The sequence below is a fragment of the Watersipora subatra genome, chromosome 9 (assembly GCF_963576615.1).
Source record: "Watersipora subatra chromosome 9, tzWatSuba1.1, whole genome shotgun sequence".
NCBI lineage: Eukaryota > Metazoa > Bryozoa > Gymnolaemata > Cheilostomatida > Watersiporidae > Watersipora > Watersipora subatra.
Window position 1 is genome coordinate 23,195,063 of NC_088716.1, and position 231,938 is coordinate 23,427,000.

General features: G+C 35.9%; 6 protein-coding genes across 6 annotated transcripts; 3 read left to right on the forward strand and 3 right to left on the reverse strand.

The window, feature by feature from the left end:
* Positions 1 to 4,164: 4,164 nt before the first annotated feature.
* Positions 4,165 to 22,243, reverse strand: LOC137405495 (D-2-hydroxyglutarate dehydrogenase, mitochondrial-like). Its single transcript, XM_068091790.1, has 11 exons — positions 22,103 to 22,243; positions 20,255 to 20,524; positions 19,599 to 19,706; positions 18,583 to 18,672; positions 15,679 to 15,872; positions 14,010 to 14,178; positions 12,407 to 12,583; positions 10,796 to 10,905; positions 8,346 to 8,520; positions 6,870 to 6,992; positions 4,165 to 4,750 (listed from the first exon to the last, which is right to left on the reverse strand). The coding sequence occupies exons 2-11, from the start codon at positions 20,478 to 20,480 to the stop codon at positions 4,623 to 4,625; spliced, it is 1,500 nt and encodes a 499-aa protein (XP_067947891.1). The 5' UTR covers positions 20,481 to 20,524; positions 22,103 to 22,243; the 3' UTR covers positions 4,165 to 4,622.
* A 150-nt stretch (positions 22,244 to 22,393) lies between these two features.
* LOC137405496 (GATOR1 complex protein NPRL2-like) lies at positions 22,394 to 25,400 on the forward strand. Its single transcript, XM_068091791.1, has 2 exons — positions 22,394 to 22,509; positions 23,231 to 25,400. Exon 2 carries the CDS (start codon positions 23,231 to 23,233, stop codon positions 24,446 to 24,448), a length of 1,218 nt encoding a protein of 405 aa, XP_067947892.1. The 5' UTR covers positions 22,394 to 22,509; the 3' UTR covers positions 24,449 to 25,400.
* Positions 25,401 to 40,693: 15,293 nt separating this feature from the next.
* LOC137403894 (ski oncogene-like) lies at positions 40,694 to 64,755 on the reverse strand. The gene is made up of 6 exons (XM_068090000.1): positions 63,546 to 64,755; positions 57,400 to 57,578; positions 54,010 to 54,084; positions 45,844 to 45,995; positions 43,860 to 44,045; positions 40,694 to 41,499 (listed from the first exon to the last, which is right to left on the reverse strand). Exons 1-6 carry the CDS (start codon positions 64,500 to 64,502, stop codon positions 41,480 to 41,482), a joined length of 1,569 nt encoding a protein of 522 aa, XP_067946101.1. The 5' UTR covers positions 64,503 to 64,755; the 3' UTR covers positions 40,694 to 41,479.
* A 4,702-nt stretch (positions 64,756 to 69,457) lies between these two features.
* On the reverse strand, positions 69,458 to 181,096 carry LOC137404158 (protein kinase C iota type-like). The gene is made up of 15 exons (XM_068090314.1): positions 180,967 to 181,096; positions 179,327 to 179,448; positions 176,269 to 176,358; positions 171,122 to 171,258; positions 163,399 to 163,449; positions 161,559 to 161,694; positions 136,606 to 136,646; positions 123,031 to 123,186; positions 122,474 to 122,571; positions 118,854 to 118,990; positions 117,169 to 117,330; positions 115,014 to 115,151; positions 104,827 to 104,906; positions 76,995 to 77,200; positions 69,458 to 70,273 (listed from the first exon to the last, which is right to left on the reverse strand). The coding sequence occupies exons 1-15, from the start codon at positions 181,017 to 181,019 to the stop codon at positions 70,186 to 70,188; spliced, it is 1,695 nt and encodes a 564-aa protein (XP_067946415.1). The 5' UTR covers positions 181,020 to 181,096; the 3' UTR covers positions 69,458 to 70,185.
* Positions 181,097 to 188,537: 7,441 nt separating this feature from the next.
* LOC137404159 (F-actin-capping protein subunit beta-like) lies at positions 188,538 to 203,433 on the forward strand. Its single transcript, XM_068090315.1, has 7 exons — positions 188,538 to 188,652; positions 189,049 to 189,260; positions 192,439 to 192,555; positions 194,529 to 194,637; positions 198,039 to 198,191; positions 198,341 to 198,406; positions 202,828 to 203,433. Exons 1-7 carry the CDS (start codon positions 188,650 to 188,652, stop codon positions 202,996 to 202,998), a joined length of 831 nt encoding a protein of 276 aa, XP_067946416.1. The 5' UTR covers positions 188,538 to 188,649; the 3' UTR covers positions 202,999 to 203,433.
* Positions 203,434 to 219,080: 15,647 nt separating this feature from the next.
* LOC137405444 (uncharacterized) lies at positions 219,081 to 221,873 on the forward strand. Its single transcript, XM_068091710.1, has 3 exons — positions 219,081 to 219,194; positions 219,800 to 219,964; positions 221,691 to 221,873. Exons 1-3 carry the CDS (start codon positions 219,104 to 219,106, stop codon positions 221,759 to 221,761), a joined length of 327 nt encoding a protein of 108 aa, XP_067947811.1. The 5' UTR covers positions 219,081 to 219,103; the 3' UTR covers positions 221,762 to 221,873.
* Positions 221,874 to 231,938: the final 10,065 nt, after the last annotated feature.

Below are 231,938 nucleotides of genomic sequence, written 5' to 3' on the forward strand. Positions count from 1 at the left end.
ATATTATATTTATATATAATATTTATTTAGTTATATTTTATTTATATAAAATATATATTTATATGTATATTTTATATATATGTAATTTATATAATATTATATACATGTATATAACTTACACGGTATGGAAATGTGTGTGTATATGGAAATGTGTGTGGAAATATTTGTGTGTGCGTGTGCATGCATGTGTGTGTATGTGTGTGTGTGCGTGCGTGCGTGCGTGTGTGCGTATGTGCGTGTGTGTGTGCGTGTGTTTGCGTGAATTATAGCAAAATGCAGGTATCAATTAAATCTAATAAATAAGCGAAATTATTAATTAGTATTGTTTTATAAGAATTACAGAATGAATCGATGTTATAGATATCCAGCCTGAACTACTTACAGGGACGACTATTTTTTACAACTCCTCTCTAAGACACACATGTATTTTTAAAACAATTAAAACATATTGGAAAGCAAAGGCCTAATGTGATAACATGAGTACAACTGCATAAACCAAGCAGTTTGACACTATTATGTATATTATAATACGGATTTCATCAGATTGAAAATTGAAGTCTCATTTGGGTATTAGTTGCAATAAAAAAACTATAACTTGTACAGTTTGTTAAAACTGTTTGGCTCAAGGTGTAAACATAATTTTTATAGATATTAAATTTATCCAAAGCTTTAGGATTTTTCCTGATGCCTTAATAATTCAAGGAATCAAACCAGTTTGGACTTATCCTCTCTTTCTTTATCACTATCAACTTAACCACTCATCTCATCCTATCCATAATCTACTTACCTACTGTCCTACTCTATAGCAAACTATTCTACCCATTGCTAAGTTATTTAGAGTCTTGAGGTTTTCTCTCCAAATTTTGCTGTGATTCAAACAGCACTCCTCAATCTTACAAACATGAGTGGGTATGTTTTGATCTCTGATCTCTATAGATTGCATAACCAGTCCGACCATGTAGATGAGATGGTGAAGCAGTGCATTTAGTACAATCAAAAGATATGCACAAACTGATAGTAAGTGCATTTTCATTGGAGTCTCTTACTGTACTTACTGCATGCAATTGGAATTGGGAATACACCTTCTTTACACATACATATTTTATCAAATAGCCTCCGTAAAGTATTAACATTATGTGTAGTAAATACAAGACTACACCTTCTGACCAGCTTTTTGCTTACCTTTGCCACAGCATAAAATGAGTCAATAAGCTTAATAACAATTTTCTTTTTTGGTCTACTTATCGCTAGTCCACTGTTGGATCATAACGTTAATATTGTTGCCAATTTTGGAAAATTATGGAAAAGCTTTTCATATCAGGCTTGTTTTTAGAGTTTCGGTAAGTCAATGAGCTTAGCATCAAAATTGAATGATTTTCTTTAACTGGTCACATTCATAAGCAAGCCATGCAGAACTGCCAAGCTGCTATTGAATGGCGAATGTTTTTGCTAGCAGCATAGAAATTTCACTTTTTATTATATTAAATATATTGTGTAAAATTTTGGTATTTGTTTGATTTAATTTAGCTTGGTAACTTAGACAGTTACCAGGTATTTAACATTTTTGTAACAAAACTTTTAGACTGATTCAACCACGCCTGTAGTTCTAAAAAGTTATTTTTAGTTGGCTGTGAATAATTCAAATGTTATAGTGGAGAATTATGAAAAATTGAGCCAATTGCATCTATAAAAAAGTTTACGTATCATCAAAATGATGAATAATTTGCACATTTGCGATGAATGAAAGCTGGTCTAATACTTACATCATAACTTTTTTGGTTGTTTTAAGCAACTCTATAACTTCAAATGGCCAGTGCTGTATTCTCAACAACTCTTGGAGATAGCAGAAGCATTCTAGCCAGCTACATTAGGAAGTAATTGATTATTGTTCCAACAGCCTGCATGACTCTGCCATTGCTACAATGCCAGCTCTGCTGGAATACTGAAAAGGCAATCAAACCATTTCCTCTATCAAAGTAAGATGGGGCATGAGGACAGAGTGTCTAGTAGGAGAACTCATGCTACAAATCCAGTTCAAATCCAGTTCGTAGAGATTTTCTCATTCTTAAAACTGTACCGCTATAGCTAGACAGATTGAAGTACAGACAGACAGATAATCATTAAGATTTATATATATGTAATATAATATTTATACATTAATAATTGTAAAATTATTAATGTATTGATGTATTGTAAAATTATTAATGTAAATTACATATATATAAAGTATATATATAAATATGCATATAAATAAATAAACATATATTTATTTTGGTTTCCGTTACATGTAAAATATCGAATCGGTACCGTATTTCAATTAATAAGGAGCAAACATCTGGGCAATGTTGTGGGTTTGTACTATTAATTTTACCCTAAAGTAGAAAGCTGAAAAAGGTGCTATCAGTATAGAGCTGCCTAACAAAAAGTATAAAGTTATCCACGTATGGATGCACCTGTCCATGATTCTAGAACACTAATTTTATTGAGTAAATATTTTTATATGGTTGCTTCCAATTATAGCAAAACACAATATCATAAGACAGTAGTCTCATTAACATAGTACACAAGGCATCTGCAAACAAAAGACACCTTTCAATGTTTACTAACCATAATCTGTGCCACCTAAAGCTTTAGCATATTCCAGGATACTCTAAAAAAAACAGCTTTTCTAAAAACTGTCATCATATTTGATCAGTTGCTGGAAAACAATGTTTGATTTGGTTTTTTATATGTAGGCTACATAAATTGCGAAAGCCCTTTATGGATACTTAGTGTATATATGCGATACTAAAAGAACTAGTGATCTATAAAAGTGATTCAGTAACCAAACATCTCATAGTTTCAGTTAAGAAAAGACAGTCCAAGATATTTTGTAGCCTGAGACAGAGACCAAAACATACCTCACTACAATTAGATAATTATGTACGATGTAAACTCAATGCACGTGGTCATTAGCTATAAAATTGCGGAAACAAACCTCCACATTGTATTGATCTCTGAGAGAGGAGTGGCCGATGTAACGAGGTGAAGGCGTGGGGTGTGGTAGTGAAGAGGACAGTAAAAGAGTGAAGCCTATTTACAAATATTACAAAGGATATGAGTTGTGTTCATTTGAAGTCCATCTGATAAGTAGCTTCACAAATGTCAGTCATATTGAGAGCTATATGGATGTTCGCTGTTAATTCCAAACTTTTATACTGCATTGAGGCATGGGGCAATGCACTTCCCACCCATCTTACAAATTTAATAACACTTCTAAAGCGCATGATAATGACCATTCACAAAAACCCCGCTTTACCCACACCAAACCTCTTTTCAAATCATCATCCATACTACCTATCAGTTCACTATATTCATACCACATTATACGTTTAGCCCATCAAGAATTTTATTGTAATTACATCCCTCGCACAATATATCAAACCCAATTCTCAAATACCTGTCTAAATCTCCCACAATCTTCTTCCCATGCAGGCCATTGCAGGCTGGATTACCAATAGGCCATTTTTGGAACCAACTCCCTAAGACTATTAAAAGCGTAGAGAAAGTGGCCAGTTTCAAGAGAGAGCTTAGGTTGCATCTTTTAACAGGTGAATGAAGCCTAATTACCCATAAAAATTGACGTTGATTACACCATGATGACAAGCCCAACACCACGACTAGCTATGCTATTGCGTATTATGGGCTTCATCACTCTTCCAGCTTTTTTCTTTTGTTTAACTAATTTTGTTGATGAAAATAAATCAACAAAATAAATACAGTCACTGTTGCACAAGTAACAAAAAGGTTCTTGCATAGAAAATTTATTTTTAATTGGCTAAGTCTACTCTAAGCAATGAATTTTAGTAACTTAAGCTAGTTAATCTTACTATAATAAGAGCTGTTATTATAACTTGAGCCAGTGCTAGGAAAAAAGATTGTGTTATGATTTTCAAGTGTGTTAGATAAAGCGTGAGTATTTTAACCAATCGGTATTAAATATTGGCAGCAGATGTAATAATTATGATGTGCACAAGTATTCCATTGTATAGCAATGTAGTGGCATGGCGTAGTAAGTAGTTTAGCATGCACATCTGTAGACTCATTCAAATCTTGTGCGAAGCGCATCGTTCATTCCTAAAACCTTTTGCTCAAACTGAACACACGGACAACAAATAACCAACACTGAGATTTATATGTATTTAGATGGAAAATTTTAAAAAACAAATTTAAAGAACCTGTCAGTTGTGTGAATTGCAAGGTTTGCTTCAACACAGATTGATGAAGCACATGACCAACAAATAAGTAAAATAAAAAATCAATATATTTGTCTAAAATCAATTAAGCCGTTTTCTAAAGTCTAGAAGAATGATGTCAGTGAATACAATCAACTTGACACCAAAACTTCAATATGCAAAATTAGCACCAGCATTTGTAGAATTTGACAACTGCATCAAATTCCACATTGTGCACACGTTTTACATAATAAAATGCATAGATAACCTGAATTGTAACTATCACAGCAGTGGATTGTAGTTAAATCAGTAAGCTTCCTTATTAAAGGCAAAAGTTGTTTACCCGTCAATCAAAAGGGTAAATAACTGATGAATAACAATGATATGACTAACAAGAATTCCTAATCTTTATCCCTCTGGTAGATACTTATAGGGGTTGAGTATTCCTTTAGGGTCAAGGGTCTGTTTTAAAACTTTCATCAGGTTGACCATCTCCTTGCTCTTGCTATGATAGATGTATTGCTTTTTCTTAAAACCTGTCAAACACCTCAAGAGGCTTAATCTAAACGATGAGGAAATGAACTGAACAAGCTGAAGTCAAGAAGGGCGTGTCTTATCAGATGCTAAAGTCAAGGAGGGGGTGTCCTATTAGATGCTAAAGTCAAGGAGGGCGTGTCCTATCAGATGCGAAAGTCAAGGAGGGGGTGTCCTATCGGATGCTAAAGTCAAGGAGGGCGTGTCCTATCAGATGCTAAAGTCAAGGAGGGCGTGTCCTATCAGATGCTAAAGTCAAGGAGGGCGTCTCCTATCAGATGCTAAAGTCAAGGAGGGCGTGTCCTATCAGATGTTAAAAAAGGGTATGTCTGAGATTATAAACAAACACCCTCTCCTTCACAGTATTCCAAAGCAAAAGCCACTGGATGACAAATAAACATAAAAATTGCGCAGAGTCACAGATGGTCAAGATATATTATGGCGGCAACTGCAATGAGAGAGCTTCACTGACTATCAACAGCTTTCAGTCAATGGCCAAGCTATTAAAGGTGCTAACAGTCACTATGTTTTCATGACACGCATGATTGGCCAATTTGAGGCAATTCGCAAGTTAACCGCATCATGGAAACGACATAAATCTGCAAGCTAAGAGAGTTTTATCTCTTTTTGAACTCTGTAACTTTATCAAATCCATCATGCTTGCGAATTATGGAAACGACACTTGCAAATGATGCGCATTAAAATACCGTGCCAGCTATTCAATTTAAAACATTTTCAATTCTTCCGTTCGTTCTTTCTCGATCGAGTTTCACGTGTTTGCGTTACTAAAAAATGCGTCGCTAATTATTAACTTATAGCAGATAGTTCCCAACCCATATCATGCGAATGTACATAAAAACACCTAATTCACACGATAGCGCAAATTACATGACTATGTGAAGAACATGTCGAACAACCACTTTCTGCCGGCTGGTATTTATGAACTAACCAAAGTAGCTAAACTATCTAATCTAGGTTAGCAATAACAAGTGCTGCTATGATTATTTTAACTGTTTTACCACTTTCTCTGGATATAACTGCCCAGCAAAGACCTTCACAATGCTAATGAAAGGTACAAGAATTTCATGATTTGGCAGACTACTGAAAGATCATTTGCTATCATTTCAGTGGATGTATTACCAATGATATACAGCCACCCAAGGATAGCCGATGGCTCTCATATGGCTCTCATATGGGGTTTAATGATGGAGCTCTGTTGGGATGAACCCGAACACGGCACCCAAACAAACAAATATGCTGAATAAAGCCCCTCGTAAATTTACAAATATTATGAACTATAGTGGTTATTTACTTATCTGTTGAATTCATTTTGTTGTCAAATAAATATAGTATCCCAATATTGTCACCATTATGATCAGTCAGTTGCCATTCGCAAGCATTCGTGGTATTAATAGTCACAATCGTAAAATAGCCAAAATTCGGTTTTGTATTTAGATTTTGAGTATGAAAACTACACTGCACAGCGTTGCCTGCTGTCCCATCTCATTGACCAGGTAAAACAATGTGACAACGATAAAAGACTTTGTCATTTTATATTAGGGGTGGCAAAATATTAATCAAAAACTAGGGAAAAAAGGCCGTTGTTCGGGTAATTTTGGGTAAATTATATTCAACTTTAAGCATATACTACGACCTTTACCAATTTCAAAATTAGTAAAAGTAGGTAGTTTGAAGTGTTTTATTTTGCATGGATCCATAATTTTGGTTAGGTATTACCCCTACATTGTAGAAATTCAAGGTTTGCTATTGTGACCCGCGGGGTCTACTGGCTGAATGAGCTAATGAAACGATAACAGCAAACTGTTATCGTTTTCTCGATAACAGTTTTTCCAAAACCTAACAAGGCAACGCGACCGCCCCGCGAGAATTGTGTTAGCTTCGAAACCCAGGCCAGCACAATCCTAACAGAGCTAGATCATTAAACCCCGCCCATATGAAAGCCGTCGGCTGTCTTTGGGAGGCTGTATATCATTGGTATTACTCACTGTTTGACAGGAAGGCAAACCAGCCACACCTTGTACGAAACCGTGAATAACACACAAAAATTTCCCTTTGACAAAAAAAATTAAATTTCCATGCAGTAGTTTAAATCTCACCCACCTAGCCCATGCTCTGCGCTTATGCTACCGTTATGGGCAGAGGTCCAGTCGTAGAGGAATGGCTCTATCAGATCCATAACATGCTGGTCATATTCTGCGCTAGTTATATTGAGGTGAAGGTTACCTAAAAAAATAAATAATTTTTACTATAATGAGAGTCGTGTCTGTCCATTAACACGCTAAGAGCATTAGGAAAAAAGATTGCACCACATAAGAATTGAACCAGAAATTCGCATTCCCAGCTAAGCACCAGAGATGGGCACTACAGTTAACATGCTTGCTCGAGCAAGCCTCAAGGCTTACTTGACAAATGAATTGAAAAGAATCAATTCTCTGGTGTCTTCTACTTACTGTGGAATTGTATGGACTCAGAGCATCCTACCAAGAAAAATTGAATTGAATCAAGTATTTATTGTTACCATAGAGAAATTGACTCAATTCTCTATTTTCAATAAGCAAAACGACTCGAGTCAAATTGCACCAATCCTTCCCTTTATAATTACTGCATTGACAGAAATCCATCATGGACAGTAATGTTCTAAGTAACACAATCTTTTACTTGATAAGCGCCAAAGAGAAGATGTCAGTGCAGTCCGTTGTTGCCACCCTCACTCTCTTTTTTGCAAAAACTTTGATATCACTGCGTATATCTTATTGGTCAATAATATGTACTATGCACTGGCTTTATGGTTTGCCTGCGTACTGACAATGAGCTTATAAGCTTTATAGCTGCTCACGAAGATCATTCATTCTACCAAAAAACCTTTATAACAACTCGCCTTAGCACCTATCAGATCCTCCAGTGTTATCAGATCCACCCGAAACTGCCACAATAAATTTAGGAAGTTAGGTTATCATACGTTTCTTCATTTCCATTGGTCAATTTTAATGATAGCAACGGCTCTCAGGTCATTTGTCTTCAAAATTGACGAATAAAAAATGATTTATGTATTTTTGGTTTGTTGAAATGAGTGGTCCTCATTGAACAGTTTAAACTTTCCAATGTAACTCTTTCTATCTGAAATCAACTTCATTTGAGACTCGTTTGAGAGTGCTCACAGATTCATCATTAATAAAAGGTGACTTGATGTTAAATTGTCAGAAATAATACAAAGTACAGATGCCAAAGCTTCTGTTTATGTTGCAGCAGCGGCTGTGTTGAATGCGTCAGATATCACGCAATGACAAAATACTGTACATGAGATTAACGAGATGTCAACCTTATTAAACTGACGCTGTAACCGGCTCAGCAAATCAGCCACCTTCTAAAGCCCCAGAATTGTGCCAATCTTTATTCTTTGTGCTTTGTGATGTAAAAAGCAAGCTGATGGACGCACAACAGCCAATTACAATACAGAAGTAGTGCACAAGCATTTTTTATGTTGTTTTTCAATCAATTAACAATTTGTCTTTATCAAAAGATAATTTTTTGTGCCCTTAAAATGTAATTCATATCAAAATATTAATGATCACCTACCGTCTCCTAAATGGCCATAGCCAATACATCTTAAGGCCGCACTCCCTTCTATTCTCGTCCTCATCTCCCTGACAAGGTCATACCAGACAGGCTGTGGCAAGGAGATATCATACTTATAGCAATAGCCATCATGAAGCAGAGCCTCCGCTGCCGTTTCCCTCAGAGTCCACATGTGCTGTTCAACACACAAACTCAAATTACAAACAGGTGCTTGAAGTTTGGTGTTGCTGTGTCTACGGCCGCCGTTCCTGAAGATGAGGAGACCAGCGCCGCAGTCAATCAGGGAGAATGCGACTATCATATAATACTCACACTAACACTCAATAGAGTACACAGTCATTTGGTAGTTGTATGCTCGCTAAAGCACGGCTTATTCTATTATATTTTAGGCTATATATAGCTGTGGTTCGTACCGTAAGTCCTCATGCTCAAGCCGCGCGGCTTGTGCTCAAAACCAGATGACTCACGAAAGAAAACATAATCCTCCAACAAGCCGCGTATGCCCACAGACCGCGGCTAATGACTGGGGTTTTGTCGTCCTTGACCCCTTCAGAAGCGAGAGTGTTGAGAAGAGTTTCGCTATACCCCCATCTTCTTGAATAAGAAAACAGGCTACATCAGTACGCGTGAAAAGAATTTTCTTTTACTTCCAAGTTCGAATTAAAATTCCTAAACCCTTGCATCAAGAACTTACTTGCCATGTCTCAGCTAGATTTTTATTGCACTGTTAGAGGCACGGGCTAGCCGGGTCACGAACTCAAGGATTTTCGCCACGCTCATACAAAACAAAAACAACAGGGTAGACGCACTTTTCGCGGTCTTCCACACGAATATTCAAAAATACTAACAGATGTCAATTCTATCGGCCAAACACAACCTACTAATGGATGAGCAACCTATTAATGTATCCGAATACCTCATATAAAGTAAGCCAACCAGGTTACATAAAGGTTAATACCCACTTTATCTCTGGAAATATGCCTGTCCGCGGTTTTTGGCCAAGATTAACCAGGGTTCATTATACACAAAAATGTATATTACGGGTTCCGGAGGGACCCCATTCTGTTTATTAAGTTCGGGCGTCCATATAAACACCCTGTCCCGAATAGAAGCCACAATATAAGCTAATCACAACGCCATACAATACGGTACCTACGCGCTAACGGTAGTTGTAGTAGTGGAGTGGTAGTTCATTTACGTGCTCATGATTTATTCAACGCGTGAATTTGGTTGGCTTAAAAATAGTTTAAGTTTTGGTACGGGGACAATGGACCCACCCGATAATATTAAATAACGGACTACCTACAGAACCCGTAAGAGACATTTTGGTGTATGATGAACCCTGGTTAATCTTGGCCAAAAACCGCGGGCAGGCATATTTCCAGAGATAAAGTGGGTATTAACCTTTATGTAACCTGGTTGGCTTACTTTATATGAGGTATTCGGATACATTAATAGGTTGCTCATCCATTAGTAGGTTGTGTTTGGCCGATAGAATTGACATCTGTTAGTATTTTTGAATATTCGTGCGGAAGACCGCGAAAAGTGTGTCTACCCTGTTGTTTTTGTTTTGTATGAGCGTGGCGAAAATCCTTGAGTTCATGACCCGGCTAGCCCGTGGTTAGAGGCTTCACGTTTATGTAAAGATGCGGTCAGGAAAGAAACGGTTTTAATGACCTATGACTGTGGTGAGTTAAACATTAGCGTTAAATTCTTCGTTAGTCTAAAGTATTCCATAAACATGACCTTGAAAATAAACGAGTAGGTCGCCAACACCCCGTACATAAAAGTCTATCATGGCTGCGATTCTATGGTTATAGCGCGGAACTGAGCAGAGACCGCATTTATCGAGAAGCCGCCCTAAGCCTCACGTAAGTTTTAAAAACTTGGCTTTAGCCGCGGCCTATGACTTTGAATCAGAAGCCGAGCCCAACGACAAGCCGCGCGGCTTGAGCATAAGGACTTACGGTAGTTACAACATATTGCGGATATCAATCTTTTGTTTTGACTATATTATCACCCTTTTATTTTGCCTGCAAACAGAGACTTTTTAAAAGAATCTTAAAGATTCAATAAAGAGACAAGCAAATGGAATATTTAATGGATGTAGTAAATAATTGCAAACAATTACCAGTTAGAAGCATAACATATTCACAAGTGTATAGTGATATTAAAATATTTATGACTTTTATGATCTTTTTAGTTTAATAAATTATTTATTTAATAAATAAATACTGAATTATTTAATAAATTATTCTTTTAGATTCTCACAAAATGATTAATTAAAAAAAGATTGGAGTTGTGTCCACTTTAACTTTAGGGTTGCCTTTACTGGAGATGCAGGGATTAATACACAGACTCTTAACACAGTCTCTGACATTATATAGGAACATTCATTTTTTTCATTAAAACATCCCCTTGGGAAGTATCCAATAAAAAACTGAGCATACTTTACGCTGTGTAACGTCTCTGGCTACCGTCCCGTCTGCTATCAGCTCATTTCCCATCAAATGTTCCAGCAATGTGTCCAATTTCGCTTTGTCATGCTCTTCGTCAGATCCTAAAGCCAACCCTGAGCTGGTATATTGCAAGTAATGCATGCATTATCATGTAATGCATTATAATGTGATGCAGTGCTGCACTACATAGTGCCTAGGAGATAGAGAGTAAAAACAAACTACAATAATAGTAATATACCTTTTGGCTTATTAGGATGAGGGCATGATTGAGCTACATTTACTATAAATATATGAATATAGCGTAAAACCTCTAATTGAACGCCATGGCGCTCTATTTTTCAACCTTTTCTTTATAGTGAGGGTCAACTGGAGGTGGTGTTCAAATTTAGGTAGCATTCACTTAGAGGTCTTACGGTACTTTTTTAAAAAGTGTCCTTTTCATATCCAATATTTTTAATATTGTTAAAAAAATTATTTCTAATTTAACATGGATTTATCTAAATGGTGTTTCGTAAATACATGTATTTAAAAAAAACTTCTATTAATTCTACCAATAATGCTGTGACTATTAGTGCAAGTTCTTCTAAAATAGCAACGTGGCTGCACTCTATAATCAACAGACATTAAGGTCCAAACACACTAGGCGATTTTATCACGTGCGTCATGAAGAGCGCGGGTTATCACTGGCGTGTGCCTAAACACACTTGAGCGATTCGGAGTTGTTAATAAATTAAGGTAATTCAATAGGGTGCCAATAGGGTCTAGGCAACAACGTAAACATCTTCCGCTTTGGTTATTAGTCCTACCTCACTTTCACGGATTGTACATGACAAGAAGACTTGAGAAAAAACGATTCTTGTATTTTTTAACAGTAATATTTTACGATTTTTATATATAAATTGCTTTATAGCAGTTTTTCATATTTAATATATTAAATAATTACCATTCTCAAGATGGTCGAGCTGCGCAACGATTGATTCCAAATGTTGGTTTTCAACTGGGCTTTTTTGAAATTTTTGTGTGTTACATGTATGTCATGCAGGACTGGGAGTGCTTTTATTAAATTTATGAACAATTCAGTGTTCACTATTCATAACAAAATAGCAAAATGTCGCTGCTGTACATTGGTGAACGTAGATAAGAAATAATTACCCGCCATAAAATTGCATTTTGGAAAAAATCGACCAATCGAAATGCATCTCGCTAGCGATAAAGTTGTGATAGAAAATGTCTAGCGTTATCACTCTGCATGAGCTCGCTGAGCAAGTTCTAGCGCAGATTAGCGCCACGCAGCGCGATAATCGCACTAAATAACACAAAGTGTGTTTGCACCTTTACTAGTCATTTCTTTTGAAGTGCAAAATGATCATCAGAATAACAGTCTCTTATTTGCAGTCTTTTTTTCTTTTTTAAATTCGTTTTTTTCGGTGTAATTAGATGATTTTGAGGGTTTCAGGTCAATTACGTTCTTTTATTTTCGCATGCGGTTTAAATCTGAATTGACATATTAAAATGGTTCAGTGTAGGTGGGATAATAATCCAGCAAGATAGTACCATATATCTATTTCAATAAAAGCTAATAAAGTTAGCAGACGTTCTTACCCGAGGTCTCAATAAGCAGGTAGTAAGGAAACTCGGCCAAGGGGTAGCTGAGGCCAAGGTTATCACAGACAACTTGACGCGTAGCTAAATCCATAAATTCAAAGCCTGAGAGAATCTCTCCTACATACTTCTTTGTGAGTGAGAGAACCTTGAGGCATGTCTCAAACTTTTCGACACCTATAAGAAGTCGTATATAACACATTCTGTGCACACTCTGTCTCATGATCACCTCTACATAAGGATTTCTTGACATGCAATATGAAGATGAAGCAAAGATCTGTTCTGACGTAGGAACAAATTTTTAAATTATAAAGTTTAAAATTAAAATATTCAAGTTTGGTAGATAAAAGTACAAAAGCCAACAGAACTTGAAAACAAAAATAAACGTAATATATAATACACGAAGTAAGTTAATTTAACCTATGACTAGGGTAAGTCAAAGTAAGTTAAACTGGATATTTCCGTCATTCGCTTTATCACTACATACTGCCAAACCTAAACATGTCTCTATGGCAAAGTAGCAATAAAAACTTTTTTGTTATCTATTAATTTAGTTTTTACGAACAATTTAGGTTTATAAATATAGGTTGTTCTATAGTTTATATACCTATTAAATAAATTAAATGTAGTAATTAGTACCTGTAGTCACTATCCAGTACTAATACTACATTTAATTACCTTTATGATTGCTTATGGAGCTCTAAAACAGATCAAACAAAATACAATGTATTCTCAACAGGATTTCACACCTTAAGTAAGTTAAGTAACAATAAATGATGTGCTGGTAACAATATGGGCATTTATTGCTAAAGTTTGTATGTTTAGTATAAAGAGATGGCTCCCCATTGAGGCATTATTGGGTTGTATTGATAACACATGAAGCTCTGAAGCAAACAAACAGTTATAAAATAGTTACGATCAGATCAACAGGTGCATGTAATGAACATGATAGTAACTTGCCTGCAACAATAAAATTATGCTACTTCGTAACAAAAAATGAGCAATATAGCAAGTGAAACATGCTTATTGTTTTGAAACATTGTTTGGTGGATGTGCACAAAATTCGAGTACAGCTTCACTGTATCCTACAAGTATGTAGGATTGAACCTGTTGCTAATGGGCTTGCTCATTGTGGGCGAGCAACTCCTCGTATGGCTTTAATTAGTCATTCACTGTGTTAGTCAGCATGTAAATAAAATGTTATGGTCAGGTATAAAAGGTTTTTATATAGTGCTATAAAAACCATTGTCTGAGTGCCATAATATGTGTAGTCATGTTTTTATCACTCTGAAAGAGCAGTTGTGATCTACTGGGTGAAGAGTAAAACAACTCCAATGCAAATGTCTACAAGATTAACATAACCTCAAATTTGTCCTTCACCTTTGAAGACATCAAATAAATTTAACTCTTCGCATGTCATACAAAATTATTGATCGTTGACCACAGCTTGAGATCATTGTTATTAGGGTAAGATGAAAAGAAAGGAAACCCTTCCGTCGAATGAAGACTCTCAGGTCATGGATGACAGTCAGAGCAAGTGCTTTCTGACAATTAATGTCACCATTGCCAGTAGTCTATACAACTCAAGGATCAACAGACGTACCAATCATTGCAGCATTGATGGAGCTAGGTCTAGTCGGGCACTTTATAGTTGCAGCTGTAATCAATCCCAAAGTGCCTTCAGCACCAATGAATAGATGTTTGAGGTCATATCCTGTGTTGTCCTTGATTAGAGGGTTCATATTGTCTAGTATTTCTCCATTAGCTAGCACCTGCAGTCAAACACAAAGAGTCCTGTCATACAGATTACAAATACAAGTGTCAGATCAAACCTAGAAGACTTTCTACAAACACTGACCAATCAGCTGTCGAAAAACTTTCAACAATTAAGTTAAATCAAATCTATGACTGTACCTTGGTCATCGCAACATTTAAACATTAATTTTGATATATGGGGGAACAATTCTTACTTCCATTACAAATTTCCAATTACTTGCATTTATAGAAAGTGAAACATTGTACAAAAATAGTTACATGGGCGGGCAACTTTACTTAAATTAGGAGTAGAATCTTCATGAAAAACTTACAAGCATGCAACATGTTTGTAAGTTTGTAGTAACACTAACCATTGAGTAGTAATACTAATTGATGGCAAACACAAAGACTTGTTATAGTTATATAGTCGATTATCTATTATCCGTTTACCGTTTATTGTGTGCTGTCTAACAATACAAGCAATAGTATATTACTATTTTAATAACTTGAAAGTCAGTAAAATTAAATATTATATGAAATTTTCGTTTCATCGCACCCATTTAAACAATAAAAAACACACATACAAAATTTCTCATTTTTTGATGTAATGAAAATATTAAATCGACCCAATTTTTTTATTTTTGCTAGTATTATAGTAAGAAGTATTATAAAATCCCCAATTGAAATATGTAATCATCTGCAACCCTTATGCACAATATTGATTACCCACACAGAGGGAAGACAATGGAAAACAAATCTATAATCAGTTCTAATATAAAAGAGTTGTTACTATATAGCATGGTTGAAATCTCCTTCACTACTCCATCAATACAGACGTTAAGACAACAGCTTGTCATTGACTAGCAATCACTGTGCCTAAACTCCTAGGTCATGCTCAAGTTTCATGTGCAGTGGTATCTCTTTGAGAGTTGTGCACCCTCAACTCAGCAGACTGAGAGTGAGCGGTGACCACCTGGGTTTAAGATTATAAGAGTTTAGACAATGACGTCATAGCTAGTTAGCTGTGGCGGCGGAAATGCTACGCCTCAAATTGATAACATATTACTGAGACACTAACTTTTCACTTTCAAAAAACCCACTTCAAAAAGTAGCACTTATCCACAACAATTCTACTTTTCCATTCTTTATTCTGTTGGTGATTTCCATATATTAGAAGTATTCATTTTCTAAATGTTTAAATAAAAACTTCAAAATTGTATATCAAGTTATTGGTAAAATCCGTTTTTTGAATAATAATTAAATTTTTAATTATTATTAGAATTTAAACTTCCTCGTTAGTTTAGACTAATATAAAAGTCTTCAAGTCAATGTTTATTTTTAGCAATGGTTCTAAGCTTCAAAAAGTGTAAGAAAAATTCAGCTCAATGCAAGTATATGTACATTTTCTGAACGTACACCGCCACCGGAAATGAGGCTTAATATAAAACGATGTTTACATGATTGTCTACACTCTTCTATGTTCTACTCAGATGACCACTACAAGTCCCAACACTTACCACCTCAAGACCTAATGTGTTGCCATGTAAGGAACCGTATCTTAGCAAACGAATCCCACCAGCGTTAGTGGAGAGATTTCCACCAATATGGCAGCTACCCTTAGCCCCAAGGTCAAGGGGCATCATGAGGTCATGCTTAGACAGTTCCTCATCAAGGGTCTCCAAGACACAGCCAGCTTCGCATTGAAGAATTCCTGTATGTAAGTGCACAGAGAAGCAATATAAAAAATAACGGAAATATTAAAAAAATATTTACCGATGAGGTACAGTTAAACCTTTGGATATGAAGTAAATTTGTTCTGAATTATGTTTAAATTGTCCATTTGGGGAATGAATGATAGTATACATTAACTGAATGCCCGACGTTGGGCGAATAATATAAAAGGTTTTTGCACAGAAAATATATTTTTAATTTGTGTATCCCTTCATCATTTTAACTTTTAAATTGGGGCATTTGTTTATTTTTGTATGTGATTCAAGTTTGATTAAGTTGATGCTCTATCTATATATATACATATTTCTCAAAGTATGTCAAAATGTCTGTATGTCATGTATCTGTCGGTTTTCCGGATATAGATCTTTAAATCTTGATATACTGCAGCCCAATGGATTTGAACTCATGTTGATTTGCGCATCGACGAATTTTTTGTCCGGATGCTCTACCACTGAGCTAGAACGCCATAGTGATCAAATACGTTTTCACATCAAATATACAGCAAGTGCGTGGTAATTATTTTAGCCTTGGGTTTTCCACCAAAGATTTTGAGATTTGTTTGCCTCCGAGCTTGAACATAAATTAGGTTCTCGACTAAACTGGAGCATGCGCATTGCAATTAGCAAAGCTCCGGAAACGCTTGGAAACAGATAAGCATTTTACGCTTCAAAAATTCTTTACAAAAAGGGAATAACCATGTGGGACGACGGGAGATAACCCTTCCAGTCGAGTTACCCTAAAATGTTTTGGAGGATGAGTCTCCTTTAACGATGTAAAGTAAACAGGCCATTGCTGTTTATATTTTCATTTTCCTACGATTTTTGATGTAACTATCTGTTGCATTTTTTGCTGTTTCATTATCTATTTTTGTAATTTTTAATTTATTTCAATTACACAAAACACTTTTCTCATGATATGTAGTTTGAAACTTAGAGTGGAAAATGTTGATATATGTTTAATACAAATCAATCTTCTGTCCAAAGACTTTTTTATTACCCGGGCAACGCCAAGTAGCACAGCTAGTACACATATATTTATAACATTTTGGAGAAATCTGGGCGCGTATCTTGCTTCTAATAAGTTTTTCCTCTGTTAAATTAGTTAAGTGCGCTGAATCAAGCATGAAGTGTGGATATTATAACCAATCGCCATTAAAGATTGGCAGGTGTAATAAGTATGTGCACAATTATTCCATAGTATGGCAAGTAGCCCATCAAGGTGTGGTGTATAGCACGCTTGTCCGTAGAACCAGGTTTCCAAGTTCAATTCCAGTATGAAACGGTTTTCCGTTCCTAAAACTTTATCCCTATAACTGGACACACGAATGACAGACAACAGACAAACAAACACTGAGTTGACTTAGTATATATTAGTATTATAAAATATTAGCGTAAAAATACCCTACGATTCATTCAGTTTGTTGTACAGGTATATACCAAAAGCTTGCAATAACTGCTTGATAAATACAGCAAGTAAAACTATGTATAAAAATGTAAAAAAACTTAACTGCATTAAAAAACTAAATTAATAAAAGGATGTTTGTTTATAACGTTACTTTGGACACATGACTGGAGTGTATGCTTTAAAGGAAGAAATATATGGGATAACTTACTCTAAATTTAGGCTCGATAAAATATAAACTGAGTCTACATTTTGTTTTAAATTTCGATTCAAATCTTCATAAGCTCCTTCGCTTTCACCTACAAAACTGCAACGTTTCCCGCAATTTTGAGTGTTTTATACAAAACTAACTTCAAATGTACCAGCAAGTATTTGGGCAATTTTTGCATGTTTCTTTAAAAACTTTGTACCTTGAGGGATCATAAGTACAAGTTTGAATGATCTCGAGACATGACATGAACATTGTCGATCTTAAAGTATTCACAATTTTTCAGTTTTATGTTACTGAAGGTCCTAATGATCCATTTTTAGGTAAAACGACCTGTTAATACCATATTGTTAAACAGAATCTTCTATGCAAAATCACCACATTGATGTGTTAGTTTTTCTATAGCTGAGTAAAATGAACAGGTATGTTTGGCCAAAACTCCAAAGACAGCTACAGTTTTGACCAGCCATTTGATGACATATATAGTCAAAAGTCATTTTACCCAAGCTTCACAAATTTATACAAATATTGATGCGAAGCCACACATAAATACTGTAGGTGAAAGGCACACTCAGGAGAGCCCTAACGAGAATATCTTAAACCATCCCACTAATTTGAAAATCTCCCAAAGCACATGTAACTATTACCGGTATATATTAAGCAAGTTATGTGATTCACTTAAGAGTTATTCTTAGTGTATGTGTTGGCCTCGCAGGTTGATTCCTCTTAGCTTGTTTTGTATTGCAATAATTTAGTGCTGAAACTTTTACTATTTTACTTGGTTACAAAAAAATTAATTTTCCGATTAAAACCACAAAATGAAATCTCATATATTTATCATCAAAACTACCTCCTAAACCAAAGAGCAGCAAGATGCACACTATTTTTTCTTTTCTCACACTGAGTGGTCCACCCAATGGCAGTCCACTCTACGAGTGTTCCAAAAAATGGTCCTCTCACACTCAACCCAGTTTACTCCAAGGTGGACAATGCAACAACAGTTAATGTCTTTATCGCTAATGCATTCAGAACCAGACTGAAGGCATACCAATGTGTAAGCACCAACATATAGAAGCTGTACCTGCAGTTGGATCTATGCTTTTTATCTTGTTGAGTCGCTCTGTCGACAGGATGACCTCATCAAATACGGGTACGCTGCCTCCTACCAGCCCTGAGTACAGAGAAACATCTTGAAGTATGATGAACAAGTATGAACAGAACAGATGAATAAATTAGCAGTGGTATTCAGTAATGTAGGTGACTAAACAAGAGAAGATAACTGACATATGATACTTTCATCCTGTTCATTACGAGTCGGTCATAAATTATTTCAAGTTCTTTGAGTGGCACTCATAGTGGAACACTAAAATTTTAATATCCCTAAAATTCAACTTTTGCAGAAAAATAACATCATGACTGCACTTTTTTTACTGTATTTAATATACTGTATTTTAAACTTATAAACCTTCCTTCATGTTGAGAATGTATTTCACATATAATTTCAATATTTATCAGTATTGACTTAGATCTCTCCCAGTCCATAATAGTTTTCCTAGCCTACCGATATGTCATCATGGATTACCACATATTTTTGTTTTTGGCTGTCTACTTATGTGAACTATTGTACTGTGATTTCCCTCAGCATAAAAAACCATTGAACATGATTTGTTATCGAGTTTTTTTATAATAGAGAATAGATCTGCTAGCGTATAAAAGAAGTAATGTTGGTCTTTGCAAAAAGGAGCCAAACATAAATAGACCCAAAGAGATACTTGCGCCCATCTGTATATACACAAAGAGATACTTGGGCTCATTTGTGTAGAAACCAAAGAGGAAATCTTGGCTCAACCTATACAGCCTCACCTAAAGAGATGCTTGTACCCATGTCCAAACTTGAAAGAAGCTTGTCCTTCTTTCAGAATCCTTAATTCAAAAGTATGTTAGTTCCCATCCGTGTCACAGCTTTACAGTCAAACCACACTTACCTTCATGCTACACTATCGAGATGCACCCACTAGGATTTCTATCTCTCACATTTTTATCTTAAAACAGACTGCACTCACTCATGTCCCAATCCTTACCATAACCTGCACCTACCTGTGTTGCCACCCTGGGGGCAGATAGCCAGGTTACGCTCGTAGCAATATTTGACCAGAGCCGATACTTCTTCCACACAGCCTGGCCTTAGAACAGTCTCACTCTCTCCTAACACATAATAGAAATAAGGCCAAACCATTAAATTCGGAGCTTGATAGCTAATTATACAAAGGAGAAAATACAATGTTTATCCTTAATCAAGTGATTCTTACATGGACGTGACAAGGAATTACAGATAAAGTACACGTTGACTGTGTGTTCCTACTAGCTATTAGACAATGACATAATCATAGGATGGTAGAGACGACTCCTAGTGCTCGCATAGCAAGAGGTCTATAGTCGTCTTTCTAAAACTTCATGTAGCTAGCCTGCAATAGCTGGGTTATTATAACTTACATTATAACTTTTAATTTAATTAATAATTATTAAGTTTCATGCGGTTTTCAAAATTGCGTGTTAAATTGGTTGCATGTCGAGGATGGACGTTTTTTTTTAATTAAATAGCTTGACGGTAGCTGCAAATGGCTACAGCCAATAAAATAAACCTTAATGGTTGTATATCAGCTTCAGATACCAATAAAAATGTATCCAAATCTAAATCTTGCAAATGAATATCTTGCTGGTGATATAGAGGAGTTCTAGCAAATGTGTTCTACCTCGAACAGTTCGTAGCCAGTCTGTGTTGTAACCATCTAAGTCAGATCTGATAACATTGGGAGCGCCAACTATATTCTCAAAGAATTTCACATCCTTGTCAACAACCACTCCAAACTCTTTCCTTTTAAGGCCAGGATAGCGGCTAGTTGTCAGGGCCACATTTGTTGAATAGAAGGCATGAGACGTTCTATTTGCTTTTAACAACTGCTTAACAAGTGCAGCCATCTCATCTCTTGCAGTTTTATCTTATGGTCTTCAGATCTCTGGTCCTTCCAAGAACCAATATATTGGTTTTTTAATAACAAATAGTACAAATAGTGCTATATATATGGCTATATATACATTATATATAGGCCTATATATATAGGCCTATATATATATATATAAAATATTTATAAGTGGAACTTCACTCTATAAGTTAAACATTTTATTACTAATAGTTTCATGTGGTACACTCAGTATCACACTCTTCAGATAAAATGTCTAAAATGTCTCTTCAGTTAAAATGTTTAACTTATAGAGTGAAGTTCCACTTATAAATATTTTATAATTTAGCTCTGATTTATCATTGAGCACTCTGTAACGAACTGTGCAGCGTCCACTTTGTCTATATATATATATATATATATATATATATATATATATATAGGCCTATATATATAGGCCTATATATATATAATGTATATATAGCCATATATATAGGCCTATATATATATATATATATATATATATATATATATATATATATATATATATATATATATATATATATATATATATATATATATATATAGGCCTATATATATACATATATATGTAAGAAATCGGACGTTATATGGTAGTAGATGATGGTGTCCTACTATATATCAGCATAAAAAAGTCAGCCATAGTTCACCACATAAAACAACGCACATGATAACAAGTTGCATTATAGGATTTATGGCAAAGCAATCTACTAAACATAACAAAATCAACTTGCCTTATGCTGTCCAATGCCGCAAACAAGCAAAATGATTTTACGAATATTAGTTAGTGAACATGACCAAACTTAGAGACCACTTTTTTGCTTATCATGACACCAGTTTCTGCAAATGATGCATTTACTTTTTTAATACTACTTTTACCTCCTTGTTTGTCCGAACTTCTTTTTCACTAGACGGTGGTGACATCTAAACCATCAGTTAGCTAAATATTTAGATAGCTTTTTGGTCATTTTTTATTTATCTAGAAATTGATGTAAGATTTTTTGTAATGAGTAAGTTAAAAAAATAATGTTTTAATATGTAATGCTAAGTTAATGTGTAAGTAAGAACAGCCTTGCCACTGCCTATTGGCTATTGCACAATCTTTGCATAAAATGCTTTCTAATGTTTATTTTGCATTTTCGAAAGCAAAGCTATTCTGTAACAAAAATGTTTTCAATGACATTTTCAGCTGCTTCTGAAACAGGACTTCGCACACATACCTGCCAGCTCTCACGCATTGGGCGTGAGACTCACGCAATAACCCCAAAGAAAATATGAAAATGCGTGAGAAATGCGTGAGATTTTAGCCCCAATTTCCTCAATTTTATATATACTATCATTGATACATCAATTGCCCCAAAACCAAATCTCACGCATTGCCCCACTCTTGGGTTGGCAGGTCTGTTCGCACAATGCAGTTTTTTACCGAACTAAAGCTATATTGAGCTACCAAACTATTCAATGTAACACTCTAACCTGCGTGCCTTAACTTTTTTTAAGTCAGAAAATCCGGAAATATAATGACAACTAGCTGACTAGTTATAATAAACATGATATAAGAAGTTGCAACCTGCAACAGTGTATAAATCCCAACCAACTTACAGCTGTACATACACCAAACGCGAGAATTAACTGTTTAAAAGCTTGTGAATACTGCCAACACAAAGGTACAGCAAAATAAAGTCGTTCAAATCATTATTTCATGCCTGAAGTCAAAGTCATGTGCAAAGTACTAGCATAAGCATGCAAACGCAGCAGCATATGCAAAAGTTAGCCAGTGTATCGAGACAAGAGACAAGTGTTACAAGAGCGTTACTTACGACGCGTACCAAACCTTCGTACTAGAACCCGAAAACGTCAAATTTTGTTTTAGCGATTCTAAGCAGTATTTTTATTGTTGTTTTGCAAGGACCTACTATACCTCCATCAAGTGGTGACATCAACTAGTTATTTATTTAATTAAGATTAATATTTTTCATTCTTAGGACAACATCTATGAAGCATCGAACGTAAGTATTTTTTTAAGTATTTAGATGTTTTTGGCATTCTTATACATATACTTTTTCAAGGGTGGAAACTACGCATTGAAACAAGTTCATTTATATTCGTTGAATTTTGTTGTAATGCTTTGATTAATTTTTAACAAGTTTAAAATTTTTAGTTTGGGCAGATATTAACATAGATAATCAATTTGGTGGTTTATGCTCCTTAGCAGTTTGTGTATGTATGGCTGTGTTTTAGGCAAAAGCATAACTTGAGTCTTGAGCAATTTTTACTGTTTGTTGGAAAAATCTGTTTGTCCTTGTCTTTCCTTACATCTTGGTCTACTAGTTTTATATTTAAGGTCTGTAGATTCTAGTTTAGATTTGGCTGCAACGTGTGGTGGCCTCAAGTGCTGTAACAAAAAAGTCCATAGATTTGTTTACTTTTACATAGCTTTGGTTCTGATTCAAGGAGCTAATCCAGGATATCATTCCTAATCATAGATGTGAGTTTTTATATTTGTTTTCTATTTTTGGGGTAGCTGCGTAAAATATTTGAAAAACAGTATTAAATTTGGTCAACACTTTCAACCGAGCGCGAAGTTGCATTTCTCCTATGTAAACAATTTAAATTAGACATAGGCCTATAGGTAAATTAGACATTTCATGACTGATGTGGATCACGTTCTTTAATAAAGTACTCTGTTGTTGTGGCCTCTTTTAAAATATTTTGATATTTCTTTTGTAGATGCCCCATTCACAAGTAAAAATTCAAAGCATTTTCTTTTGTTGGTTTGATGAGAGAAAAGGTCCACAGATTTTCATTCAGGTGCCGGAAGGAAGTGAATGTGTGAATGATGCTGCATTTCATTCTATTCAAAACTATCTCATTCCACGAGAAGAGCTGCAGCAAAAGCTCATAACTGTTAAAGCATTTGGCCACAAGATTCTCGGCTGCCCAGTTCATATCAAAAACAGCAACTACTCACGTAATGCTTTTATCTTTAACGTCTGCTTCGTCTTCAAACCTAATGCCAACACTAAATGCTATGAAAGGGTACTAAAAAAGCTGGTGCAGTACTTTACAGTGTTGGAGATGGAGTCTAACTATCTAAGCAGATTGTCCCCAAATATTTATGAGGAGCCGCCAGCAGAAAAGAAGTTCTTCACATCCCTCAGAGAAGTATTAAGTCAGGTTATGGAAAGGTTAAATTCTACGGGCTGCTGCGCCATTCCAATAGATGAGGCAAACACGATTCATCTTAAACTTGTCCCCATTTATGACACACCACTTCATATTGTCGACCACGATGTGCCTATACTGACAGTAAAGTTGAGCGAGTTCCATTCTCTCCAGTGGGACTTGACCACTCAACAAGTTTTGCCTCACATCGATGGCTTCAAACATGTTGCATTGGTTGCAGCCGAAGCTGGAAAAGATGTTCAACTGGTAAAGACACTTTTAGAAAACCTCTTGTACTTCCAACTCATCAAAATCATTCCCATATTTCAATATTCAAATGTCTATATGATCACCGCTGATATTCAGCGGTTGTATAAGTCAAAGGATTTGCAAGCCAAAGCGTTACAAGCCGTCAAACTTCCAAACAAACCTGAACCAACCTTCGATGATGTACTTAAGATATATTCGTGCTTCACACACGGTACCATGATGACTGTTAAAAACGTGTGCCTGCGGCTCTGTCCTCAGACTGAGATGAGGATTGACGTGAAGAAGCTGATCCAATTTGGGGTCGTGAATGGATTGCTTCGCAGAATTCACAAGTATCCGGTTCGAACTTCTGACACTTACTATGCACCTGAGACAGCCGTGGGCACTCCCTACTTGCGCTATTGCGATGGCCTCAACTCGTACGATGAGATTTGTTGCGCGCTCGGGATTACTTATGAAGAACTCGACAAAAACATTGAAGAGAATCCGACAATACATATCTGTTGGAAATAATGATAAAAAATGAAAGGAAACAGGCATACATACATTGAGGTACAGCCACTCGTGCCGATTTTTTCGTTGGTTCTGACCGAAATCATGAATTGAACGAAAAACACAAAATTATTCGGCCAAAATTCACAGAATTGTCAGAGCTGTGCATGCGCACCAAAATCGTCGACGAAACCCTTTTAATTGGCTAAACAAATTATTAGTTAGCATGATTCTAGCGGCTTTTGCAATTTATATAGTCCAAGGCACATACCGCGACACGCGGTATTCTAAAAATACTAACACAATTCGCCATAGTAAATGCGATGCAGTTGACTTGATTTCCCTAAAGATGGCAACTCTTTCTACAATGAAACTTTTGCTGCTAAATAAAACTTGTTATTATTAAAAAAAAATGATTCATAGCCATAGTGTCCGAACGATAAAAAACAACAATAGCGCAATCTAAGCATTAGCATCGTATGTACTATGTTGAATTGCACTGGTACTGTTATTATGTGTCATAATACGTGTCTTGGACTATGCCAATTGCGAAAGCTGCTAAAATCGCGCTCGCTAATAACTTGTTCAGCCGATTAAAAGTGTTTCGTTGACGATTTCGGTGTGCATGCACAGCTCTGACAATTCTGTAAATTTTGGCCGAATAATTCTTTGTTTTTCGTTAATTTCGTGATTTCGGTCAGAACCAACGAAAAAATCGGCACGTGTTGCCGTACCTTTACTGTACTACACAAACTCAAAACAAATAATAATTATAACTGATCCTTTTTTTCAAAAATTTGAGTCGGATTTTTATATAAACCTGTGCATGCTCTGATTTAATATAATACATTTGTAGCTTTCCTCTGTTTGTTCATTTGCTTGTGTAGAGTAGAGCAAAACAATGTAAAGTGTTATAATAATTATATTCTATTTTTACATAATGTATTGAAAATAAAAAACTATTCAGGGTAAATCTACACTAACAACGTTCACTGATTGATGATTTACCTTTTTCTGTCAGCTTTTCTCTGTTAGAGGGTCTCCACCACAAATGGTCTTTTCTCTCGTTTGTATAGGGTTTATTGTGATCGTTTGCTAATGATATTTGGCACAGGAGCAATTGTAGTTGGATGCTTTTCCAACACCACCAATGGTCATGCGACTCGAACCATCAACAAACCGCCAATCATTAGCCGGGCCTCTAGCCTCTGAATCGCAGCTACTCCTTTGGTTAATGGAGTAGCATATACATACATATCAGTTATTCCAAATGCAGTCCCATATAAAGATTATACTTTGTTAATTGTAGTTCATTCTAGAGAAGTTATCAAGTAAAACACTTAATAATTAAGTTTTTAATAGGAAGATAATTCTGAACAGGTTTGAGATATCAATATTATGTCATTGTTTTAGATATACTTTTGGCTTTTACATGTCTGGTAATACAGGCAATGTAAAGTTGTACGTATGTACAGTTAATGTAAATGTAAAGTTGATGTACAATAAAGTTGTACGTGAATGAGTAGCAATGTTTAGGTTACCATATTGAACAATGCAAAATCACTAAGCTTCCGATTGGATATTTTGAAAATATGTTAAAGTATTTTCAAAATATAAACCATATTAAAATAAAAAACATGCTCATCTCAATTTCTATATTGAAATGATATTTTTTGTATTAACTTCATAACTCGCCAAAATCTACTTCATCAATACATTAGTTTATCAAAATACACATCCATTTTATTGCAAATAAAAGGTGCAAATTGCAGAAATTCTCTGGTAACTATGCTAGTTTTATATATTGGTTAAGGCACGTTAAACTCACCTTATTCACAAATCTATGCAAAGTGACCAATCAGTTTTATTTTTACAAAAACTGATTAGATAGTTTATTTAAATATATGGAACCTTTTAAACAAAGTTATATAAATGCAAGCACTAGGTCTTTCTGGTTGTTTTGCGTACAAATTGCTTATGGTTATGAACTAAACTATATTTACGTTCGATTGCCTGGAACAAACTGTATGTAGTAGGGACACAACTTCAATGAATATTGTTAACTAATGACTACTTCTAGTAAAACTCATACGATTTGCATTTTATTATATTTTAATTAAAGGTTCAATTATTTTAATTGAACCTTTAATTACAATAAGGTCCGATTAAAATTCATGGACCTTATTTTAATTCTTTCATTTCTAGAAAAACATGCTTATGCAAATAGCACTAGTTCGTTTCTTTTGTGATGGTTTTCTTTTGACATGGTGTTATGATAGATGTCTTGTTCTGCTTGGCCCTTTTCTGCTTGGCCCTTTTCTGCTTGGCCCTTTTCTGCTTGGCCCTTTTCTGCTTGGCACTTTTCTGCTTGGCACTTTTCTGCTTGGCCCTTTTCTGCTTGGCCCTTTTGACTTTGATGTTTCCTAAATAATACTGGTCTTCATCCAAAGATTACCTAATCAAATGTTTAGAACATGTTAAGAACATCCAATCAGATGGTCAAAAGATAGAGCACCAAATGCAGTGTTTAGAAGGTAAGTGTAGCTAATCAGCTGTTTAGCAAGTATATGTATATAGAATAAAAATGTGCGCTGCCGCATGCAGCGGTATTATTTTGGCATTCAGCTTTGTATGTGGTTGTGGTAAAGAATAAAAGCTGAGTTAACACCAATACCGGATGAATTACTCTTCATGCAATTAGGTATATACATGTATTACAACTGTAATTTATGTTGGCCAAGCTATTTTTCAGCAAAATATTTTATTTGTTCACCGAACGTTTAGCAGACATGGTTTCAATGAATACTGTAAAACCTCTAATTGAACACCATGGCCCTTTATTTTTCAACCCTTCTTCTATAGTGTCAGTCAAATAGAGGTAGTGTTCAAATAGAGGCTGGCATTGTATTTTTCGAGTAGCTCGTCAAAATTTTGGTAAGATAACTTTAGCCTTTTTGACGCCTTTTAGACAAAGTGGATGTCTCCTATATTTTGTCTCCTATATAATCCTTTGGGCGGAGCGACTTTAACCCTTTTGGACGCAATAAATCTGCTAACTTAACTCCAACTTGTCAAAGGTCTCTTAATAAATATGCATTGAGAAACCGAGAAATATCTCTTCCAGTTGATATATATTGCTTGCAATTAACCTGTGATGATATTATAGCCTGTGTCCTGCTTTGCATGTTGTTGGAGCTTTCAATTTTTATTTCATTCTAAATTTGAAGACATATTTTAAATTTATATCTATACTTGAAAATTTTGCATAATAGCTCATTGCACTCATTGATATGTTTGCAACAGTTTGCAGTCCTAGGACACTTATATTTCGCTAGTATTTAGTTTCGTGAGTAGCATACAGAGTAAAATTTCGCTGGAACTTAATTTCGCAGCTCTGATGAGTGCGAAAATATAGTGATGTGAAAATAAATGCTGTGGAACAAACGTTAGATTTCTCAGGTCCAGTTCACTGGTACGAAATATTTTTCAATTTGGGACTACCGTGCTGTTTGGACTATAAACTGCATCTCTATGTAAGCTGCATGTGCTTTATTTTCCAAAAACGATAATAAAACAATACATAAGCCGCACCTTACTATAGGCCGCAGAACTAAGGACTGTGCTTTTTTAACGTGGCAGCAACTTTGCCATTTAAAACGGAACAGTGCAGAACGGCACAGTTTCGTATTATCCGACGCTTTTTAACTTAGTGCCTAACGGGACAGTACCGTGAGGCATTGTTTCGTATTTTCTTTCACAGCTAGAAGTGCACTAATTGGAGATTCCCGTTAGTGCGCCCAAGCGGTGAAAGAATAAGCCACAGTGATTAGCCGCACCCTTGTAGGCATACCTATAAGCCGCATAGCTCAAATCATCAGAAAAAAGTAGCGGCTAATCGTTCGAAAAGTACGGTAGTTTGTATTCGTGAACTGCAGGTAGAAATGTGTAGGCGAGATCAATAATGCAATTTGATCGCTTGCTGCAGTTTGTCTCCTGGACTATAAATGACGGTCAAGGTCCCTGCCGCAGTGACTGATGTTGTACCAATATTAGAATTCAAGTATTTATAGCACGCGGTGCCGCAGTGGCCATGGCCCCGGGTTGTTATTGCTTTTGGTTGGTAATAAAATTCATCACCGCAATAATTATTATTCAATTTTATGACTTTCTCTACCAGACTGTCATCCTCATCAGTTACAAATTCAAGGACTAAACTGATATCATCATCTTTTTCATTTGTCTAGGCTTTTCCAAAAAAACTTATTGTTTTAATTTGTTTTGCCAAGCTGCTCAGTCGGTGTATTAGCTATAATGAGTTTAGCAAAACTTGCCCAATGAGCCAACCACACACGAAAAATGCCTGCATTTCTAATATGACGATTTTATTGTGAATATCAATGAAAAAAGCCATTTATTTTCGCGTTTTCGCTCGTTCGTTATGATAGTTTAGTTTCGCTCATGAAATTTTCGCGAGAAGCTGTTGCCGCGAAAACGCGAAAGTTAGATGCCGTGAATGCATAAGTGTTCTAGGGTCCTAGGTAAACTAGCTTTTAATGTGCAATAGAAGAGGAGCTACCAGCGTTGATCAATTGCAAGATCAGATTACCATAATGATGCTATTAAATAATATGCTACAAATCTTCAAATTTATAAGTCATGTAATAATAATCTATCAAATGCTATAAATATATATTCATGAACAAGTGACATAATTAAACAATACTTATAATGCATGCAGAAACAAAAATTAACGTCTTTGAAACAAAAATATATGCATCGTTTGCTTGGCCAATTGCATTTTGATTGTTGCTTTCGATGGAATAAACATATTATGGTTGTTCAATAACTTTCACAATGCCTTCTGACCTGAATTTTTTTTCTGCACTGCTGAACTAGTCGATTTTAGCGAGAAATATTTTATATAGTAGAGCAAAACTTTTACGTGTTACATTTTGCACCAATACATGTACATTTAATGATAAACCTTGCGTCACATGCAGATCAAGCACAACTTTTCGTCTGAAACTAGTCTTTCATATGCCATCATATATGTAAATCATTTTTATATACTTCGAGATATCAAGACCACGTTAAACAAGAAGCTACTATTAATCTGATACAGGGAATAATTATTTTTATAGTTTTGCTTTCAAAATGTTGACGAAAAAAACAAAAAGCCTTAGAGTTAGACAACAAGAGAATTACTTGTTATCGATGTGAACAATTTACCATTAATATAATTTTATGGACACTTTTCTCCTAATTACTTGCTATTATGGGTTTGCAAAGATCAAAGAATGTCAAAGTGGCGTTCAAATGAATTAGGTTTTAGGTTAACTTTATAAAACCGTTGAAAAAACTTTGAGTTGTCTCCTCTTTCATCTTATTTGCAAAAAACAGTAGACAACTCACTATATTTCAACGTAGCTTGTTATCGTCGTTTAATTTCATTAATAATTACAGTATTCTGATAAACAGTCAGTTCAAACAGCCAATAAACTGATGTAATAAAATAAATTCTTATTTTTATCAACATAATTAATTTATTTCTGTAAACCAGATGTTCAAAGAAGGCAACTTGGATAACATGTGGTTCACTTTCAAGAACTTGCCTATGTATCACTAAGAGAGAGGATACAACAAATCTAAAAACACATTTAGCTTCCCAGCGTCAAGATCATTTAGCCGCATCAGGGTAACATAACCCTGAAGAAGATTTTTTTAAAAGCATTTTACTTTATCTTTATCAGTTGTCTTTCTAGCTTTATCTGGTATCCCTTTATCATGATTTAAAGGGATACCAGCTTGGAGCAGCGTAAGACAAAATGGACAATATACAGACAATTATCGTACTATATATACTTTATTATCATATTTTTAATAAAAAATTTTACTGTAGCCAACAAATTGTTGATTCACAATTTTATGTGTGTTTTTCGCTATAAGATTTTGGTTAAAGAGTAATTAATAAGCCTTTTTGTTTAACACCTATCTTTCTGAGTATAATTAAAACATGGATTGTGGCGTTCGCTGCTTTACTAATTCCATAGGCCTATATATGTACATATATGAAACAGTGTTGCTTCACCCTGGTTAAAGCAACTGGGTGGTAATTTCTACTCGAGCTTGGTAGTTTGAACATTCATCTCTATATCTTGGCTGTTCCCAGAAGCATACTTTTCTACAACTCACTTGTGACTTGGGTTGATTGTTGCCGGTATCCGGCAAGCCACATTTGATGCTCTAATGACTACTTTTGGGAGTCACAGTTGTTCTTACATGACAGCAATTATATATAAGTTATAATAATATACAAACATGTAGTGAATCTAGTGATTGACTGAAAATTAATTTTTAGTCAATCTTTATATTTTATATTGTACTAGATATCCAGTATCATATATAAGTATCAGTGTTTATCTTTTTGTCAAACCCTGTGTCCAGTTATAGCAATTAAAACCTAGCAATGAAATATCTTCACGGAACTGGATTTGATCTCGAAACCTCCGCATCTAGAGGCGCTGAACTTCCCATTAAGCTACACCGAGTACAAGGGGTTCATTGGGCCAATAGTCATTACATTGGTTAAGATATTCATACTGAAAACGCTTACTTGGGGCTAATAACTAGCGTTGTAGCGTTACGTGTACCGGTTGTTAAGCTGGCCCAAAATGAGGGTAATGTTTTAGAAAAGATTTTAGAACTTATCTAGTTTTCCAGGCAATTTACTCAAATTCATTAGGTAATTATTCTATTACCGTGCTATGCTGGGCATTTGGCTAGTACCTATGTATATATATAATATATATATCATGCCAAATCAATTTAAATTGGGAGTTACCCTTCGTGTCCTCCTGCGATAGGGTTAGAACAGTAATTGCTTTATAGTAGCAATGCTCCTCCCAACTAAGAAACAAAAATTAACTTTTGCTATAAAATTCACTCACATTATCACTTATTGTTACATAACCTCAGCAGCTTTAAGCTAAATCTACCATTTAAACTATAGCGTGGTTTTACACTGAGTGAAATAAATTTGTAAAAAGTGAACTTAAAACAGACAGTGAGATCAATTGTCAAAAAGGTGTTAGTACCAACCAGAAATGGATTGGAACAAGCGTGTTGCCTCTAAAGTATTTCTAGTATTAGTTGTCATTATTGAGGTCACCCACTCAATCCTCTGTCTGGTTGTTTGTCCATCAGTTCAGCTCTGTTGTGTAGCTGATGGCATGTCTATAGCCGGCCATTGTTTAAATTAATAGCAGGCATGTCTGCTTGCCTTAAGGCCCTGTCGCAGCTTTGATGTTGAAGCTCATAGCAGTCATTTAGGTACCTGATGATTTGAGCCTTTCTTTGTATTATGTAACCAGCATTGAGAGCAGTATTAATTTTCTAGACATGTTATTAACAGAAGACAGGAGAACCAGAGAATGAAGAATTAGATTTCATTTATGATAAATGTGGCTGAGAATGCGGGAGATATGAGTGATTCTATAAATAGCATCGGTAGCTAGCTGTTGCCTCGACTGGCTATAGGCATCAGCTAATAGGCTTATGATAGGAGGCCTGGGGTCACTACAAGGTAAACATGGCTGCTGCAGAGGGAGCGGCTCATAACAATCTGTTTCCATTGTGCGGATGCATGCCGATTTGGAATTGTGCGCACATTGAGTTACCGCGCGATAAGTATTTCAATAGATATTCACGTGTTGCGTAGACGCATTTATGCATTTTCTATGGTCGACTGCCGTAGACGCACTTTTGCAACTTTCCCAGCAGTTGCGTAGTAACTAAACTTTATTATTTGTTGACAATATAACCAACAATCTTTAAGACTTTCATGGTATTGACAGTGTTGTCCAAAGATCTCTTTATAAAATTAGCCTAAAATAACAAAACAATTTTAAATTTTTGTTTGGGAATTTCAACTGAAAAGCGAAAATTTTTGTGTAAGTTTTGTTAGTACCTCTCGAGTTAGACAACAGATAATTAGTTTTTGTTGATGACATTATAGCCAATTCAGATTTAGATTTTTGTCGTTGCACAGATAATTTAAATAGCAGCACTGACTCTGATAGCGATGAAAGTAATAGTTTTGTAAGAGTAATGAACATTGTAGACAGATAGTTTTAGCTTCGTAGCGATCGTAGCTTCACATAGCTTTAGCAATGCACAAAGTATAGATATTTGAATTTTTGGCATAACACGATTTATTAATATGTTAGGAAAATAAAGTATATAACAAAAGTGTTCTAGATAGAGTTTGAAATTGAAAAAATTGTATACATATCATTAAGCATAATCAGCAATTTTCGGTAAAATGGCTGGCAGTAGGCCGATAGCTAAATTTGTATATGGATGTTATACAAGAATTGGCAGCGCAGTGAAAGGGTTAAAAATGATAAAGATGTCTATTTCCGAGGTCATAGGGGTGCCCTCCTGTCTCACTTAGCAGCATGCTTTCGAAATAAGAATTACTGAAATGTGAAAAATGTTTAAAATGGAATAGCTTGCTCAGAATTCTCTTGACCATCATTCGCAAGTGTTGTTTCTATCTTTCACAAACATGAAACATTCGATAAGAATTTGCAAGCAACAAACTCGCTTGACTTGCGGGGTTTTGCCATTTCGATTTTGCGGAGGATGTAAACTTGCGGATCGGCCACATCATAGAAATAAAGTGCAGGCATATAAGAAGTGGTGAGCGTATCGCCACCACCTGGGATCCTGAGAGTGAAGAGATAGTATGTGGGCAGCTACAATTTTTGCAATCGAGTTTTAAAGGTCGACCTTGTCGGTAGGATATCGCTTGTAGCAGTCTACCCTCAAATATTGATTCAGATGTCACTACAAACTGAAGCTAGCTCATCCATTGCATAACTAGTAGTAGACGCTAGACTAACCCAAACAAAACCGTATGTTATGCAATGTGGAGCCTGTGTGGATTCAAACTACCGGCAACTTCAAAACTCTTCAAAACTGCAACTCAAAAGGATTAGTGTGAGGACAGTTACAAACAGGTGCAGTTAGCATTTCCAATTTATTCTTTAATTCTAACACATCGTATAACCTGTGGCAATAAAATTGGTAATCAGTTGACAATCAATTTGATAAATCACAAAATAATAGCCAATAAATAATCAAACAATTCTTGTAATCGTATAATTCAAAGTGGAATAAAAATGTCTAAAAAAATACTTACCTGTGGTTTTATTTAATTAACATTTCATGATAATGGTGCTGCACATCAATGTATTTCATATCAATCTTATGTTGTGTTATAAAATTTGAAACTAAGAGATCAGCGTTCATGACTGCTATTGGTCAGACAAACAGACCTGTGGCAGCAAATAAGATAAGTATGAGAACCAATGATACAATTTTATAGCAAGAATGGTGCAACTACCTGATGAAATAAACAGCTGCGGAGCTCAGTGCGATTACAAAGGATGCAATTATAATAGTAGTACTAGCTATGCCACCCGGCGTTGTCGGTGTAATAGAAGAGTCTTTGGACAGAAAATTGATTTGTATTTAACATATAACAACATTTGCCATTATAAGTTTCAAACTACATATCATGAGAGAAATGTTTTGTGTAGTTGAAATAAATTAAGAGAAAAATAAAAACAACTGTAAAGGTTTCAAAACTTTGTCAAACAACTGTACCTTTCAAGCTAGTAGCCTGGTATATTGCCAATAGAAAATTTTACTAAGCTTAGGCTTCCAATGACGGTAAGCCATGACTTTGAGTCTGCATTGTTGTCCAGCTCAGCTGTTCTAATAATAGCTACAGTATAGCCGGATTTCCAACAGACGGATTTTCAGACGGACTTTGAGAAATATATATATAGATTAATCTGGTCAAAGTTTCCTTTATTACTGTTAACTAAAATTGTCAACTAAAACCATTAAATGCTTTACAAACAATATAATCATCAATTACAATACGTTATTTAAGCAATTAATTGCAATAGACTTTTCTGTTTAATGAACTAGTATATGATACCTCTTGTGGCACAATAAAAATCTTAATAATATTAAAAAATATAGTATGCAGATGAGTATTAGGTGCCAAAATAGTTTATTCACATGCGTTGTCTGTAACATAACTCCGCCTATGGAAATACCCAGAATACTTCAGAGGAAACCAGACCTGTAAAGTTTTCTACCTAGCGAACAAAAGCATTGGTTTGGCTACCTCATCACATGCATGCATAGCTACCACTAAAAGAGTAATAACAAAAAACTTGTTTTTAGCGAAAAACTGACAAAAAATTGTAGATCAACAATCTACTGGCTAGAGTATTAAATTTTATTAAAAGTATGACAATAAAGTATATACAGTACGATAATTGTCTGCATATTGTCCATTTTGCCTTACGCTGCTCCCAGCTGGTATCCCTTTGTATCAAAAACTGATGAAGATAAATGAGAAAGCCTTCTAAAATTATGCTTCAAGGTTCTGCTACCTGATATGGACAGTTATGACCAGGTCAAATGTGCTTTTAGATTTTTGTTGTTTGAAATATTCAAATAGCATCTACGATCTGCCTGACCATTCAAACCTACTTGCCCAAAAAAACGCTACACTTCATGCCCGACACCAACACCTCACCAATTTACGATATAGAACAGAGTTATGCGAAAAGAGCTTTTTATTTCAATATAAATAATTTACTTTACTATCTTTTGTTTTTGTCTCATGGTTTAATTTGTTTTAAATGGCATTAACTAGGGATAATAAGGTTAATATCTATCATTAATAATAATATAATTTTGGTGATATACGACGCGCTTTATACTTACAGTGGACCCCAGGCTATTCATCAATAATTGTTATTATTAACAATATTATTTATTAATTTCTTATAAACCTTATTAATTATATAATATTAACTGTAAACTTCAATTTGTTATGCATAACTATAGGCCTATATCTTTAATTCGTTAGCCATAGGTCCTATGGTTAACGTTAGCCATAGGTCCTATGGTTAACGTTAGCCATAGGTCCTATGGTTAACGTTAGCCATAGGTCCTATGGTTAATAACGATGTTAAAGAAAAAAGTAAAAAATGACATGTATATAGTACTGTTACATTTTATTGCAGATCATAACCACTAAAGAGGCAATTATAATTACTAAGGTTGATATACTATTTTGGTACTATTTTTTAATGTTTAAAAGACATACAAAATTTTGATGTTTTTTCACCGGGCGTTTGCATTCGAGAATTACTGAGGGGTCCTGTGTCCCTCTATATTACAGTCTATACAACATTTTCACCTTTAGATCCCAACACCAGAACGAATTAATGTCGGTATGGTGGGGCTCACTGTATATATCTAATAAATGTAAAGATTTTCGATACGAGATCATTCATACTATGGCCGGCCTCCGCTCAATGTCAGGGTCATTATTTACAGTGAGGCTAATAATAAGAGAATAAGACACAATGTGTATATTTCATCCGTGTCTATAATACAGTAAGCATACTCAATAGTAATCATTGATTGAAGCATGATGATCATTATGGCCATTGTATTACACTAACACAAATATCTTTGCTCCAAGGACTGGCTATAGGCGTCCAATGCTGCCTTGTACGGATTTGTTCAACATGTGCTGGCACCACGGTGTGTATCTTGCACATGACTCGCAAGGTATGGGAAGTATACACCGCCATCCGCTTTTATAAAAATCAAGTCAAAAACTTTAGCTTCAACCACTGGAATGATGAGGGTAAATGGCAGGTGTAATTGTTGCTGAGGGCGTAACCTCAAATCGACCTTGCAGAGATTGTTTTGCCTGGATAAAGAAACTTGAAGGTTTACTTGCAACAAAATTCACATTACAACTATTTAGTATCAAAAGATTCACCATGTCTTACTCTGTTGTGTTGTAGGTGCAAAATATGTGGGAATGTGATTACAAGCTCTTAAAAGCTCAAAACCGAACAGTTAATCGCCGCCATCCCGAACACGCCGTAGATAGGATCCCTTTCCGAAACGGCTCAAATGGGACGTAGTTGTACAAGATGGCTTCTGTTTACACTTTCACGCAACCTCATTCGTCGAAATATTTTCACAAATATACTTCACGCATACAATAAAACCATCTCTATTGTTCTTACGCATCTATTTTATTGTCATTGTAATGCTGTCACTTTTAGCACTGATATCTTATAACTTACCGTAAAAATTCGTTTAATTTTTTAACCTTAGCTCGAAGGAGTATATATTATTGTCTGTTAAACATGACGAGCCTGTTGGTCACCTGTGATAATCAAAAAATGCTGCAGAGATTATTCGCAGAGTTTGGGTCGTATGATCAGCTTATGACTAGACGATTAGACCAAGCCGAAACAAAACTGTAAAGTGGAGAGCATCGATATTTGATACGGGGCCTTGGTAAACCCGAAGTGTTTGTCATAAACTAGTGCTACACGAAGTTTTAAATTGAGCTTTTTATTGACCTTTCAATTCACGTGAGAACATCACGTGACAAGACAATAACCAAATGTAATGACCACGTCAGAGAAATAAACTGATTCCAATCTACGGCGGCTTTTCGTTTTTGAGCTTTTAAGAGCTTGTAATCACATTCCCACACATTTGGCACCTGCAACACATCGGATTAAGACATGGTGAATCTTTTGATACCAAATAACTGTAATAGGAATTTTGTTGCAAGTAATCCTGTGAGGACTACAAAATTTTGTGACTTTGTTAGCTTATAAAATTTGAAATATTCAAAACTCTTTTAAATGGCTCTTACGTGAAACTGTTTTATTAAAATGCATATATATATACGCATGTATAAAGAATAGTTTGTAATTTGCTTTTAGCGACTGTCAGTTCAAGGATTTCTTCTTATCAGTTGGATGAGAGGAATGACTGCATCCTTGACTGTCAAACTATTCTTTGAACTATATGTAGCCTTAGCGCCATACTTTGTGTTGAGCACTTTTTATTAGCTTTACTTACCAGAAGTAAGTAAAGCTTTTAGATTATCTAAAGATTATCTCTTAAATAATTATTTACCCCAGCCGTATATTGTTTTGAGAAAGACACCTGATGGATGTCACCATGAAACAGACTTGTACTAAAGAAAAGTCCGATGTTCCAGATAAGTTTTAGCCTAAACAACCCAATTTATTACTGTTCGTGTTGAGTTCTTCTGTAGCTTTGAATTTTACCTTATCTTTTTTATAGAATTACTTTTTAACTTAAACTTATGACTTACATGTATTATAATCAACTATTTATACTCATGAAAATATATAGAAATATATATAGCGCCTATAGATAAATATCATATATATATAAGTCGTTTCAAATATTGATGTAGCAGCTATTTATACAAATTTAGTCGATCAAAATATAGGAATATAATCTATATATAATATTTATATTTAGAAATATAAATATTTTTATTTTGTTCAATACTTTGCCTTCTAAATTATAATTTACACTAAATACATTGAGTTGACTGCTAGTTGTTAATAACGATACTTACTTTTAGCTGTATGTAACTGTAAGGTAAGTAACACTGCTATCGTTAAATATGTCAGCTGGTTGATTCTCAAAACATAAAATATAGAGATGGTTTTAACATCTACCTCAGCTGACTGTCACTGCTGACATTTAGATACAAATGAAGTTTTTTCAATTAAAAAGGCACTGATTTAATTAACTTATAAAATTTAACAATAATAATTAGATCATATAGATTAGGGTTAAATTTTACGATTTAATTAAGTTAGTACCTACTTAATTTAAAAAAAAAGAGAAAAGAATAAGCTTAATAATTAAATGATTGACATGACAGCAACTGTGGTTCAGGGGTTAGTGCACACAATCAGTAGGTGAGTCGTTTGAATCACGGAAGTACGGAAGTAGTCACCAAGTAGCCTTGTTAACCCTTTGGCAGGGAAACGACCAAAATGTTGTTTACCAGTTGCGTGGGGAAACGACATTTATGTCTATTTCGGTAGACGTTTATGAAGCTGTCGCCTAGTAGCGTTAAACAAAGGATATGAACACTAGTAAGTTTTAGATATCATCAACAATATATCGGTCAATGATTTACAATATGAAACGATTATCTGAGAGGCGTTGCTTTGTGCTAAAAGCTAAACAAATCACCACTCCTTGGAAAAGAATAAAACTTGGAAAAGCCAGTCAACATCGGCTCGACTTTCAAAACGGTAAAATAAAAGATTATTTGATCCTGCGATCATTAGTGATTTTTTGTCTGATCAGAATAAAAATATTTCAAATTATAGAAGTGATGTAAACTTTTTGGACTTTTAATATACTTGGAATATACAGAGAAAACGATCGTTATGGTGGCTCGCATGGCTACGTTATGGCGTTTGACTCTACCGAAAATAATGCTTCCAAGCATTTCAAACAAGGACAATTGCACATGGTTGTATTTTTTTTTACTAGTAGGTATGTAAATGAATGTTTATGTACAAAAATTTTTGTTCATAGAAATAAATTTAAGATTTGAGCTATGCATGTTCATAAATAATCGATTTTATGGAATTTTCGAAAATAAATTACATGAGTTTCGGTTGTTTTTGGGGAGCTTATACCTGGTCAAAGGGTTAAGAAGGGTATCTAGCCACCACTGCTACCGCGGCAAGTCTAATGAGCAAATGGTAAGAACATATACGTACTTTGCACCAGGGTATACCCTTTGCGATGGGGACTCTTGAACGAGAAAGGCCAGAAAATAAGAATTGAATGATACAGAGCTTATCCATTTTAGAATATTTGAAAAAAAAAAGTTTTTTAATTTGTAATTTTTCTAAAATTGTTGTAGTGTAGCGTCAAAGATGTGTTATATCACTTTTCTTAAAGCAATTTTTTATATGGAGTTATTTTTATTGCAGACATTCCAACTCAACTATATTTAGTAAAATATCCTTCCTCCATAAGATGGAACAGACAGTCTGAGCAGATGGTCTTGTATCAATCACATTCCTTAGAGTCTATTTGTCTAGTTTCTCCCACAGATTCGAACATATCTCTACCGTTTGATACCATTTTCTCACCTTGCTGGTCAGTTGACCCACATATTTGGTTTTAATATTTCCCATTCTAGCTGTCTGGATTTCTTTTAAAAAGTCCTTTTTAAACCATTCAAAAGGAAAACTGTAGGGATACAGATCCTCAGCATCATTTCAATAATCATTTATGACACAAAATGACAAACTTCATTACTGTGTCATATAGGTATACTTAATAACATCTTTGCTCAAATCCTTTGACTTATAACATTTTTTTGCTTCAGTGTAGTTTTAAATGTATTTATCTTCGTTATCTGTCATTTTTTTTAATATTTTCCTATAGATTATGTGTAATCGATTAGCCTTTTTTCCTATCGATTAGCTTCTGTTCCTATTGATTAGACTCTGTTCCTATTTAATAGCCTCCGTTCACGACGAATTTGATTGATCTTGTAACAAAACCCCATCTTTGTAAAATATGAAATTTTGATATTTATTAGTTAATCCGTGACCCTTCCAATGTCGATCCGCATGAAGACCCTCAATGAATGCATTGAATGTCAGTCAGAGCTGTAGTCATACAAGCAGTAGGTCAAGGTAAGCAGCAACAGTAAATGACTCAACCTCATGCGGGCTCAACTGAATTTTAGTCGATGTTTTGCTTAGGAAAATTATGGCTACTATCAGTGCTGAGTTTTTAATGTCAATTTTTTTCCATTAGTAAATTTTTGATAATCGATATTTAAAACTGCATTGATCGGATTTATGTCAACCTTTTCTAATACATCGTGGACGACCAAGAACTTGTAGACCTTCCATTGCATTGACCTTTTTGTGGGCGAAATTGGTATTTTAGCCAGTGATTCTGAATGAAACAGCCATTTGTGGATCCATTATGTAACCAGAAGCCCTGTGAATACGTTATAATCGCTGTTATTAAACCAACACCCAATTTAACTCTAACAGATTCCAGACTATTCCAGACTGTCCAAGGAAACCTTACGCGCTGCAAGTCCCTATTCCATTTGCAGCGAGCTGCGCATGTAACATAGAGCTACTCTCGTTGGCTACAGCAACAATGTAGTGTCATCGTCTACTACTGCGTTGAACTTCCGGAAATTTAGTCTTGTCATGATTGTCGACGACCATTGTTGACAAGACAGTCTAATGAACTAAACACCAATTTTCATTTGTCGTATGAATGTCTTCCTTTGGTTAATCAAATGTTAGTCCATATTGATGAGTATTCAGAGATGTAATGTAATATATTATGGTACTGTAGTCATATCAACAATATAGCATTAAATAGTGAATAATATATATACGATTTCTGTTGAGCTCTAAGAAATACAGGCAATGCTGGCCTATCAATACACCGTGACTGACCATTTGTGGAGTAGCACACTTGACTGACTAATCAAAACTTATTATTTCTGAATTCCTGAGAAAGCATCATGGGAACTATTAACCGCATCTGGCATAGAGAATGTCATAAAAAGGTTCAGTCGCAGTGAAACTTTCAAAATTGCAAAAAGTCGAAAAAATTACAAAAATATGGCCGACCAAAACCAAAAAACCAATGTTTGGAATTATATATATAATTAAACGTTGAATAAATGATAAAACCGATAAATGCACATATACTATGACAGAAGAAAGCACAAGAAGCAGAATAGCATACCAGCAAGGCCTGTAGGTTGCAAATCTGTATAACTATCGAGTCAACAGCTTGGTGAGGTAAGTCGAGAGAGAATGTACGTTGGCTTACATCACATGCACATAAAGTATAACAAATAATAACATGAATGGAGATAAAACAAAGTGGTGAGGTATGTGATAGCAATTATAACAATCTGCATCTATTTTTCATAAAAGATGCAAAAACCGGTATGTAAACTGACAAAAGTGTCTTGTCATGATTCGCTAAACACTTGCTGACGCTCCTGTCAGCATGACGCATCCCTTCCAACAGCGCAATCTTCGGCTTACAGCATGATCTTCAGTATGCAGAAAGTAGAATATGTTCATATGTTCAGCTTTCACCGGCATGTTCTGAAACAAAACCGATTTGATGAAAAGTTTCATATGATAGTTTTAAAACCTAAAAATCTGCTTTCGGTGTTATTCGAGTATGCTTCAAAATTCAACTAAATCTTATAAACGCTAATGATTTTGACAATAATTTTCTTTTAACTCTTTCGCTACCAACTTAATTCTTTTACCCCAATTGAATATTCGATAAAAACCTAATATTCGACAATGGCGCATGAGTTCTGATAAGTTTTGAACCACAAGGTCTATGAAAAAGATTTGGATACCAAATTAATCTGCATAAAATATTACATCGTCTGATGCCCTGAAAAGGCCTCAACTGTATGGCAATAGGATCTCGGACACTTTCTCAGCTCATTCCGCTACTACTAGTTATGTTATAAGAGCTACTAGTTACAGAAATGGACTCAACTACCCAACTAAACCTTAAACAAGCTGTTGATTAGGAACAAGGCAAGAATTGCTGTAAATACGTTACTATGGGACAACTGAAAATACAGTACAGTAGTGACTCGCTACTTCATGGTTTGGCTTTCAAGACTTCAGTACATCACGGGGTAAAAATAATCATGAAGTTAAAACTAAAATACCAGATACATAAATCTCTCTCGTACTAGGTCAAAATCTCTCTCACACTCGAATCTGTCCGCGAGCAACATTGTGCTATCCGTCGTCGCGGTTCGCTGTTTTCTTGTAAGATTTGTCAAGTACAAGAATGCAAGGGGCTGGTGACCCCCTTTATCATGTCTCATAAGTGCCCTTAATCCTCAACATTGTCTAATGAACCAAGGAAAAAGCAAAAAATGCTTATGATCAGTAAAAATGCGACTTTATTGGCTGAGAGTTTAGTAGTTTCTCTTTAGCGGATGTTGACTTTTCGTGTGAGGTGTCAGTCTTAGCTGAGAAGCACAAGGGATTACTGTATTAAAATGTCTTCAAAGACTAAACAAAGTTCACAGTTACGATTAAAAAACCGCTAAAGTTTATTATGTAAAAATAAAGTCATTAAAATTAAAACTAATCTACTTATACAGCTGACCTTTGCCCTTAAAGCAGCATCTGATGGCATCATTATTAAGCTAAACTCCAGTGTTGTCTTTTGTAGCTAAATGTTGCCAGGTATATTGCACAAAGTTCCATAATCCTCCCTAAGCATTAGCTATGATGTAAAATGTCTGTTCTACCCCCACAAATAAAGTAGATGTAACTTTTGCGGGAGACGGATGAATGAATATAATGTTCTAGTGCAATGATGACACCCACATCCATTACCCAATTATTATTAATGGCCTTAAAAGATCTATGCCCTATTTAAAAAATTAATATATTTTACATGTTCATCACACAGCAGCTCATGAGTGAATGACATATTTCTACATCACAGCGGCAATGTTAAATAATCGGGCAGCAAGAGAGGAGACGATCCTTTCAGGTGTCTGCTGAAGCTAGACCTGAAGGCACCTAACTTATCCTTTGACCAGACTCTCTGATAATGGCCTATTACTCCGCTTTGTTCTGCTATCACAATTCCAGGGTTCCAACATTATAGCCACTTGTTTCCTAGGAGTTCGGTGCTCATGAGGGATCGAAAAGTGTAATAGGTACATGCAGAATTATTTAACAATCCAGCAAGCTGGTTGAGTGACTCAGCTGGTAGCATGCCTGGCTGCAATGCAGAGTGTCTGAGTTCGATGCTTAAGTGATGCATATATTTTTTTAACCTTCAAGCGTGGCCACAGACAGACGTACACTGGCAGGTCGTACGCAGTGAGAGATCGTTATGTGAGATAACCATGTGCATAGTTATTCCTAGATGTGGCACGGCAGTCGCGGGGTGCAGATGATAGATAGCACACTGGCCTCCGAATATCCTGGCTCGATTTCTGTACTGTGCAATCTTTTTTCCGAGCCTCTAAGCATGTCTTCTCACAGACAGACATGGCTCTTACTAAAGTAAAAATTAGCTATTCAACTTGTTGCAATTGACCTAGAATATTATTCTTATAGTTCATCCATATTGCAGACACTCATTCTCCTCCATTCCGCCTCAATCATTCCCATCTCCCACCCCTCATCCCTTTGGCAACGTGAATTGCATTTCCGACTGACGGAAGGAGTTCAAAGGCAGTTGCTAGCTATGAACCTTTGTTACCTTTGTCAAGGCTGCAGCAATTTATCAATATTTTAATGAAAATGCCTAACGGCTGCGAATTTCATGTCACGTAGCCGTGTTACCCTTAGGAGTCGAGTAAAGAGCGTAAAACTGCCAAGGCGCTAGCATCTAGTGTTGCAGACGACACGCTGACTGCACCGTTTCCTCTTTGCATAAACTAAAAAGCAAACAACGGCTAGTGTCTTACCTTTGATGGCTGAGTCGTTCGGTACGACGTGCCTCCGTATTGAGTCACCACAGGAAATGTACTTCTGTTCCATCAGTTCCTTCTCATCAGCGCTCATAGCCAAACTGCTTTGTAACAACTGCAGGTACATGTTCTCCATTTTGGCAAGGTTTTCTAACACTGTCATGGCGGTGTCCGGATGCTCCCCTAAAGCAATAAAAACTTTTGTCAAAAATTACAACTATTCGTCTGGCAACATGAACTGACAGTGGCATAAGTGTCTCAATACATCTCGCCAGTTGTAAAAAGACTAGATTAAAAAAATTAATCAAATTTTTACTAAATGAAAACATCTTACACTTTTACTATGAAACAAAGAATTTCATGAACTAAATTTAATTGAATGATACCACAGTATGTGTATATGTGCAAAGCATAGACAAAAATGCTAAAGAAATTAAATATTTTATTATTTTAATTAAATCCAAACGATGACATATCTCCTTAGCGATTCACTGGTTTGCGTAGCGAAAAGAAAACTGAATTTCTGCCAGGATTAGGAGAATTCAAAATGATGTTTATCGTCTAAAGCACTTCATTTGAAAGCAGTTAAATCATTGCTTTTAACAGTTATTGAAAATACGACAGAAGACCCGGCAGCAAATAAAGATGAATATCAACTGAAAAACGATGTTGAGAATTTAAACAGCCCTAACATTAGGGGATGCTAACCTGCTAACTCTTGAGTTAACGCGAGTTAAAATGTTGAGTTAACATGTTAACTCAATCCTTAATCAACTGAAGAGTAAATTAACAAGACTTAACACAACGCTAAAGGTGAGTTTACAACAAGACAATTTGTAGGAATTGTGTTTACGCTGAGAGAGTTGGAATGGCTTCTAGTCCGTTTCCGATTTGAAATACTTTTTTTACAAGGATTTTACATTGTAAACTAACAGACTAACTCAAACTCTGACTATACAAAATGACTTAATTTTTAGCCAATGAAATACAACATCGATATCCATTCCATTAGCTTGTATTTTTGACTCTATTAACATTGCGATATATGATTGGTCAATTCTATGTTATACTCTTGTCAATTATGACAATCCAAAATGGACAAACACGGTATGCAGCATTTCAGCGATCTAGTGACGGTGACTGAAACGAGACCATTTTACAACTGTTTTCGTTTTATCCCAAACAGACTTTGTCATTGTGGAAGCAACTCTGATAAATTATCCCGGTATAAACATACCTTTAGACAGCATGACAGACTGTCTAATAGTTAGCCCTTTCTCATTGGTAGATTAATAAAAACAACTTTCAACTCCATTCTGTTCATAGGCCTTTTGTTGACACATTACTTAAAGATGTACTTCAACAAAATTTTGGTCAATTTTGTCAAAAATAATTTTTATTTTTCGCGATTGTTTTTGATATTTGAGGTGGTCTGATTAACAGGATGTTTCAAGATTAAAATCGGCAAAACTTAATTGCGGTTAAAATACTCCGATCAAGTGAAAGTGTGATTATGACATCCATAGTTGCAAAGAAATTGACAGAATAGCGACGCGAAACGCTGCAAATTTGAACACAACCGATATCAACTATAATAACTAGTGACATTTTCCATGCACTTTTTTTCTAAACGTTTTAACGGTGATCAGGTTTTGCCGATTTTAATCGTGAAACATCCTGGCAGCAAGGTGACCTCTACTAGAATTTTGCGCAAATTCATCTTTTAACTAAACAACTTGGAATAAAAATAATCACCTTATTCATTAGTTTAGCATCTTCGGTACAGACTTTCAGATTTGTAGAATTGGGTGCGTTTTACCGAGTTGTTGAAACTTTGTGAATAATTAATGAAAGGATAGGAAACAACTGCTATGGCCTTGGAATTCTTTACAAACAGACGGCATGCCATTACGACAAGTAAACTAAAATGTTTTTTTAGCCATCTTACACAAGCATGACCTTGAAGAACTCGACTAATTACCTGTGTTTGAACAGTTCACAATCGTATTGTTATTCTGCCTGTCCATATCAACTTCAGAAGATTCCAGACTGGTTTTATCCTCGCTCGCGCTGTCTCTCTCGCAGTCAGTACTCTGTTGCAGCGCAATGTTTGGAACGAAGTGCTTTTCATACCTAATAAAACACGTAATGTCTAGATCCAGGAGGCTTGATTACAAATTAAAATCTTAACAACAGAATATTTTAGGTTACTACTTATTCTTTCATGTCTAATGCGAAATGGCACTCAGTGCAGGTGCTTGTTGGCAAACAGATGGTTAGGCAACCAGTAAGAGAATGTCTGATAATTAAAAAAAGCAATTATATTGCGTAGACTTGTTGCCGTAGGTAACTATTAAAGCATCTAACGTTTCATTAGCATGCCTATTAATGCCCTAGAACATTGGTCTTTGATCAACAAAGACTGGTCTAACCACACACAGCCAATGATTGAAATACCGGCTCATAGCAACAAATTTGGCAGACACCTACCTGCGCATGGATTATTTTACCTGCACATGGATTATTTTACCTGCACATGGATTATTTTACCTGCACATGGATTATTTTACCTGCGCATGGATTATTTTACCAGCACAAGGATTATTTTACCAGCACAAGGATTATTTTACCAACGATGTGGTTTCTATTATCGTCACTTTTATATCTACTTGGAACCAAAGCAAAATAACTCTACTTAAATTTTAGAAACTATTTTCCACTATAACAACTCCAATTGAAAACTTTTTTACTACAAATCTAAACAATGGGAATGTGAGTCAAAGAAATGATGATTTATATATATACAAATGTATATATATATATGTGGCATATATATATATGCCACATATATATATATATGCCACGGTGGCATATATATATATATATATATATGTGTGTGTAATTATACCCATGTACAATGTATATTTACACACATATATACGCATATATATATATATACATACGTGTGTATACATATATACACACACACACATATATATATTGTAATGAAATTAAATACGTGTATTATTTCTAGCCATTTCTTAAAAAATATTTCTAGTAAACATCAGGCCCAGACTTCTTTGTTTTCAAGGTGTAATAGATAATTACCTCAACAGATGTGTCACGACTATAAAACGGGTACATTTTTAATAAATACTAATGCTTTTTCCAGTCTTTGGCTGCTGGGATGAATAAGCTTGAGAGCTGCTGCTGCGGGCGTTGGAGCGCGTTCCATTAGCGATTGGCGTGGCTGGGACTACGACTAATTTAGGGTCCGGAATGTGCACTAATTTTGTCTAACTTTTTTGCATTCTTGGTTCATCTTGGTCAACTGTCTTCTCTAGAACTGGTCAGTAGAGCAGCAGTCTTTGTCCTGAGCAGTATGGCTCAATAAGTTCACCATTATTGGTGATAAAGTTTCTAAGTTTATAAAGTTGTTCTTTTAAAAGTTCTCAAGTCTACAATATTTTCAAGTCTATTTTACCAAGGCAAGCCACGGAAGGCAACAAGGTCAGTTTTTGCCTATTAATTTGTGCATTTTACTTTTAGCAAACTGTTAAACTTTTACACACATAAGGATTTGTTACATTCACTGTCTATTTCTCATTTTATGTTTATTTCACAATTTATGGCTAATTCTATACATTTGATTTGCCTCTAAAACATTTGAATCAATTTGTATATTTTACACTGTTATTAATAATTGCAACTGTTTTATATTAATGTACATGTCATGCAATTCGCATTGCAGACTTCACGTTGAGCCAGTTGGGTTAAATAAAGTCTCATGAACCACAACTACTCATCAGTAAAGCTAGCTCTCCATTACGGCTTGTCGCCCTAGATAGCGCCTGTCGCTACAGTGAAGTCTTGACCTCTACCATTGGAGAGTCAAGTTTACAAAGTCAAAGCGAAGTTCAAGTCTACAAAGTCAAGGTAAAGCTCAAGCTTACAAAGTCAAAGTAAAGTACAAGCCAAGTCCTTAGAGTCAAGTAAAGCGCTGAAAGGAAAATACTGAAGGAACCTGTGAAGACAAGTAACGTATCAATATTGAACTGAAGTAAATAGAATATCTACAATATTTTCTTTAGTTCCATGTGTGGTTTTATCAACCATTTTTAGCTTGGTATTGTGTATTGCCTTGGTTAATTTCTACAAGTCTGCTCGCTATTGTAAACTGAGTAGTTCAAGCTGAAGTACAGTTGACAGTAGTTTAAATTTAAATTCACAATTTTTACAAGCAAATTTGGTGCACATCAAGCGGCTCCTTTGATTGTCCGGTCTCTGCTCGGTAATTGTTTGTGGGGTCGCCGTCCTTTGCGCGCGCCGCAGTGCAATTCCTGGTAAACTCATCAAGTAGCTATTTAGCTGATTGCCAATTTTGTCATCCTTCCTCTAGGCTATATTCACATGTAACTACTGTATTAGATGGGCACGCACGGGTAGGTGCCACCGTTAGTGTCTTGCTGGCTTTAATTATTAAAGGGCTAGTTTTGTTTATTTTCATAGTAGGCCTAGTTGAAAGTTAACTCATAATTTTGTTCTCTGATATGGCGTCAGAGGACGAATCAAATCGTCAAACTAATATGCAATCACTTGAAAGGTCTGATACAGATGTAGTTTCCAGGCGTGAGTCTGTACGCCTAAAGCTTATGCATTTGAATAATGAAGTAGCTCAAGCTATAGTTGAGGAATTTGAGCATATGGACCATTTTTTCGGTCAAACTGAAGCTCACACAAGAGAGCAAATAGAGCAATATAGTGCCACTGTTGATGCCAATTTGGAAACTATTGAAGCAAACTATAATGAGTTAGATAGATTGACTGAGAATAAAACAGATTTAGAAACAATCAAAAATATGTTTGATTTGTGTACAAGCAAAATCGCCGTGAACCGACAGAAGCTTACAGTGCTACTAGAGGAGATGGACCAACCTAAACAAGATGATGAGGAAGATCTTCAAGAGGCGTCTGCTACCTTTGCTACTCACATGGAAAAGTTTAATCAACTGCTGTCCCGAATGAGAGAAAGAGAAGCTAATACCATAACTGAAGCAACACCTTCAGCTTATAGCCGGCCAACTGTTATGCCTACACGCACCAACAACGCAGAAGTCAATGTGGAATCCTATAACAGTATTGGAGCTCAAGATACAGGTCTACAAGTCATAAAAGATCTCACAACTAGTCTTATTGCTTCAATGAGAGCAACAAAGAGGCAGTCCCTGGCACCTGCTGTGTACCATGGTGATCCCATTACCTTCACAGAATGGGAAATGGATTTTGACGCTTACGTGGAGACTGAAGGTTTGACAAATATTGAATCCCTCCGTCACCTTAAAAGGTTTGTGTCTGGTAAGGCTTACGATGCCATCAGCGGGCATTTCTTAACTAATACACTATCTGCATACTATGATGCAAGAGCAGTGCTGAAGGATAGATTTGGAAACAAACACAGCGTAAGCAGAGCACTACGTAAAAAGCTGTCGGAATTCAGCAAGATAGGACCCAAAAATAGTTCTATGCTAAGGGAATATGCTGACTTGCTGGCACATGTTAGATCTGCTATGAGCGATGTTACCCAGCTAAACATCTTAGATGATAGCGAGGAGAATGAGAAACTAGTTGCAAAGCTACCCGATTTCATGATTAGAAGTTGGGTGAAAATAGTCAAGGAAAGACGTCAAGCCAGGAAGCCGTATCCTGACTTCAAAGAGTTCACATCATTTGTTATTGACCATGCGGAGATCATGGAAGAGCCGTTGATGCAGCTGACAAGCATGAATTTGAAAGACAAACCCAAACAACAAAGAATCTACCCTAGTGCTCGAGTTAGTGCTCTTGCAACATCTACTGTTTACGCTAACTCCTGCATTTGCTGCAAGAAGCCTCATGCAACAGCCGAATGCTACACACTGAGAGATATGAAGGCGGCCCAACAAGAAGCCTTTGTTAAACAACATCGTCTATGCTTTGGATGCTTGGGTTCCTCAGATCACAAATCTAAAGAATGTCCAAAAAGAGCAACCTGCAAGAAGTGTCAGAAAAGACACCCCACCGCCTTACACAGAGAACCTCATGAATGGGAGCGAAATAGGAGTACAGATACAAAGGCTCCAGAAACTCAAACTAACACTTCAGGTGGGATGAAAATGGAAACCAAGCCCAACAAACAATACACAAGCACTCTAAAGGAATCACAAGGGAACACTGCTCAAGAGGATTCTTTGCAGAAGACAAAGAAGCTTGATGTCAAGTTCACAAGTTGTGCAGAGAAAGGGCTAAATATGATTCTTCCTGTTTATGTTTCCTCGCAATTTGATCCACAGAAAGAGGTACTTATATACGCTATGTTAGATTCACAGTCGGACAGCACATTTCTCACAACAGACGTTGGAGGCATGCTGAACACAGATACAACAATAGAAGATGTACAGATGGAAACTCTAAATGGATCGACACTTGAGAAGATCAATTTACACCACAATATTTTAGTTAGGGGTTTCCACGAATGTACCAAGCTTAGCATAGCAGCTTACGCTTGGAATGACTTCTCATGTGACAAAGACCAAATACCTACTAGAGATAATCTGGCCAAGTATGAACATCTCGTCGAAATCTCCAAGTTTCTTCCTCCCCTGCTTGATATACCTGTGGCTATGCTGATTGGGCGAGACTGTTCAGATGCCTTTGCACCGATAGAGGCAATACGTGGACGTAAAGGACAACCATTTGCTGAGAAAACAGTTCTAGGATGGACAGCTATGGGCAGTAGTAAAAGACAAAATGGTCGTAAAACACCAAGAGTATCAGTGAATGCCTGCAATACATTTGCAAAGATGTTATCTGATGATAGTGACACGCTAAGCTCTCAAGATGACATAAAGTTCATGGAGATTTGGAGTAAAGGAACTGTACAAAGAAATGATGGGTACTTCCAGATGCCATTACCCTTTAGATCGCAGTCCAAACTACCTAACAATCGTTTGCAAGCAGCATTGCTGGCTACTCGACTTAGTAAGACACCGCAACACGAGTTAGATCTTAGAATTGGTGAGGAGCATTACTGGTCAGACTCTCAAATTGTGCTCAGCTACATAGCCAATGACTCCAAGAGATTTCAGATTTATCTAGCAAACCGAGTTCATGAAATTAGAGAGCACTCACAAGTCACTCAGTGGCACCATATAGCCGGGGAGCACAATCCAGCGGACATAGCGTCCAGAGGGATAGAATTCCACAAACTAATGAAGAGTATCCGGTTCCATGGGCCTGAGTTCTTAAAAGAAAAACAAACATATCCTTCAGCTAAACAGACTGATTTCCAAGCGAAACTCGGTCAAACAGATCCAGAAGTGAGAAGAATTAAAAAATGCAACACAAAAATGAAACAACCTAATCCAGTGCTCAAGCTCATAGAGCACTTCAGTACCAAAATTCGACTTCTACGAGTTGTTGGAACACTTCAAAAGATGGTACGCAACAAATCATGGAAGCTGGAACCACTAGAGGCAGTCAAATGTGTGACATGCCGCACACTACGAGGAAAAAGCTCTTCTCAGCAGATGGGAGACTTGTCATTAGAAAGAACTGGAAAGTATCCCCCCTTTATGCCTACTGGTATGGACTGCTTTGGGCCTTTTGAGGTTAAAGAAAGGCGTACTGAGCTGAAGAAGTATGGTCTAGTCTTTACCTGTCTATATACCAGAGGAATACATACTGAGCTCTTGGATGACTTATCGACCAATGCATTTCTGAATGCATTGCGTTGTTTTATATCTATTCGAGGACATGTGAAAACCCTGCACAGTGACAATGGCACCAACTTTATTGGAGCAAAAAATGAATTTGACAAGCAACTTGAAAATATGGTAGACAACGAAGCTAAGCAAATTCTAGCAAACATGCAAATAAACTTCATCATGTCAACACCAACAGCTAGCCATCAAGGTGGTGTTTGGGAGCGACAAATTCGCACCATTCGATCTATTTTAGACGATGTCTTTTACAAACACAAAGGCAGATTCGATACTTCCATGCTACGAACGGCATTTTGTGAGGTAATGGCAACGGCTGACAGCAGGCCTCTATCTTTAGTTGATGTCAACGATCCGGAAGAGCTGCCAATCACTCCGAACGCTTTGCTAACCGGAAAGCCAGAACCAACACCGCCACCCCCAGGCGAGTTTACAACGAAGTCATATGCTAAAGCTAGATGGAAAGAAGTACAATGTTTGGCGGAAGCATTCTGGCAAAAGTGGAAGATCACTTACTTCGATGAGATTACCAAGCTTCAAAAGTGGGCCGATATTAAGGTGTACCTTGCCAAGGGTGATGTGGTACTCTTGGTCGAGCACGATATGCCCAGAAATCACTGGAGAAAAGCTATAGTGGAAGAAACCTATCCAGGATCAGACGGTCTTGTTAGAAAGGTGTCAGTTCGATTAGCGTCAAAGTTCCTCTCCAGCGATGGAAAAAAGAACAATTCTACATAGACCTGTTCAGAAACTAGTTAAAATGGTATAGATTATGCTTATACTGTTATCCTTGTATTTTATGCTATTACTTTTATCCCCCATCTATGCTAAATGTGCACCGTCAAATTTGGCAGCACATTTTTTGTTTTATCACATATACATATCACTTTATACTACTTTCTGCTTACCCTTACCTTCATGTATGTTTCACAATATATCGCTTTCAGGTAGTATGTTTTATGCTTTCAACATAATCCTTAAAATGTGGTGAAATGTGGACAGTAGTATTTTAGCTTGCTTGTAATAGTTAATTTCCTAGAGTAAATTAAGGTGGGAGTGTAATGAAATTAAATACGTGTATTATTTCTAGCCATTTCTTAAAAAATATTTCTAGTAAACATCAGGCCCAGACTTCTTTGTTTTCAAGGTGTAATAGATAATTACCTCAACAGATGTGTCACGACTATAAAACGGGTACATTTTTAATAAATACTAATGCTTTTTCCAGTCTTTGGCTGCTGGGATGAATAAGCTTGAGAGCTGCTGCTGCGGGCGTTGGAGCGCGTTCCATTAGCGATTGGCGTGGCTGGGACTACGACTAATTTAGGGTCCGGAATGTGCACTAATTTTGTCTAACTTTTTTGCATTCTTGGTTCATCTTGGTCAACTGTCTTCTCTAGAACTGGTCAGTAGAGCAGCAGTCTTTGTCCTGAGCAGTATGGCTCAATAAGTTCACCATTATTGGTGATAAAGTTTCTAAGTTTATAAAGTTGTTCTTTTAAAAGTTCTCAAGTCTACAATATTTTCAAGTCTATTTTACCAAGGCAAGCCACGGAAGGCAACAAGGTCAGTTTTTGCCTATTAATTTGTGCATTTTACTTTTAGCAAACTGTTAAACTTTTACACACATAAGGATTTGTTACATTCACTGTCTATTTCTCATTTTATGTTTATTTCACAATTTATGGCTAATTCTATACATTTGATTTGCCTCTAAAACATTTGAATCAATTTGTATATTTTACACTGTTATTAATAATTGCAACTGTTTTATATTAATGTACATGTCATGCAATTCGCATTGCAGACTTCACGTTGAGCCAGTTGGGTTAAATAAAGTCTCATGAACCACAACTACTCATCAGTAAAGCTAGCTCTCCATTACGGCTTGTCGCCCTAGATAGCGCCTGTCGCTACATATATACTTTTACTGGGCAGCCCATAATTATTTTTATAGAAAAAATGTTTTAAATATGGCGCCATCAAAAAATATATTAAATGAACTAAATTGAAAAATAAAAAGGGTATAGGTATATGCTGTTATACACACAAAAACAAAAATTTATACAAGAAATACTTGAAACTACCAAGTTAATGTATACATCATATTTCTTTTGACAAAATATTAAAAGAATTAGCAACACATTTGTTGACTGCATCCTTGCGTGCGTGTCGGGCGAAATTATAGTGAAGTCAAACATTTTTTTTTTAATTATTTTTTCCAATTGAACAAACTTTGTTCACATTACCTTTATTAGTGTCGTTGATAGAAAACTGATATACAGGAAGTCTCCACACTTCAACTAACCAACTAAAATTAATTTGGACCTAAACAAAAACTACAGCAAGCAAGCCGATTATGAATTGGGTCACCATGATAAAAAACCTACCTATCAGACTCGTTCAGTGTGACAACTCGATCTGGATTCTCTAATGAAGGTGGACAACTCTTCTGCGTCGGCAATCTAAAAACAGGATATGTCGATGTGAACTCATTGCAGGATGAGCTATAAAAATCATCGTCAATCAGCAGTCTATGTGAAAAGAAAGTTTGATGTACAGACACCAGGGATTACGTGTTTGTCACAATTTCCATTTCCATAACATTTCCATAATTAATTTTCATATTATTTCCATTTCCATAACATTTCCATAATCTATTTCCATATTATTTCCATTTCCATAACATTTCCATAATTCATTTCCATATGATTTCCATTTCCATAACATTTCCATAATCTATTTCCATATTATTTCCATTTCCATAACATTTCCATAATTTATTTCCATATTATTTCCATTTCCATAACATTTCCATAATTCATTTCCATAGTTTTTTCCATTTCCATAACATTTCCATAATTCATTTCCATATTATTTCCATTTCCATAACATTTCCATAATCTATTTCCATATTATTTCCATTTCCATAATATTTCCATAATTCCTTTCCATATTATTTCCATTTCCATAACATTTCCATATTTTTTCCATTTCCATAACATTTCCATAATTCATTTCCATATTTTTTCCATTTCCATAACATTTCCATATTTCTAAAATAAAATTTCCATATCCATTTCCATAAAAATTATGGAAATATTTATGTTTATGGAAATGGAAAAGTAAACATTTCCATAATATGTTTAGCGATCCCTGGTGTGTACGTATGTGTGCGCGCTTGCGTGTCAAATGAGCGTGTGTGTGTGCAATCGTCAACTCTTCCCGAATATGTGATTAATTTATACATAATATGAATATGATATTTGCTTGCTAATATACTTTATTTAGGGTCCAGGCAACATCAAAACTGTATGCTACCATTGCCTATAACTAAGCCAGAGACGATTTGAGATGTTTTGAGAGTTTCTTTCAGACTCCCTTAATAGTTTCTGTAATACCACTGATGTTAGCTGGGTTTGTGTGTTACCATTGTCCGTACATGTAGCCAAGTCCAGAGACAATTTGAGTTAATTTCTTCCAGACCACTTTAATAGTTTCTGTAATACCACGGATGTTAGCTGGGTTTGTGTGTTACCATTGTCTATACATGTAGCCGAGCAAGAGGCAATTTGAGTTAGTTTCTTCCAGACCCCTTTAATAGTTTCTGTAATACCACTGATGTTAGCTGTTTGTGTATTACCATTGTCTATTCATGTAGCCTAGTCTATACAATATAACTCCCCTCTGTTTATATCTTGGATTACGTGTATGTTACAATTTCCATAATTCAATTCTATATTATTTCCATTTCCATAAAATTTCCATAATTCATTTCCAAAATTTCCATACCCTTTCTATAATTTATTTCCATATTATTTCCATTTCCATAATATTTCCATAATTCATTTCCATATTATTTCCATTTCCATAATTCATTTCCATATTTTTTTCCATTTCCATAACATTTCCATAATTTATTTCCATATTATTTCCATTTTCATAACATTTCCATAATTCATTTCCATAGTTTTTTCCATTTCCATAACATTTCCATAATTTATTTCCATATTATTTCCATTTCCATAACATTTCCATAATTCATTTCCATATTTTTTCCATTTCCATAACATTTCCATAATTCATTTTCATATTATTTCCATTTCCATAACATTTCCATATTTCTAAAATAAAATTTCCATATCCATTTCCATAAAATTATGGAAATATTTATGTTTATGGAAATGGATATGGAAAAGTAAACATTTCCATAATATGTTTAGCGATCCCTGACAGACACTGAGCAATTGCCAGACGGAATACCGCTTTGAAACACCGGTCATATCTCTCTACTCAACATGCACCAGACACTAGCTATAAGATACATGATGTCTAATCCATTTTATGTCCAGAATACATTAACTGCGCTGAAGCAGTCTTCAGTGATTTGTTGGCAATCTTTCATCATCCCGCCACAAAATTTTCCGTTATATCATTACCGATATAGCTGACACCTTCCATGCCTGTCACACGAGAGCATGACAACCGCAGTAGGTTCCCATATGCTTGTATTTGATTAGTATTCAAACATGCTTGACACTGAGCAAGCACTAACTTTAATGTATTGACTAATGGAAGGGGTCAGATACTATGCAAAGTCTAAACCTTTTCAAGTTGGTAAACGAACTTCATGGACTTATCGGTTTTAGGAAGCCTTCCCACAATTCCATTATAGTTATAAGATCCCATAATACCATGATCATGAACAGATGTCATCAATTCGCAAAGTTACGACTGTATTGCATAATTAAAGGGGTGAAATGTATAATTACATCTCTTGTAGACAGCCTGCTGCGACTGGCTATGAGATCTCATAAATTGAAGGCTGGAATGGCCTCATCAGTGATTATATATGAATCTAGGGAGCAATGAGAAGACAATGGCTGGCTGAGTAGCTACGAAAGACCTACATACATATACTTAGCCAACGCTAGCTGCGAGCAAATGATAATGTTATAGAGAGGCAGGTAGAGGACACAGCTGGCTTCATGACATTGCATTGCACCAGCTCATCTACGAAACAGTTTATTACCACGGTGGCAAGTACTCTCTTGACAGATACTTTTGGCAAATACTCTCTTGGTGACAGACTTATAGATTATATATATACTTACTAGTTGTTATATAATGATGTTGTGTTTCATAACAAAATAACTAAAGCAAAAAAAAGTCAAATACATTTTTTGGGAATTGGAGTGCCTGAAAAAACTACAACATTTCAGACTGAAAAGAAGAGCTTTTTATCAGACGTGCCTTTAGTCTGATAACCAGACGTGCCTTTAGTCTGATAACCAGACGTGCCTTTAGTCTGATAACATCATTTCAGCGAGAATACTGGCTAAAGCAATGACTTTGGCAGTCATAAGGTTAGCGATGGCCTATCGTTAAGCAGTTTTAAACTTGGCAGATCTTCGAGCTCTTAGCCATGTACCATCATGGCAAGGGCAACCACGCCTATGTGAACGAAGATGACAGCCTGCCAACGGTGCTTATATTTTCCGATATTTATGCAGCCATTGTTTCATCCTGTCCCTGAGCCAAGACAAAATGGAAGAAAAGATTGACTGAAAGACCAGTAAATTCCTGTCACTATGAAATAGATGGCCAGTACTTCACATCAAACTGTCACATTAAGGTGAATGATGGACTACGATTAATAACCTATGTTCTTTCTACAATTGGCTATATAAGCTAGGTTAGGAGAGCTCCCCAACCCATTAAATGAAAAGATAAAAATTGTCTGTAATCATAAGCTGCAGCGAGAAGGAACTCTAATGTACCTCTTGATGGGTAGGTTCTGGAGGTTACCAGTTCTGCTGCTGTCAGACCAAGAGCTGACGTTGTTTCTGGAAAAGGTCATGGTAGGTGAAGTCAGCATCCAAGCTACAGACGGGTTCAACTGGCTGTCACTGAATCTTCGTAGTTTTACGTTTTCTTCCTCGTTTAATGCACTGGGAAGCTGGCAATGAAACAGCAAAATGATTTCAAAGGCAAATCAAACTTAGACAATGTTTATTATACAAAGTAGGTATGTTTGCTGAAGGGATATAGGGGAATACCACCAGAATAACCAGCCATTACTAAAACCCTGGCTGCATAACTCCCGGCATACTCATTGTCAAATAAAGAACCAATTAGTGTTTCATCTCCGATTTCCAACTAGTAAAAGCCTTAGTCATGCAAAAACCAAATAATCATGTCAGTATTGTATAGTCTGCCATGTAAACTTGTCTGGAACACACTTGGGAGAGCCGACCATCTGGTCACCAATCTGTTTAATTTATGTGGGAGGTTTGTCAACGTTGTGTGTTGATTTCATTCGTAATTATCAATATTCTGCTAGGTAATAGAAATAGCAGAACTAAGGCTTCTCTACTGGTAGCCTACTGTGATTGGAATAACCTCTATCTGCCACTTACGAGAGTCAGGTGAAATATTAATCGAAGGCCCGTACCATGCAGGATTTTTTAATTAGTTTCCTGGTCAGGATCTGCTAGTTGCTATGACAAATGTAGCTGACATTTTTGAAGTCTTGACTAGGCAAACCCTAGACCATACCTATCGTATTTGATCTCACTGGTCAAGGAAATCTTGTTTTATTATACTAGGCCATGAGAGATGGTACGTGTTGTTGAGAATATCTTACATAAGGTATGCTGCCTGGCTGCCTTAGCCATTGTTCCATTTACTGAACTCGCATTTCCTTTAAAAATATTGATCTATAGTTGAATAATGAGAACATCAAGTACTAAGCGACAGATGCCGACAGGTGCCGGGTAAGATGCAGCTGATGAGAAGAGAGAAATAGACAGGAGTGCTCACAGACGCAGACGGTCGAATGCTGACCTATGATGCATTCCGCTAATAGATCTAAAATAACAGTCGGCAGCTGACTGGCTGCCCTGCTGTGAACTTTTGCGCTGCCCTGGCATATTATTAGGTGCTTTGAGGGAAGACTGCTAATCTAATCAGAAACTAGCACCACTGGGTCAACAGTACTGAATAACACGAGCTCCCCTCCCAACCCTTCCTCTTGACTCCTCCCTCTATCCTTAATTCATTCCACTTATCGTTCACTCGTTATCCATACAACAATGAAGACTACCGGGAAGATAAAAGGTATTATGCAACTTTTCTTCCAAGAACTTTAGAGATCAATAGGTGCAAGTAGGAAGCGCTATAACCTTGTCAGATACCAAAGATGGCTAGCATAAACAATTGGACATCATGACAATTTTTCCACTGAGCAGTTGATGTGGATTTAGAATTGTGTTCCCATACAATAATTGTTTTGATCGCGTGTTGCGGATTAACACGGGAGTTTTGTAAAAACGAAGGAGCTTCAAGCCAGAGGGCATCGCCGCGCACTCCCGTCTTGTCAAATTGAAATAAAAATGACTTAAGTGTGGAAAATGTTTAAAATGGAATAGCTTGCACAGCACCGCTGCTCTTTTTCGCAAGCATAAAGCTTTTTGAGCAATAAAACTTGCTCTTGCGGATGACGCAAACTTGGAAACAGAGTAAAGTTTCTCAATTTAATAAATTCCCATTGGTTTAAATTTGCAAAGTACGTTGTGCATGCGATTGCAGCCCATTTACTAGGCAAGGTGCAGCCCTGGTATGATATCGATTAGCATTCATCACTAAACCAACAGATCAGCCTAGTGCTGCTAGCGCTGACGGTCTTAAAGAATAGACGTTTGCTCACAATGGCGACTCAAAAGTCTGTCATCCAAACTGAGTGCACACAATTAAACACGAACTGGCAGCAGAGAGTCAGCAGCAGAAAACACTGGCAACTCTATGTTTTGTTAGCTGCATACTAGTGACTAGACCCGGTGTCAACTATTACATACTTGGATAGACAGCGTTCATTCTCTCTACACACAGACTGAAGGTGAAGTAAGGCCTGTAATAGAATTCGCTCAGACAAAGGAGTTGAAATAGGCATGAACCGTTAAGTATAAAGCCAGTGCTACACACCTGTTCCTATTTGTCTAATGCGGAAAGACATGTAAAATCTATTAATGGGAGAACATAAAAATTGGCAGCATCTAGATTGCCTGAAACATGTCTATATGTATAATGGTGGCATATTGGCATGCCAGGAGGTAATTGATTGAAGCTGTTGTCAGAGTGTTGGTATAATAAGCCGATAGTCATGAGTTCGAATCCTATATGATGCAATTTTTTACCAACCTCCCGCTATAGCCTTGCACAGATAGAAAAACATGACTCTTATTATAGTAAAGAATATTCCATACAGACCATGTTATGCAATATTACTGCAAATCCTTTTGAATGCTAAGTTTTATTCAAATGAAAATCGATGCTTCCATTTTTTGTCTCAATATGAAAAGATTGTCTACTATCTGAACAGCTACAAACAACTTGAAGCCAATATTTGGGTTTTTAAATTTCATTTATAGTTGAAATCAAACACAGTACAGAGGTTCAAAAATCGACGCTTGGTTCCCGATATATCAATTCAAACAAAAACATTATATTTTTAATGATTAATTTTTATTATTGATTTTGCTGCGAGAGCAATTTTATTGCTTAAGATGGATTATTTTTTAAAAGATAAAAACAAAATAAATGGTTACTCAATCACATTATATCAAGCCTTAACAGAAGAGATTACCAAAGCCATCATTTAGTTCAGTTCCATTTATATGCAAAAAACTAAGAGCTTCCCGGGAGAAATAGTTACAGAAACAAAAAACAAACGATTTTGGCCAAAACTCCCAAATTCTCACACATGCGGATAGGCTAGCACTGTTTAGCTGCCGACGCTGAGGACAGCTAAAACAAACATTACTTATGGCAAATGAGAGCCAAAATGAATGACTGTCGTTTCCAATGCTTTTACATTTTCACGCTCTGATAACTTTGGCAGCCATTACTAAAGTTCTTAGGTCCTGCAGATGCAATTAGATTGTACTGTAAACCCGTTGAGCTTGAGCAAGTTGATTACTAACCAGCCAGTGACAAATTAGAGTAGGAGAAAACAAGAGGACAAATCTCATCGAGTGCAATAAGCATTCGCAGCTAATTAAGCATGCTTTGACAACTAATACTTGGCTGATTGGTGCAGAATATCGTCATCTCATTAGACCGAGTCAAGTTTCTCCTTTTATATTTAAAATAATTTCGCAGTGAATTCAGCAGCTTAACTCGAAATTTATTAACTATAACAAATGCTACAAATATTCTGATGTGTGAGGTCATAGCTTGTGATCCTTTCTATACGAAACAGCTCGATTACTTTCTCCTAACTCATTCCTAGTCAATTTGTCTACTCGAGGTAGCCAGGCCATGCTTACTGCTCATGTTATAGTATTTTCCAACTTCTTGTTTTACAATACTAAGGCATCCATTTTATAAGCAATATGGCGCTTCTAATCTACTTTGATATACTTCAAATGAAATGTTTGAAACACGCCAACTAACACAATTTAGTTACAAAAGCTTGTAAAAGCAATTCTTTGCGAGAGATAGGAAAGACATACACAGATTCATGGATGTTCGGTCAATTGGACAACTTGTTAAAAATTCACAAGCAAACATAAATATATTGATAAGATAGGTCAGCCAATGTCATCCTAAAAAATGCTTGCTTTTTGACATGTAATACCATTACTGGATACGGAAAGCAAAACGAGAAACCAGTTTTCCTCTGAATGAATCCCTGGTTTTCCGGTTAAAGCAAATAGTTATGATTAATAAACGTTTTGCTAGTCCTGCTGCTCTACTAACCCCAGAAAACTAACGCCTTTTTCCATCAATAAATTTTCATTAAACAAATACTTTGTCTGGTGTCTAGACGGTAACAATAGTTGTCATTGTTCATAAGTCTCTACAATGTGTTTGCGTCTACCTCAGTGTAAGCAATAGAGAATGGCATTCTTTCTGTACCTAGGATTATTACGCAACCAAGTTTGATAAGCATCGGGCATCTCGCGGCCTCGTTGCTCCCTGGGCAGATAATTTGCCATGAAAATATCTAGGATGACAGCAGAGGGACTTGGTAGCTAAATAACCAGTATGCCTTCCAAAGTCAACAACTGTTTATTATATTAGCAACATAAGTCATGGGCAAAAAACGCTTATAGTGCAAAAGGAATGGTTTTCCAGACATGCCTGGAACAAAAAATATCGAGTACTGTGAGTGTAGAGCTGCACATTCCGTTGTCTGCATCTGCTTGAATTAGGTCAACTTTTTACTCAAATTAGCAAGTTTAATAAATCTGTTAAACACAACATATCGTTTCTGAGTTATTCTAGTTGCGACTTGAAACACTCAAAAGTGTTTTAAGACAGTGTTTGTACTGGAAAGAAATGTTTGAACTTCGAAGAAATCAGTCAACTTCAACCCAACAAATAGTTCATTTCTCTGAGAGACAATAATGAGCGCCATACTATAAATACCAACCTATTTAACAATATCTACATTTAGTATCTAACATTGTCATTATATAAAACGGTCAATTTTATTTTAGACTTCAAAGAAATATATTTCAATTTTATTATTGTACAGCTATTATAATCTTTATTAAAACGACTTACTTTTATTGCATATTTAAATATATATTGCATATATATTTAAAGATACTTTTAATGTATTGTTTTTCCCCTTCTAAGGATTCTTACTTAGTAGACATATAACTGTAAAACATTTTAATTGAGTAAGATTCATTCCAATAATGTTCAAACGTAAGGACAATCAACACAAATAGTTGCAGGCGAGCGTGCTATCGGGAATGACAGCCCTTTAAGCAAGGGCCCCAACTCCCAGGTCTCTGATACAAGACCCTAGGTTGAGTAGACAATTACCGCCACTCAAGGTTGACCAGGATGAAGATATTTATATATACATGTACAACTTTATATTTTGTATCGGAAGACAAGTTGGTACGTACACATAAAACAATTGTACATATATTTTCCGGGGCGCTACCACTCACCAGGTTGCGCAAGGCTATTGGTCGTATGGCTAATTTCAAACCTATTACTGGAATCACCTTCATAACTGAGCCAACCAACCGATTAATAAAGTGGCTCAAAGAAACCACGGCTGGCTAGAAAATGGCGACACTAATTAACTGAAGGTGGAGACTATGCAAGAGATTATTAGAGACGAGTTTGTTCGTCAGTGAACTGTGGTGACATGATTTTCAAGTTCATTGCCGCGTGAGAGGTATTAGATTATGTGACGGAAGGTTGTGTCAACGTCTAGCCTGTGGGTCATAGCCCCAAGCTTATCAATCCAGCTTCTATACGTTGTGTCACGTTTCGTTCTATCTGTCACGGGAGGTCATTGTTCATCATTTACCTTCATGGTTAGTGGTGTGAGACACGCAGCAGAGACCATACTCTCAGCCAGTGTTTTGCAAAAGGCTTCCGATAGATTGACAGAATTTTGTTGAGTTGAAACGCAGTTTGATGACTGGAGTATTGGTTATTGGTGTTCGCTGATGCAGAGGCCAGCCACCCGATTATAATCACTTCACGACCTCTTCAAGGTTTCAGTGAACTCGCAGTTAACCCTGAACGGATAGCATTTATTGACCTTTTGTGGTTCAACATACTGCATTCGCGTTAATATTTTGTGAAACATCTACCACCAAGCTCTTGCTTTTCTGCCTTTCAGCAAAAATGACATTATAAATCTTATTATTAATGTGGTTTCAGATAGCTATGCAACAGAGACTGGTGATGAGTAACTATGCGGGAGGTGATATCGCTAGTAGAATAATATAATTTGCTGATGTGATAATAACACTGATAATAAAGATAACCCTTCCCTGGTTTAAAGGGATCCTTCAACCAGAGTCCTAAATTTCAGTTAAATAATTCGACAAATAATCATCCAGATAAGTTAGTTAAAAATAATTCTTCGATATCATGAAGTGAAAACACTTACCTTTCTCTTTCTGTGATCAAGGTCTGACAATTGCTCAGATTCAAATCTGTCCATGGCCTCTGTGAAAACTGCTTCCAACTTTGCACATTCGGTTTTGTCGGAGATTTTCTCATCGTCAAGGAAAAGATATGACCTCCATTTGTTTCTGTCAAATCCCCAATGGCAAGTCTTATTTTCTGCCTGACCATGACAATGTCCAACGAAACGTCTTGCGTCAAAAAACTGGCCGCATTGTGCACATTCGATACACTTGGAGTTGATAGATATACAGAGTTTAGGTCGCAGAAAACCGGCTCCTTCGCCAAAACACTCGTGATAAACTGGAATACATGATTCGCTAACGACAAGGTCTCTTTGCGTCTCTGAACTGTCATCGCTGACATCAGCCGAGCTGTGTAAAAGATCCATACAGAGTCTTTCGGCGTCTGTCATGGTTATGAGGCCACATGTTGGTGCAGACGGTGGCAAATTTCGAGTTTTCCGGAACATTTCAAGTTGCTCGCTATTACATCTAGAACAGTATATGAAGAGTTTGTCGCATGCTTGGTTAATATGGTTCAAGCTAAACCCTGCCAGAACTGTCTTGAATATTTGAGGCAAGCAGAGGCGCTTTTCACCACCGATTTCAAAACACGCTATTAACTGATCCTCGAGTATGGCTTCGGACTGCACACATTGTGAATCGGCTTTCAGAAACAACGGTTTTGAATCGACTCGAGTCAGTGTTTGTAGTGGTTCAGCGAGTTTCTTACGAGCTTGCAAATTGTCCAAGATGGCCTTGTTGTATTCGAATCCTTCACCCAGTTTCATACGAGCCGCGAGTTTAACCATTTCTGTGTTGAGCAGAAGAGCGGATGCTGAAGCTGGACCTCTCAGGTCGTTCATTGCGAAGAGTTGGTAGTTTTGCAGGAATTGATGAAGGCTGGTATCAGAGGAGCTGAGAGGAGAGCAGCTCATCGTGGTGCATGTGCGTCTTGAAGAGCGTAGATCCTACGTGGTCAGTATTCTCAAGTAAAATGCAGCGAAGTTAGCTGAGTCTCAAGAGGCAAGTGCTAACAGCTAGACTCGCCTATCCTATGTGATCTGCCCGTCACTGTCTAGCCATCAGCTTCTTGGCTCTTTACTAGTCTAGACAGTTCCACCTCCCTGTTTGGATAAAGCTTTCCAATTCAGACTGCTCGCTAGTCGGCGTATACTTGTCTAATTAATGAACCAGAATACCCACAAAGCAAATAGAGAATGAGGGAGTACGAAATTTCGTCTTGAAATTATAGCCAAACATTCACAGAATGTGTATTGTTTATTTGCTCATTGGGGAGGAGGTTAGCCAGACTTCATTTTCATTGGCTAGACACGAATAATCGTTTGTCGCCGTTCCGTTTATGTGATTTAACTCCCTTCAATCAATAAATCATGCCCTATCGCCACAGTTGAACAGTTCAACCATAAGCTATAGCGTATTCATAGCGTAGTCCATAGCCATATGATCCGTTTAAACCTATAGAATTTAAGGGAGGCAAACAACTCAAGTAGCTAGATGAAAGGAGAGTAGGTTATGCAACAGCAGTTGACCTAAGCTTGTCTAGCTGCTCCCCAACAAAGCATTGCCTCGGATGCATGTAGTATATCGTGCCAATCTACTGCCTTGGTTTCTATAAACAGGTGATATTAGCATGTATGCGGAATAGTCCTGATGAAAAATCACTTTTAGCAGTAGTTACTTTTCATTTTGTTAACCAACTTTCAAAGCCAAACCACAAATGTAACTACGGAACCACCATTTAAAAAAATTCCCGATTTCCTTACATGCGATAATATATTTTGCAACAAGTTTTTGAGTATACAAAATGCACTGCGGAAATAGATTGCGGAACTATCATTTGAAAAAGCATCCCGTTTTTTAGGTCAAGTAATCTATTTTGCGAGGACATTTTGTTGTGTATACAAATATCAGCTTTTTACCTCTAACGATTTTGCCCTCTGCCTGTCAAATTTAAAAATAGCCTTGAACTAAAAGGACTGCCCTGACAAAGATGGAATGCAGCCATCCCCTAATGATGCAGACAGGTTGGAGCAGGATGCGCATCTACCTGAGCTCAATGTTATCAAGATGCCCATTTGGAAGGCTGCTGAACACAATATAATGGCCTTCAGCAGGCATTCTCGTCTGGACTTCATTAAACTTCTCCTGATACAGATCATAATTGACCGTGAACTGGCTCCTGCAGACGTATACTAATAGATGGAATCGTCTGCTCGTACTGCCCTCCATTTTACTGCACTTCGTGACTTCATTCCTCAAATAGATGTGGTATTCTCTAGACAGCGCAAGCGATGTTTTGACGTCACTTTGGCTGACTATGAACAAGTGTCACGCAGAGGGATGACTTGACCCCCTCAAGACCCTATCCGCAGAACATATTTAACATGACAATACAATGTGATTGTCTTTTAATTTCTGATCTTGCAAGTTCTGATGTTGTTCTGTCAAAAGCAAGCCCAGCCAAAGGAACTTTTTATCAGAATGTTATAAGATCAAGCGAGCTCGAGTGCTGTAAAACCTTTTGTTATTTTTTGGGAATACAACCGAACTTCAATCATCAACCACAATTCTCTATGACTATCTTTTCAAAAACCATACATTTAAAAACTTTTTTAAAAACCGATTTATTTGAGCTTTGAGCTGTTCTAGAATCTATATTGCAAATAATGAATATTATGAAATAGAAGGTAAATCCATAAATTATTAATTTAAAAGATATAGGAAATTTTACTATGAAAACAGGTTTGTTTTCATTCTTGCCTCAATTTGCATAATGCAAAAAACTCCAACATACTTCATGTCAGAGGGAGACGGATGGGAGACGCTACATAATTTAAAAATTGCCTGGTTTCTGCATAATTCTTGTTGTGGTACAGCCAGCCTACTAGGAAGCTAGCAAATAGTCAAACATTAATTCAACAACAGGAAGTCTGCAGCAGGTACCGACCATGAGAACTTCCCAATATATATAAATTATAAATTAGTAGAGAATTAGTTAGAGTACTTATCTTGGTTAGCTACTGACAGTTTTTTAGGCTACTGGCCTATATTAACATTATAGACCAATCAGCTGAAACAGCAATCGAACTCGTCAACTTACTCGACGCTCTTTGTTGATGACGATTCATGACCATGATTTGATCGGTCTTCTAAAAGATCGACAATGCTCAAATGTAAAGTTGTATTTATCAGCTGGTCTACGACACTCCATAAAAATGATTATTTTTAAATGCAATGCATGATGTCTCAATCTGTGGCGTTGGTGAACAGAGAAGCATTATCTGTAGTGGTCACATAAAATGTGTGTCAAGGTTGTTAACAACAATCGATGTCTCAACCGTCCGTCTCTGTAGGATGTCGACCATATTTGATGCTTGTTGACTTAATGGCAACCTTTTGACATAACCAGATCGATCGTTTTGGGCCGTCTTTCTTGTAAGAGCAAAACTTTTTCAACAAGATTGATGTACGATATTATATCGAACTAATTGTGTCAATCTTAATTTCAATTAATCTTTAAATCTGTTAATATTTAAAAGTATTTATTTTTTGTCAATGAAATTTGCGGAGTAAACAGCGGCACACAAGGGTTCAAAACTTCCACACTTAATTATTAATACATTGCGCATAGCAAATTGACTTCAAAACCATATTGAGTGCCACAAAAAATTTTGAATTAATTATTCTGATTGTTTTAACACTTTCAAGCTTGAACTGATATAATTTGGGAAGTTGTTTCTCATCAAAACCTAGACAACTCGTCGGCGCCGTTTCAGTTTGTTTTCCCTTCATCTGGTATAGGCAGGACTGCGGAACTTTGGCCACTCTGTATAATTCCAACGTTCCAAATCGATTAAGGCTAGTTCACACTATAGCGCTGTGTCTCGGCGTTGATGCTACAATACTTCGGTGATCGTCAACGATAACCATGTTCACACTATCACAAACCCATCCGCATTTGCATCAAGAAATACTCCATGACGTAGTGTTCTCATTTATCTTTTAAAATTTTTGCGAAGAAATATCTTTTTTTTCGCGAGCTGGAATAAAAAACTAGTCCCGAATCGACTATCACGAACGGATATGAATAAATCATGCTATCTGCAACCGCGAATTACCTTCGCCGAAATGGTTCACATTTGAAAGGTGGTCATCGATGCACGACAAAATATCGGGAAAGTTTGGTAGCTGCAAACTTTCCCGAGATGCCATCCGTTCACAGTTCACAGAATCGACGATGAATGCCAAAGAGAAAACGCTAACTAAAGGCGCTATAGTGTGAACTAGCCTTCAGACTACAGAATCTTGAGATATCGACGACATACTGATGACATTTCAGACTGACCAAGAGATGAGAATGGCTGCTGACGGGACATCAGTTTCTACTGTCACAGGGACTAAAGGTCTTGGTAACAAAAGCTCAGCAATCCTTCGTTTTTTCGTGACGCCATTTTATCGTAATCGGCCATCTTTATAGACAATTTTATTGTTACAAACACGAAGCTTTTGCAATGAAAATTTTTGAAAACGATGCTTTTGTTTGCAATTTTTTTATTACAGTATCAAAACAACACCAAAAAGTGCTATTAAATAAAAGAATAACGATCGTTTTTTACTAATATGGCGGCTTTTCGTGAACAAGCAGCATGTGCAAACGGCTTGATGATGTAGAAAAACGATGGATGGACAAAGCTAGAAAGCGTCTTCTAATCAGCAACATTGACTGGACTTTATCTAGATGCTTTTCTGTTTATAAAAAGACAACACGCTCTGTGTGCTGCAATTCTTATGTTTCCTCAGTTACCTCCAAAGCATCGCTCTTTAGAGAGAAATAATAACTATTTACTCTATCTATTTGTCGTCTACAAGCTTAGAACCTAAAGATGATATTCAGTTCCAAGGAACTCAGACTATTCTTCGAGCTTTCACGGTCGACAAAAGGTCGTTATACGGTCGGTAATTCAGTCGATAAAAGGATATAATACGGTCTGGGATCAGGAGACTCACTTGTATGCACAAGACTAGGCTTCCAATAGTTAACCAATAGTAGGAGAAAGGAATATTCATTTCATAAATATTGCGCAGCTATCAATTATATATAGTATATTTCTACAAACTACCTGGAGGCAGACAAATAGGTTTCAAAATGCTGCGAAGGTCATTACCTTTTCATAGAAGTCATAAACTAGGTGGAAACTGAACTTTGAAATTTGAGTTGACAGAAATGAACTTTTTCAGTTATTGTAACATAGTGCAGTGAGAAATTTGACAACTGTTTTCTATAAACAATATATATTGATTAAACCAAATGATAATCCAATCTTATTGGTTTTTTAATGGATCTACGTGTACTAAATCTGTAAAACAGTTGCAATGACAACAAAGTTTTGTCTAAATTGGTAGCCTATTGGTCTAAAAATAATTTTTAAAAGAAAAGGATTCTCAAAAGAAGAAAATGTACTTGAGTTACTTGAGTACTTGAGATTTCCTTTAGTTCCAAGCATATTTTAGCAGCTGTATACTGCTAACATTTCTTTGAATTTGCAACTCGGTCAAATCACGTGTGATCAACATCTGTTACAGATGACACACCTCTCTACATAGAGAATAGATCTAGTCTTTCTTGCTTCGTTAAAAGTTAAAGCCTTACTTAACACTATTCCCAGACATCCAATAACAATCAAGCTTTTGGATTTGTGCCTTGTTCAAGTCAATTTTGTCGATCGTAATTATTTGTAAATGCTGCAATTTTTTATTTTACAAAATAGACGGCAAACTCGTGAAGAACGCCATCCATAGGTGAGAACACTTTTCGCTCTTTAGCATATTATAGGTAAAGTTCATTATATCTGACAGTAAATACGCCTCATTTGCATATTTGGACGCAATGAACTTGCTGTTATATTTCTTGAATGATGAATGCCAACAAATGCACTAAATTCCCCTATTCTAGCTGGCATACAGAATATCTCAATAGGTGCTACTAAACATGATTCTGCGAATAACAAAAAAAAACTACAATAATACAAAATACTTTACCACCAATATATATCAAATAATACAATACATAAAATTAATCACGTAATAATGTTGAGTATCCTCAAAATATGCCGGTAATAAGATAACTATAATATATAACACAACTAATATATCACATTGCACTGCATAAAAATATAATTTTTAGAATAGCAACAGTGAAATCTCCACATAGTCTGCACCTCGCCGAGAGAACAGATGAGTGCCGACCTAATCGGAAAAAAATCAAAAACCTAAAGGTTGGAGAGAACATGATGTGAATATGATTTAGCTTTAACTGATCGGCATATGGTCAATCTCCTGGTGGCAGGAATGGCAGACATCTGTCGTGGGATACAGACAGGCTGGTGTTCGTCTACATCCTAATCCCCAGCAACTACCTCTAGTTCATAAAGAACCTTGGTGGGAATCTGCTCAAATCCAAAAAATTAACCCATTGACTTAGACATGCCTAAGAGATTAAAAAACACATTTAGTCTTTAGTGTATGTACAATTGTACAGTGCATAACGTTGGTCCCCGGGCGCCGTCTGCCGCTAGCAGGACTTAAGGGTACGCCTGGCTACACTGGTTCTTCGCTGCTCATCAGCAGTGGGTTGATGTATTCAAAACCTTCAAATTCTGATTGGTCAATCTTGGCGATGGTGTCCCTACAAGAAATATAGGTCATGGTGAACTACTTTTGATGCCAACCCTTGCATAAGGAATAACGCAGGAATGTTGCCCTCACTGCTATATACAGTAAAATATGACAGTCGAACCTCTTCTCATGATTGTCTAAACATGAGCGCTTAAACATTTAAAATCTGATTTAAAAAGCTATTTATTTTACACTAAACTTAAAATTATTTTTAATATGAAATTTGAAGTTTCTCGAAGGCTGGCAGCAAGTGTTTCTCTTTCTTATCATGTCGATGCTACAGTGTTTACAACCTCCCTTTTTACATTTCCTTTTTTATTGTTCAAAATATAGGTTCGTAACAAGGGTAGTCTGAGTGCTACCAAAAAAAGACAAGAGTCTGTGTCTTCCTCATAATATAAACAAAAAAAAACAGAAAAAACCCTCTTTCGATAAGTTTATTAAAATATCTATGAAGTCATCTAGAAGTATTTGTAAAATTGATGCGAACAAAAGAAAGCCTGAATAAGTAAATAAGTCGAAAAAAAGTTAAACAAACGAAATGCATGGGAAGGCTAAATAATTAGTCTTAACTTACTCTAACTTTACCTACAAGTTAGAGTAAGTCACGGTGAATCTCTTATACCACCTATACCCCTGCACTACCAGACTCTCTCTTACTACCTCTACCCCTGCACTATCCAACTCTCTCTTACCACCTCTACCCCGCACTATCCGACTCTCTCTTACCACCTCTACCCCTGCACTATCAGACCGTCTCTTACCACCTCTACCCCGCACTATCAGACTCTCTCTTATCACCTCTACCTCTGCACTATTCTGTCTTATCACCTCTACCCCTGCACTATCCAACTCTCTCTTACCACCTCTACCCCGCACTATCCGACTCTCTCTTACCACCTCTACCCCTGCACTATCAGACTGTCTCTTACCACCTCTACCCCGCACTATCAGACTCTCTCTTATCACCTCTACCTCTGCACTATTCTGTCTTATCACCTCTACCCCTGCACTATCCGACTCTCTCTTACCATCTCTACCCCTGCACTATCAGACTCACTCTTACCATCTCTACCCCTGCACTATCCGACTCTCTCTTACCACCTCTACCCCTGCATTATTCAACTCTGCTTTGCCGAACATACGCCTCTACTTACCAACCTTTAAGATAAAATGATAAAAACAATATATTTTCTATCAATTATTTCTTTATTACATTAATTTGCATTTACATTTTGCTTATATTATCTACTCGCTTTTTGCTATGTATAACTTATTAAAAAGCTTTCATAGATTTTCAAGCTGAAGAACCAACTAAAGGAGTTGCAGTGTAATTCTAAAAAATATATTTGATCTTACATATGATAGTTTAAATGAATGAAAATGCTCTATGAACAAATTAAATACGTATGCAGAGAGCTGACCGTACTTGGTTAACGCTGCCGGTATAAATCAAAAGGTGCATATAATTGTATAACTTGGCTAAGCTTTTAAAAGCACTACAGATGTTTATAACATTTGCTTGCAGGTTCAGCCTAACAACATGCATCAGCTGGTTTTCATTCTCCATCTTGATTGGCTACCATCGCAGTCCCAGTTATTACACTAGCGAGTAGTTTTCATTCTGCGAGTGACCTTAGTTTAGTGCAGACCAAAGCTGTATAGCTTCACAGAGTCCCGCATCAAAAACCGGAAAACAAAACCCTTGTTTCCAAACAAACCTGATCGAAATACTGATCTCTAAAGGAATAGTCTTACCTCGCTCTCAACATCTCACTTTTTTGCATTTACTTTCCGTTTTACAAAAAAGTTATCAGTAGCGTTTTGTAGGGGATTTTGTCTTCTTTCAAATGGTGTATAATACAACAATCAACTTTAAAGCAACTGCCAATTAGAGTAATTTTTGTTGGTTAATGTTGCGGCCTCTCCATTATAACTTATATAAAAATAGTAGGCGCAGCCTGTTTGTGTGGAAATGAGTGAGCTCTCATATACGCTTCCGATGGTGGCTGGACTACGTGGTGGTGCAAACTACGTGGTGCAAACTACGTGGTGCAAACTACGAGGATGAATGAAAAACAAACGGTGATTGAGTTTTACATTCCAAACCAGCACAATTTGGTTTCCTTATTGACACAGAGTTGCAATACTGATCAGCTTTTCTGATTGGTTTATGAGACTGATTGCATTTTTAATTGGTTGAGAGACTGACCTCTTTCCTCTGATTGGTCAACGATACTAACTATTTCTACCAATTGCCTTATTTATGACACGGCTTGTTTCCTATAGATGGAAAAATGGCCAGACCTTGAAATTTAAACATTTTTGGATACAGCGCAACCGTGAACTCACAGAGACACCAAATCTAAAAAGAACCTGGCAGACACTGAAGAGCCGAGTAAAGCTCTTGTCTCACCACATAAGACAGGCGAATACCGCAAGCCTCTGCGCTACGAGACAACTGCCATGAAATGAACTACTCAAAGACATCAATCATACTAAATATATAACAATCCTGCATAAAACAGCTGGGGACTCTGTTAGCTGAGTCTTCAGAGGGCTCACGCAGCCGTTGTGCCTATTTTCTGAAGCCGGTGCAAACGTTATTGCTATTTAAACCATATACCCTCAGCTAGTAATACCATTTTAATATTTATTACAGAGTTTAAACCTAGTTAACTGAGTGCAGCCACTGATCAAGTTCCATTCAAAGCTTGATTAGTGTTTGACTAACAAGCAGTTCTAGTATGCCTTCTTCCCATCTCTTTGGCAACTTTTCATCTTCACTGATTTTTTATGATTGTATTAAATGAGGTGTCACAGAAGAATTTTACAAGCATTATACAATAATAACTTTTTTATATTTTAATTTAAATCTAAACCAGAATTTAGACTGTTCCACCTCGGTGTGCCATTAGCCACGATGGTGCACTGCATTTACATGCTGTCTTCCATGTTGCCTAAGCAGTATGTCATACAAGTGTACAGTTGACCCTCGCCGTACGATTTTAATTTGTTCTAGTGTTGGCATAGCAAGGCGAAAATTTTGTACAGAGGGATATAAAAACCTATAGTGAATATCTAATGCAAACACTCCTAGAAAAAATCATCAAAATTTAAAATACATACTGTAAATATTAAAAATTAACAACAAAGTAATATGTTAGCCTTAGTAACTATAGTTAGCTAAAGTAACTTTAGTGTACTTAGTGTATTTAGTGGTTATGATCTGCAATAAAATGTAACGTTACAATGTACCATATGCAGTACCTACCAATAGGAATTCTTACCTTTGAGACAGACGTATAACATAAATGTTGAATTTAACTTAAATGAATTTCGCTTACTAAACACCTACTTGAAGCTAAGTTTTAGTAAGTATTTTAAACTATTTTACTGAACTTCAACTTTTACATCACTAAAATTTTATCATCTGTTTCCGGTTTCGTTTTCACAATAACTGATAACGAATAACGCCGAACTTAGCGAGACCGAGCATTGTATCTCTTTCATTCATCGTTAGAGCGATTTCGGCGAATAGGATATTGGCCTATTTGTTAGTACTATGGTGAGGGTAAAAAATCGGCATGTTCTACTTCGCAGGGTAAAAGATCACATAAGAGGGTCATAGTAACCCGAGGGCGGGCGCACCACCGTATATTGATTGAACCAAATTACATAATCCAATTTTATTGGCTGTTTCGTGTGCTAAATCTGTAAGCAGCTGCAGCGATAATAAAGTTTATGTCGAAATATGTCTAAAATTATTTTTGAAATAGCATACTGCTAATGTTAATTTTCATGTCAATAACTGTTAATTTAATCATTTTCAGGTATCGGCGAAGTATATTTGAGCCACTTTATACTGCTGTATACAGCTCAATCTAATCACATGTGAGCCACATCTGTTGGAGATGACACACCTCTATACATACATGTAAAGTAGGTCTAGCCTGTCGCTTCATTAAAACCTGGCTCTATTCCTAAACATCCAATAACAATCAAGCTGTTGGATTGCACCTTGTCCACGTAAATTCTTTCGATCATATTTATTTGTTATTTGTAAACGCTCAATCTTTACAGTTTTTTATTCTACAAAAAAAACTGTATACTCTTGAAGAATGGCCTAAGGCACGCTATACTCATGTTAGCAACATGACTTCAAAAAATCATACTGTTACTAAATAAACCATGGTTTGATTGCTGCCTGCTGCCATAGTATCTGAGCCAAGTTTTCAAGCATTTCAACATATTCGTGTACAAAAACCAGCTTGTTTTATCTTTATCTGAAACAGCTGCATAAAAATTGCTTAAAATATTTGTGGACCACCACAGGCTATATTTTCAAAATGCTTTCAGCTCAAATGAGCTTTTAACTAAAAATAAACACAAAAAGAATGAATGACAAAAATGAATACAGGAAAAAATGAAAATGTAAAGAAAAAAACGATGATAAAATTAATATTTTTGTGGCATGGGAATAAAACAGACTGCTTTTTCAAAAAAAATCTTTTTGATAATCATGCAATCATAAAATTAAAATATCTTTGAAATATGGAATAAATTTGACTGCTTTATAGAAATGACAATGATACATACAAAGCGTAAGTATGAAGGTAAGTATAAATGTAAGTTATTAAATATAGAGGAATAGTATTGTCAAATAAGCCTGTATATAAACTACGGAGCTTACGATTGTCTCTTAGGGAAATATAGCCATTTCTAGAGTTTAATGAGGTTAGCACATAGTTTATGAATTGATATAAAATCACCGTTATAGTCATACAGGACCTTTTTTTATTATTATCAAAATTATAGGGTTACCAATTAAAAAAAAAAGAAACGAAATGTGCTTATGGCTAACAGAATCAGCAAATCTGAGCGCTGATAATCAACACTAGCTAACTGAACTGAAACAACCAAGTAATCATCAATACTAGTCAACTGCACTGAAACTGAAGCCTTTGAATTAAAGACATCTTTACTAGTTACAACTGATCAAATTTTACCATATATTTTTATCAATTCAGCGTCAAACTATCTACATTGTCGTTTTACCGAATGTGATTTATTCGTATCTACCTAAATACTAGCACTCCTTTTAAGTTTTGAATGTTTATTTTTCAATTTATTATCAAATACGAAACATACATATCAACAAACAAACAACCAGGATGATCAGCTGCCTCAACAACCAAGATTATGTCCTTTTGCAGCCGGAAGGAGCCTTTAGGAAGTCTACTAAACACGGAACAAGACTGTTATAGACCGGGCAAGGCGAGATGTCAGTTAATGAAATTATATAATGCAATTATATAATCTGAATTGTGCACAAAAATAGCCACTAAGACTTAATTAAATTTGTTCATCTTCTGTAAAAACAGCAAACAAACTTAAACTCAGTGACCCGAGCCATTGACCAACTTCCAACCAAACTAACCACCTTCCCACCAGATTCTACGGAAGAACAATCTATAGAGAGAGAGAGAGAGATTTGTACTGAATCTCAACAATGTGGTGCAATAATAACAATCGCAGGTACAATAAGGAGTCGTCACGTCATGTGCGCAACATCGTGAGTGAGAGAAGACATAATACGACCACACACTGTACGGTAGTGAGCAAAGCAACTAGCACAATACTCTACTAGAATAAATGCGTTTGTAGTTGCAACCGTGGTGCGGCATACATTCCAACTCTGACCTATACCAAAACTGATGTGACCAGGCAAAGGTGGCCCATATGATCTCTCATTTGTTTCCAGTTTATAAGAGCTTTTGGATTTCTTCCACATATTTTTATGTACAGATTCCTTTCGACAACCGGAAGCTTCCATTGGGAAAAGAAGCCAAGTTAACCGACACATAAAAGTTTGCAACTGAACTACTTCAGTCATGTTCAATTTGGGTTCAGCAAAGCTTGCATCTGATTGGACAGCTTGTTATTAGCGAATCCAATATTGGCTTTATTTCTACGTGTAACAAATGAAACCATGTGACCATAAGACAGGAAACAACTGGAATTATGTTAATTTTCTAAGTTCAGGTCTGGCACACACGTCTCTCCATATAAACTTTAGTTGCTTTGGCTGAGATAAGAGAACTTAGGAAGTTTTTATCTGGCTACTGTGTGGTTACACCTTAGAGATGAACTTCCAAGAATTTTTTTAGATTTCATCAGAAAGTATCGGTCGATATTTTTCCATAATTTATGATTGTTTTTTATGTTTTGAGGTGATCTGATCGCCAGGATGTTCTAAGATCAAAATCTCTAAAACTTGATCGCGATTAAAATGCTCAGACCAGGTGAAAGTGCGATCATGGCTCCTATAGTTGCAAGAGACCGACAGATTAAAGACTTGTAATACTGCAACTTGAACGCAATAGCTGATATTAACTATAGCGACGATAACAACTAGTCACGTCATTTTGGCACATTTTTCTTCTGAGCATTTTAATCATGATCAGGTTTTGTAAATTTTAATTAGAAATATCCTGACAGTCAGATCATCTCAAACATTAAAAACAATCACAAATGATAGAAAAATACTGGTACTTTCTGATGAAATCTACAATAAAATTGTGTGTAGGTTGATCGTTAGTAATTTATTCCTTGCTGTCATTTAGATAAGGCTTGAAAGGTTTCAATCAAACCAGAGCGTCTTGACTTCTGATACAAACTTTGAACTTCCATATTTTTAATGCGCTGTCAACGCCTAACGAAAAACTTACCCGTCATCAGGTGTCAGCTGCACGGGCTCGCTGGTGAACTGTGGGTCAAAATGTTCAAGGTCTCTGTCGTTGCACACACTTGGCTTATACGGCGGTGTTGTCTGTCGTCGCTCGAGCAGTTCCCAGTCGATTGACCTGAAGAATGGATGTGACTGAATGTCAGCAAATCCTGTTTGTGGATGACATCCAAGTCTTTCATCGGGTATCTACAAAGGTTATACCAATGTCACGTACGAGTTTGATATCCGTGATGATATCTAACCATTGTGGACATATTCCTAAATGTTTATGTTAAAATGTTTCAACTAAATAATTATTTTGAGAATCATAAAGGGGAATTTTATTTAAACCTAAGCGTATTGATGATTTTAAAGGAATCAGAAGTGTGAACTGATAACTAAGTTGATAGCGATAGTATTACTTCACCACATAGCTAAAAGAGCATGAAAATTGCGACACATAATCACATAGTCACGTAATTGAGCAAGATTTGAGCAAAAAACACAAATAATAAAATATATCTAAAGATGCAAGTAGCATCTGATAGTTTGTGCACAATTTTCTGTGTCTAACAAAAATATTCATCAAAGTTTTCCCCCAGTTTGCTTAACCTATAAAACAGATTATAATAAGTGAAAATTGTACTAGAAGATAGGTTTAGTCACATCTTTAACACAGTATATGATTGGCCTAACCTGTCTCACAGTATATGATTGGCCTAACCTGTCTCACAGTATATGATTGGCCTAACCTGTCTCACAGTATATGATTGGCCTAACCTGTTTCACAGTATATGATTGGCCTAACCTGTCTCACAGTGAGTGATTGGATCAATTTTTACTAAAGTGCAAGTATAGCCAAGTTTCTAAAGCAGCATATGATTGTCTAGTCTTTATCACCAGATGTGACTGGTCATGTCTGTATCACAGCATATGATTGGTTCAAAGTTTATTAGAGCATAAGTCTAGTGACGTTTTTAATACAATATATTATAATAATATATTGATCTAGTCTTTACGACAGCGTGTGATTGAAACTTTTTCTGCCACAATATGACCGTCATAGTCTTTATTTTGTCTAGTTTTTATCATACAATGCGGTTCATAGGTCTAATCTTTGAGAGCTACAGTTTTCTAGTCGTCATCACTCTGGCCTGTTATTGCTAGCTCTGTGTGATATTATATTGTAACAACTTATTGCTAGCTCTGTGTGATATTATATCGTAACAACTTATTGCTAGCTCTGTGTGATATTATATCGTAACAACTTATTGCTAGCTCTGTGTGATATTATATCGTAACAACTTATTGCTAGCTCTGTGTGATATTATATCGTAACAACTTATTGCTAGCTCTGTGTGATATTATATCGTAACAACTTATTGCTAGCTCTGTGTGATATTATATCGTAACAACTTTTCATATCCTTTATTTAAAAATAACTTAATTAAATGACTGCAGATATCACAACTTTAATTTTAATACCAGGTATATTCACAAAAGAATAAAGTCATTTGTGAATAGAACTACATTTCCTATGAATCACTATGTTTCCATGATGCGCAGTGCTTCGATGCAGCCCCCTCCGAAGTCGAGGGGATTGTACGTTTACATGCTGCGCAGTAGTTTTCAGCAAATTAGCCAGAGAAGAGAAATTGTATAAATCGAATCGCTGGATGGACACATAGAATCGATCATGGATACCGAACATCGGAAACGGTCTTTTTATGCTTTTGTCATCATTATACTTTTATTTACAATACACATTCACAATGTTTTACAAACCTTAACACAATTTTTAAAAATAATCTATTTTTAATAAATATTTATTTAAGTAATAGATCATTTAAATGTTACTTTAGGACTTGCCACCTATTTTTCGAAAAGTGTTGGTATCGATAACCAAGTCCAGGAAAGTAATCACTTCATCATCCTCGTAGGAGCAGACCATAATTAAATTTAAGTGAAAAAAATATCGGAAGAATAGCAAAAACAAGATAAGCAGGATAACTTTTGTACTAGTTTATGGCGCTTGAAGAATCGCGCCATAAACTTGTACAAAAGTAGTCTCCACGGCATGAGAGCTATGCGCAGCGACTGCACAATTGCTGTTTCCTTGCTGCAAATTTGCATTGGCTTCGAACTGATCAGTGTGCAGTGATTTCAGTGCGAAAAAGCCGTTTCCATGATTCGGAGAGAACGCAACTCTGAAGTACTGCGCATCATGGAAACATAGTGATAGTTGCAGCATCTGTTGATTCTAAAAGTCATCTAAGAAGTGACGTTGAGCGTCTGTAGTCGAGGTTGGACAGCAATCAGAATTAAGGTTCTACCAATTTAACACCTTCGGATATGAAGACGAGCCAAATGATCCAGTTCAAGGTATGAATGCTATTATTAAACTTGAAGTATAAATTTATAACTCAAATGATTGATTTGATTTGTGCCAACCAAAGATTTCCTAATACCTAGAGAAAACTCTAAGACACTCAAGTATTAGGACAAACCAATTAAGTCCCAGAGAATACCTACGGCTGTGGTTTACCATTCAGTAATTTTTTTTCAACTTAAACCTGTGTGCTAATAGGTAAGAAGTACTAGCCACTTACTGATATTACTCACTGACCAAAAAATAACCAGAACTATGACAAAACCAAACTTATTCACTCTAACTTGGAGAAGTGGAGTGGGAAATATAAGATGGTAGAATCATTCAAGTTTTTTTTATTCTCATCTTTAAAATGTATCGAGTTGACTAAGTATTTAGATTGAGTTATCATTGACTCATACCAATATTATGTAACTGAGTCTTTTTAAAACGAGGGCTTGTGCCATAAAGGTTTGGCCAAGTCCCATCTTTTCACATTACCGCATCTCAGCATTTTCACGTTCTGGGTCGGATAAGGACCCTTAGCTTTGTCAGTAGCACCGCTGGTAGCATTTCGGAAATGAGCAAATTCAAAGTTTTATAAAAAAGCTAAAATTTTAGCACAACATCAACTACTGCAGACATTTCACCATTGACGAGAGATAACAAACATATAAAAGCGTCTCAAAACCTAAACTGTAGCCAAATAAAGAAGATTATCCATCTCTCCAGATGTAGATTAGGAAGCATATAGCAGGTAGGTAGAAGTCATAGCCAAGAGCTATGCACCAAAGACATGATCACAAATTCAGGCCAACTTGGTAGCCATGAGACAAACCAAAGACAGGAGTTTGGAGAAGATGAGTTGAGAGCCAAACTAAAGATCGAAACAACTGCGTGACATGCCGGATGACAAGTCTTGAAAAACTCGGCTTCCAACAGGATATCGCGCAGCAATTTCTTCAATGGCCTGTTGCTAAACAGGTCATAAAACTAATGGATTTTATATTATCTGAAACTGCTATTTTTAGAACCAACATAATGATTGTCTGTTGCTGGATTCTGGATAATTCCCCTCTAGGCATCAACATTGCTGCTAAACAATTCTCAATATTGAAACCATTGTTATCTAAGCGCATTATAAATTTATGCTACAGCCTCTAACTTTGTACCACCTGTCCTAGCTCGCCAGTCATTATGACACCTAATAGTTGCCCACATCATTTTGTTATCTACCATTTTTGATACTGTATGACCACTACATGCAGCTGACAGCCACTGATGTTACTAGAAACACCCAGGGGAGAGAGGCGTGAGAATTGGGTAGTATCCAGTTGTTGCGAAAACTGCCTATAGGAAAACAAAATGCACCTTTTTTCTTTTCCCTATAGAATAACTAACTAGCGATTCACATGGTTGGATGTGTTCGAGAAAGGGTGGGTATTCAAGATTACTTTAAAAACTTCTCATAACTCCAAAGGTTCCACGAACCAATGGTCAGCATCAGATGCTGTCAATGCATGTTGGGATTAAAGATATTGTCCCAGTAATTTGCCAATTTTCATTGATGTGTAAAAACACCATCATGACAAAGTCGAAATAATTGCAGATTGCTGAACTGACCAGCTTGGAAACTTAAGTTTGAAAATATATTTTCTACTAGTATTTTCTACTAATACCCTAGCAGTACTGTGCGCCGTGGGAGATCAGCAGATGTAATAAGTGCATGCACAAATATTATATCGGTTGATTGGTGCAGGTGGTCGTCCACAAAGCTTAAAGTCCCAAGTTTGAACCTCATTGAAAACAATCTTTTTTATCCTATAACCTTTAACCTCTAAGCGTGGCTTTGAACAGACAAACGGACATACACGGCTCTTATTATGGTAAAGATTGGCCATCAAATGGAAACAAACAAATGTTTTGTTACGTTATAATAAAGAAAAACAACTGCACTGCACTCACTATCAGAGGTAATTCCATAGCATCTAACGGTCCAGTACTGCAATGTTACCATCTCATGACGGTTCGCAGTTACCAATATTTCTCCAATGAAAACACTAGAAATTGCCTAAAGGTAGGGCCACACGAGACAAAATTCTCACGAAATCGGCGAAATTTGGACGAAACGATTCGGACGAATTGACATTTGGACGAATTCGTCCATCGTTGGTTGCGCACGATGAACGAATCCTGAATTGGACGAAACGTCAGAAATTCCTATGAATCGTTGTTTGATTGGTCGGTTGAAAAGGTTAGTTGAATGTTGAAGGTCGTTTTCTTAAAACGTTTTTGTGTACTGAAGCAAATGATTGAAACGGAATCGGCTTCAATTTATCACCGCGTTCTGATTGGCTAGTTGAAAGTTAGTTTCGTACGAATCCGTGGTGGGGAAACTCTGTGTGGCAGGTCAGAAATTTCGTACGAATGGAATTTCCCAGATTAGTTGAAATTACACGATACGTGTGGCCCTACCTTTAAGGTAAACACTTTTGAACTGCTTAAAAATCACTGTAGTATCATTCATTTGCATAAAACTGTGGCACAGAAAGGTTGTAAAATTTATAACACTTTAGTAGTTTAGTAGCTAAGCATAAGCTAACTAAGCATACTGAATAAGCCTTCAACTCATTTGCAAATTAATTTATTGAATGCCGCTAGTAAACTTCCAATTATAAAAATAATAAATAAGAAAACTCAATAAAAATAATAAAACTTTCAACTTTCGAATCAAACCTTATTGATAGAATGTCGTATCAAACTATATAAATCTTTCTTATAACGCCTGCTGCTGCAACAATTCCTATTTATTCATTGCTACAGTAAGCACTTGTGTTGCATTAAAAACAAGAAGCATATTTTATCTATTTTTAAATAAAAAATATGCAAAGATGCGGTGATTGACACACAAAGACATGGTTATTAGCTAATCAACCACTTGTTACGAAACACAAAAATCCTCTTTACCTATTTGCCATCGGTTATACATGTAGCCATAAAATGGTAAGACATATTTGCCATCGGTTATACATGTAGCCATAAAATGGTAAGACATATTTGCCATCGGTTATACATGTAGCCATAAAATGGTAAGACATATTTGCTGTGCGCACATAACATTATAAAATCTATAAGTTTGAGTCTCTTGACACAAGCGTATTACCAACAAAAACTCGTGGCAACTCAAAAAATGGTTAACAAATTTATAGCATGTTTTGAGCTTTTGAAATCTCTTAAGTATCATCTAGTGAAGGTCAGCGTAATAACTTTATAGTCAGTGTAACCTGTATTTCTTGAATAAATTTTATAACATCTAAATCAGTATTAAAAATCGGAACTTGGATTCAAAACTGATTTTTGAAATGGATAAAATAAAATAAGTCATAAAATTGTTAACTTTTTCTGTCGTATTATAATTTTTTAGCTTCGATAAAAAGTTTTAACATTGAGTTGACTTTTAGAACAATTTTAGCCAAATCTTAGAAAATTTATTTTCTTGTTTCCTTAGCAGTTGTATCGCTTTTTAGTCAGCAGGATTGGAATCCAAAATGACAAAAATAATTCGAGTCAAAATTTAAAAATATTTAACACTTTGTCAAAACATCTGCCTGTGTGTGTGCATGTGACATTGACCTTTCTCATTGTTGTCAAGTTTGTTTCTAATTAGTAAAGATACGAACTTCTGTCTTGCAGACATTTAAGGAATTTTTACTGACAGTCAAATTGTTTTCATACGATGATTGCGAGTTCATATTTTGTCATGTAAGTTCTGCTATTGCTTGATTTCTAATTCTACTCATGTAGAGCAGAAAAACTGGAAATCTAAAATTGAAAATAAATTTATATTATTTTTAAACAAAAGTGAAGAATCAAAGAGAGAATACACGAAAAAACTGGAAATCGGATAACGATCTATTCGGTTATGACTGGGCTAGAGCATAAAAATAACGTCACATTTTCTAACTGCTATTCCCAATCCTGACATAGAAGTATAAAATTTGCAAAAACGTTTTTGAACTTTTAATTTTGAAACCACAGCTGATGCTTTCGGCAAAGGAAAGGTAACTGCTAATTATTACGTTTAAAATAGCAGCGACTACCGAGAGGGTTACAGAATGTAAAAGTCCAGGCCATTAAGCTAAGAATCCTAAATTTGTAGTCCGACTACTATCAAGGTGTTAAATATAGTGAAACAACTCTATTCGGTTATTTAATAATTCTATTAATAGATTTTATAGACGTTATCTGTCCCAGAGTTATGCAGGTTACAGTCTACGCATATGAACCTGTCACACCCTGTCACTTATCAGCCAGATGCATTATTTCTTATACAATGCATACATGTGGTGAAGACACGTTCACACCATGATTGAATGGCATGCAAGTAGGAATGACCTTACGATAGGCCACCAGTCGCCATTTGACAGCCACCTGCCCAACAGTGTCACGAACATGCTTAGCATGAAAAGCGGTTTAAATACATGACATAAGACAATGAATGCACCGCATAAAGGGAAATAGTTTGTTTCCAAATATGTACAAAGACCAGCACTAAATGGACAAGTTTCCACTCTGTTGGCAGTGCAAAGAAAAAATGGCGAGGCGTAGAATTTGACAAGGCTACACGAAAGAGTCATTGAAAATATACCGGCAGATAGAGCCTGGATGCACAGATAAAGATCCTGTTGATAAAAATCAATCACCAAAGAGGGTCAGCAGCTGGTCAGCAATCAGGTGTGCCGCTGTCGCCGCTCGGTTTGTAGAAAGCAGCGCGGTAGAACATTGACAACTACTATACAGGGTAGTAGGGGCTTTTCTTTTATAGCATAAAAGTTCCTACTTAATTTATAATACATTATAAGTGTTCCAATCCATTACATACTTTGACTATATAATTGTGTCTTTATTAGTTTTCAACCATACATTTGTGAAAGTGACTAACATTTTTATTCTATACATAATTTCTAATTTGGAATAATTTTGAAATTGATTTCATCTAATTGTATCATGTATGCAGCCTAATCAAGTATGTTTAAAAGAAACAAAAATACTTTCAGTAAAATGTTTCATTCAAAAAAGTTTTATTCTAAAGATATATTTAACTGACAGCGATTATTTTGACATAAAATTATTTTAACAAGCAATCCCGTTTGTATCCTAGCTTCCTAACACTGTTGGTTCTGTTAAATCACAGACAAATCCAAAAAGGACATCTAAAAATATATGTTGACAAGAAAGTCTCTCGAGGTGAAGACTGCAGGGAGAATGCCATGCATTAGGGTATGACTATAGCGAAAACCCACCAACTGGACAACAAATGGTGTTGACATCTACCATGGCTACAGAAAATGCTGTGTGCTATATATCGACCGATGCAAATTGTCCTCTGTGGGGTGAAGGCCATAATACCGCACGCATTAACCGTTTCCATTGAGCGGATGCATGCCGATTTGGAATTGTGCGCACATTGAATTACCGTGTGATAAGAATTTCAATAGATATTCGTATGTTGCGGATTAACTCGATGCTTTGTTAAAAAAGATAAAGAATTTTGCGCCAGCGGTCACACCCTAGCTGCACACTCCTGTCTCACTTAGCAGCACCCTTTCGAGATAGGAACGACTGAATTATAAAAATGTTTAAAATGGAATAGCTTGCACAGCATTTTTTGCACACGATTCGGAAGTGTGGTTTCAATTTTTTGTAAGCATGAAACAGTTGATAAAAATTTCTGAATGACAAAACTCGCATGTCTTGCATATTTTTTATGTTTTCACCTTGCAGATGACATGAACTTGGAGAACCACGTCATGAAAACTCAAACTGTATCGCTTCCTAAACATCAACGATATTGATTTAAAAATCATTGAATTTTTTTACACAGAATTTTAAATACTCAGTGACCTTATGGCTGAAAGTTGAGCCGAAACAGAAAAAGTACAGCTGACTCGGCTAAAAAACTGGTGATTGTATGTCGGAGAAAAATTATTTTCGCAAAAAAAAAAATAAAATGGAACTAATATTATATGCAAGGGCGTTTGTCTGATGACATGTAGGTGTTGGAAAAGATGTGTCATAACTGTGTCGACATATCGTGACTGTCTCGTATGCCTACTGGCCATGCAGTAACAGACAATCGTTCCATAGGCGTGTCTAGCCAGAGATTTAGTAAGACTAGCGGTCAATTATGTAATATTACTCAATCTTTGTTACATAATTGTATGGAATGAGGCTGTGATATTTCAAATTTATGAATACCCAAGCTTATGGTGAAGCTAACTTTGCTAGGTTCACCATAAGCTGTACTCCTATGTTGTCTAAGAAGCTTTTGACTACATGGATCAGAGCCAAACTCAGAGAACTGATGTCATTTCCTGTTCTACGGTTGCTAGATTCAATTGGTGGCATTTTGAAAAATGAAGTGACCGCTGCATTTATTAATGAATGAAATATTAATAGTGACAATCCTGTTCAATCAAATGTAAAGAATGCTGAAGAATTGGTCATGACCAAAGCTGTTTCAGTTGACAGTTTCAAATTCTAGTTACTTCATGTGCTCATCCAACTAAAACCTATGATGCCGAAAGGTTCGGCTGCCTCGAGACGAGCCTTAAGAAGGCTGTAGTACGATGGTTTAAGGACTATAGACAGACAATGGCTCAGGTTGTTAAAGGTGAACTTACACAATATTTTAGTAGATTTTATCAGAAAGTATCGGTATTTTTCTATCATTTGTGATTTTTTTTGACATTTGAGGCGATCTGACAGCCATGACGTTTCAAGATTAAAATCGACAAAACACGAATAAAATGCTCAAAAGAAATATACGTGCGAAATGACATCACTAGTTCTTATCGTCGCTATAATTGATATTGGCTATTGTGTTCAAGTTGCAGCGTTACGTGTCTCTATTCTGTCGGTCTCTGCAACTATAGACATCATAATCACACTTTCACTCAAATCTGAGGGTTTTAACCATGATCAAGTTTTGTCGATTCTAATCTTGAAACATCCTGGCAGTCAGATCCCTTCAAACATAAAAACAATCACAAATGACAACAAAAATACCGATATCTTCCGATAAAATTTATTAAAATTTTGTGCACGATACGTTCATCTTTTAGAACTGTCTAGAAAATATTTAAACTGTCAAGAAATCCTGGCTAGGCTGGAGGAATCCTGGCTAGGCTGGAGATTAGTGTGAGCGTATCCAATCAGAATGCTCTGGCAGACACGGACAGCGTGAAAAACAGAATAGATACAAAACAAAACATGCCTCATCAATCATCATTCAAACATCTTAGGTTGTGTTGACGAGTGGCTGTCGGGTGTGGCGCCGGTTGGATGGTTGACCCCAGTCTCCCTTTCCCTTAATGGATACACCCTTCACCAGCGGAAACATGTTTTGACTTCTCTCTCAGCAGAAATAGACTGCTTTCGCAACAAAATGCAGAAACTTCCTTCTTGCTTTCTTTTTCTGCCGTCTAAAGTCAGGTTCATGATTTCACACAGATGCTGTCGACAGCGGTGGCGACAAGCCGACGCCATCCAAGATGTTTTGGATTTTTCTGTTATCAGAATTAGGCGCCTGCAAGCCTAGACATATTGCCTAATCTAACAGAAAGGGCCAAATTAACCACATTTCAACGTTTAGAAGACATTCTCTGCAAAAGCTATTGTTTCTTTTAAGAATTGAGTTTTTGTAAGGTAAGAGAAAGTCATAGATAACCTATATAAATTATAGTTGGTTGTTGTGATGAAATCAAAGTAGGTCAGCGAGCTACTAAAATATCTAACACATTTAACATGGCTGTTAACATCTAACATAGGCCTATTTAACATGGCTGTTAACTTATTACTGTCTATTTATGATACTAGCGAATTGTTTCCGATGCAATTTGCTTTTAAAAATTCAGTAACATTATATTTTTAATGTTTTCAATTTAAATTACAATTATTAAAATTAAGTTTTCATTATGATCACACCAGAAATTAAAACGCACCACATTCAATATAAACCAGATGTCACTTATAGCAGATAAATTCTGAGGTAATTACTGCTTCCTTCGTCAAAGGATCCAACGTAGCAAAGACTTCTTTTGAAGATTTCTTCTGAAAAGATTTTTGAAGCTTTTACATTTACAAAGACCAATCTTCAAAGCATTTGATAATGCTAAAATATATAGCCAAATAGAACATTGAGAGTACTGTCAAACCTTTGATTCCATGTACAGTTAAGCCTCTACCTACAAGTACAGTCAAACCTCTACTTACAAGTACAGTCAAACCTCTACTTACAAGTACAGTCAAACCTCTACTTTAAAGTACAGTCAAATCTCTACTTACATGTACCGCCCTACCTCTACTTTCAAGTACAGTCAAACCTCTACCTACAAGTACAGTCAAACCTCTACTTACAAGTACAGTCAAACCTCTACTTTAAAGTACAGTCAAATCTCTACTTACATGTACCGCCCTACCTCTACTTTCAAGTACAGTCAAACCTCTACCTACAAGTACAGTCAAACCTCTGCCTATGATCACTTCATACATACTTGCCAACATAATATAAAATTTGAATAAATGTTTTACTCTATATCTGAAGTCCTTGACAACATACGACTTTCAAAGTGTTTTGAAATAAAAGTGAGACGACGAAAAGTGAGTGCGAAATGAGTGAAACTGTTGAAGCTAAAAGTGAAAATTGAAAACCAATTTTTAAAAATAGAAGACTAAGAAAATTGGCTGAATGAAAGTTTGCATAGTATAATTTACAGTAAGTCACTAGTAAGCCACTAGTCATCTTGATCATTGCCTCTACCTACACACTGCTCGTCTCCTGCATCACCAAAACCTCTGTTGCCCATATATTAAAATAAAAACATTCTTTTACTGATCATTTATTTAGTTTTTTTTGTATTTCTTATGTAATAGTTTTGTTTTAATCTTACTTTTAATATGCTGCACTATTTATTGGGAACTTATGGAAGGTTTTTGGCCTGTAAAACAAATTAAATGAATCATCATCTATTCTTCAAGAATATTTGATCCGATTTATGCCGACCTTCACATACAAAAATACAGGTCTGCGGAAAGAATACAGTTGATACGACCATATTATGACTTGAACCTTTTGACTCCCAAAGAACATATTTTACCTCCGCTACACAGGATGTGGTCTGTGCCAAGTAAACTAAGTAACGATGAATCGAGCAAACACAACTGATGACACGAACTGATGACATCAGCATTAAAACTGCTGCTATTACTATTATTCTTGCAAAAAAATCTGCAAAAAATGGTGGAGGTAAGATCAGCAAGTACGGCAATGTTTCCACCTCAAAATATCAGCTATGCCAAAGTCAGCGGCCTTCATCGACCGCAGATAACTCCTGTCCAGCTGGTCAGTTTAATGATTCGTGCACCTGCCCGCCCATTCACTCTACATGACTCCTACCCAGCTTACGACGTAAAGCTCAGACAATGGCCTTGCCAGTGGTCAAAAGCTGCGAAGATAACTGTCTGATCAGATTGCAATCAGATTCCAGATAAATCCTACTGCAATAAAGCATTGACCTTTCGCTGTTAATGACTCGCCGTCTCTCGTCTCTGTCCAGTTATCGGAACAGGAGCTTACTGTTTGACCATGAGAAACTGAATAGATATTTAATTAGGGTGAAAATATAGAATTCATAACATGCGCCGGAAGGAGTGAAGCAGTAATCGCTAGTCTTTCAACTCCGTCATAGAAAAGAACATTTCTGTTATAACTAGCTTAGAATGACAATAAGACTAGTGACAATAATCACACTATTATGCCCAAGTTCCTATTTGCGTGTCACTGGGTTTCAACAGGCTTCGCACCGCAAATGATTTTGGCAAGCACTCCAGGCTATTCGATGAAATGACTGATGTACTCTCATAGGGCTATCAGTATTAAATCCCTTGACTCATCTTTTTTACTGGAGGTAAAAATGGTATCACAAGGGAAATATTTTATTTCATGCACTAATATCAGTTCTTCCACAAAATACAGCTGAACCTCAACGTACCGAGTCGATCCATTCTGATACTTGCTCCCCATGTTCAAATCGACGTACATGTATGTTTTTTGATGGTTTTGGGTCTAATTTGTTAAAATCAATAATACATGTTTAAAGTAATTGCGTTTAACATTAAAATAAATGTATTATACAAAAATATGCATAAGACTTAAGGTAAAAACCTAAATTGTTTGTAAAAACTAAATAAATAAAGTAATAATCGATGAAAGGTTTTTTTTATTGTTACTCTATCTTAAACCATAACTGCCACGTACAACTTTTATTGTAGTTTTTAGGTAAATCAGCCACGCTGATTCCGATTTTGTACTCAAAATAAAGACTAGTCCACTAACTTTCAGAGTAATGAAGGCTTTTTTACAGCGTTTTAATATCGGTCTCGAAAACAACACGATCGGCACAACAAACTCCGCCCATAAATACGTGACGTAACCTAGCTTTTTAGGAACGGAAGTTACGTAGGGATGTTTAGACCGATTTAGAATAATAGAGATGGGTGTTTTAAAATCTATTAATATCTAAATTCAGCCTTACAAATAATCTCAGTCTTTTCTGAAAGGCAGATTAGCTATTTATGTATACTTAAAAAAGCGCGATAACAACACCAGTTTGTGATAAAACCGCGCTTTTTGAGCTCATTTTTCTCGGCGTCCAGTCTATTTAAACATCATGTAACAAGCTACGAGCAATTTTAAATAGTTTATATGCCTTTCATAAAAGACTGGGATTATTTTACAGGCGGGATTTAGATAATAATGGGTTTTAAGACACCCATCTCTATTCTTCTAAATCGGACTAAACATTCCTAACTTCCATTCTTGAAAAAGCTAGGTTTCGTCACGTATTTATGGGCGGAGCTTGTAATGCCGATTGTGTTGTTTTCGAAACGGATATTGAAACGCTTTAAAAAAGCTTAAATGACTTTGAAGGTTAGTGGACCAATCTTTATTTTGAGTACAAAATCGGAATCAGCGTGGCTGATTTACCTAGAAACTACGATAAAAGTTGTACGTGACAGTTATGGTTTAAGGGACAGAAGTGTAGGCTAAGCAATGCAGATGCTCAGTAGTAAAGTGAGTGGTAGAAATCCGCAATTTAATTTACTATAAAACCTCTATTTGAATGCCATGGTGCTAGATTTTTCAACCCTTCCTCTATGGTGACGTTTTATTAGAGGTGACGTTCAAATAAAGGCTGGCGTTGTATTTTTCAAATAGTTTGTCAGAATTTTGGAAAGATGAATTTAACCCTTTGATGAGCAAAGCGAGTATTGATTTATTTTGCACTGTGTTTCGGGCGGAGCGACTTTAATCCTTTCAGATGTGAGAAATCTGCTATAACTTACTTCGAACTCTGAATAAGATCTCTAAATAAGTATGCGCTGGAAAGCTACGAAATATCTCTACCAGTTGATATACAGTATATTACTTGCGATCAACCAATAATGATCTTCTAGCCTGCGTTACAATTTATTGGAGCTTTCAACTTCTTATTTTAAACTTTAGGCATAATTTTATTTTATAACTATACTTAACAATATTGCATAAAAACTCATTGATGTCTGTTACAGTTTGAAACCAAAACTAGCTTTTTATATGCAATAGAAGATGAGTTATGAACATCGATCCATCGAAAGCCTAGTTTAAATAGCGACCATGTCTATTAAATAATATGTTATTCAACAGAACATTTAGGTCCAATAATAATATATTTGTAACTTTTGTAGGTGGCTATATAATATATTTAATATTATATATAATATACATTTGTATTCATATTTGTATATCTAATAACCATACAAATATATAAAATACATTTAACCCTTTTTATGGTTTTAACTTTAAACATATAAAGGTGGTAATAGAAATCAATAACGTACTAAAACCGCTGATAATTGGACGTCATACAAGTACCAGAAGTCAACTATCCTAATTCTGCTAATTTTCAACAGCTTATCTTCGACCTTTTAAGTTCTGAAATTATGAAGGGCTAAAGACATTGATTTGATTGATTAATCACTTGAAACTTACCGAAATAGATTCAAGGAAAAGCAAATTATTGATGGATTGACAAGAGTATCAACTACCATTTACAGTTTTTTTGTGTTCAAAAATGTTTTTCAAATAATGCCATACAAGAAATATAAAAAGATAATGGTTAATCAATCAAATCAAATCATTTGTCTGACATGAAACATTCTAAAATACCTTTTTTTTCTAAGAGAACGGATATTAAGTAGAGCATAGTTAAAGCAGCTAGCAATGATATTTTCATATCTATTGTTAGATGTTGGATGCAAATTGTTCGTATAACGTAAGCTGATGTTAAAAACCTGTAATGGTAATGTAAAAATGAGGACACAAAACATGAAATATCTTGAAACTGTTAGTTGATGTGACAGAAACATTTAGCATAGGGTAAAATAAGAAGATGCTAAGACTTGGAAAGATCATTCATTGAAATAAGATATGCTGCAGTGGTTTATCAATTTGTAAAGATTGTATGCATTTTGCTCACATCATGTAAGCTGAAATAAGTTAGTAACCTGTAATTGTCGTGTAATGACGGGACTCAAACAATGAGAGATCTTCAACTCTATAATCAATATAAAATAAACATTTAGATGTAGTAGCTATTTAGATCAAACGCAGTTAATAAAGATCTTTAACGATTTCAAACTGTTGAAAAATTAAACATTTCTTGCTTGAAGATTCAACTTTCTATAAAATAAATAATTTTTATAGTTCCACGAGTCATATTTAAAGATGATCTTGCACAAAATTTTGTCAGAAAGTATTTTTCTATCATTTGCGAATATTTTTGATGTTTGATGTGGTCTGACTGTCAGGATGTTTCAAGATTAAAATCGACAAAACTTGATAGCAGTTAAAAAGCTCAGATCAAGCGAAAGTACACTTATGAGGTCTATAGTTGTGAATGAACGACAGAATAGAGACTCGCACGGCTCAACTTGAACACAATAGCCGATATCAACTCTAGCAACTAGTGATGTCATTTCGCACGCATTTTTCGTTATTTAATCGCGATCAAGTTTTGGCGATTTTAATCTTGAAATATCCTGGCAGTCAGATCACCTCAAACACCAAAACCAAACTAAAATGATAGAAATATCGATACTTTCTGATAAAATCTACCAATATTTTGAGTAAGTTCATATTTAAGTTCAGTCGAAAGTTTTTTATCCACAAGAAAACAAGCGCAACAGGTTAAAAGGTACCACAAAACTTTTTTTATCACAAACTTTTTTTAAAAACTTTTTTAGTCTGCACTTTTAAACTAACTCTCTGAAATGTCACATTTTCTTCTCTCAGATCTGGTTTTTTAAGATAAGACATGGCGCCACGTTTCAATTATCTCTGTTTTTATAACTGATACAGAGATTGAGATTACAGAAAGGACCGTAGCATATTTATTGGGATGTTGACACTTTATGTTATGGAAAAAACCTTTAATGACAAGAATTTGGCACCGACCTATTGGCACATCAAAAAATATTCCTGAAAGTCTTATTACTATGTGTAAAGCCTGACCAAAAATAACCGTAGGCCTATGCAGTTATTTCATATGATTTATTTGATAGAAGGGGGCTTGAAACCTGCACCCTCGGTTTGGTGTGGTTTGAGCCTATGCAAGGAATAAGTCACATGTTTTTACTTGCAACCACAGATTGATGTAGTAACAGACCAGATCTTTGTCACCACAACTTAAATTTCTACAACGGGAGTTGCCTCCACAATGATCAAGGCATCACTTAGTCACCACAACTTAATTTTTTACAAGGGGAGTTGCCTCCCCAATGATCAAGGCATTATCGCTATGCTTAAATGACCGGGTAATCTGCAGGTTTGTCGTCATCCGTAAGATGGAAACAGCAATTTAAAAAGATGCGTAAGGAACTGCCGCGCAAGCTGATCCATTTCGCACATTTCCACAGATCAGTCATTGTTATTTTGGTTTGAGCAATTCCGGACGAGTCACTATGATCTCTGGCGTAAAAATCATTATCTTTTTTAACAAAGCGCCCGGGTTAATCCGCAACATGTGAATGTTCATTGAAACACTTATCACACAATAACTCAATGTGTGCACAACTCCAAATTAGCATCATCCGCGTCATGGAAACTTAGTGCGCGTCCAACAACTCCATCTACCAGTTAGAATATTTTGACGCGTTTGACAACTGCTGTCAGTGAATGAGGTATTTCTCTCCCTCTCTCTCTTGTCAGACCAGCGAAAAAGTACTTGATTGAATTTAATTCCAATTCACACGTATGCTGCCCGGCAGCGAGCGTCTAACGGAGCGTCTATCTGGCAACGAGCCCCACGAGACACTAGCAGCAATCATAGTCTGGATTTCCTATTCTTGTCTAATACAGCTCCCAAAGCAGTGCTTATAACCCAATGGCTATGTACTCCTTATTTGCATCCTGTTTAAAAAGGCAGGCAGCGGGCAGACAGTAGCTGCCGGTTGCTAGACAAGGCATCGCTGACAGATGGGTCTGCCAATGCCATGCGTCAATAGGCAGCTAGGAAACTCTCCTGCCTACTGACTAATTACACGCCAGTCAGTCATAAGTGGGTAGGAGTGAGAGGGTATTCAGGATACAAATATATTGTTGTCTACTAAATAGGCCTGGCAAGAGCTGCAGGCAGCGTCAAAAGCAAGGGTTATGACACCTTCCATACTTGACCTAGTGCTGCCATCAAAGTCTGGTACAATTTTAGAGGTGAACTTACACCATTAAAGTGATGTACATAAAACAATATCAATATAAAGCAAAGACATCAATCTTCAATTTGAGGTAGGCCTATATTCCATCTTTTTAGACCTACTCAGTCCAGAGGTATAATAGTTTGAATGAGATTCTTTCTTAGAACGCTCGTATTCAAGCGAAAGTGTAATTATGACGTCTAGAGTTGCACTTTGGCAAAAAGAATAGAATGGAGACACGTAACACTGCAATTTGAACACAATAGCCGATATAAATAATGAGAGAGACAGCCAGTCGTGTAACTAATGACATCATTTTAGAACACTTTTTTCTGAGCATTTTAACCGCAATCAAGTTTTATCGATTTTAATTTTGAAACATCCTGACAGTCAAATCACCTCAAGCATAAAAACAATCACAAATAATAGACAAATGCCGATAATTTCTAATAAAATCTACTAAAATTTTGTGTAACGTCATCTTTAGCAGTAGCCTGTCTTGACAAATTGTTGTTTTTGCGGAGTTGGCCCGTCGAGCGGAGCGAGCAAAGCAACAGCTTGTCACAATACGCACTGCACCTGATGCACCAGCTGCACTGAAAGGGAGTTGTTCTTTTCCGTCAATGCGGCTTGGTTGCGATGTTATGTCGGTTGCTCCATTAACAATCATAACGGATTTAGCCAAAAAATTTATGTAGAAAAAAATAAGACAAGAACGTTTAACCAGAGACCAGTCTCTGCGGTGAACCTTAGTAAAACTTAAGAACTTCGGCAACAACAGCAACTAAACATGTTGTTATTTGTCAGTTACTCAGTCAGTTTTATTTCTGTTTTTGTATCAGTCAGTTTTATTTGTTCTTATTGATTTTATTTTTAATCTATTTTATTCGTAAGTTTAGTATTTTTATATAACTTGCAAAAACTGATAGAATCGTGCTCTGAATCTCTCAAACTAATTAAATCGCGAAAGCTGCTAGAATCGTGCTCATTAACAATTTGTTTAGCCAATTAAAAGCGTTTCATCGATGATTTCAGCGTGCATGTACAGCTTTGACAATTTTTTGAATTCCGGCCAAATAATTCTGTGTTATTCGTTCAGTTTGTGACTTCGGTCAGAATCAGCGAAAAAATCGTTACGTGTGACCGTACCTTAAGCCTTCTCTAGTTAATCAGTAGCTCACATGAGAAACTGAATCGTGCGTAAATGCATGGTATAGCGATGTTCCTTCAAAGAGTAGACGTGAGGGTGTCTATAGAGTTTTTTGGTAAAACTCTAGGCTTTATTCAAGATTGTGACAGACATATAACGTGTTGAGGTTTGATTTCACTGGTCCTTTATAGTTTATTAAGCATCATGACCGTGAAGCCTGGCATAAAAGAAACATACAAATATAAAATAGAGAATGTAGTAATCAAATTATGCCAAGTTAAAATTATATGAGTGACACATTTACAAGCTCTGATACACAATAAAAGGTTCTAGCAATGGCAGCGTATTAAAAGTTATATAATTCACAATAATTCACAATTAAAACAGTGTTATAATTAATTACCTTTGCCTCCGTAGGCTGTCAAAATCTTGCTTTAGTGTTTGCTGTACAATATAGTAGGTGTGTGCTTATGGCTGGGTTACTACTGAGAAACTAAATCATAAGGCTGCTGAAATGACCTGGTTGCAAAAAATACCTTTTTTAATTGTTCTGTCGGCGCTGCGATTGGTGACCACATATCGGGCCATACTGCTATGAGTGGCAATTACCCTCATTCACGGCTGACAGTAGGGGGTCATACATTCTTGGTCAGTGCAAAAATCAATAATGCATATTTGGCAGCAAACAAGACTGTGTATTCCTTTACACTCCCACCTAACATTTAAGTGGTAACTTAAATTTATTTTATCCAAATTAAATTTTCTTTAAAAAAAAGGACAATATCTGGCATAAAGTGAATACTGCATTACAACTACTCCATTTATGTTACGGTAAATATACTGATTAACACATACGCACAGCTACCACTACAGTCTACAAAAACTATGAGATTGAGTAAACTACGTTTCTACATTATTGACAACAAAGAGTAATAAGTCTGATTATATAGGCATGAATCACGAGTAGTAAGATTTGCTGTGTTAAGCTCTAAGTAATAAAACTAATTTCTGTACTGGTCGCTGGACGATTGTGGTTGGTGAAACTGGCTTGCCCTTGTGGTTCAGGTTCTTATTTGCCAAGCGAAGAGTTACTTTTCGTACATTGCCATCATCACCAATTTGGGTGGCGTCCACTATGCCTGTACTCCAAAGGTTCCGATGTAGGTTGTCATCTTTAAGTAGCACTACGTCTCCTTTCTTGATGTTATCTTTAGCGCTTGTCCATTTCTGTCTTTGACTGATGTGAGAGATGTATTCTGATCTCCAGATCTTCCAGAATTCGTCCGCTATCTGTTGTGCTTTCTTCCAGCGAATATTTCCATATATCTCACCATTTGAGAATTCTCCAGGGGGTGGAGCAGGAGTATGTCCTGTCTTTCCAGTTAGCAGGTGGTTTGGAGTAATTAAAGGATCCTCGGGGTTTCCTATTTCTGTGGCTGTAAGAGGCTGACTGTTAAGAATACTGGCAACTTCACAAAAGGCTGTTCTCAATGTTTGCGAGTCTAGCCTTCCTTTATATTTCAGTGCCATTCCATTTAAGACAGCTCTGGTAGAACGTATGAGCCTTTCCCATACTCCTCCTTGGTGACTGGAGCTGGGTGTGTTCATCTTAAACTCTATGCGATTGTTCAGGAGATATGCTTTCAGTTCCTTGTCCTTTACACTTTCTAGCTCTTTCTGTAACAAATTCTTTGCTCCAATGAAATTTGTACCTTGATCACTGTAAAGTGTTGTTACCTGTCCTCTGAGATATATGAGACAGCGGAGAGCATTTATGAAGCTGTCAGAAGAGAGATCCTCTATCATTTCTATATGAACTCCTCTGCTATAGAGACAAGTAAACAAGACGCCCCATCTCTTCAGGACAGTTCTTCGGTCTTTTACCTCAAATGGACCGAATACATCCATGCCTACATGGCTAAAAGGCGCTGTTCTTTCAAGTCTTTCAGCTGGTAGTTCACCCATTCTTTGTGTTTCCAATGGTTTGCGCAATCTTGCACATGTGACACACTTACCAATCTCTGTTTTTACCATAGATGTGCCGTTAGTTATCCAGAACCCAGCCTCTCTAATTGCTGCCAATGTGCTTCTTTGGCCTAAGTGATGTATTTTGTCATGTAAATTACGAATGATCAGTCTTGCTATATGCGTGCGTTTTGCTATGATGATTGGGAACTTCTCATCTTGACTTAATTCGCTCGCCCTTCTTATCCTCCCACCAACTCGGAGTAAGCCGTCCTTATCCATATATGGGTTCAACTTGGCAATAACGCTAGATTTGTTTACTTCTTCAGAACATTCTAGTGCCTTTACTTCTTCAGAGTATGTCTCCGCTTGTAGCGTTTTGATGACGAACACTTCAGCTTCATGAATTTCTTTAGGCGTGAGAGCCTTTGTTCTCCAGATATTTGATGTTTGTTTACTTCTTGCCGTTCTTGCTATTTGCTTAAGAATCGCAACACTGTGTAGCAGAGATCTGTATGAGCTGAATCTATCAAATCTTTCAGCAATTGTGGGGGCTACACTTGTTGAGAAGACTTTGATGCTTCTTACTTCTGGGTCATTTTCTTGTAAGGTTCTGTCAACTGAATTTGATTTCAGATATGTGTCTAAGCTTGGTTTCTTTAGGAACTCGGGTCCATCCAGCCATGATGACCCTTTCAACTCACTAATACTTGCTCCTCGAGAAGCAGTATCTGCTGGGTTATCTTTTGAGCATACGTAAGCCCACTGCTCAGATGTCGTTGTTCCTTTGATTTCTTGAACCCGATTTGCCACATACATGTGAAACCTTTTAGTGTCATTCGATAGATATCCTAGCACTATTTTGGAGTCTGTCCAAAAACATTCCCGGTCGATGGGCATTTTTAATTCTTTTCTGAGGAGAATGCTCTGACGAGTGGCAATCACAGCTGCTTGGAGTTCCATTCTTGGGACAGTAACACTTTTCATTGGGCTAACCCTAGCTTTTCCAAATATAAGTGCGCAATGCACTTTACTGTCTGTATCTATAAATCTTAGATAGGAACAAGCTCCATAGCCTGATAGGCTAGCATCACTGAAATGATGAATTTCTGTTCTCTGAATCGTAGCGTGTGGCTTTACACATCTTGGAATACGCACCATCACCAATCCTTGCAATTCTTGTAGCCATGCGTCCCACTTTACTTTTAGTTCTGGGCTGATAGGTTCATCCCATGGTTGTTTGTCAGATGTACAGATCTGCAGAAGTTGCTTGCCTTTTAATATGAAGGGTGCCAATAAGCCAAGTGGATCGTAGATTTGAGCGACACTGGATAGGAGTCCACGCTTTGTGGCATCTTTAGCTTGCACGTTGTTGGTGAAATGAAACTCATCTGTGTTTACATCCCATTCTAAGCCAAGTGTTCTTTCGTTTGGCAGTTTATCTGTGAACAAATCTATACTTTTTACACCTTCACTTCTTTCGCTGGTTGGAACTGAAGCAAGCACTTCTCTTTCATTGCACACAAATTTGTGTAGTCGAATGTTTCCTTTTGAACAAATGTCTCTTGAGTCTTTTATAAGTTCTATAGCCTCTGTTCGGTTTGCAACACTGGTGATTCCATCATCTACATAAAAGTCTTCTAGTAGAAACTGTGCAGCACTCTTAGATATATCACTGTAGTCCGTGGCCAGTTTCCTTAGTCCAAAGGTTGCTACACCAGGCGATGACGTGGCGCCAAAAGTATGAACCTTCATTCTTAATTCTTTAGTTTGAGTGAAGTCTTCGTTTGTCCAGAGGAACTTGAGGAAATTACGGTGTTTGACTGGCACATGAAAGTTGTAAAACATTTGCTGTATGTCACAGCATATAGCAATGCTCTCCTTTCTAAAACGACATAGTATCCCCACTAAACTATTTATGTGGTCAGGTCCTTGCAGCAAGGTGTCGTTTAAAGATATCCCCCTATATTTAGCACTTGCATCAAAAACTACCCTGAGCTTTTTCTTCTTTGGGTGTCTTACTCCGAAATGGGGTATGTACCAGCCTTTAGTGGTTTCATCTTGAGTGGTTGCTGGGCATTCTTCTGCATGACCAGCTTGCAGAAGGTCCTCCATGAATTTGACGTATTCTTCTTTGTACGCTTTATCCTCCTTCAGTTTCTTTATGAGCTGTGCCAGGCGCTTCTCTGCTTGAGGTCGATTGTCTGGGAGCGTGGGTGCTCCGTTTTTGAATGGAAGTGGGAGAACATAGGTGCCCTTTTCATTTTGAGCAGTTTCTTCTGTAAGCATTTTTGTAAATAGAATGTCCTCTTGGGATGCGATACCATGTTCTGCATCTTTAAAGTCCCTTTCTAGCATGTTCAGTATTTCGCTATCTTTCTTTGTATCTGTTTTATATGATGAGACGTTCTTCAACGGGATTTTCTTGTTTGTTCCTCCACAGAGCGTCCAACCAAATATGGTTTCCATCGCAAAGGTCTCTCCAGGGCCTCCTGCCACTGAGCTGAGAGGTGTAAGTGCTTGTGGGCAGTCAGACCCTATCAATAACCCGACGGGTATGTCGAGGTAAGATGGTATCTCTTTTCCTAAGTGTGAGAGATGATCCAGTCGGCTAGCTTTTTCTTTAGTTGGGATTTGCTCTTTCTTGCATGTTATATAGTCTTGTTCGTATGCGCTTACAGTTACATGTGCATCTGTCATATAGCCTCGAATGGTTATATTGTCGTACTTCTTTATTCTTTTAGTCGTTTCGCCGTTTAATGTGCATACAACGACATCTTCACTTTCGCCTTTAGACTTGATGATGTTTGCAACGGTCTTAGTGACAAAACAGGAATCTGACTGAGTATCTAATAGAGCGTAAACAAGCAGTTCCTTGTTTCCAGAAGATACATAGACTGGTACAGCCATGCTGAGAATCTCTGATTTGAGTTGAGTTTTTCTTACATTTACTTCGGTGTTTGGGCCAGTATTTGACTTTGCTTTACTTTCTCCTTTCTCTTTTGTTTCCCTATTTGGTGGTGAAGATTTTGAGTTGTCTTTATGTTCATCTGATCTTTTGCCTCTTGGCTTCCAATTGTCGTCGTGAAGAACTGTAGGGTGCGCTCTGTTACATCTTTTACAGGTGTCCTTTTTTCTACAGGTTTTTGAACGATGTCCTGTGGTTAAGCAGGTAAAACACAGGTTGTGTTCTTTTACGAACGTCACTCTTTCCTCATAGGGTTTAGCTTGTAATGTATAGCAGACATTTACTTTGTGTCTTCTCTTGCAGAAGAGACAAGTGTTTTCTTCTTCAGCTGATGTTTGGTAGTTCCGGACTCTTTGCCTTGTGCTTCTGTCTTTATCATCTTTGTTCTCTTTAGTTGAAATTAGTGATATTGGTAATGTCATTACATGTGCTTCTTCTTGTATGAAATCTGTGAACTCGCAAAAGTCTGGATATCTCTTTTCTGACACTTGTATCCTTGCGATCTTTCTAGCCCAACGGTTTCGTAGCCAGTCTGGGAGTCTCTGTATCATCTTTTCATTCTCATTGCAATCATTTAAGATTTCGAGTGAGGGTATGGTGCTCATCGCACTACGTATGTGACACAAGAAGTCGCCTAACTCTCTTAAGCCTTGGCCGTCTTTTGCACTTATCCGGGGCCATTCTGCAAGTCTCTGTCTAAATGATCTAGAAATGCTTTGCTGATTTCCATACCGTTCTCTAAGCTTTTCCCTTGCCAATTCATATGCGTCTGCAGTAGCCACTAGGAAGTATCCATCTATGCATTTCCTAGCTTCTGCTTTTACGTATTTCTTCAAGTGTCTCAAACGATCGGATCCTTCAATGTTCTCTGCCTTAAGATAGGCGTCTAAATCAACTTGCCAATCCATAAAGTCTAACATATTACCGGCGAAAACTTCGGGTTCAACTGACTTCTTTGTGGAACTTCTGCTCAAACTTGCAGCTATGGTTTCACCCAACTGTTTCATGCTTTCTTGCTGGCTACTGATAAGACCTTGCTGCGCATTACTGTTAATTTTATGACTGGCTAATAGGCTATCTTGTTGCGTGTGTTGTTGCTGCATAAATTCGTCTCTCCTGTTTCTCTGGTGTGTTTGATGCATGGTGCTGCTTGATGGTTGACTTGTAGGTACACTTCCGTGTGGATGTTGATAATGCATGGCATTGACTTCGCTAACATCTTCTCCCACTTGTTGTGTATAGTCTGTTGATTGGTCAAGGAGGTCAACCTGCCGGAGTTGCTGCTGTATCGACGCAGCCTCAACAAGGGCCTTCTTCGCTCTTCGTCTTTTCATCAGGTCTTCAAAGATTCTCTGCTGTTCTGCCATTTCCTGTTTTGTTCTTTCTATTGCAGCTTGAGCTTCTATGAGTTCTTCTTCTTCTTGCCTTTCTGTGTCCAGATTATAGAGTTTTTTGTGACAATGCTCTTTGGTGGAGTCAACTTCGCTTTTATACATAGCAAACATAGTCTCAGTTTGTTCATCAACTTTATTTTGAGTAAGATCAACAAGTTCATTGTATAAATCTGACACACTACAAAATTGAGTATCTACTGATTTCAACATTTCAACAACATTCTCAGCGGACTCAGCATCAATTGTATCTGACAAGAAATCAATTGCCTTAACCTGCACATTTATCTCTTTCAACACCTTTATGTTCAGTTGATATACCTTACTTTCTTGACCTATTAAAGAAAGAGCTGCCTTTCTTTGAGGCCTTTTATCTGTATTTTCGGTAGAACTAACACTGGGTTTATCCAAGTGTCCGGAATTTTGCTCACTTTGCACACAGCCTGGCTCACTATTGACAGATTCCGAATCGGTGTCGCCCATCGCAGCGCGCAAAGCCCAACTGTGGCAACGCGAAAGGCAGCACAGACAGACAACCAAAAATTGTACGGTTAAAAATGTGGGATTTACTACTCAGCAGCTTTATGGCTTAGTTTTTACAATCTATTGATAAAATGTCTTAAAATTATAACAAACAAATTATATAACTCAAAGGTACACTCTTAATAACTGATACGCTGAGAAAGGTAACTGATCAGTGATTATCGCCCAAGGGCAGTTGCAGAATTAATATTTATTAAAATTATCTATATAAAACAGGCTTCTGATAATAGCAATAATACTACTATGTTATTGCTAGTCTATGATAATTGCTGACCTATATACTGATAGCAGCTCTAACTGAGGGCTGTGTACTAATGTTAATAGCGCTAATTGTCTGTAGTAACAAATGTAATACCTGTCAATGCTGTATGTGTATACTTGTGGCAGTTTACACTTACTATAGTTCTTTGATCCGCTTGGGCTAATGTTTATATATGTATTTGAACTTAGCTTGGCTGGCTGATAATTTCTTTACGACAATATAGTCACTCTGTATCTGTAGGCACTGTATTGTGGGCTTGTATAGGTTCTGTGTAGCTGTAGCTCTGTGTGTAGCTGTAGCTCTGTGGGTAGCTATAGCTCTGTGGGTAGCTGTAGCTCTGTGGGTAGCTATGGCTCTGTGGGTAGCTATAGCTCTGTGGGTAGCCGTAGCTCTGTGGGTAGCTATGGCTCTGTGGGTAGCTGTAGCTCTATGGGTAGCTATAGCTCTGTGGGTAGCTATAGCTCTGTGGGTAGCTGTAGCTCTGTGGGTAGCTGTAGCTCTGTGGGTAGCTATAGCTCTGTGGGTAGCTTTTCTAACCACTTTGGGTAGTTCTGACTTTTTCAACACTCCGGATGTGGAGGCTTCACTATAGAGTTTTTTGGTAAAACTCTAGGCTTTATTCAAGATTGTGACAGACATATAACGTGTTGAGGTTTGATTTCACTGGTCCTTTATAGTTTATTAAGCATCATGACCGTGAAGCCTGGCATAAAAGAAACATACAAATATAAAATAGAGAATGTAGTAATCAAATTATGCCAAGTTAAAATTATATGAGTGACACATTTACAAGCTCTGATACACAATAAAAGGTTCTAGCAATGGCAGCGTATTAAAAGTTATATAATTCACAATAATTCACAATTAAAACAGTGTTATAATTAATTACCTTTGCCTCCGTAGGCTGTCAAAATCTTGCTTTAGTGTTTGCTGTACAATATAGTAGGTGTGTGCTTATGGCTGGGTTACTACTGAGAAACTAAATCATAAGGCTGCTGAAATGACCTGGTTGCAAAAAATACCTTTTTTAATTGTTCTGTCGGCGCTGCGATTGGTGACCACATATCGGGCCATACTGCTATGAGTGGCAATTACCCTCATTCACGGCTGACAGTAGGGGGTCATACATTCTTGGTCAGTGCAAAAATCAATAATGCATATTTGGCAGCAAACAAGACTGTGTATTCCTTTACAGTGTCCAACTGCCAAGACATAGGTACCAGACTGCGCCTGCCAGTAACAGTTTGTCAATATCCCTGTTTAGCCAGGAATGCGGTTTATAATATTGGCAAGTAATCTGGTAAAATTCGGAAACCCAATCACCTGATTTCTGCCAGTCAAACTTCTGTCAGTCAGTCAAATAAAACACAAACACCACACAAAAACCACAATAAATATCTTGCGGCTTATTTAAATACTATTGCAATCAGTTTTGTTATAAAAAATCACCATCTGATATATGGACATGGAGGATATTCATCAGGAAGATAAATATATCCTCCAGTCTACTTCATGCGGTTTCAGATTGTGATTGACTAGAATGCCACACCATCAAAAGCATGTTGAACCTTTCAGATCTGACAAGCAAATACACCCCATTTTGGGATAAAAGGAGCTGGTAAAAATTAACAACAAGGTCATGCCTATAGTACAGTGTAATAGACTAGCAGTATTAGAGAGCTGCAACCACTATTTCAGATGAACCGCACAGATACTGGGAGTTTTGAGTCACAGTACCTTATGGTAGCAGATTAACAGTCACTGCTAGTAGTCAGTCACAAAATCACTGTTAGAAGTTAGTCACGCAGCAGCTGCTAGTAAAGTCACTGCTAGTAGTGAGTCAAACAGTAATTGCTAGCAGAGGGTCACTTTTAGTAGCAGTCAAACAGTCACTGATAACAGTGAGTCACTGATAGTAATTAGTCAAATAGTCACTCATTGTAGAGAGTCACTGTTAGTAGTCAGTCAAACAGTTACTGATAGTAGTCAGTCAAATAATCACTGATAGTAGAGTCATTGTTAGTAGTCAGTCAAACAGTTACTGATAGTAGTCAGTCAAATAATCACTGATAGTAGAGTCATTGTTAGTAGTCAGTCAAACAGTTACTGATAGTAGTCAGTCAAATAATCACTGATAGTAGAGTCATTGTTAGTAGTCAGTCAAACAGTTACTGATAGTAGTCAGTCAAATAATCACTGATAGTGGAGAGGCATTGTTAGTAGACAGTCAAATAGTCACTGATAGTAGTGAGTCACTGTTAGTAGTGAGTCACTGTTAGCAGTCAATCAAACAGTCATTGTTAGTTGTCCGTCAAACAGTTACTGTTAGTAGTCAGTCACTGCTAGCGGTGAGTTAAACAGTAACTGCTAGCAAGAGTTTCTTAGTCACTCACCTTATTTAAGAAACCTTTTAGCACACTTCCTGCCTTCACTGAAAGAGATCGGGGGATGCGGATGGTTTTCTCCAGGATTACTACAACAGGCAGAGAGATGTCTTTGCATCGCTCTTAAGCACAAAAGACCTTGCCACCTCCGCTACAGCTGTGAAACTTTGATACAGATGAATTATAACGTTGGAAAGTTAACATTGTTACGAAGAATGCTATGGTCCGCACCTCCCAGAGGCTCCTCGCTGTGGCACTTAATAGAAAACTCTTAGTTGACATGAGCCACTATTAAGTTTCGAGTGAGCCAAGTGTAACATATTGTAAAAATTAAGCATTGCAGGTTGACACACTTTAATTTGTCGTAATACAGCAGCGTCGTTATTCTGCTGTTTCACTTGACTAAAATATCACGGGTTCGCCAAAAAAACGGCCATGTAAACTAAAAAGCAATGGAAACTTACCAATGATATTTTTTATATCAAGTACACTAATAGCGGTAAGCGTGTTCTTATGCAAGCCAGGTGGGCGGCTCCGAAACATTTTCGAAAAAATGTATTCTTACATGGTATGCTCACGAGTGCCAATCGGACTTGCCCTTGAGAGGGTCATGTTACAATGTATACATGCTGGTAAAAGCTGACAGACACTCTGCAGATATGAAGGTCGCATCGGAGCAGATGTAATTAACGGATAGCCATTTTTTCAACTGCCAACATGTTTTTTCTGATTTCATTTCCTAAGCGAAGATGTGAAAATAAGTAATAACGAGATTCTACAGTAGACACTCCTGTAACCTAGATTCTACAGTAGACACTCCCGTAACCTAGATTCTACAGTAGACATTCCCGTAACGTAGATTCTACAGTAGGCACTCCCGTAACGTAGATTCTACAGTAGACACTCCCGTAACCTAGATTCGACAGTAGACACTCCCGTAACGTAGATTCTACAGTAGACACTCCCGTAATCTAGATTCTACAGTAGACACTCCCGTAATCTAGATTCTACAGTAGACATTCCCGTAACGTAGATTCTACAGTAGACACTCCCGTGACGTAGATTCTACAATAGACCCTCCCGTAACCAAGATTCTACAGTAGACACTCCCGTAACCAAGATTCTACAGTAGACACTCCCGTAACCAAGATTCTACAGTAGACACTCCCGTAACCAAGATTCTACAGTAGACACTCCCGTAACCAAGATTCTACAGTAGACACTCCCGTAACCAAGATTCTACAGTAGACACTCCCGTAACCTAGATTCTACAGTAGACACTCCTGTAACCTAGATTCTGCGTAATATAAAGTGTTTATGTAAAGTTTTTGCTTTGTATTACGTATAAAGGTCCGTATAACGCAAAGTGTGAAATTGGTTCAAATACTTAAATTCGATTTGAATAAGGAGAATCTCGTAGTTAACTTTAAAAATAGTGAGAGAAAACGACATCTCGTCAGGTGTGTCGATAAAGCGCAGACAATAAGTAGCTGCCAATTATTCAGATATAATTGAAGATGACTGGTGCAGTTAGAGTGTCGGTATACCAAGAAAAATGTCACAAGTTGTACTCTCGTCAAAAGCTATTTTTATCTTGACCGGTAACTCTGGCAACGGATAGACGGACACCGCTCTTATTATACTAAAGATATATTTTTGTTTTACTTTATTTGGAATATTTAAAACATTTTTATGTTATTTTTTCTTTGCAAAATAGACATTGTTGGCTAGAAAAGAAATTGATGTAAAATGACAGTGCAGGAGTGCTCTCCCCTTAACTTGTTGTAAAGTTACAGTAATCATGGACGAATAACCGAGTGAAAGTGATAAAAAACAGGAGGAAATCCAATAATTCTACAGATATGGTACAGTTAAAGAGTTAAGTCCAGTTTTTGTGTTTTGTTCTTTTGTTCTGTGCCAAGAGGGGAGAGTTTGGGAGAATCTTAGTACAGACAAGACAATTTACACGTATTTTACTGTTTGTATAACGTAAAATCCGTTTAACGTAAATGTTCCGAGAAGAAATTATTTATGTTCCATGAACATCTACTGGGTTTGCTAGCAGTTCCAACAAACAAGACCTATTACCTTGTTGCCAAACAAAAATGTATGTTTCTCACCAAGCAGACCAGACGGATGAATAATCAGTCACATGATGCCCTATGAATCTGCCAGATTTATCTAGCGAGTTGGCAGACAATTTACCTTTTTTTACGCTCACACCAGGATGAGCTGTGTTCTTGCTGAGAGATTAAAAAAAGCCTATAGTCTGTTGGAGATTTGAAAAAACTTTTGGCAATGACTTCATACAAAACCAACTCCAACTCTATCTATACAATATGGGTCACATTTTTAGCCAATGAAATACAACATCAATACCCATTCCATTTGCTTGTATTTTCAGCGCTATTAATATTGCGATATATGATTGGTTAATTCCATCTTGGTCTCAGTCAATGACAGCCGTAAAATACGAACAAACATAGTCTGCAGCATTTCACCGATCCTGTGTCAGTGATTATGACAAATCAATTTTTACAACCGCCTTTTGCCTTACGCCAGAGTTTGTCATTGTGGAAGCAACTCCGGTAAATTATCCTGGTGTAAAAGCACCTTTAGACAGCATGCCAGACTGTCTAATAGCAAAACGTTTATTTCTCATTGGTAGATTAATAAAAATACCATGTAATTCTATTCTGTTCATAAGCCTTTTGTTGACACATTACTTCAAGATGAACTTCAACAATATTTTGGGTAAAAGTATAGATATTATTCTATCATTTGCAATTGTTTTTGGTGTTTTATACCAAGTAGAATTTGTCAGTGTGGAAGTAACGTTCGATTGTTTTTGATGTTTGAGGTGATCTGACCGCTAAGATGCTGTTTCAAGATTAAAATCGACCAAACTTTATTGCGGTTAAACGCTTAGTTTTAATCTGGTGGTGAATTCGTGACATATAAAACGGCATATGGAGAAGGAGTTCACAAGCGATAAATATATGGGACTCGCCCTTAGTCAATCATCCGCATGAATTTATTATTTAGGTTATAATAAATGTTATTACTAACAGACTAGTTGTCTGTGATCTTGAAGATTTTTGTTGTTAGAAAGTTCACTATCCGCAGTTAAACTTGGATAAGTTAGGCATTAGCGTAAGCGAAGATGATCTCTTACGATGGGCGGGGGAGTGTTTTAGTAAATTATCTGGGCAAAACTTCAAGAATGAAAATAGTACTTAGATGATCATGACATAGATGGATGTTTTTAATAAAGAATCTTTGCTGAAATGAAACTTTTTGGCCTGTAAAAATTATGTAATGAACTAATAATGTTAAATATAATGCAAAACATAGTCTTAAAAATTATCATGCAAAATAACAGTCGTTAAATCATGAAACAAGAATAGCCTGCAGAAAATATTAAATACATCTTAGCCCCGTTGCCATCTGTGCCAAAAACTTGTCTGAAAGACGGGTTTATGAAGTGTAGAGCTGTATTGGCAGGTACTTTTGCATGGCTCGACTCAATTCCAACAGACAAAATATTAAAAGCTACTCGAAAAATTCTATGCTCCACACTACTTAGTGCAAACAGGTGATTCCACACCAGGTGCAGGAAGGGTTTTATTAACCCTTTGCCAAACAAGTTTATTTCAAGAGTTGAATTGGTGAGTTATGTAATTTATAAGAAATTGATGTTGTTTCGCATTCACTATTTTGGTCAACTCAAAAAAACATTTGTTTTGTACTTTATTCACTAATCAAAAGTGATCAATAAAATTTTTTCTACGAATTGATACTAATCATAACAAGATAACGTTGACTATGTAGGTTATGAACTTTTTAAGGATGCGGTTGGGTTCACCACATATTTGAACATATTATTGTCAAAGATGCGGCTCCACTAATTTTTATCTAATAACTAGGTTCCCATGTGGGTAGCAACTGAGAACTTCGCTGATGCTACAAACTTCGCTGAAAAGTATACTGATACTTCGTATCGACGAACAAAGTTTACTTGACGACCTGATTACTTTAGACCGACAGAATCGTAGTCGGTACTCATATGCTTAGACTGGGTCTAGAGGAAACTAATGGGACCAATTTTAATTACCTTATTTGAGACATTTGAGACATATATAACAATATACATACAGTCAAACATGGATAACTCGTCCACGGATAGCTCGAACACATGGTTAATTCGAACATTTCCTTTGGTCCGTTCCCACGTAATGATAAATTGCTATAGATAACTCGAACTCAACACTGTTAATTCGAACTGTTTTTTGCCCAACGGCTACCGAAACGGTTGTTATCGCTTTAGAAAATCACTTTATTCAAAGCCATAGAGGTAAACTTCATCTTTTCGTAATTCATAAGCGTCGTTATTACCACCATCGGCAAAATATTTTTGTCAACGACTTTTGTAAAAGTTTGGTGAAATTTGATTTATAATGCGATACGATGAATAGCACGGGCTAGCCGGGGCACGCGTGCAAGGATTTTCGCCACGCACATACAAAACAAAAATCGCATGTTGTTTTCGTTTTGTATGTGCGTGGCGAAAATCCTTGAGTGCGTGGCGTAACCCAGCTAGCCCGTGATGAATAGTTTTCCGACGTTGATTCCGTGTTGAATCAACGTCGGAATGTTGAATTCGTCTTAAAAATTCTTGTAATTAAACGTATACGTTGTCTGAGCTACAAAAAAACTATTCATCGTTTGACCTAAACACAGAATACGTGTGTACATTCAATAAGTATCTATTAAAAAAGCGTGAGTGATATAGAATGTACCGTAAAACCTCGTAAAACTTCTAATTGAACTGCCTCGGAGTGTTGCTCTTAACGAATCCCAGGTAAAGTAAGGTAATCTGCATAAACTTCAAGAAAAAACGGCAAAATTGATCGTGGGTAAAACCCCAAAAAAAAATGTCTTTTCTTTTGAGCATTTCAACAACGATCAAGTTTTGCCAATGTCAATCTGAAAAACGTCCTGGCAATAACATCACCTCAAACAACAAACCAATCTCAAGTGATAGAAAAATCTCTATACTTTTTCATGAAAACGTTTTAAACTTTACATTAGAAGCATTTAATTTGAAACAAGCCATTTGTGCTTTTGATTTATATTATAGTTTGTATATGTACATGTATCTACTAATAAATAAGTAAATATATGGACTTGTGACAGTGCTCTGATAACTTGAACGCTCTGATAATTCGAACACTTTTGCTCGGTCCCTTGAAGTTCGAGTTATCCATGTTTGACTGTATATCTGTAGCTAAATTAAAATTTTTATTTTGACAATCATGAGCGAATCCAAATTAAAATACATGCCAATAAAGCGCTGACTTTAATGTAGCGCTGACTTTAATAGCAACAACAGATGTAAATATGAGCAAGAGACAGCCAGCCTCGCAGCCATGTACAACATTTTGGGCAAGTTTGGGCACATCTTTGTTTTTCTGAGGTCATAACCCCGATAAAGCTTGGCCAATTTTAATCTTGAAACATCTTAGCAGTCAGACAGACGACCTCAAACATGTCGGAAATGGTAGAATAATACTTATAATTTCTGATGAAATCAACTACAAGCTTGTGCACGTTCAGCTTTAAGAGCTTCAATAACATCACCATATTCACACACAAATTGACTCATTCCAAAGGATGACACTTCAAATACTTGTGACCGGGTGGTTCAACACGCGAGGCAAGCCAAAGGATGAAGGTTGACACGGACTGCCTTAGCCCCAGGTGCTGTAGGCACCCTGCTGTGAGAATAGAAATTCAAACAATGTTGCTGGAATACCAGTATCATAGATTTGAAAACGCGCCAACAACTGACGGCCGTACGTGTTGCAGAAGAGTGCCTCGGGCATGCCATTCTAACCGCATCATCTGGGGACTCCTCCACTCCTTATCACTAAATATTTTATCAGTCAGATAGATGGCCTCTGGGCAAGATCATGCCAGTGTCTAGTTCCTTGTAAAAGGCCGGTATAAAGTTTCACCTTGACAGGCGAGTGCCCAGACTTGGCTATCACCGAAAGCTTACACGTCTGCATTGTACGGAGATAAAACCTTACATTCTGCTGCAGTAATCTGCTTTCCCAACTACCTATTCCACCAGAGTTTAAATCTGTGGTTTGAGCGGAGATTAACACACACACTAATCTTTGAATGTAGGTGACATTCAGTGTTTTTTCTGTTCTGTAATAGTAATAGACCATCTTTAATTCATTCAGGTGTTCTACCTCCTGTTGCATCGAGACAGACAGAAGTTTATTTAATATCACTTGTTCTTACTTGTCAGCACGAGCTGAACAATCGTGCAAAGAGTCACTAGTTGGGGTTGTAATAATAATTAAACAATCGCTATGTTTCCATGATGCGCAGTACTTCGACGCAGCCCCCTCCGAAATCGAGGGGATTGTACGTTTGCATGCTGTGCAGTGGTTTCAGCAAATTAGCCAGAGAAGAGAAATTGTATAAATCGAATCGCTGGATGGATACATAGAATCGATCACGGATACCGAACGTCATAAACGGTCTTTTTATGCTTTTGTCATCATTATACTTTTATTTACAATACACATTCACAATGTTTTACAAACCTTAACACAATTTTTACAAACCTTAACACAATTTTTACAAACCATAACACAATTTTTACAAACCTTAACACAATTTTTACAAACCTTAACACAATTTTTACAAACCATAACACAATTTTTAAAAACCTTAACACAATTTTTACAAACCTTAACACAATTTTTACAAAGTAATATATTTTTAATAAGTATTCTTTTAAGTAATATATTATTTAGATGTTACTTTAGGACTTGCCATCTATTTTTCTAAAGTGGTGGTATCGATAACAAATTCCAAGAAAGTAATCACCTCATCATATTCGTGGGTACAGATCATAATTAAATTTAAGTGAAAGAAGATCGGAAGAAAGAAAAAACAAGATAAGCAGGATAACTTTTGTACTAGTTTATGGCCCACAATGAATCTGCCTCCACAGCAAGGGAGCTACGCGCAGCCACTGCGCAATTGCCGTTTCCTTGCTGCGAATTTGCACTGGCTTCGCACTGATCAGTGCACAGTGATTTCAGTGCGAAGACAGTTTCCATGATTCGGAGAGAGCGCAACTCCGAAGTACTGCGCATCATGGAAACATAGTGATTGATAATAAAAGTTACTATTACTCTTATAAAGGATTCATTACAGTTACATTTGATGATTACGCTGCCAATAATGTTACAAAACTACTATACCGTATGTGTTAATAGGTAATATAAACTAATATATAATATTAAATAATATTATACAATATAAGCTACCATATAATATTAATATAAGATATTGCAGAGTATTATACATTAAATGTAGATGAATAGTATTAATTCTAAAATAATTATTATTAAAATTACACATTAGAAAGACAATAAATGTTTACAGCAATAAACATGTGTGCGGTTTTAAATGTCTATGTTAATTAGTTTGCAGCTAATATCATTGTTACATGGCCTCCTTGGGGTGAGCTACCTTGGCCTCCTTGGGGTGAGCTACCTTGGCCTCCTTGGGGTGAGCTACCTTGGCCTCCTTGGCGTGCTATTCGTAAGAATAAGATACAAGCCTCGTACCTAAACAAACTTACACTTGGATAAATAGTGAGCAACTCCGTGTGAGAAAAGACAAGTGATACGCATTTTTACTTCATAAATTATAAGACAATTCTGTGAATGCTCATGCGCTGTTTTTGTTCATAATCACGATTAAAAGACCGAATGTCCTGTAGCCAGGAGAAATAGTACAAATAACTATTACGATAGACAATAAGCTGATGCAATACCCAACATTTACAATAAGAATATTATTTCACACAACGCACTCAAAATTTATTAGTGGCTCATGACGTTCTAAGATTCTTTGAACTAGTTGCGTGGGTGTAAACCTGATAGCCAATGCAGACCAAATGCCCTTGTAACAATAATAAAAGTCACCAACTAGTAGAGAATTCGACAAACTCAGGCTAATGCAGAGAGTATTAACGCTGTTAAAACAGAACTTTTTCATCCGATGAGCTCACTTGCCTATCAATTGTCACAAAGAGTAGGGAACGCCTAATATAAAACTGGTGATTTTTAGACTCCAGCAAAGAGTAAACAGTGTCATAATAACAATAATTATAATAATAAGAATCAGTGCAGCAATTAGTATGCAGACTTTTCTTCCATATATTCTTTGAGGAACAGCAGATAGTTTACTTACAAACCGAATCAGATAATAGAGTGAATGTCTATATAAAAACCTCAACTAAAACGCTAAAGTACGATTTCTCGACTATAAACCACGAATCATTGTTCTACCGGCGGATGAGTTAGCAGGGATAAAGTTGTCATTTTACAATTAATATTTTATTTGCTGTACTGCCAAACACAAGTTAATGTAGTATTTAGTTCATAGAATAATTAATATACGTCGGGTCATAAATTACTTGCGCTAAGACATAAACAATAACTAATGCATTTCCTGCATGATAATCACAATTGATTGCACTCTTTTTAAGATGAATAATGTACAGAATTGGTTATAACAACCGGTTAAAAGGTCATAGCTAACCTTCTAACCAGCATCGCACATGTTGGAAGGGCAATTGGCTGCAACAACAGCAGTTATATTATGGTTTTTAATTTTAATTCATGAACAATAAGTTGAAAAATTGCTTTCCATTCTCACTTTGCAAGGCAACAATCACTCTGTGTCACAATACCCCACAAAATACTATTATGAGTTTCTTATTTTCATCTAAAGCAAAATGAGAAGACGACTCCATCTTATAAATGAACAGCTATCTCATGCACAAATTGGTTGAAAGAAGGAACTGCAACAGAAAGCCTTTATAGATACATAATGTTAAATAAGGATAAAATATAGCATTCTTCCCTCCCATCCCCTTGCTTATCACCACTAATCCTCTGTATGCGACGACCATGACTCACGGCGATGGCTCTGCTGCTGACAGCCACATTGCTTTAATCAAATTCAGAATTGATAAGAGACAGATTGAAGAAACAGATATGAATTATAAAACTAATGAAAGTGAAATGTTTCAACAAATGAAGAAAGGATGACTCCTAACAAAATCAACTTAACAGGAGGAGTAGGATTACATGCTTCTAAAAACCAATTAACTGGTAGTCTGCGTATTTAATGCTACAACGTTGTAACAACTCCAAATAAGTACTGATATAAAAGACATGAGTGTGTATGTGACTTCAATTAGTTCTACATTTAGATGATATAAGGACTATTCTTTTGCTGTATGTTTGCGATGACTGCTAGTGAACCAGGCATTCACAAGATTTCCTTGTAATGGCAAGTCTTAGGCATCAACCTTGATGGAAGCACGACATGACAATGACCAAACTAAAACCTTGAACATGATGTTTCTTTCCACACCCCATGTGCAGACGAATCCCAATGCCGTGAAAACTCAATTCCGGTGTGAAAAATCCAATCATAGCTGTATTCTTTCCCTCTCCCCCTCTTTTCTCCCCCCTCTCCCTCTCCCCCTCTCCTCGCTCCCTCTCCCTCGCTCCCTCTCTCCCTCCCTCCCTCTCTCCCTCCCTCTCTCTCTCTCCCTCTCCCCCTCCCTCTCCCTCTCCCTCTCCCTCTCCCTCTCCCTCTCCCTCTCCCTCTCCCTCTCCCTCTCCCTCTCCCTCTCCCTCTCCCTCTCCCTCTCCTCGCTCATAGTTGGTCAGTTTAACAAAGATTGTTTTAGGCTTTATTACCAACTTTATAACTGAAAACTTTTCACACATGTACTCAGTCACATGTCTCTGAACAGGGGCTCAGACCACACCAAAACGAGGGTGCAGCTCTGTTTTCCACTATTTGTGTCATCAGCTAAATCTGACAGCCATCTGTTTGTGTCTAGTTTTCTCCACTTCAAGATAAACTTAGCTGCATCTTTGTATCTCGTAACAATAAATAACGGTGAAAAGCCTCCATTACACTCAGATAAATTGTATGTTTCACTGACATCTCAGTGACGGATAAGTCTACCGGTAGTTAAACTGCAGTAGGTCTGATGCAACTACCAAGGAACATTTACGATCGAATCTTGATAACAGCACTATACTATGATAACGTTGCTGAACTGAAAAGGCAGCTTCACCAACCTTGGAAGAGATAGTCTTCTGTATTCTGATCTGGATTGTCAGCATTCCCGACGATGTCAAAGGGAGATCGACCGGCCAGCATCTCAAACATGAGCACTCCTAGAGCCCACCAGTCGACTGAGAAATCGTACTCCTCACCTGCAGCAGAGAGGCCGATAGATAACAACCAATCATCAATTGGATGAACAAGAAAGTGATGCTGAGGATATATGACTGTTTCCATGACGCGCATGATTCGCAAATTTGAGACAATCTGCAGGTTAACCGCATCATGGAAACGACATATATTCGCAAGCTGAAGGAGTTTGGCGATTCGCAAAACTTTATCGAATCCATCATGCTTGCGAAGAATGGAAACAGCACTTGCGAATGATGCATTATAATACTGCGCCAGCTATTCAATTTCAAACATTTCCAATACTTCCGTTGCCCTTTCTCAATCGAGTTTCATGAGTTTGCGTCGCTAACACATGCGTCGCTAATTATTAACTTATAGCGTACAATTCCTTACCTTTTTTCAGGAAGGCGATGGAGTCAATCGGCATCATGCGAATGTCCATATAAACACTTGAGTCGTATGGTAACGCAACTTTCGCACAATTCCAAATCCGCATGATACGTATCATGGGAACATAGTACATGACAGCACAAGCAGGTATACACTAAGGAACAGAAGTCTTCGTGTTTGATAAATAATATCATACCATGAAACATCTGAGTAACTATACTAACTATGATGACATGAAAAAGCCTTGTGAAAGTAATCACAATAAGCGAAACTTTCCAGAGACATCAATTAAAAAATCTATGCAAAGATGTGCTTGAAATAAGCTGCAGATGGCATCAGCCATAAGACAACAGGGCTTACTCTCTCCCACAACAGTTATAGCCTGTGTACCAACAAACTCTCTGCAATAAATCCTACTTAAACTAGATGCAATTTTTATTCAATAAAACATTCAAATAGTGCAGTCTTAATATCAAGCAAAGTTAAAAAAAACTTTTGTTTGGCCCACTTAGCGCAAAGGTGTTTAGTAAACGACTTATAAACAAAAAGATATCATAGCTTTTCTATTTCAAGATATTTAAACTTCGCAGAATCCAAGCGCGTGTAAACCCAGTGATAGACAACTCCTTGCATGCTAAAAAACACCATCGCCCAGTTGGGGAGCCCTCAAAGTCTTCTAAATTATTCTTCTCTCCACTAACGTTACTATAAAATCTCATCTCTATAGGAAGACCTTAGTTAATTACCTTTAAGATGAATTTAAGTACAGGATTTGTAAAAACTAAGGTTAAACTTCAGTCATTACAAGATGATCCATTGCTGTTTATCTACTGCATACAATTTACTTCCTATCAAATAAGATTCTTAACATCAAAGGAAAACCTTTGCTCACTATAAAGTGATATTTATATCTCACAGGTACGCATAGATCGCTACCTTGTATATACCTATATCACCTGTAGTTTTCTCAAACTGGTCATACAGTGACAGTATGTAGGCATACAAAGGCAATGTGAAGTCAAGTCATACAAAAGACAAACAAGACAATGTAATCATACGGAGACAAGAGACAGTCATGTGTGTACAATGTGTAGTGATGTAGAGATAATATATAGCCATACAATGGCACAATTTATCGGTAATAAGTGAAAATATGGTCGTATAACGAAAGGCTTTAGCCATACACTATGTTTCCATGACGCGATTTAGAGTTGTGCACACATTGAGTTACCGTGCGATTAGTGTTTCAATAAACATTCGCATGTTGCAGACTAACGCGAACATTCTGGTGAAAAACTATAAGGATTTCTACACCAGAGGTCAAAGCGAGGCATCCGGAACTACTCCAATCAAATTAAGAGCAACTGAAATGTGAAAAGTGTTTAAAATGGAATAGCCTGCGCGGCATTTTCTTGCGCAACATCCGTAAGTGCTGTTTCCATCTGTCGCAAGCTTGAAACAATCTGTAAAAATTTGCGGGTGACTCATTTGACTTGCGGAATTTTTGCCGTTGAAATCTTGCAGATGATGCAAACGTTCAGATTAACCCGCCATGGAAACACAGTGATTCATAGAAGAGAAATTGTCATAGAGGCGAGATATAGTCATACAGAGACAAGATTTGGTAATGCAAAACAGAGGACAGACCTCGGAGCATCTCCGGTGCTATGTAATTGGGTGTGCCACAGAAGGTGCTTGTCTTGTCACCAGGATTCAGGCCCTCCTTGCACATCCCGTAATCTGTCAATTTTATGTGTCCCTCGCTGTCGAGCAGCACGTTATCCAGCTTCAGATCTCGATATATTATACCTGCGAGCATGCATAAGATCAGCTGGTCAAGTGCCATGATAACAGTGTTCTCAGCTATCTATATATCAAACGGCTCATGTAATTCCAGTGTCCGATGACACTGACCAGTGCATAAGCACTTGTTCTGTTCACCTTAGAGCATGACAAGAAAAATGAAAAACAACGTGCTGCGCCTTCTGCTAAGCACGGAATTAACATAAACTAAACAAGCAAAACCTGAGTATTTAGTAATGCATGGATACAATGATTTTTCAAAATTGTACATAAAAACAGACTAATGTTTTATCTCTATAAAAATTTTGCAATACATTACATCTTCTGGCAATCTCCATCTACAACCTGTCAAGTATAAACTTTTATAGAAATTGGAGAAATAATCTCTATAAAATAGTATTTCACATTTTTTCTCCGACTGGTCGGAAAATGGGACAATTTAAATTAAAAAGCTAAAATCTTTTTTTAAACAACTTTATTATTTTAACATTTTGAATGAAAAGCAATAAAAACAAGCCACATCTTTTTAGCGATTTTCTACAAAATCCATTAAGATTACATTACAGTTATTATTTACATTATGAATATAAACAATGGTTGATGCTTAAGTGCTGAGTCTATAGCCTTTTTTTGCTGCTTTTCTAGTCTTTCTATTGGGCCATTAGCCAGAAAAAAACATTTTATAAGGAGCAAGGAAAGAGATAATTAGATAAAAGAAAGAATTTGTCTTTGTAATTTTTAGGCTTTTAGTTGTTTTCAGCCGTAGACCTATTAACTATTAGTTAATAGGTCTATGGCTTTCAGCTATGAAATACTTTCAAGTTTATTTACATCACTGCTAAGATTGAGAGTTTCAAGCTTAAATAAATAATACCTGCTAGCAGCAAGTAAAGATAGCAGCAGGCATCCAACGAGTAGAAATATTAAAAGTGAATAATGAACCCAAACTCTGCAGTCACATTCAAACAAAAAGTGTCAAAAAAATAAAACGTGGTAAAAAAATGCAAGCAGAGCTAACCTTCCAACGAAAGTAGTAGCTGACCCATGAAAGCTTTTGCAACAAAAAGACTTCAATCATGCTCAATTTGGTCCAGTTATGTGTAACTAAACATCCTATTCTTAGAGAATGAAACATTCACTTCATTTTGCACACGTGAAGAAGTGAGCTGTGCGATTAGTTTTCGGTCATTAAAAGATATTTCTGCTAACACGTTAGGTAAAACCAAATGATATAAGTAGAATCACATAACGATAGAACCATAAATAGCTGGAATGACATTTACTTCTGAAGTTTAGTTTAAACTCGTGTGATTGCTCATGAAAACTTTTGTTGATTTGGCTGAGATTTACAGTTTGAAAGCTTCACTTTGACAATTTTACTTCATTTACCTTGTGATCGTAGTTAAAGCCAGCTATAGCCTGTGATCATAGCTAGAGAAGTAATAGATTGACAGCAAACAAGTTAGACTGCATGGAAATACGGCACCAGAGATTAGCTCTGAAGTCATAAATTCACACAAGTTTTTTACCTTTTTCATGCAGGAAGTTGAGCCCGAGGCAAATTTCAGCTGCATAATATCTGGCATGGTCTTCTGGTAGCCGACGCTGTCGCTGCATGTGAAACATCAAATCTCCTCCATTCACAAACTCAATTACAAAAAATAACCTAAAAAAAAATTGAAGTTGTTACCACCACATTTCGAAAAGGAAGAGATGATAACTCCGAATTACAAACTATCGATAGGCACAAAGTTTGTTATGACAAGATCAACGCTGTGCTTTATAAATACAGAAGGAAAACATATAAAGGGCAAAAAGTTATATTCTAAAAATAGAGTTTATAGCTTCAATGATAAGCAGGCAGAATCTAAAAATGACTGGCAAAAAAGCTGATGTCTGGCGGATTGTAAAAAGCTGCCCTATGAACTTCAATCTCTCCTTCATGCATGACACAGCATAAGCACTCGAGCAACCAGATGACTAGCCACTTATGAACTGCTCACATTCAATAAACTAATCAGTACATCTGCTTGTCGTCTCGTCAATAATTGCTAGTCATGCCTGAAGAGAGTGACCACAGGCTCTAGTAACATAAATATCATCTGTTATGACCTACCTCAGCAACAGAAACTTATACAGAGAACAAACTTAACTTAAAACAGACAATATGATAGATTTATTGCTGAATGCTGCCAAAAATAAAAATATAGTTATTGCTTTTCGTAAAAACCAGTTTTAAAATATTAATCAAAGAATGAGTATATTATGTGTTGGTAACATCTTATGATTGCAAGATGCCTGCAAACGGACAAACTATATGTATTACACAGTGCAACTGTAATACATTACACAGTGCAATTGCAATGCATTACACAGTGTGAAGATATGAGTAACAGAAGCACGTCCTTGCAGCCCTGAATAGTTAAAGCCATGCTACAAGCTTATGAACCAAAGAGAAGAATTGCTGAACTCACACTACACTGCTGACAATTGTATTTTATGCAATTTCTATGAATGAAATGTGCTCGATTTTACAATAAAACTTGTTCTTCGGAAAATGGTGAATGTTACTGAATTGGAGTTAACCAACTATGACGAGTTTCTCTTATGAGAACCAATTATTTATAATCTGAGTGAAGATTCGACCTTACGAAAAACTTAGCATACTCTAGGAAGGAGTGTTTATTAGCAGAAAGACTAAGAGTTGTCTACTCAGAGCATTAAAGGTCCTCCAGTAGAGTAACTCCATGGAAATGTTGAATTTCCTTAATAAATAACTCACTTCAAAAATGTACATAATCATTGCAAAAAACCAATTTGTTAGAACAAAGAATGGGTTATAAAAAACCTGCTCACATTTATGGTTTACAAACTTTTAGAGCCAATTTTTATAGAACTAGCAACTTCATTTCGACATATAATCAGGAATTAACACTTCCAATGATTACAAGAAGACGAATACCAGGATAATATCTACTACAGAATTAATGAAATGGCTAGAGTTGCCCAGTCAACTTCTTGCTGCTACCCATACAGTAACATCTCATTTCCCAGGTTTCACAGCCTGTCAAGTACTTGTGACCCCTAGTAACAACAACCTTCTAATCATGATTGTTTTACAGCTGTTGACAAGCTTCACTTACCGAGCATGTCACAAGGAATCATATGGTAATTTTCAATGTGGATTTTTTAAACTCACACATTAAGCAGGGAATAATACCGTTAAATCAAATTTGAATAAATTCAAATAAGTATATACAATGTAAATAAATTTAAATACCTACATAAAATAGAAACAAATATATCTCCAAAATCCAACTTAGAAAAGATATGACCCAATGATTTAGTAAAAAAAGATCTGGCATTGGATGAAGATCTACTGCTTGAGATTGATTGACATTTATTGCTGTTACTCTGGATGAGCAAGGTTGGCATGTGCCGCTGAGCATGCCAGGCGAGGAGAAACATATTTGAAACACTGGAACAAGTGAGCTACCACTAATTGCTAGGTTATTATAATAAAGGACAAACTAAGGAGTATCAATGCACAAAGCATAAAGTTTACGTGAACCCTTTCACTGCCATTCGTGAGTTTATGCGAATTCCATGATCGACTGATGTAGAGGGATTTGCGCTGCGTCATAACCGAAGATTAATGATTTGTGACAATGTAACCGACGATCATTATTATTTTTAAGGCGTTGAGAGTGTTGTCCAAAGAATTCTCCAAAGAATTAGACTATATTCGCGAAGCAAATTATAATCTTTGATCAGGAAATTCCAAACAAAAACAAAAAATTTTTCTGACGATCGAACTTTTCAGTTGCAATATGACTTCTACAAGTACCTCCCATGTTAGAACCAGAACAGCTTTTGTTGATGAAATTATAACCAGTTCAGATTCAGAATTAATTAAATACTCAGGCAATGAAAGTGACAGCACTGACTCTGATGGTGGTGAAAGAAATGGCTTTGTAAGAATAAGGAATATTGCAGAGGATCGTTATACCTTCGTAAAGATCGTAGCTTCATATAGCTTTAGCAATGCACATAGTATAGATATATGAATTTTTGCATATCTCTGTTTGTTAACATGTTGGAAACATGAAATTTATAACAAAAATGTTCTAGATAAGATTTCAAAATTGAAAAAAAAATGTATACATGTCATGCAGCCAAATCGGCAATTTTCAGTAGGCCCAAAGCTAAATTTGTACATGGATAGCAGTGAAAGGGTTAAAAACAGCGATATTATTCTCATAGCTTTCTTAAAAATTATTAGTGGTTCTTGCCATATAGGATACTCCTAAATAGTTTTTCGGCCAAAAATCTTTGAGCATGCCTTGTGACAATCATGGTATATTGATAACTTGGGTAGTCATTGAACACCAGCTAGTCTAAAAAACTAAGCGAATCAGCTTTCAGCAATAAATAAAACAGTCCCAACCTTGCTCACTAGAAAGTTCTGATGACTTGTTGTGAACAGGTTGACAGAGGTGAATCACCTTCTGTTCAACTATGTTTATAGAAGTCTTCAAATCTTAGTGAACCCTCCTGAGCACATGTTTAACTACTCTACATATTTGAACAAGTGCAGTGACTGCGTATGGCTGCCATAGAGAAACACAATAAAAATATTAGCAACATAACAGAGGTTCATGCGAGAACAATGACCACCATACACTGTCTCTATTGTGCGGATGATGCAAACTTGGAGTTGTGTGCTCATTGAGTTACCATGCGACAAGTGTTTCAATAGACATTCCCTTGTTGGAGGTTAACACGTAATAGCTAAAAATCATAAGAATTATATTCCAGAGATCATAGCGGTACACCCCTGTTTTGTCAAATCGAAACAGCAAAGACCAAAGTGTGGAAAATTTTTAAAATGGACTAACTTGAGAAAAATCTTCTTGCGTATCATTTGCAAGTGCCGTTTCAATCTCTCGAAGCATGAAACATTTGGTGGAAATTTGCGAAAAACAAAACTCGCTTGTCGTGTGTTTGTTGCTGATTCCATCTTGAAGACGATGCAAACTTTAGGGTTAACTGTGCCATGGAAACATGGGGATAAAGGTGAGAGGTCAGAAGTATCGAACTAAGAAGGACTTCTGGTAAAGCTGATAGCAGCTCGTTATAGTTGACTCACCTGCTTGGTGTCTGGAAACATGAGTGTAGGCCCACGAGGAAGGGGTGGTTGGATGCTGTTTCAAACACATGCTTTTCTGTCTGCACCCAGTCTATGTCCTTAAATACATGGTTCACCGCTTGAAACCACAGCGTTAGATGTGGTTTCAGTTTACAGCAGGTCATCATACATGCAGGACAAAATACACAGGTATTATGACCAACGCTTATGATAAGTATTAGGCAAACGGTAGCTAGTGCTGTCCTATCTCATTACTTAATCATTTAATGAATAGGTAAATAACACTGGCAAATGGCTAAGTCATCAGGAAGTGTAATAAAAAGACCACAGATTGACCCCAAAGACCACAGATTGATGTGTGATCCCAAACCTGGAATAATCAACTTCTTGTCGAGAGCACAACTCCTAAACTTATAGTGTCAACGCAGCATATGATGCACATAGAAATCATTGAGCCTAGACTTTAATGTAGCCCTATGCAGTCATGACTAGATCAAGTCCAATAACATTTTAACAGTCACTGAGGACACAACTCCCATAGTAGACAGCCTGCTCACCTCATCGTCGTTGACTAGCTCCTTCTTGATGACTTTCATAGCATAGACTCTCTTAGATGATTTTTGTTCGACTAGCAGCACCTTGGCATAGCTACCTCTACCAATAACACGGAGCATCTCAAAGTCCTTCAGGCCGATGGCGCCAGAGTCCGCTTCCTGTAATCAGCGTCAACCACTAGTAGTAATGCATCAGACCTCTACTATCCCAAGACTACCTCTAGCCAGGCACGACAGCAATCGCTTGGCTGTAAATTCACTCTCGGACTCACAACTTACACACACTTATACTGTTATTATACTCAACTAACGGGAGGTCAAAGTAAACTAAAGAAGAAGCGTGCAAAGGAAACCTTAAAATAGATTAACGTGGAAACATCAAAAATATAAGATTGTTTTAAGCACAAGGCAAGCATTGCGAAATAGAGAGAATAACAGGGCTTGATTACTAAAATGACTTGTTGATGAGTCGGATTTCACTATACGTAGAAGGCCTGCTCATGAGCTAACAGCCATATTTTTTTAATTGACTCTCGACTACTAGGAAGTACAAGAGTAAGGAAGTGCAACTTGAGCTCATCAACCCATAGACACAACAATAGAAATAGAATTTTGCCAAGGCTGATAGAGAGATGGTAGACAAAGTCCATCTAGAGAGGTGTCATAACAGTTCAAGTTCTCAAAGCGTACTCATATATATGTAGCTTCTTTCACATGTGTTCATCTAAAGGCTGGTTTACACTATATCGCTGTGTCTCGGCGTTGATGCTACTATACTTCAGTGATCGTCAATGATAACCATGTTCACACTATCACAAACCTATCCGCGTTTGCATCAAGAAATACTCCGCGACGTAGTGTTTTCATTTTTCGTTTCAGTTTGTTGCGAAGAAACCTCTTTGTTTTCACGTGCCCGAATCAAATACTAGTCTCGCAGCATCGACTATAGTAAACAGAAATGAATAGGTCACAGTATCAGCGACCGCGAATCACTATCAGTGAAATGGTTCACATTGTATAGGGGTTCGTTGATGCTCGGCGAAATATTGAGAACGTTTGACAGCTGTGAACTTTCCCTGACGTATCCGTGCTGCTTCATCAATGCTACGGTCCTCGGTATACATGATAGGCGAGGAATGCAGCACCGACATATGGCTTAGTGTGAACTAGGCTTTAGACTCGAATATGAATGGGTAAATAAAATAATGGCTACGTTTTCGTATAGCGATAGCTCAACCACACACACCCATATGGCGCTACAATACCATCATGGAAACACTCGTGTCGTTCTTATTCTGTCGTGATTCAAGGTTGCTGTTTGTATGCGAAACAACATCTGAGCGACGTGCCATCTTTGTGCCATAGAAACGCCCTTAGCGATCAACCTCTTAAAGAAAAACCTCGACATACGATGCAGCACAACCATCGCTTTACTATAGCGCCATATGATAACATGACCTGCTTGTTGGCCTCGGCACTGGTGTACCCATACACATCGCTGTATAAAAACTTAGTAAATGACAGGTTGCTTTTGTCAGAAAGTTTGTTACGCCAGAACTGTAACGAAATGCAGCATGATATGATCAGGTACACATGTACATTCATATACTATTCCAAGTACACCTGTGTACTATGTATAGTATGAAAGTACCAGATGAAATTAGGGTTAAATTGATTTGGAACTGAGTTTGCGATGCCAGTTGGCAAAAGTACTTGCTATCCTCAGGTCAGCTGCGAAGACAATTCAATGATAAGAGATGATAGATGGAGTCATGACTTGATCAAGCATCAACGTAAATAAATCATTTTGGCTGACCACAAAAGGTCGGAGAGGGCAGAGTTAAAAGATTCTAACAATAGCTAAAAGTCAGAGGTCTAATTCTGAACCTTTAATCTAAATAGGAGTGCAGACATTTATAGACCTTCTAAATAGAGGACTGACTCTACTGAAATCTATACTTGAGAGTGAAACAGGCCTGAGCTAAACCTGGCTTCCACGTGATGCACAAGATAAAGCAGGAAATGCAGAAGTGAGCTACCAAGTATATCGGTGATGCAATCATAAAGCGCAACATTGCTTACGATTGACTCAAAATTTCTATGACCAAAAATGCTTTAGGGCTACATAATCTCACACAAAGCATCATGGGTAAATTTTCCTGCCTTTTTGAGCACAATCGCTTCTTGTTTTATCACGGGAGTTTTATCACTGCCTACTACACAAAAGAGAATGTTTGCATGTGTGTAACACTTTCATAACTCCAACAAACCAAGAGCTTTTAAATTTAGTTTCTTTGTTAGGAATGTTGCTGGGCAAGAAAGGCGGTCGTAATTAAACAACCATGAAGTATAGCCTAGGCGATGTTACTCTAGAACATATATATATATATATTTATATAATATATATATTTTATTTATTTATTTTATTTATTTATATATATATGAACTATGGATTACATAGAGCTATAAAAATATTAAGTTTACACGGTATGATTTTGTCATTGATTCCAGTATCTCAAATCCCCTGCAACAAACATCTAATTAATAAAATAGGGAACAACCAACAAATAGGAAGTCACAATGGCAGCCTTCGTACATCCATCATTGGTTAAGTCATACAACGAATGACTGGTCGTGTTGCATTTTTAGAAATCTTATTTCTCATTGATTAGTATTGTTTTATGACCCTATGACCTTGTGATCCTTTGTGTTCAAGGTTGCTCCGACTCATTTCAAATTTTTTTAACAGCAATAGAACAAGTAATTTAATAATCAATTGTAAATAGTAAACTAAACACTGGTTATTATAACAATTTCTTCTAAAGACTGTAATCTCCAAATTACTCAATGTAAAATTTCCTTCAATGTACATCCGAGAGCATTCTTCCCTAAATTAACTCTTACTACGTTTGAACACTTTCCTACGCAGAAAGCTTGCAACAAATGTAGATGTCATACAACCTTGAACAACTATGACCTTGACCTGAACCAAAACATTCAACAGCCAAAACGTTTAATGATGAGTTTGCTCAAAGTTTTGGTAGATTTTATCAGAAACTATTTTATATCATTTGCAATTGTTTCTTATCTTTGAGGTGCCCTTATTGCCAGGATGTTTTTAGATTGAAACGATAAAACTTGATCGTGGTTGAAACACTCAGATCAAGTGAAAGTGTGATTATGACATCTACAGTTGTAAAGAGACTAACAGAATAAAGACTTGTAATACTGCAGCTTGAACATAATATCTTATATCAACTAAAGCAATGATAACAACTAGTGATGTCATTTTGCACGTATCTTTTGTCTGAGCGTTTGAATCGCGATGAAGTTTTATTCATTTCAATCTTAAAACTTCCTGACAATCAGATCACTTCTAACATCAAAAACAATTCCAAATGATAAAAAAATACTGATACTTTCTGATGAAATCTACTAAAGTTTTGTGTAAGTTGATCTTTAAATAAAAACATGGCTGCCCATTTTCATACCCAATCAGAAACTTTTACAGGGCATATGATCTGATTGTCTGATATGAGACAAGTTTTCAGTCATGATTGCATAAGACTCACTGACATTTGTAGCCATAAAATATCAGATACTAGGCCTGGAGGATTTATTGTACCATAAAAACATGTATTTGACTCGTGCTAGTCTTGGCTATTCACTGTCTTGTGCAGATACAAAAATAGATAATATATGAATGACTGTATACTTACTTATTGCAGACAAGCTGTATGACTCAAATAGAAACATACAGTATTTACAGTAGTTATGTGAAATACTGTGGCAGGTGTCAGTAAAGGCTGGTTAACACTATATCGCCATATCTCGGCGTTGATGCCACAATACTTTGGTGATCGTCGATAATAACAGTGTTCACACTATCACAAACCCATTCGTATTTGCATCCGTGACGTAGTGGTCTCATTTTTCTTTTTAGACTTTCGCGACGAAACCTCTTTGTTTTCGCATGAGGGAATCAAATACTAGTCCTGCAGCGACTATCATAAACGGAAATAAATAAATCACTCTATCCACGACAGTGAATTACTATCGCCGAAATGGTTCACATCGTACAGGCGGTCGTCGACGCTCGGCGAAATATTGGGCAATTTGGGCAAGTGCAAACTTTCCTGACGTATCCGCGTTGCTTCGTCAATGTCACCGGTTTACAATTCACATAATCGACGATGATTGCCGAAAGAAAAACGCCATCGTACGGCGATATAGTGTGAACCAGCCTATAGCACCAGGCCTCTATCTGAGACACGGGTACCGACAAGTTTACATGACGGGCGAGTCACTCGTGGTTATTGTTCAAGAGCGAGCCAAATGAACGACAAGACAATGACATATAGCCTTTGTACTACAAATATTTAGTCGACTGTTTTTTTTATTGGAATATCATAGCATTGCTATTTATACAACTTCTTGAAGTAACTAGAAAGTGTGCTTTCAGCCATGGGTGTGAATGACTAAACTGCCTTTTATCCCAAAGAGCAAAAGTCTGCATCAATATCCTTTCTTACAAGACGTACATCATCATGGTACGATTCGTTTATCCAGTGGCATGCCTGGAGTTTTCTTCTCACATCGCATGAGTGACACGTTTTCCCAAGACTTATACTGCTTTGCATTTCTGACACTTGAGGAGTGGCGATTGGATATATATATATGAGGCATTCGGATAATGGTAGTTTTGGTCTTCATTAAAGACCTTGTTACGAGTTAAGTAAGCTTCTTTAAAAGTAGATACACATGTGAGCGCAAGTGAGAAAAAATCAGTAAAATACATGAATTAATATCATAATAAAGATATAATAATAAAGAATAATTTTAGGATTTTAAGCTATGAAAATCAAACACTTCCTGTATAAAAAATGTTTGATATACGCTAAAAAGGCTTTATTAGATAGATCAGCTAGCAGATCATTGATAAAGCAATTACCACATCGATCAGGTATGGCTTAAAGCAGAAGATAACTCCCCAACTGACGGAGCAGTGTATGACAAATTGAATGATTAATGTGTAGCCCATTCAATAAGAGATCGTTTGAGATATTTTGTAACACATAGAGAACTTGAAGCACTGTGGATAGCGATTGCTGCCATTATGATGAGTGATGATTATAAAAATCACTGCAGTATCAAACTTCTGCTGTGATCACTTTTGAGTCAACGATTTAAACCCATGTGTCAATAGAAGAAAAAATTGATTACAAGAGAAGCAGGGAGGGATGGACTGTGGAAGATCAACTCATAGACATAGAACGACAACTGCTCATAAACATAGAACGACAACTACTCATAGACATAGAACGACAACTGCTCATAGACATAGAATGACAACTACTCACAGACAGAGAACGACAACCACTCATAGACATAGAACGACAACTACTCATAGACATAGAATGACAACTACTCATAGACATAGAACGACAACTACTCAGAGACATAGAGCGACAACTACTCATAGACATAGAAGGATAACTACTCATAGACATACAACGACAACTACTCATAAACATAGAATGACAACTACTCATAGACATAGAATGACAACTACTCATAGACATAGAATGACAATCACTCATAGACATAGAACGACAACTACTCATAGACATATAATGACGAATGCTGTTGAAAGAAAACACTCTGGCTAGCACTATGTTTTCATGACACGGTTAATCTACTAATTTGCATCATCCACAGGATGGGGACAGGAAAAACCCGCAATTCAAGCAATTTTTGTGAATCAAAAATTTTTATCAAACGTTTCATGCTTGCGGAAGATGAAAACGGCTCTTGCAAGTGATGTGCAAGAAAATGTCGCGCAAGCTATCTCATTTAAAACCTTTTCCAAACTTCAGCCATTCTTATTTCGAAAGTGTGCTGGTAAGCGAGACATGAGTTCGTCGCTACGACCTTTGACACAGAAATCCTTATCTTTTTAACAAAGCGCCCACAATGATCAGCAACATATGAATGTCCATTGAAACACTTATCACACGGTAATTCAACGTGTGCACAACTCCAAATCTGTATCATCCGCACAGTGAAAATTTAGTACATGTTTCTTTTACTGTCGTTTATATAATATTTTACCCTGTCTATATCATCGACTCCATCGGCTGACGTTTGAAGGCAGCAAAGCTGCGCTGTGTCGATGTCTTAGGGGCCTTAAGACGCCAAAGACAAATACGGAAGTTATTTTGTAATAATTCCTGAGCTGGTTGTATATTAATGACCGATGGCATCATTCTTAGCAAGCCTTTTTATTTTTATATATCACAAGGCTCCTCACTTCCAGTGACTTTTAAAAAAGGAAAAACCCGCTCATCACTAACATAACTAGCCAATTAGCTGGGAGCAATGAGAAAGAGCGCACAATAAACATGACCGTGTTAGCCTTGTGTTGGAAGAAGTAGCCTACGTGGCACAATGGTCAGTACCCAAATTAATGGGGATCAGCAGTGCTGACAGGGCCTAACCACTAGGTTTCCATGACACGGTTGAACCACAAGTTTGTGTCATCATGGATGATGTCATGATGAACGTCTTGCCGTTTCGCAAGATGGGAACAGCAAAAACCTGCAAGTCGAGAGTTTTATTACTTACAGTTTTTTATAGAATGTTTCACACTTGTGAGAGATGCACTTGCATGTGACCATAACTTGTAGCTTTTGTCGCTAACAAGGTTTTACTTGTACAAGTAGTTGCTGTGCGCACACTAGTTTAATTCAAATCTATTTTCACTCCTAACTTGTCAATCACTATGTTTTCATTGTGTGAATGATACGGATTTGGAGTCGTGCCCACGTTGAGTTAACATGTAATAACATGTTAACTCAACATGTTAACATGAGTTAACATGAGTTAACATGTTGCGATAGACATTTGAAAGGTTGCAGAGTAACGCGAGTGCTTCTTTAAAAAAGATAAGCAATTATATGCCAGAGGTCATAGCCGCACACTCCTGCCCTGTGCAACTGCTCAAATCAAAATAGGACCGACTGAAGTATGAAAACTGTTTAAAATGGAATAGCTTGAACGAGTGTAAATTAGCATTCGCAAGCGCTGTTTCCAGCTTTCGAAAGCATGAAAAATTCAATAAAAATTTACGAGTAGCAAAATTCGCTTTACTTGCGGGGTTTTGCTGTTTTCATCTTGTGGATGCCGCAAACTTATGGATTACCGTGTCATGGAAACATATTACATGTTAACTAGATCAATACCTGCTGGTCTCGAACCAATCAGGGAGCAAACTCAAAAGTTGAAAACCTTCCAATCATAACCTCGTACAACCTAACATCTGAGAACAGAGAGCAGTTAAACTAACAGCACAATATTGATGTTCAATACATTTAGTGTCACTAACTTCAAGGTTCGTAAGCAACTGCTTACAGAACAAAAATTGATTAGTTAAGACTTCGTGAACTGAATATAGCCCGGTAGATTTCGAAGCAAGTCAGCAAACCACTAGTAATGACAGGCACTAGTTATACAACAGATGTGATTAGGGAAAGCCAGTTTATGTATTGAGGGTTTTTTCCTGGTCTATCACGGTTATATGCTTATTTTGAGATCACTCTGTGTTTATCTAATGCTACAGGAAACTGGTGTCACCCCTATTAACAATCCCACAAAAATTCAACGAATCTCTCACAATGCGCATTTCATTCATCTATGATTCACTGATTCAACTACCACTTCTGATAAATTTTGCAATTTAGGTGTTGGCAATGTTCTAAACAAAAAGACCGGTGCCAGCATGTAGGCAACGGAACGTAGGAACGTAGGAACGTATGACTATGTGTAGAGAAGTGGCCAAACTGCAATAGAAACATAGCTTCCAATGTTGGAAGTGGCCAAAGAAATTGCAGTGCAAAAGCTTTGAACAATTTTGGTCATGCTCAACTTGGTTTGGTCAGCTACAATGAAAGTTTAGCATTTGGTTGAATAGTAAAGTGTTGAGGAATGCAATCTCTGCTATATTTTGTCACAATCAATCAATCTATTTAATGGTGATTCAAAACACAACAAACGGAATCAAGCAACTACCTCCAGGAAATAGCTAGAATGGCTTAACTTGTTAGTTCAATTCTGAGCTAGGAACCACACTTGATAAGCTTCTCTTTCATTGGGCAACATATTATTAGCGAGTCCAATATTTGCTTAATATTATTACAAACAATTCATAAAATCATTACTTTGCCGTATGACTACGAACGATTGGGCTTTTAGCGAGAGGCATTAAAGAGCTAAGGCTACAAATAATGATTCCTCATTATCATAATGGAAGACTCTTAGCGATAGAACGCATAAAGATGAGGAAATGTTTGGGGGTTTGCCCACCTTAAGATACTAATCATACCACTGTATTTTCATGTAGTTTTGCATTCATCAATACTAGCTCCCTGGCAATCTAATGCGCAATGAGAGATTCTCAGGTGTGAAGTTAAAGTACAGAGAATAACTATTTCCATTACTACTATCAAATACATGATGGTGGTCGATTAGTTAGATAGTCGGTCTATGAAGCGGTATGTCAGGAGTTCGAATCTCCTACCCAGCAATATTTTATTCTAACCTTTAACCCTGGCTTCAGACTGACACAGCTCTTACTTTAGCAAAGGAAAAGGTCATCTAAACAAGTGCACTATGTCTTGTATCAGTGATTTATTCCTATAATTGTGTTTACATGAACTAATTTCACTGCATCTCCATATTCTTGACACGTGTGGTTTCTACGTTATATATTTAGCTTATTTAATAATGGCAAGCATTTCCATGAAAACTATTGTTTGAACAATTCAAAAAATTTATTTGTTTATTAAGGATACACAAAATTTTAGTTTCTCAAATAAAACATTAGCTCTAGAAATATATAACCTAACAGTTGACTTGGATGGATGGACAAAATATTCAGAAAACAGAGTTCCATATGAGGTTTTGTGATGTGAGTGCATGGTCTAGCTACAATATTTTCATAAAGCGATAATTTTAGAGATGGAAGTCCTCTACAACTTTAAATATGTACAAATAAAACAGTTTTCACTGCTTTTCACTGCAGATACAGTAAAACTTCAACATATGAATTTCTAATATGCCGTGTAAAATTGGAACAAACATTTGTCCCAAGGTTGGAAGTAACTTCTGGCATGTGATGTTCAAAGTTTCTAGGAACTTTTGCAAACAGAAGTGAAAAGGTTGGTCAAACTTAAAGGTAAAGCATGAAAAAGATTAAAAATATTAAAACTCAGTTGGCTTAGACTTCACCTAGTCTAAGTTGAGTAAGTTACACCTAGTTTTAGTATTCCCAGGAAATCAACTAGACTTTGTACCAGACACCAACACCTTGCCAATCCACACTATAGAAAGCTTTTTCTTTTAATGCACAATTTTACTTGAATATTCTTTATTTTTTGTCTTATGGTTTTGTTTACTTTGAACCAAGTATATACCCTAAAACTTGTATTTGAACGCAACCTTTATTTAAGCGCCTCTATGGAAGAGGAGTTGAAAAATACAACATCACCCTTTATTTGAACGCCATCTCTAATAAAACGTCGCTCTAAGGAAGGGTTGAAAAATAGAGTGCTATGGCATTCAAATAAAGGTTTTACAGTACATATCAATCTATTTATCGTCAGCTTTATTTACAAACCTGCATATCACTGAGCCTACACTTCCTAGTATAAAATAATAATATCAGTTTGTTGATATTAATTATAACTTCAGTTATAAGGTTTTTAATAATACATTTATTTTAATGCTATTTGTAATTAACTGCAGTATTTCTTATTGATGTTGGATTGTTTATTTAAAAATCATCTAATCTTCAGCAATTATCACTTAAATATGCGTATGCGATCAGTTTATTGCCAAACAGTTGAAGTACAAATTAAACAATATTATATGAAAACACCTATATGGTGGATGGCCATGGTATTTATGGCTTGAAGATCCAAAGAGAGTTGCGTTCATTTTCACTGCGCATTACAATCAAATGGTTCAGAATATTTTTAACTTTCAACAAAAGTCGGGACTTGGACTACATGTTAGACTGCTTACCTCTCTTTAAAAAAAGACAAATAAAACACTGTCGACGATCAATTTGTGTTATAATTGTTTTTGTTCATTTTCTTTGCTTTTATAAGTAATAACCAGTGAGTGAAAATTGTTATAATTCATGTTGGTTTGATTGTGGGTGTACAACACTTTTAGCTAGTGTCACAGTACATGGAAAACGGGTGGGGGGGGTTTATCTAGGCTCACAACGCTTCCATTAATTGAACAAAACCTTAGTAAATGAGTATCCAAAAAGGTCGATGTTTGCACATAGTCAAAAGAGCCACCACAAGAGGCAGCGTTTATTCCGAACAGGGACATTGCTCATCTCATTTAGCCACTGTCAATGACAAAAACTTGAAAATCTTTTTTCAATAATGGCAAGACATTGCAAAAGGTCTGTTCTATTGGCAAATCAAATCTTAGGGCCTAATGGCAGGTATAATTGAGGCAGTTTTTAATCAGATTACTGTAACATCTATACTATTACAACCTGTTGTAATTTCCATCGATAAACTTTTGATTTCAGCCAAATTTATACATCATATATGGCATATAAATGTTGGTAAAACTGTTTTTAACCTAGAAACCTAGTGTGTTCCACTAGGAATCACTTAGCCCAGTGTGGCATAATTTAGATAGGTTACTAACAGCTAGTTTTTTTCTCTCCGAGCTCTTTGTGAGTTGTTCATCTACATTCTCTTCATCTTTAAACCAATACTGACAGACAAAACAAAAAAGTCAGCACCGCAATCAGCAAAATTAAGAATTTTTACTTAGTTCTGGGTGAAAACCAAAATGCTTTGTTCAGAAATCAAGCTAACCAAAGGGCACATTCCTTTAACGTGGGGCTATGATGTAGAAAACCAAAGCACGGAAGCCATCAACAAAGACCTGACCTTTAGATAGATGAATTGTTGTGGCTAAAAAGTTAACCATTAATGTACCTGCAAGCACCGACTTCTGCACGCACATCTCTTTCTTTGACAGCTGCGCATACGCATATCTGTGACATTTTCACTAAGAACAGCAGCTTTTCTTGGCCTTTTCATTGGGAAAAGGCTTTTCTTGGGACGTTTCATCATCATCAAATATTTGAAGCTTGTCGACAAGTGATTAACTCTACAGAAGCTTCTAGTAAGAGGTTTCTAGTATGAGTAAGGAGGCTTTGACACCAGTACCCCAGTTACTGTAGTAGTACACAGACTATGTGCTGCAGGGTGTAGTATTCTGAGCTGGACTGAATGAATAAACCAGCTGTTGAGTTGACCTGCTGCCAGAGCAAACACCCTTTATTGTTGACGCTGACTACTCAAGTATTTACTCTAATGATATCTGACCACGATGCAATGCTTAACATGGAACTCTGGGCCATTGCATAGCCAAGAAGCTTTGATTAATTACTCTGTGCCAAACCAATTGTTGAATACTGTGTTACTGTAATGCTAGGGCTATGGTTATATACAGTGCAATTGTAATCCTAGTGCTATGATTGAATACCATGTTATTGTAATGTTAGTACTATGGTTGTATACTGTGTGATGTAATGATATGGCTGTTTACTGTGCCGTTGTAATACTAGTGCTATGATTGTTAGGCAAATGGGTTTCTCTGAAAGGTTACAGGGTTATCAGTATAAAAATGAGGCAGACAGTTCGGCTCCGCAAGACATTTTGGCAGCACAAAACACAATAATGCTGCCGAGACAAAACGAAAACAACCTTATCTGTGTATAAGTTGTCACCTTATCATTTATCACAATATTTTCAACCCTAACATGTCAGATCAGTTCCTGTATTCTAACTTTAGCCTGTGCTCCCTGCTTACACAATCATAACACGATACTCTAATAAACAAGACACAAAGAAACTTGCACAAAATTTGAGTAGATTTCATTAGAAAGCATCGGTATTTTCCATCATTTGCGATTGCTTTTGATGTTTGAGGTGATCTGACTGAATATTTCACAATTGAAATCGACAAAATTTGATAGTGGTTAAAACACTCAGAACAAGTGAAAGTGTGATTATGACATCTATAGTTGCAAAGAGACTGATAGAATAGAGACTTGTAATACTGCAACTTGAACATAATAGCTGATATCAACTATAGCAATGATAACAACTAGTCACGTCATTTTGCATGAACTCTTCTTCTGAATGTTTTAACCAAGATCAAATTTTGTTGATTTCAACCTTGAAACATCCTGGCAGTCACATGCCTCAAACATTAAAAAAATCTCAGACCATAGACAAATAGAGATACTTTCTTAAAAAATCTACCAAATTTGGTGTACGTTCACTTTTAACACAAAGACCTAGTTTACATGTTTCTCTAAACGTAGGGACACCTGCTACCAGTGACAGACTAACAGCAAATTACCAGCTAATCAATAAACTGTGTCAAGACATTAGTTTTATTCTTGTTGTTGATCACTTCCTTCACCGCCGTGATTTCCACATTTCCACATCTTATATAGGTCCTTTAATAAGTGGGTAGAGTTGCTCGAGAATCTAATCAGTTGCAGGAGGGTCAGCACGCTGTCACATTAACACTGCATCATTGTCCTTAACTTGACTACAAACTCCCACGAAGAAAAGTTTCGACAAATTCACTGTGCCAGGAATTATTCACTAGTCCTTGTTTTGGATTCGAAGGAATGACTTGGGTGAACTAACAATGACTGCACAAGCAAGCCCAACAAGTTCTTCATAATCATTTGTTGTTTTGTAACAGGGCCTTAAACTCGGCATCAAATAGCAATTGGAACTGTTTTAAATTTATTTTTATGTTATAAATGGTTACTATGGTTACTTAATTTGAGATTTAATAAAAACAGTCTGAGTGATAATCAGACTTCCTTTGATCAGCAGCAAAAGATACAAACCAATAAATTTGCGAGTTTAAAATTCATCCAATAGAAACTAGGGACTAGCTTTGAAAAATTTCTGTTAAATACCATCTGACAAAATGTCACATATGAAAAGCACCTAAAAGCACTTGTCATCATAGGCAAGGTTTGCGGTAGGCAACGCTGAAGATGACTCTCTCAGGGGTGCATGCTTGCATATAAATATATATATATATATATATATACGTATATATATACATATATATTTACGTATATATATATAAATATACGTATATATATATAAATATACGTATATATATACGTATATATACATATATATAAATATACGTATATATATAAATATATATACGTATATAAATATATATATATATGAGCACACTGCTTCATTTCACCTAATTTTTGTTGTTGTAGATGACATACAACTTTCCTTCCCCATGTATATGGATTACTAAACGCCACATCATGATTGTATGTTGAGATCTTATAAGGGGGAAAGAGTAAATAAATCTTAACAGCGAAAATAATTAGATGCAAATGTCCTTCCAACAAGAATGACACAAGGGGAACTTCTAAGAACACAACCACCTGCTCACACCTGTCAGGAAGAATCTATAATAACAGGGACTTACCTGAGCCTTGGCATGCCCTGTTTGCTCATCTATGAAGGGCTCTGTAATAGAAAAGAGTACTCATGCACATTACTCATGACTATAGGTTGAAATACAATGGAGAAATATTGTGCAATTGTGCTGATGATATGGTTGCTGATAGATCTGTGGGCGCTGACGCTCTGGCTGACGTTAACAGAGAACATTAGTGAGTTCACACGTGTTGGGAGTGCTTGATTGACTTGCAGATTGCCAGCGAGTTTTTTTTTTCAAAGAAATTCCAAATTTTACCAAATAAAAATGTAGTTTTATTTATAATGAAACTGAGTCGCAGTTTAAAGTAATAATTGCTTAAAAAATAAAATTATCAAAAATGGATAATAAAAGTATATAATTTACGGCTCAAGAAATATGATAGAGATCGATATTTAAAAATGTTAAAAATAAAAAAATGCTCAGTCTTTAGCATGTAATGTGTTTGCAGAAAGTGTGCCGCAACACCGACAATAAAACCTCCAACTTCCTTGATTTAGACAGAAAGCATGCACTTGAGATTCTAAAACCTTAGCTTTTTAGATAATTTATGCAAGCAATACACTTTATAAAAACCCGAACAACAAAGATGACGGATAAGGGGTAAGAGCTGACAACTGTTGGACCAGGGCAATGCGAAGAACCTTTACATCAACTTCTCCATGAGGACGATGAAGTAAGCCAAACGCAAGGACATCGACAGCAACAGTCCAGTAAACTAATCTGCAGACAATTTGTTGAAGTTAGCCTAATCAAGCGGTATAATGTGCTGGTATTACTAGTGCATTGCCTCGGCATTATGGAGGAACAACCTACTATCACCCTAGTGAAACAGGCCAACAGTAGCTGTTTCTATTAATACTGACAGCTGACTACAGCAAGCATGCATTTAGTTGAGCTGGACTTTACCCTAACATTTTTGGTAAAAGAGAAACCTCAAGAGATGAGGGTAGCTGAGAGAAAACTCTTGTAGCCACCAACATTTACTAAGTGTCCATACAGCGATGTGCATGGGTACAACAGTACTGAGGCGCTACGCTGGGCCAACAAGCAGGTCATGTTTCCATGTGGCGCTACAGTAGAGTGATGGTTGTGTGGCGACTTATGCAAGTGCGACGCCATTGGTCGCTAAGGCTGTTTCCATGACACAAAAATGGCGCATTGCCTCAAAAATATATAAACATTTTTGCCATTTCTCAAGGTTATTGGAAATTCTACCTTTAACCATGCTTGCCAAAGATGATGGCATGCAACCTTTGACAAAAATATATAATTGCTTTTTAAACTAAAGAACAGCATTTGCCTTTTTTCTCTTCTCACATGAAGAGACAAATGCAAATGACCAAAGTGAGCCATATGACAGCTGGCCCCAGGAGGTATACGAAAACAATTTTCACACAGCTCATTAAGTGACTTACATGTACATCAACCTTATAACAACGGCAACAATCTTTACCAAATTCATTTTCATCATGTCATGTGTCTACAGCAACAACCGATTTTATGAGTACAATGGAACTTCTACTTAGTAAAGACTCGACATATAAAATTGTTAAGTTACAAAAAGGTCTTTTAGTAGAAATTTTACTTCGACTTACAAATTCTATTTTTAGATCGGAAAGATATTTTTAGATCGACCTTTCATATTTTGGCCCGTGTGTTTCATACATTGGTCTGTTTGCTTTCTTGCAACTATAACGTATAACTCAGTTTAATTTGCTAGCGAAGTCAGTAAATGAGAGCAATGTTTTGTTTTCATTCATAGTATAATTTGGAGTTATCCTACATGATGCACAGAGTAGGACAACTATCGTTTCTAGCAATTCAAGTTCTGTGTTTTCTGTATAATGGCATAGTTTTATAGTTCTTGCCGATGCAAATAAATCTTTCTATCTTTGTTTTTAAAACATTTATTCCAAGCAAAAAAAAACCAAAACAACGACACAACTCTCCTTTTTTGACCGCCGTTTCTACTTACAAAACTTTCTACTCACAAAATGGTTGCCAGAATGAATTAACTATGTAAGTAGAGTTTCCACTGTATAAAACTGAAATTTGAGAGAGTGATAAGCTGAGAACACATCTGTTGCCAACAATCTCAAAGCCTGTTAGAATGATTGATGACTAGTTTTTTACCACATTTCTGTGCTTCTATGAAACTTGTTTTAAGCATCAGACATTTTATCGCCGGTGTCATCAACAAACAGTGATTTATAATAGAAACACAAATGAAGCAATGCTAGTTGACCTCTTGACCTGTCTATATGGTTAGACTTGCTAGTGGACAAACTATAGTTTTAAGGAAAGAAAGTGCTGACACAGCAATGCTGTCAGAACTATTGATTTCATTAGATCATTTATCTATTAACAAATCCCACATTGTCATGGCTAGTGAGTCTGTCTGTTAGTCTGTGTAAATGCCATATGTCCACATTTTCTCGCTGATTCTGTCCAAATTTCATATACAAATGCTCCGTGCCTTTCACTAGACGGGCTAAAATTATTTAGTATCAAACTCTGTCTGGTTCCTGTGAACCAGCGTCTTAAACACCCATCTGATAAAAACTCAAGAATGCACTTTCGTATGCATTAAAGACAACTGATCTCGATGAACACGTTCATGGATTGTTGTGGTGAAAGCGGTATTTGGGTTGAAGATCTACGTGCGTGCTGCGAGCTATTTGATTGAAGATAAAAAAAACCTGGGCAAAGCTAGGCTTAATGCTAGTAATATCTAAAATGGTCTCTTAAAATGGTCTCTATGGTTAAAGGTTTGTATATATAGCTAAATAGCATTAGCTAGTATGGTCAGCTCAGGCTTCAACCGGCAATCAGGGTCTGCTGCCTCATGTTTCATTGGCTAATTTTATTACCCATTTATCCTTTGGAAATATCCGGAAACATGTTTAATAAAACTGGAAAAAACGATTGACCATGCAACTTTTAAAAAAAGTGACTTCATGTATTCTGACAAAAAAACACCAGCAGACAAGATCGACCAGCGCATCAGCTAGTGTCTATAGCCAACAATGGTGATATAAAACATCATCAACCTGCGTAACCACTCTTCAGCTTGAGACCTTGTTTTTTCTACAGCTCGACTATACTAATATATGGCTACAACTATGGTCGGGTCAATCAGTTGCTAGCAATGTACCATGTATACAATCACAAAAAATAATAATGAACATTTTTGTAAAAGGAATGTACTTGAAATAAAACAAAAGTTTAAACTGCATACTCAGTGCTGCAAACATGACACACATCCCAGATAATGAGGAACAAGTTGCAGCCGACAGAAAATAAACATGCTAACATAGACATGGATATCCCTTGATAAAACTCACTCCTATCTATATTTTCTCTCTTCCTCGGTCGTCTCCTCCGTTCACAATTGTACTTCCAGTTGCGATTCCATGGCGGAGGTGTGTTTACATCCAAAAGCATTGCGTTCAGTATTTAACGTCTAACAGTATTGAAATAAATATATTACCAGACTTCAACTAGCTTGCAACTGTCTCCTTACATGACCCAATGTTACAACAGTCAGTCACAAATCTAAAGATTGAATTCTACTAGATGAATAGAGAAGAACAAGTACACAGCTAGTACTTCACAGCACGACTCAACTCTCGGTTGCCTTATGCATATTCTAGTATCACGCCTAATGATTTACTTCAGCCCAGCACGCACTCGACCACAAAATGCTTCCTGCCTACTCATATCAACTAGGTACTTAGGCTATGCCTTTATAGTGCCGCGCATAATAGCCAGTGTACCTAATCGCAAAGGTCGGCAAACCGCATAAAATTGATCTTTGATTACTAGAGATTTTCATTTAATTGTAGTCTCGACTGTTTGCTTTTTAGGCTAGGCTGGTCAACGAGAGCCCCCGTAATGCGCAAGCCGCTAAGCCAAGAGCACTGGCTATATTTCATATAGCCTATTAGTAGAGCCACTAACTACCGCCTACTGACGACACAAGGCAGCATTTGGTGAATAACTTCAAGAGAGTCATTATCGCCGTTGATGGATTGCGACAGCGGGGTCTGACTCAATGCCACCCTTAGGATGCCAAGCATATGTCAACACACCCATTACCTACTCAGCGCACACATAATATTATGGCTTTTATTTAATAAACGATGGTTACAAATAAACAAGCTCATTCTATGCAAAAACACGCATATCTCTAGAATATTGATTATAACCTAATGCTTGGCCTGCTGGTCCAATGGTGAAATAGAACCCTAAAATCAATAACAGTGTGTGTGTACCACTCTAATGTTTAGCTCACATGCCCATGAATCTCGGACAAGACCTGGGAAAAAATGAAATTTCATCTCGTCTGCGCAATCACACCTCACCAAAAATTTCTCTGGCGGTATTGTCCGATTCGCCAATTCAGCCAATGTAAGCTATATTCTGCATGAGCATCATTACCCTCTTGTGAACAATAGTTTACAATCATCTAGCTTCATCCAATAGGAAAGCAACAAGAGCATATAACTACCTAATCATGTCAACCCTCGAACCTAAATTTATGAAGCCCAACCTTGATCACCATACTGAACCCTAATGAACGTATCATTATAGCCCACATGAACTCTATTGCAGGGTTTCAATGAAGATGTGCGCTAGTAAGACCGAGGACCTACTATTATGTAAACATTTAGTTGTTTCTGGAGCGCCGGTTCAGCTCCTCCAACACTATGTTTTCATGACGTGGTTATTCCACAAGTTGTCGTCATCCTCAAGATGGAAACAGAAAAAAATATGCAAGTCATGCGAGTTTTGTTAGTCACAACATTTTACCGAATGTTTTACGAATGCTTACGAATGATATGCAGGAAAAGGCCGCTCAAGCTATTCCATTTTAAACATTTTTGACCCTTCAGTCGTTCGGATTTCAATTTGAGCACATGATACTAAGTGAGACAAGAATGCTTCACTATTATGTACTTCTGGCGTAGAAATCCTTATCTTTTTTACCAAAGCACCCACGTTAATCCATAACATGTGAATGCCTATTAAAACACATCACACGGTAATTCAAGGTGCACACAACTCCAAATCTGCATACTCCGTACAATGGAAACAGAGTGCGACGCAAACAAACAATAAATGATTCTTACTATGCAACCAACAGCTTTCTCTGCTGATATGTAAACAAATTTATGAACCTAATTAATTTGGCAGCAGGTCGCCTGTTGGAACCAGCTGAGCCTTAGACACTTCCCAGTGGTAGCTATGCATTGAGGTACGCAGCATTTGCCTCCCTTAAAATTAGTGATAATCAGCTTTAGCTATTGGTCTATCTTAAGCTCTGAGGCTAATGGCACACCGTACTGCCCATATTAACACTATGAATGATCTCAGAGCTATAAACAACTTCCGCTGACTTATATCGTTGAGCCACGCGTAAATGTTATTTGTACGACTTTTTGAAACAACTTTGACAAGTTATTTTAGGATGATTCCGTCTACCCATTAACTTGAATGCCTCAACGGTCATGAGCCTTCACGTTATCATTGAAAGTGTCATATTTTAACAAGGAGTAAATGCTCACAGTGGGATATCTAGCCCTCCAGAGTCGGTAAGATGAAAAATGACAGAGTGAGGATAATAACTGAATGCTGGACTAGAATCAACTTCCTTTTTGTTAGAGTCAATAATGAGTGTATCACATCTGTATGTTAGCTACACATGAAACCAAATATATTGTTGGATAAGGTGAATGAACACTCATATGTGTCAAACAATATGCTCGCCAGCTGAAATAACAAGTATTTAAAATCACAAATAAAGTAACATTTTCCTACTAAGTAATAGCACTATAGTGAACTAGGACAACTCCAAAAGCATTTGCCAATAACAAAAGGAATTAGTCAAACCTCTACATACACTGACATCTGCTTCGTATGTTAAAACTAACATGTATGTTGGATCTAATAATCCCATAAGAATATGTTGCACTGCGTCTAATTCGTTCCAAAGCCCAAAAACACTCATGATAACTCCTTGATAAACACTGTAGGGAACTACGCAACGTTAAAAACATGCATAATAGAAAATATTATGTAAAATTACATTACATGAAAAACATGAAATTAACAATGTAACTATTAACAAAAAGAAGTTTTCGCGGAATTTTTTGGACATGCGAGGCGTGTGATAGAAAAACACGTAAGTTTTAAATCATGTACCCTTACAAATTTTAAGAGATCCGCAAGAAGTTGTAAAATTTCTATTATCAGTGAATAAGCGCGTGCATAGCAATACATCATTAAAACTGTGGCCTAAGATCTTTATAAGGTTTTAGGCCAAGCGTTAAATAATCAATCGTTCATTAGCCATAAAAGACTAAACATCGTGTGAGTCAGCAGGCAGCAGCAAGCAGCGTATAGATCAGGGATGTCAAACTCAATTGTATAAGGGGCCAAAATTCAAAACACACAGTGGGTCACAGGCCAAATGAAAAAAACAGGTTTTCAACACACTAAAACGAAATGTTTCTGGACCATAAATATGAATAAAAACATACACGACTATCATTCTGAAACAGACTTAAACCTTAAATAAATTATATTTAATATTTTGCTCTACTTTCAAAAATAAAAATATTTCCTGTTGAATTTATATAGCATTGTCGGTAAACATATACTTAGTCTCCTATCGGTTATTAAAAACTCTGTTTTCAGAATCAACTTTTCAAACTTTGTAATGTTTTAATAGCTAGACTTAATTAGCAAGAAAAGTATGTTGCATTGCATTATGGGATCTGTAGCCAAAACCCCAAACCCCGTAATGCTTCATATCGCTGGGGCATGAATAACGATAATGTAAAACTATCTTGTGGCCAGATATATTTACATGGTAGGCCGGATTTGACCTGCGGGCCGTGAGTTTGACACACGTGGTGTAGAGAATAACTTCAAACTTATGGATACACATGGAGCGAAATGAATGTTATTACTTAACCTATTCATCATATTTCTTCTATATTTTGCCATAAATTACTTTTCCTCAACTTTCGCAGACCAGTCCAATAATGACGTCTTGTATTAATAGTCAACAAAACTCTAAACTTACCTGTTCATGTGAACGGATCAAATTTTTCACATTTATAACGCAGATCGATGCATTCAAATACTGAAAGGAAGTTAATGTAAATGCTCATGATGTCTCGCAAATTAAGCGTAGAGGTTGTGACACGTTTTGAAAAAATAATATGAGCAAGATTTAAAAAAAGGTAGATTTGAGTCTTCAATAAGACCAGAAATCCTAATTCATGTATATATACATGAATATATATATATAAATTAATATTTATATATATTTATATATATATAAATACCAATTCATATATTTGGAGATTTATATATATATATAAATTAATATTTATATATATATATATTTATATATAAATATCAATTCATATACTTGGAGATTTATATATATATTCATATATATATATATATTCATATACATGTATATATATATATTCATATATACGTATATCTCCAAGTTTGTCGTCTGTCCTGCTATAGCAATAATTGCTTATTAAACTTTAGGAATGAAAAATCCTGCACGCAGTGATTTGATCTCGGAACCTCGCGGTTAGCAGACCAGCGATCTAATCTACTACACTACGATAACCAAACTATCAATCATTGTTAGCACATTTATTACATCGGTTAAAATAATCACGCTTGAAGCTCTTGGGGGTCATTAACTACTATAGTTGACAGTTACGCATAACGTGATGATTATTAAGTCGTCTGCAAGGAAAGGTAAGCTTATCTTTAATGATTTACCAGGTAAGTTACTCAAATTTATTGAATGTATTATTGTTTTATTACTCGTTCAATGCCGGGCATTCACCTAGTCTAGACTATTTCGAGAAAAATTATTTTTTGTGTAGACATTTTTTGTGTTATTTCAACCTTTATGCTGATCTGAGTAGAAAAACTATAAACTAAACTTAGATTAACTTCATTGAACACTGATTGGATGAGAGATGCTGATGCGGTGCCGGGCATTAACCAATCATAATAAAACAGGCGTGTTGAATATCCTGTAGAAGTCTACCATTAAAATTATGAGACCACTTGAAGGTTGACTTGCAACAAAATTCATATTACAGTTATTTGGTATCAAAAGATTCACTATGTCTTACTCTGTTGTGTTGTAGGTGCAAAATATGTGGAAAGGTGATTACAAGCTTTTAAAAGCTCAAAAACGAACAAAAAATCGCAGCTACACGAGAATTTTGGATTCCCTTTCCAAAATGGCTCAAATGTGACGTAATTGTGAGAGATGGTTTCTGTTTACACGTTCCTGCAACCTTATTCGTCGAAATATTTTTACAAATATACTTCACGCATTCAATAAAACTATGTCTATTGTTCTTACGCGTCTGTTTCATCGTCATCGTAATGCTGTCGCTTTTAGCAGTGATATCCTATAACTTACCGTAAAAAATCCGTTTAATTTTTTAGCCTTAGCTTGAAGGAGTACATATCATGGTCTGATAATCATGACGAGCCTGTTGGTCATTTGTGATAATCGAAAAGTGCTGCAAAAATTATTTGTGAAGTATTGGGTCACACGATCAGATTACGACTTGCCGATTAGACCAAACCGAAACAAAACTGTAAAGTAGCGAGCATCAATATTTGATACGGTGTCTTTGGTAAAACCCGAAGTGTTTGTCATAAACTAGTGCTACGATAAGTTTTACAGTGAGCTTTTATTGGCCTTTCAATTCATGTGAGAACATCACGTGACAAGACAATAACCAAATTTCATGGCTACGTCATCGAAATAAAGAGATTCCAATCTACGGCGGCTTTTCGTTTTTGAGCTTTTAAGAGCTTGTAATCACATTTCCACATATTTGGCACCTACAACACAACAGAGTAAGACATGGTGAATCTTTTGATACCAAATAATTGTAATGTGAATTTTATTGCAAGTCAACCTTTAAACAAAATTACTTGCCTGAACTAGCCTTATGTGAGTGTCTATTCACGACTCACTGTGTTACTGGACATGACACAAATTAGATAAGACAAAAGATCGATGCAATGACACACTACAGATATTACTTCGATGATCAAAGACACATGGAAAGATACATCATAAATTGACCTAAAACGATCGATCGATCTTGCTAAGTGTCAAGGACCAACTCCCAAGTATCGCAAGTTCACGTGTTACCAATATTAATACGTTAGAAAGTTGGCCACAATTTGGTCACGAATAGATGCTAAGCTTCCATAAAGTGGATGATGCCGATTTGGAGTTGTGCGCACGTTGAGTTACTTTGAAGAAATTGTTTCAATGGCGCGGATTAATACGGACGCTTTGTTAAATGAGATGAAGATGAACATTCGAAGCTGCTCAAATCTAATTAAGAACGATTGAAATGTGGAAAATGTTTAAAATGGAATAGCATGAGTGGCACTTTCTTGGGCATCGTTTGCAAGTGTCGTTTCCATCTTTAGCAATCATTAGACAATCGGCAAAATTTTATGAGTGACAAAACTCGCTTGACTTGCAGATTTTTGTCGTTTCCATCTTGTAGATAAGGCAAAAATATGGATTAATCCGTCATTGAAGCATAGTGAATAGTTATAATCGATCTAGCCAAGTGTCAAGGACCGATTGACAAATGTCGCAAGTTCACTTTTACCGATATTGATACTTTAGAAGATCAGCCACGGTTTAGTCACGGACAGTAGCTAATTGGCTGTTAGAGAATTGAAGTTCACAAGCGAGCACAAATTTGATGAGCCTAACGAAAGACAGTCTGAGTAGAATGTGATTAGGGATTGTTGAACCTCGGGCAGCTGTAATCGCATTAACCCTCTACTCGGACCCAAACATCAGCTGACTCGCGGCTGGTAATTTAGGGGCATCTTCTTTGGCACTAATTGTTATCTGCAGCTGCGGCAGACGCCCTTTCCACAAAAACTGGCGCATCATCAGTTTACTCGTGACCCAAATAATAATAACGAGCAGAAGGAAATGAGTAGACTGAGTAGGGAGGAAGGGGATAGATGAAAGTGGGATAAGTTGGAACAGGATGTGATGTATGTACTTCGCTATCGCTGATGAAAGGCACATCCCGTTTCTGATTCGAGCACACTGATTCGTCTGCTCAAAGTTCATGTTTGGAAAAGTGGTGAAAGTACTAGCTTCTTAAGAAATGAGAGGATAACTACAAACTATAACACTAATCCTAGCAAGCATCACCATGGAGCAGCGACCCAGCACTTAACTGGCCAAGTGATTATATAACTGTTATAGTTTAGTCTCTATTCAATAATGTGGTTTCCTTCCGAGGCAGTTAGCGCATAGACATATAAATATGCTAAGCAATTATCTTTTGCCTGATTATTGTCATTGAGTCTGATGCCTGTAGCATGGCATCTAACGAGAATAGTGGTCTTTCATAGCACTTTAGGCATACTTGCCAAGTCTCCCGGTTTGGCCGAGACCCTCCAGTTTTTTAAGTCAATCTCCCTTTTGCACAAAATCTCCCGTTTTCCTCCAACTTTTTCAATAAAAGTAGTGGTTTAATTTTTTTACTTGCCGTTTCTCCTTTGTTTACTAGTTGTGAGCCCTCATCATCATACAAAGTGAGCAACAATGAAACAGATTGCTATTAAACGTATGTTTGCCATAAAACCTGGGCTATTTAGATTTAACAACATTGATGCCTAATGATTTGCTCTACAGTTTTTCATCAATAAACAAAGATTATACATGGAGCTGTGACATATCGTTGGCAAAAGACCATGACTTCACATTGATAGTAGAGTACCTGAAAATTGAAGAAAATTATAGAAGGGCCTCCTATGTAGGTACCAATGAAGAAAAAAAAACTTCACAAATAAATCTAGGCTTCAGATTCAACTACTACATTTACCGTCAATCTCACGCTTTTTTTCTCAACTACTTGGCAAGTATGACCTAAGGTGTACAAAATTACAAAGAATCAAGTCTTCAATGTTGCTTTTCCTTGTATGTTTTTTCTTGACGAAGTGGATTCCTTGAAGAACTCTTTGGCAAATGATTACGAAACTACCAACTTCAAAAATTTAATGATCATAAGAAAAATCCGGTTTGCACTCAAAATTACACGCTACAATTTTTACCATGGTGCTTAAGACCAGTTTGCTGAACAATGAAAAAATAATTTAATAAATTATTAATATAAGCCATTAAAATAATTATTTAAGGGCTTAAATTCTTAAAATTTAAATGGCTGCAATTATTTCTTCAAATGAATAACGACTCCTTTAATAGATTTCTTTGAAGCGAGGCTGCTAATCAAGAGCTAGCCAAGTCATAATTGTATTTCAAAGACATCCTAACTAATCTCGATCAAAGTCGATCTCTACTTTGAAAAAAACTAATTGCAGGTTTCCACACAGACGAGGAAGATTGCATGCAATCACATGTGATAAACTCCAGTAGATTATCACATGTGATAAACACCAGTAGATTATCAAGCTGAGACCAAAGTAGACACATAAGCTAGTTAGCTACCGACACATTTCACCTGATTGTTAAACTGTTATATGATTGTTTATTGCAATTGGTTAACTTTGACAATCATTCTTGTTTAAAATTATTTATATTTAAAGCTTTGGAAAAAATTAGCTCTTCATGACTTGGAATATTTTACACTTAAAATTTACTACTTACTAGTACCCTGGCGGTCTAGTGCCCTGTGAGATCATCCAAAAGCACAGGAAATATGTATGTGAACATGGTTTTGCAAAAAACCGCATTACGGTCGATTGTTGCAGGTGTTGGGAGCTAGCTGAATATCGGTGCTGGATGACGCAGGTTTGAATCTTGTTTATTGCCACATTTTAGCTCAACCTCTAACCATGGCTTTAGACAGATGCATGGACGTCGCTCTTATTATAGTAAAGACCCTTATTAAGACTCTTATTATAGTAATAGAATAATTACCTGATGAATTTGAGTAATTTACCTAGAAAGCTAGATCTTTACTAAAACCTTTATTAAAACAATGCCCGAGTTTGCATATGTTATTAACTCCAAGCAAGGGATTTAAGTGTAAGTAACTTAACCAATGTAACGACTATTTGCCCATTGTTTCCATGGTATTCCGTGTACCTTAATGGTTAGGTTTGCTGTGGTAAAACTGGGGGTCCCGAGATCAAATCCAGTGCCATGCGGATTTTTCATCGCTAGATTTTGATGGCTATAACTGGACATACGGTTTAACAAAAAGACAAACACTGAGATTTATGTAGACTGATAAAAACTAATATTAAAAGTCCACTATAAATTGGAATATTTTATCACCAGATAGCGCTAATGATAGACTACTCTTTCCATCTATTGAAAGAATATTCGTAGGTCAAGTTCATTGAAGAATTAATCCTTTACTGCCGTTGCAAATGTTTTCTTTGACGTGTAAAATTGTTATGTCAAAACTAAGTAGATTCACAGATAAATAAACTGCTGAAGGTTTTTAACCTTTTTAGATTGCGATCCAACATTAAGGTACAGTATTGACAATTCCTTTTGGAGAGAATTTTTGGATTGAAGTGTGATTTTTCAGTTTTAATGTAAAAGATATTGTGTTATTATTATTATTATACTTGTTATTATAACAAACTGATCTAAACGGACCCTTAAAAATGATAACATATATTTTTGAATGTGAGCACAAATCTTCGAAATTCACCATTGACACCTATAATTGATATAGTATGTCCAAAGAATAAACGCAATGACCTTTTGTTTATAAGTCAAATTTGTGTGCCTCCAAGCATGAAAAGATGCTATGAAGCTAGAGCAGGCAGTGGAAAGACAAACACAACGCAGATTCAATGTGAAGTTATACGAATATGGTGAGTACTAAATTAGAACGAGAAAGGAAACCCTAAACCTAATAGCCACCCGTAAGAATGCGGCCTACAGTATATAATTATATACCAGTATAATCATTTAGTTCTAGTTGGCCTTAGAGCACGGATAAATGGACAAAGTAAAACTGACTATTTTAACATAACAATAATGAGAACACGACTTCAAAATATAAAAATAATTAAGACATGCGCTAGGGTTTGCCCATCTGTGACATGATCACTGCCAATCATATTTTTGTGTGATAGAGGTTAATGTTGTTGACTATTAGTTAAATTTTAAGGTTTAAAAGTGTAACTTTTCTACTTCAAAGGTTTAAGGTCAAGGTTCATCGCTCCTCTTGAAAATGTGGAAAAGAACTTAATTCTAGTGATTACCACTGGCAGTTACCACCAGCAGCTAGCTACCAAGGACATTTAGAATGTAGGTTATCATTTCATTTCAACAGTTTGGGGAGCCTGTCTGGAAACCACCCTCTATCGATAGATATTTATTTTATATGATATTACTATCTGTGCTACCCGGAGTTGCCCGGGTAATAAAAAAGTCTTTGGACAGAAAATTGGTTTGTATTTAACATATAACAAGATTTGCCATTCTAACCTTTAAACTACATACCATGAGAGAAGTGTTTTGTGAGGTTGAAATTAATTAAGAGAGAAAATAAAAACAACTGTAAAGATTTTCAAACTTTTTCAAACAACTGTAACTTTCAAACTTCATATCATAAGGAAAAGGTTTTGAGCAGGACAACTAAATTGAAAATAAATAAAACAACTGTAAAGGTTTTCATACCACTGTAGATTATGTAAAATTTCATAACTTTCAGCTATGTATGTCTTTTAATAACGTATGGTGGAACCTCGGTTCTCGAATATAATCCGTTCCAGAAGATTGTTCAAAAACCGAGTTGTTCGAAATCCGAAACAATTTTTCAGATTAGAATAAATTTATGTAAATTTCAATCTGTTCCAAGGCAAGAAAACAACTTCAGTAAATTTTACACCATAAACTGTACTGTATACTGCATATTATAAATAAAAACGGGTAGATATAGATCGTGTTTACTTTTAATAAAAGGTTTTATATTTATGATGATGGAAAAAGATAAGTAAACATTCCGTACGTTGGGCACTTAAAACATCAAAAACATTAAAGGTTAAGATACAATACGAAAAATGCAGAAATTGATAATAAAACAGCAAAAAATGCAACAGATCAATTACATCAAAAATCGTAAGAAAAGAAAATATAAACAGCAATAGCCTGTTTTCTTCACATATTTGAAAGAGAATCTTCCTCCAAAACAATTTAGGGTAACTCGACTGAAGTGGTTATCTCCCTAGCAGATTTCTTCAGTAGAGGAGACGTTGTCCCCGATGGTTCCTCATATTTTGTAAAGAATTTATGAAGCGTAAATTGCTTCACCGTTTGTTAACGTATGTTTCCACGCTGTTTCTGGAGCTGTTCCAGTTCAAATGCGCATGTTCTGGTTTGGTCGAGAACTGAATTTATGTTTGAGATCCGAGACGAACAAATCTCAAAATCTTTGGTCGAAAACCGAGTTGGTCGAGAACCGAAGCGTCCAAGAGCTGAGGTTCTACTGTATGTAATCAGTACACAAATCACCAAATTTTAAGGTCAAGATAAAGTATTGTCGATATCGTGGGGCTGAATAAATTAGCCCTGACGAGAATAAAGCGAAGAAGCATCGTGTTGCATAAACTTAGGTCCCAAAATATTTCTTAACAGAAGCATCGCAATGCGTGGACGCATGGTTTATGCGGTACATAAAAACATATCTGATCACTATGCCGTTTTAGTTCAGTGGTAGAGGGTTTGGATAAGAAATTTGTCGATGCATTCGTCGTGAGTTTAAAGTTTAAACCCATCAGGATGCGGAATTTCAATATCAAGATTTTAATAGCTATAGCCGGAATGCAGACAGACATACGATACACATACTTTGAGAAATACATATAATATATAGATTTGTATGTATTACTTTATCTATACATCGCCCTGAATCCCTTGAGTAACCATAGTTACGTCATCAAAAACTGAGAAGACAACTTCAACACCATTAGATCACATCTAGTCTGGTTTAATTATCAGCCAGTAAAATGTAATTCCAGCTGCAACAAGATCAAAATAGCTCCACCAAACTAGCTCCTCCTAGCAAAATCTATACCAATCCAATTACTAGACCAGCTGATGGGTGTGTGTATTGGGTGGAGCTTTTTTATAAAAACATCTGGATCAGTACCTGACCTTAAAGGTCACTCGGAGTAGAGTTATTATGGAAAAATCTTTTCTAAAACATTCCTGCTGCACACCACCCTTCTGCTGCCAAACCGAACTGATATATGTGATATACTGATATATGCCCTTCACTTTGAATGAAACCAGCAATCTTTACAATCTTCTTGACTATAATAAGAGCCATGGCCGTTCTATGTGATGATTAGAAAAAAGACTGCATCGTACGAGATTTGAACTCACGACATGACTGAGGGGCTCGGCATACTACTACCTACACTAACTGTTTGGAATAGTTGTGCAGATAGTTACTCTCCATGCTTCATTGACACTCATGATGATCTCTCATGAAAGTAAAAAACTGTTTTATACAAGCACCCTGAAGTTCATAAATTTTAAAGCTCATAAAAGGCACCCCAATTTCAACATAAGTTATCAATTTGTGAGCCGCCATGTGCAAAAGGATATGCATCAAATTAAAATATTAGTTTTACTCATGCAGATACCCCTGCAAACAACATCAAAACTTACTCGTATGCTCATCTTTTAGTTGTGAGAAACTTGCTGCTGCAAGATCAGCAGCTGAAACAATTCTTAAGAATGACCTTGACCCAGGTAACCTTTGAGAAGTAATAAGCTAGTTCAGTGATTTTTTTCTGAATATTGTTTTCAAACTAAAAACCAGAAAGCAAACCGCTTGGTATTGTTTGTTTGAGCTGATGGCAAATGTATGCTGACCCTTCCCTCTCTCCCCTTGTGATTATTGAAACATCCGGTATGAAGTAAATGGCGAGATGCAAAGTGGCGAAGTATTACTGTATTGTAGAAAATAGCGCAGCTATTTTAAAAATTTTAAATCTTCAAACAAGATTGCAATATACATTGTATAGTTTCCTTAGCAATAACTTTTGTTATAAGGAATATAACAAAAGTTATAATATATAATAAGTTATAACAATAACTTTTGCCCACAGACTACTTTGCTCATTATTTTGGATCTGTACTTTAATGTACTATATGTGAACTATGACAGTAATTCATTTCACAAAACCTATCAATAAACCTATCAATAAACGGATTGGTGATTAAATAGGTCATTTTGACATCATTGGCAATATGGCATCTTCTGCTTTGTTCCTCTTTTACACAAGAAGCTTTATTTACTGCGTTATAGTATTTTAAAGTCTTATTTAATATTTTAGTCACAAAATTCACAATGTTAAAAACCTAGACTAAAATATCGGAAGCGAATAAATCTAGCCATTTTGTCATCATCCAGAAAAACGTACTTTAATGTACGTTTTGTATTTGTTACTTTTTACTACTTCTTCTTTCACTATATAGTACAGCACAACACCTGGCTTTATGCTTCTTAGCCGATAATCCTTGAGAAGCAGTACATTTTCTTTTCTCCGACATTTAAAGGAAAATAAAAGTACTGAACATGAAAACGAACAATACAGACTGATATACTCCTAGAAAGCATAGACTCGCAACAGAAGATACTGAGCGATACATGGAGAGAGGGTGGCTTTACCCTTAGCGAACCTATCGTGCATATGTGACGTTACACAGTTACACTCACAACTGAGTTGTCACTGCATGGTCGTAATTTTTCCACAATCATTTGTTTTTCACCGTGCACTGTTATGTAGAAATCTATTCTTGATATGATAAAATGCCTTCAAAATAAGGGTACATGCACATTTTCTACATCTCCGGCTTTCAGATACAAGTTTAGCAATACTTGAGAAATGGGTACAGGAGTATCCAGTCAAAGTGTTCTTGTTGACAATGGATATGCATATGTCTCTATTACGCAACAATCACTATGTTTATGTGACCCAGTTGATCCACAAGTTTACGTCATCCCCAAGATAGAGATGACAAAAACCACAAAAGAGTTTTGTTACTCACAAATTTTATCGAAACTTCCGAGTCAGTACCTGACCTTGTAGGGCAGGCGGAGTAGAGTTATTATGGAAAAAATCTTTCCAAAACATTCTTGCTGCACACCACCCTTCTGCTGCCCAACCGAACTGATATACGTGATATACTGATATATGCCCCTCACTTTGAATGAAACCAGCAATCTTTACAATCTTTTTGACTATAATAAGAGCCGTGTCGGCGTGACGATTGAAAAAAGATTGCATCGTACGAGATTTGAACTCACGACATTTGGCTGAAGGGTTTTCCATGCTTGTGAATGATAGAAACGGCACTTGCGAATGATGTGCAAGGAAATGTCGCGCAAACTAATCCATTTTAAACAGTTTCTACACTTCAGCAAGAAAGTTTGCTGTTTTTTTGTTACGATTTGTAAAGTGTAAAAGGGCTTGTGACACCCTTCATCACGTCTCTCAAATGTCCTTGACCCTCAAAATTGTCCAATGAACTTGAGAAAAGTAAAATACGATTAAAAAGCGACTTTATTAGATATGAATTCATCAGTTTCTATTTTGTATATTTTAATTTATTGCGGAAACGTTGATCCCAATTAATCGAGAAAATGGTGGAATTACTGTATTTCATAAATACCCAGTTCATTGTCATCCAGAAAGCCGGTTATAAAGTTAATAAACTAGTGAGAACATTTTAACCTGGTTGTTAACCTGTTATAGCTGTTCATTGTTCAATTTCCATTATCAGCTAATATTTATTAGCCTACACTAATTCGTTGGCAGTTTCCGTTGCCGTGAAAGTAATAAGTACCCTAGGACACTTTTATTTCGCTAGTATTTAGTTTCGTGAGTAGCACACAGAGTAAAATTTCGCTGCAACTTAATTTCGCAGCTCTGATGAGTGCGAAAATATAGTGATGTGAAAATAAATGCAGTGTAACAAACAGATTAGATTCCTCAGGTCCAGTTCACTAGTAAAAAAAATTTTTCAATTTGGGACTAGTTTGTATTTATAAACCGCAGGTAGAAATGTGTGGGCGAGATCGATAATTCAATTTGATCGCTTGCTGCCATTTGTTTCTTGGACTATCAATGACGTCTAGGTCCCTCTATATGACGATTTTATTGTAGATATCAATGAACAAAGCTATTTAATTTCGCGTTTTCGCTCAATCGTTATGATAGTTTAGTTTCGCTCATGAAATTTTTGCGAGAAGATGACTCCGTGAAAACGAGAAAGTTAGATGACGCGAATATATAAGTGTCCTAAGGTATGTAGACAATTATTCTCATAAGTAGATAGGTGATCGAGTACCATAGTTAAAGCACGGGTGCATTAACATCCAAATATTCTGCTGCAATTTCAGGTTTAATTTCAACCCGATGCAATTTTCTTCCTCGTAACGCAATTACTATGACTTTGGACAGACATAGTGATTCTTCTAATAGACTTCGGATGAACATGGCTTTTATTATAGTAAAGATTTCAAACATTTCTGTAAGGGTAGTAACCAAAAAAATAGTTGCGGGTTTCCATATAGTTAAAGAAAGTTGCACGGAACTGAATTTTATGGCCATGCTGAAATTAAATAGATGAATTTATCAACTGCCGTGCACATGTTACAAAGCTGCTAAATTATTTTGGATGCTTCTCGTTATCAGTTCATATCAACAGCTACTCATTTTAGTGGATATGTATATATATTGCAAGGATTAGCGGTATCAATATTTAAATAATTATTTATAGGAAACTGATATAAATGATAACAGTAGTAACTACACCAGAAACAGGAAATCACTTGCAGCAGTTGACATCTTCAAGGTCTACTGTTTTTATTCATCAAAAGATTTTCCCAAAATATTAATTGTTCATTGAAGAAAAGTCTTATGAACACCATTAAAGAGGTCAAATCTGTGTTTTTACGAAAAAACGAACTTTTAAATATGGAAACACAATGAATCAGAGGCAGGCTAAGCATTTTATAAGTTAAAAAAATCAAAAGAGGAAGGACCTCATTTAGCTGCTGGTCTGGCTAAACATTTGACAAAAGAGCACTGTATGTATCTGCCAGCTACTTCGCGACCTCGATGTAAGAGTTGTCAACAGTAAATGTCTCCATACAGAATGACCTTACTTTTCTATTTCAGCAATGCTTAAAAAATGGTTAGTAGGTCAAAATTGTTACTACCACGGGTCTGAGGTTCAAGAGAACTCTAAATTCGTATTGGTATTTGACCATGACCTGTGTGTGACCATGACCTATGTGTGACCATGACCTATGTGTGATCATGACCTGTGTGCAATGGATTTTATGGCCTTGAAAGTATTAGATGCAATATGTTGAGTTCAGAAAAGCCTGTGCTTTAAAATACTTCTAAAGGACTGCAGGACGATGTTGAATACTAAAGCATGTATAATGGCATTTAAGGGTTCACGAGAACTTAGTGATTGATGGACAAACGCAAGTCACTTCAAACAGCCAGACATGGTAAACAATTACTATTCATGAAAAAGGTCAAAGGTCAAACAAACTGTTTAATAGCACCAAGAGAACAACTACCAATTCTACCACATTTTTATTTGATCCTAGATGAAGTTTTGGTTAGCTTAGATTTTTTGCAATTGCTTTCAAGTTTTTGCAAACATTAGTTGAAAATAAAACCCCGAGGGCCTATGACTGTCATACACTGGGTTTTCACGCTTTGAATAGATTCGGAGTCAACCTCTGCCAACGAATTCGCACCCTTCAGGTTTCAACGATCCAGATTTTCACTTTATTGGTTTTTCAAGACTAGCGATGTACTCCTCAAAACAGAAATTGTTAGACTCGCTTTCGGGTAATGGTTACTTCTCAATTCACACTTCGTACGTTTACTGCGCTAACTCAGCCAGGATACCTAATCAGAATTTCTTTTGTTATTAATAATATTAATGTTCTTTTATATTACAAAACAACAACAGAATTTAATACTAGCTTTACAATTATTTCTTCAAAGGTCGCATAAACGACAATCGCTTTTAATAAAAAAACTTTCTATGCTAAAAGAGTTAAGCCTAGAAAGAGATTGGCCCCGGTGCAGTGCGAATCTGTACAATCGGTAGGTTCAGTTATTTAATGAATAAGGTAGTAAAATAAATAAAAAGGAAGCTATCTCATCATTGTCGTATGAGCAACCCATCATTGGCTATAATAGTTAAAATATACCCGCCTGGTAGTATGATAAAATTCTCTGATTTTTTTACCTCTACTAGAGAGAGCTTAACTGATTATTATCAATTCAAATCAAGCCTAAGTGAGCGTTTCTGTGATGCCAAATAATAGACTCGCTGCGATTGCCTTGGCGCAAATTTTGTGAAGCAAAATGGCGTTGAGTCCGGTTAGGATTTTACTGTTTCAATGATTCCAAGTGGAAGAAAACTCCAAACCCATTCAGAGCATGGAAACCCAGTTATAGATAAACATAACACAGCCAACAACCTTCTCCAGTCAATAAATCACAAACTTCCATCAAATCGAGTTCAAACTCAAAGGTAGTAAATCAAGTCCCCTAGTAACTATACCCTCAGCGGGCTTCAATCAATACTAGCCATAAGTGATGAGAAGGGTGGTTTAATTGTTATTACAGATAACGAATGGCTTTGACAACTTTTGATACAATATCACATGAAAGTTGTGAACAGTGCCAAGTATGGGTGGGGAGATAGTGGTAGTCATTGATAGACTATGGTCTACCAACGACACAGATGATTCAGCGACACGACGAGTTCCCACGCACTTAGATCCTATCTAAGGAATCGTAGCAAAGTTTAAAGTGAAGGGGTTGACTAGGATGAAGTAGTGTTAAATACGTAAATGAAAGAAAAGTCAAGAATCAAGTAAAAACCCAACCATGAAAATAAACCAAAAATAAAACCAAAGGACCAAACATGAAAATTTTAGAAATCTTGACTACATTAAGAGTCGTCCGTCCATCCATCTGTCCACAAGCACGATGGGAGTTTGAAAAAAAATATTGCAGCATATGGGATTTGAACTCACAACTTTCAGCATGATAGTCCGACACTAACAACTGCACCAATCAATCAACTCCTGGCATTCCAGAATAATTGTATGTATAGTTGTTACACATCAATTATACAAACAAGATCTCTCACGGCACTAGTACTAGTTCTTATATAAAAGATCGCACAAATAGTTTGTAACAAATGTGGTATCAACTCATGAGACCCGGAAAAATGATTTTTAGCGGTGGAAATGCTACATCCAGTTTACACAAATCTAGACACGTATAGTTGGGATCGCTGTGGTTATTATAAATATGGCTGAAACCACTGCCTTTTATGTAAATGAGGTGGCGTGTTTGATCCAGACTATCCTATATAAACATCGTGAAAGAAAATGGCAAAGCTTTGAAAAGTGACAAGAAATAATAAATATTATTTCTTACGATGTTCTGAGAAACTATGAATGTTGTATGTTTCTTCAGGTTTAGAGTCAAATATTTGATGGAATCTTACATGTAAGGTGAAAAGCCCATACAATGAGGTGATTGTAATTATATATATTATATAATTACAATTATATATTATTATATATATTTTAAGTGTTAATATTTGGTATTAAAAATATTTGGATAACTATTCAGTGAATCGATGCCAAATACATAACGAAAAATTGTCCATTACTAGCTAAGCAACATGAAATCAAGAATAGTCTTCTCCATTTTAAATGCTTATTTAAAAGAGCGGACAACTCTGTTCAAACAAAATCTCCAAGATACGTCACAAATTATTTATTTTTGTTGCAAGAGTATTTCGACTAATTGCAAATCTACATTACATTATAGCATCTCATATTCCGATGAATGATCTTTCCAAACCTCTGCATCTTCTTACTTTACTTGCTAAATGTTTATTTTACGTCAATTAACAGTTTCAAGATTTTTCATGGTTTGTGCCCTCATTTTTACAGGACAATTACAGGTTCTCAACTCATTTCAACTTATGTGATATGAACAAATTGCATACAAAATCTAACAATTATTTTAAAAATATCATTGCCAGCTGCTTTAACAATCTTCTACCTAATACCTGTTTACTTAGCAGAAAAAGGTATTTTAAACACTATTTGTCAAACTATTTATTCGATTTTAGTCGCTGACTGCTGCCCTTTTTTCTTTTTTTTGTTTCGTTTTATTATTTTGTACGGCATAATTTGAACATTTCTATTTAAAATGAAATTATTGCCAATAAAGTAATATATAACTCTTAGTGCAGCTAAATGTATTTTATTGCACTTGTCTGAACAAATTGAACATAATATTTAAAAGACCATCGAGAAATTGCGCATTTCTTGACAACTAGTAGATTTATTTAATACTATATTAGCAATATTAACCATGTGATGTATTTATATAGCATAATTTGCAAGACATTTCTATTTAACCCTTTGACCAGGTATAAGCCCCCCAAAAACAACCGAAACTCATGTAATTTATTTTCGAAAATTCAATAAAATCGATATTTTATGAACATGCATAGCTCAAATCTTAAATTTATTTCTATGAACAAACATTTTCATACATTAACATTAATTAACATATGTACTACTAAAAAAAATACAACCATGTGCAATTGTCCCTGTATGAAATGCTTGGAAGCATTTTTTTTCGGTAGAGTCAAACGCTATAACGTAGCCGTGCGAGCGACCATGACGATCGTTTTCTCTGTATACTCCAAGTATATTAAAAGTCCAAAAAGTTTACATCACTTCTATCATTTGAATTATTTTTGTTCTGATCAGACAAAAAATCACTAACGATCGCAGGATCAAATAATCTTTTATTTTACCGTTTCAAAAAGTCGAGCCGATGTTGACTGGGTTTTCCAACTTTTATTCTTTTTTAAGGAGGCGCGATTTGTTTAGCTTTTAGCACAAAGCAACGCCTCTCAGATAATTGTTTCATATTGTAAATCATCGACTGATATCTTGTTGATGATATTTAAAACTTACTAGTGTTCATATCCTTTGTTTAACGTTACTAAGCGACAGCTTTATAAACGTCTACCGAAATAGACATAAATTTCGTTTCCCCACGCAACCGGTAAACGACAATTTGGTTATTTCCCCTGCCAAAGGGTTAAAATGAAATTATTGCCAATAAAGTAATATATAACTCTTAGTGCAGCTAAATGTATTTTATTGCACTTGTCTGAACAAATTGAACATAAGATTTAACCCTTTCGCGGGCGGATTTTCAGGACTATATCAGACCCCCCTGGGCGAATTAATTTTCCGGAAGATCAATTTCTTTTAAAAGGTTTATACACTCTTTTGTATGTTACTGTGCGCATATATCTATGTATAAACATGCATATGTATACATGTATATGTCTAGATGTATATATATCTATATAGTCAGCTGTGATTCTTTTAGTAACTCCGGTACTAGTACTTGCTTTATTAGAATAATCACGGAGAGTTCTCTTAGAAGTCGTCATGACGATAAACTAAAATAAAACTCTCGAAGCTTTCAGTAAATAACGGCTAACACAGAACCAAAAAGAAAAAAATAATCAAAAAATTACTCAAAACGGTTTTCTAATTTTTTTTCTCGCAATTTTTATACATTTATTACTGCTAAAAACGATCGTTTTGTGCAAACAGAAAATTTTTTTTGAGGCTAACCGAAGCCAATATATCGTAGCTTGCTATCGATCAAAAAAGTAAACCAAAAACGGCATTTAGCTAACCAAAAGCCGCAATAAAAGAAATATGTTTCTATGACGACAAAAATGTCGCTCTGCCCATCTGAAGGAGTATCGCGAAGCGACAAAAATGTCGCTTTGTCCGCGAAAGGGTTAAGAGACCAGCGAGCAAATTGCGCATTTCTCAACAAATAGTAGATTTATTTAATTATGTATTACCAATATTAACAATGTGATGTATTTATTTTATAAAATGAAAGAGTTGTTTTCTCTTTGAGTTAATAGAGCAACTGGTAACATACAAGTTACTGCTATCATTCAACTATAATTTTACCATTAAACTAAAAATAGAACTGATTATCTTAATCATGTTTCTTTATTGCTATTGGTTAAATGATAGCTATGGTTCTCTCAGGTCATTTGCCTTCGTAATTGATGAATGAGAAATATTTTATGTATATTTGATTAGTTGAAATAAGTAGTCCTCATCAGCCAGACTTTTTATTGTGATTCTAGTGTAAAAGGTAAAAACAAAAATACCGATTTGGTGAAAAATTACAAGTAGCCTACCATAAAACCTCTATTTGAACGCCATGGTGCTGTATTTTCCGACTCTTCTATAGTGGCGATTTATTAAAGGCGCCGTTCAAATAGGGTTTTCTCAAAATTCTGACAAGATAGCTGAAAAATAGAGTGCCACGCTATATTTGGACGTCACCTCTAATACAACGCCGCTAGAAGAGAAGGGTTGAAAAATAAAGTGCCATGGCGCTCAAATAGAGGTTTTACGGTAATTGTTATTGATGTAACCGAGTCTTGTTAGTATCTATTTGTGTACACTTTTACTGACCACTTTCTATTATGAGTTCATAAAAATAAAAAACGTGTCACACCAGCAGTCAAATAGAGGTTGCGTTCATTTAAAGTGTGGCGTTCAAATAGAGGTTTCACGGTAGGTAGTAGGTAGTAATTTGCAATGCCAAAACCAATATATCACAAGACAGCACAGGTTTCAGTTAAAACTCACAACAACTTTTCACCAGGACCATTTCAACAGTGTTCGAGTCGTGTACGCTAAATAAAACACTCATGGTAAAAAAACTCCAAAAAATTAATAATTTCACCTGTGTACAAAAGGATCCACACATACCTTTGTCAATTGTTCCAACCGTTGCCCCAGCGCCAGTTGCCTCTGGATCCTCCACCCTCGGGGTACCACATTGCACTCTCAATAGCTTATGACATTTCTTGTGTACGGTTAGCTTGCAGTCGACACACTTGTAACCCTGGACAGTGCAGATAAGAACATTAAAAGGTCATAGACAGTGAGGGCAGGTGCTTGCCAGTCAAGGTAGGGGTGGTAGTCGTTAATAGACTATTGTCTACCAGCGACACAGCAAGTTCTCACGCACTCAGCTTCTATGTAAAGCCTGGTTCCCATATCGAATGCGAGACCCCGGCGGTGATTTCGTGTAGCAAAACACTTGCGGCGCAAGGCTCAGCGGCTCATGTTCACATAAAACTGCATCGCTGGTGATCGCGTAAAAATGGCCGCTAGCGATGCCGTCTCAAAAGTGCTGACCTTCACCTGTACAGCGTATTTTGGGAAGGCTTTGCCTGCGACTCTTCGCAAATTTTGAACAGCGCTGATCTCTTGCGTTGACCGTCAGCAACTACCCGCGGTACTTGGTTCGTAGGTTCACATTTCACTGCTGATAGCCCTGCGGTGCAGTCGCCGGTGCTCACGGCGTATATGGGAACCAGGCTTAAGGAATCTGTGGCAGACTTTAAGGCGAAGGGGTTGACTAGGATGAAGCGATGTTAAATAATTACATTGAAAAAGCCAGGAAGCAGTTGGAGTCAAGTTAACTCAGTGAGTTGAGTAAAAAAAATGATCAAAGATGAGCATTTATAAATCTTTACTATAATAAGAACCGGACCGTTTATGAACTGAATAAAACTGCCTTTCAGAGTTCATTGTAAACAATAAAATAAACAGACTTTAGGAAGTGTATGTCAAAAATGTCTGCATCAACGTAGCCGTATTAAACATCTACATTTATCATAGAGCTATATAACTATGACAATAACATAGAACTTAGTCTAAAATGAACAATTCCTTAAATATGGTTCCAATGCAGTAAACAACCACATTAAAATAATGTACCAAGTAAAGACACCATTTAGCAATGAAAGTATATGAAACAACATATAAATTGATTGAACAACAGACAGTATGATACAGATCAAAATTTTACAACATCCATGACTGCCAGTTATATAAGTATAGGGTCTGAGAAATCTACAGACAATTTTAGACTATTGTTCATGACACATCTATGGTGGATGGTAATATATTGTTCATGACACATCTATGGTAGATGGTAATATATTGTTCATGACACATCTATGGTGGATGGTAATATATTGTTCATGACACATCTATGGTAGATGGTAATATATTGTTCATGACACATCTATGGTGGATGGTAATATATTGTTCATGGCACATCTATGGTGGATGGTAATATATTGTTCATGACACATCTATGGTAGATGGTAATATATTGTTCATGACACATCTATGGTAGATGGTAATATATTGCTCAAGACACATCTATGGTAAATAAACTGTTTTTGGTAAATAAACTGACAAACTTATGGAGAATTGTAGGCCTATGTGCCAGATTGCTTTATAATTGTTGGTTTATGGAATATTTCATGTTTTATTACACAAATGACAGGTTAATATTAAGCTCTAGCTAGGGTGAATAATAATTTTATATATAGTACAATATTGAAGGAGATAACTTAATCCCTTCAACACGAATATTCTATATTTGCCTTGCTTGGTACCTCATACTATGTATATATTCTAAAAACAAGATTGAACATAAAAGTAATGCGAAATATGCGAGCATTACCAGTAGCAGGGTGCATACCAGACACGCATACATGTAAAGAGTTATATATAACAGTAAGGAACCAACCTGCCTGCCAAGGCCCCATATTTTGTCCGAGCAATAAGCACATGTAGCTCTCTGCAAACATAGAAACAACAAGCCATGAGTAGAACTATTATTTTTCATACTATAGATGGGTTCCAGGGCCAATATTGACATGCAAAGTACTAGCTCTTCTCTACTAACAGGCTTGGAGATGTTGTAGCATATGTCACCAGAACTATTGCAAAAATATGAGCCAGAAGTTTAAAATTTACATAGATAGTAAGAGTTTTCCACTCTCACCAGAAGAACTTCAATGTGGAAGGCTAAATGTGACCTTCTCTCACCAAAGTTATGAAACAGGCCTTAAAAGGAGGATGTTGTAAAGGTTTATTTAATTTTGTCATAGTTGGGAATAAAAAAATTATGTTGCAACACAAATACTCTCGACATAGTGAGGAGAGGTAATAGATGTCAAGGATTACTCCTCACACCCAGCCTAGACCGCTAGTATTATTACTGTAACAAATAATGTATCTCAAAGTTGGTTCCCGTATAAGCCACAAGCACTGGCGAAGCGGAATGGAACTTTTTGAAGCAGACATTCGGGTGCGAGTTATGAGTTTTGAATTTATCTAGTTTTTGCTGTAAGTTATTACGGATCAACAAATTTTAAGCAAATTCAAAAGAGAAAACTTTGTACATAACGGCTACAATTACATATTTTACAGGTATAGTTCACGAAATACCTCAAACAAATTTGGCGATGTGGACATAGAAACTCGGGTAAAAGAAGAATCCAGACTTGAGATGGTGAAGTGAATAATGATATAAACCAGCATGGCCACGGATCATCAGCTGTACCAAATGAAGCTGCTCACATTAAATGTACAATAAGAGGTCGAGTGAAATGCTAAAATGAACGGCTAAAATACGTCGAACTAAAACAAAGTTTTAGCTTATTTTTGCTTATGTACTTCGGAGAAAAATATATTGTATGTGAAGTTTCATGCATAAAATAATGTTTTCGCATTTTTTGCTATTATCATCGTGTTATTTGATTACTGTATATACGCATAAATAATTTCTTCGGTATAAAATATAACTGCTAAAGAGTCTCGCGCCCAAAAGTCCTTGACCGCTGGCAAGAGACTTGTTAAACTATCGCTGAAATGGAAGCCTAAGTTAGTTGATGTGAACACAAGCCCCTGAGACTCAAGCCAAAATGTTTTGTTGCACATGATTACCGTGGGCTCGCGTCGCTGATAGGGAAACCACACATAAAACATTTGTCTAAAAAAAGACTAAGAACTGTCCCAGCATATTAATCAAAATTCACTTTCAAGCATTAACCCTCTATCTAACCTTAATGGTTGACTTGCAACAAAATTCACATTACAGTTAATTGGTATCAAAAGATTCACCATGTCTTACTCTGCTGTTTTGTAGGTGTAAAATATGACGAAATGTTATTACAAGCTCTTCAAAGCTAAAAAACGAACAGTTAATCACAGCCATCATGAAAACGCCGTAGTTTGGAATCCCTCTCCAAAATGGCTCTTTTAAGAGCTTGTAATCACATTTCCATATATTTTGCACCTACAACACAGCAGAGTAAGACATGGTGAATTTTTTGATACCAAACAACTGTAATGTGAATTTTGTAGCAAGTAAACCTTTACCCTCACAAATACTTATAATAGTTTAATGACTAACTACTAATCAGGCAAACCATTCTTTCTTCTATCTAACGACTTTGTACAAAAACATTCCTCGACTTGTAAGCAAATCAATTTGAAATCGTGAAGCGGTGTTGCTGGAATAGAAAGTGTGCGAGAAATAGAATTTCTAGTAAAAACGAGCAACTGCTAGGCGTAAAAGCATGAACGCTGCATAATAATTGCTCAAATGCTGTCGGCAGCCTACTGCATGTAACATGGCAATAATTCTAGATAAAAACATTTCATAGCTGCCATGTGGGTTTGGAAAATAAACCCCTGTCAGAGTTTATGGGGGATCATTAATCAGGAAGGCTGTGATGCTAGCCAACACAGAAATTGGAACATATGCGCTTAACACTGTAACTGCAATAATGGCAGAGAAAAGAATCTAGCAAACTTTTGTGACCACTTGGCCTACAATCTGGCAGTAAAAGGTGAAGATTGCTCTTTTGGTAGCAGAAATGGCCATTTCTTCTGATTCCACACTACGTGTGACTAAACTTACATAAAATTTGAGCAGATTTTACCAGAAAGTATCGGTATTTTTTATCATTTGAGATTGTTTTTGGTGTTTGAAGTGATCTGACTGCCAGGATGTTTTTAAGATTAGAATCGACAAAACTTCATTGCAGTTAAAATGCTCAGATAAAGTGAAAGTGTGATTATGACATCTATAGTTGCAAAGAGACTGACAGAATAGAGACTTGTAATACTGCAGCTTGAACATAATAGCTGATATCAACGATAACAACTAATGATGTCATTTCACATGATTTTTCTTCTGTGCGTTTTATTTTTTTATTTAATCGCGATCAAGTTTTATTGATTTTAATCTAGAAACATCCTAGTAGTAAAACCACCTCAACAATATTAAAAACAATCCCAAATGATAGAAAAATACCAGTACTTTCTGATGAAATCTACAAAAGATTTGTGTAAATTCATTTTTAATGCAAAGTTAAAAAAGTTCTATGTATTTTTTCTCAGTTTACAAGTATAATACTATTACTTTCCATAGTCTGGTCTGAGCATTTTAATCGTGATCAAGTTTTATCAATTTTAATCTTGAAACATCCTGGCAGTAAAATCACCTCAAACATCAAAAATAATCTCAAATGATAGAAAAATACTGATACTTTCTGATAAAATCTGCTAAAATTTTGTACAAGTTCACCTTTAAGTGTCGATAATTAGCGAAATACTAAATATTCAAGTAGCAAAATGTATACCAAAATACGTGAAATCGTCTCCACATGTAGTTGGCAATATGAAAGGCATCTGGCATCTAAAACTAGTCTAAACTAGCTAGGCAGCAAGAACATCAAGCCTTAGTGCCATTTCTGATTACCAGATGTATGCTAAGAAATCTAGACTTGTATAATCTATTCTAAACTGGGTTAGAGCTTAAGATATTAGCTGAAGATTCGTGTCCTCATGACTACAAGAGATAAGCTTTCATAGCGAAATGATGTCATCAGAAATTACAATGGTCTAGTAACATGGCAAGTTGATTTGTCTTCTTTTGCTTTGTAATACTTTTTATGACTTCAAAATTTGGCATATTGTGACATGTTATAGAAAAATCTCTCTTTTGTAAAAAGATTTTTTGACTCTCAAGTATTTATAAAATAAATATTGGGAATATAAGAAGCAACTAACAGAAATTTTCAAGTATAATCGTGCGCAATACATAATATAATAAATAGTACAATAGAGTGCAAATAAAACTGTCTTTTCATTATTGTCTCCCTTGATTGCCTCATTCACAAGTTAATACAAATGGGTGGGATATTAGATAGAATATGAAAACTAGTGAGAACACACAGCAACTAAATGAGCCAGACAAAACAAGTTGGATTTACTACAAGAAAACACAACTCCAAGTATCCTTGCAGTAACATCTCTCCACATGTTCTTAGCAGAAATGACCACACACCCTATCTCGCGTGAAGAAGTGCCACAAGCCCGCTCCTTTTGCTCAGTAATAGGCCCAAGAGCATCAGCCAGATTTTAATCTTGGTGTGATTTTATTTATGAATGTACTGTCTCGTGTGTGGAATCGCTTTGTGTTAAATTTGAGCAATCACAACGCATGGAGAAGGCCTGACCGACGTCTCCAGAGGGGCACAACCAAGGGTAGAATTTATTGAGCACGCGCTGCACATGTGTAACAAGGAGTGAAGAATAGGACTGGCTGCCACTGCCAGCAGTCAAACTAGCAAAATAGACTTACCCAGCTACTAGGTAAAAACTAAAACAAACACATATATGTTTAGAGGAATCCTCCAAAGCAAACCGTTACAAATTCAATGCTCAAAAAGGTTTTGCACTTTTGTTTAATTTGATCATGAGTATTCTGGCTTTCTTGCAAAAACTATTAAAGTACATCCAATAGTTGCAAAATATAAAACTCTGAAAAGATAAATTTTGTGACTTTAAAAGCATCTGCCAATAAAAATATCAAACCACTTTTTTCAAAAAAATATGATTTTTAGTAAATCCCTTATTTATTAATCTTTTAAAGTTACAATAAGCTCAGGTGAAGGAGGTTGAAATAGGCCAATTAAAAAATTGAAAACCCGCATTTGAAAGTGCCAAGTTGTTAGCTCACGCTGACTCCAGCGACTAAATCATAAATTTTTTTAACAGAGTTTACATGAGGTCATGGTTCGTCGAAGATTCAGGCATATGGTGCTGCGTTGACTAATTCCATTAATGTCCATTTAAAATCAAACCTTGACTTACAATTACCTCAACACACAATCACCTCAACACACAATCACCTCAACATACAATCAACTCAACATATGACCACCTCAATTTACGATCACCTCAACATATGAATCTTTTGACACTCTACTTGACATTTGAGGGCAAATATTTGTCTTTACAAAAAAAATAGTTTCAAAATGCGTTGTCTGATATTTCTCAGAACATTCCAGTCCTGCGCGTAAAAGCAAAAATATATAAAATATAAAAACAATATATTTTAAAACTATATACAGTGCGAGTTACACAGCATATTCTTCTCATTCTCTCTAGCACCAAACTTACACACTGCCCTCCAACTCTTCTGCCCTCCAACTCTTCTGCTCACATCTCTTTACGGTAACAATAAAGGCTTGTTACAGGTTATTAATATATATCACTTTAGTTTTTAAATTTTGTATAAATTTTAAATTTAGTTTTAGTTTAAATTGTATTAAAAATATTTTAATACAATAAAGGTAATTTGCTTTTATATGCAACTATTTTAAATACAACTGATTTTAGCTGTAGAATGAATAAAACAATATTGCACTTGAACCTGGGTCTATAAGGCAGTCGAATCGGGGAGAAAAACCAAAAGTATATGAAATTAATGAGAATTTGGCAGAAACACGGAGTGATGTGATTCTGTACACTAATGTATGTGTAGATTTTATACATTCATCAACTCATATTTTGGACAGACCTTAGTTGAAACATTACGGTACATAATTACACCACTCTTAGATGCGATGACTAATTCTTATTGGTTGATGAACATTATCTTCGACGCACCATTGGCTCACAACAGCTTAGGCCTTGAGTGACGTTAAATCATGCTAACTTAACTAAACCTGTGGACAAAATAATATACAGAAAACAAATATAAAATGGAAATGTTACGTTGTTGAAATTCTAGGTGTGTTTTAGCATAACATAAAAGCATAAAAGTAAAAACAGCTAATAACCTATTATAGCAAGCCTGGAGCATGCTGGAGGTGAATTAAGAGCCTGGTAATGGCTGCAGACTGACAGTTGAAAAAGGAAAATAATTTTGTGTATCCAACGGTTACTCCTGCCTAACTCTGTAAAACTTACAATATAAATTATGTTTTCTAGCAGTTTTATACTGTAATATTTTACAATATAAAATTGTTTTTCCACGGTGATTTTTTATTATACTCGTATTTACCAGCCTAATCATTGACAATAAACAAGCCACTCCCAATTTAAGCAGTAGAACCGATTATCAAGTCTTGCTACTACTCCTGAACTCCATACCACTCACCGCAGCATAGGTTACAGTAACACTCTCTATTAATTCTGAAAACCATTTTTTAGCATGCTTCGACCTTGACATAACCAAGGAATTTGATTTGAGTGAGGCGCACAAGGAACAGCATTTCCACTCTGCATGCAGGTGTGTAACTTGACTATTTTTACACATTTTAATGTCATCAAGGGTTTACCAACATGTGTTGTATTATACGATTATTATTACCACTGTTATTAATTACTACTATTACTACCACTGTTATTAATTACTACTATTACTACCACTGTTATTAATAACTACTATTACTACCACTGTTATTAATTACTACTATTACTACTACTGTTATTAATTACTACTATTACTACTACTGTTATTAATTACTACTATTACTACTACTGTTATTAATAACTACTATTACTACTACTGTTATTAATTACTACTATTACTACCACTGTTATTAATTACTACTATTACTACTACTGTTATTAATTACTACTATTACTACTACTGTTATTAATAACTACTATTACTACTACTGTTATTAATTACTACTATTACTACTACTGTTATTAATTACTACTATTACTACTACTGTTATTAATAACTACTATTACTACTACTGTTATTAATTACTACTATTACTACTACTGTTATTAATTACTACTATTACTACTACTGTTATTAATTACTACTATTACTACTACTGTTATTAATTACTACTATTACTACTACTGTTATTAATTACTACTATTACTACTACTGTTATTAATTACTACTATTACTACTACTGTTATTAATTACTACTATTACTACTACTGTTATTAATTACTACTATTACTACTACTGTTATTAATTACTACTATTACTACTACTGTTATTAATTACTACTATTACTACTACTGTTATTAATTACTACTATTACTACTACTGTTATTAATAACTACTATTACTACCACTGTTATTAATTACTACTATTACTACTACTGTTATTAATTACTACTATTACTACTACTGTTATTAATTACTACTATTACTACTACTGTTATTAATAACTACTATTACTACTACTGTTATTAATTACTACTATTACTACCACTGTTATTAATTACTACTATTACTACTACTGTTATTAATTACTACTATTACTACTACTGTTATTAATAACTACTATTACTACTACTGTTATTAATTACTACTATTACTACTACTGTTATTAATTACTACTATTACTACTACTGTTATTAATTACTACTATTACTACTACTGTTATTAATAACTACTATTACTACCACTGTTATTAATTACTACTATTACTACTACTGTTATTAATTACTACTATTACTACTACTGTTATTAATTACTACTATTACTACTACTGTTATTAATAACTACTATTACTACTACTGTTATTAATTACTACTATTACTACTACTGTTATTAATTACTACTATTACTACCACTGTTATTAATTACTACTATTACTACTACTGTTATTAATAACTACTATTACTACTACTGTTATTAATTACTACTATTACTACTACTGTTATTAATTACTACTATTACTACTACTGTTATTAATTACTACTATTACTACCACTGTTATTAATTACTACTATTACTACTACTGTTATTAATAACTACTATTACTACTACTGTTATTAATAACTACTATTACTACTACTGTTATTAATAACTACTATTACTACTACTGTTATTAATTACTACTATTACTACTACTGTTATTAATAACTACTATTACTACCACTGTTATTAATTACTACTATTACTACTACTGTTATTAATTACTACTATTACTACTACTGTTATTAATTACTACTATTACTACTACTGTTATTAATAACTACTATTACTACTACTGTTATTAATTACTACTATTACTACTACTGTTATTAATTACTACTATTACTACCACTGTTATTAATTACTACTATTACTACCACTGTTATTAATTACTACTATTACTACTACTGTTATTAATGGCAATTATGGGCTGACTCACCCGACTGAATCTTTTCGCCTGAAACAAATGGCCATTTACACGATAGAATTTTCTCCATTTCTTGGCTCCCCGTCGGTACATGTTGCGGTCCTCACCGAGGCATGGCAGGCCAGGTGTCTCTGGCACATTTGGGAACACTGCAAGTTAAGCAAACGGATTATGTATCACTTTTAGTAACAGCCAACACACCTTAAATGATGTACAAACCATGAGGGAAGGTCACATTAGCATTCGGTAGTTGTATTCACTAAATGAGTTCGCATGCATTTACTACGAACATTGATATTTCACATGCTTCATAAAATGCACTGTGTTTAGCCTGAAATCTAACAAACAGTCAAACATGCTGTCACAGGTTATATATGTGACAGCATATGTGTAATTGTTTTATTTGCTATTTTTAGGTTCCAGCTGCGATCAGGGTACCAGCTGCTGCAAGTTGGCAGCCCTTAGAAAGACTCCCCAGCATCATAAACTATTAAAATGACACAACTAGAACTTATAACGAGAGAGTTCATGGCGTCTTGCCTATGTCAAAAACAGCTAATAATATTTTTAGTCAGCACACAAGCAAGCACCATTGCTAAAGATAAGAATCTATGCATCCAAATAGTTGCCCAACATCAAGAGAAGATGACTACCGATTTTCTCAACAAACTTACCAGCTTTAGTAGGTGACACAAAGCAGAGTAACTCATAAAGCTGCTGACCCCGCATGTTGTATGACAAACACTGACAGCATGACCACAAACCACACCTAAACTCAAAGACACTCGATGTCAGAGGCACTAACAGTCTAGTCTAAGTGCATAGCTAAAGCGATAGCCTAATATCCAATCCTGACAAGCAATATCAGCTCATTAACTTCTCTTATTGTTAATGCTGTTGCACCAGAGAGATGGGTGGTTAGTGACCCGCCCCGTATTAGATCTCTGGTGTTTACTTTGAGGCTAAATGCTGCACATTATTGATTGCCATAAATATACAGTTCATATCCACTTTCCAGTAATCGTGTCTCTCATGGCAGCAGAATTAATCTCAATAGACCAGCATCAATAACTGCACATTTCGAGACTTGAAAATGCCATCGATATCTACTGTTCACTCCTCTAGGTGAAGTTATTAGGTAACTACCGAAGACAACAGCCAATCAGACTGCAGCTCAGCCGTGCTGTAAGATTTTCCATTGGCAGCTAATCAATAATCCACTAGGCGTAATGAATAGGTGTTCTTTAGATATTGAGAACTTTCATATCGGTGTAGATAGAAAATTTCTTTAAACCTCGAGATTATGTTCAAACAGTCTTGAAGACAAATTTGTACAAAAATCTTAGTAAATTTCATCAGAATGTATCGGTATTTTCTATCATTTGTGATTGTTTCTGATGTTTGAGGTGATCGGGCTGCCAGGACGTTTTGAGATTGAAATTGACAAAACTTGATCCCGGTTAAAACATTCAGATCGAGTGAGTGCGATCTATAGTTGCAAAGTGACTAACAGACTAGAGACACGTAGAGCTGCGACTGGAACACAATAGCTGATATCAACTATGGCAATGATAGCAATTAGTGACATCATTTCACACAAACTTTTTTCTGAGTATTGTAACCACGTAGGTTTGACCGATTTTAATCTTGAAACATTCTGGCAGTCAGATAATTTCAAACATCAACAACAATTTCAAATAATAAAAAATTACCAATACTCTCTAATGAATTCAACTCAAATTTTGTGGAAGCTTATTTTAAAGGTGCTTATGAACTCCGTACATATACGGGGTGTGTGTGTGTAGAAAGTATGCGTGTTGAATTTGGATTTCAACAATGAATCCCTCAGTTGTGGTACATGAAGGTACGTAATAGTCCTCATTAGCAGTGTGCAATCATGCTTTTCGATGCACCATTAAAAACCTGTTCTGAGATCTTTAGCAACAGCTAATGTTTGCAGGCAGCAATAACAGGCTGCTTGACGCATAGCAAATAGCAAAAGAATTCCATTTGTTTATGGAAATGTTTCTATTAGATTTTAGTACAAGTTTTTCTATACACATTCCAGCAATAACTGCCACAATGGTTTGTTGTTAAAAGTTGTACAAGCCATTCAAAGATAGGTAGCACATAGGAGTATGAAAGCACCTGTAATCACCAAGTTAAACTTCAATTATTATCTCAACAACATGATATGAAAGCACTTTGATTTGGCTGAGCTGGAAAGCATAATTTCCTACCATGGCCACCTCAATTATATTAAAAAATGGCTGTCATGTTGTAGAAAATTAAATTAATGTTAATGAAATAAAAAACTTTAGGTACTTTTAATTTAAAGATTGCCAATAATTTTTAATAATTGCTGCTTCTGAAAAGAATATCTTATTGCAGAAGACTTGCACCAGTTGGTCATTTTTTAATTTAAACCTATAATGTTGCGCTTGCATGATCACCAACCTTTTTACAAGTACTCTTCAAATCAGGTCAGCGGTATAATCACCACACAAGCACAATTTGTTATTTTTTATGATTACTCTTATTTCAACACTAGATTTTACCCACGGCTACATTAAAATAGTGTGCTCGAATGCTGCCAACTACACATTTTTACTTCGTTCTATGCAGACACAAAAGGAAACATAACTCCTACATGTCCATTTAGGATGGGCTCAGGTAGGCTTATTTCACATTTTTATTCATGGTCATTCATGATTGTGCAGAAGTAAAGATACCCTACACTACAGCATAGTAAAAAAAGAATATTGTATGGTGAAAAGTTGAGCAAATGGGCGGTTTTTGTGCTTCCAGAGCAGAAAAAAATGGTAACATTTTTTATTATTTTAGCGCATTTGATAAAAGCAAACTTTAAAATAAAGGAGAAATAAACTTTATTGAATTATCTAGCAATATGGCTGACAATTATAGATAGAAAATCAAAATGATTATGTATACTTGAAACATTAGCTTAAGTAACCAGGAAACTCAAGGTGCTGAACCCAAGATTATTTTATCTTATATTAAACAGAGTTCTATAAAAGCTTGGAATATGAGAAATGAAGAGGTAACAACACTCTGGCCATAGTATAACATTTTGAATTGAATAAATGAATTGCTGGCTACATAGCATCAACAGTTATAGTCTGAGTTTGACATTGGCAGGCTGACCAATTAGAAACAACTAGTATGCTTTGGGAGAAACCGTCATAAATAATAACTATGTGTGCAATTATTCCTAGATGTGGGAAGGTGATGGAGTGTTACAGCGGTACCGTGCTCGGGTTTAAATCTGAATATCCAGATTCGATTCCTGTGAGGCTATTGTTTTCTTCCTAGCGCTCTTAGCGTGGCGGCCGATGAACACAGCTCTTATCATATTAGAAAATTCCCATAAAAAATTAAAGTTGTCTGCCCCGAAACAATTTTTGCAAAACGCGTAGACCTTGCTGATGTCACAACTCCTTCAAGGAGAAGACAACTCAGCATTGTTCTATATACAAGGCAGGCTTGTGTAAGGAGTGAAAGCAGCATGCCTAGATGATTTCTGCCTAGTCGTTGGACTGCTAGTTATATCGACTGATAGTCAAACCTCAAGAGACGATTCTTTTGTCATTGGGTCGATGCAGATTAAAACATTATACTACTATGGCTAGTAACAGCGAGTCCCTAGAGACATAGCTCTTTCTGACGCACGCATGTAAACTATGACTACATGCAGACCTATTTAGGGAGTTATCTTCTACTTACAATATTGTAGTTGTTAACAAGATACACAGATTGTCAAGTTGCAAAGCTGTGCCAGCTTCAAATATTCGAATATTGTATTTTTCGCATCAGAAGTCTAACTTTTCTAAAAAACATTGACCATGCGCCCTTTAATATGATGTGCTGTGTATGGAGTAAATTTTAAAATCTATTATGTTCCTTTGGTAAATGCACTACAGTCACCTCTCCTTAGCCCATTTCTTGATAAAACGAATACTCCGGTTAAGTGTATATGGTGTGCTGCTAATTTCTATTTACCTGTTTAAGTAACCCTCTGAAATAGCATCAGTAAAGTTATGTGGTTATGGGGCTCAGTTTAAACTGAGGTAGCAACGGGCAGGTTACTCAAATATATACTGAAGGATTGTGAATGCACAGGCTAAGGTAAAGTCGGCCTATGTTAGCGCTCTCACGAAAACCGGCATCAATATTGGACAGTGAAATAGCTCAGCTGTTCAATTCGAATAGCGAGGAAGATAAACTTTTGAGGGTTAAGAGAAAACAGTGAATATTTCATCCAATAAAATGACTTAGCTCACTGTTTTGCCTTTGTTGTAGTTGTTTTGCTATGTTTTAAAATGCGTCTTGTAATATGGTATGTCTTATATAGTGGTTAAGAGCAGAAATAGCAGAATAGAAATTTTGATACCAAATAACTGTAATATGAAATTTGTTGCAAGTAAACCTTTAAGGTCAGTCATGCATTCATCAAAATGCTAGAGTTATCTTTGATTAGCAGTAGGAGGACATGACTCCTTAATTATAGGAGAACAAGACAAGGTGAAAAATTGTCTTATATAAAACTAATCTATTGTCAACTCGTAGCCTGTGTTTCATATTAGTCAAGGAAAACCGCTTCCTGATATTGTTATAAGACATATATTTAGCCTGAGTATGCACGTGAAAGACCTGAGCAAATTCTGAATAGACATGTAGGAGTTATGTTTCCTTTAAAATATATATAGCTCATGCAGAAACAACTACAAATTATGAAAGCATGTGTTTAATGGAGAAATAGAACAACCAGAATCATAAGAGTGTTGCTCAACTGGTATGGTTGATCAACACAGTTGCTACTTCTAGTAACTGTGTCCACCAATAGGTGCAAGATCAAATCTCATGTAATGTAATCTCTTTTCGAAGCCTCTAACCCTGACACGGCTCTTATTATAGTAAAGATTTACACACCATAAAACTAATCAATGAGAAAGTCTGCCGTAATAGATTACTCTAGACAGCTGTGAGACATCTTCAATCAGCAGTTAAAGAGCGCTTTACATTGCGTCATCAAAGACATTGCCTTAGGACGAGGTATGTACTTGTTTTTATATTTTCATGTAGATAAACTACCGCTGGTACAACATTCATAGTATACAAAATAGAAATGAATTGCCTACCATGTACTGTTAGCTCGGGATCTTTGTTGATCTCATAAAGCCTAATGGATTCCTCCAACTCTACTTGAGATGATATGGTGCACGGGTCACCTGCGGAAGTAAATAATAGCCTAGTAGTTCATTCCTCTAATTGAGACAGTTGTAACTAGTTGTGATATGACTCAAACATTTTAGACAACACACTGCAAGTAGGCATTATGAATAGAATCATCTTAGTTACATATAATATCACAATTACATTACATAATTACAAGTAATGAGTAAAAAGCGGATTATTAGGTACCCTAGGACACTTGTGTATTCGCGTCATCTAACTTTCGCATTTTCGCGGAGTCATCCTCTTGCAAAAGTTTCATGTGCGAAACTAAACTATCATAACGAACGAGCGAAAACGCGAAGTTAAATAGCTTTATTCATTGATATCCACAATAAAATCGGCATATTAGAAATGCAGGTAACCTTTGTGTGTGGTGGGCTCATTGGGCAATTTCTGCTAAACTCATTATAGCTAATACGCCGACTGAGCAGTGTGGCAAAGCAAATTGAGATAACAAGTTTTTTTGGAAAAGCCAAGACAAATGAGGAAGATGATGATATTAGTTTAGTCACTGAACTTGTATTGTAACTGAATGGATGAAAACTGAACAGGATGAAAGTCTGGTAGGGAAAGTCATAAAATTGAATAATAATTATTGTAGCGATGAATTTTATTACCAACCAAAGACAATAACAACCTTGAGCCATGGCCACCGCGTGCTATAAATACTTGAGATCTAATATTGGTATCACATCAGTCACGGCGGCAAGGGCAAGGACCTAGACGTCATTGATAGTCCAAGAAAGAAATAGCAGTAAGCGATCAAGTTGCATTGTAGATCTCGCCCACCCATTTCTACCCGCGGTTCACAAATACAAACTAGTCCCAAATTGAAAATTTTTTTACTAGTGAACTGGACCTGAGGAATCTAATTATGTTTGTTCTACTGCATTTATTTTCACATCACCATATTTCCGCACTCATCAGATCCGGGAAATTAAGTTGCAGCAAAATTTTACTCTGTATGCTACTCACGAAACTAAATACTAGCGAAATATAAGTGTCCTAGGGTATGTGATGGGACAGCAGAGAATGATATGGCTTGCACCTGGTATCAAACCACAGTTTAACTCGGTGCCACTGCTTCAAAGTAGATCTGCTCAGAAGTGACAAGCGAAAGAGTATAAATTATAGAGACAAGTCAGCTAAAAATGATCATTTAACTGGAGATACACGCATTAGCTTGGAACAAAGCAATGAGTGTAATAGGCAATGACTGTAAAAGGCAATGACTGTAAAAGGTGGACAAGTCACACCAAGAATCGTTGTAACACAACGATAATGTACCAGTCATGTCGCCGTCTTCACAGCTCAAGTTTTGTCTCAAAAAATAATTATGTTTAAAAACACAAATACGCGGCTCAAGAGAAACACAACTCTCACAAATACGCAGCTCAAGGGAAACACAACTCTCACAAATACGCGGCTCAAGAGAAACGCAACTCTCACAAATACGCGGCTCAAGGGAAACACAACTCTCACAAATACACGGCTCAAGAGAAACACAACTCTCACAAATACACGGCTCAAGGGAAACACAACTCTCACAAATACACGGCTCAAGAGAAACACAACTCTCACAAATACACGGCTCAAGAGAAACACAACTCTCACAAATACATGGCTCAAGAGAAACACAACTCTCACAAATACGCGGCTCAAGAGTAACGCGGCTCAAGAGAAACACAACTCTCACAAATACACGGCTCAAGAGAAACACAACTCTCACAAATACGCGGCTCAAGAGAAACACAACTCTCACAAATACGCGGCTCAAGAGAAACACAACTCTCACAAATACACGGCTTAAGAGAAACACAACTCTCACAAATACGCGGCTCAAGAGAAACACAACACTCACAAATCATGTACAACAAGTCAATCTAGAAGACCTTTGCCAGAAAGAAGAATAACACAGCAACAATTGATAAAGAAAACACCTCATTTTCAAGAAAAAGTTACAAATGGTTGCGATTGAACTGCAATTCATAGTTTTTTTTCCAAACTTAACAGCAATAATCATTTGTAATTTAAATATGTTGTTAAATATACACAATTTATTTAGAAATAGCTGCATTGTTATTTTGACCAATTTGCAAGTCCAGAGTACTGCACATGTAATGTACATTATCCTGAATATACAGGTATAATGTTCAATAGAAACAAATGCTGTTGCTGTAGACATGTACAAGCGTACACCGTTTGTAAAAATTGTGACTGATGGTAATAAAAATATATCTTGTTTATAACAGTAATGGCAAATTCTCAGATAATGTATACCCTTCGTATTCAATTTTGCTTCTCAACTCCATAAAATCATTAATTCCCTTCTCCGTTTTAATCTACAGTTTTGTCACAATTATTTAAAACTAATTGTAAAAAAAACTTGGTATTGTTTTCACATTTTAAAAGCTTTTCATGTTAGGACTTTTCGATACATTTTTCATCATGTAAAATAGCTTGTTGTGCTCATACTACTAGACTATTTGTTTGCCATGACAAAACAACTCCTGATCTTGTAATAACACTGCTTGTTAGTTCACTTTTATATTTACGCTTCATCCGGCATCAGATTGGCTGTCATAATGGAGCAACATTATGGCAGCCAAACTTTCAGTTTGGCCGTAAACAGACAAAACTAATATCAATAATTTTTTGTGAATTTTTCTTAATGAATAATAGAGTTATGAAATGAACAAAGTGAAATGTGGAGAGGAATTCATCAACATCTGCTCAAATTTAAAAGTGATCTGTTATACGTATATTATATAGAGGAAAAAGAATTGCTCCATACCTAAAACTATGCGAAGAGTTGCTACTCTACACATGCAGCAAACTTATGCTTGGGAATTGTAAATGGTCAGCCAATTGACTGTTCATTTCTCAATAAAATCTGTTTGCTAACATAAAATGAAAATCCAGGTCGACTGGTAACGGATGTGTAAATATTTCAAAACAAACCTTCTTCATCAACCCACTTCATGGTGAATGGTTGCTTCTCGTCAAACCTGCAGATATCCCTCATTTCTGAACAAAGAGATTCATAACTAGTGCTACTTGAGATCTCGGTCACCATCACTTTCCTGTAGAGTTAAAAATAGCAAGATATTATCAGAATATTTAATACCAGAATATTAAGTATCCGAATATTTAATATCAGGATATTAAGTACCAAGATATTATCAGAATAATAAATAGCAGGATATTAAATATCCCGATATTTAATTTTAGGATATGAAATACTAGGATATCCAACATACAGATATGAAACATTTAGCTAATAAATATTTGATACTGAAACTAACAAATTTAGTCTCATAGATAGATTTTCTTGTGTATACAATCTAAACTTACTCATTTTATGTTTGTTGTGTTGAAGGATTCTTTTAAAACAAATTTTTAAGTATTGTACCCCAATTTATTCTTTAGCCAATTCTGAATGCACAGGCCAAGGGTAAAAGCTAATATCAATTCTTGTTTCCGTAAGACAGCATGGTGATTGTGAGTTGCGTTTGTGACACAATCCTGTTACTAGCTAAAGCTGTCTTCTGTGGACTGCAAGCTCAAATGAAAACATAATAAATATCATAAAGGTGATGAGAAATGAGAACTTTCCAAGCTTCATATGGTAGTAACTTGATTTTATTTTAGCTGATAATAAAATCCAGATTTTCCTTCATTAATCTGTCTTTAATGCGATGGTGAGGTTGCATGCTGCCAAGTGAACAGTTTTATTGCTTCTTTCACAATACCTCATCTAAGCAATTATAACGAAAAGTTTAAAAAATTTATCATTTTTGTATTTCTAGAACAGACAACAATACAAGATTTTGAACATGCTGCTTTTGCATATTTATAAAACTTCTACATCAACAAAATAAAACATTTAAATGTTAAGTATTTAACTTTGTTAATAAAATTCTATGAAATCCTCCGATAAGAAAAATTGATGCCTTGCTCAGAGTCAAGAATATAATTAATTGGTTACATTACAAATACTAGTACCAGTTACTAAACTGCGCTACCACTCATGCAGAAGCATAAATCATAATTTGCTCTATGAGAAAATTACTCCTGACTAAATTGAAGCTGTAAGTCACGTAAGTTTTAAAAATTGCAAGCTTAGTTGCTACCTCACTTCCTTTAAAACATTCCTAGACATGGCAGTCATATGCAGTAAAGTTGATAGACACGCAAAAAATGAAGTAATTTGACATTCGACCAAAACTGATCATTTAGTATTTTGTTCTAATGTTGATACTTCAAAGGAAAAGTTATTTCTGCTGATGTCAGAGGCACTTTGTCTATTTAAAAAATTATCAGAATCGTACTATCGACCAAAGAAATGACAATATAAAGTGATCTGAACAGTGTAGTTTCAATGACAAAGTGGCATCAACCAAACAGGGCGCATACTGTGAAAAAAGTGAAGCCAATTTGGCACAATTCATCATCCTTCCTTGTTGTATTAATTATATAGAGATTTTATTGTATAGCAAATGAGCTCGGAGTCACTTAAGTGAGAAAAATATTTGCGTTGTTGATGAGAATGAGTGATCAAACAAGAAATGAGCCATTCTAACAGATAGTTGAAAACTTACACTTCAAAAACAACTTTCATTCGAATCGCTAAGTTTCCATTTTCGGCCATCATGGAGTTCTATAAAATTGACTTTACGGCTTCTTCAATTTTTTAACAGTCCCGTGCCTGTAACAGACACCTGTAATTGACAAACATTACAAAAGTCAGCTATGTAATTCAGCTGGAAAGTCAGTTGACAGCAGGTATAAGGAGATGAGACAGATTGTACATGCTATCAGAGCTTATAGATTAGTTTAAACGATATGATATAAACCAGGGATGGTCAAATGATTTTGGCCATGATCCGCTACAGCCAAATCTGACAAATTAAAGATTCACAATGAGTTAAAGATGTGCATTATTTTTACCATACATAAACATGCAATTATTTGTTTACATCTTACAACAAAAGCATCAAATACGATTTTAAAAATACTTTGTTTATATACATAACTTGACTAGATAGATGGTTTGGTTCAGGTCATAGTTGCTTTGAATTATATAACATCTACATTTGTTGCAAGCTTTCTGCGTAGGAAAGTGTTCAAACGTAGGAAGAGTTAATTTAGAGAAGAATGCTTTAGGATGTACATTGAAGGAAATTTTATATTGAGTAATTTGGAGATTACAGTCTATGGAAGAAATTGTTATAATAACCGGTGTTTAATTTTTTATTTAGAATTGATTATTAATTTACTTGTTCTTTTGCTGTTAAAAAAATTGAAATGAGTTGGAGCAACCTTGAACACAAAGGATCACAAGGTCATAGGGTCATAAAACAATACTAATCAATGAGAAATATGATTTTTAAAAATCCAACACGACCAGTCATTCTTTGTATGACTTAACCAATCATAGATGTACAAGGGCTGCCATTGCGACTTCCTATTTATTGGTTATTCCCTATTTTATTAATTAGATGTTTGTTGCAGGTGATTTGAGGTACTGGAATCAATGACAAAACCGTACCGTGTAAACTCGGTATTTATTATAGCTCTATGTAATCCCTAGTTAATATATATGTTCTAGAGAGGGATGGCCAAATGATTTTGGCCATGATCCGCTACATCCAAATCTGACAAATTAAAGATTCACAATGAGTTGAAGATGTGAATTTTTTTTACCATATATAAACATGCAATTATTTGTTTACATCTTACAACAAAAGCGTCAAATACGATTTTAAAAATACTTTGTTTATATACATAATTTGACTAAAAATCAGTGATTGACTGTGCTGTAATAAATATGTCTGATATCAGTGAGGAAAATAATAAGCGGGCTTAGACTTCGCAATACTATCAAAACACGGTTTCCTGCTACTTACAGCGACTCTTAAAGTTCATGAGGATGGGTTTTTGTGAGTCGTTTTCAATGAATACTTTTCAAAAATTTCATTGCTGAAAACAATGAATTTACAAAAAATCTAAGAAAATTTTACAAGTCTTTTTAAATCAAAATTTAAAAGATACTTTGAAAAATCTTTTTGACAGCCTACTTAAAGGATCCACAGAACAACTACAAAGATCCGAATCCAGATCCACCATTTGGCCATAGCTGGTATAGACCATCGTTTAACTGTGCAAATAGTTAAAAATGACATCTACCTTTGCTAGTAAGTTCGCAGGCTAAAAATATCTGGTCTTAAACTAAATCCCAAAAACTCAAACGGTAAACAGAGTATTTAGGTGAAGACAGTTGTTGAGTGCTGATGATACTTTTATCTGACCTGCCAACATAAACACTCGGGTGAGTCTAATGTCGGAATGATCAGCCATATTGTGGTGTCTTGTCTTTACTTTGCTATAGATTAATATTTTGTCTGATGGTCTATTCTGTTTTAAACAGCATTGACCAGTGTAAGTAAAATTCATATTTATCTATCTTGTCTAACCTTCTAGAATAAGCAACTGGACTAATAGTTTTGATACTGCGTTTTTATACTTGAATATGACCGATATGGTTTACTGTTCTGGCTGTATTCAAAGTCATTTTGTTTATTTGTAAAAACAAAAAAATAGGCAAAATTGAAACAAATTTATAAATCCATAAACGTGAAAGTTACTTAAAAAATAAAATTTTAACACAATATAACAATGAAGTTGTCTTATGAATAAAAAACTGAAGCAATCTAAAGAATAACACTGCATTGAAGAGAATTAATTGTATTACTTGATTTCATTAACTAATTATATATGCATATTGTACATATTGTTTTTCAATTGAACAAATTAAACAAATAGTATAATGTCATAGCCGAGATGAAAAGCTTCTCAACATGAAAAAACAAGCTTGATAATGTGGGGATATAGTTTCAAAAACTGGTCAATCAGGATAGAGTAAAGGCGTGGTCACACGAGCACCGAATCGACGTAGGATCGGTTCGGAGGCTGGTTCGGTTCGTGGCACATGTCACACGGCCACCGAAGTAACTTCGCTTCCTAGATACCATACGTATAGAGACAGGACACGGTTTCATTAGTAGTTGTTATGTATTTGAGTTAAATATTTCTATTGTAAACAAAAAAACTTTGAGGAACAATTATAAATTATAATTACACAGCAGATTTATCAGAAGATCGTTCGGCTGCTCAAAATAAATCACTCGATACAAATATTTTGCTAACCCTTCCCATCAACATAATTATATTTTTTTATTAACATATGAATGTTTTTCTATGCTGAGTACATAACAAACAAAAACAGTCTTTATCATAGTACTGCGGTTTTACATAAATAAATCAGTCAACGATAGTTCATCAGGATGAATATGACACATTACTTGTATTCTACACGAAAGAAAATCACAACCATTCCCCTACATTTATGCAAAACTTAAGTGCAACATCTTACATTTATGCAACCCAATCACAAGTCCGGGTGAACCTTGTCGTAAATTGCTTCATGTTGTTTATTTAACGAAATAAAAGTATCGTCCCATTTCTTTTTTAACTTTACTCACACGCACGTAAGAAAAAATGTGACGCGTGCTCGCTAGAATTCTAGAATTTTAACCAGCCAATAAGAGCAAGGGTTCGGCACGAAATTTCGAGCAGTACCGAAATAGTTCGCTTCGGCCAGAAATGTCCTCAGCCGAACTTTTTAGAGCTGAAAACGACGTCGTTTTGCGTCATTTAGTTCGGTTCGGTGTCCGTGTGACCACGGCTTAAGCATGACCAGTTCTCTTGTAAACAGATGTTGGCATTATAAGAGGCAAAAAATGAGAAACAACAAAATGGAGGACTGACTAGACCTTTACCTATCCCTTTGCTTAATTTCTACAGAAAAACGCCATGGGGACCAAAACAGACAGCAGGGTCCTTGTCGGCAGGCAAACATACATTTGCAAGATCTACTAGGTTCTTTGCATGTTTTATGCAGACCAGAAATAGTGCTCCCAAGGAAAGTAATAGGTACTAGGAGGCCTTCTCAACTTACTGGGTGAGGAATGCTCATCCAACCGTTTTCTAATGTCGTAGTCTTTACCACACTTAAATGAGTTGGAGCTTACGTGTGTACAGTTATGTGCATCAAAAGCATGCAAAGGGAAGGGTTGTAAATAGTGGTTGCAGGTGAACGCCATGGTAAGTATTCAGGAATCAATGCATCGATACCAAAATATTATACAAAAGGCTTCGACTGCCTTTCTGGAATGATTTTTATCAGAACTTAGACAGCATTGCCTAAGAGAGAATTTTAGAAGACCATTTAAAAGCATTCCTAATTCCAGAAAAATACGATTTAAGGTTTCATTGAAAAAGGAACAATAGTAGAACTAGGTGTGTGACAATCCGACTCTGGAAATCCGTATAGGAACAAGAAGTGGAACTAATTGGAATTATGTAAAATTTAACATTCACAATTGACACTTTATGAACACTTCCAATTAATAAGGAGCTCAAGCTAAGCACTACAAGATATTGAAATTGATAGATCTGTCAAAAAAGATTTTCTAAATTCCAGCTAGCATTTTATTATTTTTCTGCATTTTAAAACGTGGTAGAAAATTTGACCACTTAAACTTAGTAAAGCTGATCAGTTTGCACGGTAGAAGAATCAAATACAAAATTTTTCAACTAATTACACTTTTCAACTTCAAATGTATAAAACAGGTAGAACACATAGATACAAACAGCTCCGTTTGTCTGCTTAGTGAAAACAGAAGCTCTTCTGACAAGGTTTAGTCAAATTAGTTGCAGGCCAACTCTTGTTGATACTGCAGACTGTGCGTCCTAAGCGAACACCGCAATGTTGTTTACATATTCCTCCCATTATTGAACCAGTTAAATCTGTTTTCCCCTTATCCTTAAACGAGCGCAAGTTTAAATGCCCTTTACATGAAGCTTCGTCCAAATTCTTCCAAAATGCCAGATGAAGATGAATCTGCGCCTTCGCTTTTGGTGACTCGCCAGAAAGCCCTACACTCATAACTACTGGCAAGTCAGTATACGTCATTCGTATACTCGTCAATCTTGCTTAACTAATATGTATACATTATAGTCAATGTGACACTCTTTAGACTAGATATCTTGTTTCTCTATTAAGTTTCCTCTCTTTTGCCAGTGGTAACAGGTGGTAACAGGCAGTAATTTAAATATGTCAGCTACCTAAATCGCGATTGATCATCAAATTAATCCTAGAGTTAATAATCTAAATGAGCATGAAGGAAGTTAACATGTTAACTATATAACTAACTAGCAAGAGGTTAATCTCAAAATCCTTCAAGCATTCTTCCAAGGAAATACCATACTAATTTGTAAACAAACGCTCTAAAATTTAGGCTACAAAAACTTAATGAAGTTTTTAGTACAAATCAGTGCAAGCATTTGAGAATCACAAGATAACACGTTAACTATGGCAGGAACAATTTTGAACATACCTGCCAACTCTCACGCATTGGGCGTGAGACTCACGCAATCACCCCAAAGAAAAAATGAAAATGCGTGAGCAATGCGTGAGATTTTTGCCCCAATTTCAAAAATTTTATATATGCTATCATTGATACATCAATTGCCCCAAAACCAAATCTCACGCATTGCCCCACTCGTGGGTTGGCAGGTCTGATTTTGAAGGAGTTGCTCATCGGTACTATTACATGATTGAACCAGACCTTTGATTGCTAAAATATCTCTATTTGACAAAACTTAATGAGGTCCTCACATGTTACTCGAGTGTCTAATGTTTCAAATAAGTTACATTGAGTCTTAATGCCCGATACAGTGCCCACTTGCCATATTATCCCGAGTCTAGTATAGCTTTAAAAGGTAGGTTCAAATTTAAATTTTACAAACAACGTCAAAAGCGCTAGTCTGCTATCCTTTTTTTTAGCCTTGATCGGAATTCAATAACACTGAGGTATACATGATGATACTACATGCCAAAGCATTACAGGGAACCTGCCAACTACTAACCGATTTCACAGCTAGTAGAATGACTCAGCTGACAACTGTGACTCAGTGCGATCACGTGGGTGCTCCAGTACTATTATTAAAGTAACATAAATAATTTTTTTAATTTTTTGTTGTTCTTTTGATTAAAAAAAATTGCTACTTTGCTCCATAAAATTGGGTGCGATGCAAACTTCCGGGTTTAAAAATGGTTGATCTTGTATACTTTTTCAGTATTTTACGAAATCGTTGTATGCACAGCTAGCCCGCTGGCTATTATTTGTGCTCAAATAAGGTTGACTGATTTCGACCGAGAGATGATAACTCCATGCATGTTAATAGGTTTTATAGAGAAATTATTAACATGCATGGAGTTATCATCTCTCGGTCGAAATCAGTCAACCTTATTTGAGCAGTTTGTTATTATTATAACAAACTTGAATTAGATTCATGGTTTTATAGAGAAATATGAATCTAATTCAAGTTTGTTTAGAATTCATAAAAGAAAACATATAAACATTTTGCAACAAAACGCCCAACATTTTGTTTTATGACTTATAAATTGGTTGTAAAAAATACAAACAAAACAAAAATTATTCACTCGCAACATTATGGCATTTAGCCATTGTCTCCAGCCATCAGTTATATCGCTGTTTAGTAATATATCTCTTTTGACAATGAGATTTTGCTATAGTTTAGCTAAATCTAAAATTTCCAAGTTAATGGTTGAATTCAGTCTTATAAACTAGACATGATATTGACATGATTTGACTAGATATTTAAATTTTGGTGCTCTTTTTCAACAGAATCCACACATAACAATACGAAGCCAGTTGATCAACACATGTATTACCCAATACTGTATCACTCTTGAGATAACGATACTGTCAAATATTTGCTTTTATTATTATTTTGCTATTAATATTTTTGCAAAATAAATGCATTTTGATGTTCTTACCTTATATTTTGTCCTTCAGCTGTGCTCAGTTATATATATCTATATATAGTACTTTATTGGCAATAAATTCATTTCACGAATAGAAATTTTTTTCAAATTAGGCCATACAACAATAGTAAAACAAAAAAAGGGAAAAAAGCAACAGTTAGCCATCAAAATTGAATAAATAGTCTGACAAATAGTGTTTAAAATGCCTTTCTCTGCTAAGAGAACCGATATTTGGTGGAAGATTGTTAAAGCAGCTGGCAATGACATTTTCAAAATGATTGTTAGTGATTGTATGCAATTTGTTCATATCACGTAAGTTGAAATGAGTTAAGAGCCTGTAATTGTCGTGTAAAAAATGAAAACACAAACCATGAAAAATCTTGAAACATTGAATTGAAGTAAAATAAATATTTAGCATAGGCAGAGTAAGAAGATGCAGAGATTTGGAAAGATCATTTGTTGGAATAATCTATGCAGGCGTATGATGTAAATTTGCGATGAGTCGAAATGCTCTTTTTTGCAACAAAAATAAATCCTTAGTGACATATCTTGGAGCTAAATTATAATAAATGTGGATACCATAAATAATATGGCAAAATATAAACTGATAATAAAATGCAATAGCAGATTTTGAGTTTGTGTATGGCCTGCAAAGCTGGAGCAACGTCAATGACTTCGTGACCTTACTACAAACAGTGTCGACATGATTATTCCAAGAGAGTCGATCTGTCAAAACAAATCCTAACAATTTTGTTTCATGTCTACAAGTGATGGATTGACTGTTAAACTTAAGAGTAAAGCTGTTTCGAAAGTTTTCATAAGTTATCATAAGTTATTAAAAATAACATTGATGTAATAGTTCTTCTGGCATGCAAATTTTTATTAAAAGAAATTTGGAGTCTTTTAACGTTCAATAGTTGAGTTGCCAATAGCTGATAAGCTATGATGCTGGCTCGATGGTAAAAATACCACAAAGATATACTTGCTAACCTGCTTGCATAGTTAGTTACTTGTAGAATGTTATAGTCAGCTTAAACTATACCAGTGTAGTGTATTAGTTTTTAACGATTTTACTCATATTCATGTAAATTTATTGTTTTTAAAGCTAGTCTTCTGCTGATGTGGTTTAACAGTGAATTTCCCATTGATTTGTTTGTTTTAAAAGTTGTCTCCTCTATTTAAGTTTGCGATTTAATATATTTCGGGCGAGACTAAAAAGTAATTAATAGGGCAAGTTTATAAGACGACGTATCGACTAAAAGTAATATCCGTAAAAGAGTAAAGAAGACTATATTCTAAGCCGGTCGAGCTTATTCCTGGTACTCAACACCGTTGTTGTATCGTTGGCTTTTCTAAAGTATATAAAAATATGGTAGGTAATTAAAAGACTGGCTTATGCAGTTTCGTGCTTACATATTTTATGCGTGATTCTAAAGTTAATATTAATGTGCTATTTACTACCTTTTTCATGTTCGAGCTATAATTTGCTAATGACCTCCAAAATGAGAATAAATAGTTTCTAATATAGTGCATGGTCAATATAATGTTTTTAAGTTGATTTAATACGTCTTTAGGAACTCGTATCCACGGTATAGCATAAAATATTAAAAATAATGTCCGATGAATCTTATGTATTCGTCGTGTTTTTAGTTTTTTTAGTCTGATACGTATATTTCTTATGGTGTAGCATTATAGAGGGATTTTTTTTACAGAAAGCTATGCTTAACTTATCCTTTAGATTTTCGCGTACTACGGTATACTATTACAGGCAGACCATCAGTTGGATTGTGCTTTGGATTTAATGAGGAGACTGCCGCCGCAGCAAATAGAAAAGAACCTTGGGGATTTAATTGATCTTGTACCTTCTTTGTGTGAGGATCTTCTTTCATCAGTTGACCAGCCTCTCAAAATAGCCAAGGACAAACAGACAGGGCGAGATTATCTATTGTGCGACTATAACCGAGATGGAGATTCGTACAGGTCAGTTGCTGTTTAAAATTCACTTTTGCAGCACTTCACTTAGTAGGGAAGGTGTAGTATTTATTTTTTCTCTATCATCATCTAATTAATGTCGAGATTTCTCAAGGAAATTGCAAAAGAGAGTTCAGGGAAAATAAAAGCAAATTAAAAATGGTTATAACATCAATTCTTTCAAAAAGGTTTTAATCAGCTTGCGTTAGGGTTTGTCAAGTTTTGAGGAAGCTTTGCAAACATATTGTATACAGTAAAAACCTCCTATCTGCCTAGCTAAAGTGTAAGTGCTGTCAACTTTCATAATATTTTGACCAGATGTATGGGAAGGAGTTACTTACGATCGTTCGGGAGGTTAGAGAACTTTGGAAATAATTACAGTTTAAGAGCCCTCAGTTCAAAAGCTTATTTCTGGGTTTATTAAATTCAACCTTGCAATTATATTAGTAAATTTCTATGTTTAGTGAACATTTAACATTGTAGCACAGCAATACACATTGCTTAGGCTGTGTGATATATATATTACTAATATAAAAACTAATTAATACAAAATTGCCATGATGGACAGAAAATATATACATGTATAGTTATGTAGTACGTGTTAAAACAATATTTCAAAAGAAAAAAATTAATAGAAAAAACCATCATTATCACCATGATGGACAAAGTACATGCGTATGTTGTTATGTACTTAAAATATTAAAAATATATACAGTGAAACATGGATAACTCGCCCTCGGATATAGCGAACACATGGTTAACTCGAATGGATTTGCTTGGTTCGTTCCCACGCAATGATAAATGGCTCTATATAACTCGAACTCAACACTGTTAATTCGAACTGTTTTTTGCCCAACGGCTACCGAAATGGTTGCTATCGCTTTAGAAAATCACTTTATTCCAAGTCATAGAGGTAAACCTCAACTTTTCATAATTCATAAGCGTCGTTATTACCACCATCGGCAAAATACTTTTGTCAACGACTTTTCTAAAGGTTTGGTGAAATTTGATTTGTACCAAACATCCGCGTAGTGATCGCCCTTCGGAAGTGAGGTAAAGTGAGGTAATCTTTGCATAAACTTCAAGAAAAATCGGCAAAATTGATCGTGGGTAAAACGCTCAAAAGAAAAAGATCTATGTCTTTTCTTTTGAGCATTTCAACAACGATCAAGTTTTGCCAATGTCAATCTAAAAAACGTCCTGGCAATAACATCACCTCAAACAACGAACCAACCTCAAGTGATAGAAAAATCTCTATACTTTTTGATAAAAACGTTTTAAACTTAACATTAGAAGCATTTAATTTGAGACAAGCCATTTGTGCTTTTGATTTATATTATAGATTGTATATGTACATGTATCTACTAATAAATAAGTAAATACATGGACTTATGACAGTGCTCTGATAACTTGAACGCTATGATAATTTGAACACTTTTGCTCGGTCCTTTGAAGTTTGAGTTATCCGAGTTTCACTGTATATCCACTCACAAAAGTAAAATTGAAATATTGTGCAGTTTTTTGCAAAGAGTTCCCATGCTGTTGCCTCATTTTGAGGATTTTAGTGGGAAAATCTTTGATCGGGTCTGTGATGCCTTAACAATTGGTTTCTTAGGTTTTTTACAAGGCGGTAAATAGCTACATCAGTACTATGTAAGAGATGATTGGTGATACTCAAGTGTAACCCTGAAATGAGCTACTATTCTTGTTGTTGATTACTGAACTCGGCTCTCTGTAATTCCGATGTCTTGTGTTTTAAATATCTCAAGTTCTACGTTTTGCTAATCGTCTTTTTTCAATTTTCTTAATTCGTCTTTTTTTGTTTTGTTGATATGTCAGTCTATTTAATGGTTCAGTAGGGAGAAGTAGGGCAAATGTAATTGTTAAATGCATGTCTTTGCATTTAACAGTTTGCTTGCTGTCTTTACCTTTCACTAATTATGACAGTTTTGTTTTTTAACAATGATTTTGGTTAATTTTATGTCATAGTAAGATAATTTAATGAAAATAATAGAAGCAGACAATGTTTTGCCTTATTTTTTTCAACATTTATTTTGCTTTTTAGGTGTTTTTACCCTCAATGACTTGTCAAATATCACCTTAACTTTTATTAGTGATATAAGCAGAATCCGATTGCTTAGGCTGCAATTTATTGGTTTGATTATTGTACTCTAATATAGCTTTTTAAAATGTGGACAACTCATAAAAGTTAGACTTTTGTGTTTCTTTCATGTGAAAAAGGTGATGCAGGGCATTCGCTATGTGTTAACTCTAAATTTCTACCTTCCATTGTGGTTTCTGTACACTGCTAGCTTTCAATATATAAATACTATGGTGTAGTATGCAAAGCTGTTAGGTATTTGCACCCATAAAGCGAAATATATCGGCTAGCATTTGGTATCAATCTCTGTGGCCTAATTGGTATGGTGTCGGACTGGTGAACGGGAGGGTTCGGGATCAAGTTTTATTCAGTACGGATTCTTTATTTCAATATTATTTTAATAATAGCTATAGCTGGACCTACTGAAAACAGACGACAAACTTTGAGAAATATATAGATTTATCTATCATGATAGCATATAGATAAATCTATATGTAGATAAAGTAGATTGGCTGTATGTCGTCTAATGAAATATGCGCAGGAGTAACCAGTCACTCTTGTATTGTCAGTATATGTACATTCTTGGATAGTCGGAGTTGTGCACACATTATTTGGTCTAACGCCTGATTCAAACTCCTCTTGAAATGGTTTAAGTGGTTTCATATTCTAGATATGAAGGACGTCTGCGTTTAAAACATGATATAACCAAGTTGCGCTAATCGTTCTGGCAGTTACTCAGTCACTACTGAACAAGTACAAATATTCTTCAATCAGCCCATTTGCTAGTTGGTCGCATCTTTTTATAATCAGACATGTTTGAAGACTCACTGACGGTAACTCTGTATATTTAGGAGTTGTCTATCACTTGAGTTTACATTATTGCTGTTTTTAACTTTTAATGTGTCAGCAAAAAAGATGGTTTGATGTGCAAACGGTAGAAACGGAAAATATATTTTTGCTAGTCAAATACCGGGCTGTGGAGAATAGCCAGCCTCAAGTACAAAAACTCAACCTTAGGAGTTGTAGAAGTCGTATAACAGAGTTTGATGGAGTACGTACAGACCCGCATTTATATTGTACCTACAGATCTCCATGGAGCAACACTTATGAGCCGGCGATGGATGAAGAAGGAGCCATGCCTTCCGACAGACTAAGGAAGCTCGAGGTGGAAGCAAATGACGCCTTTGACCATTACAGACAGCTGTGAGTGAATCGTTGTGCATGCTATTTAGGTACAGCTTTAGAAATCTGAGGTTGTACCTAAAGTCATCGATCGTCTATTTTGTGCCTAAATAATAAACACTAAATGTAATGAACATAGATTCTCTACAGTAATGCCTGTGTATGTTCCTTGAGCTTTTGTACCCTGCAGATAAATTATGGTTTGTCACAATATGTACCTGCTTTCGGTTTATGAAATAACGACTAGTTCTGGGAATTAACTTTTCGGCATGTTCTTCAGGTGTACATTCTGGTATGACTCACAGGTATAATAGTTTTACATAATATATAGTTACAGATATACTTATATAATATATAGTTACAGATATACTTAAATAATATATAGTTACAGATTTACTTATATAATATATAGTTATAGATGTACTTATATGATAGATAGTTATATATATACTTATATAATAGATAGTTATATATATACTTTATATAAACATATATATTATGTATATACATGTACTATATATGTATAAGTATGTACTTATAGCATATACTTTTCAGCTAACAGGCTCGTGTGACGACAGACAGACAGCCAGTAGACTTGGCGAATGGCTCGCATGGCTAGGTTAAATTAAAGCGTTAAATGAATGAAAAAATGGCAGGTGCAGCTGACACACGCTGTATATCTGTAACTAAAAAAACAATTTCAAAGTTTGGGGTGCAGCCTATACTTGCTGGTAGCTTATACTAGGACTAAGTACTCTCTGAACTCATCCAAGACCTAACAGGAGTTGTCACTATATATACTAGTAGGAATGCAGATGGCAGTACCATTGTAATAAAAATAGTTTTATTACTCAATAGAGATACTCTTAGCTTTAATCAGGTTCTCATTTAAACATTACTGGGATTCATTGGCTTAGGCCGGTTGCATCTATGGCATAGCTTAATAAAACTTAAGCTATAAAACTTAGGCTAGAAAATATTTATGTTACATCTGTTGCTTTTATAACCATTAAAATTGTTGATTGTCAAGCCTGTCAAGGCCAATATAATAACACTACTTCCTTCCTACAGCTGGCTCAAACTTATTCCTAGTTTTAACTTTTTAATCTTTGATAACCTTGTTTGAATTATAGCAAACAGCTGCATTGTTATCAGCTAATAGAAGATAAACAAGGGACTTTATGCAGCCAAACGCAATGCTTTGTGTCAAAGTTACTAAATTGTAAATTTGATCTTAGGCTATTTGAATTCAGAATAGACTAAGATCAAATTCAGAAACTTACGAGTCAAGCATTTGAGACAGTGTATTTCTAACGACTCTGTTTGGAAGACTTCCTGCAATGAATTATCTTTACTTGTATATATTTACAAGTATGTTCTAATTTAAGCGAGTTACGGTTGCAGAGAGGTTTTGTTGATTAATGCATCTATGATACAGAATAAGAAATGGGGTGCAAGTATGAAGAACTCCTGCTCAAATTCTGAGTTTATGATTGGTTAAAACCTTATTTGACTAAATTTAGCAGTTGTCTCCTCAGTATAGAGTTTTCCTAGGCGGATCAGCTTTCAGTCACACGAATAGGAATGATCCTCAAAAATTCATTCATTTCAAATGAAACCTGTAGCTACTGTAAATGATACTGACTAGATATCTTTTGCACTGATGTAATCTGCAGTCGATATTTTTTGCACTAATGTAATCTGCAGTAGATATCTTTTGCACTGATGTAATCTGCAGTAGGTATTTTTTGCACTGATGTAATCTGCAGTAGATATATTTTGCGCTGATGTAATCCGCGGTAGATATATTTTGCACTGATGTAATCTGCAGTAGATATCTTTTACATTGATGTAATCTGCAGATATGTTTATGTTAGTCTCATTCACATGTGCTTCTCTCACAAGAATCACTGAACTATATATACAGGTTTTACAATATGCATTTTATTAGTATTATCTACTGCAGATGATGCTTACATTAATGTTATCTACAGATACTTTGAAGGAGGCGTGTCATCCGTTTACCTCTGGGACCTTGAAAGTGGTGGATTCGCTGGTGTAGTACTGATCAAGAAGGCTGGTGATGGCTCAAGGAAGATAAAGGTAAATGTAGGCTCACCCAAACATCTTGCTAGAAACTAAGGCTACTGTGTGCAGCGTGTTAATAGCATTTGGTGTGGTCAATCAGAACTGATGTTCCTAACTATACCTATTTTGTGGCTGTATCTGCCTCTGCTGTTGCATATCTGAGTTTATATAATAAGCCTCTTCCTTTTATGGTAAAGTCTCTAGCTGCTATTATTATTACTAGTACTCTGGCTGTCGTTAGAAGTTACCAGTAAAGTGTCAATACAGCGCAGAGTATATTCATACCTCGACATACGAGCTTAATGTGTTCCGGGACTGAGCTAGTGTGTCAATTCACTCGTATCTCAAATCAAATTTTCCCATATAAGATAATTAAATACAAAATATGCTGTTCACAACTTGTGAAAAAACACTTAAAACAGGACATTGTGATAGTGTTTTAAGTATTCTGATTCGCCACATACTCCCACAAAGTAACAAATTCTTATCTAGTGGTTATGATCTGCAATAAAATGTAACATTACTGCAGGGAGATTTTACCTCTAGGACAGATGATATCGGCTAACAGAAGTGTGAGAGAGACTTGATGGCAACACATTCGGTACTCTGCACTTTTGTGATGCTATATAACAAACTTTAAATTTAACTTAAAGGAATTTAGCTTACTACCCAACACTTGAAGATAATTTTTAATCTTACATCAAGTGCACAACTATTCTCTAGTCCTCCGAGGTGAAGGATTAGCTCACGTGGTAGTGTATCAGGGTGGTAAGCCCAAAGTTGGGAGTTCAAAACCCGAAGGATTGAATCTTTTTTCCAATTTCCACCTCCATCTGCGGCTCCTATTATAGTAAATATTATTACTGTATTTTAACTATAATGTGCACAATTTTGTAGTGAATTTTAATCACAAAGTAAGGGTATGTGTTATATGAAAGACAGCACGAGTTGTCGCATAGTGTGCAGTTGCCTGATTGACTGAAGATGGCTCACCTAGAAAATTGCTTATGATTTTACTGCACACTGTTTGACAACATACCTAATCGAAGTTGGTATGTCAAAACAGATGCCTTAAAAATGACATTTCACAAATTGTAAAGCAACCAAATGACTGCTTTGGAACTTTGTCAGCTGTGACCAAAACTTATCAATTTTTAATGCCAACGAAGCACCCTAAAATGTTTCCTAAAGGCTGAGGTTACAGTCACACATGATAAATCCTTTACTCATGAGTAAAAATATTTGTAGATTACTTGAGAAATTATTATTTATTCAAAATTTTTATATTATCACAACATTTGTAAAAAATAAAGAGTCTGTTAGCAACTGTTTGTGGCTCCTAATATTTAGCACTCGTTAGTCTCGTGTGTTGTGAGAGATCATCATGTGTAATAAGTATGTGTACAAGTATTATGTAATGCAGCAAGGTGGTTGAGTAGTGCACTTTGTAGTACACAGGGTGGGGAAGCTGAACTTCTATGTTCGGTTCTCATGCGGTGCAATCTTTTTTTCTAACGCTATTAGCGGGGCTTCAGATATGGCTCTTATTATAGTAAAGATATTGTAATAGCAACCAAAATACAGTGTTTTACTTTGATGGTATACAGTCCGAATATAGACAAGACTGAATAAGAGAAAGTGGAAGACATGTTAAGTTTTATCTAAAAATTAAGAGTAAGTGTTATACTCGAATAAATAAATACAGTAAATGTATTTAACTGGCCCCATCACCCCCTCCAAGGGGGGAGATGGTCATAAATGCTCATGGGTCTGCCACATGCTATTTGATTTTTGCATGATGGTATGCTATCCACTTTTTTGCACATCATCAATTCTATCTTATCAAGAGGATCATGTCCATTATTTGAGACAAGTAGTTTTACCTTTTTGCATGGCTGGTTGGTAGTAGTCGACACTCATTGTTCAACCTTTCATGACTCGCCGGTACCAGCTACTTATTGGTTGGGGAACACTGAGGGACGAGTTGTTCAACGAAGGAGCAGCCATACCGTCAGATGTTTAACCTGCTTCCAGACATTAGATGTATGATATTTTTATTAATAGTATTTGCAGGCTCTTATATCAGAAGGTTGGGAGGCTTAGCCAATCATTGAGTTGCTAGTTAGGTTTTCTCATCTCCTCACAATGGAGGGGGAGTTGTTCACTCATCGCAACTCCTCATTTAAAAATATTTCTTGTTACTTATTCGGTGTTGAACGAACTCTTGGCTGTCATTTTGTGACACATGAAATTGGTTCACTGTACAGAGGTCTTCATACATCTTCATATCAGTGGGAAGCGTTTACCGATTCGAATTATGATAGGACAACTCTGAATTGCACAGCTTCTGTGGGCATTCTATTCAGATCTATAAACTATCTCAGTTTTTGTTGCACTACAGAAGGGCAATATTTGTGTGTATATCAGACACTGGTATGCTAATTGAGGTTGCTGACTCATAAGCTCATTTTCCTGGCAGCGTTTCCCTCATCATCAGATCTTGCTTGGCCAGTTGATATATCACACAGGTTACTGGCAGCGATCATACTTGCTAGTTAATATGCTCATAAGCATATCAAGTCTCAAGCATAAGCCTGAGACTTTACTTCATAAGCATATCAGCAGTTATTACAGCCTGTGCGAGACTTCAATTGTCTCTGTTGTTGGGTAAACATGCTGAAGGAAGTTGTTGGCACGTAGCATTTAGGATGTTATGATGCGATGTATTCATTCTTTGTATGTTTATTTTGGGATCACCTCAATAATAGCTATTGAATATTCTGAAACTGAATTTGGATTTGCCTCCCATGGATTGGTGTTAGCTAGAGCTGGTATTCGGACAACTGCCCCTCTTTAAATAATAAATTTAAAAAAAATTGTTTCTTTGTTCAAAATGCAATAATACAGAGCGAGCAGTGACAAGCGTTACCGTCAATAAAAAGCTCGCAAAACGTGCAGTACCACCCAAAAAGACATTATGAATATTGGAGTTCCAAAATAGAAAGCATCGTAAAAACTTTTACACTTGCCATATGTTAGACTTTCTGAGTTATATTGTGTACAATTTACAGTTTTAGTACATTATGATATTATTTTTAATTGTTGTTATAACTTTGACCTTTGTTTTTGGAATTTTACCGGGAGCAGCTATCCTAGAGCTCTAAATACCACCGCTTTATTGTTCATATAGTTAATATGATAGCAAAGGCAGAACAAACCAATTTGGGTTTATATTTCAAATAAAATTGGAAAATTTCCTTTTTTGTCTACCCAATTATTAGTTCAAGGTCACAAGCACACTAAGAGAAGCTGCTGTCTGTATCAACTTTTGGATGTACTCTGTCCACCCACCCTACGCTATGTCGGGCTGGTATTCGCTGTACTGTGTAGTTGATAGTGTCTATCTTCACTTGCAGGGCTGCTGGGACAGCATACACGTAATAGAAGTAGTTGAAAAGTCGGCAGGCAGAAATGCTCACTACAAGATTACCTCAACTGTCATGTTGTGGCTCCTCACCAACAAGGAAGGTTCCGGAAGCATGAACCTGAGTGGCAGTCTCACCAGACAGGTTGGCAGAGCTAAGAGTTATCCACTCTCTGATTTTTAATTACATGATTGTCGACTAGAAGTGTTGTAGCTTAACAATACTTGTAAGGACTTGTGTGGATATTGTGGCGGCACGTGATTGGTCAGTTATATTTTCGTGGTTCGTTGTAGCAAGAACAAGACGCCCCTCTGAACGAGGCAAACTCGCATATAGCCAACATTGGACGACTCGTGGAGGTAAGTGCTGCACCGTAATTCTGCCTTGATATTCTTGTGCTTATTTTGGATTCGCTTATCAATCCAGACAGTCTTTTGATGCTCTTTCGTTTGATTTTCTCTTCTCAGCATCTTTTAACAAATATTTGGTTAATTTTCAACTTCTTGTGGAAAGTTTGTTATTTTATAGCTAGTCTTTTTTCAGAATTTGCATCTAAAAGCGTTTATATAAATCTCAGTGTTTGTTTGTCTGTCGTTCGTGTGTCCAGTTGTAGCGAAAAAGTTTTAGTAAAAAAAATCTGCTTTGCGCTGTATTCGAACTCGTAGCCTCCAGTTTTCTAGACAGGCGAGCTAACTACTAAGGCACTTGCGATACAATGGGATAATTTTACACATAGTTATTACACCTGCCAATCTTTAAAAACGATTGAAAAAAATACCTACTCAGCACGCTTGAACTAATTTACTAAAAGAAACAATTTACTAGAAGAAAAATAACTGCCCGGATTTCCCCAAAATGCTATAAATATATGTATGGATATAGCATAAACTTAATTAAACTTATAGCACATACAGAAATAAACAAACACCTTCATTTAAGAGGTGGATGATAATAGATGTTGATTTTCTGTGCAAAAATTGCTTTATTACCTGTGCAATGCCGGGAATTCACCTAGTCTATCTATGCCTCGCAATAATTTTTTGTGAATAGATTATGTGTTTTGAGGTTTTTTAATGACTGGAATCAAAAGACTTGCAGTGTATCAAAAGAGCAAAAGAGAAACGTCCAGAATGAAGTTTTTAGATTGCATGCAAAGCTAATATTTTGGCAAGTTACCAAATGTAGAGGTGTGATGCTGATATCATCTCCCTGTTGTCTTGTGGTTGATTTCACCTATGTAGGAAATTGTTTAACTTAGTGTTATAGAACACAGGCTAGTGCGTGTATCAGAGTTATGAAGCACAGACTAGTGTATGAGTCAGTGTTATGGAGCACAGGCTAATATGTGAGTCAGAGTTATAGATAGAACACAGGCTCGTTTGTGAATCAGCGTTGGGGAGCACAGGCTAATGCGTGAGTCAGAGTTATAGATGAACATTGGCTAGTGTGTGAATCAGTGTTGTGGAGCACAGGCTAATGTGTAAAGTGTTATATTATTCTGTTGTTTAACAATGATTAAAAGTGTGCTCTATGCTAGCAGAGATGTCTGAAGCCACCCGCTAATGAATATCATTGGGACATGTGAGACAGCTTTACATAAAAGCGGTCATGAACACCCGCACACCCGCGGATACTGTGAATGATCTAATGAAGTGAACTGTCCTATTTTTAGCGATATTTTTAAACCCAGCTGGTTTTTAAAAAAGTAAAAAAGATATTTTATGTATAGCAATAAGACGGACATGCAGGAATTGGCAGATCAGCTGTAGTTTACAAGTTGTCAGCCAGTTTGTGTAAATATTAAAGTAGATTGTTCATATGGTTTCTTTATTGGGAGATATTGATCTCCAAACTGGCCCTTTTGCTCAGTTTCTCCGTAGTAACAAAACTACTGCTAAATACTCTGGCTAAAATGATTCTTTTGAATGACCTTCACCTATGTAGCCTTAGGGAGACAAGCTAATCCAGCAATGTTTGTTTCCTAGATCTAATTTTTAACGTGAAAGCTCCAAGACTAATAGCTCTCTTTTTATTTGTTTGAATTGTTATCAAATTTCTGCTCCTCCAACCCCCACCCCCCTCGTACTAAACGCATTAGAACTGTGGCTATACGTGACTATTTGTATGCAGACTTACTCAACAGCTGTTGAATAATTTACTAGGGTTGTGCCTAAGTTATGCGTGGTGTGTCAGGCTGTCAGCTCTCAAAACTAAACCTCTTCAAGTCCTGTGTTCCTTAGATGAGATGGAACACACAAATTCCTTCTTCCATGTGATATCATCATGTCAACAAATTTCAGTCTTTTTCAATGTTACAAAAAATCCAGATAGTACTGTTCATGTAATACAGCCATACCTCGGTTTTTGAGCATCTCTGTTCTCAACGAGGTCGGCTTTCGGCCATAAAATTCAAAATTTTTATGCCTCAGATTTTGATCAAAATTCAGTTTTCGACCAAACTGAAAGGAGCCTTTATCTGTTTTATCCTGTGATTGATAAACACGGAAGACAAGAAATGTTTTTACTGTGCTTTTTATCACACGTGATCTTGGCTAAAACATGTCACTGCACTTCGTCATTGGAATCTAGATCATAACCTTAGCATAGGCCAGCTTTCACCACTTTAATACTTTTGGTAAAAATTTGTAAACATAAAACATATAAAACTGTTTTTTGATGATCCTAGATAAGATATATTTTATTAAAATACCACACAGTTTATTTCTACACTGTTTTGTTGTACATATAGAGTACACAATACTCTGAGTAAACAAGCCTGGAGTGAGAGTTTCTACAGTTACAACAGTACAGTTGATTCTCTCGTCTAATAATAGATGTTTTATGAGACAAATCACTAAATTTTATATATCAATTGCTTTCTTATTATATGTGTATACAGTTTATAATGTAGAAGAGTAGAGAAAGCGTTAAAAAATGTGGCGCTTTAGAATTGGACTAGATCAGAGTTATTTACGCTAATTGTAATAGGAAAGATAGTTTCGGATTTCGGACAAATTGCTTTTCAAACTGCCTTCGGGACAGGATTAATGGTCGAAGACCGAACTCTGACTGTATATGAATTATACAACTCTATTTCATAATTTAGTTTTGTCACAAAATACTTTAAACAAGATGTTTTGCTGTGTGTGAGTTGTCTCCTATGATCACCTCTGAAGCGAGTTGAGCATGATGACTTTCTGATGCCTTGACATCATAGGTAAACTGCTGCCGATAGAGAAAGCTAGTCTGGAAATTTAAAGCATGCTACTTAAGCATCGCTTCCGATGATATCATAGAATTTAATGTTGTTAATTTTCAGTTGGGATTAAACCTACCTGTGTTAAGACAACTCCAAAAGAGTCCAGGGGAGCCAATTTCAAAAATTCACTTTCTGTGAAAATAATTTGTAACGCTTTTTACTGAAGTACTTTTAAATGTCTATTTATCATAAACTGCATTAAAATATTAGTTTAAATATATTTATTCTTAGATGTAAAAAAAACTCAAAGAGATAGCGAATTGATAACCAATTAGTAAGAGTCTGTAATGTGTACGCTACTTGCAACCAGCTCCTGCTGTGAGCCAAGAAGGTCTGTGGAAGGTATTTAATAGGTCTTAAGTCCAATGAATGTACTAACTTCTCTTTCGTATTCATTTGAAGACGTACATTTGTTTTTTAAACCTACTGCAATTTTAAAATTTGATTTTCTATTTGAGCAAACTAATATACTGTGCATAGAGGCACTCAGAAAAATCAACCTTGGGTATTTGACATGTTCCAGTTGTATTATGTATCGTGTTCATACAAATGAATGATGGTTAAAACCATTGTTTTATTTACAATAATAGTATGACACAGTTAGCTGTGGGGAGTAGGTATTTGAAATTAGGATTTGTATCATGCAATCAGTAAATATTTAAAACTAGTTTGTTAAAGAATTAACAAACAGGCTAAAAGATAATTTGTTCTCCGCTACAATCAAGCTTTGAATTGAAAGAAAAAACCTCAATTGAAATCTTAAAATACAATGTAGTCAGTACTCAATGTGTGTGTCCGAGGTCTATGGGATTCCTTCTAAGGAATTTAGGCCAAGTTGAAAGCTTACTAAAATATTCAGAGTCCGAGTTAAATAATGATGGTCCTGAAGTCTACCAAAAGCCGACAGCTTTACTTGATAGCTGTTGGGTGGAAATGGAATAAACGGACTGCTGCCAGGTTGTAGGGCCAAAGTCAGTGCTCTTAGATCATCACATTCACATCAGCAGCCTAATTGATATAATAGGTTGTGAGCACCAATAAATGACCAGTTGTTATGTCATTCACGGGTCCATCTGTAAATAAGTTAATTGTCTCAACTGTTATTCCCAAGGGGCTTCTGAGTAAAACCTTATTGTCCATTTGTGTTCCTAGCTCTCACGTTGTCCACACTTCGCAATTTCCCGTTTTGGGGTAGTTTACAACAGTCTAATTGGCAGGCTGCTGATATGCAAATATACTAGATTGCAAAAGATTTTCTTCCGTTTCAAGTGTCTCTCAGTTGAGCTATTTGCCAGTAACTGTGGTCTCTGGAGCAGTTAATTCAATTGCACTGCATGGCGATGATGCATGTATCTCTATATTTGCTAGGCGTGTTCTATGCTAAGTGGCCCTTTCACATCAATTGGCCCTTTCCTGTGCTATAGATAGCGTTCTGTGGGAGGCATGACCCTACTTTTGTGATGTTTAAATAAGCGGAGAGGCTGGGCATGGTCTCAAGCACCCATTTCTGGTTGATTGTAGGAGGTGGAAAACAGAATGCGGAGCACGCTAAATGAAATCTATTTTGGAAAGACTCGAGACATCGTGAACTCTCTGCGTTCCGTCGAGCCATTACCCGATCAGGAAAAGATGGGCATGCTGAAAAATGACCTTGCTGCAGCGCTGACAAAGCGCGCCCACATAAACAACTGAAGTCACTGACTGTCTGTTCCCACTCTACTTTAGTTTATGATTTTTTTCATAGGTTCGCGTGGGTGGATCAATGCAGCACATGAAAGCATTTTGCATCTTTAATATAGATTTTTAAATAAATAATCAATTTCGCCCGATGCATGCTTTTCAGCCAGATTTAGGACTTAGAAGGATTCGATGAGAAGATGTTTGTACCACTCAGCCAATTTTTTTTTTCGCAGGTGGGCGGTGTAGGTCGTATGTTATGCAAATGTTACTGTAGCCAAGAGATTGAATGTGCTTATGCAGCTATAATTGCCCGGCACCTTTTCATGTCTCATTCTTGATAAAGGTATCAAAAGCATCAACTGATTTGCTATTTTTACCATGTATTTAAGAAGGCTGACCTTAGATAATTTCAATGCTATATTATAAATACATGAAATTTGTTAATGATTGTTGTGGACTTATTTGAAGTGAAGGGTTTGGTGAAGAGTGGGTGATCTAAAAAATAGTTCTAATTGTCTAAGTTTTTATAATAACAGGCATGCAAAAATCATCCTTTGCATGCTAGATGGTTGAGAGGAAAGCCGTATATACAATGTAAGTGTTGCATGCTAGATGGTTGAGAGGAAAGCCGTATATACAATGTAAGTGTTGCATGCTAGATGGTTGAGAGGAAAGCCGTATATACAATGTAAGTGTTGCTCTCAGTAAACATTAACTTACAGCATTCAGTAAATTTCATCAAAAAGTATCAGTATTTTTCTATCATTTGTGATTGTTTTTTGTTGAGGTGATCTGACTGCCAGGATGTTTCAAGATTGAAACATGTTTCAGGGTGTTTCAAGATTGAAACATGTTTCAGGATGTTTCAAGATTGAAACATCCTGGCACTCAGATCACCTCAAACTTCTGAGCATATTAACTGGCATAAATGACGATTAAAATGCTCAGATGAAAAATGTTTCTTCCCACGGCTGCTCGTCTCTTTCATTATTGATATCGGCTATTGCATTCAAATTGCAGTGTTACGTGTCTCCATTTTGTCAGTCTTTTTGTCAAAGTGCAACACTAGACGTCATAATTACACTTTCGCTTGAATACGAGCGTTCTAAGAAAGAGTCTCATACAAACTTATATCTCTGGCCTGTGTAGGTCTACAAAGACAAAAATTACATCAAATTCAAGCTTCATGTTTTGGCATTATATGGATATTAGCTGTGCCTTCCGGCGTTGCTCGGGTATTAAAATCTGCTTATATTCAATGAGAAGTGATGAGAGTTGCCTACCACTTGCTATTAGCCTGGCAGATTGCCAATGGAAAATGGTATTAAAAATCAGCTTATAAACAATGAGCAGTGATGAGAGTTGCCTACCACGTGCTATTAGCCTGGCACATTCCCAACCGAAAATTCGAGTAAACTAGTTAATAAGCGCTAGGCTTTTAATGATGGTACCCCGCCATGATGTTGTGTCAGCATTGTCTAGCTACAGCTATTCTAATAATAGCCATAGCTGGAGGGAGACACATACTTTTACATTTATATATATGTATAGATTATTTTCATTTACATCAAAATAATACATACATTTCATGTGCGTCACTCCAATGGTGGAAGTTTACCTTAAAAGTAAGTTTACCAACTATGCAGTGAAAGGTATAGCATACATGTTGTAAACTACTAAATCTTAGCTGCCACAGCGGTCAAGGTCGTCACCAGTGGCGATGTGTAATATGATGTACAATATTAATCTCTGACTATTTGGTTCAAAAAGTAGGAAAGTATGACATCATTGTTACAAACTTATAAATTAATGGTTGCCAACTAGGTTGTATCTTGCTATGACTAAAATTTATACATTAAAAATCATTTTGAACAAGCCAATAGAGTCAAGTTGTTTAAAAAACCAACATGCCTGACTGGCCAGTGTTTTATATACAACCAACTGATGCAAAGGCAGTATATTATAATAGCACTTACTATGTTTTACACAATCCCAGTACATAATGCAATGGTGAGACCTCGATAAAGCTGAGAAGGACTGTCTTATACTAGGACTGAAATGTTCTAATACAATCATAGATCGTTAGATTCCAGCAAGATCGAGGAGTTCAATAACTAAAATGCCTTTACCACAGATATCTCGGACACTGGTGAGGTATCACATGCAATTTACTTACACTGTATATGCATAGCATATACCGGTACGTAATTTTAACGTTTCCCTTCGCTATTCTGGGTTGCCACATGAAAAATAAGCAAGCATTCAGAATGACTCATTAAATGGGATCCCAACATCATTTGCTGATCTAAAGCTGGATACCTTTCCTACCACCACAGCCATTGCTGTTTGTGAGACTCGAAACCCCAGCCCTTCGTTTGATGATCAAATCCTTCAAATCACTGGCTGCAGCAGCTTAAGGGTATAGTTGCCAATTTTTAGCCTTTTGATAGAATGATGCCGAAAACAACACAACAATGTGCTCATCTAAAATCCACCTGATGGTCAACATCATAATAAATAACTTCCAATTTTGATCATATTCGTAGAACTATGTGTATTTTGTTAAATTATCGAATGTATTGTGGAGCCTGACAAACTGCTGAAGTCATAAGACACCCACTCATGCGGAATCTTCTAGACAAAACAAAGCTACAATGTCTTATTACCAACTTCTTGGGTGTGAATGTTTCATCATTTTAGGGTTCGGGATTTTAGTACCCTGGCAGTCTCACATGCTATGAGAGGTCATCAGGTGTGATAACTCCACACAATTATTCCAGAATGCGCAAGCCATTTGGTTAGTGCAGTTGGTAGAGTGTCGGTCTACCAAGCTGAGAATTTTGTGTTTGAATCTTAGTGAAAGCAATCTTTTTCCCAACCTCAACCCATTGCTTCCGACAAACAGAAACTGTTCTTATTATAGTAAAAACTAGATGAATGTCCGGCGGTGCACGGTGTTATACAAACAGCTTATAAACAGTAGCAGGCCATGTTGTTGCCATTGGATATTTTGAGTAAGCTAGTCTCCATATTGCTTAACTTACTAACAAGAGCCGTGAGAGCAAGAGAGTGACGTTGCGTGTAACACTGAGTCGCTATGCGTATTTTAACCCAGATAATTCTTCTAATAATAATCATTCTAGCTTAATGGGTTAGCTTATCATCTTGTGCGAGATCAAATTTTCTGTGCTATGAATTCTGTGCTATGAACAGACACAGACGGCTGATGACAACAGACTTGGAGATTTATATATATAGAGTACTGAATGTCTTCACATAATGTCACATGTCAAGTCAAGAAGGATGTCAAACTATTACAAACCTTCGTTACTATTTCTTTACTGAAAAGCTGCGTCCGCTCGTTGGTCCATCTCTCTATCAGAAGCCACGGTAAGAGTTTGAGAAAAATGATTACATTCTCAAGAGTTTGAACTCACGACTTTTAGCGTGGTAGTTCAACTGCATCACTCGACCACTCACACAGATTTAGAATAATTGTACGTATAGTTATTACACCTGATGATCTCTCACGGCACACTAGACTGCCGGAAAACTAATGGTAAATAAAGTACGAGTATTAATTTTTATTCCCTCTGGATACATGACTGAGTCTACAGCGGGTACTATATGCTACATGTATGTGCACTATCTAAGGAGTGTCATTGATTCTGTATACAAGTTCTGCCTTTGACCTCAACAGCTGCAGCTTCAAGACTTCCTTATATATTATTAGCTGGTGTTCGTAGCAAGGTTTAATACTAAAATGGGATTGCCTAGTAATTGTAACCTTTCAGCTCTGGTAGTCTTGGTGATGCATTACTTGGCTTTATTCCCTTCCAAGGAACTTCAACATTACTAAACTATGACACTCTCATTGTGTTTTAGCTATCATAAATCATCTTACTCATCAGATATGCAGGGGGATGGGGGATAGTTTCTAGATCAGGGGTTCCCAACCTTTTTCATTCATTTCCCCCTTATGCCTTTTCATAAATTTGATTCCCCCACACTTTTAACTCACATGACTAAAAACAACCGCTACAAATTATAATTCCATTTTATTGTACATATCTAAACATATAACAACATATGATTAATTTTTATACAGCACGCATACAACACACAACAATACATGACCTTCAGCATGGCGGTGACCTGGTATATGACTAGGTTAACTTACTATCTAATCAAAATCTGGATGGATGTGTTCACATATATCTGGGTTCTGACTAGTAGCTCATTATTAGCAACTAGTGTTATAGATAAAACCAAAATGTTAAATGATGAAACCCAAACTCACACAGCACTGCAGGAGATAAATTGAAAATTTAAGAAATCAGACATCTCTCTGTTTTCCCCTTTGTATATTCGAAATTCCCCCCTCCTCCGGGGAACTCCTCCCTGGTTGGTAACCCCTTTTCCAGTTTGTTAATTCTTTCTGGCCTTTTACATTACTTACATTGTCGTGTTCCGACGGTTCATTGGCTTATTTAGGGCAGGCTATGGGTTTGTTCTCCATCTGCTGTCTTTTTTATCAAGAAGAGATTTCATTTTTTTCTTTGTGAGATATTTTGTTAATATTTTCCTTTTTGATACATATATTCCATGTCCAAACGAATATTTATCGTTTACTTATAGTATTGGAAATAAGAGAGATATTTGCTTTTTATTAAACTCTAAATATCCTCTTTTCACAACCACCAAGTTTCACCTGTTTATGCAGGTGTTTATCCTGTTTCTAGGATTTATATCATGCATGTGTATGTTCAGCAGATTGTTAGACTATTTTTATCATCTCCGGGTTTGCTAGCTGCTTAGCTACCTCCGCATGCATCAAGGACAATTGCCCTCAATAGACGTATTCATGGTTTGTTTTCGTGAAAACAATGTAGCAGTTTGTGTTAAAAATCTACACGGTTGCTGCAAGCTATACGATTTATAATGAAAGAAATCCGCTGTCAGGATTAATGCTAGCTGAAAATATATAACTGTTCAAAGTATTTTTTGTTTCCATTTTACTTTACTAAACAGAATTTTAATTCATTGGTGATTGGTAAAAATCTTTGAGATGAAACGTGTGTTTTAAAATGGTTTCATAAAAATATTACAAATTTCTATGAAACATTTGTATTTATTTACTAAAAACTAATTTGTCTAAATTAGTTTCAAATAAATAAGGATAAAGTTAAACTTAATTGAAAAGTAGAATTCTGCTGTAGATAACTTCAATCAATAATTTGGCCTCATTTTACTAACTCACCCAAGAAACGGCTGTCTGCTGTCACAGCTTGCTTATTTACATTGAAGTTTACCAATTATCATATTGTGTCATAGCATCAGCCTGTTTCAGCAGTCCAGTCTGACTTGGGTAGACAAAAATAAGGTAAAATCAACAATATTATATATAATTGAAAACTTACAGTGATTGCAAGCAGGAAGTAGAAGCCTGCTCAGAGTCTGATTGACTGTTGCTAGGCAATAGCCAATCCGAAGATATTAAACTGAACCCTCTGAGATACGGTGCCCTGTTCATTCAATTAGAAGGGAGCCGTAGCTAAATTTGTAATTGGTAAACTTAAATGTGAATGACAGCACAATTTCAAGTGAGTAAGAATTGAAACCAAAAAGGGTCTTGAGAAAATTTGTGAATAATCCAAGAAAACAAACTAAAAATAGATGTTTTAAATGGATTCTGTTCACGTTAGTTCTGAAAATTAGACATAATTTAATTAGAGAATTTATTGAACTTTTAATGCAAATGAGCAAGCTGCTACAACAGACAGCAGTTTCTTGGAAGAGCTAAATATAGTTCACCGAGTAATGAGTCTGTATAGGAAGGAGTTATTGATTAAAGTTGCTATGGCAGAACTGCATTTTACTTGGTGCTAAAAATATGCCAGCCCATTTTTTTGCTTCTCACAATGGTTGCTCTAGAGTAAAAATCAGCCATTGGGGATTGAAGCCAGACCTGCATCGCATCTGCTGATATTACCAGTAAAGCAAACAATTATAGCCTAACAATCGCTTTACAACTGTTTTATGTGTGCAAAAAACTCTGCAACCGAAGCAACATTTGGAGGTTGAAAAAGATTGTATCATACAGGATTTGAACATGCAACATTCACCTTCACACTACCGGCTGCATCAAACAATCGCCTTATAGTATTTTAGCATTATTATGCACATACTTATTCTATGTACTATATTGATACGCCTGATTATTTCTCCCAGTGTAACAGACTACCAGAGTAATAGTTATATATTAAAGCTCTCTGGCCGTGGATATTGTTGATGTATCATCATGCGTGCACTTATCCACCATTCATAGACTGTGGCCCATTATGTGCCTTTATCAAGACAAAAACTCTCAGAGTAACAGACTACCAGGGTAGTAATTATATTAAAAGGAAACTAATAGAGTATTGATCAGTATTAAAAGCTTTATATTATTACTTTACCTTAAAACATGTGAGTGAAGGTGTAGATTAGGCAGAGTTTCAGTGGTAGAGTTACTGATAGACATCCATGGGGCAACTTACTCCACATAGAGATTAAGTTAGCCTCTTTTATATATCTATATTTTCTATTACATTTGTGGTTTATTTTTAAATTATAATAGCTTTTTACTATTATTGATAGAAACCTTGTTTCAAAAGATTTTTGGCTTTATATGCCTTATATTCACCATCTTGCTGTAGAATTATTTTACACATACTTATTCTTTGTACTTTATTGATACACCTGACTATTTCTCACAGCGTAACAGACTGCACAGGGTACTAGCGTCTATACTAGAATTGCTGAGAATTAACCAAAAATCCTTTTCGCTAGTTATACATCTGGCACATGACTTCTGGTTGTATTTTATTTTACTAAGTTCAAATCCAGTACGATGCAATATTTTTTCCTAACCTTCAACCATAGTTTCCTTCAAGTAAACCGACAAACATGGCTCTTATCCTAGCAAAGACTAGTACGTTGACAGTATTGTGTGCCGGGAGAGCTCATCATATGTAGTAGCTATATCCATAACTATTCCATGGTGCAGGAATGTGATTGAGTGACACAGGTGGTGGTGTGCTTGTTTGTGAACCCGAATATCCGGGTTTTATTTTTGTGAGATACAACTTTTTTTTAACGCTCCAAGTGTGGTTTGGCTAAGACAAACAGACAGACAAATGGACGGCTGGACCTACTCAACTCTCATTATAGTAAAGATAAAGATTAAGAGAATTTGCAGATCAGCAGTGATAGGTGAGGATTCATGAGATGAAAGGTTTCAAAGACTTTTTGATAAGAAATTGTCAGAATTATTGTTGACAGCTCGGGCAAACAAAAAGATTGTATCAAAATAAATCTATTAATCGAGCAAGTTTCGCCGACATCTGCTGCTGAGAAATAACTTCATTCTTTGTTATTTTATGTGTAAGGAGGAGACAACCGCCTAACTTGAAAAATGTTCACTGAAAATTTTCCATGAAATGGAGGATTCATTAGTTCTGTTGACTGTGTGTAGATTGGCAAGAGAAAAGCGAAACCTAAACAGGGAAGACAGTCCTATAACCACTGGGAAGCCAATGTCACTTATCAAGGCTATCAATGTTACTTATATCAATGCTCTGACTGACACGCTAGGCAGGTGCTTTCAATCTAATGATAATGCTCTTAAGGGCTATGGTTTTCATCTATAGTGCCTAAAGAGGCTTCAGCGTATTTGTGTATGTTATAAGATTTTAAGTACCGTATCTTCCAATGTGGAGTATCGAAACAAAAATTAATTTTGAACTTTGAAAATATGAAACTATGAATGAAAATGAATTTTATGAAAATATCTACATTTGAAATAACAAGATGAAAGCTTCTGCTTTTTTCTAGCCTTTGTTCTTGGTGTTTAACTACTTCAACCCTTTACGTCAAAGCTTATTTTTATTATAAACTTCAAATTATATCAAACCTAGATAAATGCCTGGTGTTGTCCGGGTAGTAAAAAAGTCTTTGCACAAAACATCTATTTTTATTTAACATATACAACATTTACTATCATAACTTTTAAGCTTCATATCATGAGAAAAGTATTTTTGTGCAGTTCAAATAAATTTAAAAAAGTTTTTTGTGCAGCTCACATAAATTTTGAAAAAAATTACAACATCTCTGAAGGTATTTAAATGGGAATTAATCTGCAAGTAATGGCTAGATAAAGTATGATTTGTTACAGTGGCTACAATAAAAAGTGAATTAATACTGATACAATTCAAACAAACTGACAAAACAAAATAAAAACGACAAATATGTTGAGTTAACAATAACAATGAGCTCATAGGAGTGTTTGTAAAAAAGTTACTGTTGCAGCAGATGCTATCAATCAAAACTTTGAGTACGACATTACTGGTACCTCTTGATACCGGCATAAACGTAAAAATGAGATATCGAAATTAAATACATAAGTGCATGAGGGTACATTGACTGATCAAACCAAAAAAGAATGTAGAGACAATTCCGACTCGAGAATGTCCATGTATCATAAAGCCAGGAATTGTAATTTTAATAATGTTATATTGTATGAACTGTAATGAACTGTATGCATAGGATGTGTGTAAGCAACTGGCAAACATAGCTAGTCCAAACATAGCTAGCATAACTAATCTTATAATAATAGGATAAGCTGACTCAGCTACTGTAGGGCTGGTAGAGTCATTAGCATTCAGTGTGAGCACACACTGTGACATCTTCCTCTTTTAGTTGTTACAATTCAAACTGCTCTAAAATATCACAAGTCAGACACTTACAGAAAAATAACATATCTTCATAACAGTTTAAAATAATAAAAGTTGATTGCAAAACACACTTGTACAAAATCTGATTCTTGGTAGAAATTGACACTTAGTCCAAAACCACACCAAAAACAAAACATGATTTATTTTTAACTAAAAAGACACAAAATCTGGTGGATGTAGCTTACAATAATTGTCCTAATCAAGAGAAACCTAAACGAGTGGGTGGTTTGGACACTCTTCCCGACCTAGTGACAACTGAGGAAAAGCTTGAACTCATTTGATTAGGATTGGTTGCACCTGTCGATGCAGGAGTGGCGGTGCCACTCTGGTCAACAGAATTGGGAACAACAGCTAACTGACTTTGCTGAGCAGACTGGACCGGAACCAAAGTTTTATCAGAATTAGTACTTTCAACCAGTTTCTGTTGTTTATCAAGGTTATCATTAATCAAGGTTCTATCAGAATTAGTACTTTCAACGAGCCTCTGTTGTTTATCAATGTGATCATTAATCGAGGTTTTATTATAGGCATGAGAAGATCGGTTAGGTCTCAGAGATTTTATGTTGCGCCTGAAAACTTTGCCATCCAATAATTTGATGTAGTAACTTCGAGGCGTTTCCGCGTGTTCAACAATAACACTTTCTGCCCACTTTCTATGGCCTAGTTTACACCAAACTTCCATTCCTGCGCAATACTCAGTGGGAAGGGTAGCTGTGTTGTTCTGAAAGATAGCTTGTGATTGTCTTTTAACAAAGCGACTGTGTATTTCCCCTAGATGTAGTCCTTGGGGCTTGAGTTGGTGGGGTAGGCAATGTAATTGTCCTCTTAAATTTCGAGCCTGTAGCAAAACTGCCGGAGATGGGAGTTGGTCACCCAATGGAGTTGACCGTAATGTGGCCAAAACATCACACAATGTCTGACCAGATATCAACGCCTTTCTGAGGCTGTTTTTGATGGTTTGATTCATGCGTTTGGCCAACCCGTTAGAGCGTGAATGATAGGGAGAGGAAGTTATGTGTTTAACGTCATTATCCTCAATAAAGCATTTAAATTCATAAGATGTGAAATATGACGCATTGTCACTGACCAAGGTTTCAGGCCGACCAAAGTCGATGAACTGCCTTTTTAATAACTCTATGACTTCTAAAGACCGAGAAGTTTTTAATTGATAGCAGGCTGGCCACTTCGAGTATCGATCTACCGTTACCAAATAATCGTTGCCGTCGAGGTGGAAAATGTCCATACTAACCGATTGCATAGGGTATTCTGGGATATCATATGGTTCAAGGCTATACTGACTGTTTGATCTCATGTATTCTTGACAAACAGAACACGATTCTATCAAATCTCTAATCTGACCTAAATAGCCTGGCCAATAAACTGCACCTTTAGCTCGCTCAGTACATTTACTAACTCCCATGTGACCAGCATGTATTTGGTCCAACACCGTTTTCCTCATTGCTATAGGAATAACAATCTGGGCCCGGCACAGTAACAGGTCATTATGCATTGTTAGATCAGACTTTACATTCCAGTAAGGTTTTAGTGGTTCAAGGCAAGCATGTTTAGTCATTGGCCAACCATGCTTTATGTATGACGTTAGTATCTGCATTGTGGGATCTAGTTTCGTTGCCCGACTCAACTTTTCCTTGAACAGAGGCTGTGTGATAATGCCTGTGGTTATTGAATCAATCTGATCATGATCTAGTGCTTCAAGTTTATTAGCCTCAGCACCGTAGCTAGGAAGAAATGCACGTGACAATGTATCAGCTAAAATTAGGTCTCTACCTGGTTTATGAATTAAAGTGTAATCGTATCCTTGATTGCGTAGTCTCATGCGCATCAATCTAGGGCTAAGCTCATTTAAACCCTTTTTCATTATTCCAATTAGTGGAAGATGGTCTGTTTCTATCATAACATGCTGCCCGTATATGTACTGATGAAACCGCCTCAAACCATATTGAATCGCGAGGTACTCCTTCTCAATTTGCGCATATTTTCTCTGTGTTTCCGTAAGGGAGCAACTGGCATATTCTATTGGTTGGCCTGCATGCATTATTACTGCTCCCATGCCAAACTGACTGGCATCAACTGATAGGGTAACTGGCAATTCTGGATCAAACATTTTTAGCGTTGGGCTAGATGATACGAGGAATTTTAGTTTCTCAAACGCCTGCTCAGCTCCTTCGCTCCAGGACCATTCTACACCTTTTTTAGTTAGCTCGCGCAGTGGGGTGGTAACTTCCGACAGATTCGGACAGAACTTAGCTAGATATATGGCCATTCCTAAAAGCCTACTGACGTCATCTTTACACTCTGGTTTTGGCATTTTTGTAATTGCCTCCACCTTACGGACATCGGCCCTGATAGTACCATCGCCTATAACGTGACCTAGATATTTCAACTCAGACTGCCTAAAATTGCATTTCGACTCTTTCAATTTCAGATTACAATCCCTGCATCTCTGCAATACCAACTCTAAGATTTTATCGTGCTCGGTTTCAGTCGCTGCATGAATCAACAAATCATCTACGTAGCATTCCACTCCTTCAATGTCTTCAAATAATTCCGACACAGTCCGACAAAATATCTCAGGACTAGAGGATATTCCATAAGGCAATCTAAGAAATCGATATCTACCAAATGGAGTGGCAAAAGTCGTCAACAAACTGCTAGCCTCATCTAATTCAATCTGCAAAAATCCTGAGGTTGCATCTAACGTAGTGAATACTCGAGACTTCGAAAGTTTAGCAAATATTTCACTAGCTGTTGGTAATGCGAAGTGTTCGCGTTTTAGATTTTTATTTAACTGTGTAGGGTCTAGACAAATCCTAAGTGACCCGTCAGGTTTCAGTATGTTTACTATAGGGTGCACCCAGTCAGTTGCTTGTCTTACTTTAGCTATTGTGCCCTCACTTTCCATAGATTGTAACGTGAACTTTAGTTTATCCCTTAGTCTAAATGGGACCCTCCTAGCACTTTGTATAACAGGCTGAGCGTTTTCTTTTAGTTGCAAAGCATGCTTACATGGCAACCTGCCAAGACCATTGAACACATCAGTGAATTTTTTAGCTACCTTATCTGTGACGGAATCAGCCCTATCAACCAACCCAAGCTCAATGCAACTGGGCAGCCCCAATAAAGTTGCCATGTTTGTATCAGTTTTTACGACTATAAACTCCACTGTATGATACTTATTGCTAACATCCACCAGTAACATAACCTTGCCTAATACATCAAGTGCATGTCCACTAAAAGACACTAATGATCTAGCATGCTTGACAATTGTCACCTGACTATTTACGCTGGCTAGTACAGTCTGTGAAATTACATTACATGATGCTCCCGTATCCACTTTTAATCGTAATGGCTTACCATTGCACTTAGCATTGATTGTCCATTCTCTTCTGTCATTGATGGCAAATGCAATGTCTCCGGTATTAACGTTGTCAGGTTCCGATACCTCATTGGCAGTGTTGTTGCTGTTATCTCGTGAAGATAAGCATGCAGTGGAAAAGTGATTTTTACGGGAACATTTCCTGCACACCTTTCCGTAAGCTGGGCACCTCCCTCGTTGATGTTCCATAGCACAGTATTTACAGTTCTTTATCGTTTGTAACAGTCCAGTTCTATATTTTCTATCCGATTGTAGGTTTGGGCTCTTGCTCTCTGACATGGATACTTTCTGTTGAGGGGGTACGACACTTCGTATGGCATTAACACCATCTGTCGCGTGGTTCATTTCTCTGAGGTATTGCGTGGTAGCCTCTTTACGTTGGCATACTGAGATAACCTCCTGTAATGTAGGATTGCCTGGCAAGTTGAATATATCCTCACGAACCAACTTGGACGATATACCTGCTACAATTCGATCCACTAGCGCTTTGTCTTTCTCATCAGCATGGAATTCACAAGTTGTGATGAGGTCTCGAAGTGCTGTCACAAAGCTTTCGAATGGCTCGCCTTGCTTCTGAACTCTGCTGTGAAATTTGAATCGCTCAAAGACTGTCTTTACCTGAGGGTTGAAGTGTTCAGTGAACGCTTTCTTTACTTCTGCAATGTCTTTTCGATCAGCTATGTTCAGTGTTCGAAATATTTCTTGGCCTTGTGCGCCAAGCAGTGTCAATAAAGTCGCTACTTGTATTTCTCCATCCTTTTTAGTCTTTTCTGTTGCTATCATGTAAAAATCATATTGCTCGAGCCATGCTTTCCAACTTCTACTAGTCTCGCTGGGATTGTCTGTAGAATTTACAAAACTTGCCGGCGGCTTGAGCCCTCCTTCTGCCATGTTTTCTTTTCGTTCTCCTCAAAAATCCCGTCCTGACACCATATCATAAAGCCAGGAATTGTAATTTTAATAATGTTATATTGTATGAACTGTAATGAACTGTATGCATAGGATGTGTGTAAGCAACTGGCAAACATAGCTAGTCCAAACATAGCTAGCATAACTAATCTTATAATAATAGGATAAGCTGACTCAGCTACTGTAGGGCTGGTAGAGTCATTAGCATTCAGTGTGAGCACACACTGTGACACCATGTGAACATTTTTAGTTTTGCAATTTCTAGCGATTGCCGTTTGCAATAACCGGATATTGAAGATTTAAGTTGTTCCGTTACAGTTGCACTGTCACGGAACATTGGAAACTAAATTGAAATACGTGAATAAAAAAATGAATGACGGATTTTGAAATGGCTTTTTTAGCTTTCATCGCAATCAGGATACCGTAAATAAGCGAAAAATGATACGAACAGCTTAGCCTTGTGGTTAAGTACGCGTGTGTGCATACTTGCAATTCCAATCGCCGTGAGATCAACTTCAGTTTGGTGGAGATTTTTCATTGCTAAATTTTAACCGCTACAGCTGGACACAGTGATGACAGAAAAAAATGACCAACAAAAGACAAACGCTGAGATTTATATGGATACTTGTTCTGCTTTTATAACCTTTATTGTATTTCTAACAATCTTATGGTGTACTTGCTACTTATTGTAGAAGGTTAAATTCTCAGATACTAGGCCAGGCTGACATAATTTAAGATGTTGAAGTTTTTGCAATTTTTAGTTTATAAAAAACTTGACTTTCAAATTTTTTGGTTATTTTTATGAAAGCAAAGTAATAAGCAATTGAAATTGGTAAAACAATCTTCTGTAGTTGTTATACTTGCTGGATAGACTATTCTCCAACACTAGCAACACACTGCATATAAATATACTTTTCTTGGTTTTTCAGCATTGGAATAGAGGGTAAAATATTTCCCAAAGTTGCTCGGCTCTGTAATATATTGCATAAACATAAACAATGCTTTTGTTGCCCCTTTCTGTTAAAATCAAGGCATCCCAATGAGAGGCTTAGGATATTTTACATTTACAGTATATGCATGCGTATAGAGCATATACATGTATACATATGGAGTATATAGGCTACATGTATGCATATAGAGTATATACAAGTATACATATGGAGTATATACATGTATACATATGGAGTATATAGGCTACATATATTTATATGGAGTATATACATGTATTCATATAAAGTATATACATGTATAAATATGGAGTATATAGGCTACATGTATTCATATGGAGTAAAAAAATTTTTACAGCGAAAACATGCCGTAATGAGGGGACGAAAAAACTTTGTGTTTCAAATAAAAAAAGCAAAAAAATGTAAAACAGGGATGCAGCATCTCAGAGGTGCACTGCATCTTGTTATAATAAATATATGTTTAACAGGTTAGATAACATAATAATTTTATGGTATCTGTCAATAAAAGGAACCATCTGGTTTTTGTTTATTTATATAACAGAAATAACTTCTAAAGTTATTAGAGTATTGATCAAGACATCAATTATTGCTGACTTACATTACATAGTCCTGTGTGCTGCTGCTAAATTCTCAAAAAAAGATGTTAGAGCTGCTGAGATGGCCACTAATAAATTCAACTTGCTGTTGAGTCATTCATACTTATCAATTTTTCAACAGTAGAAATTTCTTTGTGAGAGCTGCCAGAGTTGAATACATTATGGTAGTATCCTTAAAGGTAGTTCAACTATTACCTAATAAAAAGAACTGTAGTGAAAAACCAACATATGTACATAATTTCATTTGTTTGTGGGCATCTATAGCAATGTAACTGCAGCTAGATATAAAATTTTATTCCAAGAAACAAAAGCAAATACAAAATAAAGTAAATGTCAACAGCGGTGACATTGGAGGACAAAGGTCAACACTCGAATTTGAGCTCAACAGCTGATGTTAATACGAAAGACCATTTACACCATTTGGGCAAGTCTGGGCACATCTTTTTCTTCTGAGCGTTTTAACACTGATCAAGTTTTGTCAATTTCAATCTTCGAGCATTTTAGCAGTCAGATCATCTAAAACAAAAAACAAAATCTCAAATGATGGAAAAATGCCTATAAATTTTGATAAGATTTTCTCAAATTTGATGTAATCACATCTTTAACTTTGAAAGAGAACTCGATATACTACGCATAGAGCTTATTATGGAATAAGTAAAACAGATTCTATTAAAATAGATTGGTGTTACAATTTGTTACTTGCCTTGCACCAGCAAGGAACAACTTATGGCGAGGATAAAGTTTGTAAGTCAAAGTTGGTCAAAACTTTTATAAGCCATGTAGTTCATTGAGCAAAAGTCTTATAGGTCAAAATTTTATGTACTTTTGTTTTAGAGCTAACTTCAAATATAAAAAGGTTTATAAAGCAAGGATTTTGTAGGTCAGATAGTCTTTTGGTCAAATATTTTATAGGTCAAAATTAATATGTCAAGGCGTTTCACAATCAAAACTTGTGTCTTAAAACTTCTCTGTTTATACAGATTAAGGACAGCAAAGACAATATTACATCGATATTTCCGATCCAAGGTAATATTTAAGATGGTTAAATCATCAGTTGAGTGTAACCTAGAAAAGCTGGATTACCTAAGTGTGTGTATATATATATACATTGTGACAAACAGTGTCCGTTATCCATCGATAACAATTAAACCCTGTCTTTTATTGACCAGTGAATATCCGTGCCGAAGTACAGAATTAATGGGCCAGTAAAGGATAATCAGATAGTTCGTTGTCTTTGGTTGAGCCACTAGATACTCCTAATATTATTGGCTGAGCAACTAGATAATCTAATACTACTGGCTGAGCAACTAGATAATCTAATATTATTGGCCGAGCAATTAGGCACTCTAATATCATTGGCTTATTGAATGGCAGTATTTGTAATTGCTTTATCTAACACAGTAAGCGTATATATAAGCTGAGAGGGACAAGAATGTCACTACATGAACGCTGACAACACTACTTTGAGCTACAATGAAGAAGGACTTGCTTAATATACTGCTGCTGCATTTGATTGTCGTGCAACTCACGGATGCTAACTACTTCGGGAAAAGATACTCTCTAGGTTTGTATTTTTGGAGGACAAATGTTGACAACTCGGACATACTTATTGAGTGATTATAGACATTAGTTTTTTGAGATGCCAAATGTAACTTTTTAGACATAACAAATTGAAAGCAGTAATTGGGTAAAAATGTTGATCAGAAATTTCACTTCTCTCAATTCTACTGAAAATTCCATAGATGAAACACCACAACATCGCTTTTCGATTTCATAACTAAAATTAAAATTTGGTTTATGACTACTTAGCGTAGACTGTGATCCCTAAAGCTGTATGTAAAGGTATACATTACTCTCATGATGTGAACATAACGTATTTTTTAGCTCTAATAGTTATTCTGTTGTAAGCTACCGGGAGCTCTTAAAGCTTTTGCGTTGTGTTGTTGTCAACACATTCCGTATCGGTTAAGCAACCACCTGCGTGGCATGTCATATAATATGGCAAAACACTCATGCTTTTGCAGAACTGACAGTTCTAGCTAGTAGCTATCTACTGTTTTCAAAAAGAAAACTTGGTGCCAATTTTGCCTTAAGAACTGGTTGAAGAAATAATAATAATAAATATAATTTTGTCAACTGATTTATAAACAGCAAAATGTTTTTATTCAGATGAAGATGAAGGATCTACAGCGCTGCCTGTACAGCTGCCACCATTAGACACAGCAGATGCCAGAAGATCTGATGATAGCAATAAGGAAATATATAGAAGCAAACTTCTCCATATGCTGCTGAAACAGATTGATGAAGACTTATACAAGGAAAGCCGGATCAGAGGTAAAGCGCATCTTTCTATTTTTTCACGTACATGTAATTATAAGTTTGGTGTAAAACTTGTTTAAGCGGCTAAACAATTATTACTACATAACTGTGAATATAGCTAGTAAATAATACATATTAATAATTAATAATATATAATATAATAATATATATAATGATTAATATATAGCTGTGAATAACGTTTGTCAAAATAAATATTGACTAGTCCCTTGACAGTTGAGTGTGTTGTGAGAGATGGTCAGGTGTGCCGATAGCCACAGGGAATAAGTACAGGCACAATTATTCTGAAATACCAATAGGTGAATGGTTAGTCCAGGTGTTGGAGTATTGCTAAATATCATGAGATCGAATCCCATAGGACACTGTCTTTATCTCAATTTCTAACAGTGGCTTTGGACAGACTGATACAGCTCTCATTATAGTAGACTGGTACTCCGGCAGTCGGGTGTACTGTGAGAATCAGGTGTAATAACTATATGTACAATTATTCTGAAACTGAAAAGGGTGGAGAATTGGTGCAGTTGTTAGAGTGTAGTGCTACCATGCTGAAAGTCGTGAGTTCCAATCCCGTACAATGCAATCTTTTTTCCAAAATTCAACCATGGCTTTGGGTACGACTTTTAGATAGACATGACTTTTATTATAATAAAGATTATATTTTTGATGTTATATTATATTATAATACATATTATAATTATATATATTATATACATTATATTGAAACTCAATTATAACTTCAGCGGTATGTCAAAGAATTTACCTATTCTTTTTAATATTTCTATTCACTGACAATGCCAAAATGCTATTAGAATCTCCTCAGAAGTTTTGGGTTAATTGTTCTTATGTTAATAATGGGTCTTATTTTACCTGTCATTGTTTTTGGCAGAAAATTATCTGATTTTGGGCACGTGAGACCTGGAATGGTCCTTTTTTGCCGAATCCCTGTTCAGGAAGTAATTTAAGGTCACGACTGTTGGCCATTCCGGAATTCTAACTGCAGACTTCCTTTCTTGAATCTAGCATACCAAACTACTCTCAGGCTTTACTCGTAGGTAAAACAAACAATTAGTTAACACATTAGTGTAAACTTGTGCTTTAGTTTAGCTAGAAAGATGGCAGTTGAGATGGTCTTCAAATTATCCCAAAGTTTTGAGGCAAAATATTTTAGGCAAACTGGCGTAAGCACAGAGAAGGTTTGGACAAAATCAGCCTAAAATGTGAAAATACATTTACACAGACAAACAGACAGACACAATGACGAAATAGAATCAGAATAAGTTTGAAAAATTTTTTCAAACTTTAAGTATGATGCAAATCTCCCAGAAGTATTCCTCCTAATTACCTGTGTCCATCTCTTCTATACCACAATATTTTTATAGTACTGAGTATAGCAAGAGGTCATTTATTTTTTGATAGCATATTGATTTTCAGATGTTTCAACAGACATGTCTTCTGTAGTACGCTTAGTTTTACCTACTCTCTGAGTTGAGATAAGTGTTGAGTTTAGCAAGCCACGGTACAGTGTTTGCTGGAACTCAACTGTGACGTAGCATGTTGCGTAACGCTATCAATAGAAAATAAAAACAAGTTCTCTGGCTGATATTCTAAAAGAAGTTTTAGAAATCAATACTTTAAAAATGACCCTGCTCTTTTCTACGCTACTGCACTAGATTTGTTACATATGTGACAGTTTGTAATACCTTGGCTCTTATGTTTGCTGTAGGCGAGGAGAATTTAAAACCAGAAGTCTATGGAAAAGACCTTAGACACATTTGGAATCCGTACTTACTATGATGGGAAGAAAAGAGCCATACATCTAGCTAGCAACGTCTCTAATAGTATTATTGGCAGCGTAAGCTGACAGATGTCGGAATTCTATTACAGGAAGCTACGATGATTTCTCAGAAATCTAGTTATTATTATTCTATAATCACTTTTGGTTTGATGCTAAATAAAAATATTACATTTGTATATAATAGGATTTTTGAATATTCTACCAGTAATAAATGAATGCAAGTGCCGTGCTGTTGCTAATCAGATGAAATACCAAGAGTGACATAAAATACACAGCATTTGAAATACAGAACGCAGAGTGATTTATTTGATTAAAACAATAGTGATTATAAATGTTTTATAGCATTGCTAGCTGTGCTACCTGAGCGTTGCCTGGGTATTAAAAATCAGCTTATAAACAATGAGAAGTAATGATAGTTGTCTGCCATTTGCTATTAGCCTGGCACAATGCCAATGGATAATTTGAGTAAGCTTTCTAATAAGAGCTGCGGCTTCAACTTAAGTTATGTCATGACTTTGCGTCATCACCGAAAGCGTAGCGTATTTGCTCCCATATAGCGACATATATTGCATAGCGAATCTATCAAGCTTGCGTGGCTTATAGTTAGTAGGGCTGTTGGACTAGCAAACGGGAGGTTCCACGATCAAATCTTCTGTTTTACGGAGTCTTTATTCCAAGATTTTAATACTTGGACACACATACACACATATACTCTAACATACACACCAATTTTGAGATATATAAAAATAGATATTTTGTAAGCCAGTTCCTACATATAGTAAATAGGGATTGTACAAGAAGGAAAACCAATATTTATATTTAATATTGTTAGCTATTACAAATGGTAACATGCCAAACTACAAACAACAGTTCAAAAATTAAAATAATAGTTCCACTGTTTTAAATTACAGTTCGGTTTAAAATTAATTATAAAAATTAGATTTAAAGTGAGAAAATTATTATCTCAAACTCAAAGAGAAAATGGTTTTCTCTTTGCCAATTTATTTAATGTAACAACAAGTTATATAAACAATTGAATATAAGTGAAGATTCCTGCATTATGTCAAAACTAACTGGAAAAATATAAACAACGATTAGATTTTAGAGCAATTACATGGGTCGTCAACTTTTGACGTCAATCCATGTTGATCCGAAGACTCCCTTTACACAGTTCTATATTAAGTTATATATCAATTATATATTCCTTTCTATAAATGTGGTTTGTTAAACAATCTCTTAAGCTATAAGTTTGGGCCAACGATAGTAGTACAGTCTCTGTTGCTGTCGGCCATTTCAACGATGACTGCCTTATGGTTTAAACTTTATCTCTGATTTCCATGCTGCTCTGTTTTCTGCTTTCTCTTACCATCTGTTTGCGTTTAGTTGCCTCAACTTCATGTTTTGCTCCACTACATCATAGGGCACAGAATAACAGATGACTTAAATACAGTAAAGCCTTTAAACTTTACAGTAAAACCTCTAAATATAAAGTTTATTTCCTCCAAGATCTGCTTTGCGTGTTAAAATCGCTGGGTGTTACGACAAATATTACTATAAAAACACTCTAGTTCATTGAAATCAACTTATAGTGAAATAACTTAACGCTAAATGTATAGTGGAACCTTCAGGTGATTATACCTAGCATTAACACAAATGCGGTATGTAAAAATATATCAAAACCTTAATAAAAGAAATTAATAAAGCAATAATATATATCAAAGTGTTATTGTTACTATACCTTTTTTATTATCTTATTGGCAATAATTTCATTTCAAACAGAAATATTTTTTAAATTATGCCACACAAGAATCACAAAAAAGGACAACATTTAGTCATTCAAATAAATGGTTAGAAATATAACATTTAGAATATCTTTCACTGAAAAGAATATTAAGTAGAGTACGGTAAAAAGGAGTTAGCAATATTATTTTTAAAATTATAGTTAGAGGTTGTATGCAATTTTGTTGATATCACATAAATTGAAATAAGTTGGAAACATGCAATTGTCGCCTACTAACTGGCACACAATAATTTTATCTCAAACAGAATGCTTTCCAAATTATGTCATACAAGAATCATAAAAAGGCAGCAATCAGACAATCAAATTAAACAAATGGTTTGACATATAGTGTCTAAAATACATTTTTTCTGTTATCTGAACAGATTTTAGGTAGAGCATCATTCAAGCGGCGAAGCAATAGTATTTTCAAAAGAATTGTTAAATATCGTATGCAGTTTGTTCATATCACGAGAGCAAAAATGAGTTGAAAACCTGCAAATGTCCCGTAAGAAATAAAGAAATAAACCATAAAAGATCTTAAACCTATAGTCGCAATAAAATAAACACTTATTACAGGCAGAACCAGAATACGTAAGAATTTGGAGAAATCCTTAATTGGAATAAGGTATGCTGGAATATGATGTTGAGTTGCATTTAGAGAAAATACCTTAGAGACACACGAGCATCTCTAAGAGGAAGTAGAGGTGATAGAAATATACAAATACTCTAGCTTAACTAAATAAAGTGTAAGCTAATTTAGTTTATGGTTTCTTTAATACTTTTATACATTTAAAAAAATGGTATGTTAGAAAAATTGTATGTTAAAAAAAGTGTACGTTGGAAAAAGTGTATGTTAGAAAAAGTGTATGCTGGAAAAAGTGTATGCTAGAAAAACTGTTTGTTAAAAAAATTGTATGTTAGAAAAATTCTATGTTAAAAAAATTGTATGTTAAAAAAATTGTATGTTAGAAAAATTGTACGTTAGAAAAATTGTATGCTAGAAAAATTGTATGTTAGAAAAAGAGTATGTTAGAAAAATTGAATGTTAGAAAAATTGTATGTTAAAAAAATTGTATATTAAAAAATTTTTATGTTAAAAAAATTGTACGTTGGAAAAATTGTATGTTAGAAAAATGGTATGTTAGATAAAATGTTTGCTAAAAAATTGTATTTTAGAAACATTGTATGTTATGGTAATGTTACAAGTCTAGAAATACTGTATCCTCTTTAATATAATGAAAGCTGAGGCTATCTATTGGAAGACATGGGATTCGAACTCGAGACTAGCCTAGTAGATCATCACTCTAACACCTACCCCAATCAATCATTTCTTTGCTATATCTGTACTATAGTGAGAGTCATGTCTGTTCGTCTGTCTGCCCGTGTCTATGTGTTAAGAAAACTCATCTGTTGAGATCATGGTATGTAGAGGTTTGACTGTAACGTTCCTAAAAGAGAAGGGACACAGTCAACATATGTACGGTAACTAAAACTACGATAGATTGATTAAAGGTCTCGCTCCATCCTGTGTCTGATATTATGATTACTTCAATAGTCTCTCAATCGTATGCTTATTAATATTCTTATCTTAGACAATGTTGTTATTAATGTTATCACTGATTAAATCGACAATAGCTTTATGTTGTATTTAGATAATATAGTATAATATAGTATAATATAATAATAATATCTGGCAGATTTTAAGATAACTAGATAGCACAGATATCACTAACTAATCTAGATAGTTTTCATGTTTGCTCTTCAGGGTACCCCTTACCATTACAATAGTTTTAAATAGTTGTATTGAATCAGAGTAACTTCCCATTAGTTAGTTTTGTATGAAATTTTTATACCTTTCTATTTTCAATATTGGTCGAATCCCTAGTTTACTATCACATATACTATCATATTTTTTAGCAGTTTCTTGAAAAAAGCTAAAAACATGATAGCCAACTCTACCTCATCACCAGACTGTCATACCAAGTAGACATCTTTACCTTCTTAGGATTAAAAGGAAAAAGTAAAAACAATTACATTCGACAACCACAGCACAGTAATACACATTTACGAATAAAAAATAAAGTTTCAAAAATTACACAACATTAGATATAAACAATAAACATAAATATTGCAAGTACATACACAAAAGAAAAAATTCTTGAACAATAAAATAACATTCAACATTTTCAATAAAGCTAAATATAAAATGCTAAGCAAAGTTAAACATTGAAAATACAACCAAGTATTATATATCTATTGCAGCTCTATTGTAGTAAGCAATCAACTGTTGTGAAACAAGATAAAACCCATTTTTGCTGTTTAAAGGAAATTCCTTGCTTTATTTTAAATATTTTATTGCAAAAATATGTTTAGTTACATTTTTTCTACATTTGTGATCAGAGCTCTCTTGTTAGGCAATGTTGAAATGCCTTTTTCTGAGAAGTCAGTCTGTCTATAGGTGGAAACAGCTGCTGTCCACACCTTTGCTGAATGTCAAAATGGATCAACTTCGCTGTTGAAATAGGATGTGTACGTGAGACAACAGCAGGAGATATCACAGAACGAGACGTTGCATCACATCAGACCTATAGCAAGTGGGTGGTTTTTCCTATATCCTCATAGACTAGGAGGTGTTGCATTCGTGACACAAACAAAAGGTTGATCCGTAAACAAGGCTAGCTATTAGTAGCTGTGGATGGGTGGTCTCCGCTACATCCTCATTGGCTGAGCTATGCGCTTTTCATCTTTTAAAAAAGTTACTTTCGTTGTTCTTGGCCTTTTTTAAACAAAGCGCTAGCGTTATTTAGAATTACTCCAGTAAGTTTGCTCCCCGAGGAGCTATGGCTGACCATGCTGACTATCTGTTTTGTAACTTACAGGATATCACTTGAAAGTATTTATACACAGCATCCGTGACAGCAACAAAAGGTTGTTGAAGTAAATAAATTGTTTGCACCGATTAATCGCCTCTCCTACATTTTCATTGGCCAAATCATACGCAGCATTTTTCAACTGCTATTTTTTCAAATTGCTGTTTATCTAGAAACTTGCTGGGCTACTTGGCGTTGCCCTGGTATTAAAAATCAGCTTATACACAATGAGAGAAATGAGAGTTGCCTGCCACTTGTTATTAGCCTGGCACATATTCAATGGGTAATTTGGATAGAATAGCACTCAAATTTTCCAATAAAACTAAATATAAAATGTTAAACAAAGTGAAACATTAAAAATACAACCAAATATTATATATCTATTGCAGCTCTATTGTAGTAAGCAATCAACTGTTGTGAAACAAGATAAAACCCATTTTTGCTGTTTAAAGGAAATTCCTTGATTTATTTTAAATATTTTATTGCTAATAAAATATTTAAAATAAAGCAAGGAATTTCTTTAATACTAATAAGAGCTACCTCATGACGTCGCGCCATGACATTGCGTCGCAAACAGAAACTGTAGCCTATTTGCTCTCATATAGCCACTATATTGCCTTACGAATCTACCAAGCCTGCTTGGTTTGGTTAGTGAGGTGTTTGATTGGTGAATGGGAAGTACTGAGATCAAATCTGCTGCCATACGGATTCTTAATTCCAAAGTATTAATAGATATAGTTAAACATATACAAAGGCGGCAAACTTTGAGAAATATATATTGATATATTATCATGAACTAGTACCCTGGCAGTCTAGGACCGCTGTGAGAGATTATTGGGTGTGTCGTAAAGCACAGAGAATAAGTATATCCACAATAACCCTAACCCTGTAGAGGGAGGTTAATAGCACAGATGATAGGATGCTGGGTGACAAAATTGAAAGCGTAGGGTTCAAATTTCGCATGATACAACATTTTATCTTAACCTTCGGCCGCTCATTATAGTAGAGATTAGAGTGTTTTCTGTTGTAATATCTGGTCCAAAACCGTACAATTTTAACATGCAAAGCATATCCTGAAACTACGTTATTACTTTTGTATTCAGAGGTCTTGACTGTAATTGTAAAAGGTTTGACTGTATTCTAGCGCTCCGCTATTCTATTATTATACTGCTATTATTGATATAAACTGATTGCCTTAGAGTGGTTTAAGAATTTTCCTCATGATGTAAGATGCTATTTTTATAGAAAATGATGAACAACACGCATGTCCGACGGAGTAGTTTGTAAATTGCAATTTTTATTAGGCCTGAGACAATGGTAATTATAATGAGTACATGAGCACCAGGGTAGCCGAGTTTCTTTTGATTGAAAAACGCTCCTAGCGTTAACCATATCCTTATTACGATCGATGGCTAAGTACTCGAGTGCACCCACACCTGAATGACACTTTACGGTATCACTAATATTACATAACTTGTCATCTCGCCCAGCTATACAACAATCAATAATTATATTCTTTCTATTAAAATCGAGTGAAAGGAAAAATACTTACTGCCGGGAAAGAGAAATGACATCATTTCAAAGTAAATATCTCATCCCAGAGTTTGTTGTTGAATGAACGCAAACCTATATAAAATTAATTAATTTTATATAAGTGTGTGCATGTATGTGAGTGTCATTTCTCCTGACAATGCAACAATGAATATAATTTTTCTATCAAAATTAAGTGAAATATTACTGGAAAGGCTAATATTGATTTCAATTGTAAAGATATAATAGCATAAACTCACTGTTTTCAGCAGATGTTAGAACGTGACGAAATCTGCCAGGAAATAAAAGTGGCTTCATTTTAAAGTGGATAACCCATTCCAGAATTTTTTGTTAAATGAATGCACAATTTCATAGAATTACTAAGTCCTACTTCGTCATTGTCTTTGTCGGTTAGTCTGTATAAATGCCTTTTCACATTTTGAAACATGTGAAACGCTATGCATTTTTACATTATTTAGCCGATTTCATCTAAACTTCACACACATGTGCTCCGTGTCCTCTTCCAGGTCACTAAAATATTTGGTTTCAAAACTCTGTCTGGTTCCTGAAAACCAGCCTCATAAAAACCCATCCGGTTAACTCAAGAATGCACCTTTGTATACGTACGTTAAAGATGAGTTTGTACAAGGCTTTGATGGCTTGCACTGAGCGCAATTGATGGATGAACGCCCTCAATGTAAGCCTATGTGTTTGGCTATTTGGCCAAACAGACTGAATCTGCGGCAAGTGGGGGTTGCTCAACTATGCAGTGTTGTTATTGAGTGAGGACCAAGTGACGGGTTGCTGATGGACAACTCGGCCAGCGTATAGGTCTGCTGCTGTTGAGCAATTTTCTGATGAGTGGGAGATCTCCATTAGGTTGTTGTCGTAAAAACAGTGTAGCAATTTGTGTTGAAAATCTGATTAAATCTGATTAAAAATGACATAAGCCCCAGGAAATGCTTACATTAGAATAATTAGATATAGCCTACTCGATAAATGAAAAATAAAATACAGAGATAAGCTGCTAATAATTATATTTTTAGCAATATGTTATTTTGTTTAATTTTTTTTTTGTTTTTTAGCAATACACAATATGTTTATGTCCCCATATTAGCAAAAAGTAAGCATTTAAATTTTTGTATGCATAATATATTAATGTTTAGCAGGAAAGCCGTGCATTTTCTAAATACTTTCCTTACCTGAAATGGTAAAGCATGCTAAGCTAAGTTTACGCTTGCGTTCCTCACTGCTTTTCACATGATGATACATCTAGTCACTGCAAATTTGGTATTTTTATAGCTATTTGTGTAATATTGTGTATAAGCTAAAGCTTGACATATGTAACCGCCTTTACTGTTCTAGATAACCCAAAAACAAAATAAATTCCTGTTGCTATGGTATTCAATCATGTTACATTCGAAGCTGACTAAATAACTCACTTGCATGACAATGCACCTGGATGTAACATGAGCTATCAAGCCGAATGCCGGGTATTACGAAACAGCTTATAAACAGTGGTAGGTAATGTAGTTGCCTGCCACTTGCCATTTGCCTGGGGCATTGCCAATGACTAATATGAGTAAGTTAGTATCCCTATTGCTAAACTTAGTAGTAAGAGCTGTAAGAGCAAGCTTCACTGACATTTCGTAATGTAGAGTGTTGTGCGTATTTTAACTGACATAACGACTCATATCGCCTTATGAATTCAATGCATCTCGTGTAGCTCAATTGGTAAGATATTTCATTAATTTGAAAGTTAGTGGATCAATGTTTAGTTTGAGTACAAAATCGGACTCAGTGTGTCTGATTTACCTAAAAAATACAATAAAAATTGTACATGGCAATTATGGTTTAATGGCTTGTGTAACGCAGAATGTTATGCCTATTTTAACTGACGTAATGGCTCATAATGCTTCATAATTCAATGCATCTGGTGTAGTTCAATTGGTAAGATATTTCCCTGGTGAATGGGAGTTTCCGAGATCAAATCCAGCATGAAACAGATATTTTATTCCTAAATTATAATAGCTATGGCTGAACACACCCAACTATGGACTTTGAGAATTATATATATAGAAGATAAACCGAACTTTGCCATTGTGTGAGTATAACATGTCTGTGTAAACGTTATTCATTTTTATATCTTTTGACCGATTCTGTCCAAACCTCACTCTCACATGCTCTGCGCCGTCTACCAGATCATCAAATATATTTAGTTTCAAAATGTTGTCTGGTTTCTAAGAACCAAGTTCTTGAACTCCAAAATAAGGAGTATCAGATTGAAAATAAAAAATTCAGACATCCCCGATCTTACTGTTAATATTTAACAACCATGTTCAAAATTGATAAAAGCACTTAGTATGACCAATCAAAGAAAGTATTCAATTAGTATGACCAATCAAAGCAAGTATTCACTTAGCATGACCAATCAAAGCAAGTATTCACTTAGCATGACCAATCAAAGCAAGTATTCACTTAGGATGACCAATCAAAGCAAGTATTCACTTAGCATGACCAATCAAAGCAAGTATTCACTTAGCATGACCAATCAAAGCAAGTATTCACTTAGCATGACCAATCAAAGCAAGTATTCACTTAGTAGGACCAATCAAAGCAAGTATTCACTTAGCATGACCAATCAAAGCAAGTATTCACTTAGCATGACCAATCAAAGCAAGTATTCACTTAGCATGACCAATCAAAGCAAGTATTCACTTAGTAGGACCAATCAAAGCAAGTATTCACTTAGCATGACCAATCAAAGCAAGTATTCACTTAGCATGACCAATCAAAGCAAGTATTCACTTAGCATGACCAACCAAAGCAAGTATTTACTTAGTATTAGTTATCAAACCAAAAGTTCATAATAAACCTAGTTTTAGTTGAAATGATATTAACTCCTGCTCAAATATGTAGCATTTGTATTGTTAATAAATCTTTTCTGGCGGAATTCATGCAGGCGGGAATCATTTGCTAAAGTCAAAACCTCCAAAACTATAAACAGAGCTCATCCAATCAGAGGCAGAGCCAAAGACTCTAGGAAAAGAAACCTTGAACCCGTGGCTCTTAACCTAAAACTCTTTGAGCCCTAAAGGCTAAGTGAGTCAGTCTCAGGGGTTCTGGTTATAGGGCCAGCCTCAGCGGAGGTCTCTCAGAGGCAGCAGCAAAAGCAACACTGTTTTGCGTGGTCTTGTCTTTATAAAACGATAATTTAATTTGTTGTGAGTTCATGTATTCTATTGGTTTTATACTTTGAACGCAGCGATGCTAATAAAAAATTCATTTTGTACTCCACTAAAACATATACCTATGTCTTCTTGGATGTGCAAGATAATCCAATTTTGTTTCTAAATAAAGAAGATTTTGGTGAAATTGCATATGAAACTCGTGAAGTTCAGTATGACCAACAAGGTTAGAACACTAAAGTGAAACTAATCATTCATCTAACAAAGGTTAGAAAACTAAAGTGAAACTAATCATTCATCTAACAAACGTTAGAACACTAAAGTGAAACTAATCATTCCTCTAACAAAGGTTAGAACACTAAAGTGAAACTAATCATTCATCTAACAAAGGTTAGAACACTAAAGTGAAACTAATCATTCCTCTAACAAAGGTTAGAACACTAAAGTGAAACTAATCATTCATCTAACAAAGGTTAGAACACTAAAGTGAAACTAATCATTCATCTAACAAACGTTGAACACTAAAGTGAAACTAATCATTCATCTAACAAAGGTTAGAGCACTAAAGTAAAACTAATCATTCATCTAACAAAGGTTAGAACACTAAAGTGAAACTAATCATTCATCTAACAAAGGTTAGAGCACTAAAGTAAAACTAATCATTCCTCTAACAAAGGTTAGAACACTAAAGTGAAACTAATCATTCATCTAAATGAAAAACGACCCAAAAACTGGTCTGAAGGATATTTAAAGAATAATGAGGAGTGGGGCTGTTGAAAGAGGCTGGCTGACTGGTACACTCTTTGAC

Excerpts from the sequence above, each read along its gene's own strand:
- LOC137405495 (XM_068091790.1), bottom strand. The coding sequence starts at position 20,480 with ATGGCTGCACTTGTTAAGCAGTTGTTAAAAGCAAATAGAACGTCTCAT. Across the intron at positions 18,673-19,598 it reads CCCCCAGGGTGGCAACACAG|GGCTGGTAGGAGGCAGCGTA; the intron begins GTAGGTGCAGGT and ends CTCTGTACTCAG. Across the intron at positions 4,751-6,869 it reads AAGCGCAGAGCATGGGCTAG|GTTTTAAGAAAAAGCAATAC; the intron begins GTGGGTGAGATT and ends GGTGTTTGACAG.
- LOC137404158 (XM_068090314.1), bottom strand. The coding sequence starts at position 181,019 with ATGATGGCCGAAAATGGAAACTTAGCGATTCGAATGAAAGTTGTTTTT. Across the intron at positions 123,187-136,605 it reads CAGGGCATGCCAAGGCTCAG|GAAGCGGACTCTGGCGCCAT; the intron begins GTAAGTCCCTGT and ends CGCTGATTACAG. Across the intron at positions 122,572-123,030 it reads AGCTAGTCAACGACGATGAG|GACATAGACTGGGTGCAGAC; the intron begins GTGAGCAGGCTG and ends CATGTATTTAAG.
- LOC137403894 (XM_068090000.1), bottom strand. The coding sequence starts at position 64,502 with ATGAGCTGCTCTCCTCTCAGCTCCTCTGATACCAGCCTTCATCAATTC. Across the intron at positions 57,579-63,545 it reads TTGATCACAGAAAGAGAAAG|CTTCCCAGTGCATTAAACGA; the intron begins GTAAGTGTTTTC and ends TTTCATTGCCAG. Across the intron at positions 41,500-43,859 it reads GAACGACTCAGCCATCAAAG|AACATGCCGGTGAAAGCTGA; the intron begins GTAAGACACTAG and ends GTTTTGTTTCAG.
- LOC137405496 (XM_068091791.1), top strand. The coding sequence starts at position 23,231 with ATGCCCCATTCACAAGTAAAAATTCAAAGCATTTTCTTTTGTTGGTTT.
- LOC137404159 (XM_068090315.1), top strand. Across the intron at positions 192,556-194,528 it reads TTTGACCATTACAGACAGCT|ATACTTTGAAGGAGGCGTGT; the intron begins GTGAGTGAATCG and ends TGTTATCTACAG. Across the intron at positions 198,192-198,340 it reads GTGGCAGTCTCACCAGACAG|CAAGAACAAGACGCCCCTCT; the intron begins GTTGGCAGAGCT and ends GGTTCGTTGTAG.
- LOC137405444 (XM_068091710.1), top strand. The coding sequence starts at position 219,104 with ATGAAGAAGGACTTGCTTAATATACTGCTGCTGCATTTGATTGTCGTG. Across the intron at positions 219,195-219,799 it reads CGGGAAAAGATACTCTCTAG|ATGAAGATGAAGGATCTACA; the intron begins GTTTGTATTTTT and ends GTTTTTATTCAG. Across the intron at positions 219,965-221,690 it reads CAAGGAAAGCCGGATCAGAG|GCGAGGAGAATTTAAAACCA; the intron begins GTAAAGCGCATC and ends TGTTTGCTGTAG.